The sequence below is a fragment of the Lonchura striata genome, chromosome Z (assembly GCF_046129695.1).
Source record: "Lonchura striata isolate bLonStr1 chromosome Z, bLonStr1.mat, whole genome shotgun sequence".
Classification (NCBI taxonomy): Eukaryota; Metazoa; Chordata; class Aves; order Passeriformes; family Estrildidae; genus Lonchura; species Lonchura striata.
Window position 1 is genome coordinate 71,627,100 of NC_134642.1, and position 283,742 is coordinate 71,910,841.

General features: G+C 44.2%; 7 protein-coding genes across 17 annotated transcripts; 3 read left to right on the plus strand and 4 right to left on the minus strand.

Annotated features, from left to right (window-relative positions):
- Positions 1–4,826: 4,826 nt before the first annotated feature.
- LOC144248349 (serine/threonine-protein kinase PAK 3-like) lies at positions 4,827–11,122 on the minus strand. Its single transcript, XM_077790437.1, has 10 exons — positions 11,044–11,122; positions 8,402–8,473; positions 7,994–8,057; positions 7,317–7,365; positions 7,039–7,151; positions 6,732–6,849; positions 5,886–5,985; positions 5,405–5,601; positions 5,171–5,308; positions 4,827–4,928 (listed from the first exon to the last, which is right to left on the minus strand). Exons 1-10 carry the CDS (start codon positions 11,120–11,122, stop codon positions 4,827–4,829), a joined length of 1,032 nt encoding a protein of 343 aa, XP_077646563.1.
- Positions 11,123–14,040: 2,918 nt separating this feature from the next.
- Positions 14,041–20,336, minus strand: LOC144248350 (serine/threonine-protein kinase PAK 3-like). Its single transcript, XM_077790438.1, has 10 exons — positions 20,258–20,336; positions 17,616–17,687; positions 17,208–17,271; positions 16,531–16,579; positions 16,253–16,365; positions 15,946–16,063; positions 15,100–15,199; positions 14,619–14,815; positions 14,385–14,522; positions 14,041–14,142 (listed from the first exon to the last, which is right to left on the minus strand). Exons 1-10 carry the CDS (start codon positions 20,334–20,336, stop codon positions 14,041–14,043), a joined length of 1,032 nt encoding a protein of 343 aa, XP_077646564.1.
- Positions 20,337–23,254: 2,918 nt separating this feature from the next.
- On the minus strand, positions 23,255–29,550 carry LOC144248351 (serine/threonine-protein kinase PAK 3-like). The gene is made up of 10 exons (XM_077790439.1): positions 29,472–29,550; positions 26,830–26,901; positions 26,422–26,485; positions 25,745–25,793; positions 25,467–25,579; positions 25,160–25,277; positions 24,314–24,413; positions 23,833–24,029; positions 23,599–23,736; positions 23,255–23,356 (listed from the first exon to the last, which is right to left on the minus strand). The coding sequence occupies exons 1-10, from the start codon at positions 29,548–29,550 to the stop codon at positions 23,255–23,257; spliced, it is 1,032 nt and encodes a 343-aa protein (XP_077646565.1).
- A 2,919-nt stretch (positions 29,551–32,469) lies between these two features.
- Positions 32,470–49,382, minus strand: LOC144248352 (serine/threonine-protein kinase PAK 3-like). The gene is made up of 16 exons (XM_077790440.1): positions 49,313–49,382; positions 48,462–48,526; positions 43,897–44,009; positions 43,590–43,707; positions 42,263–42,436; positions 42,097–42,166; positions 38,687–38,875; positions 36,045–36,116; positions 35,637–35,700; positions 34,960–35,008; positions 34,682–34,794; positions 34,375–34,492; positions 33,529–33,628; positions 33,048–33,244; positions 32,814–32,951; positions 32,470–32,571 (listed from the first exon to the last, which is right to left on the minus strand). Exons 1-16 carry the CDS (start codon positions 49,380–49,382, stop codon positions 32,470–32,472), a joined length of 1,752 nt encoding a protein of 583 aa, XP_077646566.1.
- On the plus strand, positions 49,329–84,646 carry PTAR1 (protein prenyltransferase alpha subunit repeat containing 1). 2 transcript variants are annotated; one of them, XM_021549790.3, is made up of 7 exons: positions 49,329–49,466; positions 52,946–53,115; positions 59,803–59,869; positions 64,652–64,756; positions 68,477–68,690; positions 74,598–74,914; positions 75,467–84,646. In XM_021549790.3, exons 1-7 carry the CDS (start codon positions 49,381–49,383, stop codon positions 75,810–75,812), a joined length of 1,305 nt encoding a protein of 434 aa, XP_021405465.1. In that variant the 5' UTR covers positions 49,329–49,380; the 3' UTR covers positions 75,813–84,646. The 2 variants fall into 2 exon arrangements, with proteins under 2 accessions (XP_021405465.1, XP_021405464.1); XM_021549789.3 differs by having other exon boundaries at positions 49,331–49,466; positions 75,464–84,646.
- Positions 84,647–92,901: 8,255 nt separating this feature from the next.
- APBA1 (amyloid beta precursor protein binding family A member 1) lies at positions 92,902–179,940 on the plus strand. 10 transcript variants are annotated; one of them, XM_077790309.1, is made up of 15 exons: positions 104,628–104,739; positions 107,631–107,702; positions 109,828–109,943; positions 135,809–137,013; positions 147,294–147,395; positions 150,638–150,677; positions 154,603–154,748; positions 159,541–159,576; positions 160,724–160,810; positions 161,380–161,565; positions 164,175–164,354; positions 165,143–165,355; positions 172,691–172,810; positions 173,441–173,581; positions 174,710–179,940. In XM_077790309.1, exons 4-15 carry the CDS (start codon positions 135,862–135,864, stop codon positions 174,779–174,781), a joined length of 2,475 nt encoding a protein of 824 aa, XP_077646435.1. In that variant the 5' UTR covers positions 104,628–104,739; positions 107,631–107,702; positions 109,828–109,943; positions 135,809–135,861; the 3' UTR covers positions 174,782–179,940. The 10 variants fall into 10 exon arrangements, with proteins under 10 accessions (XP_021405473.1, XP_021405466.1, XP_021405475.1 ...); XM_021549794.3 differs by lacking the exons at positions 104,628–104,739; positions 109,828–109,943 and adding an exon at positions 93,926–94,790; XM_021549793.3 differs by lacking the exon at positions 109,828–109,943 and having other exon boundaries at positions 104,647–107,484.
- A 9,132-nt stretch (positions 179,941–189,072) lies between these two features.
- LOC144248353 (serine/threonine-protein kinase PAK 1-like) lies at positions 189,073–216,295 on the plus strand. The gene is made up of 14 exons (XM_077790441.1): positions 189,073–189,189; positions 208,967–209,021; positions 209,890–210,078; positions 210,512–210,522; positions 210,993–211,030; positions 212,669–212,721; positions 213,066–213,129; positions 213,758–213,806; positions 213,972–214,084; positions 214,273–214,390; positions 215,137–215,236; positions 215,521–215,717; positions 215,814–215,951; positions 216,194–216,295. Exons 1-14 carry the CDS (start codon positions 189,073–189,075, stop codon positions 216,293–216,295), a joined length of 1,344 nt encoding a protein of 447 aa, XP_077646567.1.
- The last annotated feature ends 67,447 nt before the right edge of the window (positions 216,296–283,742 follow it).

A 283,742-nucleotide genomic window follows, 5' to 3' on the forward strand; every position in this document is an offset into this window, starting at 1 on the left:
TCCGCTGGGCACAGGCAGCCCGCATCGCCAGGGGGCACAAGGGGCTCATTTCTACGCTGGGAATAATTGAATGCTGCCTCTTGTCTGATGCCAAGAGGCATTCTCGAGTCCTCTCAGCATCCCAGCAAAGTGATGCTCAAGTGTCAAAGTTCAGGACCCATTGGCCAGCGCTCCCTGGCTTGGCTGAAGCAGCACTAGGTCATGGCAGGCACACAGCCCCCAGCATCTTCAGCCGCAAGCAACAAGGGCTGGGGTTGAAGGCCTGGCTTGAAGCTTGGCCCTGCACCCAAGGCAGTGCCAGCCTCAGATGCCACTTACTGGCTCTGCAAGTTCAGCCTGTGGAGGGACAGCAGCTGGAGGCTTGCTGCTGTTTTGCTCCTCTTCAGCCTCTCCCTCAGTAAGAGTGCCAGCCAGACGAGGCGCTGACCCTGCGGCTGAGCCCTGCAGACAGGCAGAAGTGAGAGAGACTGGGAACAGCCAACCCTTGCAGCAGCTGCTTTCTACTGCGCTGGGAAAGCACCCAGAATAAGGGCAAATCATAGACTTGGATACAAGTGGCATTCTGAGTCATGAAAGCCCTCGGAAGATGGCTGAATGAGGTGCTACTGCCTCTTGCTGTGCATTTGATCTTCCATGCTGGCTGGAAGCAGCAAGACACCTTGGAGCTGTCACATTTGCTTTTCACCTCCTGAAAGGCTCTTGATGGGAAAATAAGGAAGGAGCCAGTGCTCCCTTTGCTACTGCTGCTGCCACCAGGCAGCTGGCCTTTCCTTCAGCCTCCCACGCTGGCACTCTACACTCTACTGCAACAGGCCAAGCTCACAGCTTGCTGCACAGTTCTTACACGCCAGCAACATCAGGGGTTCCTTTGCCACTCACCAAAGCACAGGCTTTTCTCCATCCACGTGTGAGGTGACCTGCAGGGAGCAAGGGAAAAGGAACCAGAGGCCCTTAGAAAAGTGCCTTTTGCTGGGGGCTCCCACAGCACAAGTCATTCCCAACGGAGAGCATTTCCCTTTCCCAACATGCCTCCAGGAGCAACAGCCCTTTCCCACAGCAAGCAAGAGAACAAACAAGGACACTAGAGTAGGCGCTGTCTACATTTGGGCCTCTTTTGCCAGGAAAGAAACAGAAACACGGCCAAGGAAATGCAACAGCTCAAGCAGTTTTTCCTCTTCTCTTCCCAGTATTTTATAGATCGTTTTTTAATTGCATGCACAAGCCATTCCCATCAATTGCTGGAAGACAATACAACAGCAAAGCTTCCATAAAGGACCCCTTTGCTGTGGCAGCTCTCCGCTGCAGCGGCCCCAGAACAGCTCCTGCCTTCAGCAGCAAACCCTAACTGGACTGGAGTTTGTGCTGCATCACCAGGGGAATGGCTACCTTGGCGCAGCCTAGAAAGGGTCAAGGCACACAGCCAAGGCCTCTAAATGGCAGCATTTGGAGCAAAAGGTGCTTTCCTTCACTCCTGGAGAGAGCCACAGGGTTTTGAGAAGTACTTCTGAGCATCTCCCCTCAGAGTCTACAATTTCCAGGTTGTCTTGGTTGAAGCAGCAAGCTGAGGAAATGACACACTCCACTGCCACGCGCTGTCCCGGGGAGGGAAGGCAAGCGCCGCAGGCTGCAAATTACATTGCAAACGCTCTGCACCTACCACCCAGTACAGATACCCCCTTCTTAGCTGATGCTGCTGGCAGGAGATTTACCAAACTGGTGCATCCTAACGGCAGTTTTGTTCCCTGATCAACTCGGTCACTACCGCGGCGTATAGAGCAGAGCGAAGCAAAAGCCAGGGGACGCCAGCCCCAGGATAAACCTTTACTTACGAGTCAGGTGGGTCAGGTAGTATCCAGAATAAGCAACGGTAAAGATGGTGCAAACCGCGGCACAGACCTGCCCGAACATCTTGGCCGTGCTCTGCTGCTTCGCACACTGAATGCCACCCAAGGGGTAAAGCAAGACTCCTCTCGGGGTGCAGGCCGTCTGCTGAGAACTCCTTGGTCACAAGGATCCTCCTGCAGGGAGCGAGCCGAAAAGCTGCTCTGGACAACCAGGCCTCGGGCTCACCGGGACATCGCTGTGCTGTGACGCGGCACTGTGACATGGCATCGCTCCCTTGACCTCACAATAGCAGCTGCTCTGGGTTTGTTGTGCCCAGCAACCGAACCTTCTGTATAGCTGACGCAAAAGAAAAGCCTGGGAAGTTCTGCTCAGTCGTGAAGCAGCAGAACGTGTCCTTCCATTCCATAAGCCAGAGCTCAAGGCGTCCCAGGGCAACTCAGAAGACACGGCGGCCCAGCCTGCACGCGAGAACAGAAAGCAAGTGTGCTTCTTCTCCCTGGCATCTTAGTTGGTTCTGAAAAGCCAACTTCTTCCATGACATGTAGGGGGAAAAAGAAGCAAAGAAAATAAATTTCCAGGAGTATTGCAGCGTGCAGATGCTTCTTGAGCACAGTGGTGCATGCTGATTTTTGCTCCCACTCCGTTTGCTGCACGGCCTCCCTTTTGTGGCAGGGAGATGCTGCCTTAGCTCTTGACACAAAGCTCCTCTTGTCCTGCTTGCTCTTTCTCTGGCCACTGAAAGCCTCAGAACAACCACAGGAGCTTTGCAGTGGTTCCTGGGCTGCCACAGTTGTGTTGGAGCTCTGGCAGCAGCCTGCAGCCCACTGCTCTGCAACGCCCTGCAGATGTCGAGCCCAAGGAAGGGCCCTTTGGAACAGGCCAAAGCCGCAGTCTCACAGATGTTTGCCCAGGCTCCATGCTCCCTGTAAGTTTCGTGGCGGACACTTGCACAGCCACATCCCAATGAAAATGAGTTGTAGTCATTCCCCTCTCTGTTAAAATCTTCAGCTAGACCCAGGAGCCAGCTTGAAAGCAGAAAGAAATTAGTGCGTGAGACGGCGGAAAAGTGCACGCAACTCCTCTGGAAATCAACTCGGTTCACCTGTAGAACAAGGATCCCAGACTTGCTTTCCTGGTGACTCAGCACCCACAAGTCCTCTGCTGGTGGACAGCACAGTCCAGTCTTTCAAGGAGCTTTACCCTGGGCTCCTCACACTTCAGAAGCTGAGCGTGGCGTTTCAATATCAATGCAATTGATGCAAGGCCCAGCACTATCTTCAAATTCTCTTGCTGAAACACTGCAGTAGTTACCCAGAAGGATTGCCTCCATTGGAAAGCATCTCATTTTCCCCATTTCCAAGTCCGCTCACATCAACCAGCGAATTGTAGGGCTTTAGAGAAGGAGGAATGACACGGTAGCATGGAAAGCCCAGTGCAGGCCCTCAGGCCCCCTTGAGCAGGGCGCTTTGGTGCCCCAGAGGTTCAAGAGAGGGAAGTGTAAGGAAGACGTGCCCTTTCGACCCTCCTTTACTCCTCAGCACCAAGTGACCGCCAGGAAACGGGGGACAGCCAGGCCAGGTCTCTCATCCTGACCCAGCGTGAGGGGCAGCTGGCACGGAGGGACACAATGGCACGGGGGGAAACATCTCTGCCAGGCAGGTGGGGCAGTGTGGGGCAGCTGTCGGGGAAGGTGTGTGGGGCAGGCCAGGGCCACTCTGGCAAGGGGGAGAGCCTTGGGGCGCTCGGAAGCAGCGCAAAGCCGTGAATGGGAGAGCCCGTCCGCAGCGCACAGCTTGGAAGGCACTGACCAGCTTAGGCACAGCGTGACACGCAAGGGAACACTCCAGGGCTCTGGGGGGTTTAGAGGTTTTATTGCCAGTCGTGCTGAAAGCAAGAGCTGGAACAGAGCATCTCCTGGTTACTTCACCATCTTCATCTTCCTCAATCTGTCCTCCAGGTGGCCAGTTCAGGCAGACAACTCGTGGGACATGCCTGCTCCAGATCTGCTCAATCCCACATTCTTCTTGGATAGCTCAATTCTTCTGATGACAATTCATTCATTTCTCCTTAAGGGATAATTCTGAGCTTCCCTACATCAACACTACTCTACTCTTTTCTAAACAATGCCTCATGAATGAAGCTTTCTATGGTCTCTAGTCCTAACTAAAGACAGCTAAGCTCAGAAAACCTCAAAACATTACATTTCCTATCTACAGCAGAGCTCCTCATAAAACTCAGGGGATGGCTGAAGCTCTGCCTATGCACGATCCATCCCCATTTCCCTCCCCTGAGCTGGCAGGGCACGAGGGCCTCCTCAGGCGCAGGCGTCTGCACACCAGTTTTCCTGCACTTGCTTTCCCCACTTGCGGTAAGCAAAGCTGCTTACCTCAGTGTGATCTCTGGGCCTCTGCAAGGGACTGTCCAGCTTAGCTAGAGCATGGCAAGGAAGGGAGTCTTCCAACGCTCGGCCTCTGTCAGAGTTTTATTGCCACTCTGGCTGAAACAAAGTGTCCCCTCACTACTTCTGCATCTTTATCACTCTGCCATGCAGCTGGCCTGATCAGGCTGACAGCTTGTAGCGCCTGCACAGTGCACTTCTGCTGCATCACAGCTGTTCCTCTCACAGCTTAATTCTGATTATGACAATTCATTCTTTTCTACTTAAAAGATAGCTCAGAACTTACCTAAATTAACACATTCTAAGCTAAACTATCCTCTACTATCTAAGCTATCTAGATTCTATAGTCCTTTGAAGTCACTCCCTCAATTTCCTAAATTTTTAAAAGTTAATCTTTTCAGGAAAAAAAAAAACCAACAACGGTTTAAATTGAACCCAGCTTAACTAAGAAAATTCCAAAACCATTACATTCCCTATCTACAGCACAGGCCCTTATTAAAAAGTCAGGGGATGGCTGAATCTCTGCCCAAACACAACACATCCCCTTGCCCCTGCTCGGAGCTGGCACGGCACAAGGGCCTCCTCAGGCGCAAGCGTCTCCTCTCCAGTCTTCCAGCACTTGCTTGGCTGAGGTGACCAGAGCAGCCAGGCTGGAGGCTGGCTCGCCTGAGGTCACAAACGGGTGCTGCCCGGAAGAAAAACCAAAAAGAAGGGAACCCCTGTTACTTTCCATGAGCACATCCTCACGGGCCCAAGCAGGACTCCTTGGCTGCCCAAAAGACACACCAAGAGGACGAAGGGCAGCACATTCCCCATGGGCCTTCCTCTCCTGGAAGCTGCCTCACCCACGCAGCCCACACTCCTCTTGATCCCTGGATGCAGGTGTCCTCAGCTCGCAGGGCTTTTTGCCCCTTTGCTTTTTCTCACCTGCAGGAGTTCCTGGGCAGACCAGCGCCTGTCCTCGTCTGCCTGCAGGCAGCAGCGCAGAAAGTCACGCAGGAGAGCCGAGTGGTGCCTGGGGTTCTGCAGTTTCGGGGGCCCGTTCATTTCTATCAGTTCAAAAACCTACAACACGTGGATGGAAGAGGACACTCTAGCTGCTCCTTTCCTAGCCACAACAGCTCTCTCCACACAGAGCCCCCTTTCTAAGCTGCACCTTACCCTGACACGGGCCATCCTCTCGTAAGGAGCTTCCCCTTCCACCATTTCCAGCCCCATGATCCCCAGGGACCAGATGTCCACTTTGGGGCCGTAGGCTTCTCCTCTCACCACTTCCGGGGCCATCCAGCTGGGAGTGCCCACTCTGGAGCTGCGCTTGCTGCGCTCAGGGCTGAGCTGAGCGCAGAGGCCAAAGTCAGCTGAGGAGAAAAACAAAGCCTGTCAAAGCCAGCCACCGCTGCCAAACCGGCCTAAAGGATGGCCCACTCCAAGCCTGCCAAGGCCATGCCCAGTCTAGCTGAAAAGGCAGCTGAGCTTGCCTTCCCCGTGGCTGGAGCCAGGGAAATAGGGCATTGGCCATTTCAGAAACACCCTCACGATTCACGCGCTGGCTGAGCAGCGCTTCTGGGGAAGTGGCAGTCACCAAAAAGCAGCCCCACAGCACACGCGGGGAACGCTGCCCCTGAGCAGGGGCGATACCCACCCAGCTTGACAGATCCGTCCATGCCCACGAGAACGTTGCCGCTCTTGATGTCCCTGTGGATGACTTGGCGGGAATGAAGGAAATGCAGTCCTTGCAGGCACTGAGAGAGAAAGGAGGGAAGGAAAGTTAACATTCAGCATCTGATTTGATCCCAGAAGAAAGGAAAGGGCTCCAAGAGGTTGACAGCTTTCTCAGGGAATTGTGAAGGAGGGAGCACTAGCACGGCGCTGTCAAGAGCAAGAGCTTGCTGCTTCAACACTCTTAGAAGTGCTTTGCATATTTCAAAGCGAAGGCATCTGAGCTCACACGAGTCCATCCTGCCATTGGTACCAAGCACGTGACCTTTGGCTGGCAAGCAGCATGGCAACGATTACATTGGAAGCCCTGTGGCAGCAGAGGAGGAAGCAGCACATTAGACCTGTTTCAGAATCCCTCGCCATCTGGGCTGCAATGCCGTGCTTTGAAGCTGAGGACATCCCCTTCGCCCTCGGCTTGAAATTCAGCCACCCGCATGCGGGCTTAGAACATCAAGGAATGTCGGACAGACGGACAGGCTCCAGACAAACATTCAGAGGCAAAGCTGAGAGGAGCAAACCAGGAAATGAAACAAGTGAGTGTGCACGAGCGCCAGAGGACGGACAGCATGGAAGAGTGCAAGAACAGAGCCTAAGGCATGCGGGGACTCCAGCAGGCAGTTCCCTTCAGATTAATGCTCTTTCTTCTGCTCTGTGTTGTGAGAGCAGCGCCAAAAGAAAGCCGGGGCCAAGAAATCTCTGCTCTCCTTAACCACCAGCTGACAAGAACCATCCTGGGCAGGCCAGGGGAAGCACAAGCGGGACGCCTCACCTCCCGACAGACGGCGCCTATCTCTCCTTCCTCCAGGTACACTGCCCTGAGCACATCGAACAACGTGCCGCCGTCCATGAACTCCATCACCAGCCAGAGCTCCGCATCCACCAGGTAGCTGAAAGAAGGAAACCACGGCATGGAGAGAGAGGAATGGGCACAGCTCAGGCACCCGAGGGCCTGACCCAGGCTTTTGCAACTGCTCTCCAAGCTACACATGCCAGAAGAGATTACTGAACGCCAGCTGCAAACTCCTCCCGTGCACATGCAGATGTCTAAAGCTACATAGACGTGAGAATACCCCAACCTGTCTAAGTAGCTGACAATATTGGGATTCCTGCTGTCCCTCATCACCAGGATTTCATTGACAGCCAGCTCCTCAGACATCTTCTCCTGAAGAGACATTATCTTGATGGCCACCTAAAGAGACATTGGCAACCATTAACTTGAGAAGTCGCTCCCTGCACGAGACCTCAAGGAACACGGAGCGAGCGCTCGTGCCATGACACAGCGAGCTGTGCCAAACTGCCCTGTTGCCAGACAGCAGAGCTTAGGGAGAAACTGCCGCGGGTATGGACACTTTACCTGTTGTCCTGTGCTGGTGTCGAGGGCTTTATAAACAGCTCCAAAGCCCCTAGAAAGAAAAGGGCAGCAGAAAAAGCCCTTTATAGCCCTGGCAGTGAAAGCAAGCCTAGGCAGGAGATCTCCCTAGGCTGCCTGGACTCCTTAGAAAACGCCTGGCTGCGGCGTCTCTTCAGCCGGCAGCACGGCAGCCCACCAGCCCTCTGCCATGCCGGACAGGGAACACGGAGCTCCCACATGGAGACCAAGGACCCCTGCAAATCTCCAAGGCACACGCCCACTTGGTTCCATTCCAGTGGAAGGGGGGCTCCATCTCTCTGTGGCTTTGCGCACAGGTGTGCAAGTGGGTTTACATCTGGAGAAGACTAACTTGGAAAACACTGCCTTTAAGAACTGTCCTCAGGCAGCTCTTGAGTGGCAAGGTGCCCTTGGAGGCCATACAGACACAGGGCCAGGAGATCTTCCAGGTCCTGCTCCTCACTGCTGCAAGCAAGGCGTCGCTTGCATCAAGTTGTCTTTGCTGATGCTTCCTGACTGCTCTGACTGAGCCGTCCTGAGAGGTGGCAGGAGGCAAAGCCCGAGGCTGACCGTGTTTGGAGCTCGCCTGACTTCACGCTGGATATTGCACAAGCTGAAGACCCGGCCCATGGTTTGTTCTACGGAGCAGACGTCACACTTACCCTCGTCCAAGTTCTTCAAATGCCCTGTATTTCTTCATTGGCTCGCCCAGACTCACAATGCTCCCTGAGAAAGATAAAAGCAGTGCCAGGAGATCCCTTTCAACCGGAGGCCTTGCTGCCCGCACAATCCAAAATGCATGCCCACTGTCAGGAGCTTGAGAGCTCCCTGGGGCCCAGTCACTCGCGACGTGCCACGAAAGGCAGCCCAGGCAGAGCCAAGCCAGGCCCAGCTGCCCCCAGAGGCAGCAGGAACACCCCGAGCGCTCCCTCGCTGCCTCAAAGCACAACAACAGCTTCTGCAGAGAGGCCTCAGCGCCTCTGAGACCGAGGAGGAACTTGTGGCGCAGCCTGCACCGAGACACGCAGACAACGCACTGCTCTGGCAGACAAGAAACACGGCAGACGTACTCAGTGTCTTCAGGCCCTGCTCCTCTCTCATCTCGGGCTGCTGGGCTGGGCTGCTGGATGAAGTGCCGGCAGCTGGGGGACAGCCGGCTGCTGCAGGCGATGCCGGTCCAGCGGCACGTTGAATGGCAGAGCCTGTCTTGAGCTGGGACCAGAAAGGATTGCCCGTCAGAAGGGCGGCTGGCACAGACGCCCCGGAGAGCACACGGCAAAAGCAAGGCCTTCGGAAGATGCTGTCGGCCACCGCCAGGCCTCCTCAGCTGGGGGCTTTTGGACGTCCCCTTCCCAAAGGCAATGGGAAAACCACTCAGGCTACTTCGATACAGCCCCTCATGGCCACTTCCATGCTCCATCGTGCTGGCCTTTCTGCACAACGAGTGGAACTAGCCATTGATGGGCTTGCAAAGATCCGCACAGAGATCAGAGCAGGGCTCCAGAGCCTTGTTGCGGTTCTTCCTCCTCCTGTGTTTTCCTGGGCGATGAAATCACCCTGGAGTTGGCATGCAACTGTCTGAGCAGAAGCCCAGAGCGTGTCCCTTCTCTGATCCCTTTCACTCATTTCCCCTCTGTATTTCAGGCATTAGGGGGCGGCCCTTCGGGGATGCATTCCAGCCCTGCTGAGCCCCACCTGCCCTATACAATGCAGAGCCCTCTAGGATTCTCCTCACCAAACCCTGCTCTGACCATGTGCAAGTGAAGCACAGTCTACATTATGCCTGAACCTAAGTAGTCCATGGAGTGTGGCTTGTCCCTTCCAGAGGCCAGTGTTTCCCAAATATCCTGCAAGGCTGTCAGCTGAGTCTTTGGACCGCTCTGTCCGCTGGGCACAGGCAGCCCGCATCGCCAGGGGGCACAAGGGGCTCATTTCTACGCTGGGAATAATTGAATGCTGCCTCTTGTCTGATGCCAAGAGGCATTCTCGAGTCCTCTCAGCATCCCAGCAAAGTGATGCTCAAGTGTCAAAGTTCAGGACCCACTGGCCAGCGCTCCCTGGCTTGGCTGAAGCAGCACTAGGTCATGGCAGGCACACAGCCCCCAGCATCTTCAGCCGCAAGCAACAAGGGCTGGGGTTGAAGGCCTGGCTTGAAGCTTGGCCCTGCACCCAAGGCAGTGCCAGCCTCAGATGCCACTTACTGGCTCTGCAAGTTCAGCCTGTGGAGGGACAGCAGCTGGAGGCTTGCTGCTGTTTTGCTCCTCTTCAGCCTCTCCCTCAGTAAGAGTGCCAGCCAGACGAGGCGCTGACCCTGCGGCTGAGCCCTGCAGACAGGCAGAAGTGAGAGAGACTGGGAACAGCCAACCCTTGCAGCAGCTGCTTTCTACTGCGCTGGGAAAGCACCCAGAATAAGGGCAAATCATAGACTTGGATACAAGTGGCATTCTGAGTCATGAAAGCCCTCGGAAGATGGCTGAATGAGGTGCTACTGCCTCTTGCTGTGCATTTGATCTTCCATGCTGGCTGGAAGCAGCAAGACACCTTGGAGCTGTCACATTTGCTTTTCACCTCCTGAAAGGCTCTTGATGGGAAAATAAGGAAGGAGCCAGTGCTCCCTTTGCTACTGCTGCTGCCACCAGGCAGCTGGCCTTTCCTTCAGCCTCCCACGCTGGCACTCTACACTCTACTGCAACAGGCCAAGCTCACAGCTTGCTGCACAGTTCTTACACGCCAGCAACATCAGGGGTTCCTTTGCCACTCACCAAAGCACAGGCTTTTCTCCATCCACGTGTGAGGTGACCTGCAGGGAGCAAGGGAAAAGGAACCAGAGGCCCTTAGAAAAGTGCCTTTTGCTGGGGGCTCCCACAGCACAAGTCATTCCCAACGGAGAGCATTTCCCTTTCCCAACATGCCTCCAGGAGCAACAGCCCTTTCCCACAGCAAGCAAGAGAACAAACAAGGACACTAGAGTAGGCGCTGTCTACATTTGGGCCTCTTTTGCCAGGAAAGAAACAGAAACACGGCCAAGGAAATGCAACAGCTCAAGCAGTTTTTCCTCTTCTCTTCCCAGTATTTTATAGATCGTTTTTTAATTGCATGCACAAGCCATTCCCATCAATTGCTGGAAGACAATACAACAGCAAAGCTTCCATAAAGGACCCCTTTGCTGTGGCAGCTCTCCGCTGCAGCGGCCCCAGAACAGCTCCTGCCTTCAGCAGCAAACCCTAACTGGACTGGAGTTTGTGCTGCATCACCAGGGGAATGGCTACCTTGGCGCAGCCTAGAAAGGGTCAAGGCACACAGCCAAGGCCTCTAAATGGCAGCATTTGGAGCAAAAGGTGCTTTCCTTCACTCCTGGAGAGAGCCACAGGGTTTTGAGAAGTACTTCTGAGCATCTCCCCTCAGAGTCTACAATTTCCAGGTTGTCTTGGTTGAAGCAGCAAGCTGAGGAAATGACACACTCCACTGCCACGCGCTGTCCCGGGGAGGGAAGGCAAGCGCCGCAGGCTGCAAATTACATTGCAAACGCTCTGCACCTACCACCCAGTACAGATACCCCCTTCTTAGCTGATGCTGCTGGCAGGAGATTTACCAAACTGGTGCATCCTAACGGCAGTTTTGTTCCCTGATCAACTCGGTCACTACCGCGGCGTATAGAGCAGAGCGAAGCAAAAGCCAGGGGACGCCAGCCCCAGGATAAACCTTTACTTACGAGTCAGGTGGGTCAGGTAGTATCCAGAATAAGCAACGGTAAAGATGGTGCAAACCGCGGCACAGACCTGCCCGAACATCTTGGCCGTGCTCTGCTGCTTCGCACACTGAATGCCACCCAAGGGGTAAAGCAAGACTCCTCTCGGGGTGCAGGCCGTCTGCTGAGAACTCCTTGGTCACAAGGATCCTCCTGCAGGGAGCGAGCCGAAAAGCTGCTCTGGACAACCAGGCCTCGGGCTCACCGGGACATCGCTGTGCTGTGACGCGGCACTGTGACATGGCATCGCTCCCTTGACCTCACAATAGCAGCTGCTCTGGGTTTGTTGTGCCCAGCAACCGAACCTTCTGTATAGCTGACGCAAAAGAAAAGCCTGGGAAGTTCTGCTCAGTCGTGAAGCAGCAGAACGTGTCCTTCCATTCCATAAGCCAGAGCTCAAGGCGTCCCAGGGCAACTCAGAAGACACGGCGGCCCAGCCTGCACGCGAGAACAGAAAGCAAGTGTGCTTCTTCTCCCTGGCATCTTAGTTGGTTCTGAAAAGCCAACTTCTTCCATGACATGTAGGGGGAAAAAGAAGCAAAGAAAATAAATTTCCAGGAGTATTGCAGCGTGCAGATGCTTCTTGAGCACAGTGGTGCATGCTGATTTTTGCTCCCACTCCGTTTGCTGCACGGCCTCCCTTTTGTGGCAGGGAGATGCTGCCTTAGCTCTTGACACAAAGCTCCTCTTGTCCTGCTTGCTCTTTCTCTGGCCACTGAAAGCCTCAGAACAACCACAGGAGCTTTGCAGTGGTTCCTGGGCTGCCACAGTTGTGTTGGAGCTCTGGCAGCAGCCTGCAGCCCACTGCTCTGCAACGCCCTGCAGATGTCGAGCCCAAGGAAGGGCCCTTTGGAACAGGCCAAAGCCGCAGTCTCACAGATGTTTGCCCAGGCTCCATGCTCCCTGTAAGTTTCGTGGCGGACACTTGCACAGCCACATCCCAATGAAAATGAGTTGTAGTCATTCCCCTCTCTGTTAAAATCTTCAGCTAGACCCAGGAGCCAGCTTGAAAGCAGAAAGAAATTAGTGCGTGAGACGGCGGAAAAGTGCACGCAACTCCTCTGGAAATCAACTCGGTTCACCTGTAGAACAAGGATCCCAGACTTGCTTTCCTGGTGACTCAGCACCCACAAGTCCTCTGCTGGTGGACAGCACAGTCCAGTCTTTCAAGGAGCTTTACCCTGGGCTCCTCACACTTCAGAAGCTGAGCGTGGCGTTTCAATATCAATGCAATTGATGCAAGGCCCAGCACTATCTTCAAATTCTCTTGCTGAAACACTGCAGTAGTTACCCAGAAGGATTGCCTCCATTGGAAAGCATCTCATTTTCCCCATTTCCAAGTCCGCTCACATCAACCAGCGAATTGTAGGGCTTTAGAGAAGGAGGAATGACACGGTAGCATGGAAAGCCCAGTGCAGGCCCTCAGGCCCCCTTGAGCAGGGCGCTTTGGTGCCCCAGAGGTTCAAGAGAGGGAAGTGTAAGGAAGACGTGCCCTTTCGACCCTCCTTTACTCCTCAGCACCAAGTGACCGCCAGGAAACGGGGGACAGCCAGGCCAGGTCTCTCATCCTGACCCAGCGTGAGGGGCAGCTGGCACGGAGGGACACAATGGCACGGGGGGAAACATCTCTGCCAGGCAGGTGGGGCAGTGTGGGGCAGCTGTCGGGGAAGGTGTGTGGGGCAGGCCAGGGCCACTCTGGCAAGGGGGAGAGCCTTGGGGCGCTCGGAAGCAGCGCAAAGCCGTGAATGGGAGAGCCCGTCCGCAGCGCACAGCTTGGAAGGCACTGACCAGCTTAGGCACAGCGTGACACGCAAGGGAACACTCCAGGGCTCTGGGGGGTTTAGAGGTTTTATTGCCAGTCGTGCTGAAAGCAAGAGCTGGAACAGAGCATCTCCTGGTTACTTCACCATCTTCATCTTCCTCAATCTGTCCTCCAGGTGGCCAGTTCAGGCAGACAACTCGTGGGACATGCCTGCTCCAGATCTGCTCAATCCCACATTCTTCTTGGATAGCTCAATTCTTCTGATGACAATTCATTCATTTCTCCTTAAGGGATAATTCTGAGCTTCCCTACATCAACACTACTCTACTCTTTTCTAAACAATGCCTCATGAATGAAGCTTTCTATGGTCTCTAGTCCTAACTAAAGACAGCTAAGCTCAGAAAACCTCAAAACATTACATTTCCTATCTACAGCAGAGCTCCTCATAAAACTCAGGGGATGGCTGAAGCTCTGCCTATGCACGATCCATCCCCATTTCCCTCCCCTGAGCTGGCAGGGCACGAGGGCCTCCTCAGGCGCAGGCGTCTGCACACCAGTTTTCCTGCACTTGCTTTCCCCACTTGCGGTAAGCAAAGCTGCTTACCTCAGTGTGATCTCTGGGCCTCTGCAAGGGACTGTCCAGCTTAGCTAGAGCATGGCAAGGAAGGGAGTCTTCCAACGCTCGGCCTCTGTCAGAGTTTTATTGCCACTCTGGCTGAAACAAAGTGTCCCCTCACTACTTCTGCATCTTTATCACTCTGCCATGCAGCTGGCCTGATCAGGCTGACAGCTTGTAGCGCCTGCACAGTGCACTTCTGCTGCATCACAGCTGTTCCTCTCACAGCTTAATTCTGATTATGACAATTCATTCTTTTCTACTTAAAAGATAGCTCAGAACTTACCTAAATTAACACATTCTAAGCTAAACTATCCTCTACTATCTAAGCTATCTAGATTCTATAGTCCTTTGAAGTCACTCCCTCAATTTCCTAAATTTTTAAAAGTTAATCTTTTCAGGAAAAAAAAAAACCAACAACGGTTTAAATTGAACCCAGCTTAACTAAGAAAATTCCAAAACCATTACATTCCCTATCTACAGCACAGGCCCTTATTAAAAAGTCAGGGGATGGCTGAATCTCTGCCCAAACACAACACATCCCCTTGCCCCTGCTCGGAGCTGGCACGGCACAAGGGCCTCCTCAGGCGCAAGCGTCTCCTCTCCAGTCTTCCAGCACTTGCTTGGCTGAGGTGACCAGAGCAGCCAGGCTGGAGGCTGGCTCGCCTGAGGTCACAAACGGGTGCTGCCCGGAAGAAAAACCAAAAAGAAGGGAACCCCTGTTACTTTCCATGAGCACATCCTCACGGGCCCAAGCAGGACTCCTTGGCTGCCCAAAAGACACACCAAGAGGACGAAGGGCAGCACATTCCCCATGGGCCTTCCTCTCCTGGAAGCTGCCTCACCCACGCAGCCCACACTCCTCTTGATCCCTGGATGCAGGTGTCCTCAGCTCGCAGGGCTTTTTGCCCCTTTGCTTTTTCTCACCTGCAGGAGTTCCTGGGCAGACCAGCGCCTGTCCTCGTCTGCCTGCAGGCAGCAGCGCAGAAAGTCACGCAGGAGAGCCGAGTGGTGCCTGGGGTTCTGCAGTTTCGGGGGCCCGTTCATTTCTATCAGTTCAAAAACCTACAACACGTGGATGGAAGAGGACACTCTAGCTGCTCCTTTCCTAGCCACAACAGCTCTCTCCACACAGAGCCCCTTTTCTAAGCTGCACCTTACCCTGACACGGGCCATCCTCTCGTAAGGAGCTTCCCCTTCCACCATTTCCAGCCCCATGATCCCCAGGGACCAGATGTCCACTTTGGGGCCGTAGGCTTCTCCTCTCACCACTTCCGGGGCCATCCAGCTGGGAGTGCCCACTCTGGAGCTGCGCTTGCTGCGCTCAGGGCTGAGCTGAGCGCAGAGGCCAAAGTCAGCTGAGGAGAAAAACAAAGCCTGTCAAAGCCAGCCACCGCTGCCAAACCGGCCTAAAGGATGGCCCACTCCAAGCCTGCCAAGGCCATGCCCAGTCTAGCTGAAAAGGCAGCTGAGCTTGCCTTCCCCGTGGCTGGAGCCAGGGAAATAGGGCATTGGCCATTTCAGAAACACCCTCACGATTCACGCGCTGGCTGAGCAGCGCTTCTGGGGAAGTGGCAGTCACCAAAAAGCAGCCCCACAGCACACGCGGGGAACGCTGCCCCTGAGCAGGGGCGATACCCACCCAGCTTGACAGATCCGTCCATGCCCACGAGAACGTTGCCGCTCTTGATGTCCCTGTGGATGACTTGGCGGGAATGAAGGAAATGCAGTCCTTGCAGGCACTGAGAGAGAAAGGAGGGAAGGAAAGTTAACATTCAGCATCTGATTTGATCCCAGAAGAAAGGAAAGGGCTCCAAGAGGTTGACAGCTTTCTCAGGGAATTGTGAAGGAGGGAGCACTAGCACGGCGCTGTCAAGAGCAAGAGCTTGCTGCTTCAACACTCTTAGAAGTGCTTTGCATATTTCAAAGCGAAGGCATCTGAGCTCACACGAGTCCATCCTGCCATTGGTACCAAGCACGTGACCTTTGGCTGGCAAGCAGCATGGCAACGATTACATTGGAAGCCCTGTGGCAGCAGAGGAGGAAGCAGCACATTAGACCTGTTTCAGAATCCCTCGCCATCTGGGCTGCAATGCCGTGCTTTGAAGCTGAGGACATCCCCTTCGCCCTCGGCTTGAAATTCAGCCACCCGCATGCGGGCTTAGAACATCAAGGAATGTCGGACAGACGGACAGGCTCCAGACAAACATTCAGAGGCAAAGCTGAGAGGAGCAAACCAGGAAATGAAACAAGTGAGTGTGCACGAGCGCCAGAGGACGGACAGCATGGAAGAGTGCAAGAACAGAGCCTAAGGCATGCGGGGACTCCAGCAGGCAGTTCCCTTCAGATTAATGCTCTTTCTTCTGCTCTGTGTTGTGAGAGCAGCGCCAAAAGAAAGCCGGGGCCAAGAAATCTCTGCTCTCCTTAACCACCAGCTGACAAGAACCATCCTGGGCAGGCCAGGGGAAGCACAAGCGGGACGCCTCACCTCCCGACAGACGGCGCCTATCTCTCCTTCCTCCAGGTACACTGCCCTGAGCACATCGAACAACGTGCCGCCGTCCATGAACTCCATCACCAGCCAGAGCTCCGCATCCACCAGGTAGCTGAAAGAAGGAAACCACGGCATGGAGAGAGAGGAATGGGCACAGCTCAGGCACCCGAGGGCCTGACCCAGGCTTTTGCAACTGCTCTCCAAGCTACACATGCCAGAAGAGATTACTGAACGCCAGCTGCAAACTCCTCCCGTGCACATGCAGATGTCTAAAGCTACATAGACGTGAGAATACCCCAACCTGTCTAAGTAGCTGACAATATTGGGATTCCTGCTGTCCCTCATCACCAGGATTTCATTGACAGCCAGCTCCTCAGACATCTTCTCCTGAAGAGACATTATCTTGATGGCCACCTAAAGAGACATTGGCAACCATTAACTTGAGAAGTCGCTCCCTGCACGAGACCTCAAGGAACACGGAGCGAGCGCTCGTGCCATGACACAGCGAGCTGTGCCAAACTGCCCTGTTGCCAGACAGCAGAGCTTAGGGAGAAACTGCCGCGGGTATGGACACTTTACCTGTTGTCCTGTGCTGGTGTCGAGGGCTTTATAAACAGCTCCAAAGCCCCTAGAAAGAAAAGGGCAGCAGAAAAAGCCCTTTATAGCCCTGGCAGTGAAAGCAAGCCTAGGCAGGAGATCTCCCTAGGCTGCCTGGACTCCTTAGAAAACGCCTGGCTGCGGCGTCTCTTCAGCCGGCAGCACGGCAGCCCACCAGCCCTCTGCCATGCCGGACAGGGAACACGGAGCTCCCACATGGAGACCAAGGACCCCTGCAAATCTCCAAGGCACACGCCCACTTGGTTCCATTCCAGTGGAAGGGGGGCTCCATCTCTCTGTGGCTTTGCGCACAGGTGTGCAAGTGGGTTTACATCTGGAGAAGACTAACTTGGAAAACACTGCCTTTAAGAACTGTCCTCAGGCAGCTCTTGAGTGGCAAGGTGCCCTTGGAGGCCATACAGACACAGGGCCAGGAGATCTTCCAGGTCCTGCTCCTCACTGCTGCAAGCAAGGCGTCGCTTGCATCAAGTTGTCTTTGCTGATGCTTCCTGACTGCTCTGACTGAGCCGTCCTGAGAGGTGGCAGGAGGCAAAGCCCGAGGCTGACCGTGTTTGGAGCTCGCCTGACTTCACGCTGGATATTGCACAAGCTGAAGACCCGGCCCATGGTTTGTTCTACGGAGCAGACGTCACACTTACCCTCGTCCAAGTTCTTCAAATGCCCTGTATTTCTTCATTGGCTCGCCCAGACTCACAATGCTCCCTGAGAAAGATAAAAGCAGTGCCAGGAGATCCCTTTCAACCGGAGGCCTTGCTGCCCGCACAATCCAAAATGCATGCCCACTGTCAGGAGCTTGAGAGCTCCCTGGGGCCCAGTCACTCGCGACGTGCCACGAAAGGCAGCCCAGGCAGAGCCAAGCCAGGCCCAGCTGCCCCCAGAGGCAGCAGGAACACCCCGAGCGCTCCCTCGCTGCCTCAAAGCACAACAACAGCTTCTGCAGAGAGGCCTCAGCGCCTCTGAGACCGAGGAGGAACTTGTGGCGCAGCCTGCACCGAGACACGCAGACAACGCACTGCTCTGGCAGACAAGAAACACGGCAGACGTACTCAGTGTCTTCAGGCCCTGCTCCTCTCTCATCTCGGGCTGCTGGGCTGGGCTGCTGGATGAAGTGCCGGCAGCTGGGGGACAGCCGGCTGCTGCAGGCGATGCCGGTCCAGCGGCACGTTGAATGGCAGAGCCTGTCTTGAGCTGGGACCAGAAAGGATTGCCCGTCAGAAGGGCGGCTGGCACAGACGCCCCGGAGAGCACACGGCAAAAGCAAGGCCTTCGGAAGATGCTGTCGGCCACCGCCAGGCCTCCTCAGCTGGGGGCTTTTGGACGTCCCCTTCCCAAAGGCAATGGGAAAACCACTCAGGCTACTTCGATACAGCCCCTCATGGCCACTTCCATGCTCCATCGTGCTGGCCTTTCTGCACAACGAGTGGAACTAGCCATTGATGGGCTTGCAAAGATCCGCACAGAGATCAGAGCAGGGCTCCAGAGCCTTGTTGCGGTTCTTCCTCCTCCTGTGTTTTCCTGGGCGATGAAATCACCCTGGAGTTGGCATGCAACTGTCTGAGCAGAAGCCCAGAGCGTGTCCCTTCTCTGATCCCTTTCACTCATTTCCCCTCTGTATTTCAGGCATTAGGGGGCGGCCCTTCGGGGATGCATTCCAGCCCTGCTGAGCCCCACCTGCCCTATACAATGCAGAGCCCTCTAGGATTCTCCTCACCAAACCCTGCTCTGACCATGTGCAAGTGAAGCACAGTCTACATTATGCCTGAACCTAAGTAGTCCATGGAGTGTGGCTTGTCCCTTCCAGAGGCCAGTGTTTCCCAAATATCCTGCAAGGCTGTCAGCTGAGTCTTTGGACCGCTCTGTCCGCTGGGCACAGGCAGCCCGCATCGCCAGGGGGCACAAGGGGCTCATTTCTACGCTGGGAATAATTGAATGCTGCCTCTTGTCTGATGCCAAGAGGCATTCTCGAGTCCTCTCAGCATCCCAGCAAAGTGATGCTCAAGTGTCAAAGTTCAGGACCCATTGGCCAGCGCTCCCTGGCTTGGCTGAAGCAGCACTAGGTCATGGCAGGCACACAGCCCCCAGCATCTTCAGCCGCAAGCAACAAGGGCTGGGGTTGAAGGCCTGGCTTGAAGCTTGGCCCTGCACCCAAGGCAGTGCCAGCCTCAGATGCCACTTACTGGCTCTGCAAGTTCAGCCTGTGGAGGGACAGCAGCTGGAGGCTTGCTGCTGTTTTGCTCCTCTTCAGCCTCTCCCTCAGTAAGAGTGCCAGCCAGACGAGGCGCTGACCCTGCGGCTGAGCCCTGCAGACAGGCAGAAGTGAGAGAGACTGGGAACAGCCAACCCTTGCAGCAGCTGCTTTCTACTGCGCTGGGAAAGCACCCAGAATAAGGGCAAATCATAGACTTGGATACAAGTGGCATTCTGAGTCATGAAAGCCCTCGGAAGATGGCTGAATGAGGTGCTACTGCCTCTTGCTGTGCATTTGATCTTCCATGCTGGCTGGAAGCAGCAAGACACCTTGGAGCTGTCACATTTGCTTTTCACCTCCTGAAAGGCTCTTGATGGGAAAATAAGGAAGGAGCCAGTGCTCCCTTTGCTACTGCTGCTGCCACCAGGCAGCTGGCCTTTCCTTCAGCCTCCCACGCTGGCACTCTACACTCTACTGCAACAGGCCAAGCTCACAGCTTGCTGCACAGTTCTTACACGCCAGCAACATCAGGGGTTCCTTTGCCACTCACCAAAGCACAGGCTTTTCTCCATCCACGTGTGAGGTGACCTGCAGGGAGCAAGGGAAAAGGAACCAGAGGCCCTTAGAAAAGTGCCTTTTGCTGGGGGCTCCCACAGCACAAGTCATTCCCAACGGAGAGCATTTCCCTTTCCCAACATGCCTCCAGGAGCAACAGCCCTTTCCCACAGCAAGCAAGAGAACAAACAAGGACACTAGAGTAGGCGCTGTCTACATTTGGGCCTCTTTTGCCAGGAAAGAAACAGAAACACGGCCAAGGAAATGCAACAGCTCAAGCAGTTTTTCCTCTTCTCTTCCCAGTATTTTATAGATCGTTTTTTAATTGCATGCACAAGCCATTCCCATCAATTGCTGGAAGACAATACAACAGCAAAGCTTCCATAAAGGACCCCTTTGCTGTGGCAGCTCTCCGCTGCAGCGGCCCCAGAACAGCTCCTGCCTTCAGCAGCAAACCCTAACTGGACTGGAGTTTGTGCTGCATCACCAGGGGAATGGCTACCTTGGCGCAGCCTAGAAAGGGTCAAGGCACACAGCCAAGGCCTCTAAATGGCAGCATTTGGAGCAAAAGGTGCTTTCCTTCACTCCTGGAGAGAGCCACAGGGTTTTGAGAAGTACTTCTGAGCATCTCCCCTCAGAGTCTACAATTTCCAGGTTGTCTTGGTTGAAGCAGCAAGCTGAGGAAATGACACACTCCACTGCCACGCGCTGTCCCGGGGAGGGAAGGCAAGCGCCGCAGGCTGCAAATTACATTGCAAACGCTCTGCACCTACCACCCAGTACAGATACCCCCTTCTTAGCTGATGCTGCTGGCAGGAGATTTACCAAACTGGTGCATCCTAACGGCAGTTTTGTTCCCTGATCAACTCGGTCACTACCGCGGCGTATAGAGCAGAGCGAAGCAAAAGCCAGGGGACGCCAGCCCCAGGATAAACCTTTACTTACGAGTCAGGTGGGTCAGGTAGTATCCAGAATAAGCAACGGTAAAGATGGTGCAAACCGCGGCACAGACCTGCCCGAACATCTTGGCCGTGCTCTGCTGCTTCGCACACTGAATGCCACCCAAGGGGTAAAGCAAGACTCCTCTCGGGGTGCAGGCCGTCTGCTGAGAACTCCTTGGTCACAAGGATCCTCCTGCAGGGAGCGAGCCGAAAAGCTGCTCTGGACAACCAGGCCTCGGGCTCACCGGGACATCGCTGTGCTGTGACGCGGCACTGTGACATGGCATCGCTCCCTTGACCTCACAATAGCAGCTGCTCTGGGTTTGTTGTGCCCAGCAACCGAACCTTCTGTATAGCTGACGCAAAAGAAAAGCCTGGGAAGTTCTGCTCAGTCGTGAAGCAGCAGAACGTGTCCTTCCATTCCATAAGCCAGAGCTCAAGGCGTCCCAGGGCAACTCAGAAGACACGGCGGCCCAGCCTGCACGCGAGAACAGAAAGCAAGTGTGCTTCTTCTCCCTGGCATCTTAGTTGGTTCTGAAAAGCCAACTTCTTCCATGACATGTAGGGGGAAAAAGAAGCAAAGAAAATAAATTTCCAGGAGTATTGCAGCGTGCAGATGCTTCTTGAGCACAGTGGTGCATGCTGATTTTTGCTCCCACTCCGTTTGCTGCACGGCCTCCCTTTTGTGGCAGGGAGATGCTGCCTTAGCTCTTGACACAAAGCTCCTCTTGTCCTGCTTGCTCTTTCTCTGGCCACTGAAAGCCTCAGAACAACCACAGGAGCTTTGCAGTGGTTCCTGGGCTGCCACAGTTGTGTTGGAGCTCTGGCAGCAGCCTGCAGCCCACTGCTCTGCAACGCCCTGCAGATGTCGAGCCCAAGGAAGGGCCCTTTGGAACAGGCCAAAGCCGCAGTCTCACAGATGTTTGCCCAGGCTCCATGCTCCCTGTAAGTTTCGTGGCGGACACTTGCACAGCCACATCCCAATGAAAATGAGTTGTAGTCATTCCCCTCTCTGTTAAAATCTTCAGCTAGACCCAGGAGCCAGCTTGAAAGCAGAAAGAAATTAGTGCGTGAGACGGCGGAAAAGTGCACGCAACTCCTCAGGAAATCAACTCGGTTCACCTGTAGAACAAGGATCCCAGACTTGCTTTCCTGGTGACTCAGCACCCACAAGTCCTCTGCTGGTGGACAGCACAGTCCAGTCTTTCAAGGAGCTTTACCCTGGGCTCCTCACACTTCAGAAGCTGAGCGTGGCGTTTCAATATCAATGCAATTGATGCAAGGCCCAGCACTATCTTCAAATTCTCTTGCTGAAACACTGCAGTAGTTACCCAGAAGGATTGCCTCCATTGGAAAGCATCTCATTTTCCCCATTTCCAAGTCCGCTCACATCAACCAGCGAATTGTAGGGCTTTAGAGAAGGAGGAATGACACGGTAGCATGGAAAGCCCAGTGCAGGCCCTCAGGCCCCCTTGAGCAGGGCGCTTTGGTGCCCCAGAGGTTCAAGAGAGGGAAGTGTAAGGAAGACGTGCCCTTTCGACCCTCCTTTACTCCTCAGCACCAAGTGACCGCCAGGAAACGGGGGACAGCCAGGCCAGGTCTCTCATCCTGACCCAGCGTGAGGGGCAGCTGGCACGGAGGGACACAATGGCACGGGGGGAAACATCTCTGCCAGGCAGGTGGGGCAGTGTGGGGCAGCTGTCGGGGAAGGTGTGTGGGGCAGGCCAGGGCCACTCTGGCAAGGGGGAGAGCCTTGGGGCGCTCGGAAGCAGCGCAAAGCCGTGAATGGGAGAGCCCGTCCGCAGCGCACAGCTTGGAAGGCACTGACCAGCTTAGGCACAGCGTGACACGCAAGGGAACACTCCAGGGCTCTGGGGGGTTTAGAGGTTTTATTGCCAGTCGTGCTGAAAGCAAGAGCTGGAACAGAGCATCTCCTGGTTACTTCACCATCTTCATCTTCCTCAATCTGTCCTCCAGGTGGCCAGTTCAGGCAGACAACTCGTGGGACATGCCTGCTCCAGATCTGCTCAATCCCACATTCTTCTTGGATAGCTCAATTCTTCTGATGACAATTCATTCATTTCTCCTTAAGGGATAATTCTGAGCTTCCCTACATCAACACTACTCTACTCTTTTCTAAACAATGCCTCATGAATGAAGCTTTCTATGGTCTCTAGTCCTAACTAAAGACAGCTAAGCTCAGAAAACCTCAAAACATTACATTTCCTATCTACAGCAGAGCTCCTCATAAAACTCAGGGGATGGCTGAAGCTCTGCCTATGCACGATCCATCCCCATTTCCCTCCCCTGAGCTGGCAGGGCACGAGGGCCTCCTCAGGCGCAGGCGTCTGCACGCCAGTTTTCCTGCACTTGCTTTCCCCACTTGCGGTAAGCAAAGCTGCTTACCTCAGTGTGATCTCTGGGCCTCTGCAAGGGACTGTCCAGCTTAGCTAGAGCATGGCAAGGAAGGGAGTCTTCCAACGCTCGGCCTCTGTCAGAGTTTTATTGCCACTCTGGCTGAAACAAAGTGTCCCCTCACTACTTCTGCATCTTTATCACTCTGCCATGCAGCTGGCCTGATCAGGCTGACAGCTTGTAGCGCCTGCACAGTGCACTTCTGCTGCATCACAGCTGTTCCTCTCACAGCTTAATTCTGATTATGACAATTCATTCTTTTCTACTTAAAAGATAGCTCAGAACTTACCTAAATTAACACATTCTAAGCTAAACTATCCTCTACTATCTAAGCTATCTAGATTCTATAGTCCTTTGAAGTCACTCCCTCAATTTCCTAAATTTTTAAAAGTTAATCTTTTCAGGAAAAAAAAAAACCAACAACGGTTTAAATTGAACCCAGCTTAACTAAGAAAATTCCAAAACCATTACATTCCCTATCTACAGCACAGGCCCTTATTAAAAAGTCAGGGGATGGCTGAATCTCTGCCCAAACACAACACATCCCCTTGCCCCTGCTCGGAGCTGGCACGGCACAAGGGCCTCCTCAGGCGCAAGCGTCTCCTCTCCAGTCTTCCAGCACTTGCTTGGCTGAGGTGACCAGAGCAGCCAGGCTGGAGGCTGGCTCGCCTGAGGTCACAAACGGGTGCTGCCCGGAAGAAAAACCAAAAAGAAGGGAACCCCTGTTACTTTCCATGAGCACATCCTCACGGGCCCAAGCAGGACTCCTTGGCTGCCCAAAAGACACACCAAGAGGACGAAGGGCAGCACATTCCCCATGGGCCTTCCTCTCCTGGAAGCTGCCTCACCCACGCAGCCCACACTCCTCTTGATCCCTGGATGCAGGTGTCCTCAGCTCGCAGGGCTTTTTGCCCCTTTGCTTTTTCTCACCTGCAGGAGTTCCTGGGCAGACCAGCGCCTGTCCTCGTCTGCCTGCAGGCAGCAGCGCAGAAAGTCACGCAGGAGAGCCGAGTGGTGCCTGGGGTTCTGCAGTTTCGGGGGCCCGTTCATTTCTATCAGTTCAAAAACCTACAACACGTGGATGGAAGAGGACACTCTAGCTGCTCCTTTCCTAGCCACAACAGCTCTCTCCACACAGAGCCCCTTTTCTAAGCTGCACCTTACCCTGACACGGGCCATCCTCTCGTAAGGAGCTTCCCCTTCCACCATTTCCAGCCCCATGATCCCCAGGGACCAGATGTCCACTTTGGGGCCGTAGGCTTCTCCTCTCACCACTTCCGGGGCCATCCAGCTGGGAGTGCCCACTCTGGAGCTGCGCTTGCTGCGCTCAGGGCTGAGCTGAGCGCAGAGGCCAAAGTCAGCTGAGGAGAAAAACAAAGCCTGTCAAAGCCAGCCACCGCTGCCAAACCGGCCTAAAGGATGGCCCACTCCAAGCCTGCCAAGGCCATGCCCAGTCTAGCTGAAAAGGCAGCTGAGCTTGCCTTCCCCGTGGCTGGAGCCAGGGAAATAGGGCATTGGCCATTTCAGAAACACCCTCACGATTCACGCGCTGGCTGAGCAGCGCTTCTGGGGAAGTGGCAGTCACCAAAAAGCAGCCCCACAGCACACGCGGGGAACGCTGCCCCTGAGCAGGGGCGATACCCACCCAGCTTGACAGATCCGTCCATGCCCACGAGAACGTTGCCGCTCTTGATGTCCCTGTGGATGACTTGGCGGGAATGAAGGAAATGCAGTCCTTGCAGGCACTGAGAGAGAAAGGAGGGAAGGAAAGTTAACATTCAGCATCTGATTTGATCCCAGAAGAAAGGAAAGGGCTCCAAGAGGTTGACAGCTTTCTCAGGGAATTGTGAAGGAGGGAGCACTAGCACGGCGCTGTCAAGAGCAAGAGCTTGCTGCTTCAACACTCTTAGAAGTGCTTTGCATATTTCAAAGCGAAGGCATCTGAGCTCACACGAGTCCATCCTGCCATTGGTACCAAGCACGTGACCTTTGGCTGGCAAGCAGCATGGCAACGATTACATTGGAAGCCCTGTGGCAGCAGAGGAGGAAGCAGCACATTAGACCTGTTTCAGAATCCCTCGCCATCTGGGCTGCAATGCCGTGCTTTGAAGCTGAGGACATCCCCTTCGCCCTCGGCTTGAAATTCAGCCACCCGCATGCGGGCTTAGAACATCAAGGAATGTCGGACAGACGGACAGGCTCCAGACAAACATTCAGAGGCAAAGCTGAGAGGAGCAAACCAGGAAATGAAACAAGTGAGTGTGCACGAGCGCCAGAGGACGGACAGCATGGAAGAGTGCAAGAACAGAGCCTAAGGCATGCGGGGACTCCAGCAGGCAGTTCCCTTCAGATTAATGCTCTTTCTTCTGCTCTGTGTTGTGAGAGCAGCGCCAAAAGAAAGCCGGGGCCAAGAAATCTCTGCTCTCCTTAACCACCAGCTGACAAGAACCATCCTGGGCAGGCCAGGGGAAGCACAAGCGGGACGCCTCACCTCCCGACAGACGGCGCCTATCTCTCCTTCCTCCAGGTACACTGCCCTGAGCACATCGAACAACGTGCCGCCGTCCATGAACTCCATCACCAGCCAGAGCTCCGCATCCACCAGGTAGCTGAAAGAAGGAAACCACGGCATGGAGAGAGAGGAATGGGCACAGCTAAGGCACCCGAGGGCCTGACCCAGGCTTTTGCAACTGCTCTCTAAGCTACACATGCCAGAAGAGATTACTGAACGCCAGCTGCAAACTCCTCCCGTGCACATGCAGATGTCTAAAGCTACATAGACGTGAGAATACCCCAACCTGTCTAAGTAGCTGACAATATTGGGATTCCTGCTGTCCCTCATCACCAGGATTTCATTGACAGCCAGCTCCTCAGACATCTTCTCCTGAAGAGACATTATCTTGATGGCCACCTAAAGAGACATTGGCAACCATTAACTTGAGAAGTCGCTCCCTGCACGAGACCTCAAGGAACACGGAGCGAGCGCTCGTGCCATGACACAGCGAGCTGTGCCAAACTGCCCTGTTGCCAGACAGCAGAGCTTAGGGAGAAACTGCCGCGGATATGGACACTTTACCTGTTGTCCTGTGCTGGTGTCGAGGGCTTTATAAACAGCTCCAAAGCCCCTAGAAAGAAAAGGGCAGCAGAAAAAGCCCTTTATAGCCCTGGCAGTGAAAGCAAGCCTAGGCAGGAGATCTCCCTAGGCTGCCTGGACTCCTTAGAAAACGCCTGGCTGCGGCGTCTCTTCAGCCGGCAGCACGGCAGCCCACCAGCCCTCTGCCATGCCGGACAGGGAACACGGAGCTCCCACATGGAGACCAAGGACCCCTGCAAATCTCCAAGGCACACGCCCACTTGGTTCCATTCCAGTGGAAGGGGGGCTCCATCTCTCTGTGGCTTTGCGCACAGGTGTGCAAGTGGGTTTACATCTGGAGAAGACTAACTTGGAAAACACTGCCTTTAAGAACTGTCCTCAGGCAGCTCTTGAGTGGCAAGGTGCCCTTGGAGGCCATACAGACACAGGGCCAGGAGATCTTCCAGGTCCTGCTCCTCACTGCTGCAAGCAAGGCGTCGCTTGCATCAAGTTGTCTTTGCTGATGCTTCCTGACTGCTCTGACTGAGCCGTCCTGAGAGGTGGCAGGAGGCAAAGCCCGAGGCTGACCGTGTTTGGAGCTCGCCTGACTTCACGCTGGATATTGCACAAGCTGAAGACCCGGCCCATGGTTTGTTCTACGGAGCAGACGTCACACTTACCCTCGTCCAAGTTCTTCAAATGCCCTGTATTTCTTCATTGGCTCGCCCAGACTCACAATGCTCCCTGAGAAAGATAAAAGCAGTGCCAGGAGATCCCTTTCAACCGGAGGCCTTGCTGCCCGCACAATCCAAAATGCATGCCCACTGTCAGGAGCTTGAGAGCTCCCTGGGGCCCAGTCACTCGCGACGTGCCACGAAAGGCAGCCCAGGCAGAGCCAAGCCAGGCCCAGCTGCCCCCAGAGGCAGCAGGAACACCCCGAGCGCTCCCTCGCTGCCTCAAAGCACAACAACAGCTTCTGCAGAGAGGCCTCAGCGCCTCTGAGACCGAGGAGGAACTTGTGGCGCAGCCTGCACCGAGACACGCAGACAACGCACTGCTCTGGCAGACAAGAAACACGGCAGACGTACTCAGTGTCTTCAGGCCCTGCTCCTCTCTCATCTCGGGCTGCTGGGCTGGGCTGCTGGATGAAGTGCCGGCAGCTGGGGGACAGCCGGCTGCTGCAGGCGATGCCGGTCCAGCGGCACGTTGAATGGCAGAGCCTGTCTTGAGCTGGGACCAGAAAGGATTGCCCGTCAGAAGGGCGGCTGGCACAGACGCCCCGGAGAGCACACGGCAAAAGCAAGGCCTTCGGAAGATGCTGTCGGCCACCGCCAGGCCTCCTCAGCTGGGGGCTTTTGGACGTCCCCTTCCCAAAGGCAATGGGAAAACCACTCAGGCTACTTCGATACAGCCCCTCATGGCCACTTCCATGCTCCATCGTGCTGGCCTTTCTGCACAACGAGTGGAACTAGCCATTGATGGGCTTGCAAAGATCCGCACAGAGATCAGAGCAGGGCTCCAGAGCCTTGTTGCGGTTCTTCCTCCTCCTGTGTTTTCCTGGGCAATGAAATCACCCTGGAGTTGGCATGCAACTGTCTGAGCAGAAGCCCAGAGCGTGTCCCTTCTCTGATCCCTTTCACTCATTTCCCCTCTGTATTTCAGGCATTAGGGGGCGGCCCTTCGGGGATGCATTCCAGCCCTGCTGAGCCCCACCTGCCCTATACAATGCAGAGCCCTCTAGGATTCTCCTCACCAAACCCTGCTCTGACCATGTGCAAGTGAAGCACAGTCTACATTATGCCTGAACCTAAGTAGTCCATGGAGTGTGGCTTGTCCCTTCCAGAGGCCAGTGTTTCCCAAATATCCTGCAAGGCTGTCAGCTGAGTCTTTGGACCGCTCTGTCCGCTGGGCACAGGCAGCCCGCATCGCCAGGGGGCACAAGGGGCTCATTTCTACGCTGGGAATAATTGAATGCTGCCTCTTGTCTGATGCCAAGAGGCATTCTCGAGTCCTCTCAGCATCCCAGCAAAGTGATGCTCAAGTGTCAAAGTTCAGGACCCATTGGCCAGCGCTCCCTGGCTTGGCTGAAGCAGCACTAGGTCATGGCAGGCACACAGCCCCCAGCATCTTCAGCCGCAAGCAACAAGGGCTGGGGTTGAAGGCCTGGCTTGAAGCTTGGCCCTGCACCCAAGGCAGTGCCAGCCTCAGATGCCACTTACTGGCTCTGCAAGTTCAGCCTGTGGAGGGACAGCAGCTGGAGGCTTGCTGCTGTTTTGCTCCTCTTCAGCCTCTCCCTCAGTAAGAGTGCCAGCCAGACGAGGCGCTGACCCTGCGGCTGAGCCCTGCAGACAGGCAGAAGTGAGAGAGACTGGGAACAGCCAACCCTTGCAGCAGCTGCTTTCTACTGCGCTGGGAAAGCACCCAGAATAAGGGCAAATCATAGACTTGGATACAAGTGGCATTCTGAGTCATGAAAGCCCTCGGAAGATGGCTGAATGAGGTGCTACTGCCTCTTGCTGTGCATTTGATCTTCCATGCTGGCTGGAAGCAGCAAGACACCTTGGAGCTGTCACATTTGCTTTTCACCTCCTGAAAGGCTCTTGATGGGAAAATAAGGAAGGAGCCAGTGCTCCCTTTGCTACTGCTGCTGCCACCAGGCAGCTGGCCTTTCCTTCAGCCTCCCACGCTGGCACTCTACACTCTACTGCAACAGGCCAAGCTCACAGCTTGCTGCACAGTTCTTACACGCCAGCAACATCAGGGGTTCCTTTGCCACTCACCAAAGCACAGGCTTTTCTCCATCCACGTGTGAGGTGACCTGCAGGGAGCAAGGGAAAAGGAACCAGAGGCCCTTAGAAAAGTGCCTTTTGCTGGGGGCTCCCACAGCACAAGTCATTCCCAACGGAGAGCATTTCCCTTTCCCAACATGCCTCCAGGAGCAACAGCCCTTTCCCACAGCAAGCAAGAGAACAAACAAGGACACTAGAGTAGGCGCTGTCTACATTTGGGCCTCTTTTGCCAGGAAAGAAACAGAAACACGGCCAAGGAAATGCAACAGCTCAAGCAGTTTTTCCTCTTCTCTTCCCAGTATTTTATAGATCGTTTTTTAATTGCATGCACAAGCCATTCCCATCAATTGCTGGAAGACAATACAACAGCAAAGCTTCCATAAAGGACCCCTTTGCTGTGGCAGCTCTCCGCTGCAGCGGCCCCAGAACAGCTCCTGCCTTCAGCAGCAAACCCTAACTGGACTGGAGTTTGTGCTGCATCACCAGGGGAATGGCTACCTTGGCGCAGCCTAGAAAGGGTCAAGGCACACAGCCAAGGCCTCTAAATGGCAGCATTTGGAGCAAAAGGTGCTTTCCTTCACTCCTGGAGAGAGCCACAGGGTTTTGAGAAGTACTTCTGAGCATCTCCCCTCAGAGTCTACAATTTCCAGGTTGTCTTGGTTGAAGCAGCAAGCTGAGGAAATGACACACTCCACTGCCACGCGCTGTCCCGGGGAGGGAAGGCAAGCGCCGCAGGCTGCAAATTACATTGCAAACGCTCTGCACCTACCACCCAGTACAGATACCCCCTTCTTAGCTGATGCTGCTGGCAGGAGATTTACCAAACTGGTGCATCCTAACGGCAGTTTTGTTCCCTGATCAACTCGGTCACTACCGCGGCGTATAGAGCAGAGCGAAGCAAAAGCCAGGGGACGCCAGCCCCAGGATAAACCTTTACTTACGAGTCAGGTGGGTCAGGTAGTATCCAGAATAAGCAACGGTAAAGATGGTGCAAACCGCGGCACAGACCTGCCCGAACATCTTGGCCGTGCTCTGCTGCTTCGCACACTGAATGCCACCCAAGGGGTAAAGCAAGACTCCTCTCGGGGTGCAGGCCGTCTGCTGAGAACTCCTTGGTCACAAGGATCCTCCTGCAGGGAGCGAGCCGAAAAGCTGCTCTGGACAACCAGGCCTCGGGCTCACCGGGACATCGCTGTGCTGTGACGCGGCACTGTGACATGGCATCGCTCCCTTGACCTCACAATAGCAGCTGCTCTGGGTTTGTTGTGCCCAGCAACCGAACCTTCTGTATAGCTGATGCAAAAGAAAAGCCTGGGAAGTTCTGCTCAGTCGTGAAGCAGCAGAACGTGTCCTTCCAGTCCATAAGCCAGAGCTCAAGGCGTCCCAGGGCAACTCAGAAGACACGGCGGCCCAGCCTGCACGCGAGAACAGAAAGCAAGTGTGCTTCTTCTCCCTGGCATCTTAGTTGGTTCTGAAAAGCCAACTTCTTCCATGACATGTAGGGGGAAAAAGAAGCAAAGAAAATAAATTTCCAGGAGTATTGCAGCGTGCAGATGCTTCTTGAGCACAGTGGTGCATGCTGATTTTTGCTCCCACTCCGTTTGCTGCACGGCCTCCCTTTTGTGGCAGGGAGATGCTGCCTTAGCTCTTGACACAAAGCTCCTCTTGTCCTGCTTGCTCTTTCTCTGGCCACTGAAAGCCTCAGAACAACCACAGGAGCTTTGCAGTGGTTCCTGGGCTGCCACAGTTGTGTTGGAGCTCTGGCAGCAGCCTGCAGCCCCCTGCTCTGCAACGCCCTGCAGATGTCGAGCCCAAGGAAGGGCCCTTTGGAACAGGCCAAAGCCGCAGTCTCACAGATGTTTGCCCAGGCTCCATGCTCCCTATAAGTTTCGTGGCGGACACTTGCACAGCCACATCCCAATGAAAATGAGTTGTAGTCATTCCCCTCTCTGTTAAAATCTTCAGCTAGACCCAGGAGCCAGCTTGAAAGCAGAAAGAAATTAGTGCGTGAGACGGCGGAAAAGTGCACGCAACTCCTCTGGAAATCAACTCGGTTCACCTGTAGAACAAGGATCCCAGACTTGCTTTCCTGGTGACTCAGCACCCACAAGTCCTCTGCTGGTGGACAGCACAGTCCAGTCTTTCAAGGAGCTTTACCCTGGGCTCCTCACACTTCAGAAGCTGAGCGTGGCGTTTCAATATCAATGCAATTGATGCAAGGCCCAGCACTATCTTCAAATTCTCTTGCTGAAATACTGCAGTAGTTACCTAGAAGGATTGCCTCCATTGGAAAGCATCTCATTTTCCCCATTTCCAAGTCCGCTCACATCAACCAGCGAATTGTAGGGCTTTAGAGAAGGAGGAATGACACGGTAGCATGGAAAGCCCAGTGCAGGCCCTCAGGCCCCCTTGAGCAGGGCGCTTTGGTGCCCCAGAGGTTCAAGAGAGGGAAGTGTAAGGAAGACGTGCCCTTTCGACCCTCCTTTACTCCTCAGCACCAAGTGACCGCCAGGAAAAGGGGGACAGCCAGGCCAGGTCTCTCATCCTGACCCAGCGTGAGGGGCAGCTGGCACGGAGGGACACAATGGCACGGGGGGAAACATCTCTGCCAGGCAGGTGGGGCAGTGTGGGGCAGCTGTCGGGGAAGGTGTGTGGGGCAGGCCAGGGCCACTCTGGCAAGGGGGAGAGCCTTGGGGCGCTCGGAAGCAGCGCAAAGCCGTGAACGGGAGAGCCCGTCCGCAGCGCACAGCTTGGAAGGCACTGACCAGCTTAGGCACAGCGTGACACGCAAGGGAACACTCCAGGGCTCTGGGGGGTTTAGAGGTTTTATTGCCAGTCGTGCTGAAAGCAAGAGCTGGAACAGAGCATCTCCTGGTTACTTCACCATCTTCATCTTCCTCAATCTGTCCTCCAGGTGGCCAGTTCAGGCAGACAACTCGTGGGACATGCCTGCTCCAGATCTGCTCAATCCCACATTCTTCTTGGATAGCTCAATTCTTCTGATGACAATTCATTCATTTCTCCTTAAGGGATAATTCTGAGCTTCCCTACATCAACACTACTCTACTCTTTTCTAAACAATGCCTCATGAATGAAGCTTTCTATGGTCTCTAGTCCTAACTAAAGACAGCTAAGCTCAGAAAACCTCAAAACATTACATTTCCTATCTACAGCAGAGCTCCTCATAAAACTCAGGGGATGGCTGAAGCTCTGCCTATGCACGATCCATCCCCATTTCCCTCCCCTGAGCTGGCAGGGCACGAGGGCCTCCTCAGGCGCAGGCGTCTGCACGCCAGTTTTCCTGCACTTGCTTTCCCCACTTGCGGTAAGCAAAGCTGCTTACCTCAGTGTGATCTCTGGGCCTCTGCAAGGGACTGTCCAGCTTAGCTAGAGCATGGCAAGGAAGGGAGTCTTCCAACGCTCTGCCTCTGTCAGAGTATTATTGCCACTCTGGCTGAAACAAAGTGTCCCCTCACTACTTCTGCATCTTTATCATTCTGCCATGCAGCTGGCCTGATCAGGCTGACAGCTTGTAGCGCCTGCACAGTGCACTTCTGCTGCATCACAGCTGTTCCTCTCACAGCTTAATTCTGATTATGACAATTCATTCTTTTCTACTTAAAAGATAGCTCAGAACTTACCTAAATTAACACATTCTAAGCTAAACTATCCTCTACTATCTAAGCTATCTAGATTCTATAGTCCTTTGAAGTCACTCCCTCAATTTCCTAAATTTTTAAAAGTTAATCTTTTCAGGAAAAAAAAAAAACCAACAACGGTTTAAATTGAACCCAGCTTAACTAAGAAAATTCCAAAACCATTACATTCCCTATCTACAGCACAGGCCCTTATTAAAAAGTCAGGGGATGGCTGAATCTCTGCCCAAACACAACACATCCCCTTGCCCCTGCTCGGAGCTGGCACGGCACAAGGGCCTCCTCAGGCGCAAGCGTCTCCTCTCCAGTCTTCCAGCACTTGCTTGGCTGAGGTGACCAGAGCAGCCAGGCTGGAGGCTGGCTCGCCTGAGGTCACAAACGGGTGCTGCCCGGAAGAAAAACCAAAAAGAAGGGAACCCCTGTTACTTTCCATGAGCACATCCTCACGGGCCCAAGCAGGACTCCTTGGCTGCCCAAAAGACACACCAAGAGGACCGAGGGCAGCACATTCCCCATGGGCCTTCCTCTCCTGGAAGCTGCCTCACCCACGCAGCCCACACTCCTCTTGATCCCTGGATGCAGGTGTCCTCAGCTGGCAGGGCTTTTTGCCCCTTTGCTTTTTCTCACCTGCAGGAGTTCCTGGGCAGACCAGCGCCTGTCCTCGTCTGCCTGCAGGCAGCAGCGCAGAAAGTCACGCAGGAGAGCCGAGTGGTGCCTGGGGTTCTGCAGTTTCGGGGGCCCGTTCATTTCTATCAGTTCAAAAACCTACAACACGTGGATGGAAGAGGACACTCTAGCTGCTCCTTTCCTAGCCACAACAGCTCTCTCCACACAGAGCCCCCTTTCTAAGCTGCACCTTACCCTGACACGGGCCATCCTCTCGTAAGGAGCTTCCCCTTCCACCATTTCCAGCCCCATGATCCCCAGGGACCAGATGTCCACTTTGGGGCTGTAGGCTTCTCCTCTCACCACTTCCGGGGCCATCCAGCTGGGAGTGCCCACTCTGGAGCTGCGCTTGCTGCGCTCAGGGCTGAGCTGAGCGCAGAGGCCAAAGTCAGCTGAGGAGAAAAACAAAGCCTGTCAAAGCCAGCCACCGCTGCCAAACCGGCCTAAAGGATGGCCCACTCCAAGCCTGCCAAGGCCATGCCCAGTCTAGCTGAAAAGGCAGCTGAGCTTGCCTTCCCCGTGGCTGGAGCCAGGGAAATAGGGCATTGGCCATTTCAGAAACACCCTCACGATTCACGCGCTGGCTGAGCAGCGCTTCTGGGGAAGTGGCAGTCACCAAAAAGCAGCCCCACAGCACATGCGGGGAACGCTGCCCCTGAGCAGGGGCGATACCCACCCAGCTTGACAGATCCGTCCATGCCCACGAGAACGTTGCCGCTCTTGATGTCCCTGTGGATGACTTGGCGGGAATGAAGGAAATGCAGTCCTTGCAGGCACTGAGAGAGAAAGGAGGGAAGGAAAGTTAACATTCAGCATCTGATTTGATCCCAGAAGAAAGGAAAGGGCTCCAAGAGGTTGACAGCTTTCTCAGGGAATTGTGAAGGAGGGAGCACTAGCACGGCGCTGTCAAGAGCAAGAGCTTGCTGCTTCAACACTCTTAGAAGTGCTTTGCATATTTCAAAGCGAAGGCATCTGAGCTCACACGAGTCCATCCTGCCATTGGTACCAAGCACGTGACCTTTGGCTGGCAAGCAGCATGGCAACGATTACATTGGAAGCCCTGTGGCAGCAGAGGAGGAAGCAGCACATTAGACCTGTTTCAGAATCCCTCGCCATCTGGGCTGCAATGCCGTGCTTTGAAGCTGAGGACATCCCCTTCGCCCTCGGCTTGAAATTCAGCCACCCGCATGCGGGCTTAGAACATCAAGGAATGTCGGACAGATGGACAGGCTCCAGACAAACATTCAGAGGCAAAGCTGAGAGGAGCAAACCAGGAAATGAAACAAGTGAGTGTGCACGAGCGCCAGAGGACGGACAGCATGGAAGAGTGCAAGAACAGAGCCTAAGGCATGCGGGGACTCCAGCAGGCAGTTCCCTTCAGATTAATGCTCTTTCTTCTGCTCTGTGTCGTGAGAGCAGCGCCAAAAGAAAGCCGGGGCCAAGAAATCTCTGCTCTCCTTAACCACCAGCTGACAAGAACCATCCTGGGCAGGCCAGGGGAAGCACAAGCGGGACGCCTCACCTCCCGACAGACGGCGCCTATCTCTCCTTCCTCCAGGTACACTGCCCTGAGCACATCGAACAACGTGCCGCCGTCCATGAACTCCATCACCAGCCAGAGCTCCGCATCCACCAGGTAGCTGAAAGAAGGAAACCACGGCATGGAGAGAGAGGAATGGGCACAGCTCAGGCACCCGAGGGCCTGACCCAGGCTTTTGCAACTGCTCTCCAAGCTACACATGCCAGAAGAGATTACTGAACGCCAGCTGCAAACTCCTCCCGTGCACATGCAGATGTCTAAAGCTACATAGACGTGAGAATACCCCAACCTGTCTAAGTAGCTGACAATATTGGGATTCCTGCTGTCCCTCATCACCAGGATTTCATTGACAGCCAGCTCCTCAGACATCTTCTCCTGAAGAGACATTATCTTGATGGCCACCTAAAGAGACATTGGCAACCATTAACTTGAGAAGTCGCTCCCTGCACGAGACCTCAAGGAACACGGAGCGAGCGCTCGTGCCATGACACAGCGAGCTGTGCCAAACTGCCCTGTTGCCAGACAGCAGAGCTTAGGGAGAAACTGCCGCGGGTATGGACACTTTACCTGTTGTCCTGTGCTGGTGTCGAGGGCTTTATAAACAGCTCCAAAGCCCCTAGAAAGAAAAGGGCAGCAGAAAAAGCCCTTTATAGCCCTGGCAGTGAAAGCAAGCCTAGGCAGGAGATCTCCCTAGGCTGCCTGGACTCCTTAGAAAACGCCTGGCTGCGGCGTCTCTTCAGCCGGCAGCACGGCAGCCCACCAGCCCTCTGCCATGCCGGACAGGGAACACGGAGCTCCCACATGGAGACCAAGGACCCCTGCAAATCTCCAAGGCACACGCCCACTTGGTTCCATTCCAGTGGAAGGGGGGCTCCATCTCTCTGTGGCTTTGCGCACAGGTGTGCAAGTGGGTTTACATCTGGAGAAGACTAACTTGGAAAACACTGCCTTTAAGAACTGTCCTCAGGCAGCTCTTGAGTGGCAAGGTGCCCTTGGAGGCCATACAGACACAGGGCCAGGAGATCTTCCAGGTCCTGCTCCTCACTGCTGCAAGCAAGGCGTCGCTTGCATCAAGTTGTCTTTGCTGATGCTTCCTGACTGCTCTGACTGAGCCGTCCTGAGAGGTGGCAGGAGGCAAAGCCCGAGGCTGACCGCGTTTGGAGCTGGCCTGACTTCACGCTGGATATTGCACAAGCTGAAGACCCGGCCCATGGTTTGTTCTACGGAGCAGACGTCACACTTACCCTCGTCCAAGTTCTTCAAATGCCCTGTATTTCTTCATTGGCTCGCCCAGACTCACAATGCTCCCTGAGAAAGATAAAAGCAGTGCCAGGAGATCCCTTTCAACCGGAGGCCTTGCTGCCCGCACAATCCAAAATGCATGCCCACTGTCAGGAGCTTGAGAGCTCCCTGGGGCCCAGTCACTCGCGACGTGCCACGAAAGGCAGCCCAGGCAGAGCCAAGCCAGGCCCAGCTGCCCCCAGAGGCAGCAGGAACACCCCGAGCGCTCCCTCGCTGCCTCAAAGCACAACAACAGCTTCTGCAGAGAGGCCTCAGCGCCTCTGAGACCGAGGAGGAACTTGTGGCGCAGCCTGCACCGAGACACGCAGACAACGCACTGCTCTGGCAGACAAGAAACACGGCAGACGTACTCAGTGTCTTCAGGCCCTGCTCCTCTCTCATCTCGGGCTGCTGGGCTGGGCTGCTGGATGAAGTGCCGGCAGCTGGGGGACAGCCGGCTGCTGCAGGCGATGCCGGTCCAGCGGCACGTTGAATGGCAGAGCCTGTCTTGAGCTGGGACCAGAAAGGATTGCCCGTCAGAAGGGCGGCTGGCACAGACGCCCCGGAGAGCACACAGCAAAAGCAAGGCCTTCGGAAGATGCTGTCGGCCACCGCCAGGCCTCCTCAGCTGGGGGCTTTTGGACGTCCCCTTCCCAAAGGCAATGGGAAAACCACTCAGGCTACTTCGATACAGCCCCTCATGGCCACTTCCATGCTCCATCGTGCTGGCCTTTCTGCACAACGAGTGGAACTAGCCATTGATGGGCTTGCAAAGATCCGCACAGAGATCAGAGCAGGGCTCCAGAGCCTTGTTGCGGTTCTTCCTCCTCCTGTGTTTTCCTGGGCGATGAAATCACCCTGGAGTTGGCATGCAACTGTCTGAGCAGAAGCCCAGAGCGTGTCCCTTCTCTGATCCCTTTCACTCATTTCCCCTCTGTATTTCAGGCATTAGGGGGCGGCCCTTCGGGGATGCATTCCAGCCCTGCTGAGCCCCACCTGCCCTATACAATGCAGAGCCCTCTAGGATTCTCCTCACCAAACCCTGCTCTGACCATGTGCAAGTGAAGCACAGTCTACATTATGCCTGAACCTAAGTAGTCCATGGAGTGTGGCTTGTCCCTTCCAGAGGCCAGTGTTTCCCAAATATCCTGCAAGGCTGTCAGCTGAGTCTTTGGACCGCTCTGTCCGCTGGGCACAGGCAGCCCGCATCGCCAGGGGGCACAAGGGGCTCATTTCTACGCTGGGAATAATTGAATGCTGCCTCTTGTCTGATGCCAAGAGGCATTCTCGAGTCCTCTCAGCATCCCAGCAAAGTGATGCTCAAGTGTCAAAGTTCAGGACCCATTGGCCAGCGCTCCCTGGCTTGGCTGAAGCAGCACTAGGTCATGGCAGGCACACAGCCCCCAGCATCTTCAGCCGCAAGCAACAAGGGCTGGGGTTGAAGGCCTGGCTTGAAGCTTGGCCCTGCACCCAAGGCAGTGCCAGCCTCAGATGCCACTTACTGGCTCTGCAAGTTCAGCCTGTGGAGGGACAGCAGCTGGAGGCTTGCTGCTGTTTTGCTCCTCTTCAGCCTCTCCCTCAGTAAGAGTGCCAGCCAGACGAGGCGCTGACCCTGCGGCTGAGCCCTGCAGACAGACAGAAGTGAGAGAGACTGGGAACAGCCAACCCTTGCAGCAGCTGCTTTCTACTGCGCTGGGAAAGCACCCAGAATAAGGGCAAATCATAGACTTGGATACAAGTGGCATTCTGAGTCATGAAAGCCCTCGGAAGATGGCTGAATGAGGTGCTACTGCCTCTTGCTGTGCATTTGATCTTCCATGCTGGCTGGAAGCAGCAAGACACCTTGGAGCTGTCACATTTGCTTTTCACCTCCTGAAAGGCTCTTGATGGGAAAATAAGGAAGGAGCCAGTGCTCCCTTTGCTACTGCTGCTGCCACCAGGCAGCTGGCCTTTCCTTCAGCCTCCCACGCTGGCACTCTACACTCTACTGCAACAGGCCAAGCTCACAGCTTGCTGCACAGTTCTTACACGCCAGCAACATCAGGGGTTCCTTTGCCACTCACCAAAGCACAGGCTTTTCTCCATCCACGTGTGAGGTGACCTGCAGGGAGCAAGGGAAAAGGAACCAGAGGCCCTTAGAAAAGTGCCTTTTGCTGGGGGCTCCCACAGCACAAGTCATTCCCAACGGAGAGCATTTCCCTTTCCCAACATGCCTCCAGGAGCAACAGCCCTTTCCCACAGCAAGCAAGAGAACAAACAAGGACACTAGAGTAGGCGCTGTCTACATTTGGGCCTCTTTTGCCAGGAAAGAAACAGAAACACGGCCAAGGAAATGCAACAGCTCAAGCAGTTTTTCCTCTTCTCTTCCCAGTATTTTATAGATCGTTTTTTAATTGCATGCACAAGCCATTCCCATCAATTGCTGGAAGACAATACAACAGCAAAGCTTCCATAAAGGACCCCTTTGCTGTGGCAGCTCTCCGCTGCAGCGGCCCCAGAACAGCTCCTGCCTTCAGCAGCAAACCCTAACTGGACTGGAGTTTGTGCTGCATCACCAGGGGAATGGCTACCTTGGCGCAGCCTAGAAAGGGTCAAGGCACACAGCCAAGGCCTCTAAATGGCAGCATTTGGAGCAAAAGGTGCTTTCCTTCACTCCTGGAGAGAGCCACAGGGTTTTGAGAAGTACTTCTGAGCATCTCCCCTCAGAGTCTACAATTTCCAGGTTGTCTTGGTTGAAGCAGCAAGCTGAGGAAATGACACACTCCACTGCCACGCGCTGTCCCGGGGAGGGAAGGCAAGCGCCGCAGGCTGCAAATTACATTGCAAACGCTCTGCACCTACCACCCAGTACAGATACCCCCTTCTTAGCTGATGCTGCTGGCAGGAGATTTACCAAACTGGTGCATCCTAACGGCAGTTTTGTTCCCTGATCAACTCGGTCACTACCGCGGCGTATAGAGCAGAGCGAAGCAAAAGCCAGGGGACGCCAGCCCCAGGATAAACCTTTACTTACGAGTCAGGTGGGTCAGGTAGTATCCAGAATAAGCAACGGTAAAGATGGTGCAAACCGCGGCACAGACCTGCCCGAACATCTTGGCCGTGCTCTGCTGCTTCGCACACTGAATGCCACCCAAGGGGTAAAGCAAGACTCCTCTCGGGGTGCAGGCCGTCTGCTGAGAACTCCTTGGTCGCAAGGATCCTCCTGCAGGGAGCGAGCGGAAAAGCTGCTCTGGACAACCAGGCCTCGGGCTCACCGGGACATCGCTGTGCTGTGACGCGGCACTGTGACATGGCATCGCTCCCTTGACCTCACAATAGCAGCTGCTCTGGGTTTGTTGTGCCCAGCAACCGAACCTTCTGTACAGCTGACGCAAAAGAAAAGCCTGGGAAGTTCTGCTCAGTCGTGAAGCAGCAGAACGTGTCCTTCCAGTCCATAAGCCAGAGCTCAAGGCGTCCCAGGGCAACTCAGAAGACACGGCGGCCCAGCCTGCACGCGAGAACAGAAAGCAAGTGTGCTTCTTCTCCCTGGCATCTTAGTTGGTTCTGAAAAGCCAACTTCTTCCATGACATGTAGGGGGAAAAAGAAGCAAAGAAAATAAATTTCCAGGAGTATTGCAGCGTGCAGATGCTTCTTGAGCACAGTGGTGCATGCTGATTTTTGCTCCCACTCCGTTTGCTGCACGGCCTCCCTTTTGTGGCAGGGAGATGCTGCCTTAGCTCTTGACACAAAGCTCCTCTTGTCCTGCTTGCTCTTTCTCTGGCCACTGAAAGCCTCAGAACAACCACAGGAGCTTTGCAGTGGTTCCTGGGCTGCCACAGTTGTGTTGGAGCTCTGGCAGCAGCCTGCAGCCCACTGCTCTGCAACGCCCTGCAGATGTCGAGCCCAAGGAAGGGCCCTTTGGAACAGGCCAAAGCCGCAGTCTCACAGATGTTTGCCCAGGCTCCATGCTCCCTGTAAGTTTCGTGGCGGACACTTGCACAGCCACATCCCAATGAAAATGAGTTGTAGTCATTCCCCTCTCTGTTAAAATCTTCAGCTAGACCCAGGAGCCAGCTTGAAAGCAGAAAGAAATTAGTGCGTGAGACGGCGGAAAAGTGCACGCAACTCCTCAGGAAATCAACTCGGTTCACCTGTAGAACAAGGATCCCAGACTTGCTTTCCTGGTGACTCAGCACCCACAAGTCCTCTGCTGGTGGACAGCACAGTCCAGTCTTTCAAGGAGCTTTACCCTGGGCTCCTCACACTTCAGAAGCTGAGCGTGGCGTTTCAATATCAATGCAATTGATGCAAGGCCCAGCACTATCTTCAAATTCTCTTGCTGAAACACTGCAGTAGTTACCCAGAAGGATTGCCTCCATTGGAAAGCATCTCATTTTCCCCATTTCCAAGTCCGCTCACATCAACCAGCGAATTGTAGGGCTTTAGAGAAGGAGGAATGACACGGTAGCATGGAAAGCCCAGTGCAGGCCCTCAGGCCCCCTTGAGCAGGGCGCTTTGGTGCCCCAGAGGTTCAAGAGAGGGAAGTGTAAGGAAGACGTGCCCTTTCGACCCTCCTTTACTCCTCAGCACCAAGTGACCGCCAGGAAACGGGGGACAGCCAGGCCAGGTCTCTCATCCTGACCCAGCGTGAGGGGCAGCTGGCACGGAGGGACACAATGGCACGGGGGGAAACATCTCTGCCAGGCAGGTGGGGCAGTGTGGGGCAGCTGTCGGGGAAGGTGTGTGGGGCAGGCCAGGGCCACTCTGGCAAGGGGGAGAGCCTTGGGGCGCTCGGAAGCAGCGCAAAGCCGTGAACGGGAGAGCCCGTCCGCAGCGCACAGCTTGGAAGGCACTGACCAGCTTAGGCACAGCGTGACACGCAAGGGAACACTCCAGGGCTCTGGGGGGTTTAGAGGTTTTATTGCCAGTCGTGCTGAAAGCAAGAGCTGGAACAGAGCATCTCCTGGTTACTTCACCATCTTCATCTTCCTCAATCTGTCCTCCAGGTGGCCAGTTCAGGCAGACAACTCGTGGGACATGCCTGCTCCAGATCTGCTCAATCCCACATTCTTCTTGGATAGCTCAATTCTTCTGATGACAATTCATTCATTTCTCCTTAAGGGATAATTCTGAGCTTCCCTACATCAACACTACTCTACTCTTTTCTAAACAATGCCTCATGAATGAAGCTTTCTATGGTCTCTAGTCCTAACTAAAGACAGCTAAGCTCAGAAAACCTCAAAACATTACATTTCCTATCTACAGCAGAGCTCCTCATAAAACTCAGGGGATGGCTGAAGCTCTGCCTATGCACGATCCATCCCCATTTCCCTCCCCTGAGCTGGCAGGGCACGAGGGCCTCCTCAGGCGCAGGCGTCTGCACGCCAGTTTTCCTGCACTTGCTTTCCCCACTTGCGGTAAGCAAAGCTGCTTACCTCAGTGTGATCTCTGGGCCTCTGCAAGGGACTGTCCAGCTTAGCTAGAGCATGGCAAGGAAGGGAGTCTTCCAACGCTCTGCCTATGTCAGAGTTTTATTGCCACTCTGGCTGAAACAAAGTGTCCCCTCACTACTTCTGCATCTTTATCATTCTGCCATGCAGCTGGCCTGATCAGGCTGACAGCTTGTAGCGCCTGCACAGTGCACTTCTGCTGCATCACAGCTGTTCCTCTCACAGCTTAATTCTGATTATGACAATTCATTCTTTTCTACTTAAAAGATAGCTCAGAACTTACCTAAATTAACACATTCTAAGCTAAACTATCCTCTACTATCTAAGCTATCTAGATTCTATAGTCCTTTGAAGTCACTCCCTCAATTTCCTAAATTTTTAAAAGTTAATCTTTTCAGGAAAAAAAAAAAACCAACAACGGTTTAAATTGAACCCAGCTTAACTAAGAAAATTCCAAAACCATTACATTCCCTATCTACAGCACAGGCCCTTATTAAAAAGTCAGGGGATGGCTGAATCTCTGCCCAAACACAACACATCCCCTTGCCCCTGCTCGGAGCTGGCACGGCACAAGGGCCTCCTCAGGCGCAAGCGTCTCCTCTCCAGTCTTCCAGCACTTGCTTGGCTGAGGTGACCAGAGCAGCCAGGCTGGAGGCTGGCTCGCCTGAGGTCACAAACGGGTGCTGCCCGGAAGAAAAACCAAAAAGAAGGGAACCCCCGTTACTTTCCACGAGCACATCCTCACGGGCCCAAGCAGGACTCCTTGGCTGCCCAAAAGACACACCAAGAGGACCGAGGGCAGCACATTCCCCATGGGCCTTCCTCTCCTGGAAGCTGCCTCACCCACGCAGCCCACACTCCTCTTGATCCCTGGATGCAGGTGTCCTCAGCTGGCAGGGCTTTTTGCCCCTTTGCTTTTTCTCACCTGCAGGAGTTCCTGGGCAGACCAGCGCCTGTCCTCGTCTGCCTGCAGGCAGCAGCGCAGAAAGTCACGCAGGAGAGCCGAGTGGTGCCTGGGGTTCTGCAGTTTCGGGGGCCCGTTCATTTCTATCAGTTCAAAAACCTACAACACATGGATGGAAGAGGACACTCTAGCTGCTCCTTTCCTAGCCACAACAGCTCTCTCCACACAGAGCCCCCTTTCTAAGCTGCACTTTACCCTGACACGGGCCATCCTCTCGTAAGGAGCTTCCCCTTCCACCATTTCCAGCCCCATGATCCCCAGGGACCAGATGTCCACTTTGGGGCCGTAGGCTTCTCCTCTCACCACTTCCGGGGCCATCCAGCTGGGAGTGCCCACTCTGGAGCTGCGCTTGCTGCGCTCAGGGCTGAGCTGAGCGCAGAGGCCAAAGTCAGCTGAGGAGAAAAACAAAGCCTGTCAAAGCCAGCCACCGCTGCCAAACCGGCCTAAAGGATGGCCCACTCCAAGCCTGCCAAGGCCATGCCCAGTCTAGCTGAAAAGGCAGCTGAGCTTGCCTTCCCCGTGGCTGGAGCCAGGGAAATAGGGCATTGGCCATTTCAGAAACACCCTCACGATTCACGCGCTGGCTGAGCAGCGCTTCTGGGGAAGTGGCAGTCACCAAAAAGCAGCCCCACAGCACACGCGGGGAACGCTGCCCCTGAGCAGGGGCGATACCCACCCAGCTTGACAGATCCGTCCATGCCCACGAGAACGTTGCCGCTCTTGATGTCCCTGTGGATGACTTGGCGGGAATGAAGGAAATGCAGTCCTTGCAGGCACTGAGAGAGAAAGGAGGGAAGGAAAGTTAACATTCAGCATCTGATTTGATCCCAGAAGAAAGGAAAGGGCTCCAAGAGGTTGACAGCTTTCTCAGGGAATTGTGAAGGAGGGAGCACTAGCACGGCGCTGTCAAGAGCAAGAGCTTGCTGCTTCAACACTCTTAGAAGTGCTTTGCATATTTCAAAGCGAAGGCATCTGAGCTCACACGAGTCCATCCTGCCATTGGTACCAAGCACGTGACCTTTGGCTGGCAAGCAGCATGGCAACGATTACATTGGAAGCCCTGTGGCAGCAGAGGAGGAAGCAGCACATTAGACCTGTTTCAGAATCCCTCGCCATCTGGGCTGCAATGCCGTGCTTTGAAGCTGAGGACATCCCCTTCGCCCTCGGCTTGAAATTCAGCCACCCGCATGCGGGCTTAGAACATCAAGGAATGTCGGACAGACGGACAGGCTCCAGACAAACATTCAGAGGCAAAGCTGAGAGGAGCAAACCAGGAAATGAAACAAGTGAGTGTGCACGAGCGCCAGAGGACGGACAGCATGGAAGAGTGCAAGAACAGAGCCTAAGGCATGCGGGGACTCCAGCAGGCAGTTCCCTTCAGATTAATGCTCTTTCTTCTGCTCTGTGTCGTGAGAGCAGCGCCAAAAGAAAGCCGGGGCCAAGAAATCTCTGCTCTCCTTAACCACCAGCTGACAAGAACCATCCTGGGCAGGCCAGGGGAAGCACAAGCGGGACGCCTCACCTCCCGACAGACGGCGCCTATCTCTCCTTCCTCCAGGTACACTGCCCTGAGCACATCGAACAACGTGCCGCCGTCCATGAACTCCATCACCAGCCAGAGCTCCGCATCCACCAGGTAGCTGAAAGAAGGAAACCACGGCATGGAGAGAGAGGAATGGGCACAGCTCAGGCACCCCAGGGCCTGACCCAGGCTTTTGCAACTGCTCTCCAAGCTACACATGCCAGAAGAGATTACTGAACGCCAGCTGCAAACTCCTCCTGTGCACATGCAGATGTCTAAAGCTACATAGACGTGAGAATACCCCAACCTGTCTAAGTAGCTGACAATATTGGGATTCCTGCTGTCCCTCATCACCAGGATTTCATTGACAGCCAGCTCCTCAGACATCTTCTCCTGAAGAGACATTATCTTGATGGCCACCTAAAGAGACATTGGCAACCATTAACTTGAGAAGTCGCTCCCTGCACGAGACCTCAAGGAACACGGAGCGAGCGCTCGTGCCATGACACAGCGAGCTGTGCCAAACTGCCCTGTTGCCAGACAGCAGAGCTTAGGGAGAAACTGCCGCGGGTATGGACACTTTACCTGTTGTCCTGTGCTGGTGTCCAGGGCTTTATACACTGCTCCAAATCTGGAAAATGAGAAAGCATTCTCAGAAGTAATATAAGGTGGCATTTAGGAGTAAGCAGATACATTGAAATTATCCTAAACAGGACACAAAATATGGTCATTTCCAAATAGAATCATTCTGTACTTACTTACAACATGAATGAAAATGAAATATTTAAAAACATTATTTCTCTTAATCACTCCTGGATGATTTTAAGGAAAATCCTGCTGAAACTGCATTTTTAACGGGAACGAATTTTAACATGATTTTGCTGATATGGAAGTTGTAAAGAAATCTCAATATAATCCTAGCTAACATTGGACTAGCAGTGTGCATTTATCATTAAAGCTAGGTTTTTTTCCTTTCAGAAAATTTAAATAACAGAAAAATAAATTACTTTTTCAACAGGAGGAAAAGATAGGTGTCACACACAATAATTGGTAATGCATGATTTGCTCATTGAGTGCATATGACCAACAATTGCTGCTTAAAGCCTATCTCAGTCTTCAGGCTCTGTAGGTGTACTCAAACCATTCAATATTATACATACAAAAGTATTGCTGGAACTTCTCTCAGTCATGCAGGTCTTATGGAAATATAGAGTTGGTTTCTAAGAAAAAATTTTATATCAGTTAACGTGTTGGGAATGTTCACAATATTAAACATTATTTCTTTAAAAAAGTAGATTTTTTATTAATTTAAAATATTTTCCTTTCAAGAGAATGAGGAATTCAGTATGTGTTAAATTATTTCTTCTTGGCATCTCAACTGCATTTTTTTTTTCTAAATAAGAAAAGAATTTGAAGAAACACAGAAAAATTATATCCACAAATTATGTCCATTATACTCAAAGTGTAAAGCATATGGAGTGTTTCTCAGAAATGTTTTATCTAAAAATATTCAGCACATTTTAGAGTGAGGCGTGCTTCCATTCCTTATATCTTTCATGCATTGGAGGACCATGTTTGCACTGTCTGTCAGTGATGCTGTTTCCACGAAGCCCACTGATGCTCATTGACCATATAATGAACAAAGCCACACCACACTCCCTACACTGGTAACCAACCTTTACCATAAAATATAATTTACTGCAGTAAAACCATTACATTAGAATATTACATTTTGATGCAATAACAATATACAATGAATTTTTCACATGAACCTTGGAGCTTCCTTGGAGCAAAGCCAGAAGCACCTGACCACGTCTGAAGACTTCTGTAACAGGGTTGCAGGACAAATGCACAGAGGAGCCAGCTCTCCCTGTCCTAGGGAGGCCACACCTCTATTCCTGAGCCCAGTTCTCAGCCCCTCAGTTCAGGAAGGACATTGTGGAGTTCTTGGAGACTTTCTTTTGGAGTGTATCCAGAGAAGGGCAATGGAGCTGGGGAAGGGTGTGGAGCATGATTTCTGTGAGGAGCAGCTGAGGGAGCTGGGAGTGTTTAGGCTGGAGAAAAGGAGACTTAAGGGGACACCTTATTTCTCCGTACAGCTGCCTAAAAGGATGTTGTAGCTAGGTGGGGGTTGTTCTCTTTTTCCAGGCAACAGGATGAGAAGAAATAGCCTTAAAACTACACCCGAGGGGGGGTCAGGTTGGATACCAGGAAGAATTTCTTCACTGGAGTAACACTGAGACATTGGAATGGGCTGCCCAAATAGGTGATGGAGTCACTACTCCTGGAGGAGTAATTCCTTGAACCCTCCAGGACATGGCACTTATGCTATGGTTTATTGGACACGGTGGTGTTTGGTCAGAGGTTAGACTCAGTGATTTTGAACATCTTTTCCATCCACAATGATTCCATAACTCTGAGTCAATAAGGTGTGTTTAACCAAATATCATATTCAACAATGACTGAACAGCAGTCATACCACCTACTATTTACTGCATGACAAATAACTGGCTTGCCTACAATACAGTTTTAGACCTTTTTGTATCATCCCCCATTGTAGACATCAAATGCTGGGTAAGGCAATCTGTCACTCTTGTGAGGTAATCCTGAGAAACATCCCTGCCTGAGAGATCTCAGTGCAGAAGAGCTCAGTGGGCTCTGGTGGCTGTAGACACTTGTAGGTGAGAAGTGACAGCCTTGCAGCCAAACACCCCTTTGGTGTGTGTGCAGGTATAAAAGTTAGCAATGCTTCTTTCCACCCAGTTCCAGACCAGACAAGGTACTGCAGTTCTGGCTCAGGCGCTAGTCCCCAGTAAGATGTGACTTCCCACAAGCCGGCTGGGTTTGCACATCAGGACTGATTTCAGCCTGGCCTGTTTGTCAGCATGGCCTGAACCAAAAGACTGTTAGCTCAGTCACCATGGGTGCACTGTCGCTAACAGCAGCAATCTTTCTGTCTGCTAACCCAAGAAGCAAACCCAGGCACAACTAGGTATACAACCATACACACACCCACCACATTCTCTGATGTTAAAGAACCATCACTGAAAAATCTGAAGACTTATGCTTTTCATGATAGGAAAAAATGTGCTGCGACTCCTGCATTTGTACCATGACTGTCAAAATTTCAAACAATCTTTGTAATAAATAGAAAAGCAAGGATAGTGATGATACACTTTCACGCTTGTTGGCCATGTAACATGATCTGCTTAGAAAAATATTAGGCCATGGGAAATAACTAATGTGATGTGCCCATTTCCCCATGCAATTGTTTTCACTCTCACAATAGAGGGACAACTAGTACCAGCTGTGAGACATTTTCACAAAAAATATAGCACTGAAATCAATTGCATTAAACTCAGTTGGACTTGTCTATAAAGCTTTAACAAAGTAACATGGTTGGGGGGCACAGAAACAAGCCTTATTACCCATTTTCTGAAGGTGGCCATGAACAAATTTACGACTACATTTCACACTTGGTGAACTGGATCTAAATTGCGACATTTTAACCTTTTAGGCATTTATTAAGGCAATTTTAATGCACTAGGAGTTTGTTATATCACTTTAGGTAGTTAGAAAGACATATTATTCTGTACCTATGAGAGAAAAATTCCTTAAGCAAATAGTTTCCAGTACTTTTGAGACTGCCTCAGATGACATAGAAATGGATTACTCAGGGAAATTTCTGCATGTAACAGAAAGATAATTCCTGACTATTTAATTACAGTCTATTTTCTACAGTTTATACCCTATGTGAAATGTAACAAAAGAGTATTTTCTGAAATAAATTATTATCATTTCCCCAAAATTACAGCAAGTAAGCATTCTTGGCTGACAATTCAATAATCACACCCAGAAGCTACTATAAAGTATCATGTGCAATATTAACACCAATGCCCACCTTAAAAGCTTTGATAACATATATAATTGCTAAAATGTACAATTAAAATAATTATAATTTATTACGACATTTAAATAAGAATAGCAATTTCATATTCATTCCTCTTCAAAAGGTATGCATGAAGTCATAGACAGTATATTGTCAGTTGATTGCACAATTCCAAATAACTACTTTTGCAACTTTTAAGTACATTAATAGTTTTGTATCAATTTTCAGTACTTTAAGAACTTTGCATTTGTTATGGTTGACTTTTGCTTGTACCCAATACTAAAACGAAAAAACCACCAAAACCCCAATCCATCACAAACACAAGAATTCAACTTTTAATCCACAGAGTATTTTTGTCATGATTAATGACATCTGAAAGTTGTTTAATTTAGGTATAATTCACCAAAAACTCTTAAAAGAATTCCAACAACAAAAACCCAACTCAAACCAACCTCACAGCTAGAACCTTTTCAGTCACTGTATTCCCAGACTGAAGAAATTGCACAGGACAAAGTGAGCAGGCAGTGAGTCAGAAAAGGTATACTGTCCATCACATAAAACCAACTTAGTCCCTTCCCACAAGGTAAAACTGCAAAAATTAAAAATTCAGGGTTATGCTGAACACAGTAATCTAAGCTATTTTGAAAAAACTAGTTTGTATTTTTCAGCTAAAAATATATCCTAATAGTCACTAAGTGTTGCAACACTTTTCCTCATATTTGTATTTTTGCCTATTTGACATCCAGAATGTATCAGTTTGTTTCAACAATTTTAGACACTACAATTACAAAAACAGTGTCTATACATTCTACAAAGTGAATGAAAACCTGGAACAGCACAGACAAATTCCCTGAAGCCAACATTATTTAGTCTAACTTTTTCCACTTAATATATTGGCTATTAAGAAGGCCCCATAAAATGTCCCATCTGCCATTTTATTTTATTTTATTTTTTAAGGAGAATATAGACCCAGAAGGGTCTACTAGGCCTCTTGGGGGGAAGGTGGGGGGGAAGACAATGATGAAGCAGATGATGATGACCTTGCAAGCTTTCAAATTAGAGACATATCAACTATGCACGGTTAATGCTTTGTAAATACATTATACACAATTTCTTATGACAAGCAAATACATAAGTTACAGTCCAGAATTACAGTCACCTCTTCACATTCCGCCTTGAAGAGAAGCGCTCCCATGTCTGCTGGCAGTCAAGAGAAGCTGTACACACAACCCTTATCTCTCAAAGCTGCGCAGCCCAGCACGATCCCCGACACAGCAAAAAGGACTGCATTAACTCAGGATGTAACTAGCACTGGGAGCTCCAGAGACAGTGGCTTGTCTGTCTCGAGCCTTTTAGGAAGAGCCACACACTAAAAATGGCGTTGAAAAACACTGATTCACAGTATAAAACAACAAATTACGAAATCACACCCTGTACACATATAAGCAATAGAAATACACTATTGCATATGATATTAATGCTTATGCTCAGCAAAACCAATACTGCATGGAAAATACAAACTCTTCAGCACCTGTTTTCTTTTCGCTTTTAAAAAAATCTCTGTACAAGGGAAACTTCTGAGCGGCAATGCTATTATTTAGAAGGGGAGGCAATAAGGATAGAGCTGTAAGCCTTATCAACCCTCTTGGAAAAAAGGAGTGATCCCATGGCATGCCTGGAAACAACTGTACCACGATGCAGCTCACTTCCTTCATGCAAGAAGGGATATAAATACTCATACAAAGACACAAACCCTACTTTTCTGTAATATGAATTAAGATGCCTCGTCCCCCACACGACCCAAAATAAAACCACGCCCGAGCACCGGGCGCACCGGCCCCGCCCCGCGCCCGGCCGTGCGCGCTGCCCCGGAAGCGCTCCCGCCGCGCCGCCTGCGGGAACATGGCCGAGTCGGCGGAGGAGGTGGCGGTGCTGGTGCAGCGGGTGGTGAAGGACATCCGCAACGCCTTCCAGCGGAACCCACACATGTGAGTGCGGCCGCGGCGGGCGGCGCGCAGCGAGCGCTGCCCGCGCTCCGGCCGTGCGCGCTCCGCGGCCGGGCGGGCGGGCTGCGGGTCCCGGCGGGGCGGCCCGGGCCGGGCCCAAGGTCACGCCGTGAGCGGCCGCGGGGACCGCCCGGGTCTCCTCCGGCTCCGGGCGGCTGCGGTGGCACCCGCGCCTCCTTGGGGCAGGGCGCCGTGTCCCTGTTCTGGGCGCTCTCCTGCCGCCGCGGCTTCCCCTGGGCTCGCTCCGGGAGCTGGAGCCCTGGCGGCCGCAGCCCAGCGGCCACAACCGCCCCGCCGGTGAAAGGCACCGAGCCACGGAAACCAGCGAGGGGTCCGCAGTCTGGAACCGACGATACATTTTCAGAGAAAAGTTGCTAATGATGTCTCTCCGAACTCGGTGCTTGGCAGTGTTGAACTCGTCGCTCAGTCGGGATGGGGCTGAGCCTGCCCGCAGATGGGCCAGCCCTTCCGAGCCCCACAGCTGGAGCAGAACACTGCTGCTGGTGGGAGCAAAGCTTAGGATTGAAGACTCCTGAATTGCACCTTTGCACCAACAGAGCGGTGTGGTGGATGCCACGTTCAAATCCGTATCTCTTGGTAGATGTGCTACTGCTTTTCGTTGTGCTTTGATTTGAAGAAGACAGAATGACTACGAAAATGCAAACCACAGTAATTGTTATGACAATCAGATTTCTCCAGCAATATGGGGGCAGATGCTGTGTTTTATTTTTCAGTGTTGTTGACTAGCCTTGAACCCTGTTTTAAGGGCCTCCTATACTTCTGTTTTGCAGTGTGTATTTCCCCTGCCTTTAAGACACAAACTAGGGAAGTATCTTTCAATCTATATGCAAGCTCCATGTTGGTTATGGCAAATAAGGTAGCACATATGAGTAACAATTTCATAATTTAAATGAGGTGTATGTATGTCATCTGGAAACTGCAGTCTCTGAGGTCGTGGCTTATTAATCTGTTTCAGAAAGTGATAAGCTAATGAAAATATGGCATATGAAAATTTTATGTCACTTAATTTATCCCTTTCCTCAACAAGAAAAGATTAGAATAAACACCCTCATGTTTCTCTAAATGTAGTAAGCAATTTGGGTGGGCGGCCAGGTTTTAAAATGCAGCATATGGATGCTGTTTAAATAAGGCTGTGTTTTGCATTGAAGCTTCATTTTTAGGATGTAAAGTGTAATGCACTGCAAATGGCCACTATGTATGAATGAATGTTCTGATTTTTTCATAGTTCCCACTCCTGTGCTGGGATTCTTTATTGGTAGCAAACTTGGAGATGGTGTTTTTGAAGAATTTGCTGCTATTGTAATTTCCTTTCATAGATGCATCTCAGAGGTGAAAGTAAGCTGCAAGAGTGCATGCTGAGACTGATGCACTGTGATGACATACTTCAAGTGAAAAAGCACAAGCTGCTGCTACCTTATCCCTTGAAGGAGAAAAAGTAACAATCTTGTCTGCTAGATTTGTGAAGTGGTTGAAAATACTTGAAATGGGACTCTGCAGGCCAGTGTACGCTGTGGGCCCTTTACAGTTCTGCCTCTGTGCCTCAGGAGCACCAGGCTGTATCTGTGCTGGCCAGGTCTTTTCATGTATTTTCATCTTGTCTTCTGCTGCTGGCCAGCTGCAGTTCCTGACAGGTGATATCCTGAATTCAACATGTTACAGATCCAGGTTTGAACTATTTTACATGGGAACTGCCTAGCTTCACTGAAAATAGGGAATCTGATACATGCATGATGTTCCTGTTCACTTACCATACTTTTGTCCCTTACCTCTTTTTCAGCATTTATTGACCCTTGTCAATGGCTGCTTGTACACATACCCACTTGTCAGCTTTGTGCAAACTCTACCTGTCTGTCATTTTGGTGTGTTCAAAGCAGTATTGTGAAAATTAGCTCGCCCAAGTTAGACTTCTTCCATTTGGTAATAAGTAAAGGTGTGGATGTTTGTTTTGTGTTTTGTTTTTTTTTTCCCCTCTGCTTGCTGTTTACCTTTGGTATACTGTTTGTGAGTTACAGCTGGTAAGTTCCTATGGTAATTCAGAGAGTTAATTAGCCAAGCAGTACCTGACTCTGTCTTCGTTGCTTTTGGAGACTCATGTTCCTTTATGCAAGGCCAGGTAACATTTTGCCAAGGACTGGGTTTAGCGTTAGTAGAAGAAAGACCCAGCAATACAAACTTCAGGCTATTAAGATACTGTGTTGAAAAAGCAGACTGGAATGTCATTTTAGGTTTAATCTTGCTTCTCGAGGAGTGTAGCTTGTGTTAAATAGAGCAACACAGATAAGGATCTTGGTTTGATACCCATTTCTTGCTTTTAGTGGGGTAGAGGAATGCTTTTTTCTTTCTTTTTTCTTCTCTCTCTTCTCAGCTGACTGGGAAGCTAAAGGGACCTGTGTGTGTGTTTGGAGACAGAGCTACGTGATTTGCAAGTGTTTTACCTTGATTTCACATTACCTGTGTTTTTTGCAGCTTGTGACATATGTTGTCGATGTATGGAAGATCAAATCTGTCTTCTGAATAAGCAAATACATTCTTAAAAAAGCACACTGTGTCACTTTTTATTACCTCAGTAATACTCCAGTGAGGACACAGAAACTAAATCAGCATATTCAGAGTACCCAGTAACAAATTTTATTTAAGATAATTGAGTTGGGGTTTAAGAGCTGACACTTGCTGTGTATCTGTAAGTCTTGTATTAAGAAGACTTAAGATGGAGAATTTGTTTTCTGAGATCACAAGAGATCTTTTTTATCATGTGTGAAATATAAGGATATTTCCTCTTTAGCAGCAGTTTTTTCCATTGAATGGGAGTTGGTGGAGAAATGCTGCATAATCAAAATAAAATAATGTTGCTTTATGTCTAAACAAGTGTGAATCCTTGATAAGTTATGTTTATTTCTGTTTGTCACTGTTGTTTTAAAGGCTTACATTTCTTGTACAGAGTTGTCATCTGTCAGACTCTGTGTCTCAAATCTTCTCCCTGTTGATCATCCTGCCTTGCATAGCACAATTAAAATTGGGACATGTGGAAGTGAGCATATTCTTCTCTGTGAGTCTTAGTTTCAGAGCACCTGCTGCAGGGTATACCTGGGTAGCTTTTGGTCAGTCAGGTGCCTGTACTAGATAGCATGTTCTCTTTCTATTGCTGAAGCAGCAGTTACGGCTCGGTCACGTATTTATTTATTTAGGGGTGCTCGTTGATTAAGCTGAGTTAAACTGATTGGATAATAGTCTAAAAACAGAAAAAATGGGGCCTTCATCATTTCAGATCTTTGTGAAAATCAAATAAAACTTTTCCTTTTACAGATTTCAGCAAAGACGAGAAAAAAAGATGATGGAATGTTTGGTTGGGAAGCATTGCCAACCGTTGCATTTCTGTATTGAGAAAAATAATTGTCACCTACTTGAAATAAGCTTAATTATTTTTATCTCTGTTTTTTAAGAGATGAAATTGGATTAATACCCTGCCCTGAGGCCAGATATAACCGGAGCCCTATTGTCCTAGTAGAAAACAAGCTTGGTGTGGAGAGCTGGTGTGTGAAGTTTCTTTTGCCGTATGTCCACAATAAACTTCTCCTCTACAGACAGAGAAAACAGTGGCTGAACAAGGATGGTAAGTTCTGAGTTGAAGAAGAGTATATGATGTGATCTTTAGTGCATATTTTTTATTTATCCTAAAATAATTTAGTTTCGAAAAGAGCTTTAAGATCAGAGTCCAGCCATAAACCTGACACTGCCAAATCCAGCACTAAACCATGTTCCTAAGTGCTGTGTTTACATTACTTCCAAAATACCTCCAGGGATGGTGACTCTACCACTTCCTGGACAACCTGTTTCAATCTTGACAATGCTTTCAGTGAGGAAATCTTTCCTCATATATAACCTAAACTTCTCCCGGTGCAGCCTGAGACCATTTTCTCTCATCCTGTTGTTTGTTACCTGTGAAGAGAGACTGACATTCACCTTGCTACAACCTTCTTTTATGTAGTTTTAGAGAACAATAATGTTCTCCCAAGCCTCCTTTTCTCCAGGCTAAACACCTCCAGTTCCCTCATCTCCTCTTTATAAGACTTGAGCTCCATTTGCCCTTCTCTGGGCTCACTCCAGCACCTTGATGTTTCAATGAGTACATGGAGATGGTCACTGATGTGGTCCTGCTGGCCACACCATTGTGATCCAAGCCAAGATGCCCTTGGCCTTCTTGACAACCTGGGGACACTGCTGGCTCATGTCCAGCTGGTTCTGGCTAGCACCCCCTGGGTCCTTTTCCACCAAGCATCTTTCCTGCAAGTCTGTGGTGTTGCAAGGTGTTGTTGTGACCCAGGGGCAGGACCAGTGAGAACCTCTTACAATGGCCTCGACTCATTGATCCAGCTTGTCCAGATCCCCCTGCAGAGCCTTCGTTCCCTCCAGTAGATCACTCCCACCCTCAGACGTGTAATCCCCAAACTGACTGAGGGTGTGCTCAATGCCCTTGTCTGGGTCATTTACCCTTCTTAATGCCAGTTTAACCTGTTCTGGAAGAAATGATGGTTACTGAGGAGAGCAGGCTTTGGATTGTGCCTCTTAACTTGAATGAGTTTAAGGTCATTTGAAAATAACACTTCTTTCTGTCTTGCCCAAACTGGAAAGGTTAGAGACAGACAAGTTCAATGAGTTATTTGAGGAAGTGATGTTAGTTGATATAGAAGGAATTTTCTCCTGTTTTCCTGAGTCAAAGGAAAATGTGGTGATGTATATCTACTGTAAGAAATGAGTACAGTGTGTTTCTGATGCAGAGGTACCAGAAATTATAAGTCCCTACAGCTTGATAATTGTAAAGTTTTATTTCCTTTCTCATTTCTTTGTTTTGGTTTTTAGTTTAACTTGCATGAAAAAATTGTTCATGTATGTTCTTTAAAAAAATTCAAAATAAAGAATTATGAACAGGTGTGACGTAGGAGGTACTTAACTGCTTATAAGGTGTCCTGATCAGAGTAAGAATGAAAAAGAATAACTAGTTGATGAAACAAGTTTTTTATTTCTTGTTGCAATATCTTCTAAGTAGCAGTTGGAATAAATAATGTTCTTATGCTGGGCTTCTCAGTGTCTTATTTCTACTGTTTTTTTTGTTTTGTTTTGTTTTCTTTTAGAGACTTCTTTCCAGTATCTTTTACCTACTATGGTATTTTTCATATCCTGTTGAAGAGCACCCTGTGACCACTCACAGAGTTCAGATCTTTAGTATCTCACATGCAACTGGATTTCAGTTTTGGACTGTTACCATATTTTATTTTTTTTTCTGTTTACTTGTAACTACCTGTCCATAAAGCACTGTCTGTGTCCGTTTTGCTTCAGCATATATGGGATTGTCTTCCCTTCCTGAAGCATACCAAACAGCCACCATTCATTCAGTTGTGTTAATTGCAACTATAGCAAAGCAAATCTCCCTGGCTGCTTTATGAAATAGAGAGTTAAAGAATTACGTTTTAAATAGTGGGATGCTAGCATACATCTGGTGCAGACTCTAGCACATAGTCATGACTAACATGGTGTTACAGGTGTACTACTTGGTGTTACTGCTAGGTAAGTTTTTAGAGTAGGTCAGTGTAGATCAGACGATTATATATGGCCAGTAACATTTCTCCTTTGATATCTACTTTTCTTTAGTGTTTTATGGCTGTATTCTGTTTCACTTTAAGTGGACGAGGCCAGATGTGCACTGGTGCTTATTAAAGTGTAGTGTATGGCACAGTCAGGTGGTGTTGGTCAGGTCTATAAATGTGCACTTGAGCTTCTTTTGCCTTTGGAGATGATACAGAGAAAGAAGATTGAGGTCTTTAGTGGATCTTGGAGTGGGAGCATCCTTAAGGCAGAGAGCGTTGTATGCTTTTGTGTTATCTGCCTGATGGTGGGGTCTAGATTTGCTAAAAACATTTTGATTTCTTATTAGAAACTTACGGATATATAATGCAAGCATTTTGGAAATGGCAGACAAGATCATGACAAGGGGGAATCCATTCTCCTAGCAACACAGAGTCTTCCAGTGCTAGCTGTAAACCTTGAGTGATGTTACAGTAACAGCGCACTGGCTTGATCCTTAAAAGTAATTATCCTTCAAAAGAGTAGCTTAAAGAAGTTGAAGTATTTTCAAGTGTTGCTGGGTATGACAGACACATTAATTGTGTTTTATTTTTGTTTAACAGATTGTTTGTGTCACTGTGTTTCCCACACTCCTCCTAGAGGGTTGATGTCATGTGGACTATAAAAATTTTACGTTGCCCTTTATTTTTTTATTTTAACATAATTTATTTTCTTGAATATTTTTTCTCATAACAGACATCTTTAAAAGACTCTACTACTGGGTGTGTATTGCTAACATAAGTAACTTCCATTTCTTCTTGGTCTTTGTGGTTTATGGTTGGACCTGTTAAGACCAGGATGTTTTTGATCACTGCCACCAACCAGCTGCTGATTTATTCAGTTCTCATTAAAACTGGTGATTGTGATATGCCAAATTTGGAATTTGTAATGCAGACGATTACAAAATTCAATGAACAGAACTTTAATACAGGGAATATAATTAATGTTGGCTAAGACATAGCTAAATACAAACGTAAGCATTTAAGGAGTTGAACCTACTAGCACAGGCAAGCTTAGCAACACCAGTGGTTGTCATTTCAGTGCTTTTGGAGGTCTGAGGTAGGAGTTTTTGATGTATATTATTATTACGCTTCAGATCTTCAGCAGGAAGGCTTCATTTTGGTCTCAAGTGTTACTGTAACATCTAACCATTGAAATTTCTATGCAGAGAAAATCTTCTTGTTTCAAGCCAAACTACAAACATTGAGGTTTATGTCATGTTTTTGGGTGTCTGAAGACAGCTGATAGCTATTACCTGTGTGCTGGCACCCTGCTCTAATCACAGCAGTGCAGGTGCTTTGTTGTGATGCTGTCACATCTGCCAATGCCACTGGGATTGTGTCTGCAGGCCTCTGCTTCCCTCAGGTGAAACCTTGCACAACCCTTCCTCTCAAAATACAGCTTAGAGCACTCTGTCAGTGAATACTGCAGTAGCATGGATTTTAGACTAGTGCCTGCAACTTGTTTGGCTTTCTTTTGAAAATGAAACTGAAACTGAAAATGAAACATTCTGATTTTTCTTTTCATTTACAAATGTTCAAATGTTCTTCAGTTTCAAATGTGTGAGAAGAGGTGGTCTGCAGCATTTTCATGTCTGCTGAAGTTTTCTGTAACCACTGTAAAACACAGTCAGGTCCTTCATGTTCAAACCCTCTTTGTAATGGAGTTTAGTATATTTTAACATAATTGGGTTTCACATTTGATAATAGGTTTGAGCAGAAACTGAGCTGCAGTGGTGGAGAGAATTAAAAGTGTATGCTTGGAATTTGTCAGGGTAGTTGTTGTCTTTTGCATCTAGTAAAGAAATAGATTTGTCTATTACTGCTTCAGAAGTAAATTGTATATTCTGTTGAAGCTTGTTATAATCAGTGATTGCAGATGTAGTTTCTACTCACCTCTTCTGTTTTGAGTCACTGTAAGCCATTAAAATAGAACAGCTGATTCAAGTGTCTGATTTCAAGTGTCAAGTGCTGATTCAAGTGTCTGCTTTCAGTGTCTGGTATTTTTTCCGACAGGATCCTGGAAGGAGGTACTTTATAGTCATTCATTGATAAGCTAGTGACACAGATGTTTAGTTACAATTTCATTTGGATACATGGAATCCAGAATCATGACTGCTCCCCCTGCTATTATTTGAGTTTAGAAATCTAGATTTTACAATATGTTCTTATTCTTTCTTCAGTATTTTTTAAATTTATGCATGCATAGTATTTATACTTAACATTATACTTAACATTATACTTAACATAAAGTACCAAAATCATCAATCTCAACATGATTTTGAGAAATTGTTACAAACCACTCACAGAATATCTAAAAAACTGGATACAGCCATATTTAAAGGTGAGCTAAAACCATATTGTTTTATTAATCCTTTTGCAGCTGGGGAGACTTTAATAGGCAGAAGGACGTGTTCAGTGTGAGCACCTATAATGCAGTAGTTTGCCTGAAACATATCTAGTAGAAAGTAATTTTAAATTGTAAATAATAGATGCTGGGTTTTGTTACTAGCACAGGGGGAATAGTTAGCAAGTACTGTCATTGTGTGCCAGATCCATCATAAGGCTTCCTAATAAAAAGTGGCTCAGAGATTACTAAATTGTGCCATTTTTGTATTGTAAAGTGGCCTCAAGGTTACTAAGTTGTCATGTAACATCTCTGGCTCAGAATCCACACTTCATGATTCTTCATCTGTTACTTACATCAAAGAACATTGACATGAAAGAATTGGGTTTTACTTGGAGATTTTCCTTTTTATCTGCATCTTTCCTTTGATAATATTCAGGATGAAGTGAACCTCTGTGATGGGAAAATGGACAAATGCAAACAAGTTCTGTTTAAGTTGGACTTGACTGAGTGCTGTCACAGACCTTTGAGATTACCAGAATGGTCATTTTAACTGGAAATCATGACTAAACAAGCTGTGTTGTTCTAAGTTGACTTTGAAAAGCTTTTATGAGAAGTAATCAAAATACTGAAATAGGCTATAATAACCTTTTGCTTGATGTTCATATAACATGTACAGTGGTAGTACCTAATAATTACTAAAACCCTTGTTGTAGATATAATGGAAAATGTACATAAAACAATCACAGATCACAATTTTAACTATACCTCCATATAAAAATTATGCTTTGGTAAATGTTCCAAACTAATTTCTGAATGTAAAATTGAAATAGTAGCCACAAAACATTTAGCAGATGTTTAATTTTATGTATGTTTGATTTCGTGTATATGAGTAATCTTTGGATTACTTAAGAATTGGGATAGTCAGTTGCATAAACTTAAATGGGTATTTAAATACTTTGCTGGTTCAGGAATTGAGTAAACCAAGGAATTATATTTGTACAATATGTAGGAAGAATATGCATTTTTTCACATATGAAATATACTTATTCCAGGCAGCAAAGAGAGATTTAACTTGTGAAAATAGAATGTTAAGTTCATTCCTTAAGACACTTTTCAAAACATTACAGCTTAGTGCAAAGTCAACAGTACACTAAAGAATTCCCACAACACCCCCCCCATCACCCCTTGCATTATACGGTAGCTTGGCCTGTTCCTTCCTCTTAAGAAGATAATGGAAAACAGAATTTCTTTGTTGGACATAAATGATCAATCAGACATACAGTAATATATGAAGGTATTTCACTTTTAGATCTACTTAAATATTGACTCTTATTTCAAAGATACGTGAAGCCAAGTCCTTTTGCGTTTTTAATTAATTTATGTATCATTACTGTGGAATTTGGTAACAGTTCATGTTACTGTCATATTGACTGCACTAACCAGAGATCAGTTTCCATGAGATACCATCCTTTTCTTTCTACTTCAAGGAATGAAGTACTTCTTATTTGCTGGAAATCACCTGAAGTATGATCTAATTAGTAAGTTAAATGCAGGGCGATTAGGAGAGAATGTAGCCAAATTTAATTTACAGTAAAAGCTTGTATAGTCACATTCCAGTTTTATGACATAGTTAAAAGTATGTGTAATACATACAGCTACAGGATACACTGCTTCAATGTAGGGATGCAAGCAAATATTTTGGTTTTTACTTTGGGTTTTTTATTGAATTAGTCTTAAAACTTCATTCTGAAGTGCTTCACAATGTATTTAAAGTGTTTTCTGTACAGTTTAATAGGGAGTACTTGTGTAATCCTCATTCATAGCTGTGGTGTTTTATTTTTCAGCTACAGTTTTTTTTAATAGTATGTGTATTTTTTGTAACAGTATGATATATGGTGGCCATCTGCAGCTCAGACTTGTTCTAAAATAGTAGAGTATATTTTTACTTTTCTCTAGTATTTTAAAAGCTTTGGATTTTCTTTGAAGTATTCTCTGCTTCTCATATATAGTTTGTGTGGTTAAGATTATTGAATACTCAAGGACTTTATATTATGACTTTTCCTTGTTGAGGGCATAGTCAGTTCATTATTTTAAATAATGAAAAGTGAGGATGTGGCAGATCTTGCTCACTCTTAAATTAACTGTTAATTAATTAATGCTCTCTCATTTCTGGAATAAGAGCAGTATTTTATAGAGGTACAGCAGCCCATAGCAGAGAGACTTTGAGGAATGACAGGGAGAAAGGGTCTGCAGAGAGATCAGTGCTGTGTGCAAATCATTACTAATATCTCTTGTTAATTACTTAATGTCTCTTGTTCCATTGTTTTAGAGCTGATAGATATCACGTGTACCCTGCTACTGCTGAACCCCGACTTCACCACTGCTTGGAATGTGAGGTATGTTGCACTCAGAAAATGCCATCAAAAGAGCTGGGCCTTACATGAGTCAACTGAAAGTTTTGTTTCACATAGTTGTTAGTTATGCAGCAAGAACTTGTCAGCTAAGAAGTGTTGAAAGAATGTTAAAAATCTTCTTTCCTATATGTTGCACATAGTTTGAGACTGCTCTTTTTTGGTTTTTGTTGGGTTGGTTGGTTTGTTTGGGGGTTTTTGGTAGGGTGGTTTTGTTTTGTTTTGTTTTGGTTTTTTTATTGCAGGCTGATGATTATAGTGCTGCATATGAAGGTGTTTGCACCACATTTTCCGGGTGTATAAGACCCACTGAACTACCATTCCTCTTTCCTTCTGCAGTTAATGAGGGTAGTGCTTGGCTGATATCTGCTGTGCGTATTCACTGTTACCATTTTTACCTGTCTTTGAGTTCTTTTGAGATTCCAGCTCAGTTTTCTGCCATTACCAGTGCAGGCTATCAAGGCTCAGTAGATACACTGCAAGAGAGGGGGAGAAGGTGTCTACCCTTTATTTCAAACACACTTCCCCCCTCCCCTTTCCTTTCTTGTACCTGCTGGGTTTAGCATAGCTTCATCATTGCTCAAGCTTCAGAACTTGTCCAGGAGTCATAATGGAGGAGGAGCAGGAATTTACTTCATTGCTCTTCAGGAGGTGCAGAAACAACAGTTCTTTACAGCTATTCTGTAAGTTGCAGAGTTGGAGGAATATTCTCTTTATGTTGCTAAGGTAAGACTGGAGACAGTCGATAAAAGCTATAGTTTCAGGAGGGCTGGAGGGCTGACAAAAGTATGATAGTCTGTAGGAGTGCATTAATGGAAAACAGGAATTCTGTAGTTATGGTGCTCTATTGCAGGTGGTGCATAACAAAATGACCTAGAAAGATAATGGCTGCATCTAGCTGTCAGCCTTACTTAGGGCGAATTCAGCTTTTTCTTTTTTGTTCTTTTGCTGCTGATACAGTTCTGAAGGATTCTGCTGTGTTCTGTATCTTTCTATCTCTCAGGTCTAAAAAATGAATGTGATAGCAAAGGGTTTAATATCATGAAAATGTATAAGTTGAGTAGCTTTGAAGTGTTAAAATGGAATTAGGAGCTTGTATAAGTACTAAAGCTGCTACAGTAATCTCATATTACTGTACTTAAAATTGATTTTTGGTTTATGTTTTGCAGAAATTTTTTTATTGCACATGCATTCATCCTTATCAGTCTGGCATTTTTTGTACCTGACAGCTGAAAGAGTTAGCTTTTATGTGCATGAGAAGAGTAGTTCAAAGTTGTAAGTGGAATTAAAAATGCTGAGGAATATGGAGAAGATTGTTTCTCTTTTATGATGTTTATGATTTACCAAAACATAAAAATTACTGCAGAAGTTGGCCTTACTCCCCAAATTGTTGACTAATGATGTACCAGTCAGTCTGTCTTTGAAGGTCTCTTCAGCATCTAGAGAGATCTTGTTACACAAACCAGTCAGCATCTGTGGAGATTACCAGTGAACCCATTCTAGAAAGGAAATGCTTTGCTGAATCTGACCCTTTGTTGTTCTAGGTTTCTGCTGGGAGTTCGCTCTTTTGAAGGGGAGGCACTTTAGTTATGTTGACATATATTTCAGCTTCTCTGTGAAATTACACATCAAGCTAGCCAGATGTTTGGCATAATCAGTCACAGAGTAGAGGACTGACTGTGTTCTGTATGGATTCTAGTGATAAATCCTTATCCTGAGATAGTCAGAGCTGAGAACTAATTGTATGAGACTTGCACTCTGTTTGCAGAACATTATGGATTTGTTGTGGGATGATTGTTTCCTTGTTGCCCAGACTATGTTTGTCATGCCAGGTTCATCTTGCATTCTCCATACACTAATTCACTGCTTTATTTTGAGGGGGGAAAAAAGCATTATAGATTCTTAAGTAGCCTTAAGTAGTTGTTTACTGAATAGCAGCCCTGCACACAGTGTGTTTGTTGTATATTCTTTATTGACTTTTTCATTATAGGCAGGGATAATCCCTTTTTCATATGTTGAATTCTCCTGAAAGCTTCAGAGATTGTGGTTGACTCAGTAGCACTGAACTTGAAGATAGAGGAAGAGAGAGAAAAGGAAATCCCTTCCTAGGAAAGGACACAGCACTTTGCAGAGCCCAGTCAGAAGACTTGAATGGTATTGTGGAAGACAAGTGGGCATTTCAGCTCAGCTGGCAGTCATAGGAAATCATATCGGATTAATGAGGCACAGGAGAACTTTACAGATGTTATCTAGGCCAACTATGAGCAGTTGGTATGCCTTGACTTTGTAACTATTCTGAACAGTTGTAATGTGCCTACTACATATATTTGTTGTTTATTTATTTGTTTAAATTAGAAGTGACTGGAAAGTTACAGAAGGGCAGGGGCTATAACCTAAACCCTGAGACCTGAGCAAGAGGTAATTATATGGCAGAGAAAGACTGGCTATAGAGTAGGTGTGTCACTTCCTAGGAGCTGAGAGAGAAACCCCTGTTATACTAAATGGGATAAGAGATATCTCCAGTTAATCCTAAATCAGTTATCCTGTGTTTTTAGAAGTTGAAGTCTTGCAAGTTAAAATTACCAAAATCTTCATGGGGTGATTGTAAAGGAATTTTCATAAATGCCTTTAGTCTTCCTGTTATACTTCCTGGCATATACAGTTGATGAAAAGGCATTAGGTAACAAGATGCTCTGAAAAGTCCTGTTTTGCTTTCAGATATAGATTACTTCAAAGGTGTTAGCATAAGCCAGGTAAAAATGATTCCAGATGATCTTTTATGGGAGCTATAATCCTTAAGGCTGAAACATCTATGATCCACATGGCAAGAAAGTGAGCTAGAATTTATATATCCCAAGTTGGATGTTAGCTGAAAGAGCTTAGAAGAGGTTTATGTGGGAGCATATGGTACTTCAGTTCTACTAGTGCTTGCAGTCTTTTGTGAATGGGAGAATCTCTCATTTGAAAATCATTACAGCTAAAACCAGCTTTTCTACTGCAGCAGTGAAGATAAATCTTATCTGTACTGTTCCTCAATTTTGCAAAAGAGGAATCTTAAGACTGTGTTAGTGTGAGGCTGTTTACTTAATGTCAATGTTTCAATATAGAAAGAGCACTTTCTTCACTGAAAGTTTAGGTTTTGGGAGGTAGGTGGCCTGGTAGTCTAAATCTTTGTTAAATATGTACATGTATTTGTTTTAAGTATCAGACTGATCTAAGCTGTATTTTCATTGTGTGTGTGGTAAGTAATTTTTATGAAAATGTCACTTTTGTACTGCAGTAATGAGGTAGTTGTTCCACTTACTCTGGTGCTGACCCTGAATCTCTCTTTTGTCTGCTTTCCAAATTTGAGTGCATTAGCACAGAATGGTCCGATCAGTCTGCCACTTCTGGTTGGTATATCTGAACTACCTGTTAAAAACCATCTAAAAGCATCCAATCTGAAGCATGTTGGACCTTGGTTGAAATAAAAACAGATGCCCCAGTAGCTATCAGAAGAAAAACTTTTATAAGGATTCATTCCATAAGGATACATCCCCCACTCTTATTCAAATTTAAATAATACTTGCTCACTCTTAGTGTTGCAACCATTAGCTTCTGATTGTGCTTATAAGTTTCAATTACAGCAGCACAAAGCCAAAGTACCAGGTGGAGTCAGTTTCCTGCTAAAAATTACAACTCAGACAGAAAATATGTACTCTCAGAAAGGAAATATGTTAATTTGTTTGTGAGACATGGGGCATAACTTTGTTTTCTGCATCAGACTGCAGAACTGCAGAGTTTTGCCTTCTTATGTGATAGCGGATCTTACCAGATTCTATTTCTTCCCCTCCTACTGGGGTCTTTTGATCAGAGAGTTGATTATCTGGTCCTCACTTAATACAGCTATTCCTATCATTATGATGAATCAGAAATTATTAGCCAAAATTCAAACCCATGCCAAAATTGCTTCTGCTTCTTGTACTCTCAGTTTCAGTTTTCCCAGAACCTGTGACTTCTGCAGGTTCTGGGAAATGTGTATTTTCTTTCTGCAGATTGTAACTTTGGAACTTACTGTATCTTTACTTCAAAGCTGCTACCTACTAGATTGGAGAATAGGATATGAAGACTAATGTCCTTGGAGGAACCAGTGATGGGGTGATGTCTACAAACATGCTCAGGACAGGCAATAAGAGTTATAAAGCTAGAAAGAAGAGGGTGAGGGGCAAGAAATTCTGTGCAAAGAAGGTGAGAAAGCAAAGTACAGATTTTCATTTTGCTCTGTCTGTGGGAGGTACTCTAGGAAGGGTTGTTGGATGAGCACTAACAGAATATTTCCCTTTTTAAAATAAATATAGGGAACCTTGACACTGTATCTTGAATAGTATTTAAAAACTAAAAGTAAGTATGGAGGAGTGCTATGTGTAAGAGTATTTCCAGATGTACACAGATATTTCCAGATGTGATCCAAGGGCTTAATTTCAAGAAGGGATGTTTGTTCATATATGTAACCCTACAAGTAGTTGACTCAGTGATTTCTGGGTAGGTTTGAAAACTAATGGGTTGTATGTATTCAAATTAAGATAAAGTTCTTTGTGCACATATGTATAGTACATATGTATGTATAATAGAATGGATTCATGCACTAAGGGTCTTTTAAACTCTTGTAGTTTGACAGTGAAATTCTGTTATGATACAAAGGAAATGCCATGCAATTTGTTATTAGGATTTGTGTTCTGTTTTCAGATTACTACTTTTATTCACACAGATTTATTTTATCTTTTGTAGGAAAGAATTAATACTGTCTGGCACTTTAAATCCACTTAAAGATTTGCATCTTGGAAAACTGGCATTAACCAAGTTTCCAAAGAGTCCAGAAACATGGATTCATAGGTTGGTATCCTTTGCTTTCTATTGCCTCTTGAAACATTTTTCATAGTTTTTTGTTTGTTTGTTTGTTTTTGTGTGTTTTTTTTGTTGTTTTTTTTTTTTTTTTTGTTCTTGGGTTAAGGAGAGTTGTAGATGCAGGAGAACATCTAGAAATATATCTTTGAATATTCTTTGAACCAGTCATTGCAAAATACTGTGCTTTGGCTTTTGAAGCTACCTGTCTATATTCTATACTTAGAACTGAAATCATATGTACCTTTTCTGCTGCATACTTTTTAAATAAACTTCAGAGGGGGGATAAATTCCCTTAGAGGTTTATCATGTCTTGCAGCACCTAAAATCCTCAACCTGAAAACTCTGATTCCATAATTGTAAGTATTTCAGCACTGTAGATTTCTCCTTTCCCTCAAATTTACTACTGTATTGTTTGTCTACATTTCAGAAAGTGAAGCTTCTATTAAAGCCAGCTTTTGTTAAATGAAGCTGTTTTTTTTTTCCATTTCAATACTGGTCTTTTTGGTTTGGTGAATTAATTTTTATTATTTCTAACTTGAACTAAATAATTCAGTCATCATTACTGGGTATTAGAATAATGGATCACATGTTTGGAAAATAGAGTTACTCAAATGCACAAGCCTAGCCATCTCAGTCATGACTGACCATAAAAAGCCTTCAGCAGAGCCAAGTGAAGCATGGATCCATTGCAAAGCTTTAAAACAAAAAAACAAAAAAAAAATGTGTACACATTTTATCTTTTTTCATGATAGAAATAAAAAGCTAGGTCAACCTTTTATAGACAGCCCTAAAGAGATTTAATTGTGACATATTATGAAGCAGTTTGCAATGTCTGTGTTTACAGCTGCCCTAATGCTGGATGTGTTAAAGTTGATACTGCATTAGGGACTTCATGCTCTAGAAAGAACACAACAAAACTTACTGACTACATGAGAATTTTTGGAAATGAAAGTTGTTGGTAAACTCTTGTTTGTCAGTGCATGCACAAGCTTAAAAGTCTCAAGGTAAACCTAGTAAGCAATGCCTGGAATATTCCAAGGTGTTTCATTGATACAGCAACAACAATGAACTTCTGCAGCATTGACTTTTAATTTTGATGTTCAACTTCTTTTCATCATCCTCATGCTACAGATTTGTGCTTCTTGATAGCTTTGAAGCCAAAGTATGTAGTTACAATGCGGGAAAAAAATCCTGCAGTTTGTCATAGTTTACCTTTTCTACATGGTAGCTAACACACAAAAAATAAGAATTTTTTTTTACATGTTAATACTTCTGAACCTGGTACCATCAATATCATTATGATGATCAGTATGTTTTTATCAAATAAGTCAGAATGTTAGGTTATTTATATTTATTTACATTTTAGAAATAATATAAAATTATGTGTATAATTCCCATGCAAATTTAAATTAGGAGTATTTTGATAGTGTCATGATTTGTTTTTCTTTCTCTTACTTGCCTACATCAGAAAACTATATTTGAGGGTGATTGCACAAATGTTTGGCTTGGATTTGGATATGCTGACCAAAATTCATACATGCTAGAAAATAAGATTTGCAAAAATACTTCTCTGCATCAGCATAATGATTAATTTTGGGTTTCCTATTCCTCCATGGTATTAAATCTCAGAAGATGCAAAAATCTATAATGGGGCTACGAATAAAATGAAAATTCAATAACCAAATTGCTTTTTCTTGTGTATGGGAGACACACTCACTGAAGATACCAAATACCTGCCATTCACTTTGTCACATGACCTCCTGCTGTATATTTTGGGAGTTTAGCTATATCTTGTGCATGTACATATACTGTGCAGTTGTCACTTAACAATCTTTGTTTGTTTGTTTGTAGTCATTCCAGAATTGTATGAGCAGTAGCAACATGCAAAAGTAAAAGTGACTCCAAATTAATTGGAGTAAAATTAATGCAGGAAATTTTACATAAAAACCAAATAATACCATGATATTCAACGGGTTCCAGAAATAGATTTTAAATCTTCTGAGGTTGTGATTGAGCTGTCTAGAAAGGAACTTGAATTTAATTTTATAAATTTTTTGATGTTGTAGTCACAGAGACCATAAAGTCTGTATTTTTTCACTCTCCCCTGCACATGTAATTTATCATATTTCCTTGGTTTGTAAAGCAAAATCATTTTAAGAAACTGAAATAATTACAGAGGTGAAATATTTTATCTTCATGGTTTTACTCAGATAATGATGTTAATGAAATAATACATATCTCTTGTTAAAAGAGTGACTGTGCTTATTGAGTTTTTTTAATTTTCCATTTCTTGCATAGCTGTGGACTGAAGTAAAAAATACAAAAGGTGATGTTTGGATCAAAGGCACTTTTAAAAATTCAAAGTTAAGTCTTCAAAATTATTACATTTCATAAAATACTGTTACACAACAGTCAAATCATGGTTTGCTTAGCTGTACATCTTTATTTAGAACAAACAGTGTATAGGAGGAAAGTGTTCATACACTGCTTGTAACTTTCTTCTGAGAAACACAGTTTAAAATTGCATTCTTATAAATTGTCTTTAATATTGTCTTCCAATACTTTGTCCTTTTTTTGATAACTGAGTGAAAAAGATACAATGTAGATAAAATCCACGAGTGGTCAAGCATATTATGCATGTCTTCAAAGGAGAGAAAAGGCAGATGAGTTAACAATATTTTTAATACGTGGTTAACTCTTTTTATATATGTATATATATATATGTAGATATCTAATTTTATATATGGCTTGCAAAATAGAAGTCTCTGTTTCAAATAAGTTAATTTATTACTTTTATTGTAAATATTGATTTATTTTAACTTGGAGTTAAAAGAAATTTTGACACTTTTGAAAATATCAATTCATTGGTTTTGGAGCCAATGTGAGCCAGTACAAAACAGGACAACCTCTGTGTTGCACACCAGAGGATGTCAGTCTCTCCAGAGCATTCCACACTGGACCATAGCAATTCCATTGACATGGGCTGCTCTGTGGAAATTTACACACGTGTAATCTATTTTTGTAGAACCCTTTTGTGTTGGGGCTGCAGATGCAGCATTGAGATTGCCTCTAAAAATACTGCTAAAATTTTGTCCAAAGTAAAATAAAAAAACAGAACATCTAGGAATCTGTGCTTATTTCAGACACATGAAATCAAATATACGTAATTCATCAGTAGAAATATTTGTTTTGTTTATACCTATAGCCCTTGAAACCACAAGCCTTTTGGACTTTGCTACTGCTGGTGGTGTACAGAAACCAGTTTGAATTGCAGTGTGGTACTGTCAGATGTAAAAGATACTGAGCAGAATTAATTTTTTATCAAATTACTTCTTTCTATCTCGCTTTGGCTGCTTCACTTTTAGTGCCATGCAAGACTTTAGAGGAGCACATTAAGAATTTCATGCACATGCTGCTTGCACTCTTTCATAAATTTGTTGTTTCCTCTGTTTTATTTTATAATGCTGTAAGTAGCCATGATCACTTAGAGTGAGCAAACTGATGCAAGTGTGTTGGGAGTGCAATCATTGTGTTATAGTTTATAGCATAGCAAGTGTTCAGATGGTTGTTTGCTACTCACTCATTTACTAGCTACAGAGTAGTTCAGAGAATAGAACTATTGGAAAGGTTTGATTTATGCACATGAAAAGCCATCTTTTTCTCTTATAACTGCTCTCTCACCATTAACGCTTTACATCGTTTAACCAGACGATGGGTGCTGCAACAACTAATTCAGGAAAGCTCCTTGCCCAGTCTTGCAACTAAAGGAAACTTGGGAGCAGTGCCTATGGAGAGGATTCACCGACTAGTGCAGGAGGAAATGAATGTCTGCTCCGAAGCTGCTGGGAGATATCCAAGCAACTACAATGCCTGGTCCCATCGTATCTGGGTTTTACAACATTTGGCAAAACTCACTGTCAAGGTATAATACAATAGTGAATAAATTCTTAAATTTTCTTCTCAAAAAAGCTGTAATACTGATTTGCAAAGCAGATTGTATAACATGAATGAAGAGTATCACAGGTAGCTAAGAATGTTTTAAGAAAGGGGAAAAATCTTGCAGTGAGTATATTGTGCATTTTTCTTGCCTGCATACAAAGTTCTGTTTCTCTCTTAGTACTTGGTGCTAATATATGTGTGGGAAGAGTATAGATGGGACTATGTGAGCCAAAATAAGGAATGGGCAACTCTCAAGTAATTCTTCCAGCACTAGTCTTGAAATACATAGTAGAGGAAAAAGGTAATACATAACAGATATTATTTTGATAATGTAATATCAATGTTTTGGTACCCTTAACTCAGAATTTTGAAGGACCAAGTAAAGACAGAAGGAATTTTGGAGAAAGCATAGTAGTACTTGTAACTAATTTCTTCAGTTTCAGCAGTATTTTTTGACAGTATTTACACTGGGAGCTGATTAAACCATTTCAGGGACAGCAGGAACACTTTATGCGGTGTTGAATGTTTTGCGTCTAACATCAAGACCTGCAGCAAATTAAATTAGTTAATGTGATGTGATCTGAAATTATGTAGGCAGTTTTGTAATACCATGTTTTCTGAGTGGTTAAGTGAATTCTTTGTGAGTATTAGGAGTGACATACCACTCACTTTTAAAGCAGCTTCTGCATTTTGCCGCATAAGGTTGCAAGGGAGGAATTTACTGGAGACTGTTGAGTCAATATAGCCATTATTTTTATGTCTGTTGCAGAGACAGGGCAAAATTTGGACTCGTCTGCCTAGCAAGTTTATATGAAAAGGTAGTTTTCAGAAGAATTGCTGGATTCATATAGATTGGAGGTTAGAAATTAGGGTTAGAAGTCTATATTAACAGAAAACAGGAACTTTGATATCTTCAAGAGGTTATTAAAAGGTGAAGGGAGTTAGCACTATTAAAGAAAATACAAGTCATTTTATGCCTTAAAACAAGTTCTAAACAGCTCTGTGCCCACTATACTGCTAACAGTAGTCTGAGGATCAGGATTACACCTTGAGTGCTTTTTGTACTTGCTATTCCGTACCAATTTAATTAAAGAAAAATAATTACATTGTAATAGAAATAACTCTTTGCAGAACTGGAATTATTGTGGTGAGTTTATCTATTATCAGTTGTGAGTACTTCTTGTGACAAATGACAGACATGCCTGTGAATGTAGAGTTATAAATTTGTTTGACCATTCTAAAGTCTGTTTACTTTGTCTGCCATCTCACTTCCCCTGCTGATCTACTTTTTTTGGAATGAAGATTATGGAAGTGATACTTTTGTCTAGAGTTGTCCATCTGGTTTCTGTTACCTCTGGCAAATTTCACTGGTAGTGTTGTTCCTCCACCAATGTGTTAACCCTGTTGGGAAGTGTCTGTGTTAGCTTTAGATTTTTTTATGATGCCACCAATGCACCTCATCAGAGGGCTTAGTAGAAGCTGTTTGGGATACAGGAAACTTAGGAAAAGGTGTGGAATGTAAAAGACAGCAAGAAACTCGTGATAAAATTAGGTAACTTTATGAGGTCAAATTATACAGTGATTATTTGCAAGATTTGATGCAAGTAAAAAAGCAAATAAGAAGGAGAACAAGGGAAATGCAGGCATTAGAGATTTTCACAAAAACATTCAGGTTCATAGAATTACAGACTGGTTTGGCTTGGGAGGGATCCCCATCTCATTCCAACCACTCTGCAATTTGTAAGGATGCCACTAATTAGATCAGGTTGCTCAGGAGCCCAACCAGCCCAGCCTTGAATACTTCAATGGAGGGGACAGTGGAGCAGTCCCAAGACAGAGGCCTGAGGGGCTCATCACCAGTCTCCACCTGGACATAGAGCTGTTGACCACTCCTCTCTGGCTGCATCCATCCAGCCAGTTCCTTACCCACTTTATGGACCTTCTGTCTGTCACAAATTTGGACATAAGGATGTCATGTGGGAACCATATTGAATGCCTTCCACGTCTAGCTTGATGACAACTGTTGGTCTTCTCTTATTGACCACTGCTGTCACTCTGACATAGAAGGCCACCAGATGGGTCAGGCAGGATTGCTGGCTGTCTCGTGTCACCTCCTTGTCTCGTAGGTGCCTTAACGTGTCTTCTGGAAGGATCTGCACCATGATCTTGCCAGCTACAGAGGTGGGGCTTACTGGTCTCCAGTTCCCTGGGTCTTCCTTTTTCACCTCTTCTCTCCAGTTTTAAAAATGAGAGCAGTGTTTCCCTTTTTCCAGTCACTGGGGACCTCCCCTAACTGCCATGGCTTCAGGGACAGTGGACAGTGGTTTGGTAGCGTGAGCCAGTTGTCTCAGAACTCTATAATGTGGACCTTCAGATGCCATAGACTTGTGGCTGTTCAGCTTTCTCAAGTGGTTCTGAACCTGCTCTTTGCTTATAGTGGGAGGGACTTAGCTTCCCGCACAAGAGTCTAGAGGATCAGGGACTAGAGAGAAGTGGGAGGGAGGTTTGATTGCCAGTGAAGACTGAGACAACAAACAGTATTTCATGTTTTTCCATGTCAGTTGCCATCAATTCTTGTTTATTAGGGAGCGTACACTCTCGGTCTTTTTTTGTGACCTGTGTACTTACACAGTCCCTTCTTGTTATTTTTTGCACCTCTTGCCAAGTCCTGTCCAGCTTTGCCTTGGCTTTTCCATTCTTTGGAGGTTTTTTACTTGCTTGATGTCTCATGCAACACCTTCAGCAATTTCTCTATTTAAATACCTGAAAAGTATGATAAATATCAACAAGATGTAAGACTGGAACCATGATGAAAAATTGACAGATAAAACAGTCACTGATTCTATGGCCATTTAGTTCTTGCAAGGTTGCCTGAAATTAAGGAGTACTTGTATTAATTAGGGCTATATTTCTGCTGTAATAAAATTTTGCTTGTAGTTTGAAGTGTACAAGTAAGCAGAGGCCCAGAAACATTAATTGTATGTTGTATTATCATTTAAATATGACTTGTCAAAATGAGTTTATGATTAACAAAGCTGTCAACCTGCTTTGAAGGATTTCAGGAGGTAGGCTGGGTTATGGCGTTTTGGTTATTCTTTTCCCTTTGATTTGATAATCATAATGCTACTGCAGACTGAATCTCAGCTCAAGCTCTGGAAAAAGATTTAAAATGCTAGAGAAGAAAGTTTTGGCCCAGTAGGAAAATTGTTCAAAGGATATAGATGTTTCTTCTTTCTTACACTAGACAGTCAAAAACATTATCTTCTTTCAATATAAGAGTTTCAGTTTGTTCTAGCTGCAGAATTTGAATGGCATTAGCAAGTTGATGTAGTTTTTAAAATTGTTCATTAACATAGATCAAGGATTTGTCAAGAATAGATTGTTTGAAACTAATATATTAATTCTGGCATTGGAGTACTTGCCGTGGAAAGCCTGATTTAAACTTTTTCACATGCCGGTACAGTTAGTGGGGTTAGATCATGAATTTCAGATACCTACTATACTTTGTGCATAATTAGTTAGAAAACTGGGGTAGGAGAGTAGGGGTATCGTCTTAAAATTCATACACACTGTGTTGCTTCAGTGAAATGATACAGATAGAAAAATAAGGTGTAGTTAAGCAAGGATTGACAAACTTTTTTTGTTTTCTTTAGATTGGAATACTTAATTTCATAATTAAAGGATGGAGATTGACTGATCAGATTCTACAGTAAAACAAACAAGCAAATAGTAGGGTAATTGTCATGAGGCAACACTTCTCTTGTGTGATGACCAGAAGACAACATGGACAGCATGTTTATGAGACACAAAGTAGTTTTTCTTGTAGCCATCCCCAGCAATGCCATAGCTTTTTCTTAGATGACAGGGTCTTCAAAAGTGCTAGTTTCTGTGAGTGCTATATTTATTTGGTTATCCTTAAAAGTTTGTTTCTCCAGTTCCTTTTCATTTCCTCGGTGCCCAGACCAGGGAGGAGGTTTCAGGTCAGTTTATTGGCTGGAAAAGCACTCTAAAACAAGCAAGCACATGGTCAAGGAGAGTGTAAGAGGGAATGCAGACCCAGAGATTGAGACAAAGGTCAGTGAGTGCTCATGTCATATTCTGGAGGAGGCTGCCAGTTCCATAGTAGTCAGCTCACTACCAGAGATAGACAAGAAGTTGTCAAGAAAGGGAAGGGAAGTATTTTCATATAGTTTCTTCTCTCTTCACACGACAGTGGCAAAGGGCTTGTTCTGATAGAGATGGAAATTGAGAAAACTGGCTTTGTAAGAAGAAACCTCTTAGCATTCAGACATTAGCTGGCTTTTTGTTTTACTTCCAGTTGTTAGAAGCATCTTCCACTGGTACTTTGAGGTTCCTAGGTACGAGGCTGTTTTTTGTAGATCTGAAGAAGTTTTAATGGCAATCTTCTGTGTTGCTTTTTTAAAAGAGGTGTTCTGGTTCAGGTAAGGAGTGATGCTGGGAATAATTTTGTTCCCTTTGTACAGGGAGTTAAAATGTGTAATTAAGATGTTCCCCTGTAAATTTGTAGGTTATAAATATTTCAGATTCTTCCAAGGTCACAGTTGAATATAAATGTGTGTAGTATCAATTACAGTTGAATAAAGGCTGATCTGATTTTTCTGAGCCTTATGTTGTTCTTAATATACTTAAAAATTTTGAAGTTCAAAAGTTCAAAATACTAAGCTTAATTCTATGAAGAAAGGAAAAGCTGATCTTATGGTTTAAAGTGCAGATTTGGACATGGAGTTTTAGCCCCCTTAAGAACCCTGTTTGTGGACTCTTATTTAATACTGCACTTCAGTTTGCTGATCTCTAAAAGGAAGGTGATGCTGGTATCTTTTGGCAAGATTTAGAAAAATATGATGACTATCTAGGGTAGAAGACACTGTTTTCATTGTATTTGCTCCAATTTATTTTAGAATGGATGCCCTCAAAAAAGCTGTATAGCTAGTCTTGTGTGTTTCCATGATTTTCTCTGGGGGAAGGTGTGGCTTTTGTGTTGCAGTATCTGAAAGAAAGACTTCTACCTATGAAAGTTGTTTGAATCACCTGGTCCTGCTAAGTGATGTACATAGTTTAGGAGAAGAGGTTAAAAGCAAGAGTATATCATAAGGTTATTAAGATTACTTCCAAAAGTCTTTAGAAGTAAGTGAAAAGGGTAGTTTTTATCTCTTTGGATAGTGTAAGCTCCAGAGGAGAAGCAGTATGAGGAAGGAGGTTAAGGCCTGTGAAAAAAACCAAACCAGTGGCTCTAACAGAGAAAGCAAAGCATAGTAAAAGCTTTTTCTGGGAGCCAAACATGCATTGCTCTCCAGAAATTAATTTTGAAAGTTTAAAAGCACTCAGAATTAAGAGACAATTCACAGGAGCCAGAAGTGTTAAAAACAGAGCTACAGTTGGTTATGGCTGCCATTTTCTCCTGGAAAATCAAGGTGCAAATTAAGTTTGGGTTTTTTTCCTTTTAAGCAACTGACTTACTTTCTGACACCCACAATCCACAGGGTAGAAAGTAAAATTCTTAAAGCTAATAGCAGTGTAGTTTGTGCCTCCTCTAAATAGTATTGATTGCTATCCATTTTGAAGTTCTTAAACCACTGCTTATTTCATATCAGAAGTGGTCTGGGGTTTTTTTCCCAGTCAGCATGTGGGTTGGTTTCTGAAAAACCCGCCTTGTCACAGTTTGGAAGAAATATTTATTTGTTTTCTGCAGGGATGCCAAGATGCTTTTCAGCATGTAGTAGAAAAGGCTCAGTAATAATTCTTCTTTCTGTGTATTCTTAAACCATTACTACAGTGAAATCCCCAAAGAAGAGGTTGCCTTAATACAAAAGCAGTAGTGGTAAGTTCCTCCTTTATACTGGTTGATAACTGTCCCTGCATTTTGTTTCAGGTTCTCCTTGATGAACTTTCATCCACTAAATATTGGGTATCCATGCATGTCTCGGACCATAGTGGATTTCATTACCGCCAGTTCTTACTCAGTTCCTTGATACGCAGAACAGTGACTGACAAAAACATACAGGTACAGAATCAAGTGGTAAATGAACAAAACCCTAGCCTTCAGAAGGACGAAGAGAGTGCAGGGACAGAAGCTGCATGTGCAGAGGAGCAAAGCGTGGATCTTCCCCACTATTTAGATGAAGAGATGGAACTCTGCAGTGAACTGATTGATAATTACCCAGGGCATGAAACTTTGTGGTGTCATAGGTAAGAGGACTTGGTCAAAAGAGTTTCCTTTTGATTTGTGGATGATACTTCACATGGTATTTCCAAGCAAATTGTTCTGGTTTTAGGAAGTACCACTCAATGAAAGATTTTTAAGGTGCTATGTATTAAGCCTTTGGAAAATATTCAAGAGCATAATCAGAGCTATTGTGTGGGAAATTTGATTTGGCTTAAATATCTTCAGTGTAAGGTCTGCTTGTCTCTATAATTTGTGCAAGAGACACAAGATGCTAGTAATAAGCCTCCTTATACTTTAAATATTGAAACAACAAAAAATGAACAAAATGTCGACAGAAGATTGGGTGCAGAAAATGTTTGCTTTACTAGCTGGGTGCAGGTTCCTGACTAGGTAGCAGGAGATTTGCCAAGGTGATATGGAGCACTTTCTAGTACTGTGCCCAGAGACAGCAGATTTTGTGTCTGTGAGGGAAATCTGGTGGGATGATAAATGGATTGAAACACTTCAGCAGCAACAGCAAGTTATTTTCAGTGCATGACTTTATTTTTTTTTTCTTTTCTTTTTTTTTGAAGAAGGTGTGTATTCTACCTTCAGCGGCACTTAAGCAACAAACTTCCTCTCATGAGTACAGCGGTATCATCTGTGGACAGCAGTGATGAAAGTCTGAGTAATTCCCACCACAGTCCTGCAACAAGTCACATGGCACAAGCTATGGATGTTGATGGTTTGAATGAATCCAGCAGCAAACAAGGTTATACCCAAGAAACAAAACGCCTGAAGCGTGCTCCTGTGCAGGACTCTCTTGGTCCAGAAATGGAATATCGGTTTGTTGATAAAGTATTATCAACTTGTAGGGATGTGGACCAAGCCAGGTTTGCTACTGCTTATAGAAAATGGCTAGTTACTTTTTTAGGTCAGTGAAGGAAATGTTGAAAGCTTTCAGGGTTCTTCTCTTAGTGCAATATTCACTTTTCAGACGCAAATGCATGTCTTGGTTGAAAGTGTTAGCTAACTCTGTGTTTCTCTCTCTTTTGATGGTCAGTCCTAAAGCTAAATTTCAGAGTAGACATCTGTCACTTTATTAAAGAACTGGCATACATTTTTATTAAGCAAATGATTTTGTTACTTAATCTCTCAAAGAAATCACTCTTACGAGCTTCCTACCATGTAATCATCTTTTTTTTTTAACTTCTGCATTGAGTTGGTCTCTGAATCATTTGACTATAAAAAAAAAAGAGGTAAAAGAAAAAAGTTTGAAATGCTTGTGAAACAGAGTTTCTGAAAAAATGGGAGAATCTATCAGTATCAGCTAAACTTGTTCCCAGTTTGTTCCTCCATGGCATCATGCTAATACCTTATTGGATCCAGACTATATTTGATGAGTGCTATTTTTTTTTTATAGCAGTCTTTGGTAGAGCACCATAATACAGTGTTTCTGAGGGCTTCAGTAACAGTTTTGGAACTGTGATACCTTTTACTGTTTTGGTTTTTGTTTGCTTATTAATTGTCATGTTAGCTTAATAGGAAGTTCTATAAGGTTGAAATCTTGATAAGCAAATACAGCAAAATGTGGCAGAAAAGAGTTCAACCACATGTTCGCCCACAGTCAGAGCTATATTTGGCTGTATTTGTGAATTGTTCTCTTAAAACAGGCTACTTTCATCTCTTGGTGTTTATTTGTTTATTTTATCTCAACAATGGAGATTTAATCACACTTGATACGCATTTCTGAATATCTTTTTTACACTACGGATTCTCACCCTGCCAAATCACACATTGTTAACTTGTACTTCATCAAGACCCTACAAGTCCAATATTGGATGGAGTAAAAAGTAGCTCTTCCAACTGATGATTGAGACTATACAGTTAATAAAAACAGTGACAGCAAGGAGGAAGCTAACCCTTCCCTTCTGGTTTTTTTTTTTTTTTTTAAGAGCTTCAGTCTTTGTTGGTGTGGATTTTTTTTTTTCCAATTTTATTCTTAAAGAAGAGCTCTACTCCAACCGTACATCTCTGTTTACATAACTGTAAATTTTAAGGGAATTTGAAATCAATTATGAATGGTGTATTTTGTCATTTCCTTAGAATTTGTCTGTAAAAGGGATTTTTTTACATTAGTAGAATTGTGCTGGTACACAGATCCAAGGAAAAGGTTCTACAGTAGAAGTCTATATAGTGACATCACCTCTTTTAAAAGCAAACTGTTTTCTGAGGGGGATTAGATTTTCAAGTTAGTGTCCTTGACATAATTTCTTTATTTATCTTCTGCCCCAAATACCTCTTGACCATAAGTTTAAAGATACTGTTTCTGTTGGGCAGAGAGAGAAACAATGAGGGAGGAAAAAACACAGGTAGCCTGCTCAAAAGGTATCACTTTGAATCAAAAAAGCACTCAAAATATGAAGTTCCTACACTTCTAAGTAGTTAGATTAATGGAGTTTACTCTTGCATTTCAAAATGAAAACAGACCACCTGCAAGTCTTTGAGAGTATGTTCATTATTCATTTCAGGCACAAAGTAGCTAAAAATGACATTTCTAAAAGCACACTGTTCTGTTTACAGTACATAGATAAGACTATTCTAGGCTTGAGCATCTCCATGTCAAAGCTTTGTTTCAGAGGGCACCTGCCTCTCCATAGGTATCTTATTGTATATGTAGGTATATGTCTTACATGGTCATTAGCTTTGAGGTGCTATGAGGTGCTGTGGTGTTTTGGCTGATGGTTTTAGTTGCAGAAGAACATAATTGTTGTCTAAAGGAGCTGTGAAATTGGCTTGAGAGTACGATTTTGTCATAAGATGTAGCCTCAGTGATCACTGACAAATGGGTGGGTTCAAGTACCAACAGGATTCTGAACTTAAAATCTTAACTTGAGCGAGAACTTTTACACATCCCAAGAGACCTGATGTTTAGTGGACACAGATGATGCATTAAAGTACATGTAGTAGCCTGGGTTGGCTTGATTAACAGTATCTCATTAATGACTCATATGAACCTGAAAAGTGTGAAGTCAAGGGGGCAGTGTACTAAAGGTCAGGTTCTTAGTCTTAAATTACTTAGTAATGTTATTTGTGTGTTCTGTTTACCTTGGCAAAATTTATCTGTTTATGAGAAAAATATTAGTGCTAGGAGCAATCTCAGAAGTGGGAGCATGATAGGAAACGTTTCTTGACCTGTGGAAGGGAAGAGATTCTCTCTTCTTGCGCTGGAAAGACCGAGGCTTTCAAAAGGAAATACTATTATTATTAGAATCTGACTTGAAACTTCTTCCACACTATAATCTGGAATCTTAGTTGGCATTCTCAGAGCTATACTGTGGAAGTTCTGTGTTTTTGAACTTGGCATCATTAACATTTAAGCAGGTGCCCTCATATACATGTGTAGAGTTGCTATTCAAGTCAGCACAAGTGATGCATTCTTGCAGGATGACAAGATTTTGTCCTATATAACTGAATAGAGTTGCATTGAATTTTAGTACTTGGAATATGTTCTGAGAACTCTGATTAGAGATGGTGCTGATATTCTTACTGGTTTTGTAAAACACTGATGGCTGTAGTGTAACTCATAAGTGTGGGTTTTTGAAGTCTGCACCTCATGGAAATATTCCCCCACACTTTTTTTTTTAAATCCTGCTAGAATAGTTACATTTAGAAATGTTTGCAGACCTGAAAACAAAACAGTGAAATTGAAACAAGTAATTTATTTCTGTTTGAAGGAAATGCAAACAGTAAGTTGTTAAATTTGAGCTTTAAGTTTTTAGCAGTAACTATATAAATTATATTAAAAAGGAAAATAATATCTAAATTGCTTTGAAGTGTCAATGTCCTGAAGCCTCATGCATGAATTGATTGAAGAGGTACTTCTAATATACTGTATTAAGTTCAAAACCGATGTGAAGTTCTGAAACTATGATCTTTGCAGCATACCTGTCTAACCACTTGGTGTTACTGCAGGGTACCATTTGGGCACTGCTTGAAAGAAAAAGTGGCTTTAGGCCACTGGTAGCTAACGTCCTGAGCGCAGCTACTTTACATAAGGCATTTCAGCTGTTTTGTGTTTCAGAGATCAAAGACTAATAAATTAGTCAGTGAACATTCCTGCAGAGAAAATGTGCAGCAGAAGCTGCAGAATTCAAGGTTCTCACTCTCTGAAGTTTCTTCAATTATAAAATCAAATTGTACATCTTTAAACATCTTAATGTAAAATTCAGCTTCTTTCCTAATTTTGTAGTATGTATCATTTGAATTTATTCATTTTGTTGACTGGATTAGTCTTTGTAGAAATTTGTACTAGAAACAAAGGGTTTTGAGGAACAAATGTAATTTAAAACTACAGAATTTGGTATAGAAGGAACCACATTTTAAAGTGGTAAATTCTCAGCTGCTAAATACAGTTACTGTTATTTCACTGACATTGTTTGTCTTGTGTGTTACAGCTATTGGAGAAACATGAAGCATTAAAGACAGCTACAATAACTTGTATGAAGTCATTGGAATGCATTGTTATAGCTGCTTTGATTAATATTCTTAATGTACTCATGTCTGCATATTTGTGTTTTATTGACTGCTTACATATTCTTTATACAACAAAATCCATGTGTCATTTAAATAGGGGATAAAGTAGCTTGTCAGTTTATACTATTTGATGAATTACCTTGTATGTAATTTGCTTTAAAACAAATAAGCAAAGTGATAATATAGTGAGAAAGCTTAGCTTTTTGTCTTATAATGAAAGTTTCTGGCATTTCCAGTTTTATTCTAGTGCTGCTTAGTTAGAATGTGTAGCTAGACTTTATGGATGGGAGTGATTTTTTTTTTCCTAAGTAGATAGTTAATGAATTTTTTAAACAGTACTGTGTAATATTGATGAACAGAAAGAAAGGGTTTTGGAAAGGTTTGTCTGCATAACCAGACTCGAAAAGCATACTTTTTTCAAGGACACATAATACACTGAGCAAAATGTGAGTACCAGAGGATAATTTAAATTGTGAGTTTTTAGAGATTTGATTATTAAATTTTTGGAGAAGTTGTTTACTTAGTTTTGTTTTGTCTTTTGTAAGGGAAGAATGCTTTTTGGGTTTTTTTTTGTGTTTTTGTTTTTGTTTTTGTTTTTTTTTTTTTAAATCCAGTAAGAGGTGAACCATTGCACTTAGAAAATGGGGAGAAAAGCCCACAACTGCTGAATTGTATCTCGTAGAGCAATTTTGGAAAAAACAACAAACTGACACTGAAACATAGATGTCACTTCAAAATGCATCTTTGCACTCATTGGGTGATGAGAGATATGTGTAACTATATCTTACTATTTTATCAGTGTCAGGTACAATGAATAGGGTGTAACTCAATTCTCAAATGTACTTAATGTTCAAGTTAGTTTCTAAGGAAATTCAGTGTCCCTGTCTATGATAATTTTCCCTGTGTACTCAGAGGTATCTTCCTTCTCTGCCCCTTCTCTCTTCTTCCAACCAGCTAAGAAGAATGTAGCAAAGCATTGGTGAGGTGGCCTAATTTTGTGTTTGAATAACTCTCACTACCTCCCAAAAAGTACTTTGATGGCCATAAGTGGAATTCATCAGGCTCAGTTATTTCAGAACCTCATGCTAAGCCTAGATCCTCTTTCAGATGTGAAAAGCGAGGGCTTTATCAACTAATCTATCAAGTTTTCTAGGGAGAATTTGAAGGAGAATGGGAAAAAAAATTGTAGTTAGAAAAACTAGAACTAGCATACATTTTCATTTGTCTTTTCCTCTGAAGAAATAACTCTGTTGCTAAATAATGGAGGAAATATGCTTCCAGGGAATTCCATATATTACACTTTTGAACTGCAGACCTGATACTTCCTAGTGGCTTTTACTTAGTATATAATGTTCCTTCTCAGGGCATAGTCTATTATAGTGAATTAGGGTGCATTTTTAAAGTTTATACTTATTGATTAAAAAGGAAAAAAAGATAATAATGTAACTGGCTTTTGATTACTTTTTTTTTGTCTAGCATAGTATTTTATAATCTACCCACATGTGAACATTGTAGCCAGCAATGTACAGTAGACCTCACTATCTCATCTGCTTCATACTGTTATTCTGTTGAATTGCTGTTGCAGTCTTGCAGGAAGCTCCTGACAGTTGTTGGTTTTATTCTCTGAGTTTCCTCGTAGTATTCAGTAAAGTAGTTAGCATTGCAAATTATGTTGTAATGATGGGGAAGGTTTTTACAGCATCTGCGTTGATGCACTGTAAGTCTGAGATTCAATAGTTAAAAACCTTTTGTTAGGATTCTGAATGCTAAATTTTTTTTGATGGCTGTCAAATGCTTATACGCAACAGAGTTATTCTGGAAAACAGAACTCTTAACTGAAGTCTGGTTTGTTAAATGTCTTTTTCTGCGCCATCTGGAACCTGCTGTACATCCTACTGTATAGACAGAGGTGGGGAGAGTCCACAATGAGGTGCATATTTTCTTGACTAGACATTTTCTGAATGGAATATAATTATGGTTAAACAAAGAGCTTTTCTTGGATGAGATACACCTGTCTGTTCATTGTGAATAAAGTTATGAAATTGGTACATCATTAATATGGTAAGATTTGCTGAAAGGCTGCATGTAATGAGTAGATAAAAGGAATGTGTTTTTATTTAATCTGCTGTTAAAAAAAAATCACATGAATGATACAAGGTACTAGAATTTGTTTTTAGAAAGCAAAATGTACCTACTGTGTTCATTCCCTTTTGTACAAGTTTTTCTTTTTTGAAGTAGCTACATTTAAAACTGAAAGGTGTACTTGGGAACACACTTAACTTCATATAATTTCATTATTTTCATATAATCAAAATAATAGATGTCTTAAATGATTTGAAGTAGCATTAAGATCCAAGGTAGTGACAGCACTACAGTGTTCAAGTGAGCCAATAATCTCTAATTTTGTAACATCACTGTGTTCATTAAAGTATTATTCTATGTAGGGAAATGTTTATTTTATCAAGATTTGTGCAAAAATGTTTAATTCTCATAGCTTTCTTATTAGGGGGATATACAACTAGTTTTGAACATAATATTTTTCAATATTTTTTCTATGAAAATTTCTCAGATGCACAGTTGTGACCATTGTAAATTTTATGTAGATTTTCAAGATGAATTAGATAATTCATAGATTTTTGTAGCACAAAGACTAAAAATATGACAGGACAGTAAGACTCTAAAAAGTAATCTGCTAAATGACCAGTGTTCTACAGGATAGTGAATGTAAAGCATTAAGTTTGTTTTTCACTGGTCTTACTTTGTCATAGGATTCATTCCTGTCAGATGGGGATTATTGTCTTCTTTTTTTTTTTTTTTTTTTTTTTTTTTAGTAATCAGTAGAGAATTTATCTGTGAATAAATTATCTATATTTATTTTCCCACAATAAGTCTGCATATATGTGTGAGTGGATGGATGGTGGAACTGTAATTATGTCCTGTGAACTCTGCAAAAATCATCCACATTTGGCTATCTCCTGACACACTCTGTATGGATGACCTGTCTGGAGTCTGAGTCTAGCAGGGTCAGTGCCAGGTTGTCTGCTAAAAGCAGCGACATCTGTTGCTTCTCCTCTCTGTCTTAATCTGCCTGATTGTCATTATACTTAGGCAAATGCCTGCACACACCAACCAAATCATTAGTGGTGGTGTTTACACCAAGTGCTTGTAGAGAGTATTTGAGACTGAAAGAGTTTGTAAGGTCTTGCAAGCTGGGAAAATTTGGGGGTGCTCAGTCAATACCCAGGGAATACTTTTCACAAGTCCTCTGGAAAAGAAATGGACAGCCATGTTTTGGATGAGTGCTTTAGCATCACAGGAGACTGAGAAAAGTATAACTAGTGACTTAAATTGGTGTTTAGAAACAAACAACAAGTAGTCTTTTTGGTACTCTATTTTCAGTATTTTTCTCACGTTCTTTTTGTAAAAATAAATCATATAAAATATTCTCAGAATTACTCTTAATTTTGAGTATCTTCTGATTTTGAATTATTGGATCTGAGAGCTTTCCATATAGGAAGCAATTTTACTGAAAATGCTAGCACCTTTCCTGTTTCCTCTTAGACAATGTGATTCATTACAAGTATTAGAAAAATGAGCATCTGAAATCACAGGGTGTCACTGAAAGTTTGTTTATTATCCTAAATGCAAAGATTAAAAAAGCTTCTCTCATGTACTTTGTTTTCTTTTTTTCATTTTCTCTTACTAGCTGCTAGGTAGAAAGAATATGTAAGGAAGACCACCGTCAATATGAGCAATCTTGACTTACTTAATTTGGGTGTTCATTAGTTCAGTCAGGAGCAAGTAATAAACCCACTAGGGTCCTTGTATAGAAGTAATTTGCAGGATCTGGTTATTTGTTTGTGATCTGAATGCTTTACATCTATTGAAATGAGTTTCAAAATCCCCACCAACTTCATTGAGATCAGGCCATGCTGTGGAGAGAGTTATCAGCTTCCACCTGATAGCCATGAGACATTTAGTGTGATAAATTGTAAGGGACTTGTTTGTCTTTCACAAATGGTTGTGTTTATGGCTTCAGTTTAAAAAAAAAACCAAAAAAACAAAAAACAGTTAGTATACGGTATAGTCCTTAGCACTGTGGAAAAGGAGACATTAAGGTTATGGAATGTTAGAGGTTTAAAAGGGCAGCTAGAGAAAAACTAAGGGTACTACAGGGTATCAGTAGCTAAGGAAGCTTCCTTTTTCCCTGTTTTCCCCTCCCTCTATTCTCTCCTCTTCTCTCTTCCTCTTTCCTCCACCTTCTGCCCCAGCTCAAAACTCCCCATTCTCTCCCCTGCTTTCATAATTTTTCAACTTTTCTAGTGGCAGTTTCATACAATATGCCTGTATGCAAACCTGGATAACACTACTTTTGGAAGTATTGCATATCAATAGCAAATAGATACCAATGCTCGAGGTTTGTGCAGGATATTTAGGGATGACTGATGAGGTTTTAAGTGCTGTGTGGTAACTGATGCAATATTGAACAGGAATGTCTTAATAAAAAGTCTGAGTGTTGCTGTTCTCCAGGTGTGTTTGTCTGCATTTATGGTCAACAATAAACTGTACATCTATCATTGTTCCATCTCCACAAATGCTTATCACTACCTAACGGCTAATCTACTTTGTAAAATGCATCTATATATGTTGATTTGAGAGGTTCTGCAATTATTTGTTGTCATCTAGTACTAGATGACTTCGACCATGCCTTTAGTCCTTCTTCATTGAAACCTGGCCAAGTATAGATTTTCATGGCTATACATCTGGTTTTGCTGTGAAGGGTATTTGAAATTCCACCATATAAAGCATGCATTTTCCTGATGTCTATTTAGAAACACAGAAGGGCATCGTGGCACTGTTTTCCAGTTGTGCACACTGAGTTTTACCTTGTTTATCTCAAATATTTTGTATTGCATGTTAATTAAATTTTTGCATATCCTAGTAGTACATAATGACCTACAAAATAAAAAAGAGCACCCTTACAGTTCTAACTATCCTATGCAGATGTCTTCCAAAATTTACAGGTATAATTTTTGTGGTGGTGGTTGGTAAACAGATTTTTTTCACTTATTTATCAGCAGACTTGTTTTTATATGTATTAGTGACAAAATGGACTAAGCACTGCTGTAAGTTATTGTATTTCTGTAGAAAATGGAAAATAGTGTAATATTGTTTTTGTTAAATGTTGGCAGTTTATAAATAAACTTTTCATCTGCTAAAAATACTTTGTTTTCTGACAACACTGAACTCCATTTTCATTCACTGTGCAACAGAGAAAATTACTGGTAATGTCTTGGGTGATACTCTACTTTTGACAGGAGCTTCATCTTCTCTTGTGAATTAGGTGAGGATAAGAAGACTTCTTTTTGCTTATTTTAAACACTGACACTTAGGCCTTTTTCAGAAGCTTTCCTATGTCTTTGTTCAAGCTTAATTTCTAAAAGGATAGAGATGAACAGGAGTTAGTTCTTTACAAGGTACTTATTTTCTGGCGACAAGACAGCTGGCTATACTGTTTAGAATTGCAGAACTTGGACAGCTGGTTGCTGCTTATTCTTCTTTAACTTTTAAAATTTCAGTGTGCTGTTCTATAATGTGCTTGCTTTTTTTAATATCTGGAAGCAACCAAAAGAGCTTGTGCCAGTCTTTCTAGGTTATATAAATTCTTATGCTGTTACAATTGAAGGGAAAGCATTTCACAGATATTTAAAAGCAGGTAATTGATCTCTTGTGTTAATAAAATACACCTCCTTTGATTCATATTAAAGGTAGATGTAATATAGAAGTACTACTATACATGGTATTTTGATTCCAGTTGACTGCCTTTAGAACATAAATTGTGTTCTATAAATTTTATAAGACTACCTGAAGAACAACCCTCCCTAATCTGACCCCAATCTGAACTGGATGAAAAGATACTTGAGATATGCCATTATTTTTATAAACTTTATAATTATTCACATACAAATACATTAATAGCTGGATCCATAGTGTTGATCTGCAGTTAAACTATTCAAATAGTATTCTACTTTGTGTATAGTTCTATGATTTCATTTATGAAAAGTTGTTAGTTTTTTAGCAAAATAGATGTTTAGATCTTTTTCATAGACTTGAGTGAATGCTGCAGTAAATTTGCTTCTAGTCCTTGTATTTCAAGGCAATCAGTAGTTCTATAAGGAGCTTTCATTCTGGCTGTAATCCAAATAATTCCAAGGTTCATTTTAATAATGTATTTAGTTACTAAATATCAATATAAAATAACATTGAACTATCAGAGCATGTAGTTGGGATTGGGTTTTTATTAAGCAGTGACACTGGGATATTTCAATGTAATGGCATATGAAAAGAATTTAAAATTCGAGGGTTTTGTATTCCATGTATATTGTAAAGTGTGACTGGAATCATAGGTCCAATATTTCTCAAATTTACTTAAGGGTTCCTAGGATTGTCTTGTCATTTTGTTCAGATATGCAGGGAAAGAGGTTAAAAATATGTCTGCATGGTCATTCTCTTCTGCTTGCACGTTGTAATAATTATTTGTTCTCTGACACAGGACTTCAAGCCTTCTATTGTTTTCTAGTTCCAGTAAGTCTAGATCTTCCAGAGCTACTAATCCCCCTTTAGGACTACTCCTTTAGAACTTCTTTGCTGGACACCAGAAGCTGGTATCTGCTTTTCCAGAAATGTGAAGTATCTGGCTGTTAACTCGGTAGTCTTCTTGGGCTTCTACATCTCTGAAGTCAAACCATGGATTCACCACTTCCTCTGTAACCAAACATTTGAAGCACTTGGAGAACTACTTTTGTTCAGTGTCTAGTAAAGAGATAAAAAAAGAAAAGTGGAAGTGTTATGTCAAGTATCAGTAGAGAGTGCATAAATTTGTGTGGCACAGTATGGAAAAAAGCACAATAGAAACAGTTCTTTTTGGTTTTGTCTGAGTTTTGCTATTACATCGATGAGCTATGTCTGAGAAGATGGGAAAGCAGTTCCTGGGGGAAGATGACAGCATTTGGAGGGTGTTGTGATTAGACACTGGCCCAAGGCCAGGCACCCATGAGAGTGTCTTGCCACTTTTCTCTGCTACAGCTGGGCAGTGGAGAGGCTGCAGGCGTCGATCCCCATGAGCTGTGGGTGGATCTCTGCATCCCCCATGGATCCCTAGGAGTTGCAGGGGCACAGCTGCTTCACCATGGTCTCACCACAGCCTGCAGAGGAATCTCAGCTCTGGAGCATCTGCTGCCCCTCCTACACTAACCTTGGTGTCTCCATGTTGTTTCCCTCACATGTTCTCACTCCTCCTCTTCTCTGACTAGAAGTAAAACTTTGTGCACTGTCTCGGTTTGACAAGACAGGAGTCTGTGAAGGAGGGCAAAAGCCTCCTGTGCAATGGAGAAGGTAAACCCCCTCCCTCTGAATTACCAGGATTTTTAAATTAAAAGGCTCTCAGGCCAAGATATGGGAATGGGAGTAACAATTCTTTACTAGGAGAAACTAAATAACAATTTAAACAGGCAAATGCAATTGGTACAAACAAAACTAGTGATAAAGTCCACAACCTGACACCCTGAGGAGTCGGGGTGTTGGTAGCAGTCCAGTTGAAATGACAGCTGCTCCTCTTGCAGTGGCTGATGAATTGCAGCTGAAGTGGTGATCTTTAGAAGGGTATAGTTTTCTCTGAAGATCTGGTGGCAGTTGGGCCAGTCTTCCTCTGGGAATCCAGCAGAGAAAAAAAAAAGAGCTGTCTCTCTGGGAATCCAGCGAAGGGGCCACTTCTCTGGGAATCCTGCCGAAGGAGCTGCTTCTCTGGGAATCCCGCAAAAAGAGAGCTACTCTGTCTCCCAAAAGGTACCACTTTATACAATAAAAGAGTGCTTGGCTTCCCCCTCTGGGTGGAGGATCTCACAATGGGATGGTGTTGTGTTACCAGCACTGCATTGAGTCAGTCAATGGCCCATTAACAAACCATTACCTCTTTGGAGCAAACCATCGCTGTTGGAAGAGATAACAAACCTGCCCAACCTCCAACAGATGGCAAATAGAATACAAGCTTATCTTACAAACCAGGACATGCACTTGGTTTGATTTTCTTCTTAAATATGTCATCACAGAGGCATTACCAGTCTCTCTCATTGGCCCAGTTTTGCCCAGCAGTATGTCCATTGTCAGAGCCATCTGGGATTGGCACTGATGGACATGGTGGAACTTCCAGCTGCTTTTCATGGGAGCCATCTTTGTGTGCCTTCCACTATCAAAAACCAGGTCATGCAAAACCAATACAAAGGACAAGTGTTTTTCAGATTCTGAAGTGGAGTGTTCACAAGGGAAGTGAGAAATTTTTTATTTAATATGAGGCAGGTTGGTTTTTTTTTGATCTTGAATATATTCTCAACCCTGGCATACCCTCTAGGGTTTTTTGGTTTTGGTGTTTTTTGTTTCTTTTTTTTTTTTTTTTTGGTGGTTTTGTTTTGTTTTGGTTTTTTTTTGTTTTGTTTTTTTTTTTTGGTTTTTTTTTTGTTTTCTGGGGGCTTTTTTTTATGCTGAAGTGCCCCTTGCTATTGTCCTATAGCTCAAAAGACGAGGATAAGAAGGATATTTTAGCTGTGGAATTTTGAAGTTTTAATGGTCTTGCTTTCTTTCACCATATAAGTTCTTTTGTTTAAACAGAAGTATTAATCTGCCTCACACCTCTGTCTGATTGCGGAAAGTGATAGAGTGACATAATGGAAGTTGCACTTAGTGATTACTTTAGTAATGGCAATGATTACCAAGTGGAGTCAAACAGAAGATAGGAAGAGAAAAATTAGTCTTGGCATTATCATTATCCACTCTAAAACTAAAAACCTACATCTTTTAATACATGCAGGCATGAAGCAAAGGAAAACTAAATGATATCTGAGTTCTTCAGTGTTAGCATGTCTGGGTATACATCTTTAGCTGTATGGGTCTTGACTGCTTTAAGCCAGTGAGATTTCTCAACAGTTCAAACAAGCTGGTGAAGCCATGAAAATTTAGTAGCCACCGATAATCTGTTGATCTTAATTTCTTTCCTCACTGGGGTGTCTTTGCTACTGAAGGACAATATGGCTTTCTCTTAGGAAACAAGGAAGAAAGATCTCTCTGTGCATAATTGCTGTCTTTACAAGGTGCTGTCTGGCTGAGTTTTATGAGTAACTGGTCCCTTTTGTACCCCTTGCTGTCTACCACTGTCCACTACTTCCCCATCCCCACTCCTGCTAATCCTTCACGTGTCTGCACAGGTACACCAATTGCCTTGGACACCCCAGACCGTTAGGTTTGCATCCTCATCAGTTGCAACATTTCCAGTTTACCTGTGGTTTTTTAATAACCTGTCATTTAGGTTTTTTCCTTGTCTTTGCCTCTGTTAGTTCATCTGTTGGGTTTGTGTCTCTCTTTGCTGGGTTTGTTGCTCCCCCTTTACTTGTTATGCCCTTTGGTATTGAAAGGTCCTTGATCAGATACCTATAAGTGAGCAGAGACTCTGTGCCTATACATAGCCTTGCACAAACAGGTTTGTTTCCAAGAAGACTGAAAACCTTGCTTCAGTGTAGTTTTTTTTTGTTTGTGTTTTTTTTGGGTGTTTGTTTGTTTGTTTTAATCCCATGACAGCTAGCTTTACTCTTTATTTTCTGAAGCCTTTTCACTTTGACTGGAAAAGTAAAAGCTTTCAAAAAGTCCTCAAATGAATAATGTTATTAGGGCCTACAGTCCCGTGAAACACAGACTGTTCAGTTGGGTAGTGCTTGAATTGAATTAATACAGAAATTAAAATTCACTTTCCATCTGTTCATGAGATTTGAGCAGTAGTTGCAGTTTTCCCTGTAAGATAGTGCAACAAAAACAAAGGGAAAACTGCAAGTACTACTTGAACTGAGTAATTAGAGGAAAGGGTGGCAGAGCTGAGAAGCAGTTTCTAAGTGACTGTAATGAGGATGGAGAGGGAACAACATGAAATCCCCTTCTGTCTAGAAGGACTTTGGGTTGTTTTGGTCAGCAGTTGGTCTTCAACTGATGAAGAGAACATACTTGCATTAATTAAGTGTATCCACTAGATTAAAAATAGGGATGCAGACTTAAATGCTTATTGATACACAGCAAGTCAAAGCTGGCTGCACTGAGTCATAATTAGGAGTATGAAAATGAACTGGGAAAGTGTCAGTTCTTTACTATCCCTGCTAGCAGAACTAACCACTGCAAACTTACCATCTTACGGGTTAAACTGCCAGATTGCACAGGAACAGAAAGTAGCACTGGTACAACCTGTTGATGAGTCTGGACATTGAGGGGAGAGAAGGCAAGATGCCTGTCTCCATTTCTCTCTGATTAGGCGTTTCCATAAGAGAAGCAGAAATATAAAATTTATCTTTCTTTACATTTGGAGGGCAAATTAGGGGATGAGACACCTACTGAATGTATACAGAAGGAAATATGGGCTCACCACCCCAAAGGAAAGTAACACAGAGCATGAGACACCTGCTTTATCACTGTGCAGAATGGGCAGACGGACCTGCTTGTCTAGAAACCTCAAGGCTGATATCCTTTGTGAAGGATAAAAGCTACTTTATGGCTTCTGTGAGTCTGGCTATGTCAGTGAAATTGAGACTTCCTATGTCTAGTAGATACATATAGTAACTAGTTTTCAAGATATTATCATATTTCTTTTTATCTCCATTTTTTATTTTCTGAATCAGTGAATATAAAATATAATCAAAGATAAGACAGAAGTAGCATTTACAGAATAAAGTGTTTGATTTCTTCCAATACTACCTTAAAGACTACACCTCTCTAAGTGATAAAGAAGAGCATCCTCCTTGTGCACGTGGAGATTGCAGGAGTGCTTGGAAGTTATATTAAGGTATCATTCCCTGGCATGGAAAATCACTGCCTGTGGAACCTAAGTGTTTCTTATGCTGCTAAGGAGTTACAGACAGATTGGATGAAGGCACAGTGAAATTTTATATGGGAAGTCAGAATAGTTGACAAAATTGGATTTTTATGCTTGAAAACCATAGACGTGATTCCATGCTGTTCACTTAGATATTTCAGACCAAGCAGCAAGTAAAGAAGATAAGATGGTTGAGTCTGGAAGATACTATTCATAAAACTGGCTTTCTTTAGTTTATTGATCCAGTACCAGAATTTGAAAACATTTTGATTTCTGAAACCCGCCTATTTCAGTACCACCAAGCACCCCAGTAACAGCCTACTCCCTTCTAGCAACAGGTAATGCTCAGACCAGTACAATTAGTGATTAATGCATTTTGAGATGTGAAAGCTGTAATCCTAAGATTTCAGATAGTAGAAAGCATTCATTTCCAGCCCTTATGGGTCTTGAGCTATCTGACCTTAAAAATGTCAAGCTTGCACTTTTCTTTAAGTCTGTGAGAGCTGTTTTGCTTTTGGCCCAAGCCTGAAAATAGTATCACACAAAGCTAAGATCATTGCAATGTCTAGTTCCTGAAAACACATAGAAGCTGACTGGATTACTAAACTAATGTAGGAAAAATGTGTCTGAGCTGCCTGGGCCAAAGCTTTTATCTAGGCTAATGGATATATAAACAGCAACACCCACCCCTTCCTCCTCCCTACCCTCCCTATGACCCCCCCCCCCCCCCCGCCCCCATACAATGAAAAAATGGGTTCAGTGTAAATAGTGCTTTTTACCTAGCAAGATTCTCTGAATATGCTAGTATCTGGCTGCTATGTATTTGTCACTGATTACCACAGCTTCTTACAAAGCTGTCACCTTCAGAAGGTTATAATTTAATATCCAGCAGACATTGTTGATTCATCTGCAGTGCTACTTGATTTTATAAATGTTACAGATTAGTCTTGGTGATTTTCCTACTGGTTTTTCAGTTGGTTTTAATTTTCTAGATTGAAATTTCACTAAATAATCATGATAATGAAAACAAGAGCCTGAAGGTCAATGCTAGTGCAGCATTAACAATACTAATACTGTTGCATTCTAACAGTGTCTGTCTCTTCGGGTTCACAGACAACTTGTGTGCTAGAAGAACTGTCATCATGGGCTGTGAAGCACAAGCGTTAATTGGAGCTTTGTGAGAAAAATGCGTTTAGGACATGAAACTTCTCTAGGATATAATTTAGCAGTCATTGAGACTGCTATTGTTAATATTTTTAAACTATAGCAATATAACAGTAAAACGCAGGTCGGAGGGGACCCCTAGAGGTCACCTGAGCAAACGTCTCTCTTAGAGAAGGACAAGTTTAGATCCCATTCGGGACCAACTTCATTACTTTGAGAGGAAGAACAGGGGGAAGGAGCTTGATTGCAAGTTAAGTGTTTTGTCTAACGAAACTCTCCAAGAATGGATAGTTTTGGAAATCATGCATATTCTATACACCTTAAGTCGTGGTAGCCCGGAGTTATTCCAGAGCCATATATGAAGGACATAGCAAAGAAGGGAACAGACATGGCCTCCAGGCTTATTTGTTTTTGCTACAAATGTTAGATTCCTCCAGAACAGGATAGAAAAACAGTGATGAATAGAAACTATTCATAGAAGGGAAAGAAATAAAGTGTTACAATGTATTAAAAACAAAGGAAGGGATTTTGATAGCAGTTGTCTAAATAATAAATTTGTTTAATTCACTTTTTAATTCTTTAAAACATATTTTTTCATACTCTCATTTTTCAAGTCTTCATTTGGAGAATACGGTAGCATTTTGGCATTGGGCGTTTAAACATGCGGCTGTGCAATGCAGAGTGACTGAACTACATTGTAACAGGAGAATAGGTGGTGTTACCACGAACCAAAAAGTATCTATCCACCAGAAGGGGGAAAACAGAATTTAAATCCAAACTAACAGCAAGTTATCATAGTAATTAGTTTGAAGCCTTTACACGCAGGTTACTTTTGATAGTTTGCAGTGGGATTTGCCTAAACACTTCACAGATGTTTAACACAATGTGTTCCCTAAAATGATAAATTAACAATAGTGTCAAAATGTGCCAATTTAATTTGCCAATACTACAACTTTTAAGCAGTTGCTAGGTTTTTTAAAGTCCCCTGGCATTTTTTTTTTAATGGTTAGGTATCAATCTGGCTGTGAAAAAGTAACTGTATTTCTTCTGATAGGTAATTTTGTTTAAATACGATAAAAGCAAGACACTATGTGGAGGAGTTTAAGATATTTTCTGCATGTGTGGAGTCGCTGACGCAGTTAACTACAAGAAGGAGCTTGGAGAAGGTATGAGATACTTTACAGCTGGGATATAGATGCACGCTAAGGTCCAACACTTTGTGTTTGTGTATGTGAACACGGGTGTAGTATTTTGGGAAAGAGGCACTGCCAAGCCCTTTCTAGCATAGCAGTAAGCCTCCGTGCAGGCTGCATGCACAATTTGGTGAGGTGTACTGCACCTCGGTCATTGTAGCTTTCCCCCAGGTGAGGAGGACGACCGGGGCCCGCTCGCAGCGGCGATGAGGCTGCGGCGCCTTGGCACACCCACCCTCACACTTCCTCCTTGGCGGGCGGAGCCTCCTCCCTCCTGGGCCACCTAGGGGCCCGTGTCCAGGGAGGTGAGACGGACAGGTCGGTGCTCTGCAGGGCGTCCCTCGCTCCGAGCTGCCCGGGGCCGGCAGCCGGTCCGGAGAGCGCCGGGCGTGTGACCGACGAGGGGCCGGGCCGCGCCGCCCGCACGGCCGCGCTCCGCTGCGCCGGGAGGCCCCGGAGCAGCCCGGCCGAGCCGCGCCGAGCCCCGGCCCCGCCGGGCCGGCGCCGCCCACGCCCGTGGGGCCCGGCTCCTGCCGGGAGGGAGCGGGCGGGCGGGCGGGCGCGCTGACGCGTGAGGGCGGTGCGGCAGGAGGGGCCGGCCCGGGCGGTGCTGGCGGCGGCAGGAGGAGGAGGAGGAGGAAGAAGATGGTGGCCGCGGGAGGAGCGGCTGGCTGCTGGGCTCTCTGCCCTGCGCTGCATCGCCGCCCCCGTCGGAGCCACACTGCCTGCTGAGGAGGCGGCGCGGACCCGCACCAGGTGCGGAGGGGAGCGGGAGGGGGTCCGGCCGGGCCCCCGCCGCGGCGCGGGTGTCGGGGAGGCAGCGGGCCCGCGGGGCGGGTGCCCGACACCGCGGGATGCTGGCCCGGCCCCGCCCGGCGGCTCCTGCCCGCAGCGGGGTGCGGGCGCTGCGGCGGGCTCCGTCCGGCTGCGTGGGCGTGCGATCTCCGAGCCAGCGGGGCAGCTCGGCACCTGCCCCGCGCTGCGGAGAGCGGCGCCAGCGCGGCCATGACTGCCTCCATCCCGGCCACCGGCAAGGCGTTGCGTGCTTCCCTCTGTTTATTTATTCCATTATTTTATTTGGTGGGGGTGGGATGTGGCTAGAATAATGCTGTGTGGAGCCGTGCATACCCCAGTGCACGGGGTTGCTTTTTTTTTTTTTTTTTTTTTTTTTTAAGATTTATTTTTCCCTACGCACACCTTTCCTATGGTGGATAGGAGAAATGGGGGGCGCGGGTGGGAGGGGGCAATGTGGGGATTTCGCATCCGGCGATCGAATGGTCGCCGTCGCAGCAGGACGGTCTCGGCAGCCTCTTGCGTCGGGAGATGCTGCCGGGGTCTGCGGCCGCGTCCCGCTTTGCAGCAGGGAACTCAAGGGGGGCCTGGATCTCCCCGTCCTCCCCGTGGAGCGTGCTCTCCACCCCTGGGCTGGGGGGAAGGTGACATCTGCTACCTTCTCGTTCTGGTTTCAGGAAAAGGAAGGTGTTTTTTTTTTATTTTATTTTATTTTATTTTATTTTTTTTTTCCCCAGGAGAAGCTGTTTGATAACAATGATTGCCTGAATCACAGTCGTGGCCAGTGCAGCCGTATGCATTACATCTCTTTGTAAGGATCAGAGTCAATAGGAGCAGTCTATCAAGACTTGTTTTACTGCTATCATAAATCTCTTAAAGAGAGGTGGGGCTGTGGGTCTAGGGTGGAAAACTATATCTTTTTGCTTTCTCCTGTTGTAGATTTTTTGGGCTGTGGGATTGCAATTTGGTTTAGAGAGTAAATTGCAGATATGGCTGTTTTCATAGCTGCTGAGGAACTGGAAGGTAGAGATATTTGCCTGACTCTGCATACATTAAGAGTGAGCTAATGTGGGTGTAGGGCAGATCAACCACGTAGCATTTTTCTTGTCTTTGACATGCGTCACGTTACACCAGCTGGTAAGAGTACACCCAGATGGCTGCAGTTTTGTGTCTGCTCTGCAGCTGTGGCCCATGGGTCCCAAATAACTTCCAATATTCCAGTCATAGTATTCTAGGTTCTGCTGCATTGCTGTTAAATCTGGACCACCTGCACCTCCCTTTCCAGCCCATATCAGGAACAAGCATGTGATGCCTGCCTATTCTTCCCAAAAGGTGATGGTGACATAGAATGTGTTTATTCTCTGTGTGCTACCAAATCAAAACTGAGGTGCGTGTTTACCTTTGTGTCTAATGCTGTGGGAGGAAGGAGCAGGATAGACTGTCCGGAAATGCTGTTCAGGAGGGAAGGAGAACAGTTACTGTTTAATTCTGTGCATTTGTGTGTGTTTGTGCAGAAAAATTAAGTGTCAGGTGAATGATAAGGCATGATCACAAGAAACTCTGAAAAAGCAGAACATTAGTGTTGTAGTGCACCTTAGATGAGTGTTTTGGATGTTTAATGAGTGAAATGCAAACCTTAGCAGAAGACAGCTTGCCTTCCTTGGAAAATGTGGTCTGAGATTGGTATATCAATGAGCTTTTAGGCCAAACTGATTTCTACAATGTAATGGTGGTTCAAGGTTGGCTGAGTACTGTGATTCATGTAATTCATTGCTCTGAGTTTTGGACATTTCTAGTTGTAGCTTAAAATGATACTTCTATTTTACATTAGTGCATTATCTTCCATTAAAATGGCAAACTTTCTGGTGACTGTGCTGTCTTTTAACAGATGCAAGGCCAGACTATCAAAAGTATTTACAGATTAGCTCTTCAGTTAAAAAAATGCAAGAATGCTGGGAAGGTGATTTGATACATCTAGGTACATAGAAAAGATAGTTTTGGTTTGTTAAGAGGGAGACATGCCAAAGATTTTGAGTAACCATTTGGTTACTTAATTTGAAATCCTTTTCACAATTTTCCTGAGTTGATAATTTAATTCTCAATCCTCTGTTTATGACAAGTTTGCAATTTCATATCTGTTGGGAAAGGAATGCATTCTGTTTTTTTTTTCTTTGTGCTTTCTTTTTTTTTTTTTTTTAAATTTAATAGAATTGCCTTCATGTATTTAAAAAATGAGAGCTAATGCTTTAGAAAAAATTTTGTGATACAGGATGTAGTGGCATCGTGGATGCCAAAAGTGAGAATCTTGGAGTCCGCCATGCATTTTTTATTTCCGGGCAGGGAACGTGGGTGTAGGTTTTTGAAGATATAAAACATCTTAAAAATGTGAAGATTTTGTTTGCTCTGTGGTAATGTAAGTAATCCATAACACTTTGAATAAAGGGAGTACTAATTTTGAGGCTCGAGTTGATCTATCTAAATAGGAACTCTTTGCATATGAGATTTGAATGGATTTTAATTGGACCAGGAGCTGGCTTCTAACTTCTTTGATACCCTTTTAACCCACAGTCATATGCAATCCTTATGTTCTTAAACTCAAAAAGCCTTCAAGATGAGGACTGTCCATCTTTGAAAGGTAGATAACATTTCTTTCTATAAGCAGTGCTTATTAGCACTACAGCCAGCCAAAAATTCGTGAGGGTAAAACAAAATGCTGTTCAGCTGCTTGTTTTGTATTTTTAACAGGCCAGTGTGGCTAGTCATTTGCAGTGGTTTTGTTGCTTGTCTTTAGATTCTGTCAGTGTGTGGTAATGTTTATGGCAAGCAAAAGCAGGAGATAGTAATTATAAGTCCAGAAAAGGTGGTAGGGAAAATAAACACCATGTTGCTACATGTATGTGAATTCAGGGTTAGTAACCAAAACAAATGAACATGCTAAAAAGACAAAAAAAGGAAATATAATATAAAGTTCAGTATTCAAATAGACTAATGAAAATGCAGGAAAAAACAAGCTGAGAGCTAAAACTTTTCACTATCTCATGGCTTAGATACTTCAGATTCAGCATTTTTTCCCCTTGGCACATGAATTGTCTGTTATTGATCATAGCTGCTCTGGATTTACATGAGATTATGAATTAAAAGAACCAGACCTTTTTTCTTAAGATCTAAAAAAAGATTATTAAAAATATAAGAGGTGCTTCAGATAGTTTAATACATGTTGTCCATGGCCAGTGCAGCTTGATTAATTACATCTTAACTTTGAAGAAGATCTTATTGGCATAGGCTTAAGTGAAGCCTTGAGAAATGCATTTTTAAATGTGTTTTTCTGGTTTCCTAGAAGGTAAAGATTCCTTCTTAATGAGAGTTCTAGCAAACAACCCTCTGCTCATTTATTTCCAATAGCTTGCCAGTAAAGCATATTTTGTAGGGATTACAGATTTCTGAGAAACAGAGTGATTGGTTTTTCTTCATAACAATGATTGATTTGGTAAGTCAGCTACTAAGAGCAGTGTGATGGTATTTTTCTGTTTCCACTGCATGCATCAGTGTTCTGCCAAAAATCTTCATGTTTGTTGCTTTACTGCAGGGGCCTAGGGAACCATCTTTATTTGCTGCTTTCACATATGCAGGCATGTGATGATAAGGTCTGTCCTAATTCTGAAGAAATAAATACAAAAGCAGTACAATGGATGCATGACAGCTGCAGATGGCAGATGACTTAGCTGAGAGATACTCCAGAGCCATAAAAATGTGTGTTTTCACAGTAAACCCTTTCTGCTAGAAACCATCCATGTTGACATGAGAGGAGGAATGAAATGCAATTCTGTTTCTAGGGAGTTCTGTTTCTACAGAGATGCTGCTAGGCATGTGGCATCTCACCTGGTCTGTTGTGTCTCCTGTGGCGATTTCTGTCTAATTAAAAATTTCCATCACAAGAAGTTTCCATCACCCATGAGTCTGTGTAAATAGCTGTCTGTGGATAAGCAATGGGGTTTTGAACATCATCAAGACAGCTGAAATAAATGTATTAGAAGTATGTAACACAGTATCTACTTTCCATGAGGTAAAATGTGAGTCTCTATTTTTATAGAGGTTCACGGTGAGCCTCTATTTTTCCTATCACTTAGCAAAAAGAGGCGACGTCCTCCAGTTAAAACCAAAAATTCAGAATGTTTAATTACTATTTTTTTGGGCCATGTACCTTCCTTTTGTGTTTTCCAGCCTGTTCTTGGGCTCTTTGCTCCGTCAGATCTTGTTCATAAGCCAGCAACTGAGAATTACTTGCGTCTTTCTGATGAGCACTTCCATGAATGCTGCTTTTCTTAAGAGGATGACCACCTTGTCACCCATTTGAGAAAAATGTAATTGTAGGGAGTGTGAGACTTCCTTAAAAATCTTTGAGTTAGTAACAACTGAGGAACACTTCCCTGGAATTTAGGCTGAATCCTTTTAATGGTGGTTTATTTCTATCAACAAATTAAACTCCTCTGAACCTTTTCTGTATATCAGGAACATGCCTGCTGAATTTAATTTTCAAACTCTAAACTCAAAAGTTGAACACAGGTCAGAAAAACATGAGAGCAGCAGAGCCATGGAGGCTACAAAATTTTCTCATTTTGGCAAAGATCATTTGAGTGACTACCCTACACTGACTCGCTTTTGCCTTATTTTTTCCATTTTGGGGAGGCATGTCAGGGTGAGAAATGCCTTTCTATATATATATGATTAAGGTGTTCATTCAATATCTAGTATTTATAGGTTTGGTGCCCTATATTTATTGTTTTGGTTAAATATTTTTATTTTGCTGCAAGAATTTTCACTTCTGTGCATAAGACAGTAGCTTTCTGATAATTTTTCTTGTGGTGGTTATTCTGATTTGGATTTTTTTTTAATAAACATGCTTTCTCAAAACTTGGGTGGACAAGAACCTATGGTCTGGGTAAAAGGAAGGTTTTTTTAAGACAGAAGAAGGAAGAAAAAACATAATGGAAGATTTTAAACATACATAACTGTGACTTGGTTCTTCTAATATATGCTTTATTTGTGGATTTAAAAAATATATTCATTCTGTTATGCAAGTTGCAGTTCATGGCAATGGTCTTAGTGTTACCGTGCATTTGTGTAGTGTCTATTCTGATGGGACTTTGTGTTTGAAATCTTGGTGCTTTGGAAGTCTCGAATGTAACTTTAGAGTAAATAAAATTAAATTGGGAAAAACATTTTTAAAAGAAGAGCTGAGACTGAAAAAGTGCTCACCAAAGTCAGGTGGAGAAGCACGGAGTAAAAACTCTTGCTCCAGGTTTTTCCAGGCTAACATCAGCAGAGTGCTTTAACTAACACTTCAAATCCAAAAAATAGGCAAAAGCAGTAGGTTTTTTATATGTTTCTATCCCAGATAAATGTTAGGAGGGTGGGCACTGCCTCCACTGTTGGAAGAGGAGATTGGTACATTTTTGTATGGTTTGTGTGAGGAGCTGAGGGTTTTTTCCTTCTTTTCCCCTAACAGCTTTCTTGCACCAGCTTTTTTATGATCACAGAGTAATTTGAATTTGAAAGGATCCCTGCATGCCATCTGATCTAAGTTCTGCTCAAATAAAGTGACTGAGACAAGGGCTGCACATGCCATGTTTGTAACCAGGGCAGGAAGCTCTGAAGATGGAGTGCTGTACCTCTCATGGGTGTCCAGTACCAGCTCGTGCAGCAGATTTTGCTAGAGTCCTGGTGGGATGTGATATAACTGCTGGACAGAAACGTTCCTCCAGCCTGTCCTCCTCATCCTCTGCTGAACAAGCTGCCCTGCAGAAAGTTGCTTGCTTTGCTTCAGGGCATTTAGGACAGTGGGAGTGTTGGGTTGAAGGCATGTGAGGGTAATGGTGATGTCCTCCTATTGGGTGTTAGTTTTTAAGTACTTCTTACCACTGCCATTCCCCTTAGGAAAGTACTGAAATACAGGTGTATTTGCTGTATTAGCCAATTCAATAACCTGAAACTTATTTTTTTTTGTTGGATTCTTAAGATAGCCATGATGGAGGAAATTATTGCCCAGAAGTTTCAAAAATTATGTTCTTGGTGTGAATTTATTTTGCGGTGGTTTCAAAATTAGAGTACTGTTTTTAAGAAATGGAAGATTTATTAAACAACATTCTTAGTATGTATGTACAATGCAGTCACATTTAATGAGAAAATCTCTCCCCTCTCCCAGTAAGAAGGCTGTAGTGAGCTGACAGAAATTTGTATTAACTAAAAGTCAGTCAGACAAAACCAGCCTTCAGCTTTGTAATTCCATTCTATTTTTAGTGGACATTTTATAAAACCTTTCCCCAAACTTGGTGTATATTTCTAATATTCACAGCTGTTACACCTTTTGTCTCAGAGTGATAAATAAGGATGAACTCAGAGTTCTGCTCTTGCTTAACAGTGATCATTCCTTGCTGATAAATGATTAATGTAATCCATTTATGAGATTGCCACAGCATCATTCAGATTTTGGCATCTTAATTTTATTAAGTAACATTGAGAAAATCCAAAAGTCCTCAGAATCTTCCTTGTGTAGGACCATGCTGCAAAGTGCATGGGAAGGAGACGTTTGAGCTTGATGCCTTCTTGGTGGGGAGATGGGCATTAGCCTGAGGACAAAGCACTGTACTTCTTAATATTGACTCTGCATTACTTCAGCATCCAGGCTTTAGACTTTTAACTACAGCTTCATGATGATTAGTCTGATTGCTTAGCCCTAGTTTAAAGTCATGGCCAAGTCAGGCAGTTATAATGCATTGTACTTTCAGTGTGGCACCCTTTGGCCCACACAGATTCTATTTGCAGTTAAAGTTGAGTGTGGATTTAACACATCTTTACATATCTTGCTATTTCTTTACCTCAGTAAACTGTAAAGACTGAATGTCTTTATTTCAGCCTAGGTCAAGCTGCTTTTAAATGAAAATTTGAAAGCTACACAAAACATTTATATTTTAAAAATAACACAAACTTAATGCTTTGATCAACAATATATCAAACATATTTTGGATTACAAGCAAACTACATTATTAAAAAAACCCTCATATTTCTTGTTAGTTACAAACTTGGTTATTTCTGGATTTGAAGTCAAGATAATCTAGCCTCTTGAACAAGATTTTTGTCTTAAAGAAGGCCAGATGAGTAAGCTGGAAAGAGAAGGGAAGAATATATTGCTTAGGATCTGTGTGCTTGTGTAATTGTTTTCTTAGATATAAAGTATTCTCAGTAATGTATTGGATGACTCTTTGGGTTATATTGGTTATCCAGATGACATGGAGCATCAGCTGATGTCTTCCATTGCTTTGGGTATGACAGTGCCTTTGTCACTGGTGTCCTATTGTTAGTTACCATTGACCAAGGACAACAAAGCATTTCCTAAAGATCTGGTTCCCTACCAGACCACCCTCAGGATAAATTGCCTCCTGATAGCAAATAAGAGCAGTTTAAGCTCAATGTCCACATGGAAATATAGTTGCGTGAAAAGTAAATACTAAAAGCACAATTGCAGCTTGTATACAGTTAACATTCATACAGTAGATTTTTAGAAAAGTAGAAAGGTCCCTACTTCAAAACTGGTTTTGGTGATTCTCTAGGAATTAAAAGTGGAGTGAACAACCTTTTTGTGCATGGAGCAAAACCAGTTTTTGTATGTCACATTTCCAGTGTGTTAATTCATATTTTATTGAAGATACCTTTTCTTCAGCCACTTTACCCATGAAGATAATGACTAGAGGTTCAAATATTTTTTTATTTTTTCCTTCCAGTATGTAACTGTTGAAATCTGGACAGTTCACAACTCAATTTTGATCTTCAATATTAAAGTCTGTGTTATGGTCTTGTAAGTAGTGACATCCACAGGCACTGTAGTGCAAGTTCATATATGTACACTGGGTATGATCTGCATAGCAGAATAGCATGAACAGCAGTAAGGTAAGAGTTCCTTTTTTACATTAAGAAGCAGAACTTCATTTGTATGTGAAAGAAAAGTTTTTAGCTGCTTGCCCAAGAAGCTTGTGTTTTCACACAGCAGTGTGTAAACCAGTAATTTTAGGGACATTGGCCATTTGAAACACTAAAGGTTATGTATACTTTTGTAGGTATTCTACACCAGAAAACCAGAGGGTGAAATTACCATTCACAGGATGGGATAGTCACAGGATCTGACTAACACAGTTTCTTGTGATAGAAGGAGGAAGATATCAGTTAAAAAAATTCCAAAATCAATCTGAAAAATTAGTAATCATATGAACTGTAAAGACTGAAGGATATTACACAAACAGCCCTGCTCTTGTTCTGTTTTTATAATATTCTGTGTCTGTGTTATTGTGCTTAGTGTATCAAAAAATCAGGCACACACCTCCCCCTTAAAGACTAACCTCCTCCAATCATGTGCAAATCCATAGTCACTTTATTTACTCTGCCTATTGAAGACTCCCTCTCTCCAGTGTGTGACAGGAATCCCATGGCTTCATGGCTTTTGCAGTATCTCACACAATTACTACAGTGTAGTAGTGTATAAACCTTGGTCACCTCCTTGTCTGTTTTAACTTTTCAAATGTAGTGAGGTACAGAGCAGTGGGTACCGTCCAGGTAAAACCCCCCCCTTAGGGTAGGTTTCATTGGTCTTCACCTGCCATCTGTGGGCATTCATGCTCAGATGGGAAGACATTGTTGCTAGTGCAAAGCCATCACAGCTTTGAAATATGAGGTTTTGTGCTGTATAGTTACCTATAATTCTTTGCATTTAGTCTGAACAGCCTATAATACTGGTGGGTTATAAGAAGGAGGCTTGTGGTTGCAGAGAAAAGTTGCTCAGTGTGAAGTAGCAGTCTGTTCTGCAACCTCATGGAAAACCCACCTGTTTTCCACTGGTGCCCTGCAATGCAGAGGAGGCCTTGCCCTGTTCTTATGTGTGGTCTGCTTGGACATGTCAGTGGAAAATGTGAGTTCATAGTGGGGAAAATGTCGGAAACAGAGGAGTGTAGTTGATTTTTTTTTTTCTCTAGGAAGACAAATTGGGATGTTGAAAGTGCAGAAAATATCAGTCACCTTTCCTGGCAGTTTCCAGGGAGCTTTAGGCTGGTAACAGAAGCAGATTGTTTAGGAAGAAAAAACCAGACTTGTCTGAGACTTTCAGTTTTGTGTTGTTCATGTGCAGCTGCTTAAACTCCCTGAAGCCTTGCAACCACTGTGACTTTCAAGATTAAGTCCAAATGTTTGCATTATTTTGACTAAAGTTATTCCTTTAATAGGGAAGTGGTTAACAACATAGGTATTCCATGTTGGTGCCTGTCCCTGCTCTTAAAAGTTACATCCTCTTTGGAGGAGAAGAGTGGGGAAGAGATTTGTGTAACTGGAGCATCCATTTGGTCCATTTTGATGACGAAGCATGTTGGTGCATTGTTAGTTGCTGTAACAAGGCAATGCCAAATATGTAACAGGCACTTAGCATACAATGTAAAAAGCGCCTGCTCTTATGCCTGAATTACATCTTCAGGCTTCTCTAATTTCTAATGTCTGCTTATTCTTGTACACTTGTTTGTTAAATTAATCTTTTGATGACACTTAAAGAAGCAATGATGACAGCTGTTTTAAAACAACATTCACGAAGTAAAAACTTTTTTTGAACGAAGAGGACAGAATCTCCCAAAAGATCTCTGAGATGCTTTCATTATCCAAAGAACAAATATTCTGGCTGCAGTCCTGCCTAAAGAGAAGATTACAGACCAACATATTAAGCTTAGGGGTGTAAATCTGGAAGCTGTTTTCTGCTGAGGAGAGACTAAAGCATTAGAAGTCTAGGCTTTTGTTCTGTTCTTCATCAACTGTGATAGGCTTTCTCCACAGGCAGTGGTTTCTGAATTCGGTTGTAGTGGCTCCCAAGTCTGCTCTTGCTAATGGTTATAGCCTAACACAAATGAGCACTGTCACTGGGAACTTGGGAACTGATGACATTTTTTACACTTTCAGTTGTGATGAGGCATTTAAGTGTCAGAAACAAACATGGAGTGAAACAGCAGCAGTTTTGATACACATTTTATGAGATAGCAACGGTACTGTTGGAAATTTTAACCTGAGGACTCAGGGTGGTAGCAGTGCCTTCCATTTTTGTTTCCAGTATTATCTTTATGATCACAAATTCTTCAGTCTCAGACCCACGTACCTCAGTGGAAACTTTCTTCTATTCTAGTTATAATTATATTTTGCCTGTTAATATATGTAGAATGTGAAAATTGAATTCCTCTTAAGGAATAGCATTGTCACCATTCAACTCCATTTGCAGGCACTTGAGAGAAGTGAAACATAATCTCATGTATTTTGCATCTGGAGTGTTTTGTTTACGTGACTAGTTTTGCTGTAGGTACTTTGTATTTTACATGCCTTTGAATTGTTTGTGGTGGAGATGTAGTAATCCTTCTTTTTCTCTTTTCTCCCATCTGTATCTGGTTTGTAAGTAATGTCGTATTTTCGATTTGTTCTTCTTTGTCCTGAGGAGATTAATTCTTCTGGCTCTAAATGTAGCCCTGTTCATGACTTCATAGTACATGAGGTGTTTTTCACAAGAAAAAAAAAACGTAATATATGGATGGATTTTTATATGCAATGGATCAAGGTTAGAAAAAAGCTTTTGCAAAGGATCTGGTGAACCTGTGTTGGAGGTTTGGGGAGAGAATTGCATTTAATCTAAAACCACATTTTTTCAGAAAAAAACACCACCTTTAGCTCTTGAAAATTATTGGACAGTCATAGACAGGATTAGTGGCAGTACATTAGAGCTCAAAAATTGACAGATGCTTGACCATTCTGAACATGGAAACAACTTCGCAGTCTGCAGTTTGGAGCCACTGGCCCAGAGCATCTAAATAAATCTTTGTTATGTAATACTGAAGACTTGGTAGTGGGTGGTGACCATTATGCATAGCTTTGATATATTAGACTCAGGGAAAGTCTTTCCCTTTTCTGTGGTCTTGTGAATTTATGGTCAAAGTAAGAAATTTTTCTCAGTTTAACATTTACCTCTTTTTATTAATACTAAATATATTGCTGGGGTGCTATCTCTGTGTACATGAGTAAGATGGTGTTTGGTTTTCTTCTGCCTTGCTGATTAAGGTGCTTAGTGAATTACAGGAACAGAAGACCTCATTGTGCCTGGCATGGGCAGTTTCTCTTGTTCCTGTCTGCATATCAAGTGCATGGCACTTCTGTAGTGTCTTACCAGCCAATGAAGTTATGCTGTTGTTGCTGCTGTGATTCTACACTGCTTTAGGTGAGGGTCTGGCTAGTTTATTCTATTTGTTAGGAACAAATGCATTCCTGGATTCTTTCTCCATTTTACCTGATAAACCTTACCCTGTCAAGGAAAGAACTAAAGAATTTTTGGGAAGAAATTGGGTAGTTAGTCTACCCTGTAAAATGGCATTTTGTTTCTAAATTAAAAAAGCCTTACTTTTTTCTTCAATTCTTTACATTTGAGGCATGACAGAAGTTCAAGGTTTTTAATGTCTCTTGTGAGGAAGAGGTTTCACTCTGTATATTTTCTTACCTGTTGAAGAGAGGAAACAAGGAGTACAAGAACTGATTTAAAAGTAATTAGAATCTTGATAGCAAATTTCTAGTGTTGAAGCATGTCTTGCTATTGAAGCTCTTTGCTTTAAATGCACTTAAAAACTTCTGAACTCTGCCTAAGTTTTGTGCATTTTACAGCTTAGGTTGCTTGTCTTGTACAAATAACACAAAAATGTTCACAGGGCGGGAATGATGCTTAATAATTTGAGAGGAACAAAATGTTATGTCCCCTTTGTTAATAAAAAGGAATAATTTTACCTTGTAACAATAAAAAGCCCTGGTAGAAACAGTATGAATCAAAGCTATGTATGGTGAGGAGGAATTACCTATGAATGATATGGTGAGATAGAGAAAGAACTAAGAATTGGAAAAAAACATCTCAACATTGATGTCTACCAGACTGTGGAATAATCTCCCAGGGAGTGAATACTCAGTAGTGCATGGGCTTCAACAATACTGTAGGGAGCAATCCTCTGGTTTGAACAGTCTCTTTCAGAGGGATTTTCATGTAGGTTTGCTTTTTACAGTCTAGGATGGATTTATCCTTGAAACTGATTTAAGTCAGTTTGTCACTAGATGTAGTTTTCTGATTTTTTTTTCTATGAGAACAACAATTTGATGATGTGGTGAATTATTTTGAACTCTAGTTTTGTCGTTGAAGCAGCATTCCATGACTCTTTCCCTTGTCAACTTTTTTAGCATGATATTTCAAGTTGGAGTAATCCATAGTAGAGTTTGGAAATGTACCTTATCTGTTTGGGTTTACAAAGGCAGATCAGGTGATTGTAGTGTAATTGCATATGGTTATGCTTTGCAGTGACTTTTTATATTCCTCTGATCGGAATGTTTTTAGCAAGGGTCTCCTGTACCAGTGGATCTATGATATAATTTCGCACATTACTACCACAATTTGTACCACTTGCCTTTCCTCCTTCAAAAATACAGGGGAAGTAAAACCTGTAGAAAAATCAGCTTTCATGTGTAAGGAGCAGATGGATTCACAGTGAGTGGCAAAGGAAGTGTAATCAAATGCTAGGTAAAAAAGAGTTTAGACAAAAATAGTAAAAACTGGGCAAATGCCCTCAATGAAATAACGGCCAACATGAGAAGAGGGTTAGTTAATTTTTTTGAAAGTGGGAAAACAGAGAGGGATGTTTCAGAGTTAAAAGTATTGGAAAAAACTAATTGTAAATGTTGTGAGTAACTGTAATAATAGTGATGAATTAGCAGAAACACAGAAACACTGCTAGGGAATAGGTTTGGAAAATTCTTTATGGGATTTGGTGTTAATGTAGTTTAACAAAAGCTCTTTTAGCTCCTTATTGTTAGATTTTAATTCCAGGGAGAATGTCATTTCTAGCTGAAGTACTTTTGACTGCCACAACTACTTATTGAAAGAAGGTGTTTGTATGCAAACGTTTTTCTGAAAAGGTGAAGTAGATATTTTAGTTGCAATATACCTTGAGCTATTTAAGAACATTTCTCTTTTCTGCCCCATAGAAGGTTCAAGCAGTGCCACTGTTAACCCTGAAGAGTCTTACTGTTGGTTCTCTCCAAATATTTTTCCCATGCTTTTAAAATCTGACATTGTAGAAATATTTGTTAGTAGTAGAAGAACTGGTAACATTATTTCTGTAGATTATTGCTGTAATCATCCTGACGTGTTTTGCATGTTTGCCCGTCACTGTAATACTTTCAGCATACAGAGCAGGCAGTTCTGCCTGTTGCATCACCACAACTTGCAGTAGACCAAAAGACAATAATCTGACATCAAGGCTGTCTCCATTGAGTGAGCGTGCTGAAGTTTTGATTGCACATGGTGTGACTGCAGTTGTATCAAACTGGTGTTGTGGGTTCAGTGCTACTCAGAATTGAGGAAATCACTGTGTGGCATATCACTGAATTAGTCAATTCCTTGGATGTATTTTGGTTGCAAGTATTGAGCAGTCTAAGAGGTTGTACATTTTGTTTCTTCTTCCCTTACCCCTTAGCTTTTCCAAAAAAGAAAGTTTTGAGTCAGAGTTGAAAAACTACCATTTTCAAATAAAGCACCTTTTACAATATGTACACAGCAGTTACTGATTAATTTTATGTTTTTAAGATCTTCCTGCTTTTGAAATGTGTATGAAATCCATTTATTTGACAGCCTTTTATAGATCTTTAAAACTGGAATAACAGTGAAATAGCATGTTAGTAGAAAGTTGTGTGGTTCCCATAGCTGTGTGCCCATGTGGGTAGCTGGCTCTGGTGGGGTGCCCCAAAAAGCCTGCTGCAGCTCTGATTTCTGATGTGAAGCCTGTTCAGCGAAACCGAGAAGTTACCTGGTGTTCTGGTGACCTGCCTGACAGCTGTGGTTTGCAACTGCTCTACTTCTGCTGTGCTGTGTGAGGTGTTTGAAGCACATAGAAAATCTGCCAGGATTCTGAGCTTGGTTCTAAGTTTGATAGTAAGTTGCTGATACTGCTTCTGTATATGTAACCCAGATCATAAATCATTGAGAGAGTGGTGAAATGGTTGGGCAGCTCAAGTGCAGACTTTGTGATTTCAACCAGCATGCTAATAACGTTAGCTTTATTTTTTCAATAAATACAGAACATGTAATTAAACAACTTCTGCCTGATGCCTGGAGCTTATTAAGGGATTTCAAGTCTTCCATGACTTACGGTAAGATTCACTAAAGCTTGTTCAGAGGTTTAGCTTGAATGTATTATTTGAAAAATAGTAGAAATACCTGAAAAATACCTTTTCTTTGTTTTCTTTCTGTGTAAAGCAACAATAAAAAGCAATGGAGGTGATATTGCTGCTTCAGTGTTGAGGGAGTAAGGAGAAAAGTAATGAGTTGGTAATCTCCTCTGTGTAGGAGATGACCTTTTTAATTTAAAGTAGCACTTAGTTTATTTTGATAGTAGTTATTACATTGCATGCTTCTATTTACATTTTCACTAACTTCTTGCTCTTGAATAGCTTGTAGCTTGTAAAGCTCTGTAAAGCCTTTTTCCGAGCTATGAATAGGCTAGCTGAGCATGGCATTGTGGAAGCCCTGGATAACAGCTGAGGCTATGCTTTTGAGCCTCAACATTCAAAATCTCTGAGGTGGAAATTAGTGGGAGTGAAAGGTATTATCAATAGCATATTTTCTGAGCTTAGCTGTATCTTACCTAAATGAGATTTTTTCCTGGGGATCCTAGGATTGCAAATCTTTAGATATTTGAAAAAGTAGGAAATAGAAATATCTAAGAGTCTTAAAGATTTTTTGACTTAGCAGGTCTCACTGATTTGCTTCTAGCAGAACTAGCAAAGTTCCAAATAGTGATTTTTTTGCATGCTCCAGGAATCTAGAAGAAGCAATGTTTTTAATGAGGAGAAAACAATTCAGAGGTATCTGATTTAAATCTCTATAGCTTTGCTCTAATCCTGCCATTAGCACAAAACTGTATTCAATTTTGTGGATTTACTTTTATTTAGAATAAATGGAGGTCCCTCCTTGCTTTGTAATCCATATGCTTTTTACTTATACTGTCAAAGCCTTACTAGGAAACTGAGCTGAGGTGGCACAGGCTCATTGTGCACACCTCAGGAGAACATGCCCATATACTACTTGAAAGAAATTTTGCCATGTAAGTTCCACATTTCTGCCATTTTGGGGTTGTTTTTTTTTTTTTTATGTTTGTTTTATTGCTGTTGTTTTTTATGTTGCTCTCAAAAAAGAAATCTGTATAAATAACTTTATTCCTATCCCTTGTGAGCTGCATGTAGACCATACTCTTGTTGTGTGTGTACTGTCCTAACAGAATGGCTTGGTTGATGTCTGATTTTTTTTGAATTTTTGTTGAGCCAACCAAACAAAACCCACCACAAACAGAACCCCTCCAAAACTGCAGAAGCTTGTAAATTTAGACTCAGAACAGCTGTTTCAAGGCAATTTTTCTGTTAATAAGGTATTTTTTACTGTGAGCAGTTAAATTCTCCTCTAATATGGAGAACATTAGGTTTGCCTCAGGCTTATGAAGCTTGAAGGAATTTAAGAAAAAATTCCTTCTTATCCAGATCATATTTGTGGGAATGAGATACTGAAAAAAATTTCCTGGAACAATAGTCATGCAATAGTTTCCACATAAATGACTGAGGTGTTTTAAATTGCCTGTCTTTTACAATATGGATATATTTTTTAGATTATGCAGAAACTTTAAAAAGCTTTTAATTACTGTTTTGTCTGTTTACTTCTAAGTTTCTACACAATTTAGTCAGTGTTTTTGACATTAATATGGATCATGATACCACACTACCTTGTGCGGAATTCATCAGGGTTTTGTCCACTGCGACAAATTGTATAGGTTAATACACAAGCCAGCAGTGAAATCCTCTTGTGTTCTTTTGGGATGAAAGAGGCGCTATTCAGCCTTATTTTCAGTCTATCTTTTTAGTTTCTCCTGGGATGTAATAGGTGAATGGGAAAATAATCTTTCAGTGAAGTGACAATGCTGCATTTCTGTACTTGAGTTGTACTCTTGTACAATTCCTCCTATGCTTTTATCTTTTGCTTTCTGTCATAGCTTGCCCCTAGTTTATGGTCTTGTCAGAACTCAGAAAATTTCAATATGCAGGTTGCAAAATTTAGAAGAAATAATTTCTGGAGTAAAGCCAATCAGGAACATCATTTGTTAAATAATTGATTACTAAGTAGATGGATTCTGTACACAGGGAACCATATGAACTTTTTGGTAGTGTGATACTTGATAATTTGTATAGAATCTCATAAAATGACCTGCAGTTAAAAATGTTTCAACAGGCAGATGAATTATCTTCCCGTGTATGACCTGTAACCATGTTGCCTGACTCCTCCTTGACCCTGGCATCAGCGCCTGGCAAGAGAAGTTGGGACACCTTCTGATCCCTGCCACACTGGTATAGCCCCAAGTGTTTCAAAATATAAAGCTTTTTCAGTATCTTAAATAATTCAAAGCAGTAGTCTGTCTGGGGTACTCACTTTCACAATACAGTTAGTTCATGTTTGGAGATGAGTGAAACTGAAGTTAAAAAAACATGACACAAGAGTGGCTAGCACAGTGTAGACAGAAAAGCGCTGCTATGGGGAAGAACTTAATGAGAGGATCTAGGAGATTTGTCTGATCCAAAGCCGGGACTGGTGAAATGAAGGGAGGCATTGAGGCTCTGTGTGATGCACTAAATACGGCCACGGGTCTGTGATTCCTTTGCAGGAGAACACTCATAAGAAATTACACAAAGACAAAAAGAGCCTGATTTTTGTAAGATTCATAAAGATTTCATAAGTCTACTGTTCTTATACTGGTCTGTTGCTTTCTTGTCCACTTCCCATATCCTTACTAGGCATCTCCCTAGAAAGCGGGGAAGGTGGTCATGAAGGAGAAGAGAGTGAGGATAGGGTCATGCGGAAGACCTGCTGAGCTGTGGGCCTGGTCATGCCATGTGTGGACTGACCTCACCCTCCACCTTCTGGGGTTGCTTCTGAAGCTTTAAGAAATTCCATTATGTTTTAGACTTTTAAAATAAATTAAGAATTGGCCAGTAGCTAAAAAAGTTAAGTGTGAGAAATAAACAAATGTTTAATCAGTTGAAACTACTGTTTGTGGATTAGCAAAACAGCCTACCTTCCAGCCTCTTTAATCACAGGGTGTTTCTTTCCAGAGTTATGTTATTTATAGGTTATAATCTTACGAGCTTGAATGGCTCTGTTTTCTTTGCGGTAAACAGTAAGTGAAAATCAGGGACAGACTATCTTAAATCTTCAATGAAGATTTAATTATGCCAGCATTTTTGTTTGAGTAATACCAACTTGAATAAAAAATTATGTATACTTCACATATATAATTGAGTCTCCACAAAATTGCTTATGAACAGATAATAATTTTATTGTTTGTGCTTTAGAAGTTCATTCTTGTTTATGGCTTTGGTGATTTGTTTTCACATTTTTCATAGATCTTTAAAGAGTTAATGCTATATGAAGTACAGAATTTCAGTTATGTTTCTAAAAACAGAATTTAAATGTTTTGATGTTAAAAACTATGTATTTATAATTCTTCATAAGCCAAATGTGAGACCATGATTACTTAATTTTGCTTTTTTACTTGCTTTTTTCTTTCTGTCCGAGATTTAAGTTATGATTAATTGAATAAAATATTACTGGAGGAGATTATTAGAATCCTTAGAGGACTGTTTTTAGTTTCAGTACTTGTCATTTTCCAGTTGTAGTCATCTTTCATAAAAAGATCATGCAGCTAATAGTAATATTTTTATTTGCACCAACAATGTTTTTACAAATGAATGAATTCCTCAAGAGAGCAGTTTCAGTTACTTCAGAAGAAATACAGAATTTTGTGATAATCAGATGATTTCTTTTTTTGAACTGTTTTCTTGACATTTTTCAATAAATATTTGAAATAATTTTGAATCTTTGCTATCAATGTCACTACAGTGCAACTGCTGCTGTAGTGGCAAATAATTGAAAATAATGGGTTATAGAAAGGAAAATTCCTCTGTTAGAAACAAGTTTTCAAGACAGTAGATTGATTTAGTGTATAACCTTCTCCCTGTGATAAAATAGAATTTAGGCTGTCAAAATTGATGTATTAGCACATCGTAGTGGAAGGGTTGGCATTTTTGTTTCTGTTTTGTATTTTGTTTTCTGTCTTGGATATTACTGTCTGAATTGGCAGATGATTGACAGACAAAATATTCTTTGTCATGACTGAATCAAGAGATTTCCATTAAAAGCAGATTAAAGATGGTAGAATTAATCTAATTGTAGGGAGTTACTCTACTTCCATTTTTAAAGAATTTTAAAGATAGGGTTTTATTTTATTTTAATGACTTCTACATTTTTAATTTCACTTCCCTGAGGGAGAATTGTTCAAAGGCTGTGATTTATTTGGATGATTGGTTTTTTTTGACATGTTTTAAATTTTTTTTTTTCTGATAAAGGTGAGCTACAAAGGTATCCTCTTACTATGAGTTGAGTCAACTTTTTTTTGGTGATAATTTTTTTTTATTTTAAATGTAATATTTGCTTCACTTTGTAGAAGGTTTCTTGATAAGCCCCTGGTCTAAATTAATTTAAATATTTATTAGTTTGAGTGGCAGTGGGGAGAGTCTGGATGGATTCCATGTTGCACTTCATTTGAGATTCATTATAATTTCAGCTGTAAAATATAGTATGCAAACCACAGAGAGGAATCTCAATGTTGAGGTGGAAATCTGCATCACAGTGGTATTTTCAGGATTTTGACAGTAGTACTGAACATTTTCATCAAAGGTTTGAAAACTAGAGTGAGGAGGTAGTGGTCTTGAAGGGGATCCACAAGGCTATAGGAGGAAAAGAAAACAACTACAGTGTGAGTTCAGAGAGGATGGGAGGTGCCCTTCAGGAGGTGCCAAAGCAAGATGCATTGAACTGTGGGAGGGAGCAGCTGGATAAGTAGCGGGTCTGCCAAAACCTCTGTGGGGATTGCAGCTAATGTGAGATGGGTTGGCTATAAATTATTGTTACTGAAGGGAGGTACTGTACTGAGAGGAGGAATATCACCTTAGGAAAGGTGCAAAGTGCTCAGTGTGGGCTCAGGTGGTGTATCTTGTTTGGTATGCTGTGCTGGAGAGAGCTGGTGAAAGTTTGAAAGAGGGCCGTGGAAGTCTCTCGAGGACAGACTGTGTGAAGAAGGAATCCCCACAATTAAGTGGAAATTGTTTAGCTGAAGAAGGGATGATGTGTACAGAGCACTGAAAATATCTTCAGTGAAGAAATAGACAGCAGGAAGTCTGTTCTGTATTTGGCAGGATTGGGTATAACTAACCAGCTTTTACTGAGATGGTGAAGAGCCAGATGACAGCTTGGGAAAACTGCCAGCAGTAAGAATATCAAAATACTCAAATCTGACTAAGTAGCCATGGATAAATACACATATCAAAAATAAAATAGTTATCACTGATGCCTCAGGGACAGGCACATTGATATGGTTGTGTCAGATTGCATCTCAAGATATGACCCAGTGATTGCTAAGTTTCTGATATGCTGTCAGAGAATTGAAGTTTGATTGGTTTTGCAAACAGGAAGGTAAAATCAATCCACTTGGAACCACCTCCTTCCCTGCCCCCCCCCCCCCCGACTTCTGTTTTCCTTTTTTCTTATTTTTCTATTTTCCTGTTCTCCAGGCAGTATTCTTGCTGGTTAGTTCCAGACCAGTCTGGAAGAAGAGATGACAAAAGTAAAAAAGTTTCATTTTTAATTAAACTGCTGATGAGAAAATGGGAAAATATATTGACTTTCTCCTCTGAGAAGAACACAAACTGAACCTGGCAGTTGCCAAGTTGACCAGGCAGTTGTATGTGTTGGACCAGTAATGTTCATGTAGCTCTGGACCCATAGTAGATTGTGAGGGCCACCTGTGCCCTGAGGGGCATCAAGCACAGCATCACCAGCCAGGCAAGAGAAGGGACTGTCCTGCTCTGCTCTGCCCTAATGGACCAGGCTCCCCAGGGAAGTGATCACAGCATCAAGCCTGATAAGAGTTCTGGAAGCATTTGGGCAATGGTCACAGGCACATGGTGTGACTCTTGGGGTGTCCTGTGTGAGGCCAGGAGTTGTACCCTATGGTTCTGATGGGTCCCTTCTAATTCAGTGTATGATTATATGATTCTGTTTCTTGCCTCATAAGAATTTCTTCAGGTGTTAGAGTTAATTTTGATTTAGTAGTTACAAGATGGTTTAGAAGACAAATAGCCAGACACAGGGTTTTGAGTTTCTTTTGAGTTTTTCTATCTGAGCAATAGAATTGTTTGAATTCATGAAGTAGTAATCCCAAGTGTTCACAGAAAAACTCCTTCATAATACTCATACTTTTATGACCAACTTTATAATTCTTTATCAATTATTTTTCCATTTTTGCAGATTAGATATCATATGTAATCTGTAACACATAAAAGAAGAATCATATAGAAAATACCCATGGCTTTGTCATATACCAGTATTTGAGAAAATACCAATGGCTTTGGAAAGTTGTAACCTCTGACTTGCAATATGTAATTTAGATGTTAAGCTGAAATGTGACATACCCAGCAGATATCTGCAAAGGGGGTCTGTTTACAGTTTGTGGTTTTAAGGGAGAGGTGTAAACACAATGTAATGGCAGCTTGTTTGCTGGTGTTTAAACATGTTAACTTGTATTAATTCTATGTTGAATGCTAGCTGCCTCGCACGTTAGTTAATAATTACAACACATCTGAGCACACTCTACGCAGATAATGTAGGGGGAATGGAAGGAGTATGGATTTCATGCTTTTCAAATAGATGTGAAATCCCAGAAAGCTCAGACTGGCTGATCCTCTCTCTGTCAGAATCTGAAACCTCTGCACTTGCCTATACATGTTAAGTATTTTCACTTGATATGCATCCTGAGTGGTTGATAGTCTGAGAATCTTTGATTTATCATGGCGCATGAACTGGATTAGAACACATTTACACTGTAAGCTGTGACAGTGGATTTTTTCCTGCCACTTCACATTTTTTCCCCTTTGGATACAAGTCCTGTGATGCAATTTAAAAGGAGGGTAGATGTTTGCAAATTAATAAAGTCAAAGCCACAACTCAAGCCTTCAGTAATGAGTTTTGCAGGCTGTTACTGTTGCTCAGTTTTCTTGAGTGTTTATCTCTCACATGAGCTTTGCTCTCTCTTTCTGCTTATTGAATTGTTCTACATTAGGGATAATGTCCAACATAATTCCCAGAGGAAGTGAAGAAATTTGAAGGAGATTGGTTTGCTGCAAAATACTTCCCTATATCTAAGTAATTGAGAATCACAATATAATTTGATTCATGTCACAAATAGCATGCTGGGCCTGAGAGAACAGAAATGGAAATTGTGCAGGGAGAGTGTACTGCAACATGTTGGGTACTAATATAATACACAAATCCATTCTGCTCCGATTCTTACACTGTGCCTTTCTGTAGTATTACAGGGGGTCTGAGTATAAACAAATGACTAATGTAATCAATCTGGCTCAGCATTTCTGTTTGTTGAATTTCCATCCAGAAATGTACCTTGGCACAGCTGGCTGCCTTGTGCAGTGTAATGTTTGTAGGGCATTCAGATGGAACAGTATAGTTAAATTTTTGAAATATTTCAAATTATTATTAAGTTTCTTTTAGACTACAAAAGCAAAACAATAACATGTTAAATAGCATAAAGTGAATGAGTGCTAAAAATAAGCAATCAGGAATTATTCTTGTTCAAGACTTGGGTTGCACAGACTAGTAGAGCCTTCAGTTCTGAATATATGTAGCTATTTCCCTTTGACTAACATGTAGCAGAGTGTATTCTCTGCCCTTGTCCATGAATACGTGTTTACAGCGTTTAAAACTGATGCTTAATTCTTAAGCAGTAAATTCCAAGATGCACTAGTCTAGACGGCATCAGAGGTATTTTAAAATACGCAGAAAATAAGCCAAAATAATGAAATCTATGCAGGTAGGTATTTAATTTCTCTGAGTTGTATCTTTACTATGATCCTGCTCTTATGGGTCCTTACAGGTTTTAATCATTCTTTTGCAAATTCTGTACTTCTCTTGCCTAGTAACCTTTATCTGAAATTTTAATTTTGATCCTTTGGGGTTTTGGGTTCAGTGTGGCATTGGTGCATAAAATATAGAACAGAATGATAAAACATTGCATTCAGAAAAATAGTCCTCAGTATATTTCTGATGTGAGAGCCAAGGAGAAGGAAACAACTTTTGCAGCATTTTTCACAATGCTGTATTTAAGCAGCTTCACGCTGAAAGTATTTCAGACTAAACCCCTGGTATTAAAGTACCTTTTCAGTCTCCATGGGGCACCTGTGAAAAGTGTGTTGTGAAGGTGTATTTAATTGGCTGAAAAACCCCCAATTCATTTTTGCCACTGTGTTTATATTTGTCATGTGTAGAGCTAGATGCCATGCAGCATAAGGTTCATGGCATGTTGGACTCTTGTATCAAAGGAAGGACTATAGGAGCAGATCCCTCCATGTGAACACAGAGATTCATTTGTTTGTAGCGTGGGCTGCAGGGTCCACTTGCATGGTTGATATTGCTGGGGAGTTTGTGGATTGAGGTTATGTTGTTGCTCAGTTGCATTTGAGAAATGTGAAATGGATGGACTTTCCCATACAGCATGGTTGACTGTACACTGCAGTTATGCTACCTTCCAGTAGCAGCTTTTGATCCTTAATAGTTGAAATGTAAGGTGCATTCAGATCTGGGGCTGTCTACCAAGAAAGCAGATGTGTGCATGACAGCCTGTTGTTTGTACCTTGGGTCATGTGCCATCTCTGGGGACAGTATGCAAGTTTTCCTTATGAAATTGCAGTCTGTGTTTCAGGAACAGGTATGCTGCCTGTTATGGTTCCACCAAAGGTCAGTCCCTTGGGGTTACATGTCTAGTTGAGAAGCTGGGATTGATTTCTGTGATTACTGTTTGGATGGAAAGATCTGATCCTTTTTTCCAGGAACAAAGTCTCCTGGAAGCTTTCCTCCCCAGCTGTCTATGGAATAAGAAAATAAGTTACCTAGACCAAATAATGGTAATCACTGGTAAAATTCAAAAAAGTTGAATTTAGCCATTATTTTGAGGCCAGTGTCACTGAGGTAGTAGGGGTTTTTTTTAATCCTTTACATCAAAAACTATGTAGTCTTTTTTAATGAGTTGCAAGATGGCATTGTTAATGCAAAATTTATGTTAGGATGTTTTTCAGCCTTTCCTCTACTGAGTTGAGTGGACTTAATAAAATGCCAGTTTTGAATTCTAACAGAAGAAGGATTTGCCACTTTCAAGGAAAAATTTCAAGCATTTTTTTGGAAGAAAAAAGAACTGGGATATTAAATATTTTATAGCAGATGGGAAAGCCTGGGACCACTCCTGGAGTTCTTGTTGAAGCCCTGCCAGTTTTCCTTGCCAAGATTAGATAAGCAGCATACATGGATTAAAGGTGTCAATCTGTGTTTCGGTCTGTGATCCTTCTCAAAAGAGTCTGGATCTGCCCCGCGATAAGTGGAATAGCTGTACTGTGAAACTACTGGATTGATCTCTGCCATTCAGTGTGCTTCCTGTAATAGGTAGAAATATTTACAAGGAGCATGACCTCTTCCTGATACCCATTTGCTTCAGCAAGACTGCAGCAAATAGAGCTGCCCAAGCAGTTCTAAACTTCAAATTGGGAATTTCTTTACTTTTGCTGAAAAATTTAGCATCAATTTTAAACACAGAACTGCATTACTCAGCATGGCCACCAGTTTTTAATACTTGGAGGACATTATGGGCTTGCACCACAAATAGTAACTCAACTCACTCCCTCTATTTGTGACATCTTACACACATACTGATTTCAATTGCTACCCATATTGATTTAAAGACAATAAATTAATTCTGTTCCTATCTTCCTGCATTTCCCTTAGGGCGTTGAGTATTTAATATATAATTTTATAGTTATATAAATAATCTATAGACATTTATATATACTTAAATCTCTTACATCAACTGCAGTATACCTGATGTAACTGAAAATGAAAAATTCACATCACTTATAATTAACATGCTCAAGAGATGTGTTTAATGTAATTACTGCTGTTATGTACATTTATGTACTAAGTACACACTTCTCAGAAATTCTCCCAGCTTATTATCTTCAGGAGATTTGTTTCAGGATGGCATAGTTTCTGTATTTATAATTTTTTTTTTTGTTTTAAGAATATTGACCTTCTTTTAAGTTTCTTTTCTCCCTGCTAAAAAATAAAATAGATGAAGGAAGAGAGTAACTGTTCCCTATGCTTAAAGAAACTGTATTTCAAAAAAACTGTCTCTTCCTCTTCCCACTGTATTTCATGTTGCCAGTCATGTTGTTTTAGAATTCCTTGGTGATTCAAATAGTCCTTTTCATTTTCAGAATTTACCATAGATAAGCACTGATTAATTTTCATTTCAGTCTAGTAGCCTGGTAAGTTTATGAGTCATGCTCTTTGCACTAAAGGAGAGATTTTTATGTGACTTGCCCACTGTCAGTAAGGAAAGAATTAGATAGAAATCTAGACTTTCTGACTGCTGTCTCTGTTCTTGAATCATATCTTTCTGCCTCATTATGAAAACAATCAAAACTACAAACTTGAAGCAGTGGCACAAACTTTATAATAGAAATCACCTAAGCATTTGCAGCTACTTAATTCTTTGTTACTCTTAATGGAAAAAATTGGATTCTTTCATTGCTCCCTACTTGTTAGTATGTTTTTTACTTAATAGTTTTTTTAATCCATAGTAAATGAGTCAACCTGATTTTGATTTATCTTGGTAGGAGAGCAGTGCACTGCTGGTGTATCAGGTTTGTTTGGTTTAATAATTGTTAGAGGAAAATAGACCCTGTTGGATTGGGCAGTCTGAGGAAGGTGAGGCTGCTGCTGCTTTATGACCCTTGGATTTTTTCCCACAGCCTCATATGTAGTAGAAGAACATCAGAAAAAATTGCTGTGTGAGTAGTGTTCTGTTGCTGCCAAGATTTGACACTCCTGCATTAGAATGGAGACTTCAGACTCAGCTGTTGCAAGCTATTAAGATATTTATTGATTAATGAGCTCTCAGAGAGTAAACAGGTAGAGCAGCAAAGTAGTCTATGCAAAATAATCTATAATTATGCAATCAAGTATACAGGTTACAATTCCATAATGATACAGAGTGCAGATTATGAGGAATCACATATGTGATTACTGCTAAATTACAGTTTTCTAGGTACTGAGGTGTAAATCCATTTCTTGCCTCCAAAGGTGCCATCCTCCTCCCACCCCAAAAACCTAGAAAATTGGGAGAAACAATGTTAAGAACAAAAATCTGGTTAAGAGTCTGGCACGTCATCCAAAAGGGTTTTATCCATCCTCCTTGTGGACTTGAATCCACATGTCAGCATAACTACCATCTAGAGGCATCCACACAGTTACCAGTGGAAGACCCACCTTCCTTTTTCTCCCTTTGATTTGGCATTTTATTCTCTATTTGCTATGTTAGTCTCTTTTTTTTTCTGAGTTAAGACTGAGACTTTCATTGACTTTGTACCTCATAGTCTCTGCCAAAACTTTTCAGAAGAAAACAGCCCCCTCATAATTACCTTTTTGTCATTGGTCCCAGTTTTGCTACATCCATACTCAGATTTCATAATTTATGTTGTTCTGTGGGCAACCTAAGCCTTATGCAGTATTATCAACATGATTGCTTTAGAGTGGGTGGCTTGGCAGTTGAGAATTCATGCATTATTACCATCTTAGAGTGCTTGGATTTGGTTTACATTTTTCAGTTACTGCTGAGAATTCTTCTGTTTCAGATCTCTACCTAGATCCAATTCCTCATGATGAATGGATTCTTAGTGTCTGTCCTGGAGCATGTGCCAGAGCAGCAGGGTACCGTGGTTTTCACAGTTTCATTGTGGGCTCTCATGGGTCCTTTACTAGGGCCTAAGTTAATGTAAGGCAGTGTACACTTCTTACAATTTCCTTCACACACCATCCATTTTTTATTAAAGTCTTTCTGATCAATTTTCTAGAAAATGATGTGGAATCTGTAAATCACTAGCATGCAAGTATAGGACCAAAAAGATTTTTACAGATGTAGATCTAATTGGGTGGTTACTGTGGCTTTTTGGGTTTCTTTTGTTCACCTGCTTGGGTTACAGAGACTTGAGACACATTTCTGTAATGATACATTTGCAGACAGAATCCTGTGTCTGCATCTGTCCGAATAAGAGCTCTTCAGAGCAGGAATTATTGATGTGCTACTCTGAGGTGTACTAGAAACTATATTTTACCAGCTGAAGCTTTTAAGAAGTGCTTTGTTTGATTGGTTCTTGACTATTACTTGATTTTCCTTTATTAATGCATAGTCACAAAATAATTTTCTTTTTGTTATTTAAAGAAATGCAGAATCATTGAACCGTTTATGAATAGATTTGAAGCGGAAGCTGATTCCCCCTTGCAAACTGTAACATTATTTCTGAAAATTTAGTATACTGACTTAACCTCAATGTATCAGCATATATTGGAATAAGAACCAGTCTGTGTTTTAGTCAAGGAAATTGTTAGTTTGCTCCAGTTGCATGAATATATCAATTATTTGCAAGTTGCAGCAGTGATTCTTTATCCTGTTAATGAAAAGACACTCCAATTATAACCTTACAACTTACATGAAAATAATACTTAATAAACTAGTTGGCCTTTTCAAACTGTAAATTGGTTTGTAAAAAAAAAAAAAAGGGTATTTTTTGCAACTGAAGTCAGATATACATTATTTAGTTTAACTGAGAAATTATTGAATTCATCAGATACAGACAGCAGCTTAGCATTTTTTATAGTGTAATACTCTTGACAAGAAAAGCAGAACTAAAGTTGAGATTTTGGACCTATGTGGAATTCTTTGCCTAGCTCCAGAAGATGTCAAGAAACTTTTACTCAGTAGTCAGTACATTAAAATCAAACTAAGTTGTTAGTTTTATCAGTGTTATCCTCTTGGGACAGAAATAATATCTGTAATATTATTAGTGATGCAGCCAGGTATTTGCAGTAATACAGTTTATTTTTTAAAAATCCAATCAATAAAAAGTAGTGTTACATTATTATGTTCTTTAAACTATATAAATATATTAAATAAAATTAATAATATATAAGGATTAATATTATAATAAATAACAATTGCTATTATTAATAATCTAATTGCTATAAATTATATTCCTAGTAGTATTATATTCTCTATAGTGTCTATTTTCAGGACAGTGTAATGCATGCATTACAGTTCTGCAGTTTCCTTAACTAATATGAAACATTGAAAATCTCATAGAAGGATAAAAGAAATGTGGGCTCAACATTATTTGATTTGGAATTCTGAAAGTTAATTCTAACTTAGCTTTATTAAGATAGAATTATACTTATTTTTGTAATTCTATTAAGGTAGCACCTCGTCCTCCAGGTGTAAGTAACAAGTACTGCAGAGCAGTTCTGAGAGATTTTGGGAGTACTAAAGATCATGGTATTCGTGTTCTGCTGCATGAAAAAAAAATGCAGGGAAACTTTACGTTAAGGAAGTGCAGTGTCCTCCATAGCTGTGATCATGGAACTTGCAAGAGCCACAAGAGTCTATGGTGGCTTTTCTGTGCTATTTTTGAATATAAGATATATTGAAGGTGTAATGGTTTTGCTTGTTTCGTATTTGTAAATTGGGTAGAAAGGTGTGACTTGTAATGTTTGAATGTCTTATTACAGAAACTGTTATTAGAACTGAAAGTCTACAAAAGTCTAAGCAAAGGGCTCTCCATTTACATTTTATTTAAGACAGCACTAAGTAAAATAGAAAAGAGTGTAGATAAGAATTTTGAGGATTTAGATCACTGGTGTTACTGTGGTATAATAAGCCGGCAAGGTGATTTCAGAGGGTTCTTTTATTTATTGCTGGAGAGTTGTCTGTGAAATGGGCTTTTCAATGCTAAGACATTTTGAGGATTGAGAAGAAGACCAAAAACATGTATGTCTGTCTTGGTTTAAGACAATTTAAAGAGGTGGGCGTTTCAAAATGAGTTACCTCCCCTTAGTTTCAACCAGTTCTTTTCCACCTATAAGGAGAAACAGAAGTAGATCAGAGTCAAAAAATAAGAGTTTATGAACAAGCAAAGCTGCAAGAGGCAAAAAAATAACAGTACATAATCACGAGATACAGAATTGCTAGGTCTCACAAACTCCCCCAGAACAGAGAGAAACCCGAAATGGTGGCAGTACCCCTTCCAAGATGGCACCTGCCACAGGGAGGCAAAAAGAAATTGGTGCCAGCTCACTCCTCCAGTATGGCACTGCCCAGAAAGCAAAGAAAAAAAAGATGGCCACTTCCTGGTATAAATATTTTTCTCTATTCATGTGAAGTCAATTTCCCCTATATTTGCATTAAATAAAAAGAGTTGAATATATGTCAATACTGTTTTCATAATAATTTTCTTATTTCATTGAGCTTGTGGCAGACTAACCTTGCCTGGCTGCCATCTCCCTGCCTCTCTCTCACTCCTCCTCCTCAATAGGATACTGGGGAGAAAATAATATGGAAAGGCTTGTGGAAAGGCTTATGGAAATTGAGATAAATGAGGATTTCCAGTTGCTGTCATGGGCAAAGATTTGATTTGGAGAAAATGAATGTATTTCCAATTACAATAGAATTGCATGGTGAGAAGCAATGACAAAACAAAGCCCCTCTCCTTGCTTGGGTCCCCCTCATGTTTTTCCATGCTCAACATTACTCCTTCATTTCTGACACTTCCACCTCCTCTTTCCTGGAGTAAGCACTGCCCCGCATCTCAACATTACACGTCAGATAGAGCAGCTGCAGCTCAGGAGGGAAAAGGGATGTAGTTTCTTCTTAAATTATGACTGAGATTTGACAAGTGTTTGTACTGTGAAGCTTAGAGCCTAGAATCAATTATGGCAGTGTGCAGCTGAAGAGCTCCAGGTAGCCTTGAGTTTGCTTAGGGGATGCAGAGTTGGGAGTTTTGGGGTTTGGCAGAACAGACTAGTGCAACTTTCTGTGACTCTGGGCAGGGTCTTTTGGTGAGATGACAGGAGAAACGCAGGCCTTGCGACCAAAGTGGTAAAAAGTGTGGTTTTTTTTGGAAAAAACGTAACAAGCCCCCCAGCTTGGTAGGAAATCTAGGGAAGCTAATGTGCTCGCAGATGGTCTTTTGATACTGTCATCTGAATGCTTGGGTCTGTGGTTGGCAAAGCCTCAGCACCAGCTGGTGCTGCAAGTCTTGTCCAGACATGGACTTCTGTCCCTGCTTCAAGCTGACCTCTCACAGAAGGGACCCATCTTCTCCCATACATATACACACATAAGAGGAATTGCCCAGTGTATGACCAAAAGAGTTATTTGTGCAGTGAGGGTAGCTGAGAACAGAAACAGGTTGTTTCCATGTTTCTTTAAGTCTGTTATTTTGTGGAGTTCAGATTCCTCTGGGCAAAACAGTGCAAAGAGAGCCATAGTTCCATTTTCTATTATGCAAAAATTAGGCTGAGGTGAGGAAAACCTGGACTCTGATGGTACAAAGGCCAGCCTCTCTGGGACACAGGAAACATGTAGGGATGGAACTTAGCTGCACTTGCCATTCCTGCTTGGTAGCCTTTGGCTGCTCTGTTTTGTAGTAACTCAGGTGCTGTTGTTCTGCTGTTGTGGGGTACCAACAAAATCTGTCTTGCTTATTTTCCTTAAATGTTTTTTGGTGGCATAGTTCTTTGCAGCAGATATGGGTTATTGATTTTGAGCTTGTTGGTTCTTCATCATTGCACCTTGAACATCTCTATTTGCTGATATTTTTTTCATTTGCTTTCCAGTGTAATATTCAGGTTTCTTGGATGAGCCTTCTAAATATTTGTCTGCATGGTATTACTCATAAATTGGAAAATAAATCTGTATTTGGCTTCTCAACTTGCTTGATTGGCTGAACTATGATTGTTATTGAGATTCCTAAACATTAATTAATTAAATAACATAGTACAAAGAATTATTTTGGTGGTTTTAGGGCTTTTCTTGGGTTTGGGCTTTTGGTTTTTTTTCTGTTTGCTTGGATTGGGTTGGCTTGGGTTAGTTTTATTTGAACCTTTGGGGAGGAAAGGGATACTCTATGTTTGGGTTTTTTTGAATAATGTATTGGTTTTTCTGTCGCTACAATTATTTCTTTTCCGGTTAGGATTTTGTTGTTATGTTGTTATGTTTCTATTTTGCAGCTATTCACCTGCATTTCTTAGCTCAAAACCTCTCTTCTGCCAATTCTGATAGTTTTTAGGAAGTCTATTGGTGATCTCCAAGTCTACTCCACAGTGTGTACTGAAGTGCACAGTCTGTGGGGACCATCACAAATTGCCTTCAAAAGTGTACTTCAGATCCAAGCTAAAAGAAAGCTAAGCCTACTCTGAGAAACTGTCTCTGACAAGTGTGTAAGACCATATATTCCCTTTCCAAACTGCAGATTTTTTTCCATGCTCCCTTACCTTCCTGTCTGCTTCCATTTTTTTCTGACTTTTTCCCTAGAACTGATGCAAGTTAGAACACCTGAGTCTTTCAGAAAAGCCAAACCCATAATCATAGGCCTGAAAGATCCATTAGTGTTTTCCCAGGACTAACTTTAATTTTTTTAATCATGTCTTTAATCAAATTTTTGAAACATTCAGCTTGTGGCAACTCACCTTTCACTCCAGAGCTTGTATGATGTGTATTTGAGCTCAGGATCTGCACAAGTAACTCTTAGCAGTTTGAAAACTGGCCTGAACTTTTGAAAGTCTTGAAACTTGGTTGTGTAAAATTCCTACTGTTGACCAGCTGCATTTATGCATATAAGTTGTTCTATGATTTAACATGTTTAGAAGCATGTGGCAGAAGTGTATTTTTGTCTCTTAGTTTTTAGTAACCCTTATGGCAGAGTTTGAGAAGACTCTGAGAAAGAGTATGTTTTGTTAGTATCTTAAGAAGTAAGTGAATCTCTAATGCTTGTAGCATGGTAGTTTAATGTAAGTCCCCTGTAGGATAATAGAATGGATGTTTTGGGTTGACAAACTTTGAAAATTGTAGGCCTTTCTAAATGATGTATGCTGCAGTTCAAGCAAGCAAAATCTTAGGGAATCATAATGGTTTGTGCTTTTTAGGAGCTTAGATTTACTGATCATCATGGGTTTTACAACTTCTATACAGCTAAAAGTTTACTTGTCCAGAGAAGTTCATGTAACTTAATACTGACAGTAGCCAGGTCCCTGACTGTTTTGAAACAAAGTGCTGAATTCTATTGTAAAGTGGTAAATTAAAAATAATCCTGTAGCAACCTACAAAGCTATGAGAAACATATAGTTCTTTTTTATTTTCATTGCTTTTGTGTTTAAAGTTAATTCAGTGATTTCCTGTCTTCATTTTAAAGCATGAGAGAGATCACATCCTCAGTGCTTTTTGTCTTGAACTTAAGAAATTAAAAATGAAAGGATGCTGTAGTATAGCAAAGAAAAGGGAAGTTAGCATGTGCATTCTTATAATACCACATATGCCAAGCTCAGGTATTTGAAGAGAGGTCAGACCAATGCTTTGCCTGATGCATAATAGAGACCAGGGCATGAATTTTAATTTGAGTTAAATACCAGCAAAAAGTAGAGCCTGGAATACCAGTTAAGCTTGGATTTCAGACGTTCTCTTCTAGGGGGAATGGTTCTTCCTTGAAAAGTAATGAAAAAAAACAAGCCAGAATAATTTTAAATATATTATTCCCTGGAATTATAGAATCCCCCTTATCTAGGTTTAATGGAACATTTAAGAAATACCTTATAAAATATAACAAAGCAAAATAATTGGCTCCTGTTTCCTGTAGAGAAAGGATTATGGGTGCCTTTGAAATATGTTGCCTTAATAATAACTTCTGAGGATAAGTGAAAGTAGCCATTAATAGTCAGGTTGTCTGCAATCAAAAAGGAGAAAAATACTAACCAATGAATATCTAAATACTTCAAGTACTTCAAGCATTGAAACATTTCAGGATTGTTCTATTCTTCCCTTAGTTCTATTCATGTTAAATATGTTTTACCTTAGAATCACCCTCTTTAGCTGCCACTTTTCTCTACTGTAATTCCACTGGTTAGGTGTGTTAATAATATAAAGGATTTTATAATGTTAAGAATGCATAATAAAGTATTTTAAATGGAATACACACGTGTACTAAAATCTAAGTATTACTATGTAAAATTAGACAAAAAAACTTCTTTTAGGTGTTGTTTCTCTTTCAAAGTAGACAAAAGCACTGTGGGGCAGGGTACACATAATTTTTAAAACTTGGTGACTGCCACATTTTGTGTGTCTAGAGAATTTTTAATTTATGTTCTGTTTTGCCTGTGACTATCTTTAAATTATGTTACACTATATCCTTTTTCCTGTTGTCTGGGTGTCCTGACTGGGACTGGTCTGTCTGGAGGTTCTATCTGTAAATACTGCATAGAGATATGAAGAGTATGTTGAGTGACTACTCTCAATTTCTTCATTTTCTTACAAACTCTCCTGTGTAACTGTGCTCTGGTCAGTTTATTTCCTTAGCAGGTAGAGACTGGCAAGTGTATGGGAAGTCTCGTGCCTTTTACAGAATGCATCTGTTTTTATTTGTAGTATCTGGCAGTAGTATATGTGATCTAGGTAACTTAATTAGCATCACAGATGTTTTTTTTTTAATCTGATGGGACCCCAGTGGCTGCAACCAGGCATCACTTCTATTTCCCTGCTCAGACTGTAGTTTCTGAGCACCCTGAGCTGTGTACGGTGAAATTGCTAATACTCCTCAAGTTCGGTTGTAAGCTGCAGAAGTGGAGAAATGCCAGCCTTCATTAGGGTTTAATTATGTTTTGGTAGCAGATTTCATGTGCAGTCACCTTGGAGCAGCTATTTCCAGTAACAGGAATGTGCTTGGGCTGTAAAAGTAGGTCTCAGTCAAGATCTTCCTCAATTCAGAGAAATCAATTATGTTGATGTTTTCCCTGTTTGGTTGAGTAACCCTTATCAGCTCTGGAGGGGTAGCACAGGTTGTATCTTGCTTTCAAACTCATGGAAAGCGCAGAAATTGCTAATATTACAAGCTAGGAAAAGAAATTATTTGGGGAGCAGGCAGATGTGTCTGTTGAGACCAGTCAAATGGAGGTGGGTGCTGGTCTAGCCACACAGACCACTCCTGCTAATGAAAATCTCGTGTGCAGTGCCTTGTGGTACATCTGCTTTAATGCTGACAAGTGGCCACAGCATTTCAGAAAGGTTGTAACAGTGGAAGATGTGCTTGAGAGTTTTTTACCTCTTCCCTCAGGACTATGCTTGAAAGTATTGTATGGCATCTTCCCATATGGTTTTGGAGATGACTGTGGGGCTATCTGTATGGTAGGGCACTGTAACGCAGCTGCCAATCTGAGAAAATACAAGAGGCAGATCAGTTTTCTTTGGAGCCTTTGGAAACTTGAGAGCTGGTCTGTGTAGTTTTGATTTTCTTATTTTAATGTGGACTGAATCAGCAGCTTCTTCTTAAAATAGAAGTGGTAAAATGATCTGCAAGTGTTAGAAGTTGATGGTTACGAGATGAGATTGGGCTTATTATATGGTCTAAAATGGTAACTGAAAATAGAATATAAGAGACAGCTGTCCATGTAAAGAAGAGAAAAAACTTAATTTTAATTTCCTGTAACCTGCATGTATGTGTTCCTACTTCCTTCTCCTTTGCATGTGTTGTTTTGTGCCATACTTATTGTTTTTTGTGCCATACTTCGTGTTTTTCCCTGTGCTAGATACCTACAAGTATACCTTGCAGATTGAATCTTCTTGAAGTAGCATTTAATTACAGGAATATTGAGGTTTGAAACCACCAAGGTTTTGTTTGTTTGTTTGTTTGGGTTTTGGTTTTTTTTTTTTTTTTTGGGGTTCTTTTGTGTGTTTTTGTTTGTTTGTTTGTTTTTTGGGGGTTGGTTTTGTGGGTTTTTGTTTGTTTGTTTTTCATTGTAACTTCAGTTATGACTCTAATCCTTAAATAAAATACCTTTGTTGGTGGGATTTCACTGTTCCTTCGCAAGTTTTTGCTAGCCTGCTGCCCTTGCATGCTCTTGCTTACTTAATTTCTGTAAATGGAAGCATATACCTGATGTCTTGCTGTCACTCAGAAATAAGTAATAAGAGACAAACTAGCTAGTACTTGAAAGCTTCTTAATAATGCAGTCCAGATATATATCAGGTCCTTTAAAAGTTTGTTGTATCAGATAAAAAGTATTAGTTAAGTTGTTCTGATTGGTGAGAACTTGCATGCTCATGACCGAATACCTGGGAATTTTAGCTATCTCATCCCCCTCTGTGGCTCATACTTCCCTACTCTGAATAATACCTCCACATCCTACATACTGTCTTTGACAATGACTTTCTCAGAGAAAGACTTGGAAAAGTCATTGTCAAAAAGACACATTGTAAAGTGCAAGTATAATAAAAAAAAAAGTTTAAATAATAGCTGTCTATATTGAGGTATTTCCTTTTCCTAGTATAAAAATAAGGTGGAGGGTTGGGGTGAGGGGATTGTATAATCCAGTGTTTCTTGTAGCTATGTTTTACAGTTGCCAGGCAGTGGTACATTTTTTAATACATTAAAGGCAAGGAAGTTCTGTATACTGTCTATCCCCATTTTTGAATTTAATTCAAGTATAGCTCCTTTGGAACTTGTGAAATAAAATGAACTAAAGGAGGATCAGATATTTTAATTCTATTCTGTCTGATTGTATTTCATGAGGAAATATCCTTAGCTTGAAATTCTCAGGTAATAATGAGTGTCTTAGAATAAATGTATTTGCTGATTGAGTGACAGAAGGTCTTAGGGTTTCAGCACTATTTGTATACCATTTTCATGAGTTGAAACAGTGTTCTGTGTCTCAGCTGAAGAAGCTGATGAGGCTGACAGACTTAACTAGCTGACTTTTCTGTCTTTTGTTTAGCTTGGTATTCTTTAAAGTGTATTTGCTGAAAAGTCTTCTATCACATTCTGTCAAACCCTTGAAGTGGTTTCAGCATCATCCAAATGTTTCTGTGTACCTGACACAACCTATGGATTGATTGCATAAAAGAATTCAAAAAACTAGAGTTTAAGTTAATTGAAAACTTCACTTCCTGTAACAAAATTGGTGTTTTGAGGAGGGAAAATTGAGGGGGAATTCAGTGAATCCTCCGTCTCACTTGTATCCAAGGTAGTTGTATCTAGACTGTGCAACATTGGCCTAGAATACAGCTGAGGAAGACTGTTACAGCTAGAAAGGTTTGATCAAATCTTTATGTGTAGCCAGAGGAGGAAAAGCCAAGGATTTTTTGGACATACTGTTCTTACTCTGTCAGTAAGGCTTGAGGACTCCTTATTCACCCTGAAGGTAGCCATACTTTGCAATTCACTGGATCATATAATTTAGTTCTGTCTATATTTATTTATATTGCGCTATTAATGACTCTCAAGGGGATGGAAAGGGTATTAGGCTTTCTGGGTTGTCCTTTTGGTAGGTTAGATCTAATCTCTCTTTGTTCAAATGGAGAGAAGAAGGTAGTCTTCATTGCTATAAAAATGTCACTAGTGTAAAGATAATTTGAATTCAGAATTCATCACTGAGGAGCCAGCATTTTATACTGTATTCTCTGAGACAGTTCTGCCCATTTACGTAGAGGAGGAAGAACAGTAAATAACAAACAGCCATGAACTTAGATTTGGTATAGATTCACTTTTCATACTTGTACTTCTAACAGGTATTGACATCAGTTTCACATTGTAATACTGATTTTAATTGCTGTGATACTCTGTCAATATGTACTTTTAAAATTTTTCATTCTCCTTTGAAAATTGATTTTATTTACTACCATGATTTGAATACCAGAGTAACAAGTCCAGCATTTTATGTTTTAGATTGTCTGTCTGCTATATAAAGATGCAAGACCTAATACCCAGGAATAAACCCAGAAGTAACTTATCAGAAAATGACACCAAAGAGTACCCCAAATTTCCTTAGTTTAGCTGTTAATAGGACTGTTACTTAGGAAGCTTAATCATTTTGGTGGTGACAATAGTCAATTTTATCCCCTCAACCACTTATGATCTGGGATTTGTGATGTATTTTTAAAAGTGTTTTTGGGCTTGTGAGTCTTAATTGTTACACTTCACTGCAGAGATTGCCTGTGGTTCCTTGTCAAGATTTTTCTCTAGTGCTTTTAATTAATTTTGTCTGTTTGGGCCATAATATTTATTAACCTTTGTCTGGCAGCAGATGGATGACTTCCATCCATGTATTGCCTTTAGTTCTTGTGCAGGTAGGACTTGAATGCGGGGTGGTGAGATCTGTTCCTTTTCTAATCAGGGTGTTCCCCATCTCCAGTGCCCTGGAAGTATTTATGAGATCTGGACTGTGTGCATTGAAGATTCCTGAATGGTATTTCTTGATCAGGAGTATAGTTTAGCTTTGGAAATATATGAATTGGGAGGGAAGAAAAGTGAAGTGTTTTGAGTGCTCTAAATGCTGGTAATTCTAAATCTGTCTACTGTTAACAAAAGTTGTGGGTTCTTGTGTACAGAGCAGTATTGTGCATGCAGCTTTTCTGCTTTATAGTTACTGTAAGTGTTCACAGCTTTTCAGCCTCATTATGAAGCAATATGTGTCTATGTGTGCATGTGGTGGGATGTTAATGTCACTTTCCAGGTTCTGCTTTTGCTGACTGGCAAGAAATATGTTTCACAGCTTTTTTATTTAAAGCTGTTTTGGATGAGCTTATTTAGCACATGGCAGCAGAGGCAATTAGGTTTCCCAAGCAGGTTGCAGTTCAGAAAAGAGTTACCTAATATAGGAGGAGAACTCCTTCAAAGCAGACATTGCATATGCTGTCAGATTCTCAGAAATTTCCCACCATAGGGGCTTTTTAAAGAAAAAAAAAAATAAGGTGGTTCTCAAAAGTCATCTGTTTTTTGAGAGGTAGGTTGTGTTCATAGTTCTTGTTGAGATCTGTGCTAGTGAAACATTGGTGTGTTTCTGAAGTCAGGAAAAACAGGTGCTTTAAGAAATTCCTCAGTGAGTGTGCCAAGAAGACTTCCACTTGAGGTGGGATGCCTTTGAAAATTTAGTCAGAGGCCTCTGTATTCCTAGTGTCATTTGGAGTTATGTGTAAGTATGTTAAAAGAATAGCTATTTTTCATGGAAGACGTGGGTGAATGTGGCTGAAGTATTTTAAGGAAGACAATTATTTTGCTCACACACTCAACTGCCAAATAAGAAGAAACAGTTATACTTCTTATAAATAAAATCACTAATTACAAAAAAGTAATATGTATGTATGTAACTACCCCTTATGATGATACAGGCTGGGTCTGGTGGGAACAAGTAGCAGATGTGGGACAAGGCCCGGACAATAAAATAAGGATCAGGTGCACCTGGGGCAGTATGAGATATTTCCTATCCTACCCTGGCTCTCAGAATCATGCCTATCTCCTCTGCTCAGAGCCTGCTAGACCCCACCTGGGTACTGCCTCCCTTTTGAGTCCCTGACATAGGGATGATATGGGTGGGAAATGATAGGAAGCCACAAGAGATGCACGAAAAGCTGTGGGACCAGGTCTGCTTCAGCTGGGGCGGAGGGATAGCTTCCATGGCTTCCATGTCAACTGGCCATGGGATGGGGGAGATGTAGCCAGGCTCCTCACAGTAGTGTGTGGTGGGAGGGAGGGTTAGAGGTAGCTGAGACATGCTGAAACAGGGGAAATTGAAACTGACTATAAGGAAGCAACATTTTTCCTGCCAGGACAGTGCAGTGCTCATGTTAGGGCCCAGACAAGCTGTTGCCATCACCAGTCTTGGAGGTTATCAACCCCCAGCTGGATAAGGCCCTGAGAAACCTGTTCTTAGCTCAGAGCTGGCTGTGCTTTGAGCAGGGTTGGACTGGAGGCCTCCTGTGGTCCCTTCCTGAGTTATCCTGTTATCCTTTATGTGACAGAAAAACGTGTGTATATGTGTGTGTGTAGTCTAGGTTCCATGTGGCACACAGCTTTGTTTTGAGACAGTAACTATAGTATACAGACGTATCAAGAGTGTGAGCATTTATTCAAGTTGGTGTTAAGTTGTGGAAATACGATACATAATGTTCTTATAAAAGAAACCCTTAAAGTAATATTTATAATAATAATAACAATTGTTTCTGTTCTGCCTGCATATACAAGAAATCAAACAATTACTCATCTTTGGACTTTGGTAAGAAATAGCAAACTAAATTGGAATCTGAATACTCACACTTTCACATTTTCTTACTGCATATCTTTTCCTGAGTAGAATTTGGCATGTGTGTGTTGAGTTTTTGCTCTGAGGTGATAGTCTGCTCTAAGATGGTGTTTTAAAGTAGTAGAGAAAAATTCTTAAACTTTCAACTTTATGTTGCTTAAGAAATATATGTATATATTAATTTTTTTCTTCTTTACAAGCAGGAAGGTAGTTTACCTTCCACAAAGAGTTAGGTGGAATAGTAATCAATCTCTGATTTCTCTATTGTGGACACAGATTCATCCATTCAAAACTAAGAGCGCTTACAGAGCACTTTCCAAAATATGTTTGATTACCAGAGCACAGCTGCTGTTCTGGGTAATTAATGTGAGGCTATAATGTCATTCAGATGGGTGCTCTGTCTGTATTTCCAAGGTTGGATAACCTCTCTTGCTTATATTCTCTTCTGTCTATAGCATTTTATGTAGATTATTGATTTTTTTGTTTGTTTGTTTGTTTGTTTGCAGGAAACAAAGAGCTTTTCTCATGTCTGGTGGGAAAAATCAGGCAGGCCTTGTATTTGTTTGAGGAAAGGGCTGCTAAGAATAAATAAAAAGTGGGGTTTAGTAGTCTTCCAGCTACCATGTATAAACAGAGGTTTAGTAAATTCTAACCCCCAGTCTTCATGGGTGTTCATTAATTCACTATCCTAAAGATGGATTGTTAAATAGTAAAATAAATGTTCTTGACTCAGAAACATACTTTTTTTGTTGAAGGTTACTGGGGCTGAGCTGACCTTAGGCCATTCTTTCAGATCAGATTTCTAAGTCAACTTACTTTGAAACAACTAAGAATGTTTTTTAGATTTTAAAATAAATAATAATTATTGTTTTCAAAATTAAAATCTTGAATTTAATTTATAGGAAGAAAGGCAAACAGAAGGGTGTTTTTCAGTAAAAAGTTTTAGTAAAGCTTAACATTTCCACATCATCCCTTCAAAACACACAGCCTTGAAAGTTTTGGTGTATCAGTAGTTGAAATCAAGCTGAGAGAATTCTTTAAATGAGAAAAAAATTGCACATGGAACTTTGGAAGCTATGACTTTATCAAAGGAAATTTTTTTTTTTTAGCCATATTTCGTATGGTTTGTAATCTCTCTAAGACATGTCAGTGATGCCATCTGTCCATAAAACTCATTATCTTGAAAGCATGTATTAAGACTTCTAAAACAGGATAACTTTTTTTCAGCAATTGTCAGTACTTTGTGATAAAAGTGATGACATTTGATACCTTATTTGGCTTGAGTAACCTTCATGTAGCCGATTTTTTTGCCTTCTTTTCTAAAAACTTAATTAAAGATAATCAGGACACGTGATAAAACTTAAGAAAGTTGATAATTATCCTGTGTTTATATGTAACTTGATTTGTTTTGACTAGCACTATCCTTGTTCTGGGAGTGACCAGTGACACTGGGTCACAAGTCAGGGGCCATTTGAATGCAGCAAATGTAGCTAGATTTTTTAATCAACCCTCTATTTTAGCCTAATTCTCTCTATGTGGAAAGAAGTGGAAATTTTATAATTTACTTCAATGAAACAAGGCCATATAAACAACCTTCCCAGCCTGACCATTCATGAGGCTCTGGCAGTCACACTCCCACCACCAGGGGCTGTCACAGCTAGGACCAAAGCCCCTTTTTGGTGGCCACTCCAGTGACCTGATGGGACCCCACCTGCTTCGTACACATTCTCACAGGGTCAGCCCAGGTTTCTTGGCCAGTTTGACCCCAGATTTCCCACAGCAGTGGCTTGGTTAAAGGCATAAAGGCTTTATTCACAGTGCCAAAACACAGAAACATCTCAAGGACTGAGCCTCCAAGGAGGGAGCCTGAACAAAGGAACCCCTGGGCTCTTGTCTCCTCATAGTCCAAGTGTGCCAAAGTCTCACTTCCCCTCCTGAGTATTTGGCTCCACCCAAGTCTCAGTATCCATCCTGTCCATCCCCCTGACCGGTGCCAGCATCTTTGGGTCCTGTGTTATGCAAAGACTTGTCACTTTCTGGCCTCTTGCCTGGGGCTCCTGCCACCCAGAGTTCAATCTGCAGCTCACACTGCGGGGTGCAAACCAAGGTACCTGCATCGAATGTGTTCCTCTGCTCATCCTCCTTGGGAATGACTTTTCAAAGAGCTCTTGCACCTTGGCATCCTCACCCTTCTTCTGGGCTAAAAGTAGAAAGCTGTCCAGTATGGTTGTTCTTGATTTCTTACCATATGCTTTGTGGGGGGAAGAGTGTTTAGTTCTGGTGCACACCAGTATATACACCTGTATTTTGCCCATTCTTTCCTAATGTCTTGGAAGTCTTAGCTGGAAAAGACTTTCTCTTGTCACTAAAACCTTACTAACACACCTTCATTAGCTGGAAAAGACAAACTGGATTTTTTCATAGTTGTTTTGAAAAGGGATTAGTTTGTGTACAACATCCTTATAGGTCCACCTAATGTGATTTATTAGCTATTACTTTACAACTGTATTTTTTTTTTTTTTTTTTAATAAGGACTCCTGTGTTTAAAGGGCTAAAACATTAGATGTAACAAAAAACAAGGTGTGTTCTCTGAGCTGGAAGCTGCACCGTCTGGATTGCTTGTGGAAGTATAGTGTGACTCACATCTTGGTTTGCCTGCCTGTCAACTTCTCTAATAGAGAGAAAGTGACATTGCTATTGCTTTCTCATCACAGGAGATTATTCCTACACAGAGCTCATTTCGTCAACAAATTGCCACCTGAGCCTCCCTGCCTCAGTTTATTAGATTTGATCCAAGTTCTATTTCATATTCACATTAATTTTTTTAGTTGGCAGTTGACGCATGCTTTTATAGATCCTTCAAGTTAGCAGTCTTGGTCCAATAAGTACCTTTCTTTTAGTACTTATCAGTAAGTCACAAGCTATAGTTGTGTTTTATTTATGGATATATGGCTTGATTTAGGTAGCTAAAAGGACGTTACATGTTGTCTTTATGATGCTGCATCTTAAACACATAGAACAAGGTTCCAAATAGCTGAAGCTGTTTTATAAAAATAAAACCTTGTGAGCTAGATAGGCCTGTTTCTGTTCCCTGCATATTTGTTGTTATTGGCAGACTTTTCTAGTAACCATATAACCTTTTGAGATTTTTTTTTACTCAGTTAGGGAGGCTGAGATGCCCCACTAGTCTCAAGGCAGTCATGGTTATAAGTATTAGAAATGTCTTCACCATGTTTTAGGAAAGAAGCCATCTTAACTGATTATAGGTAGTTCCAGAAAGATAACTGTGTTATATCTAGTTGTTGCGTGCTTCTCTAGGAAGAAGAAACAGGTGCTTCAGATGTACTGCGTCCTGAGAGTACAACTTTAATTTCTATTGATTTTTTAAAAGAGCATAGGGTGACTAGTTCACTTGAAGATGTCACACTGAAGAAGTATTGAAGGCATAGCTGTCATGTCTCGTGGTAACTGCAGACTCCTGTGAGAGGACTAAATCTGCTGTTTTACGTTACAGCATCCTTCCTTTGCTCCACATTAGTGATCTGTGGGGAAAGTGCTGGAGCAAAGGTGGAATATTCCTCTCATCTCTGTCATGGTTCAGCTCCTGGCAAAATTTGGCTTTTCTAATAGCCAGCATCATTGCAATGCCACTGCAGTGCATACAGGTTGTTTGGAAATGATACTTCTTTAAAGAATTTGTCCATGAAAGGGGGAAGTCCCAAAGAGTGTTGTTGCTGGTTGCTGCTGTTGGAAATCATTTGCATGGGATATCATACTGTTGTGCTGTCTATTACCTGACTTCAGAGCTGAGTTGAATGTTTGTCTGCTGGGAAGGAAGGGTGCATTTTGTTGCTTCTGTTTATTAACTCCACTTTTTTTATTGGGAGTAATGTCAGAGTTTGTTTTTTTATTTTTAATTTCTTTCCAGCTGTGATAGACAAAATGTCAGCAGAATAAGCGACCTACTCTCCAAAACTTGCCATGAACCATTTGGTTGGACCACCTGAGGGGGAGATCAGTGAAGAGCCAGCAAACAGAGCAGTGAGTGAGTCAGTGGAAGCTGACCTGGAGCACTCAGAGGTGGAAGAGGAACAGAGGTATGCAGTTCGCTACCCAAGGCACAACAACAGCAGCCACGTGGGCCTGTCTGGGCAGGAGGAGGAAGGCATGTTAGCTCGGTCAGCCAGCACTGAGAGTGGTTTCCACAGTCACACGGATACTGCAGAAGGGGATGTGATAGCCACAGTGGAGGACAGTTACAACATTGAGAGAGTGCAGGAAAATGAGGATGAGAGTGCATATGCAGTGCAGTACAGGCCTGAGTCCGAGGAGTACACGGAGAATGCAGAGGCTGAGCATGGCGAGGCCGTTCATAACCGAACATTGCCCAATCACTTACATTTCCATTCCATTGAGCACGAGGAAGCCATGAATGCAGCCTACTCGGGCTATGTCTACACACATCGCCTCTTCCACCGAGGAGAGGATGAACAGTATGCTGAGGCTTATGCTGACTATGGGCTGCAGGAGCATGTGTATGAGGAAATAGGAGACACACCAGATCTTGATGGTAGGGAGGGCATCCAGCAGTATGAACGGGAGAGAGAGGAAGCCGACAATTACCGCAAGGAGGCACTTGGTGCCCGCCTTCACCATTATGATGAACGGTCTGATGGAGAGTCTGACAGCCCTGAAAAGGAAGCAGAGTTTGCACCCTACCCAAGAATGGACAGTTACGAGCAAGAGGAGGACATTGATCAGATTGTAGCAGAGGTGAAGCAGAGCATGAGCTCCCAGAGCTTAGACAAGGCAGCTGAAGACATGCCAGAGTCAGAGCAGAGTTTGGAGCATGGCCAGGCTCTTGTCAGTGGTGGGCATGAAAGTAATGGCCAGCTAACATCTGGTTCTCGAGTTATGTCTGGCTCGGGCGAATCTGTACATAGGTACAGCAAGGAAAAAAGAGATGCAATTTCACTGGCCATCAAGGATATTAAAGAGGCTATTGAAGAAGTGAAGACGAGGACCATCCGTTCTCCTTATACCCCTGATGAACCTAAGGAGCCTATCTGGGTGATGCGGCAGGACATCAGTCCATCCAGGGATTCTGACGACCAGAGGCCACTAGATGGGGATGTGAGTACACAAAGTTTTCACCTCTCGGTTATATGTGTCTAATTCCTTTAACTGTGACATGCATGGTAGTAAGGGAAGGTGCATCATATTCTTGTTCTGTGTCTCATTCTTGAAAAAGTGCTTTGTTTAAATTTGTACTCTGGAGAGCATAAAAGAAGTAAACATGCATTTTCAAGTAGCCAGATTTTTTTTTTTAACAGTGCTGACCTTAGGTATGCTGTATAAGAATTTGTCACATGAAGCTCTTTATGTGTCTTTTCTGAAACAAATGCTGTTACATTATTTACTGCCATAATATATTTTAGAATAGCAACCAAACCAAACAACCAAACAAAACTGTCTATCTGTGTATGCTTTTGTTTACTCTTAAGTTTCTAGGTGTGGGATCTCTGCTTGTTTTTTCTACTTCTGTCAAGGTCGGGATTCAAGACACTTGAGATGGTGTTTCATGTTTGGACTCAGGTGTTTATTATTTCTTATCAGTGAAACAACTTCACAGCCATGAGTTTTGCAGTCTTTCATTAGCAAGGCACAAAATGGCTAGCTATCTCTTGTTACAAGATCTTATAAGAATAAATCATCCAATTAAGAAATGACACCTACACTGTTTTCCCTTTTAATCCAATAACTGATCCCCCAAAGCCCGCAATGCAGACTTTTCTGTCCAATTACAAAACATCACCCAAACCCATGAAGAAGAAGGAAAAACAAGGTAAAGAAGAACAACCCGTCTCCACCCTAAAACCTCCATCTTGCTTCATATTTATTTCTATATTCTAAAACCCCAAACTCTTAAGTTTTCAACCCTGTGATATTACACACTTCTAACCAACTACACACCCGTAATCCCAGTGCTCTTAATCAATTTTGGAAGTCTTCTCCACAGCCTCATGTCAAATGCAGTGCTCTCCTGCGAGTCTGAACCTTTCAGTGCAGAAAGTTTAAAATTCTCAGCAGCCAGGATTCCAGCACTAGGTTTCATATTCTGCCATGTAACAGTCCGAATAGTTCTGTCAGAAATCTAGTAATATTCTTTATGATGGTATCATAGTTCAGATTCATATTCTAGAAAAGTTGCATGTCAACTTGGAGTCTCTAGAACTCAGTGTATTATGAATCTCAGTGTATTATGTTATCACTCTAAAGTGGTATTTACAACAACTTGAGTATTGAAGGCAGTTGTTCAGATTTAAGCATTAGCATTTCTGAAATAGTGTACTTTTGGCATGAGGTTTAACTTGGATCAGGGTTGTCTACGAGGTTGTGGTTCCAGCTGTCTTTAACTTAATATTTACTACAAGTTTTATGAGATTTTTTGCATTATTTTATAAAATAAACTCATAAACAACTGTTAAATGGGTTAAATTTATGTCTGAAAAGAGGTGGTATGCTTAATTTACTGACCAAAAATTATCTCTTAGATGTTCCTATGTTACTATTTCAATGGCAAGGACCTGCAAACATTGCTCTATTCCTCTTTATTGATGTAGAATGGGTTTTGTTACCTTTTGTTCGGTTTTTGGTGCTTTTTTCTAAGTTCCTTTCTTTTTTTTTTTTTTTGTTTTGTTTTGTTTGCTTGGTTTTTTGTTTGTTTGGCTTTTTTTGGGTTTTGTTTTTTTTTTTTGTTGGAAGAACAAAAAAAAAGTAGAAGTAGAACTTCTTCTGTCTTATTTTGGTATTTTAGACTGAATTATTGTAACATTCTAGGAATGTGTGTGAACTATTCAAGACATCTCAGTTACTGCAAAGGGAATTCAGATGGTGAAAAAAGATCACATGCCAGGTAGATCTATAACAGGCTTCTGATTTTTTTATCTGTCTTCAAAATGAGGAAGGCTACTGTTCTACAAATAGAAAGATTTTTGTAGCAGGGTGTTTGGGATGCTGTAAAACCATGCAAGCTGATTGAGACATAGCACCTAGATTTTATTTTTCATGCAAAACTGTTGGAAACACAGCTTTGCGAGTGTTGTGGGGCTTTTTTCTTGATTCTTAATATAAAACTTAATTGAACCTTTAAATAAGCCCAAACAAACAACTATATAGCAAAAGTTGCTTTTACAAATATTTTTAAAATTATGTCTTTTATAGAGTTGATTTGCAGTTATATGAGGGAAGAAATCTTTCTAGATTATTTTGTGTGGAATTATTTTTAGCTTAACTTTAAAAGGTTACAAAACTAAAATTATTTCTGTCCCCATTTTCAAATAGATCTTTTTCGGCACATTTTGTTTACCATATTGTCTGAAAATGCTGTTACTGCTTGGAAGATCAAGAAAGTTCCTGTTTCTTCCAGACTGATTGTAATGGAGTGCCGTGATGGTCTTGGTGACATTAGGTTGCGGATCCTGAGATCACCAAATTCTTCTGAAGGTGCTTCACCTGCTCTCCAAAATCCAGGAGAACTGAGCATCTTGCAGAATTGAATTTTTCTGAGATGTGCTGATATGACACAGCTGGTATGCTCATATAGTGAACATAACAGGTGTTTTTATTTTTGTCTTCATACATTAGATATTGAAGTACATAGAGGTTCCCATTTTGCACCAAAAATTTTCCTTCAATGTTTTTTGTACCATGTCAGATAGGAACCTGACTGAAATTTTCAAGGCTGGCTGAAATCAAAACAGTGGTTATAATGAGAGTTATTCCAGCTCAGCAAAGAGAGAAATGATGGTTGTAGATGTGCAAAGAGTGTGTGTTCTTGGAAGGAAGAAGTAAATTACATAAATAATTTAGAAGATCTGTAGCAGATTGAGAAGAAGACTTACTGTAGAAGGGGCTTGGGACTGAGTTGGAATTTTGTTTTTCTTTGAAGAAGAGATATTTGCTTTTTTGGATTCTTTAATTTAGATGGCAACTCAAAAACTGTCTGATTTCTTTAATGCAGCGTTCCTAGAATTGCTTAGCTGTAAATTGGGCAAAAATTGCTTGTGTTGACTAAATAACCATAAGTGATCAGTGTAATAAAAACATAGTTGTACCCATTCACCTAATTGTAAATTGCTCTTCAGTCCCCCTCAAGAAAAAAGTAGGATCTCAGATGGGAGCTTTTCAGTGTAACCAGTATATGGCAGAGATGTTTTTCTGTCGGATTTATACTATTGACCTGGAAATGTGAGTGTTTTTACCTTCAGGCAGACGCCATTTTCTTGCCCCAGAAGTATCAAATTGCTGCAGATAAATAATGCAAATTGAGTACTTTTTTTGCCTTCAGTTATTTTGCAGGTCTACTTTGAAACTTAATCCTCAAGTTGTGTTAAACAATTTTCTTTCAGAGATAGAATTTACCTGAAAATATTTCTAATAATATTGCCTTCTTAATCATATGATATTGAAACTTGCAAGACTTGTTTAGGCACAAACAACAGTCACTTTTTATTTAGCTGCAAGCTGTCCACTGGGGACCAGTCAAGCAAGAAGAATGATTTGTGGTTGAGGCTATTTAAATACATCATCCTCCTTTGCCTTTTATCCCAAGAAAGTGACTATTACTCCCCAGTGCTGAGCTTTTGTGTAATACATTCACAGCAGAATGTTTGGTAGGATGCCATTTAGAAGTGTCCAGAGACTATTTTAAGAAGCTAACAATTCAGAGGTACTCAGCTAGCCTGTAGCTAGGTATAGTTTGGGACTGTTAGGAAAAATATGCAATGACTGTGACGGTAAGAAAGACACAGATCACTGTATCTGTGTGTATTTATGATGTCCTGATTCTAGTTTTATTCACAGGTTAATCTACCAGGATTGTCAGTCATTCCTGGGTATTTCTTCTCAGAATAAGTGTTTGGTAAGGTGTATGAGAAATGTAAATTGCTCACTGCCCATGGAGGATTCTGTTATAATAAACTCTGGTAGTCCTGTGGTGTAAGAGGCAGGTAGCAGCCTTCTGTGAATAAATAAATAGAGTAAAGAGGTACCTGTTTAATATTTAACAATGGAGAATATTAGCTGTCATGTGTTATGTGCACCCTGGTTTAATGATGCATGCTTTCACTTGAATGAGAGTGGTCTGGACAGGGAGTTTGTGGAGCAGGTGTACTTGTATATTTGATAAAAGCTGAAAAATCCTCAATATCTTTTGAATAAAGGCAGTAAGGGTATTTTTAAATATTTGCCACACAAATGAGATCTGTACAATTGGCATATATTATCAGAAACCTTTCAAACCAAAGCAGACCATCTTTTGGATATGTCCTCACGAAGATCTCTTTCTCAAATACAATAGCAGTTAGAGCTGCAAAGCTGCAGGAAGTGTGGCATCAGGAAACTGACCCTTGATGGAAAAATCTGTGGAACTGCATCAGAAGAAAACAGTGGTTTGGAGGTAGAAGTCATTCATTTGAGAACCAATTACCATGACTTTTTTTCTGAGGTCTGCTCAGTTATCCCTGGGGTTATAGATCTGAAAACCAAGTTTTGTTGATTTCCAGGACATGATTTGTTTCTGCGTGCCAAGACTTTGGTTTTGCAAAGCCCTGTCACTGGTGTTTGTAATATCTGTTCCTCTGCAGACATTTGAGATGGTGGGACATTAGAATAGACCCTAATACAAAGTAAAATCACGTATATGGGTGGTTTGGATTTGTGAAGTAGAAATTCAGAGCTGAAGACAAGTCTGCCAGGTGGAACAGAACTAAGCTGCATTGTTTTGCTTCTCCTTTGTTTTTGGTTATGTATATTTTATTTCAACCCTTGCATTCTCAGTTGCAAGATTTTTTCACTTTTGATACCTCAGTGTTTTCATGGAGATGAATTTGCTTCACTTCTTCCACAGCAGGAGTAATATGTTATTAAAAGGCAATGGAGAAGTCTTTTAAATAATTAAACAGGCTTCAGTAATAAATGAACTAAGGGGTAAAAAGAGAGAAAGGAAACAACAGAAATAAAAATGAGTTTTCATTGGCAGTATATTGTTTTTTTCTGAGTAGATCTTTTAAAACTGTTTGTTGAACACACAAACTATACGTCAACTTTCCATAATTTATGAGAGACCCAGACTCAAGTTTATGCAGGGAAAAAAGCCTCAAATGCCCCAAACCAAAAATCACTAAAGAGCCAAAGCAAACCAAAACACAAAGTATTTTATTCATTGATCACGTGGAAGAAAGGTTAAATTTCGGAATTAGATTGCTTGAGGGCAAGCACTCCCAGATGAGTTACTGGCTTTTAAATTATGGTGAGCACTGGATATATAACCACTTGAATATTGTTTTTTTATTACATTTTTTTAAATTATTGAATGATTAAAGTAATTTGATTTTTCTGTGCTGTTGAAAACTAAAACAGCACTTGATATAGGTAAAATCTTCTGAACATGCAGGAGAAACCTACAGTGATTTTTTCAGACTGACACATAAAACTGCACTGGAAGTTGAAGTGAAACTATAGCAAAGGAAGTGCATACTCAGAGAAGCAGCCAGCACTGAGTCATATCCTCAAATGGGATTGTTTTTCATTGTCCAGATGGTGGTAAGTGATGGGAGTCTCTGTCTTTGCAGGACATCATCACCTGGATCAGGAGAAGTTCCACAAACCAAGACTTTCCAAACTGCATTTGTTCTTAGATTCAGTTGGTCTGTGATCCTATGTGATCACTGCAGCATGTCTGATCCATTGCTGTCGTTTACCTTAAGCTACATACAAAACACCTCCTTCATTAAATGTGTAATAACTATTGTACGTGATGTTATCTGCATAGGCAGCAAGTGTCTTACCTATAAACAAATTGGTCATTTCTGTGGCAGCATGTGTATGAGTCAGCTCTTGGGTCAGTCAGAGTCCTGATCCAACAGCTGCCTGTGATAGAGCTCCTCACTTTAGATGCAAACTACCCAAGATGGTAGTTAAAGTGATAAATGGTGCTTATCAGTTGTCTTGGGCACAGGAGGAGCCTTTTGGGGGAATCTCTTTAGGCTGCCTGAAATTCTTCTATGGAGAGGTCCTATAGCAGTTATTCAGATGTGTTGTTCCAAAGGAGCAGTTCAGCCAGTAACCTTGTCTCAGGTCATCTTGTCCTATCATGTATGCACAAACTAACGGGGGGCAGGTCCTGGGCCCAGCAGATGGGTAAGAGCATGGGGTGTGTGCAGAGGCAGTTATACCAGAACTACAGTACAAAGTTAAATCCATATGTCAGAATTATAAATTGAATTGCATGCATTGTGCCTTAGTATGCAGTTATATGTAAAGTGCTAAGTTGGTATCATTTTTATCAAGCCCACTGTACTTAAAACAAATTTTCAACAATCACAACTAATAATAATTAGCTTTTAGCTTCATTCTTTATGGGTATTTATGCCAATTAAAACCTATGGTCTCAGTCTGTATTTTAGTGAACAGAATTTGAGCTGTATACATGAGAGGTCACTGCCATCATATAGTTGGTCTAAAACCTGGGAGATTTACTGACGTAGTTGTCCTGATAAAGGCAGTTCTTGTGATAGAATGCACCTGACTACACTTGTGTGTTGAACTTGAAGATTTGATAGTGCTTTGACCTTTTCCTAATGTTTATGGGTTCTTTCCAGAGCACTGTTTCTTAAAAAAAAAAAAAAAAAAATAAAGCCTTGCTTTATCTGATTGTTTCCTGACCTAATGTATAAGGAGACTTTGCCATACCTGTGCCATAATGCCTGTAGGTAGACATTAGTGTCAAATAAATAATGTCCTGTTGTTTATGTGAATCTTGAATTTCTGAAGCATTTGTTGATTTTTCCACACACATGGTCCTATAAAAAAGCTCTGAATCAACTACCTTTTTCAAAACAAAAAATTACCAGTGCTGTTTAACGTCTTTGTGAGCAGCATGGACAGTGGGATTGAATGTGCCCTTGTCAATTTTGCCAGTACCAAGCTGAGTGGTGTGGTCAACACGCTGGAGGGAAGGGTTGCCATCCAGAGGGACATATTATAGGCTTGAGAGGCAGACCTGACCGGTGAGAACCTCATGAAATTTATCAAGGCTAAGTGCCAGGTCCTGCACATGGGCCAAGGCAATCCCAAACACAAACTGGAAGAAGAATTCATTGAAAGCAGCTCTACAGGTAAGGACTTAGGGATACTGGTCAGTGAAAAACAAGGGTATGTATTGAAAGGACAAGGGGGAACCACTTCAAATTGACAAAGTAGGTTTAGATTAGATAAAAAGAAAGATTCTTTGCTGTGGGAGTGGTGAGGCACTGGCACAGTTTATCCAGGTGCCACATCCCTGGAAGCGTTCAAGGCCAGGCTGGATAGGGCTTTGTGCAACTCAGTCTATTGGAAAGTGTCCGTGTCCATGGCAGGGGCAGTAAAATTTAGATGATCTTTATGATTATATGACTCTATGATTCTATGATTTCATCCTCTCTGTCCTAGCCTATGTGACCCTCAAGCTGTACTCTCTTCAAATGATCTGGTGGTAAAAGTACATAAAACAACACTGCTTTTATCAGTTTTAGTTTTTCAGTGTCAGTTACATGTCTCTTAATAAACTGTATAGGAAACAGCTGATTGACCTGGATAGGTTAGATGCAACACAATCCTCTCCTTTTACAAGTTCTGTTACTAAATCCCTCTACACAAGAGCAAAGAAGGTTTCTCAGGTGGAGTGGATTGCATGTTTGTTCGAGTCAGCATCAAAATTGAGATGGAGAATTTTTGGATGTACCAGGTTGAGTATTGTAAGAAAAATGTAAGTAGATATTCAAGAGAAAAAGGGATAGCTATCACTTTTTTATTGCTGCATGTAAAAAATTCCATCTAATTCCACTGATAGACCTCTGTGCCTAATAACAGCATGCATCGTGTGACCTTACTGTGTTCTGACAACTTTGCTAGGCTTCTAAAACTTGTTTTGTTAATGACAAATGGAAGTGAAACAGTCACTAAGCCTTTATTTTAGACTTTGTTTAGAGCAGCTGTGCAAATTATCTATCCACTATGATCAATCAAAATATTTCTTGTTATTGCTTTGACTGAATTCTTCCCTTGCACATTATATATACAGTACCTCTAAAAATTCATTTTCATGTCAAAGAGAACTGAGTGTTAATTCTTCAAGGACTGGACTTCCTGTACAAATGTTTTCAAGGACAGTTCTCATGTCATGTCATGCACCAGACTTTGTAACACATTTGATATTTGGGTTTGGTAGTTCTAGTTCTTGGTTTGGTTTTGAGGGGGGTTGTTTGTTTGGTTGTTGTTTTTCAGAGGTTTTTCTCCCCCAAAACACATATTTGAGCAGACATTCATACAGACCACACAGAAAGCCAGGTAATAACTTAGTTCTAATACTTCATAGATAAAAGTACCTGAGGAAAGGCACTTATAGTGCTACTGGAGTAACTGCTAGTACATTTCAAATAATGCACCATTTCTTAATGCTAATTGTCTGGCTTAAATGAAATCATTAATCTTTATCCTTCAGTATGTGAATATGAGTTTTCAGCCATTATAAAGAACGCTTTTGTGTGTTTGCACGTGCATATCACATGCTTAATTTGATTTCTTTGTTTCTTGTTTAAAGCTGAATGCTACAATGTCTAGATATCATTCGTGCATTGAAAGTATAATGCAGCTTTAAAATTTATTCCTAATCCATAAATACTACATAATAATAAGAATGTGAACACCATGAAAACTCTTCCTTATGTAAACAGAAGTTGCTATTTGTGCAGTTGCATCACTGTGTTACTCTTGATTAGTAATTACACAGCAACTCAAGGGAGCCTGTATCTCTCCCACAGCCCCTGCTCATGTGCTTTGTGTGGAAAGTAATTCTTCAGTCTGATGGTGCAACTACATGCCAGCTTCCTAGGGATTGTTTCACAGCTGCATCTTCTTCTGTCTTGCAGTTGTGGTTCAAAATACAGGGAGAGATGCAGGGTCTGCTCTTTAACATGGGAGATATCTTTAAAGAATTGCTTCTTAACGCTTAGGAAATATATATTAGTTAACTATAATTTTCATACTTAGTTATTATCTGAGATAGAGGAATGTCTTTAAAGAGAAAAAAGTGGAGAAGGGAGTTATGTTTTCTTGTTTAATTTCATATGTAAGGGAGGCTAAGACAAACTTAGATGTTTGGGGTTTTAGTTGTTGTTCTTGGTTCGGTTTTGTGGGTTTTTTGTAGACTATTTCGTGGAACTCAATTTTTCAGCTGCAGTAAATGCAGAGCATGCGGGTAGAGCTGCTGCCAGCTCAGTCCGCTGGAAATGTATCCCTTTTCTGATATGACTCATTGGCTCAGAGAAAAGCTATGTCATACTGTTTATGAAAAGATAAGAATAGCATTTGACTTGTTTTGCCATCAGTGATGAACTGTTGAGCTGTCACAGCTTGAGCTGCACTCTTCCTATGCTAAAGTAGAGTGTAGAATGGCAGGGCTTTTGGGCTAAATACCCAGCTGTAGGTAAATGTAAACTTCCCTTTTGAGGATTTCCATTTTGGCTTGGGCAGACATGTTTTGTAGGTATCTCCTTAAAACCTGCCTCTAAAAATGCCTGCTGGGTTAAAGCTTTATACTCTCTTTCATTTTGGTTACCTTTATTAATTCCACATTCTGGTACTTGTGTCGCACCCTCATACCAGGATCCCCAGCTCTGTACTTCAGATGCCTTGCTACAGCTTTTTCACATCACCAGAATTTATTAGGCATTGTCTGTGATTAGAATATCCTTTCCCAAAATGTTCTTCCCCTTTATCAAGATACTTGTTGATCAATCACATAGACAATTTCTCCACTGAATTGTTTATGGAAAAAGGAGAAGAATGAGGAAATCTGATCTAAAGAGCATGTACTGAGCTGATAGCATGAACTCTTAATATTTTTCAAGTCTTTACTGTATCTAGATTGAGGAATCCCAGTCCTTGATTACACTGGTATTGAATTGTTGTTGAATAAATTAACACATTCTTGAATACATGAATATTGCTCTGCACAGTTTATAAAAGTTATATTCTAAGATAATGAAATAACTTTTATGGTCAGCCACTGTGACCTTCTTCTGCTCAGATTAGATTAGTTTAGCAATTAGGTTAATAATACCTGATGGGCCTGTGTGTTTATGGGGAAATTTCAGTCTTCTATTAATTTTTCCCAGTTTGACAAATAAATAAACTTTAGCTGAATCCCTGTGTGCTGCTTAAGGTCAATTCACTTGTCTCCCATCACAGCTTACTCTTAAGTGACTTTGCCTTTTCTTTCTTAGAATGTCAAAGCATAGGATGCAGAAAATGAAAGAATAATTTCTACATCAAGCACTCACAATAACTTTTGATTTTCTTGCAATGTCTAGTCTCCATCTCCAGATTCCTCTTCACCTCGAGGTGCTGAATCATCAAGCAGACAACATCACCAAGATGTCTGCAGTACAGCAGAGGCTTCCACTAATAAAGAGGTAGAGTAAAACCTTTATAAAGGCCACAGTCTGGTTCATACTGCTTATGCCTTTTATTTTCTTTGCTCCCTTGTAACTATGCAATCCCTTTTCTTTTTTTTTCCCTCATGCTTCTTTACCTTATGCTTGCCCGGCTGTTTGACTGCATTTCTAACATACTGAAGACTCTTTGTCATGGCATTTTTGACTCTTGTGTTCAGCTGTCATTAAATTTGTCTAACAGGCTGCAGGGTACTGATTTACCAAACAGCCAACATCCCCTCTGTAGCAGAGACAAAAAAAAAAAAAAAAAATTTTCCTTTTCCCCCCACTAATAAAGAGTATTTGTCAGCCAGATGAAAAAGTGCTTGAATTAAGTTATTACATAATAAATTATGTTTCTTAATATTTTGTCATTGTAGAAACTGGCTTGCAAGCGATTCTTAATCAGAATTCAGTTCCGGACTCCAGGCTTCTCAGAATAAAGCTACATAGTTTGGGGCTTTCCCCTCACCTGGTAGTGCTTTAGACTGCAGTAGTTACACCAAAACAAAATAAGTGTGAATAGAACTGCTCATAGTGTGAAAAGAAAATTATTTGACATAAAAAGGATTTGGATTAGTATAGAGTGGCAGGTTGTGTAAACAGAAAAATCTACCAAAAATCTGGTTTATTTGCCTTTTTTTCACAAACATGAAAACAATCTAGAAACTACCGTAACAAAATACCCTATTGTTACTGGTGGCAATGGATGAGTTATCTTCCAGAATTAAAAACCTGATCTACTATAAGTGGATTAAAAATTAAACACTAATTAAATAATCCATTTGTTCCTTTATACTTTAGCAATTATCAAGGGATAGAAAAGCTTGTAACATGTATGTAATTGTGCCAGTCTGCATTTGCATTTTCATATTATGAAGTTTTTGACTATAGATCATACCTTTAAGTTTTCATCTGCTTTACTGTTAGCTTATTAAAGCCTTAAGCATTCTTCACTACAGACTTTGGCACTATGTATTCTATATTTTAGCTATTTTTAGGTATCAATAAACTAATCCAAAGAAAGAAAGAAAACAAACAAAACACTGTTGATTTCCATTGTTAGGATGTGCTTACACATAATTACAGAGATTGTAAACCAGGTTTCAGTGTAGAATGTATTGGGCTATTAGTTTCTCTCAGATGGGGAATAAGTCCCGCTTTAGTATTTGTAATGCGAGAATAAAAGTTATAAAACAGCCTCATAATTTCTGGATTTTTAGGTCTTAGAGAAATCTTTTTATTAAATATAAATTTATAATACCAGATGGCAGCAAGATTATTGAAAGTAATAAAATATTAATGACCTTGATATTTCATTATTCATGGCCATGTAAAATTAAAAGGTGTAGGTTTCTACCTATTGGTAACTTTACCTGTTACTTTACTCTTTTAATCATTTTAGTAGAATGCCTTTCTACCTGGGTAATGAACAAAAAAAATTATATTTGTGTGTGAAAATAAAGACGTATATGATGCACCACTCTGTCGTGAAAATAAATTTCTATTTAAGAATGCTGAACAGTTGCTAAATCTGTATCAAAGATTTTGTTCACTGCTTAGAAAGAAATAAATACTTTGTGAAGTATTCATGTATGTGAGCTGCCTCTTGTTCATGGGGGATTTGTCCTCTGTGCCTGTCAGAGCCCAATGTTTGAATGCTGCCTTTAGCACTAGATCAGCAATTATTACAAACAGTTGTTGGAGTTTATATGGGTAGCTGGTTCAGTAGGAGCATTCATCTGAAGAGGTGAAGGAGCCACAGATGTGAAAAGGTATGTCAGTGTCTTCACAGCAGCTGAAATGCATTGGCAGCAGCAGATCATTAATTATTGACATCTTTATCAATGCTAGTACAGAACCTCATGGACAGGATTCTTGGATTCTCAACACAGCTTAGTAATTTTCCTAGGGAATGAACAGAACTTACAGTTTGCACAGGCTCAGTTGTCTGTGCTACATGCTTTCGTTTTTAATTCTCATATTTTATTTGCAAGACATGCATCATTGGTTAAAAATATTATTTATGTCAATTTTCCATATCTGACAAAGGAGAAGACTCCTTTGGTTTAAGTCAGTCAACCTGTTACATAACTGTCATCTTTCTAGTTTTACCTGGGTTTTCCACTATTACACAGACCCTGGTAAGTTGCCAGTTATAAAGAAAAGTAATTTGGCATGTATTTCCATGTATATAATCTGGAAAAATGCTGAAAATTATTCAAGATTTTATGCATTATTCTGATCATTTATATAGATTTTCTTTTAGTATAATGATATTAAGCAGTCATTGGAGGACTTATTGCTAGTACAATCAGTTACAGATTCATTAACTATCCACTTACCTGCCTATGATAGCAGCAGGTATTTCAATATATCCATTACCAATTATATAGTGCCACACACAATTTTGTTTGATAAATATTTGTATATGGTTTACGTTATTAATTAAACAAAGTGGTGAATCTCACTCACTGAAAGTTGCAGCTGTCAGATATCTGAAGGGTTAGTCCCATAGTCTTTCACAGAAAATACCAGTAGGATGTATGGTATTACTTTAGTGTGTGTATTTACATACACAATTCAAGATAATATTTATTCCTTCACTATTTATGTAATTGGTGCTACCAAATGTGGTTTTGTGCTCAAAATTATGTAAGCACAGTTGGTGGTGAGGTCATGGTGAATCTGGTTATCCCAGATAACAGAGGAGAGTCTGCTCCTTAACCTTTTAAAATCTAGAAAGCTTTTTGTAGGCACTGTTAATATAAGGGATACATCTAAAACCATTTCTTAATGAATAACTGTGTTCTGTTAATGATGGTTTAAGTAATTAATTATAGCAGTAAAGTACAATTTTTATATTCCTGTATGCAGTTATTTGTAGTTGGAAGATCCAGTATCTTTGAGGTATTATATACATTCCTCCATATTTCTTGATTATTAAAAGTAGTCCACCTATTGGTAGATAATTAATGCACTAGTGAAGACCAAATGGTCTTACCATATTGTCTACTAAATAGACACAAAAGGAATACATTGAATTTACTCTAGTAGGTACTTAGATCTTGAAAATACTAAATATAAATAATAATAACTGGTTCTATCTATACTAATAACTATTGCTTATTTAAGTCTGGGGGTTTTTGGCATGGAGAAATTTCTAATGCATTTTTGTGCATGCTATGTTCTGTTTGAAATCCTTTTTGTCTTAATTACAGTCCAGAAAAAGCTTGGCTTCATTTCCAACATATGTTGAAGGTAAGATAGTTCTACAGTTTCTAAATGTTTTTTTCACATCAAAAAACCCATCTGTATTTATAATGTATAAAATTTTACTTTTATTGCTGAATAGAAAATCTACTAAAGTTGGGTGTCCTGATTTAGATTAAATTGTGTCTAATTCAGAACCTGAGCTATATCCTACTATGCTCCTTCAGAAATTTGGAAGCATGGAGCATTTTGTTTTTTATTCATTTTCATTCATTGTTTCTGTAACAGTTATGCAGGTGTTTTTCCTCAGTATCGCTTAAGATACTGCTTTCTTTATGGTATTTACACAACACATAAGAATATGTGTAGACAAGGAAAACAGACTAAGCAAGAAGACTATAGTGCTCTGTCCAGCATTAACTTCCAATTGGCAGGCTCAATCTTAAGCTCAGCTGAATTTACGGGCAGGCGGGCCAGTAAAAATCTGCTTTGTTCAACAGCTATTAGCTGCTTACCTGAACACTGCTTCCCATCTCATAGTTAAGGTTTCAGTAGTTCTGAGTTTTTTCGGAACAATGTGAAAAAGCAAGCTACCCGCCACATGAACTGCTGTTGCCTTTTGTATGAGTCTGTATCCTGTGTATACTGCAGGAGGAACACAAGTTGTGTGCAGTTATGACAGAAGCAGAAAATAAAAGTTTCATTGTTTTGGTTGTTTCTTTTTTTACTTTTCTTTTGACAGTAGTCGTTCCATGTGCTTGATGAAATTCTAGAAATACAGTTGATGTAATACTTCATTTGGACTTCCTTGTCACTCCTTGGATTGCTTTACAGTGTACTGTGTTTAATTGAGAATGTGCTCATTTTCTTTAGACTACAAATCGACTGTTGTTTTAGTCTTCAGAGTTTAAGCTGCCTGATGTAGATTCTCTGGCTTGAATGTCAGTTAGTTCATAGCTAAGCATTGGAATTTTGCAACAATGAGGGCTCTGTCCTAGAATTTAAATTAATCTCCTATTGATAGTCCTGTCTATCAAGGGACTTTATTTTATATATAGGAATATATATCTATATTTTAAAAGAAATTATCTCCACCTTAGGAAAAAACAATCAATTGTACACTACAATTTCTTTGGTTTTTGGTCCAGCACAAAATTTCTTAAAATTACAAATGGTCCATTTTTATGCACCAGTAGTCCAAGGAAAAGTTTGCCATGCTATGTTTTCATTGAGATAATAGTTTTCTTATCAGAGATAATAAAAGGAGGAAGTATTCTAAAAAACAATGCTCTCTGTGTGTTCACCTCTGATGCAATTGGAGCATGTACCTTTTTGGGGTTATGCACTTTCTTGGGGTCTTACACCTTTGCCCATTTTTTTTTCTCATTTTGATCAGAAATTGTACTATAAAAGGTGTTGCACCTCTTCAGTATAGTGCTGGAAGTGATGAATTGATGTGTAGAGTAATAAATAGCAACCCTTAAAATGCTGTGTGATTTTGGTGTAAATATGTAGTACTTTCAGATGCAGGAGTTTCCCTAAGGAAATTACTCAATTTCTTTAGGTCATGTGCTTGCAAGTAACTTGCTCATTTTTAGAATTTTTGAGTTAGTACTGCCTGAGCAAACTGCACACTGGAGATGAGCATCTTACAATTGCTAGTCATAAATTTTCATATTTAAAGAAATAATAAGGAAGTTAAGCCTGCTCACAAGATTTATACATGTGCTTCTGTCTATGTGTATAGTTTGTGTGATATTTGTCTCCAGCTCTTTCTTTTTTTTTTTTTATCATAATAATGACTTGCTCTTCCTTGAGGCCAAAGCTACCCATGCTCATTCTGAGAGGTTTAGTCTTACATGTTATCATTAGAACAAAATTGTCGTTCTTAGTAATTTGGAACTTAAAGTCCCATTACCTTATAGTACAAGGTACCCCTTGATTTTAGAGCAAAAAAGAAATACAAACATAAATACAGGTGTTTTGTGATAAAATGTGAACATATTTACTGTGATCATTCTTTAATATGATTTATATTCTCACTTGTCTTAAACAACAATTGTTTTCCCTTACTTCTAAGAACAGGAAATTTCTTAAGTTAACCAGTCTTGCTTTTGAATGATGAATCAGTTTCAATGTGGTGTCAAAATGGAATATTTTAATCTATAAAATTTTTAGATAAAGCTGCAAATGCCAAAAATCTTACAAATCATAAGTGCTGGTTTGTAAGGATTTGCATTGCTTGGTTGGGTGCACTTTACACCCCGTCACTTTCCACAGAAGTAGATGGGTGTTGGATCTCTAAGGATCTGTAGACAAAGAGTGTTGCTTTGCCATCAAGAGAGCCCATACTCTGTGTATTTAGTAAGATTTTTATTTAACTCAGTACTTTGCCACAGTATCCTTGTTAAGACTACTATTTTTAAAGGTCTATGGCATAAAAATACTGTGATGTGTGGTATGTGTAGAGCATTCCCGGGGGGATTGTTCTGCCTGTTGCACCAACTGTGGTTAATGAACAAGCAAGAGAAGAGGCTGATGGCTGCTATAAAACTGCACCTTTCCTCTTTCTGCTTGTGACTGTTGGTCTGAGAATTGCAAGGCTGTTTTTGGTGGGTGAGGAGCAAGCTGAGTAGCTGTGTCTGTCCCTTTTTCCCAGTGAAAATCACAGGTTATTTTGCTCCAAGCTGAGCCCTACTCATAAAAGAATGAGCTATTTTGAGAAACAGGCTGGATTAATAACTGTAGGTTTTTCTGGAGCAGTGTTGTACTGGGTTTGTGTAGCAAGGCTTTGGTAGTGGGGTGGCTATGAGGGTACCTTCCATGAGAAGCTGCTGGGAGCTTCCTGCCTGTCTGATAGAGGCAGCACCAGCTGGCTCCAAGACAGACCTACCACTGGCCAAAGCTGCACCCATTAGTGACAGTGGTAGCACCTCTGGGATAAAGTATTTAAGAAGGGGGAAAAGGCTCTGCACCACAGCAACTGCAGCTGGAGAAGAAAGGGCTGGGAATGTGTAAAAGAAGGATCTCTGAAGACATGGTCAGTAGAGTAAGAAGGACTGGAGATGCTCCAGGTGCCAGAGCAGAGATTCTCATGCAGCCCGTGGTGTGAAGACCATGGTGAGGCAGTTGTGCCCCTCTAGCCAATTGAGCTGCTCTGTGGAACCTACAAGCAGCCTCTGGAGGACCCCATGCCAGATTATGTGGAAGCCTAAAAAAATCCGGCTATGACCTCATGGAAATCCCAGGCTGGAGGAGGCTCCCTGCAGAATATGTGGCCCAGTGGAGAGAGGAGCTCATCTGGAGCAATCTTGTTGGCAGGACTTGTGACACCGTAGGGAGCCCACACTAGAGCAGTCTGTTCTGAAGGATTGTCTCCTGTGGGAGGTATCCCATTCTAGAGCAGAGGAAGAATGTGAGGTCTCTTCCCCATGATGACGTAGGAGCATCATAGACAGCATGTGATGAACTAACCACAACCCCCATTCCCCTATACTTCTGGGTACAGAAGATAAAGAAAATTGAGAGTAAAAGTGACTCCAGGAAGAAGGGAGGGATAGGGGAAGGTGTTGCAGCATCTGTTTTTATTTTTCATTATTCTACTCTGACTTCATTAGTAATAGATGAAACAAGTTTCCACAAGTGGAGTCTGTTTTGCCCATGACAGCAAATGATGAGTGATCTCTCCTGGTTCTTGCCTCGTTCCATGAGACTTTCATTATATTTTTTCTCCCCTGCTCTTCTGAGAAGGGGAGTGATAGAAGGGCTTTGGTGGGCAGGCTCAACCCACCACAAATTTCCTTTTGTTTGAGGTTTTGTGCCTTTGAAAGTACTGATTGCCTTTTTGTCATGCTAAACTGAAGTATTTCAGAGGAGGATTTGCAGCCATGAGGTGCAGACTTAAGTTGTAGAAGTTCTGCTTTTGCTGTGTTTCACCGTAATTGTCTTCAGTTATGGCTTTCCTGTGTTACAGTTCCTGGACCTTGTGATCCTGAAGACTTAATTGATGGAATAATTTTTGCTGCCAATTACCTTGGTTCAACTCAACTCCTTTCTGATAAAACTCCATCCAAGAATGTGAGAATGATGCAGGCTCAGGAAGCTGTCAGCAGGATCAAGGTGAGGAGTAACTCTGCTGCTTTTTGTATGGCTGTTTTGTGATTGTGGATATGAACTTCTTTCTTATGCAGTAATCTTTTCAGATGGGGTTATGTATAGTTTCAGAACGAAGAGTGCCTCACCTTTCCTTTGAAAAATGAATCGTGTATGCTGCTTATGGAACAAAACTGTTAAGGGGATGTTACCAGGTCATTTTAATTCTCTATGGTGATACTTGTGCTGTATACTCTAAAGCAGAATCTGAAGTGAGTGGTGATCAAAGTTTTATATTATCTGGGTATGGAGAGAAAACAGGGTAAGGAAATAAGTAGTAAGTATTGTGGCTGCTTCTGGCTGGGCACTCAATGGAACTGCTACTGTGGTAGTTATTTTTGTGCAGTGTTTTTGTGGTAGTTATTTACTGTGCAGTTATTTTCGACCCTGTTGTGGACACTTGTTTCTCCACATATAACACCTATGAGCTGATTTAAAAAGAAAAAAAACCTATGATGGTACAGGGAAGTGTGGAAAAAATAATTTGTCCTGGAATCTGAAAATCTTTGTTTCAAAAGAGAAATTCCAACTGATTTCTGTACAAGCTATTTCCAGCAATGGGAATGTTGCTGTGCTGTAAGTTACAATTATGACATTGTCAGGTGAAATTAAGGTGTTTAGATGAAGTATTGCACAGTTGTATAGGATGCTGCAACATTCCCACTACCCATACATGACTGGCTAGTAGGCTCACTCACAGCTTCATCATCTGCCAATTCAGCTAATAACACAACCTACTCTGGGAATTTTTCTTAGTTTAATATCTGTGTGTTCAGGAGAGAAAGTTATCTGCAAGACCAGTAATAGTCTGTTAAGGTCAGCTGATTCTTCCTACTTCTTTTATTCTTTCCACTGCTTTCCATGTTCACTTTAGGCAGATATTTAGTTTAGTCTCTTTATATAACTTTGACACAGAAGCTCCAAATAGAGTCATTGAGACAACTTCCAAAAATTGTGATTTTGCTGGTGTTCAAATGCATAAGTTCTTGGAACCTTGTCTCTGAAAATCATAAACATTCACATTTTAAGAAAGGCAGGAATGTAGCCTTTCTGTTAGAGATTATACTCCACCATCTCTGTGGAAGTCTGCACTGTATTGAACTACTGAACTTTTTACAAAAGAGTGATTTTTCTTTGTTCATTTGTGACTCTGGATTAAGTGACATTGTTTAAAAATATGTTTCTTGCAGCTTTTTCAACAATGGCAGGTGTTGGTGAGTTCTTCCCAAACCTGCAGTGAAGGGTCTTTCTTATAGAGTCTGTTTTTTTCCTGCTCTGGGCAAATACGGCTGTGCCCTTCTGTTTATTCTCTTTGTGTTCCTTCTTGATGTTTGGCTGTGTGTTAGAAAACTTGTCTGATTTGAGTGAATGGGAAACTAAAGGTAAGGGAGAGAAATAAGGGTTTTGGTGAGACTGGATCTAGGAAGGTCACATCACTGGAGGGTAAAAGGAAAGATTAGCATGAGCTATGATAGGAAATAGCTATCAGGAGTAGAACTTGAACCACAGGGAGTTTGCACCTAGAAGGTAAAACCTGTATAGGAATACACATTAGAAAAAGATTGCAGAGATACAGTAGACAAAAACAAAACCAAATTGATTCAAACTGGGCCTAAGGGGTGGAAGAGTATAGAATCTTTCTCTGATACGAAACGTATTTTGTAGAAATTCATTAACAGAGTACTGTTCTGAGGATTCTGTTGTGCTTCAGCATTTCTGTGCATGAAAACAGAAGAAATCTATTTAATGCATTTCACTCATGAACGGCATGATCTGTGCATCTACATAAATCAGCAGGCATGTATATCCTTTCTTATTTGTCTCAGTCTTGAGGCTCAAGTTAAAGCATTTGTGAACTGGTGAAACCCTAGCTGGTGTATTTAATTTTATGAAACTCAGTATATTTCAGAAAAGTATTGACTTTTATTGCACACAATACCTTTGAAGACTTCTTGGACAGGTACTGCTTTCTGCTTCTAAGTAAAGCACAAGCAATTGCCCTGCACTTTAGGCTTCTTGGCTTATTAGGGTTAGCTTTGACTGGTTTTTTTGCTGGTTGCCATTAAAGCTAAACGTTTTCAGAGAGAAATTCATCATGACAGATGGACTTCCTGCTGCCAAATTCATCACTGCATCAGATATTCCATATTCCAGATGTGTAAATTATGGCTTTCACAGTGACTATGAAGGATGTGCCCTACTCATGTTTGTTTACAGAGTGCCATACTTGTTGCATGTCAACCATTTCTCCATTGTTGGAGAAAACAAAGCTTATGAATTAAGAATGAGCTTTTAAAATAAACTTGAAGTTGAGTATTAAAAAGAGGTGAAGAGCTTTGTTTAAGCCCTGCTATTTATACCTTAACAAAAGTGTATACTGTCTGAATTTAATAATCCCTAAATTGCTTCCTTTAGCAGAGCCTTCAGACCACATATTCATTCATTTGGAATGTGAACAGATTTGAAAACAATTCTCCAGGTTTCTTCTTTAAAGAAGTGTCTTTTCAGTTAAAAGTATAAGAGTTGGGTGTTTTCTTGCTTGACCTTCATCTCTGTGAAGTCCAGCTAAGTTAAAACAGATACACTGCTTTGAAGGTGTTCATCAAATGTAGTTAGGAATATTTCATTGGGAGTCACTTCTAGCATGCTGTGGGGCAGGTTTAATTTCTGAACGTAATTTAAGATAAAACCTATATGTGGATATTTAGTTTAGTGATTCACACATTTTTACACACTCAGTGTCCTCTCAATGCTCAATGAGTTGCAGAAGAGTTTTTGTAGAGACTAAATTGATTGAATAAAATTAGGACCTCTCTGTAACAAAAATAGAAGCTTGTTGGGTTTTAATGTATGTAATTTTGGAAGTTACATCTATATGATAACTACATTTAATTTACCTTAAATGAAAATCCTGTATTCTAATATATTTTAAAAAGTTGTGTGGATTTGGTATATTCTCTTTGTTTTTTGGTGGTTTTTTTTTTTTTTTTCCCTAGGAATACAGAAATAATCTTTGACTTGAGTTAGCAAAATAATGCGGTGATAAAGCGGATTTGTCTAATAAAGTATCTTGCATAGAATTATCCTAATTTTTTGTTGTTCATGGACATTAACTTCTTTTGTGACATTTCTGTGCAGTGTTGAATAACTTACTAAAAGTGCTTGATCCATATCATTTCCTTATTTTATGTTATTTTATGAAATAATTGAAAGTAATTCTTTCATATGCTTCCATTTGAAGAACAAAATTTCAAAATTTTCAGTAAATTGAATTATAGTATATTTTGATAAATTGTTTATTCTACACTATAAAGTTATAGCTCAAGGATTTCCGCGCTCTCTCCCCCCACCCCTTTTCTTAATTTTGGCCTTTTGTGCTTTTCTTCTTTTGGGAGGTCCATCATTCTAAAGTTTGGGAAGGGTGAGAAAGAAAAACTTGATTTTGGAAAGCTATCTAAATGCTCTATATCAGGAGTATCTCCTCCTTGCCTAGTGTATAACAGGCAGCTGTTACTCAATATAAGTATATTATTTCTGAGTATTAATTTAAATTTAGAGTAAAGTAATGAAGAACCTGCCATGTAAGGCAGTTTTAAATGCTTTTGCAATAGTTTGCCATCACCTGTTGCAAAATAATCTATCAGGCTATAAAATACTTCTTAGTTTGAAAAAAGTGACTAATAGCTATTTTGAGAATGTTTCTATTTGTAAATAAGTAGCATGGCCTAAACTTTAAGTAGCTGCTTTAGATTTGTTCAGACAAAACTTAACAGATTTAAGTTGTGAGCATCAGTATTAAAAGTTTGATGTGTCTCATGATTCAGGCCTCCTATTTGCTCTTTGTAGAAGTATCTAGTGCTAACTTTGAGCCTCCTTCCCACCACAAACACACCTGTAAATTTAATTATCAGAGAGCCTGTTACTGTTGGAAATTAAGGGCTAATTGCCAGCCTGGTGAGTATTGAATTCCTTCAGTGAGTAGGTCTGTAAACTTCAGTTCACTGTTGGTTTGAATTCATGATTGCAAGACTGTAAAAATTATGTTTGTTTGGTTTGTTAGTAGAAATGTCTACTAGTAGGTGTTTCTGGAGCTGAAATACATGCTCCATTGCTTACTGGAAAAAAATGTGATAGTGTGGACATATCTTTGTGTAGGTGTCACAGGAAAATTTGTTGACCAATTCACTGTGTGAACATTGGTACAGATTTATTTGCTCATAAGGAGGCTAAAATGAAAGTCACCTTCAGTCTTTTCATTTTTCCAGGAAAAAGCAGCATAGTGTTAGGGAGGTTATTTTTTTTAAGTCTGTAGAAGTATGAGATCTGAAAAACCTGTAATAATAAGGCATACAAATTTTCTCTACCTTTTATATTGGTGTACCTTCACAAGAAATCACTTCATGGTTTACAATGCTGTAAGTGAAGGGAAGCTCTGTTCTGTTTCTTAAACCATCCTCTCTCCACCAAACCTCAAAAAGAATAACCTTGTTTGTTGCAAGTAATATTTTAAGTGAAAAAAAATCCTTTTGTGTTCTTCCTGACTCTTTTGGTGCTGTTTCTTTTTATTTATGAAATTAATTGTGCTAAACATGAAATTTTACAATTTTTTAAGCTAAAAAGAAAAGGAGGAAATTAATCTAAGCAGGGACTAACTTAGACCAGCTAGTAGTCTGTGAGCCCTGACATTAGTTTGCAGATTCCTGCTTGACTTGGAGTTCTTCTCTAACTGTTCTCCTGTCTCTGTTTGTTCCATGCTAAGCAGATGGCCCAGAAATTAGCCAAAAGCAGGAAGAAGGTGCAGTACAAAATCCATCAGCTTGATGTTATACTTGTTCTTTTGTTTTCCGGGAGGGTTTTTCCCTTTCTTTTTATTTTGTGGTTTTATTTTCTGCATCCAGCAAGGTTTTATCAGATTTATTTCTGAGCCACCATACAAGTTGACATATCTGGGAAATCAGTTGCCTGTTGGCCATTTTTTGTTGCTTCTCATTAGCCATTTCATGTTAGAAATAGAAGAAAGATTGGATTTATCAAATGGTTACAGGCAGTACCCAAAATGCATATTAAAGAATCAGGACTGATATGGCAAAGGTATAGACATTGTAAAATGATGGATTAAAATGAAGTGTGGGGTTTTTTTGTTTGTTTTGGGTTTTTTAACTTTTTTTTTTACTTTTTTTAAAATTTTATCTTTCTGTAAGAGTGCTTTGTTTGACTCACAGAGATGTCAAATTGCTGGATGCAAAAAAAAAGTTTTTGTCTATACATACAGTAATATACTGAGATTCACTCATCTTTGTAATACGTTTTGTTTGTAGAACTTTCAATTACCTTTTAACAAATGTGATTTTAAAAATATTACAAATGTTTGCTTTCTATTAACAAAATATTACTTATTAAGTGGGTTACTGCTTGAAAAGTATGTTGTCTGATTGTGAAGGTCTTCTTGCCAGAACTGCATTATGAATAGCTCAAATAGTACCTCCTGTGGTACAGGTTTTTCCATTGGTCTTGGCAGCCACTGCTAGCCCAAACAGAAATTCCTCAGGCAGGAGATACTGTTATGCCTTTCTATGGCTTACATGAAAACCTTATTTGAAGTGGGATTCATAGTGTGCAGAAAATGGTAAAATCATATTACTTTTCAAAAAAATCTTTATAGTTTATGTTGCAGTCAGGTATAATTTTACTGAATCAAGAAAAATAGCAGGCAAGCTTTTATGACGTTAACTTTTTTTTCAAACAATATCCAATTCACTTTCACATATATGATATAGTTTCCACATCTTTGTGTTTATCTTTTGCTTCTGCAGTCTAATACTCTATCCTGCATTGCTGTTCTGGTGACTGTGTCTTAGTGTGCCCCTGTTCGTGAACTAACATCATTATTAGTAAATATGTTACCAAATGTGTTTGCTTGACTCTAGTCCATTTGTTTACAGGCTCCAGAAGGTGAATCTCAACCCATGACTGAAGTGGACCTGTTCATTTCTACACAGAGAATAAAAGTACTGAATGCAGACACACAGGTATAGACATAGACACTTTTGTCAGTATTGTTGGAGTAGACTATTGGAATAGACTTTCATGTACATGTTAAAATTTGTCTTTAAAATGTGCTGGGTCTTGTATTCCCTCTAGTCAGAAATCCGTGGTCAAGAGCCATGTCATACAAGCAATTATTCTGGTTTGTCTGATTGTAGAAATAATTCAAATTTTTGAGTAAGGTAATTGCAGTCAGCTTATGTCTTCTGAGCCATGCTACATCAAGTATTGATTGTGTGCAGAGTAGCCGAAAATGCTTAGCTGCAATAAGTTGTTCATAGTCCTGTACACATACAAGCTCAGCATGTGCAGGTTCTGCAACTGAGGTCTTGATGGGCTTTTCTACAGAAAAAAAAATCCTTCTGAAGTTTTGTTTGTTTTATTTTTGGAAAGTGAAGTTCTTAGTTTCTGTTGTATCTCTCTTCATGCATGACAGATACTACAGACTTCACCTAGCAGAAGTCTTACAATTATTTGTGTGTTTTGATAATACTAGATGTGCAATAAGAACTTAGTTGAAACAGTTGCTTATGTTAGTTTTCTTATTCCCCAGGAAACCATGATGGATCATCCCCTGCGGACCATTTCTTACATTGCTGATATAGGAAATATAGTTGTTTTGATGGCTCGTAGGCGAATGCCACGCTCTAACTCCCAGGATAATGTGGAAGCATCTCACCCCTCTCAAGATGGAAAGAGGCAGTACAAAATGATTTGTCATGTCTTTGAGTCTGAGGATGTAAGGAATTACATTGTCTTGTAGTTTTATAGGTCTGGAAAAGTAAGCATGTTTTGATAGGCCCAAAGTCCATTGTGAGTGATCCTGTTTGCTTTTTAACTGCACCCGGTATTTTGTCTGAACAGAGGAACTTTCCTGCCATTTATATGTTTGGACATGACTTGTCATAGGAAGCTGGTGTTTGTAGAAATGTTTACTTTTTTAAAGCTTCTTGAGTGTCTTCCCATAACAGTGATTGGAGGGTCCACTTGCTGCAGGTTACAAATACCAGCTCAAATTTTGCATAAGAGAGGGAAAGTCTATCAGAGGTACTTATTTTCATAGGGAAATTCTAATACCAAGTCTTGCATTGAGGATCAATCACTGATGCATACCAGGAAAGTGATTTTTTTATTTTTCTGGAGGTTTGTGTTGGAACTGTAGTTGCTATCATCATATCAAAAAGCCAGCAAACAAAGCTTGTGATGTCAGCAATCCCAAAATATACTGAATATACAAATTACTAAATTTTAATCTATAGCGCGTTAAAGGTACTTTACACAAGACTAAGTTGCCTGGTGTAGGATGCGATCTCCTGTCTTTACAATCTGTGTATAACTTGCTGATTTTATGATCTTTTAAAAAGTAACTGTCAGTAATTGAAAAGTAAAATCAAACTTATTACATTGATGTGGTTTGTAGTTTTTAGGATCATAGCCAAATTAGCTGTAATAATCTGGTAAAATAATATACTCAAGAGAAGTAACTGAAAATACCAGTTTCTTCTGTGTCCTCCAAACTAGAGTGAGCAGCAAGGACTTCGAGATGGGAAGGTTTTCTTGAATAAAGAACTGATTTTATGTAATGATTTTATGTAATCTGTTCTAAACCTATGTCTGAATATATTATCTGAATATATTATTGCACATTAATATATTATTGCACATAAATGTGTATCCATGACCCATTGTTGAGGTTAAAAAGTAAGGATGAGCACTGATGAAAGTAATCCTGGACCAAAATTGACAGAATATAAAAATTCTGGATTATTTCCACAGGATAACATGCAAATCTGTTTTGCAAAGCCTTTTAAGAATCTGGCGTGAAATGCAGTAGCCAATGTATTTTTTGCTTAATAACATTTGACATGCTACCTACTTTGAGGCTGCTGTTCCTAGGGTTCCTGTGTTTCTAGTCACGAATTTGGACATTGCTTTTACTGCCAGTTGAAAAAGCAGAAATCAAACTGCCAGGTGCCAGAGTCTGGGGCTTATTTTCCTTCACCATGGAGTGGTCTGATCCTTTACGTGATCCATACTTACTGGATCTGTTTCCTAGGCTGCTCTTGATACTTTGGTGCGCTAAAATTTGAGCTTCCCAATCTATGATTTATTTGAATCAGTCTGTATTTGTGTCATGTGTAATCCTCTTTATGCCCGTAAATCCAGCTGGCTTGTAAAATGCCTGTAGATCCAACAAAAGCATTGCTCATTGATGGGGAAAATATGCTGAGAAACTGCAGATTATATCCTCTCTTCATAGTCATAATATAACTTGCTGAATTTATCTTAAATACTGAAGTGACTAACAGTCAGAATGGAAGGATGGAAGGACTGCAGCACCTTGTTAGCAGCAAGGAAATGGCAGCTTCAAACATTTTGTACCTCCAGTGAAGTATTATTGCCTGTTTTTTTTTTTTTTTTAATTTATTTATTATTTTATATAATATATAATTTTTATTATAAAACTTGTCTTTTTTTCTTCTGGAGCAGTTGGGTACTTGTCAGAATCTACACAGTAAGTGAAACAGAAGCTGTAAGCCTGCAAGTAGGTGTTGGGCAGAACATGTCTCTGATTGGATGAGTCTTTGTGTAAGGAGGACAGCACCACATTTTCAACTATTTAGAAGTGTACATTTAACTACAAAGGCCAGAATGAGTAAGAAAGATGCAGAGAACTGGCAGGATCATGTGATTTAGGAGGGAAATAAGTATAGGGGATAGAGGCTGAACGTAGTAGCAGGGTGAAGAAGGAAATGCAAATGACCATTTTTTGACCATGCTGCCCTTTTTTTTAAGGGCTTGATCTGGTCACTATTTGCTGCCTTTTTCCATTTTTGGCTGAGGTAGGAGTAGTCACTATCAATGTCATAAAAGTTGGTAAGAAAAGTTGGAAATACCCTTTTAAATGTGGTTGTGTGTTCCTTAGTAGACATTTTCATTTTCACTACTGGCTTGTCAGACAATGACATTGCCTTTGCTGGAAGGGAGAGCCATCTGGGGGCAATTGTGTGGGAAGAATTATAGATGCAAGCCACAGTTGCTGCAGTGGCTCTATCTTTACACTTACATTAGTAGTTCCTACCTGTGAAAGGATGTCTTTCTCATATTTGTAATTTATAATTGCTTGCTGAGCTAGATTCATGGTAGAGCTGAATGTGTTGACATTTTGTGAGTCTTCAAAATTTGTAAGGAACAAATATTTTTTAGACTGGATTGCAGTAACTTGTAGGTTCACCAACTTGATGATCCATTTTACAGTGTGATTGTAACAGAAAGTGTCTGTGGACATGATCATCAGAATGTTTCACTTTTTTTCTTTCCTTTTCCTTTCTTTGGGAACTGTTACAGGCGCAGCTGATTGCACAGTCTATAGGTCAAGCATTTAGTGTGGCCTACCAAGAATTTCTGAGGGCAAATGGAATCAACCCAGAAGACCTTAGCCAGAAGGAATATAGCGACTTGCTTAATACCCAGGACATGTACAATGATGATCTGATTCACTTCTCCAAATCTGAAAATTGCAAAGATGTATGTCTCTTTTTTTTTCACAGATATTCGGCTGCTATTTATTAGTTGAAGGTCTGTGTTGGCAGAAACTAAAAAAAACATTAATACTTCCTGTAGATTATCTCAGTTAGTCTAGAATATCCTCCATAATAGGACACCCTGTCATCAGTTCTGTTTCAAAGACAAACAGTGAACCCAAAATTCATCAGCAGTCAACTGATTTACCATCTGGTTCTGTTATTTTTACCAAAAAAAAATTCAAACATGTTTGTAAGCAAACATAAAGCTGATTAACAGATTAATACAAATAGAAAAAATTCCAGTGAACAACATAAAATTTATAGATGCATCATTGTTTATGAACATGATTGATTCCAGGTTTTAAATAAGTGTATGGACCAGAAGGCTTTGCAGCTTGCTTAGTAAAAATGAACCAGTGTGCAACTGGAACACACAGGTCATGTTTTTCCAATGCAAAGTTGTAAACTCTTTCAATCTCTTCTTGTTTAGCTTTGTCCAAAAAAGCCCATGGCACCAGGATTTCCTTTACTGGAATTTCTTCTCATAAACAGAAATTACTTCTGAGGGGTGTTCAGCACTAAGTCTGTATTGTGTGTCATTTAATGTTTGAATGCAAATGAAAGGTAGTAAAACATGTACCCTATCTTGCTTTGCTTTTGAATTAAGAAGACAGGTTGCAGATTAAGAGGGATATATTTGTTGGCTTTGTGAATGCTTGGAGTGGGATGATATTAGTTCCATGGGTGTGAAAGAAACTCTTTTTTTAAACACTTTTTCTTACTATACAGGTTTACATTGAAAAGCAAAAGGGAGAAATTCTAGGTGTGGTGATTGTGGAGTCTGGCTGGGGATCCATTTTGCCTACAGTTATCATAGCCAACATGATGCATGGAGGACCAGCAGAGAAGTCTGGGAAACTGAACATAGGGGACCAGATCATGTCAATCAATGGGACCAGCCTGGTTGGTTTACCACTCTCAACATGTCAGAGCATTATAAAGGTAGGGAAGATGTTTCTGGAAGCTACACATTTTAAAATGATGACATAATTGAAGAGCAGAAAGTATAAAACTCTGAAGTAAATTCTTACAAATGTTTGCACAGCACTTTCCATTTAATGATCTTAAAAAGCAGCGTGAATTATGCTACACAAATTTTCTGTCTCCCCACAGGACCACAGAATGGGTAATTTTGGGACCACTGGAAGTAGTCTAATCCAACTTCCCTGCTCCAGCAGGGTTGCCTAGAGCATCTTACTCAAGACTGTGTACCAATGGCTTTTGAATATCTCCAGAGAAGGGGACTCCAGAGCTTCTCTGAAAATCTGTTCCTATGCTCAGTTTCACTCACAGGAAAGAAATTCTCCCTCATGTTAAGGTGGAACTTCCTGCATTCCCTGTTGGCCCTTTGTCTTTCATTCTATTGCTCAGCACCACTAAAAAAAGCCTGACTGTATCCTCTTGGCATCCTCCCCTCAGATACACACATTGATGAGGTCCCTTCTCAGCTGTCTCTTCTCAATGCTGAACAGGGCCAGCTTCCTCAGCCTTTCACAGAACTGTGGCATTTTTCAGGTTGGAAAAGACCTCTAAGATCATTGAGTCCAGCTGTAAACCTTTTCCTCCTAAGTGAAGTGCTCCAGTGCCCTAATGATAGCCTTTGACAGGACCTGCCTGCTCTAGAAGCTCCATATCCTTGTGCTGAGGAGCCCAGAACTGGACACAGCACTCCAGATGAGCCTCACAGGGCTGAGCAGAGGGGCAGGATCCTCCCTCTAGCGGCTGCCGGTGCTCTTCCTGATGCACCCTAGGACACCATTGACCTTCTTGGCTACTGGCTCATGGACAGCTTGTGCTGGGCCTGGGGTTATTTCTCCCTATGTGCATTTGCCCTTGTTTATTTTCAGAAATTTCCTTTCTCCCCACCTCTCCTGCTTGTCAAGGTCCTTCGGAAACATTGCACAGTGCTTGGGTATCACCCACTCATCCCGGCTTTTGTGTCATCAGTGAACTTGCTTAGGAGGCACTCCATCTCTGATGATAAGTAAGATTGGGCCCAGTATTGAAGCTTGGGAGACACTGCTCGATACACACTTCCAAATAGACCTGTGCCACTGGTCCCAATTCTCTGAGCTCTCATTCAGCCAGTTCTCAATCCATCTCACACCCACTTCCTGAGCTTGGCTGAGGTTATCTTGAGGGACAGCATAAATAATCTTGATCGAATGACAATATCCAGTGCCATTCCTGACTGCTGTGCTATTTTACTTGTGTACCAGGGCTCTGTACACAACTTCACAAGGAAATATTTTGTGTAGAAGGAAGGTATTACCAGGTATACACTTGAAATTGTGTATCACAGGTACCTGTGGTAGGCACAGGTGCCTAATATTGTCGTAAGCCTTACTAGCTGTCAAATACCTCTTAGTATTTGGATGAAATAGAGTAAATGCTTTTTTGTTTGTTTATTTATACCTATTTTTAAAGCTTTAAAACTTTGGCTTAAAGACATATCCTCTGTGGCATCTTTGGACAAGTAATTTCAAAGTGCTTCTCTTATTTGATGCTTCTCTTCACTTGCATAAATGGGGCATTTTAATTGGAAGACCTTTCTTCTAGTTGTCAGGAAAGTATGTGACAGTGAAAAGCTTGCAGGTCATTTGGAACTGGACAGTGCCTGGGGCGGCTGTAGCATATAAAGGAATAAGTATTTCAACATCACTGTTTAAAGAGCCGGAAAGATACATCACTAGAGAGTGTTTGAGACAAAGTTCATTAGTTATTCATTGAAATTAGTTATTTGTTGAAATGGTCCTGCCTAGCTCTGCAGATCATCAGATGAAGATGCATAATGCTGGTGGTACATTATGCAAGCATTCTTCCCTGATTTTTAAAAATGTACCTCTTAGACTTTAAATTTAGGCAACTCTTTGATAACAAGTTCTATTGTGTAACTTTTCTTTCACTTTGTATTTTTTTATTGCAAAACAAATTTCCATTACAAAGTAAATTTGCTAAGTAAAAAAAAGTACTTTTTTTTTTTTTTTTTTTTTCGTGAATTATCTCTTAATACTTGAACTAAGATGTTTGTTATGAAGATTTTCCATTCAGGCTTCCCAAAATGTTAATATTGAGTTCTGGTAACTAATAGATGCATAAGTCACTGAACCAGTCATTTTAGATTCAGTGAGTAGGAATGATAGCATGTGTGACAAACTGAAAATATGGCAAAAAGAGTCTTATATATGTAAAGAAAGGAAGAAAAAAAATCTTAGTAGACATCTTTGCACCCGCATCATCAAAACAAAACTCCCTGCAAATTTAGGCTCTTTGTGGTTGCTTCCTATCCCACGTAATTTTTATTTCTTAAACTGTGTTAAGTTATACTTCCCTTATTCATATGGAGATTTTGTTGTGCTCATCAGTACTACTTTCTCAATACAGAACCAACCAGCTTTGCTGTATCCAGCTTCTGCAGGCCTTTCTCTTCTTCCCTGATAATTACCACAGTTTCTACAGGAACTGCCAGCTGGCTTTTTTTTGTCTTTCTAAAGAGATGATCTGTATGTTTGCAGATCTTCATAACCACACATCTGGAGTTCTTCATATAGCACTTTTAGAAACAAGTATGTATATATGAATGATCTAAGTGCGGATCATTAAATGTGATAGAAATATCGCAGATTTCAGATTTCCTTAGCATGCTGGAAGGACTCCTGTGAAAAGATGATGATATTATGTGGATAAACATATGTCACAAGCACTTTAAACAAGATAATTCAGTATTATAAATGTAATCTCTACTCCTAATTCACCATAAACCAATTGCAAACTGATGGAGCTTGGAAGAAGCTTTCCATGTGTTGTGGCTATTCCCTAATAGGATTATGCTAGTTCTGTTTTTTTCAGAAGCATCTGATACTGGTTACTGTCAGAAGTATACTCATGAACTAGATAAACAAAGAAAGGTGGTCAAAATACAGTTATTTTGTTTCTGATCAGTTTATGTTACTGGTCTGTATACTACTGAAGATTATCAACTTCTGAAAAATATGCACTTTCTGTAAAATTAAAATATTTTTTTGTTAGGGACCACATTATTTTTTTTTTTCCCAGGGAATACTTGTAAGTAACTTACTTCATCAGAGAAGTAAGGGAATGATGACATCAAATCCATTCTGGGCATGTACCCTGAGTGAATTCAGATGACTGAAGTTAGACACTTAAATTCCTCATGGAAATGGGCATGCCAGTACTCTGCATGACTCCTACCTTTCAGGATTAGAACACTGAGTCCAAAGTCCCTTAGACTTTTCCATAAACATCATGCCCACAGCGTAGTTGAGAAGTCCCTGTTCTCTACAGTATGTGGTGTTGTCAAGACCTGCCTAAATTAAGTGAATAGCTCCTGAGCATGTGAGGTGCAATGCTAATTCTTCACCAGATTAGAAGAGTCCATAGTCATGGAAGAGGTGGAGTTCAGACCTTCTTTCTCCTGAGTGTGCAGTACGGGCAGCTCCTACAGCCATGAGCTTTGTCATTTTGTGATCAGACACCCATTCACTGTCTTGCAGCAACTTGCAAGAATGAGCCAAGATGAGCTCAGCACGGTGTGGACAGCTGTTTGCACCCAGTGTTGATTACATCCAGTTTAAGGTATTGACAAGACTTCAAGGTAGTTCATCATGCCAGGATGCCAGTTTAGTTACTCGAATCACTGCTGAACCTGGAGCTCAACTCAACAGAATCAGCAGCAGTAAACTATATGTTGAGACTTCCGTAGATTACCTTAGCTACAGTAGTTTCTACTGTATTCCAGAATTCAGTTGAAGTCAGTGTCTGACACCTTGATTGCAGTGGGACCTAGATTTCAACTGTACATATGAAAGGAATTCAGAAGCAGATACTGGAACTGGTAGGTATTTAATTAAGCGAGCTGAAAGTTGCTGTATTTTTTAGAAATCATTTTGTTCTTTTTCTTTATGAATGGATTTATGGGTTATATTTTGTGTGACTTAAGCATTTCAAAACTCTCTCTTAACAATCTCCAAGAGCTCTGAGTACTTGAAGTTGTACAAGGGGACAAGATGGCATTTATTTGTGGTTTATTACATTTTTGTTTTAACTGAGACATAGGAACACAATCTCTGAGTCTGGCAGTCACTCCTGTAGCTGGTCTAGACCAACATTTTTGTTCAAAGTAGAGCAGGCTTCTTAATGCTGTGCTCACTAGGATTTAAGTAACTCCAAGACTGGATACTCCACAGCCTCTCTGGTTAATATGTGTTTTACCACCCTGACAGTAAAAATCATTTTTTCTCATTCATTTTTTTTATAGTAGCAAGGAGCTAATGAAGAATGTGATATAACTCAATTGGAGGGAGGAAGAGTACTTGAAATGTATCAAGCTCTGTCTTGGGGTAGATGATGAGTGAGTAGATACTTTAAAGGTTTGGATAACAGGACACACTGCTCAGGGTGACACTTGTGGGTGTGTGCTACAGGATGCCTAGTCAAGAGGTGGATGAGGCCTTCTACAGACAGCTGAAATCAGCCTTGAAGTCACCAGCTCATGGGTCTTGTAGGGGACTTTAACTACCCTGACATCTTCTAGAGAAGCTACACAGCAAAGCACAAACAATCCAGGAGGTTCCTGGAGAGCACTGATGACATCTTCCTGTCACTGGTGTTCCAGGATCCCACAAGAAATGGGTGTGCTGTGTGACCTCATCCAACAAACAGGAAAGGGCTTGTTGGAGGTGTGAAGGTTGGGGCCAGCATGTGAGCAAGTAAGATTGCAACCATGGGCTTCAGGAGAGCTTATTTTAGCCTCTTTGTGGATATTGACAGAATCCCATGGGAAAAGGTCCTGCAGGGAAGGTTGCTATTCAAGGATCACTTCCTCCAAGTTCAAGAGGTACATATCCCAGTGAGCAAGAAGTCAGACAAGGAGTCAAGAGACCTGCATGGATAAATGAAGAACTCCTGTCATTACTCAAGCATAAGCAGGAAATACACAGGAGATGGAAGCAGGGTCAGGCCTCTTGGAATTAATGTAGAGAGGTTGTCAGACTATGGAGAGATGAGACAAGGAAGGCTAAGGCCCATTTGGAATCCTTGAGGATGTCAAGGAAAATGAGATGGGCTTCTTCAAATGCATCAGCAATAGAAGGAAAACAAAGGATAATGTGGACCTGTTATTAAATGGAAGGGACATCTTGATGACAGAGGACACAGACAAGGCAGAGTTATCGAACAGTGCCTTTGGATTGGTGTTCTCTGTCAAGACCAGCCCTCAGGAATCTCTGAACTAGGAAGTCAGGGTAAAGGAATATTGGAAGGAGTATTTTCCCTTGGTCAAGGAAAATTGAGTTAGAGAACACCTAGGCAAACTCAAAATCTGCACATCCATGGGCCCTGATACAATGCATCCATGAATGCTGAGAAAGCTGCAAACACCACAGTAAGGGTCCTGGCCATAATACTTGCAAGTTCATGGCAATCTGGAGACATGTCTGAGGACTGGAGAAAAGCAAATGTCATGCTGGTCTACAGAAAGGGCAAGATAGAGAACCAGAGAACTACTGTCTAGTCAGCCTCACCTTTATCCCTGAGAAAGGGGTTGGAGACCTCGTTCTGGAGGCAATCTCTGTCCATGTGGATGACAATAAGGTGATCAGCAGTAGTCAGCATGGATTCACTGAAAGTAAATCACGCCTCATTAAATTAATTGTCTTCTATGGAAGAACATCTACCTGAATGGATGAAGGGAGAGCAGTGGATGTTCAACTTCTGCAAGGTTTTCAACACTGGCTCACTCAACATCTTGTAGGCAAACTCAGGCAGTGTGGACTGGGTTATGGGGTAGCAAGGTGGATAGAGAATTGGCTGAATGGCAGGTCCCAGAGGGTCATAATGGCACAGGGTTGGGTTGGGGGCCTCTGGGTAACAGTATCCCTCAGGGTTCAATACTGGTGCAGTATTTTTTAAGTTTTTCATCAGTGTCTTCAATGAAGGGGCAGATGCCTCCTCAGCATGTCCACTGATTACTCTGAGCTGGGAGGAGTGGCTGACACCCAAGTGCTGTGCAGCCCTTCAGAGGGTCCTCAACAGGCAGGAGAGATGGGCAGAGAGGAAAATTCTGACGTTCAGCAAGGGCAAACGCTTGATCCTGCACCACTCCATGCACCAGCACAGACAGGGGCTGACCTGCTGGAGAGCTGCTCTGTGGATAAGGACCTGGGGATCCTGGTGGACAAGTTGTCCATGAACCTGCAGCGTGTCTGTGTGGCCAAGAAGGCCAGTGGTGTCCTGGGGTGCATCAGGAAGAGCACTGCCAGCAGCTCAAGGGAGGTGATCCTGCCCTTCTGCTCAGCCCTGTGAGTGCTGTGTCCAGTTCTGGGCTCCTCAGCACAACAAGGACATGGAACTCCAGGAATGAGGCCAGGGCAGTGGTACAAAAATGGTTAAGGGACTGCAATATCTCTCTTCTGAGGAAAGGCTGAGGGAGTTGGGCCTGTTCAGCCTCAAGAAGAGAGAACTGAGAGGGGATCTCATCAGTGCAAGTATCTGCAGGGAGGATGCCAAGAGGATGGAGCCAGGCTCTTCTTTGGGGTGCTGAGCAGTAGGACAAGGGGAAATGGGCAGAAACTGATGCACAGGAAGTTCTATGAGAACGTAAAGGAATAACTTGTGTAGGTGACCATGCACTGGAACAGATTGCCCAGGGAGGATATGGAATCTCCCTCACTGGAGATACTCAGGACCCACCTGGATACAATCCTGTGCCAGGTGCTCTGGGATGATCTAGCTTGAGCAGGGAGGTTAGAGCAGATGACCCACAGTGGTCCCTTCCACCAGTACCCATCTTGTGATTCTGTGAATAATGGAAATTACGTGAGTGTTGCTTATACAAGGATGATACAAGGGGGACCTGCTGTTTGCTTGACTGAATTTAGTGTATTTCATTAGGGAAGCAACTGTTTGGTAACTAACTTAATAATTTAAAAGTCATTTACTTATTTGGTGAGCTTCATAGACCTGTTTTAATACTCTTTTTATGCATGGTTTCTGTTATCAAATGAAGAAACTGCCAGCAGGAATCTAGTTTTCCTAAAACAACTGTGCCAGATTTTTGGCAAGAAAAATTTGATGTTTTATCACTCATCTCACTGAATATTCTGTTGCTTTGTCTGGCATTCAGTGATCAGATTCTGATACAATGCATACAAAGACGTATTTTTTTCAAGTCTGCTCCCATGTCAGCTTTCTAACACTTTTTTTGTTGTTGTTTTCTCATATTACATGTTTAACTCTCAGTTTGGTATTTTTTTTCAGGGTTTGAAAAACCAGGCTCGGGTTAAACTGAACATCGTTAGATGTCCTCCAGTAACCACAGTCTTGATCAGAAGACCAGACCTCAGATATCAGTTGGGCTTCAGTGTGCAGAATGGGATTGTAAGTAGCTTCCATAGTTTCTGATCAAGCTTTAACATACATGAAACTTCCTCCCCACTTGTGGTTAAGTTTCAGTGTGAGAAGAAGGAAGCTGCTATTTTCTCCCTTACAGCAAGCAGAATTTTGCATTTGTTCAGTCCTAGATATAAAAGTTGTGTTAATCAGAGGTTTTTTTGTCTTTTCTTCTACTTACTTCACAGTTGGCCAGAGGAATAAAAACATTGTTTCAGCTTAAAAAACCAAAAATGTGTGGGAAGAGTCTGCTTTCAGCATGCATCACATATGTCTTTAACCAAGCCATTGCATAATCTCAAAAAAAAGCCAGTTCTTGATTCTTTTTGTTGTAAGGCATCTGCCTAATGAATATGATTAAATCAAGGTCCTTCATACGCTCATAAATTTCCAAACCACAAGACATGTAATGTACAACACAAACAGCCTTTTCTGACAGTTTGGTCTGCTCTTGGAAGAAAGAATCCACTTTTTAAAAATTTTTTTTGATTGCATCTTTGAATTTGTTGTTTCAAGTCTCTGTTTAAATGTTGATTCATATATTGCAGGCAAAAAATGAGTAGTCAAAAGTGTCTGTTCCTTACCCAGCCCATGATAAATTTGTGCTCTCCCTTGCAGATCTGTAGCCTTATGAGAGGAGGCATAGCAGAACGAGGAGGTGTGCGTGTTGGCCATCGAATCATTGAAATCAATGGGCAGAGCGTTGTAGCAACACCCCATGAGAAAATTGTTCACATCCTCTCAAATGCTGTTGGTGAGGTAAGAACCAGCAATGTGTCTAGGCAGAATAGTAGAGTTCATTGCTGTCACCAGTAACAACCAATGGAAACCAGTAACAAGCAGTGTCCTTCAAAGGCCTGTATTGGGACCAGCACTCTGTCTGTCATGTCTTCATCAGTGACATGGACAGTGGGATTGAGTTGCACTCTCAGCAAGTTTGAAGGTGACATCAAGATCAGCGGTGCTTAAGGAAAGGGCTACCATTAGAGGGACCTGAACAGGCTAGGAAAGTGGTCCATGTAACCTTTGTGAAGTTCAACAAGACCAAGTGCAAGGTCCTGCCTCTGGGCATGGGCAGTCTCCAACAGCAATAGAGACTGGGGCTAAAGGGATTGAGATCAGCCCTGAAAAGAGCAAGTTGGTGGAAGGAAAGTTGGACATGAGCCAGGAATGGACACTTGAAGCCCAAAAAGCCGACTGTATCCTGGGCTGCATCAAAAACAGTGTGGCCAACAGGGAGGTGATTTTCCTTCTGTATTCTGCTCTTTAGAGACCCCGCCTGGGGTACTGTGTGCAGTTCTGGGGCCCTCAGCATAAACAAATGAACCTGCTTGAGCAGCTAGAGATGGCAGGCCTTCAAAAGGGTGAGAGAGCTGAAGCACCTCTCCTGTGAGAAAAAGCTGAGAGAGGTTTGATTGTTCAGCCTGAAGAAGAGAAGGCTGCAGGGAGACCTGACAGCAGCCTTTCAATGTGTAAAAAGGGTTTCTGAGAAAAATAGAGAAAGGCTTTTACCAGGGAGACAGTGCTTTTACCACTGGAGACAGTGCAGAACAATAGGCAATGGTTTTAAACTGAAAGAGGGTAGATTTATATCAGGTATAGGAAGAAATCCTTCACTATAAAGTTGGTGAGCCACTGGAACAGGTTGCCCAGAGCAGCTGTGGATGCCTCATACGTGGAAGTGTTCAAGGCCAGATTGGATAGTGCTCTAAGCAACCTGTTCTATCTAAACATACTATTTCTTAAAATCATCACCTGCAATACTTTAATAAGGGTATGAAAATTCTCAAGTTTTATTATTTTTTCTACCTTGTATGACCTTATCTGGGTCCTTCACCCAGGTGTGCATGTTTAGAAACATCGATTAACTTGGCTTATTTCCTCTAGATCCATATGAAGACTATGCCAGCTGCCATGTACAGACTGTTGACTGCACAAGAGCAACCAGTTTACATCTGAAGCCGACACCTCACCACCACAGCGTGCATGGAAGATGTTTTTCCTCATTAGTGCTTGTCTCTCTAGTGCTGCATTTCTGTGTCTGCAAATACATTTCTTTCCCCCTGATCACAGACACAAATACACTGTTGCTTTCCCTTTCATCCCTTTTTCCTCTTCTTCCCACCATTTTCCTGCATTTTGATAAGGGGCAAAATGTATCTGTGGAACTATTTTGGTTACATGTTTTTAGAAATGAAACTTCATACAACTCTACATGCAAAACAGGAAAATAAAAGCAGCATAGTTTACAGAAGTATTCACAGATAGCTCTATTTCATGCTACATAATCAGCTTTATTTCTGTGGCTGTAATTTTACAAACAGTAAATTAAATGTTGCTGAATGAAAAACAATTACTTTACCAAATAGATTGAAGTATAGGGTGAAAGGTGTTCTCTTGGGAATCCTGCCTGTGACTTTGCTTCTCTTACCCTATTTTCTCACAGGCACCAAAGTACTAAAGGTTTGTACTAAAGGTTAGTACTAAAGGTTTGTTTCTATGGGGAAAGTAGAATACCAAAAGGATTATTTTGCCCTCAGGAAAATTTGCCTGCTTATAAAGACTCAGTAAATGCTGCTGTTGTAAAATGAATTGTCCAAATGCACATCTTTTAATTCCCCTCTGTCATCAGTTCTTCATGATAGTAGATACTATCTAGTAGAAAGATACTCTGTAAGTTCCTGAAACATGTTATTCTTGCATTACTTACACTAAGAAATTTGGGAGGCATTTTTTTACAGCTGCCTCCCCCTCTCTGCCCCCATGTTTCTATCTCCTAGTTTTTGCCAGCTTTGTGTTTTATAGTCCCTTCCGGATTTTAGAGGTTAAAGAAGTGTTGGGGGGAGAATCTTTAAATAGCCACAAGAAAAATACTGAGGGGATCTGCTGAATAGCTACACTTTTTCTAGGCTATTAATTCCATTTTTGGTGCACATAGCCATGTGTGCCAGTGTATATAGACATTTTTAAAATTGTGCTTCCTATTTATGAAGTTTGAATATAAGAGATCTGCAGACTATTCTAAGTAATTTTGTTCTCTGAGCCAGTTTTAACATATATTTTTGTCCAAAGACCTGTCTAATTTTATTGACTTCCTATTTAGTTCATGATATAGGTAACAGTTGAAAGGATGAGGCAGGAATAAACTTATTTATTTTGTTATATAATTTAGCTTGTGATTTTTTCCCATATGTATGGCACTTACAAGAGATATGTGTGTACTATATGCACTTGTATGAAGATGATTAACTGTAGGGATGTATGAAATCTTGTATTTGATTAGCCTCTAAGTTGCATGCTAGACACAAAAGGGGAAAAGGGGGTTGGGTTGGGTTCTTTGGTTTTTTTAAGAGGGTTCAAAATAAAAAAGAAGTGTCTTTTCTTCCTAGTTAGAGAATTCTACATTCTCTGTAGTTACTTTTTTCAGGACTGCATACTGGTGTTTATACTGAAGTTGAACCATGTATTTAGTCCAGGCTAGTACGTTGATTTCTTTTAAAGAAACAGTTTGTGCTGTGTTTTGCTGTGATGGAAAGGCTCAGCGAGATGAAAACAAGACAACACACAGCCACATGCCACTTCTGCTTTGCAAATGTGGTGTTGTTCATAGTCACTTGTGTCTCACTTGTTGTGACGTGAGCTGTGCAATGTAAGCGTTGCTTGCAGTCCAGTGATGATCCTAGACATTGCGATGGGGATTCATGGAAGTGGGTGTGTGCATGTGCACTTGTTGCAAACACTGCTGAGAACCACTGAGCACTCTTGTCAGGGGTATGTGTTTTGGCTTTCTGAAGTCATGGCTAACCACGGCCTAGAGTTAGAGGATAAACTGTATTTCTGTGGGAAGCAGATACTTAAGGGATGTAATGAAGTGGTGCATAAACTGTTGTAGTAAGGGGATATGTTTTTAGTGTTGAGATTAATGTACAATGACTTGATTTTATTGCATTTCTTGTTGTTATATAATTTAATCCAAGACTCCAGAATAGCAGATTGCACAAGAGAATGGTGTTAGTATTCCAGGTTAGTACTTAACTCTGCTGCCTCACTGATGCAACAAGATAATTAATGGCTTGTGAGTATGTTTAACTGTAGACATCTGGTTTATGCTAATTTGAAGCCTTTTTCTAGAACTTTCCATATATATAGTAATAAATGTAAATATCGTATATAACCATGTACAATTTGGAAGATTATATACAGTGCAGCCTTTCCATAAATTGCCTGAGGAAACTTTGTGAATGCTTGACGACACAGTTATGCTTCTGGTTCCTGCTATGTGTATGCCCTCCACTTCACTTGTTTCTGTGGTTCTGTCTAGCCCACTTCTGTGGTGAAGTCTTTAGCTCACTTCACGGGAAAATTATGAAGATCTGAATATGCAAATGTATTAAGAAACCACTGTTTCTTTGGACATTTTGCAGCCAGGGGTTTGTGAAGCTACTGTTCATCCTAAATAAGTGCTTAAAATTAAGCAAATGAATGCTTGCAGGACCAGAACTTAGCAAAAAAATATCTCATTTTTTCAATTGCAGTATGTGCATAAGATTTCTAAACTGAGAGGTCCATAGTGTGTGCACACTTCTGAGAACAGTCTTGTAAACAATCCCATTTTACTCTGTAAACAGAGTTTCAAGAAAATGGAACTCAAACGGGAAAGCTGGCTGTTCTCTAGATTGTTGCAGCGGTATGATAGATCAGATATGGGGATTTTTAACAGATGCAAAGGAACATTCCTTCAAAGGTTTACATTCCTTCTTTAGTGACAGACCTGAATTCTTTTTCTTTCATCCTTGCTGCTTCGTATAGTCTAGTTAACTCTTCAGTGTTTACATTAAGGATGAAACATCCCTTGTATTTTTTTATTTTTGAGAAGTTTCACGTTTGTTTTGATCTTGTTGGAGACTCAGTTTGGATTTCCAAGTTTGCTAGCTTTCCTTCTTTTCTAAAAGTAGTGTATTTCTCAAGACCACAACATGGTTGAGATCTCTTGTATATATTTAGCGCAGTACCTAGACTATGAAGTTGTACTATTGTTCTGTAAAGAGGATGAATAGAAATTATTGCAAAGCATTGAGAAAAGCATAGTATTGTATTTGTAACAATATTGTTCTTTGTAAACATTTAATGATCTCTATATAAAAATATAAATATATATATAAATATATGTGAGCCTGGAATGTTGATATTGCACATCTACTGAATGTAATTACTCTGATGTTTTCTGCCACAGGTCTCTGACCTCTCTAATGAAGCTGTGCTGGTTTGATTTGGGGGAGAGACAGAGGGAAGAAGAGTAGGCTTTTTGCTTTGGATGGGACAGGGTAAGGGGTTTCTGGCCAGTTATTTTGTTGTGATGTATTTACTGTGCTACATTCCTTTATTTAACAGAGCGCTAATGTCTGTAAGATTTGCAACAATAAACTACAAAACAAAAATACCTCAGACAAGGCTGAGAATTTGCTCATACTGACCTAGAGGCTGACTTGCCAATGCTGAATGCATACATAATTGGAAGGTGTCTGAACTTCTTTCTGCCACTTAGTCTGGAGTAATTCTAATCTGTATTTCTGCAGACGTGAAACAATGCTGTTACCTTTATTGTTAAAACAGCATTCTTTTCAGGCAATACATGACACTAGTGCTCCTGAACAAAGGTGATTCCTAATCTAAGGTGGTATCCCAGTTTTTACTGTGTGAAATGCCACTGTGATTTTGATAGAAATATTACTTCTCTGACTGAATAACTTTAAATAGGAATTTTTCATAAATGGAGATTTGATAAAAATACTTCACACCTAATTTCTGAAACAACTGTTTTCCTTTAAATGTCATCAGCATGGTTTATTATTAAAGACCTAACACCATTTGAATAAATAAAAAGTAGAATTGTGATATGTCTGTCCCTAGAATTAATCCTGGAACTTAGCCTTTGCTAAGGTTAAAAACCTTTATTTAAAATATATAGTAATAAAATAAAAATATATGAGAGATTATGAAAAATATTATCATATTTGAGAGTTAACAAAAAAAAGTCATCCATGGAGTATTTCTTCTAGTGAGGCTTCATAGGATTTTCTGTGCCTCATAGGTTTTCATGAGTACTTTGAAACCACAGAAATGACAATACATGCCACAGCTGATTCAGAAGAAAACTAAACATGGGCATTCAGCCATTTTGTGGCTATTTGTAATATGAACTAGAAATACCATTAACATGAGAGAATGAAGTATTTCAACTTAGTTGCTTAAATGACAGACAGAAGAATTTGTAAAGTCCCTGGTAAAGGGTGCAGTGGACAGGTCGATCTTGCGTTCTGCATTCCGTTGTGTACCACCCTATTTATTCTTACCATTATCTGTACATACCAATTTCTGTGTTACAAACTTTTCTGAATTTTGGTGAATAAACATAAGCCCTTACTTTAGCAGTACAGACAAAAATTTTGCAAATTTGCTGTATTCACAGGGGACATGTTTCTTGCCCCCTCCTTCGGTGTTTTGATAGTTTGGATCCACACAGAGGACAAGCTGACCCCACTTCAGTTCCAGCACCCAGTAGAGCCTTGCAGGCTGAAGAGGTGATGCTGGTGACTGACAGTGGACTGACAATGTCAATGTCAGGGCTGGGATGATAATTTAAATAAATGTTCAGTGCAGAAGTATATGGAGCAATCCTGACCTAAAATCATTTTACAGAAGAGTTGTGCCTATTACCTGAGTAGGGCCAGGCCTGTGCTGTGCTTTGTGCTGCTCCTACAGATGGACCTCCAGGAATGTCCCTTGGCTGCAGAACAAATTTAGATTGTTTATTTTAAGAAAGGAGCCTGCAGGTAGCCCCAGTGGTACTCAAAATGGTAAACACCACCCAGCAATACCTGTGAGCCCCTGCCTTTGTCTAGAGCAGCAGCAGTAAGGTCCCATGTGAAAAGACCTTTTGCTTGACTATAGAAGTGATGCGTAGACTTAAATGAGGTAAAAGGTTGGGATCTGCAAAACTTGTGCCCTGCCTGATGCTGCACAGTCTGGGGTTCCCAGCGCCTGAAGGAATATAAAATTAGCTATACCAGCTTCTTTGTTCATAGCACTTCTTGTAATAAAAAACATTTTAAATGAGACTACATAGAGATGTCTTTCTTCCTGGGACAGTAACAAGCCAGCACCACCTGTTGCAAAACATCTGTGCTTTTGGGTTTGGATGTTGTTCCACCATTAAGACAAAAATAATGTTCTGCCATTAAGAGGGAAGTTCACTGAGCCAAAGGAGCCCTTCTTCGAGACAGATTTTATTTTATTCCAGTTTGCACATCAACAACCTTCTTTTATAAAGAATAATTTTAGAATTCTTTACACCATTGTTTTACTTAGTTTGTATCTGATGATCTCCATTTTATGATAGGAGATTTTAATTTAAACCAAAGTAACAAAAATTTGCGAAGTTCTTCAATACCACTTTTGACAGCTCCTTCCACAAGGGTGATGTATCATCATACCCCACAACTACACGTTTCCAAACTTCACAGAGATGCAGGGCACCAATGCATTACAAGCAGACGAGCTGCAGCTGAGAGCCCAGTAAAGGCCAGCTTATTCACTCTGCAGAATGATCTTCACCCTTTGGGGTCTGTGCATATGAGTATTAAAAAAGAAGGTGATTACTGACAAACCCATCCACCCATTTGCCAGAGATGATCTTCCTCTGCAGTATGTATATGTCTGACAGCAGTGCTCTGCTGAAGAATAACCAAAAAGCCAGAAAGCCAGCTCAAAGCACAGTTTCTCTGACAACACCAATAACACTGTGAGGCATGTTTTGCTCCTCCTCTCTGCTAGCTGTTCTCCCTCTGTGATGAAAGTACTTGAGTCACCGCAGCTCTCTAGGTACAACAATCCAGGATGCAATCTGTAAGGTAACACATGACTCTCAATGATGTGGCTTGCTGGGCAAGTATCATCACCTTTAAAAAGTAAAGAGAAGTTTAAATCGGTTTTGTTTTCAGGTTCCTGTTCTGTTAAAATAGATTTTACCCAAGTAGGAAAAAGCTAGTTGTAGTGTTGTCTGTTATTTTTAAAGTATAATTTAAAAAGCTGTAAAACTTCTAGCGTTTGCCAACGAGGCATGGGAGCAGCAGTCCTTGGGACTTGGGAGAAGGAGCGGGGTGATTTTTTATTTTGTTGTTGTTTGTGGGGTTTTTGTTAGGCTGGTTTGGTTTCCCCCTCAAAGGTGCAGATGAGTGCTCTAACTCCAATCTATGGCATATCTGGTATTGTTTAGAAGTAACTTAATGTTGCTTCCTTGCAGAAGCCACTGAACTGTAATAACCTTCAGGCCTGTGTGATAAATTAAATTCTCATAAAGAGCCTTTTCCCTCCTGTTTCTGTCAAATTTATCAAGGCTTTTGCTGCCTGAAGGTTTTTCAGCTTTTGCTGCCTGAAGTGGGAAATCCCACTTTATTTGCAGGTCCTAAATGATACTGATGCATTTTGCATGAGAACCCAAACCAAAACCACCTGTCATATTAAATCACTTGTGCTATGCATGAATCAATTTATCTACTCAAATGGTCTGCAAGTTACCGAAACATTTGTTTAATGAAGTCGGCAGTGTCTGAAACGTCTGGATATTCATTCCATTAATGTTCTGCACATTATTGTCTATTTTCTGTTTTACCTTCTTTAATACTAGGTCTTATTTTTATCCTGGGAGCCAGTCACAAAAAAGTTGCTTCTAGTGGGTTGACATAAAAATTTCCTTGTCAGCCTCCATTCCTACTGGTTTGCAATAGCAAATGCTTGTTTATAACATCTTATTCCTCCCTCCTGCCAGACTCAGTATAAAATGCTGTTATGTTATTTACAGTTCATGATTCCTCATTAGAAGACTGACTTGTTTTTTAAATACACATAATCTGGCTTCTAGCTGATAGAGTAAGAAATGTCACTCTGTACATGAAACTAAAGTGCTGAAAGAACCCAGTTTAGTCCAAAAACTCTTGATACACAGACTGGCAAATGGAAAGCTATACTTCCAAATCAGGGGCAGTGTGTTTCCACATCATCTGATCAGTACAAGTAATTAAACTACCTGCTCAAGGAAAGTGCCACTGGCGACAGCTTCTGCCATGTGTTTCTCAACTGATTTTAAAACCAGATTTTATATTTTCCACCAAGTCATGTATGTCTGGGCTTATGCTGCAGGACTGCTCAAGGATCCGTGCCACATGCTGTTTAGTGTCCGTGTAAGACTTATAGTCTTATCAGAGATTGGAGTCTTCCCCTTGAAGCTTTTGCTCTTGAATTCTTCCTCAAGACAGTGTTCAGTGGATTTATATCATTGAGTGTTGCAGTTTCACAGTTGAGCAATTGCCCTGAAGACAAAGATGAAACAAAACAAACAATCCACACTGTTGATGGTATTCCCAAAGATTCCCCTCCTGATTCAATGAGGATGCAGTGCATGGTTTAACCTTGTAGAACATAACAGTCTGGCATAGTTAGGGTGGCATGCAAAGCTCACTATCGGGCTTACATAAAATGCCTGTAAAATAGTAATACACAGCTATGACTGAGTGCATATTACATGTCAAAGCGTCTGGAAGGACTCTTCCCCTTTGGAAAGCTCTTTGTCATTTTGTGTACATTTGGTTCCTTTCTCTTATTTCTGCTCTGAAGAGACCTGAAAGGCATGTTGAGTGTTAAGATAAACATAAAGGTAGAAGGCTTTTATGATGTCTCCTAAAGACTTTATAACTTTGAGTTACTAGCAGTCAAGAGGACAAGTACCTGAAAACTACTACCTGTAAAGCTGGAAGCTAGTAATACTACAAAGGAGAAATTCAGTGGAAAAAAGAAAACCAACTTAATGCCCACCAAAACATTCTAAGTTACCTTGCAAGGACTAAACAAAAGGCAATACAGAATCAATTTCACTGCCTTTAGTCAAAATAAAAATTCACTGCCTTTGGTGTAAACAAGTTACCAAATTTTGACCCCATTGAAAGGAGTAAAAAACCAGAAAATGCTCCAAATGCTCTTCACATGGGGTCTCTGTACAGCAGAAGCATTCTGCTTTCACAGCTATTAAGAGGTTCTGTGTCATGTAACTAGTGCTTCAGCAGCAGATTCTCTGGGCTGCTCTGATGGAAGTTGATAGGAGGACAAGACAAAGCACATGATACAGAAAAGCCATGAAAACATTCCACAGAAACAGCAAGTGTAATCCAGATAGGCATGCTCCCAATATCCAAAATAAGTGGCTGTTACTAACATGGCCCATTGGCACTTACATTTGAGTGCTAGCATGTGTCAGCAGCTACTATGGGGATTCCAGTATTCTCTAGTAAAAACTGCAAGACCCCTGACTGATGTGTTTTTCAAGACTGTCAGCAGTATCACGGACTGTGTAGTCTCATCAGCAGTTTTCCCACAGCAACAGAATTAGATCACTGACACCAAAGCAGTTTCATTAACTCTCCACCATGGGTTGTGTTAAGTTTTTGAGGGTTTTATTTTTTAAAATATGAAGACTGAGAAAAGGGGAGCAAATTTATAGGCTAATTCCAAGTCCCCAAGCCAATTTTGCTTTAAATTGCTCACGTTGACAACTGCACTTGTAATACTTTAGATGTCAGTGCACTGAAGAATCCTGTGTGCTCTCTCTCTCCTTATTTTCCACTACCCCTCCCTCATACCCAGACCCTGATACAGACCCTGTTTCTAGATACAAAATCCTAAAGAGCAGCTAGATTAAGGAGTTAGGTGGAGAAGGTTTGGCAAAGCACAAAGTACTGTTACGTAGGTGCGCTATTGGGAAACAGCTTCAGGTACCAGGTTCAATGTAACAAACTTCTGAAAAGTCTTCTTTTAAAGAACCATTACACAATCACTGACAAAGAAAAAAGTCACCTTGAGGCAGCTGACAGTGCAGGAGCACAGGGTCACTTTTAGAACATTCCTGCAAGGGATTGAAGGCTCTCCTGTTCACTCCTTCAGGCACACAGCTTGCATTTGAAGCAGAAAGACTCACTCTGCTGGAAGGCTCCTGAATTTCTTCAGCTGAGTAATAAGAAGCAGAAAAGTAAAAGTAGTCAAAATAAAGCTAATCTGTAGAAGCCATTATTAGAGACTTTTTTCCCACCATGTGTAATGAGGAAATCTGCAAATCTGTAATGGCTGGACACAAAGGTCTAGAGGTGCATGTATGTGTGCACAGACCCACACTTACTGAACAGTAACATTGGTCTAAACCTTGTTTAAATGTTAGAAAAAACCTGTTCTACCTTATGCAAGTGGAGTAACAAAAGACTACAGTCTAGTACACCCTAGTACAAAAATCACCTTAAACTACCTGATCAGAGAGAAGAGAACTACACCTTTATTGGCTAAAAACTAAATCTCAGAGAGCCCCAAATCCTCCTGCATATAGGCAGTTGTACCAAGATATGACAGCATACGGGCAGAGAGGTTGGCCAACTTTTGCAATTAGATATCTTGTAAATCAGTGACCAGTCCCTAAAAGGAATTAAAATCTTTACTTAAATATTTTCCTAGTTTCTTGTGATATGCTATATCCTTCCCACTCCTCCTTTTCCTATGAATGAAACTATGTGCTGCAATTTAATGAACAGAACAGGATGAAGCTGTGTGCATTTCTCACTAAGCTTGGTTCTGTACCTCCATCTAGTGCCACCTGGCATGTTACAAAAAACAATTTTCTTGATCATTCAGGAATTAAAAAATCTGTTGTGGGCTGCCCCTGGCTGGATATCATCTACCCACCACAACCGCTCTGCTCTGCAACTGGACAGGGGACAAAAAAATATAATTAAAGGCTCAGGACTTGAAATAAGGACAGGGACAGATCACTCATCAATTATTATCATGGGCAAAACAGACTCAGCTCATGGATATCAGATGATTTTATCCAAAAACGAGCAGCATACTGAGAAGTAAAACAGATCTTAAAAACACCTTCCCCCATGCCCCCCCCCTCCCCCCCCCCCCGGCTTTATCTTCTGCCCTGCAGCAGGGATAGGTGGATTACAGTCAGTTCATAACAGTTTCTGCTGCTGCTGCTCAGGTAGAAGAGTCCTTCCTCTGCTGCACTGTAGGATCCCTTGTTGATAGATAAATATGATTGTTTATAAATAATACAGCCAGGATGAGAACAGTTCTCCCAGCTAGCCGGATGACACCCCTGCCTTTGGATGAGTCCTGGGGTGAAATGGACTGTTTCATCCCACCCCCCAAAAGATGTGTGGTTCACCCTGCACCTCTCTCCCTCCCCTAAAACATCAGTGTCTGTAACCCCATTGGCCATGCCTTGTTCCAACCCACCTTGAAGCCCCTTTATAAGGAGGCTTCGAGGGGCCATGCGGTCTCTTGGAACTTCCTCCCCTCTTGGAACTTCCTCCCTCCTCTTGTAGCTTCCCCTCTCTTAAGAGCGTCCCTTTGTCTCTCCCCTCCCTCACCCTCTCAGGCCCGGCCACGTGTGCGCCTGGGAGCACGAGGCAGAACCTTCTGCACCCCCAATAAACCTCTTTCCTCAAGAGCAAACTTCAGAGATCTCTGCCTCCATTCATCTACACCGTGCTGGAGCCTGCTATTTTCTACAATCCCTCCCACAGGAAACAGTTCTCCAGGAATTTCTACAGCTTGAGTCCATTTCACAGGCAACAGTTCAACATAAAATGCTGCAGTGTGGGTCACTCTTCCATGGGGTCAGTCCTTTTCCAGTATGGATCCCCAAAAGGGTCACAAGTCCTGCAGGAAACCTGTTCCAGCATGGGCTCCTCTCTCCACAGGCCTGCAGGTCCCTGCCAGAAGCCTGCTTCAGCACAGGCCTCCCATGGCTTCACAGCCTTTCTGCACACACCCACCTGCTCCAGTGGGGGTTCTCCATGACCTACAGGTGGATCTCTTTATCCCCCATGGACTTCCACTGCTCAAGAGGCACAGCTGCCTCTTCATGGGCTGCACCACAGGCTGCAGGAAATCTCTGCTCCATCACCTGGAGCACATCCTGCCTCTCCTTCTCCACTGGCCCTGGCATTTGCAGGGCTGTTCCTCTCACATATTCTCACTTTGCTCTTCTCTGACCACCAATACATCTGCAAAGTAACTTTTTTTCCCTTTTATAATAGGCTGTTACAGAGGTGTTACCATAATTTCTGGTCCAGCCTTCTCCAGCAGCAGGTCCATCTTTGGAGCTCTGCCAGTCATAGACAAAGCTTATAGCAGCTTCCCTGCCACTAACAAAACTTGGTTATGCAAACCCAGTACAAAACCAAATTAATGTCAACAGTCTTTTACTCAGAACACAGCAAAAATCTGTGGTGTCACTCTTAATAGGTATGTGGCAGTGGCAGGAGCATCAAGAAAATTTAAGCTTTGATGATACATATTAGTTGAGCACAGCACATTTTTGTTTACACAAATACAACTTAGAATCCCTAAAGAGAAGAAAGAGTGACACAAACCTGTATGAAACAGGTGTCAGCCTAGAGAATCAAAAGGTAAGCAAGGTAGAGAAATCAACAGACCCAGCAACAAAATATGGCAGATCAAGAATCATGCAGGATTAAAGAATCCCTCACCAACCTAAACTTTTCATCACCAGTGGAGCTGTGCTAGTAGTAAGCCCTGAAGTACAATGCTGCTGTTTCTTTATAGATGTTGTTTGTGGGTTTTTTAAAATTCTAAACAGATTAATCAACAGATTTTGTGATCTTAAGATAATCCTTAATAGTGTTAATGTTTCAGAGAGATAATTGTCTTATGGTGTTGAGTACTGGAAATACTTATGCTTAGTTTGATGGTACAGAGCAGCTACCAAGCACTTCCAGCCACCAGCAAAAGGTTGTATTGCCTGCCCACTACAGTCAGCAGTGGAAGTCCCATTCTGCTGAGCAGGAATGATTATGAAGTCAGTAAAACAATTTTAGCTGGCACAGAGGAGCTTTAGAGCACCTCCTGCAGAGAGCAGTCAGGATTCCCCTCACACTGCTGGCAGAGTAGTCCACAGTTTTAACTTTCATTGGGAGCTACACTCAGTTGATCAGCCCAGGGAACCACAGCATCATACACAAATACCCTGGCATGACAGCCTGCCAGCATGAACTGAAAGATCAAGTTTTATTTATAGGCTGTTACACTGCATCTGCTGAGACCACCCACAGACTTCCTCTGCCAAAATTCCAACATAATCCCCCATTTTATATTTCCCTCCTTCAGTGGTTTAACTGCAGCCAGCAGCTCAGTCCCTCACAGTCACTCTTGTTATAAATTGTGACACGGCAATTTGAAGTGTCTTAATCCAATAAAGCAATTTTATTGAAAATAGCAAGCGAGTAAGGCAGGCAAAGCACAGCGCTGGGCGGCCGGGGAGTCTCCTGCTCCACCAACGGCGCGCAAAAATGTTCTGTCCCAACCTTCCTTTTATCCCCCCCCCTTCTCCTTGCAGGCGTGACTCTCCAGATGTAGTCTGAGTCTGGTCGTTGTGATAGCTTCTAAGTCTCTTCTTTTGAGATACAGCAAGCAGACCAGATACACACACCCAGGACTCTAATCTCAACCTCCTTATCACCTTGTAAGCAAATAAGCATTTCAAAGACACACTAGTACATTCTTATGCAAACCAAGGTAAGCGAGTATATCACAGTGAACAAATTATTTTCCACTTATCGTAATTCCCCCCTTTTTCTTGTTCATCTTTATTTTGTTCACTGAATCTTTGTAACTCTTGGTGACTTAGTATTAGGGTCTCATCTACATTGTGTATGGGTTCATATTTTGCCCTAATGAGCATTAAATGTGCTGCCTCTAATCGTCCCTTTACTATTTTTATTGCCTTATTGAAGATGCATGGCCCAAAGGTCAGTCCCAATATTATCAGTATCAGAGGTCCTGCAAGGGTGGATAACAAGGTAGTTAACCAAGGAGATTGATTGAACCATGATTCATACCAACTTTGCTGTGCCTCTCTTTCCCTCTTTCTCTGCTCTAATCTTCTCCTTAATTCTGCCATGGTGTCTGTAACAACTCCAGTATGATCAGCGTATGCACAGCATTCCTCCTTCAGGGCTACACACAATCCCCCTTGTTGTAATAATAGCAAGTCTAAACCCCTTCTGTTCTGTAACACCACCTCAGATAGGGACCTTAATGATTTTACCAATCCATCGATGGCCTGCTCAGTTTTACTCAGATCTTCATCTACTGAAATTCTTAATGCTTTAAATTCCTTTTGTTGATATACTAGGGATGCCACCCCAGTTCCAGCTCCTATTCCCCCGATGGTAAGGAGAGTTGCAATAGTTAAGGCAGTGAGGGGTTCCCTTTTCATTAGATGGTGTTCTGGCACAGTTTGTTGTTCATATATGTAGTCACTTGTATGGTAGGTAATTCTGGGCATAATCGTTACCTGGATGCAGTAGTCTTGGCTTGGATTAAACAGTTTCAGTGAGATGCACGGTGTGACACCCAGAGTGTTACATACCCACTTAGTGTTAGCTGCTGGCAATAGCCAGTCAGCCGGTTTCTTTTCACCTGTTTCTATTACTCCACAAAGGTATTCTCTTTGTGTTGGGATTTTTCCTATGCATCTCCCTTTCCCTGTTACCTGAGCCAAGGTAAGCTCCGGTGTTGTCTCTTTACCCTTTTTCCACAAACACTGATTTGAATTAGTTCCATTCACTCTTCTGGGCTTTGCAGTGACCCCTATGGCTTCATAAAATGGGGGTCTTAAATTATAGCACAGCCAACAGTCTTCCGTCAGTTTTGGGTTGGTTCTATTTAGGACACCATAACTCACTTTCATAACCTTCCAGAGTATATTACCCTCCTGGGTTTTTTCCTGTTTGTCTCCTGAAGTGTTTTCATTCTGAATTTTATTCTGGGTCTGATCCCTTTCTTTTGTTTGGTTGGCTAAAACAACCTCCTTTTCTAATAACACTGGGTTTGGCCCTACAGGTTCAGGATCAGGGGACACAATTTCCTTCCTTATAAATATTAAGCTACCAAAATTGCCAAAATCAGCCGAATATAAACGAACGCCCCAAGTTTTTCCAATTAACCATATACTATCCTCTGGCCTTAATGCAGTAATTTGTATATTCCTGCAAATATTTTCTGGGGGTTTATGACCTGTCCAGTAGCCGGGAGGAATACAACCATCTGGCTTCCAGACCACCTTAATGTATGGATCAGGAGTGGGGGGTCCCATGTACCAGCTATTGTTTCACAACCCCAATATGCACAGTAATATTGTCCAGGACTATTGCAATACCCTTTACCAGGATTCGAAGCAGGACACATATAAAACGATGAAACCCAATGGGAACCCCAACGAGTACCTAAGGATCCTACAGGTAACTGGAAAGTGGGAGCTCCAGCTGTAGTATTGCTCCTTATAACTGGTGAATCCTCCCATCTTCCTAAAGTCCACTTGAAAGGTTCATGAGTTGTTACTTACGCAGTATTACAAGATATACAAAGGAAAATCACAAGCAGTAAGCAAATGGCATGTGGGGTCTGGTTTCTCACACTGCAACAATTATACCCTTGTGACTTCTTTCCCTCTATTAGCTGGTTATCACCAAAATACCCTTGAGCCCAAAAACTATTTCTGCCTTTGTTACTCCCAGTCCCGGGGTAGTTCCGCAAATATTGCTTGCGTATTCCATCCTGAGGGCTCCTTCCTCCACAGCTGTTTACTCCTCTGCCTCGCCCGTCGACTCGGGTGCTTCGAGCCATAGGGTGTACCATCTTCTCGGCAGCAAGAGTATTCTTCAGGAGGGGATTTATGCCCTCTGGTGCCTTGCCACATGCAATAAGAACGCCAATTCTGATCTTTTACCTCTGGTGCGGTACAACTGACCCCTTTTAGGTCTTTCTTACAAAGGCCTTCTATGATCTCTGCCACAAATGGGCTCGGCTCGTTTGTATAGTAGCAGTAATAGTCTGGGTGAATGCCCTTTGAGAAAATTTCCCACCACTCTTTAGATTCCAATCGGATTTCCCCTCTAGTCACTTTACAGGTCAGTACCCAAGCTGTAATCTCTCTTTGTACGTTCTAACAGGAATTGCAAGTTCCTCGTGGAGGATACCCTCTGTTGCAATGTGACCACCACCGTTCCCCACACACCTTACAGATATAGCATACAAAAGGATAGCAATTACAATTTTGATTTTTACACTTTACTCTAACACTTGAATTACTAATTAGTCCATTATCTAAGTAATATAAGTCTGATGTGTATTCAATCTGATAAGAGTCCATTAGTTTCTCTGTAACTTCAATTTCAGGTTCCCGGGAGGACTGGTTACTTGCCACACAGTGTTGTTAACTGGTCCTTTTACTCGACTGGTTAGTGTAGATTCTTTCCAGGATTTTATTAACACATAGTCTCCTGGGTATATTTTATGTATTTTTAAATCTAAAGGGGGTCTTTGCGTAATGATTCCTTTTTCCCAAAGTTCATTGCGGCGTTTCATTAAGGCAATAATATATGAGGTTATTTTATAGTCCTTCAACTGGGGGTGGTCTCGGGGTTCCTCCAAATCATATGGCATGTGGGGTCCCCTATCAGAATCTATTGTTTCTACTATCCCATATCTAGGGATTATTTCTTCTAATAATATTCTGACCACTGTCTGAGCAGTAGTCCGAGTAGTGGGGTAAGCTTCTACAAAATGGGTGAGATGATCTACTATTACTAACAAATATTTATATCTACCCACTTTAGGCAATTCAGTGAAGTCTATTTTTATTTTGGCAAAAGGCCTGTGAGCTAATTCCCTTCCTCCCATGGGCCTTTCCCTAAGATGTTTTCTGTTTACTTTTTGACAGATCAGACAATCTCCCACTACTCTTTTAACCAAATCATAGATTCCAATACTCATATATTTAGTGGCAAATTGATCTACTAATGCCTGAGTTCCCCAATGAGTCTGGTCATGCAATCTTTGCAAAATTTCTGAGGCCTTGCTTTTAGGTAAAACAGTTCTCCCATCTGGGAGCTTCCATTGCCCTTCAGACCCCTCCTCAATTCCCATCTTTTGTAATTTTTCCTTTTCTTGAGTGGTAAAACTATATATTTGCCATTTTTCTTTGGGGGAGTCCACAGATACAGTGTCGCTCTGCCCCATGTCCCCCCGAGTTCGTAGGGCTGCTTTCTTGGCTTCTTGGTCAGCTAAATTATTTCCCCTGTTTCTAAAGTCCAATCCTCTCTGGTGTCCCCTTAAGTGGACCACAGCAATTTGAGCCGGGCCCCTTAAGGCATTTAAAACTTGGACAATTAGCTCTTGATGAATTAGATCTTTTCCCTGTGAGTTTATAAGTCCCCTTTCTTCCCAAATTTTCCAAATGTGTGCACTATCCCATATGCATATTTAGAGTCTGTGTATATTGTTCCAATTTTTCCTTTTAATAACCTTAAAGCCCTGAGTACTGCATATAATTCACAAGCTTGTGCAGACCAGGAGTTACTTAGTGGTCCGGATTCAATTACCTTTAAATCTTTTTATGGATTTGCAACTACCGGAAACCGGGCCAAAGTCCTCTTATTTATTTCTCTTAAATCGTGCACCAATCTGTAGGACCCATCTGACTTCTTTACAGGCAGGATGGGAGTATTGAAGGGAGACATACAGGGCTCTAAAAGCCCTTTTTCCAATAACCTATCTATTTCAGGTTTTAGTCCTAATTTTCCCTCCCTAGGGATAGGGTATTGTTTTATTCTTACAGGTTTGCCAGGATCACTCATTTCCACTGAGAAAGGCTTAATCTGCAATTTCCCCACCGTTTCTGGGGTATACCACACCTCAGGATTAATTTTCTTTTCATCCTCCACCTTAAAGGGCAGAGCTTTATCTGTAATTCTTTATTTACAACTTCTAAATTAATACCCAATTCTATTATCAGATCTCTCCCTAATAAATTGTAATCTGCTTCAGGTACCAGTAGTAAAGAACCTATACCACATTTGGAATCAGTTTCTACCATCACATCCTTGATAACAGATACCTCAAAGGGCTCTCCTTTTGCCCCAATTACATGTACAGTGTCAGATGACTTTTTACATCCAAGCGGCAAGGCTTGCACCGTGGATCTTTCAGCCCCGGTATCCACTAAAAATTCCATCTCTTGTTGTTGGGGTCCCACTTTAAGCTTTACCAAGGGCTCCTTATGATGTTTCTTCCCCAACAAATAGAGCCCTTGACACCCCTAATCTTCCTTAAAGGCCTTCTCATCCGCTATCCGTTGTTTGCATCCCCTCTTCATATGTCCCTTCTTTCCACAGTAGAAGCAGACAATTTCACGACCTCTTTCTTTTCCTTCCCTAGAAATATAACTCTGCTCCCGATTCTCCCTTTGTTCTACATTCCTTGCATGGGAATTAGGGTTAGGTCCTTCCTGCACACTTCCATACAATAATGTATCATTTTAACTTTGTCTTTCCCTTTTCTAGATGGGAAAGCATCTCAATTAATTATCATCAAACCCAAGGGGCTTGGGAATCTGGGGAAGTTTAGCATGGGTCCCCTCTCCCATGGGACCAAAGGGCTTGCTTTTCCTCTGTCCCATCTTCCGGAGTGCACTCAGTTTCTCACACACGTGCTCCCCTGGTTCGTGGCCCAGCCCCTCGCGGGGAATGGAAAACACACTAATACAGAGTCCGCACTCACTTGGTCTCCACGAGACCTCTCACACACAGCACTCCGGGAAAACCACCCCAAACCGAGCGGGAAACCGGCCTATACTCACGCGTCCTACGTCTTCGCTGGTTCTTCGTGCACAAAGATTACAGGGGTAACCGGTTCTCTTTTGCCCGTTACTCAATTTAGGTTCGTCGGTGGAGAGTGATCAGAAAGCCTGGGGCAGCCGGGCCGCCATAAGGGCGGGGCGCCTCCCGATCGTCCCGTAGCGACTGATCTACTTCTCCATCCGAGTCACGGCACCAAATTGTTATAAATTGTGACACGGCAATTTGAAGTGTCTTAATCCAATAAAGCAATTTTATTGAAAATAGCAAGCGAGTAAGGCAGGCAAAGCACAGCGCTGGGCGGCCGGGGAGTCTCCTGCTCCACCAACGGCGCGCAAAAATGTTCTGTCCCAACCATCCTTTTATTCCCCCCTTTCTCCTTGCAGGCGTGACTCTCCAGATGTAGTCTGAGTCTGGTCATTGTGATAGCTTCTAAGTCTCTTCTTTTGAGATACAGCAAGCAGACCAGATACACACACCCAGGACTCTAATCTCAACCTCCTTATCACCTTGTAAGCAAATAAGCATTTCAAAGACACACTAGTACATTCTTATGCAAACCAAGGTAAGCGAGTATATCACAGTGAACAAATTATTTTCCACTTATCTTAACTCTCACTATTCCACAGTGATATGGGGAGAAGAATTGAAGGACAAAAGTGGCAGAACTCATGGGCTGAGATAAGGACAGCTGGAGTGAGGTGGGGAGGAAAAAAACTTAAGAAACTCCAAGGAAAACAAATGATGCAAAAGCAGTCTCTCACCACTAGCTGACTGATGCCCAGCCATTCCCTGAACAGTGACAATGCCGGAACATTCTCCCCAGGTCACAAATCCAAACCAGCATCATAGGCTACTATGGTGGAAATTCACTCCATTCCAGCCAGATGTAGTACAACTCTCGAAATTTAAATAAAGGAAGAAATACTGCTCAGTGTATTTCTTTTTCCTAAATTCTAGGACGCCTCGGCATCTAGAAGAAGCAGAAATGTTAATTTTCTTTCTTAAAAGTTTTGCTTTCTTTTTTTATCTGAATTTAACAGACAGGCTGATAATTAAAAGTCTCTTTAGAGACATTTTTATTAAAAAAAAAAAATACTGGACAAACCAGTTAGGAAACCCTTTGCCATATGTGCTCAGGTAGGTCTTATTCTTCCAAAAGAAATTTTTAAATATAAATGCCTCAACCAATGTTATATCAGAGCTTTTTTTCAAAACAAAAAAATCCAAAATGCTATCCTGATTGTCTTTCACTGCAAGTGCATTTCCAATGCTATTTTTTTCCTGTTTCCAGTCTTCAGAACTTTTAATGTGTATCTTTATATTTGATAATCTCTTTTTGTTTGAGATCTGGAAGGTCAGAGAAAAAAATAGGAGTTTTACCAGTAAGAAAGCTTTAAAAAAGAAATCAAGAGGAGATGTAGCAAAAAGTTTCATTCAGATTATCACAGCTGGCAAGACACCAGAAGTAACCAAGTCCTTATTTCCAGAGATTTCAGGCAGTCTGTCTGAGTTAAAGAGGATTTTGACACAGCTGACATTTGGGCAAAATATGATTTTATGCAAACTCTATTTTCCCCTGACATGAAATATATAACAGGAACAATTCCAACTAACGTAGTTCACACCTAAGTTTTTTTACAGTTTACACAACCCCCGACAGCTGCCCCACACCGCCCCACCTGCCTGGCAGAGATGTTTCCCCCCGTGCCATTGTGTCCCTCCGTGCCAGCTGCCCCTCACGCTGGGTCAGGATGAGAGACCTGGCCTGGCTGTCCCCCGTTTCCTGGCGGTCACTTGGTGCTGAGGAGTAAAGGAGGGTCGAAAGGGCACGTCTTCCTTACGCTTCCCTCTCTTGAACCTCTGGGGCACCAAAGCGCCCTGCTCAAGGGGGCCTGAGGGCCTGCACTGGGCTTTCCATGCTACCGTGTCATTCCTCCTTCTCCAAAGCCCTACAATTCACTGGTTGATGTGAGCAGACTTGGAAATGGGGAAAATGAGATGCTTTCCAATGGAGGCAATTCTGCTGGGTAACTACTGCAGTGTTTCAGTGTCCTGGGTTGTAAGATAAGCTTGTATTCCATTTGCCATCTGTTGAAGGCAAACCGGTTGGACAGGTTTTTGTTATCTCTCTCAGAGACAATGGTTTGCCCCATAGAGGCAATGGTTTGTTTATACACCATTGACTGATTCAATGCAGGGCTGGTAAATGTAACACTGTGAGGGGTCCCACCCAGAGGGGGGAAGCCAAGCACTCTATTGTTGTTTAAAGGGGTAGTTTTTTTGGGAAGAGGAAGCAGCTCTCTGGGCGGGACTCCGAGAGAAGCAGCTCGCTCTCTCTCTTCGCGGGATTCCCGGAGAAGCAGCTCTCTTCGGCGGCCCTCGCAGTGAAACAGCCGGAGCGCGCTGAGGCGACGGCAGCGGAGCTCGGAGGCAACCCCGGCGCAGAGGAAGACCGGCCCCACTGCCACCAGATCTTCAGAGGAAAACTACCCTTCTAGAGATCACCACTTCAGCTGCAATTCATCAACCACTGCAAGGGAAGCAATTGTCCCAGCAGAACTGATACTGGCACCCCGACTCCTCAGGTTGTGGACTTTTTTCACTGGTTTTGTTTGTACCGATTGCATTTGCCTTTTTAAATTGTTGTCTAGTTTTCTCCTAGTAAAGAATTGTTACTCCCATTCCCATATCTTTGCCTGAGAGCCTTTTAATTTAAAATCCTGGTAATTCAGAGGGAGGGGGGTTTGCCGTTCTCCATTGCACAGGAGGCTTTGCCCTCTTTCACAGACTCCTGTCTTGTCGAACCAAGACATTCAGCAAGAGAATTTGAAGATAGTGCTGGGCCTTGCATCAATTGCATTGATTTTGAAACGCCACGCTCAGCTTCTGAAGTGTGAGGAGCCCAGGGTAAAGCTCCTTGAAAGACTGGACTGTGCTGTCCACCAGCAGAGGACTTGTGGGTGCTGAGTCACCAGGAAAGCAAGTCTGGGATCCTGTCTTGGTTAGACAAGACAGGAGTCTGTGAAAGAGGGCAAAGCCTCCTGTACAATGGAGAACGGCAAACCCCCCTCCCCCTGAATTACCAGGATCTTTAAATTAAAAGTCTCTCAGGCAAAGATATGGGAGTGGGAGTAACAATTCTTTACTAGGAGAAAACTGGACAACAATTTAAAAAAAGGCAAATGCAATCGGTACAAACAAAACCAGTGAAAGACAAAAAGTCTAGAACCTGAGGATTGCCAGTATCAGGTTTGCTGGGACAATTGCTTTCCCTTGCACTAGTTGATGAGTTGCAGCTGAAGTGGTGATCTTTAGAAGGGTATAATTTTCCTCTGAAGATCTGGTGGCAGTGGGGGCCGGTCTTCCTCTGTGCCGGGGTTGCCTCTGAGCTCCGCTGCCGTCGCCTCTGCGCGCGCCGGCTGCTTCGCTGCGAGTGCCGCCGAAGAGAGAGAGAGCGAGAGCTGCTTTTCTGGGAATCCCGCGAAGAGAGAGAGAGAGCTGCTTCTCTCGGAGTCCCGCGAAGAAGAGGGAGAGCTGCTTCTCTCGGAATCCCGCTGTCCTGGGTTGTAAGATAAGCTTGTATTCCATTTGCCATCTGTCGAAGGCGAACCGGTTGGACAGGTTTTTTGTTATCTCTCTCAGAGACAATGGTTTGTGTATACACCTTTGACTGATTCAATGAAAGGCTGAAAAAATGTAACGCCGTGAGGGGTCCCACCCAGAGGGGGGAAGCAGCTCTCCCTCTTCTTCGCGAGACTCCGAGAGAAGCAGCTCTCTCACTCTCTCTTCGCGGGATTCCGAGAGAAGCAGCTCTCCCTCTTCTTTGCGGGACTCCGAGAGAAGCAGCTCTCTCTCTCTCTTCGCGGGATTCCTGGGGAAGCAGCTCTCTCTCGCTCTCTCTTCGGCGGCACTCGCAGCGAAGCAGCCGGCGCGCGCAGAGGCGACGGCAGCGGAGCTCAGAGGCAACCCCGGCGCAGAGGAAGACCGGCCCCCACTGCCACCAGATCTTCAGAGGAAAATTATACCCTTCTAAAGATCACCACTTCAGCTGCAACTCATCAACTATTGCAAGGGAAAGCAATTGTCCCAGCAAAACCTGATACTGGCATTCCTCAGGTTCTAGACTTTTTTCTTTCACTAGTTTTGTTTGTACCGATTGCATTTTCCTTTTTAAATTGTTGTCTAGTTTTCTCCTAGTAAAGAATTGTTACTCCCACTCCCATATCTTTGCCTGAGAGCCTTTTAATTTAAAGATCCTCGTAATTCAGAGGGAGGGGGGTTTGCCGTTCTCCATTGCACAGGAGGCTTTGCCCTCTTTCACAGACTCCTGTCTTGTCTAACCAAGACAGAATTTGGCGCATCAACGTGAGGCCCGAGGGCATTGAGAGGGAAAAAGGATTAACAGTTCTTAAGTAATTTGGTTTTGTTGTGTGTAAAAACATCTTCAGCATCACCATGTGGTCTAGTTTACCTTGGTTTGGGTGGCATGTGATCGTAGCTATACTTTTCCCATTTGCAGACCCTTATCTAAAAATGGGTCCTATGACTAAGGCTACGGTGTCTGTTATCAAGTTTGGCTTCTGGGTTAATTGGGTGAGGAATTCATGGATCTTTAATTTCCTCTGGAAGGCAGGTACATGGATTCATAGCTATCACACGTTAACTGTATGTTTTTGGGGTTACTTTAATAACGGTACCTACTGCGAGGAAATAGCACCTGGGCAAACTTTCTCTCAACCTTTTAACCATCTTTTTGGGTCTGTTCCACCAGTTCTCAAAGGGTTAAGATCCTTTTTAAGTGCTAATGATACCATACAATGGGTGGTGTTGCTGATAGTCCTGTTATATTTAGCATTCAGAGATAAGGGAAGATTAACCTGGATAACTACCCTCACACCTACACCACAGACTCGAGATGCTGCTGCTCCAGAGCCTGACCCTGCCCCACAGCCCACCTCAGAAATGAACCGCCCAGATTGGGTGAGGGTTCTGGTTAAGGAGATACGAGAGATGCTGAAGGAGTGCATTTCCCCAGCTGGTGAGAAACCGGCCCTTTGCCTTGAGGAGGGACAGTCTAATAGTACAGCTGTGGAACCCACTAATGTTACAACTGTCCAGGTTCCAGCTGAACCACAAGGGCAGTCACGGTCAGCAGCAGTGGCCCCGGTAGAAACAAGGAAGTCTAAGGTGAAAGCAGAGCACCCTGCAGATAGGGACAGGAATGGAGGAACCTCACAACCCACAGGGGAGCCAGAGATTGCTATCATCACCGAGTCCCTGACGTACGAAAGTCTTCGCAATCTGCATAAAGACATTGTGCGACGAGGGCGTGAGGCTTATGCTACCTGGCTACTCCGGGTTTGGGATCTTATGGGTACAGGCGTGCAGCTGGACGGTGGTGAGGCAAGGAACTTGGGACCCTTGACCCAGGACTCGGGTATAAATCAGGTTTTTGTAAGGGAACCAGGGTCCCTTTCTCTCTGGGAGCGGCTCTTAATGAGTGTCAGGGAGAGGTTTATCCACAGAGAGAGAATGCAAGAGCACCATCATAGAATGCGCTGGAAGACCCTCGAGGAAGGGATCCAACAGCTGAGAGAAGTGGCAGTATTGGAGGTACTCTTTGGGAGGGATGGACGACACAATAATGACCCTGACAAGGTCAGGTGTACGGGACAAATGCTGTGGAGTCTGGCAAATCTTGGGCCATCTCAATACGCCACCTTCATTGCAACGATCAATGCTGACACCCACCGGGAGACAATAGGTTCTGTTGCCAACAAACTTAGGAATTATGAGAGTATGATTAATGGCCCAATGCAGGCTCATATCTCAGCTGTGATTAAGGAGTTTAAAGAGGAGATGAGGGAGGAGATAAGGAAGGTTAATACAGCACCCGTGAGAGTCACAGGCCCCAGAATCAGCACCCAACAATCCCCAGCTAGAGAGAGAGGGTACACCCCAAGGGCTAATCTGTGGTTCTTCCTGCGTGACCATGGGGAAGACATGGGGAGGTGGGATGGGAAACCCACCTCTGTCCTGGCAGCACGGGTCCGTCAACTCAAGGAGGGAAACTCTAACCGGGGGAGTTCCACCAAAGTGAAGGTAGCCTCAACCTCCCGTGACCAAGCTTGTGGGTACGATCTGTCAGACCCCCTTGAAGGGACCTCTAGTATGTATGCCCAGGGAAGGAATGATAACCAGTGTTAGAGGGGCCCTGTCTCTAGCCAGGGAGAGGCACGGGAAAACCGGATCTTCTGGACAGTGTGGATCCGATGGCCTGGCACATCAGAGCCACAAAAATATGATGCTTTAGTTGATACTGGTGCACAGTGTACTCTGATACCATCGGGACATGTGGGGGCAGAGCCTGTTTCCATTGCTGGTGTGACAGGGGGATCACAACAATTGACTCTGGTGGAAGCTGAGGTGAGCCTGACTGGGAAGGAGTGGAAGAAACACCCTATAGTGACTGGCCCAGATGCTCCGTGTATCCTAGGTATAGACTTCCTCCGGAACGGATATTACAAAGACCCAAAGGGACTCAGGTGGGCTTTTGGAATAGCCGCTGTAGAGGCAGAAGACATTAAGCAATTGAACACCTTGCCTGGACTGTCAGAAAACCCCTCTGCAGTAGGACTCCTAAGGGTGGAAGAACAACGCGTGCCAATTGCGACCTCGACAGTGCACCGCCGGCAGTATCGGACGGATCGAGATGCCGTGATCCCCATCCACAAAATGATTCGGGAGCTGGAGAGCCAAGGGGTGGTCAGCAAAACCCACTCACCCTTCAACAGCCCCATCTGGCCTGTGCGCAAATCTGACAAAGAATGGAGATTGACTGTGGACTATCGTGGCTTAAATGAAGTGACTCCACCGCTGAGCGCTGCTGTGCCGGACATGCTGGAACTCCAGTACGAGCTGGAGTCCAAGGCAGCAAAGTGGTATGCCACCATTGATATTGCTAATGCGTTTTTCTCCATTCCTCTGGCAGCAGAATGCAGGCCTCAGTTTGCTTTCACCTGGAGGGGCGTGCAGTACACCTGGAACCGACTGCCCCAGGGGTGGAAACACAGCCCCACCATCTGCCATGGACTGATCCAGGCTGCACTGGAAAAGGGTGAGGCTCCAGAACACCTGCAATACATTGATGACATCATTGTGTGGGGGAGCACAGCGGCAGAAGTGTTTGAGAAAGGTGAGAGGATCATCCAGATACTACTAGAAGCTGGCTTTGCCATCAAGAAGAGCAAAGTCAAGGGACCTGCCCGAGAGATCCAGTTCCTGGGAGTGAAATGGCAAGATGGACGGCGCCAGATTCCCACTGAGGTCATCAACAAGATCACAGCTATGTCCCCACCAACCAGCAAAAAGGAAACACAAGCTTTCCTGGGTGCCATAGGTTTCTGGAGAATGCACATTCCTGAGTATAGCCAGATTGTGAGCCCTCTTTATCTGGTTACCCGAAAGAAGAATGATTTCCACTGGGGCCCTGAGCAGCAACAAGCCTTCACCCAGATCAAGCAGGAGATCGCTCATGCTGTAGCCCTTGGCCCAGTCAGAACGGGACCAGAGGTCAAGAATGTGCTCTACTCTGCAGCCGGGAACCATGGGTTGTCCTGGAGCCTTTGGCAGAAAGTGCCTGGGGAGACTCGAGGCCGACCACTGGGATTCTGGAGCCGAAGTTACAGAGGGTCTGAAGCCAACTACACTCCCACAGAGAAGGAAATCTTGGCTGCCTTTGAAGGAGTTCAAGCCGCCTCGGAGGTAATTGGCACAGAAACACAACTCCTCCTGGCACCCCGACTACCGGTGCTGGGGTGGATGTTTAAAGGAAAGGTTCCTACTACCCACCATGCCACTGACGCAACATGGAGCAAATGGATTGCCCTCATCACTCAACGCGCCCGTATTGGAAACCTGAATCGCCCTGGGATTTTGGAGATAATTACGAACTGGCCAGAAGGTGAAAACTTTGGTCTCACTGATGATGAGGAGCAGGTACAAGTGACAAGGGCTGAAGAGGCTCCACCATACAACCAACTACCAGCAGAAGAGACCTGCTACGCTCTTTTCACTGATGGTTCCTGTCGCATTGTAGGGATGAACCGGAAGTGGAAAGCAGCCGTATGGAGCCCCACACGCCAAGTTGCACAAGCTACCGAAGGAGAAGGTGGATCGAGCCAACTCGCCGAACTCAAGGCCGTTCAGCTGGCTCTGGACATTGCTGAAAGGGAGAAGTGGCCAAAGCTCTACCTTTATACTGATTCATGGATGGTAGCCAATGCTCTGTGGGGCTGGCTGGGAAGGTGGAGGAAGGCCAACTGGCAACGTAGAGGAAAGCCAATCTGGGCTGCTGATATATGGAAAGACATTGCCTCTCGAGTGGAAAAGCTGACGGTGAAAGTCCGTCATGTAGATGCCCATGTCCCCAAAAGTCGGGCTAATGAGGAGCACCGAAACAACGAGCAGGTAGATCAGGCAGCAAAAATAGAGGTGTCAAAGATAGACTTAGATTGGCACCATAAGGGGGAGTTGTTCCTGGCTCGATGGGCTCATGATGCCTCAGGTCATCAGGGCAGAGATGCCACCTACAAGTGGGCACGAGACCGAGGGGTGGATCTAACCATGGACAGTGTTTCCCAGGTTATCCATGACTGTGAGACGTGTGCTGCCATCAAACAGGCCAAGAGAGTGAAGCCCCTATGGTATGGTGGGCGGTGGTCCAAGTACAAGTATGGGGAGGCCTGGCAGATTGACTATATCACACTGCCCCAGACACGCCAAGGCAAGCGCTACGTGCTGACCATGGTGGAAGCCACCACTGGATGGCTGGAGACTTTCCCTGTACCTCATGCCACTGCCCGGAACACCATCTTAGGCTTGGAAAAGCAAGTCCTGTGGAGACACGGCACCCCTGAGAGAATTGAGTCTGACAACGGCACCCATTTCAAGAACAGCCTTATCAACACCTGGGCCAGAGAACATGGTATCGAATGGATATATCATATTCCCTATCATGCTCCAGCTGCCGGCAAAGTTGAACGGTGCAACGGACTCCTTAAGACTACCCTGAAGGCACTTGGTGGGGGAACATTTAGAAACTGGGAAATTAACCTGGCAAAAGCAACCTGGATGGTCAACACCCGGGGGTCTGTCAATCGAGCTGGCCCTGCTCAGTCAGAACCCTTACACGCAGTAGATGGAGATAAGGTCCCTGTAGTACATATGAAAGGTATTTTAGGGAAAACTGTTTGGATTAATCCCACCTCAGGCAAAGACCAACCCATTCGTGGGATTGTCTTTGCTCAAGGACCTGGTTACACTTGGTGGGTAATGCAGGAAGATGGGGAGACCCGCTGTGTACCACAGGGAAACTTAGTCTTAAGAGAGAACTGGGTGTAAGATTTCATGGTGTGCAGATGGAAATAGAATAAGGGGTGGATAATGTCCTGGGTTGTAAGATAAGCTTGTATTCCATTTGCCATCTGTCGAAGGCGAACCGGTTGGACAGGTTTTTTGTTATCTCTCTCAGAGACAATGGTTTGTGTATACACCTTTGACTGATTCAATGAAAGGCTGAAAAAATGTAACGCCGTGAGGGGTCCCACCCAGAGGGGGGAAGCAGCTCTCCCTCTTCTTCGCGAGACTCCGAGAGAAGCAGCTCTCTCACTCTCTCTTCGCGGGATTCCGAGAGAAGCAGCTCTCCCTCTTCTTTGCGGGACTCCGAGAGAAGCAGCTCTCTCTCTCTCTTCGCGGGATTCCTGGGGAAGCAGCTCTCTCTCGCTCTCTCTTCGGCGGCACTCGCAGCGAAGCAGCCGGCGCGCGCAGAGGCGACGGCAGCGGAGCTCAGAGGCAACCCCGGCGCAGAGGAAGACCGGCCCCCACTGCCACCAGATCTTCAGAGGAAAATTATACCCTTCTAAAGATCACCACTTCAGCTGCAACTCATCAACTATTGCAAGGGAAAGCAATTGTCCCAGCAAAACCTGATACTGGCATTCCTCAGGTTCTAGACTTTTTTCTTTCACTAGTTTTGTTTGTACCGATTGCATTTTCCTTTTTAAATTGTTGTCTAGTTTTCTCCTAGTAAAGAATTGTTACTCCCACTCCCATATCTTTGCCTGAGAGCCTTTTAATTTAAAGATCCTCGTAATTCAGAGGGAGGGGGGTTTGCCGTTCTCCATTGCACAGGAGGCTTTGCCCTCTTTCACAGACTCCTGTCTTGTCTAACCAAGACACCCGCGAAGAGAGAGAGAGAGCTGCTTCTCTCGGAGTCCCGCGAAGAAGAGAGAGAGCTGCTTCTCTCGGAGTCCCGCGAAGAAGAGAGCGAGCTGCTTCCCCCCTCTGGGTGGGACCCCTCACGGTGTTACATTTTTTCAGCCCTTCATTGAATCAGTCAAAGGTGTATAAACAAACCATTGCCTCTACAGGACAAACCATTGTCTTTGAGAGAGATAACAAAAACCTGTCCAACCGGTTCGCCTTCGACAGATGGCAAATGGAATACAAGCTTATCTTACAACCCAGGACATTATCCACCCCTTATTCTATTTCCATCTGCACACCATGAAATCTTACACCCAGTTCTCTCTTAAGACCAAGTTTTCCTGTGGTACACAGCGGGTCTCCCCATCTTCCTGCATTACCCACCAAGTGTAACCAGGTCCTTGAGCAAAGACAATCCCACGAATGGGTTGGTCTTTGCCTGAGGTGGGATTAATCCAAACAGTTTTCCCTAAAATACCTTTCATATGTACTACAGGGACTTTATCTCCATTTACTGCGTGTAAGGGTTCTGACTGAGCAGGGCCAGCTCGATTGACAGACCCCCGGGTGTTGACCATCCAGGTTGCTTTTGCCAGGTTAATTTCCCAGTTTCTAAATGTTCCCCCACCGAGTGCCTTCAGGGTAGTCTTAAGGAGTCCGTTGCACCGTTCAACTTTGCCGGCAGCTGGAGCATGATAGGGAATATGATATATCCATTCGATACCATGTTCTCTGGCCCAGGTGTTGATAAGGCTGTTCTTGAAATGGGTGCCGTTGTCAGACTCAATTCTCTCAGGGGTGCCGTGTCTCCACAGGACTTGTTTTTCCAAGCCTAAGATGGTGTTCCGGGCAGTGGCATGAGGTACAGGGAAAGTCTCCAGCCATCCAGTGGTGGCTTCTACCATGGTCAGCACGTAGCGCTTGCCTTGGCGTGTCTGGGGCAGTGTGATGTAGTCAATCTGCCAGGCTTCCCCATACTTGTACTTGGACCACTGCCCACTATACCATAGGGGCTTCACTCTCTTGGCCTGTTTGATGGCAGCACACGTCTCACAGTCATGGATAACCTGGGAAACACTGTCCATGGTTAGATCCACCCCTCGGTCTCGTGCCCACTTGTAGGTGGCATCTCTGCCCTGATGACCTGAGGCATCATGAGCCCATCGAGCCAGGAACAACTCCCCCTTATGGTGCCAATCTAAGTCTATCTTTGACACTTCTATTTTTGCTGCCTGATCTACCTGCTCGTTGTTCCGGTGCTCCTCATTAGCCCGACTTTTGGGGACATGGGCATCTACATGACGGACTTTCACCGTCAGCTTTTCCACCCGAGAGGCAATGTCTTTCCATATATCAGCAGCCCAGATTGGCTTTCTTCTACGTTGCCAGTTGGCCTTCCTCCACCTTCCCAGCCAGCCCCACAGAGCATTGGCTACCATCCATGAATCAGTATAAAGGTAGAGCTTTGGCCATTTCTCCCTTTTAGCAATGTCCAGAGCCAGCTGAACGGCCTTGAGTTCAGCGAGTTGGCTCGATCCACCTTCTCCTTCGGTAGCTTGTGCAACTTGGCGTGTGGGGCTCCATACGGCTGCTTTCCACTTCCGGTTCATCCCTACAATGCGACAGGAACCGTCAGTGAAAAGAGCGTAGCAGGTCTCTTCTGCTGGTAGTTGGTTGTATGGTGGAGCTTCTTCAGCCCTTGCCACTTGTACTTGCTCCTCATCATCAGTGAGACTAAAGTTTTCACCTTCTGGCCAGTTCGTAATTATCTCCAAAATCCCAGGGCGATTCAGGTTTCCAATACGGGCGCGTTGAGTGATGAGGGCAATCCATTTGCTCCATGTGGCGTCAGTGGCATGGTGGGTAGAGGGAACCTTTCCTTTAAACATCCACCCCAGCACTGGTAGTCGGGGTGCCAGGAGGAGTTGTGTTTCTGTGCCAATTACCTCCGAGGCGGCTTGAACTTTTTCAAAGGCAGCCAAGATTTCCTTCTCTGTGGGAGTGTAGTTGGCTTCAGACCCTCTGTAACTTCGGCTCTAGAATCCCAGTGGTCGGCCTCGAGTCTCCCCAGGCACTTTTTGCCAAAGGCTCCAAGACAATCCATGGTTCCCGGCTGCAGAGTAGAGCACATTCTTGACCTCTGGTCCCGTTCTGACTGGGCCAAGGGCTACAGCATGAGCGATCTCCTGCTTGATCTGGGTGAAGGCTTGTTGCTGCTCAGGGCCCCAGTGGAAATCATTCTTCTTTCGGGTAACCAGATAAAGAGGGCTCACAATCTGGCTATACTCAGGAATGTGCATTCTCCAGAAACTTATGGCACCCAGGAAAGCTTGTGTTTCCTTTTTGCTGGTTGGTGGGGACATAGTTGTGATCTTGTTGATGACTTCAGTGGGAATCTGGCGTCGTCCATCTTGCCATTTCACTCCCAGGAACTGGATCTCTCGGGCAGGTCCCTTGACTTTGCTCTTCTTGATGGCAAAGCCAGCTTCTAGTAGTATCTGGATGATCCTCTCACCTTTCTCAAACACTTCTGCCGCTGTGCTCCCCCACACAATGATGTCATCAATGTATTGCAGGTGTTCTGGAGCCTCACCCTTTTCTAGTGCAGCCTGGATCAGTCCATGGCAGATGGTGGGGCTGTGTTTCCACCCCTGGGGCAGTCGGTTCCAGGTGTACTGCACGCCCCTCCAGGTGAAAGCGAACTGAGGCCTGCATTCTGCTGCAAGAGGAATGGAGAAAAACGCATTAGCAATATCAATGGTGGCATACCACTTTGCTGCCTTGGACTCCAGCTCGTACTGGAGCTCCAGCATGTCCGGCACAGCAGCGCTCAGCGGTGGAGTCACTTCATTTAAGCCACGATAGTCCACAGTCAATCTCCATTCTTTGTCAGATTTGCGCACAGGCCAGATGGGGCTGTTGAAGGGTGAGTGGGTTTTGCTGACCACCCCTTGGCTCTCCAGCTCCCGAATCATTTTGTGGATGGGGATCACGGCATCTCGATCCGTCCGATACTGCCGGCGGTGCACTGTCGAGGTCGCAATTGGCACGCGTTGTTCTTCCACCCTTAGGAGTCCTATTGCAGAGGGGTTTTTTGACAGTCCAGGCAAGGTGTTCAATTGCTTAATGTCTTCTGCCTCTACAGCGGCTATTCCAAAAGCCCACCTGAGTCCCTTTGGGTCTTTGTAATATCCGTTCCGGAGGAAGTCTATGCCTAGGATACACGGAGCATCTGGGCCAGTCACTATAGGGTGTTTCTTCCACTCCTTCCCAGTCAGGCTCACTTCAGCTTCCACCAGAGTCAATTGTTGTGATCCCCCTGTCACACCAGCAATGGAAACAGGCTCTGCCCCCACATGTCCCGATGGTATCAGAGTACACTGTGCACCAGTATCAACTAAAGCATCATATTTTTGTGGCTCTGATGTGCCAGGCCATCGGATCCACACTGTCCAGAAGATCCGGTTTTCCCGTGCCTCTCCCTGGCTAGAGACAGGGCCCCTCTAACACTGGTTATTATTCCTTCCCTGGGCATACATACTAGAGGTCCCTTCAAGGGGGTTTGACAGATCATACCCATAAGCTTGGTCACGGGAGGTTGAGGCTACTTTCACTTTGGTGGAACTCCCCCGGTTAGAGTTTCCCTCCTTGAGTTGACGGACCCGTGCTGCCAGGACAGAAGTGGGTTTCCCATCTCACCTCCCCATGTCTTCCCCATGGTCACGCAGGAAGAACCACAGATTAGCCCTTGGGGTGTACCCTCTCTCTCTAGCTGGGGATTGTTGGGTGCTGATTCTGGGGCCTGTGACTCTCACGGGTGCTGTATTAACCTTCCTTATCTCTTCCCTCATCTCCTCTTTAAACTCCTTAATCACAGCTGAGATATGAGCCTGCATTGGGCCATTAATCATACTCTCATAATTCCTAAGTTTGTTGGCAACAGAACCTATTGTCTCCCGGTGGGTGTCAGCATTGATCGTTGCAATGAAGGTGGCGTATTGAGATGGTCCAAGATTTGCCAGACTCCACAGCATTTGTCTCGTACACCTGACCTTGTCAGGATCATTATTGTGTTGTCCATTCCTTCCAAAGAGTACCTCCAATACTGCCACTTCTCTCAGCTGTTGGATCCCTTCCTCGAGGGTCTTCCAGCGCATTCTATGATGGTGCTCTTGCATTCTCTCTCTGTGGATAAACCTCTCCCTGACACTCATTAAGAGCCGCTCCCAGAGAGAAAGGGACCCTGGTTCTCTTACAAAAACCTGATTTATACCCGAGTCCTGGGTCAAGGGTCCCAAGTTCTTTGCCTCACCACCGTCCAGCTGCACGCCTGTACCCATAAGATCCCAAACCCGGAGTAGCCAGGTAGCATAAGCCTCACGCCCTCGTCGCACAATGTCTTTATGCAGATTGCGAAGACTTTCGTACGTCAGGGACTCGGTGATGATAGCAATCTCTGGCTCCCCTGTGGGTTGTGAGGTTCTTCCATTCCTGTTCCTATCTGCAGGGTGCTCTGCTTTCACCTTAGACTTCCTTGTTTCTACCGGGGCCACTGCTGCTGACCGTGACTGCCCTTGTGGTTCAGCTGGAACCTGGATAGTTGTAACATTAGTGGGTTCCACAGCTGTACTATTAGACTGTCCCTCTTCAAGGCAAAGGGCCGGTTTCTCACTAGCTGGGGAAATGCACTCCTTCAGCATCTCTCGTATCTCCTTAACCAGAACCCTCACCCAATCTGGGCGGTTCATTTCTGAGGTGGGCTGTGGGGCAGGGTCAGGCTCTGGAGCAGCAGCATCTCGAGTCTGTGGTGTAGGTGTGAGGGTAGTTATCTAGGTTAATCTTCCCTTATCTCTGAATGCTAAATATAACAGGACTATCAGCAACACCACCCATTGTATGGTATCATTAGCACTTATAAAGGATCTTAACCCTTTGAGAACTGGTGGAGCAGACCTAAAAAGATGGTTAAAAGGTTGAGAGAAAGTTTGCCCAGGTGCTATTTCCTCGCAGTAGGTACCGTTATTAAAGTAACCCCAAAAACATACAGTTAACGTGTGATAGCTATGAATCCATGTACCTGCCTTCCAGAGGAAATTAAAGATCCATGAATTCCTCACCCAATTAACCCAGAAGCCAAACTTGATAACAGACACCGTAGCCTTAGTTATAGGACCCATTTTTAGATAAGGCTCTGCAAATGGGAAAAGTATAGCTACGATCACATGCCACCCAAACCAAGGTAAACTAGACCACATGGTGATGCTGAAGATGTTTTTACACACAACAAAACCAAATTACTTAAGAACTGTTAATCCTTTTTCCCTCTCAATGCCCTCGGGCCTCACGTTGATGCGCCAAATTCTGTCTTGGTTAGACAAGACAGGAGTCTGTGAAAGAGGGCAGAGCCTCCTGTACAATGGAGAACGGCAAACCCCCCTCCCCCTGAATTACCAGGATCTTTAAATTAAAAGGCTCTCAGGCAAAGATATGGGAGTGGGAGTAACAATTCTTTACTAGGAGAAAACTGGACAACAATTTAAAAAAAGGCAAATGCAATCGGTACAAACAAAACCAGTGAAAGAAAAAGTCTAGAACTTGAGGAATGCCAGTACAGTTTTGCTGGGACAATTGCTTTCCCTTGCAATAGTTGATGAGTTGCAGCTGAAGTGGTGATCTTTAGAAGGGTATAATTTTCCTCTGAAGATCTGGTGGCAGTGGGGGCCGGTCTTCCTCTGCGCCGGGGTTGCCTCTGAGCTCCGCTGCCGTCGCCTCTGCGCGCCGGCTGCTTCGCTGCGAGTGCCGCCGAAGAGAGAGCGAGAGAGAGCTGCTTTCCCCGGGGATCCCGCGCAGAGAGAGAGAGCTGCTTCTCTCGGAGTCCCGCGAAGAAGAGAGAGAGCTGCTTCCCCCCTCTGGGTGGGACCCCTCACGGTGTTACATTTTTTCAGCCCTTCATTAAATCAGTCAATGGTGTATAAACAAACCATTGCCTCTACAGGACAAACCATTGTCTTTGAGAGAGATAACAAAAACCTGTCCAACCGGTTCGCCTTCGACAGATGGCAAATGGAATACAAGCTTATCTTACAACCCAGGACAGATCCTTGTTCTACAGGTGAACCGAGTTGATTTCCAGAGGAGTTGCGTGCACTTTTCCGCCCTCTCACGCCGTAATTTCTTCCTGCTTTCAAGCTGGCTCTTGGGTCTAGCTGAAGATTTTAACAGAGAGGGGAATGACTCAATTTCATTGGGATATGGCTGTGCAAGTGTCTGCCAGGAATCTTACAGGGAGCATGGAGCCTGGGCAAACATCTGTGAGACTGCGGCTTTGGCCTGTTCCAAAGGGCCCTTCCTTGGGCTCGACATCTGCAGGGCGTTGCAGAGCAGTGGACTGCAGGCTGCTGCCAGAGCTCCAACACAACTGTGGCAGCCCAGGAACCACTGCAAAGCTCCTGTGGTTGTTCTGAGGCTTTCAGTGGCCAGAGAAAGAGCAAGCAGGACAAGAGGAGCTTTGTGTCAAGAGCTAAGGCAGCATCTCCCTGCCACAAAAGGGAGGCCGTGCAGCAAACGGAGTGGGAGCAAAAATCAGCATGCACCAGTGTGCTCAAGAAGCATCTGCACGCTGCAATACTCTTGGAAATTTATTTTCTTTGCTTCTTTTCCCCCCTACATGTCATGGAAGACGTTGGCTTTTCAGAACCAACTAAGATGCCAGGGAGAAGAAGCACACCTGCTTTCTGTTCTCACGTGCAGGCTGGGCCGCCGTGTCTTCTGAGTTGCCCTGGGACGCCTTGAGCTCTGGCTTATGGACTGGAAGGACACGTTCTGCTGCTTCACGACTGAGCAGAACTTCCCAGGCTTTTCTTTGGCGTCAGCTGTACAGAAGGTTCGGTTGCTGGGCACAACAAACCCAGAGCAGCTGCTATTGTGAGGTCAAGGGAGCGATGCCATGTCACAGTGCCGCGTCACAGCACAGCGATGTCCCGGTGAGCCCGAGGCCTGGTTGTCCAGAGCAGCTTTTCCGCTCGCTCCCTGCAGGAGGATCCTTGCGACCAAGGAGTTCTCAGCAGACGGCCTGCACCCCGAGAGGAGTCTTGCTTTACCCCTTGGGTGGCATTCAGTGTGCAAACCCGCAGAGCACGGCCAAGATGTTCGGGCAGGTCTGTGCCGCGGTTTGCACCATCTTTACCGTTGCTTATTCTGGATACTACCTGACCCACCTGACTCGTAAGTAAAGGTTTATCCTGGGGCTGGCGTCCCCTGGCTTTTGCTTTGCTCTGCTCCATTCGCCACGGTAGTGACCGAGTTGATCAGGGAACAAAACTGCCGTTAGGATGCCACCAGTTTGGTAAATCTCCTGCCAGCAGCATCAGCTAAGAAGGGGGTATCTGTACTGGGTGGTAGGTGCAGAGCGTTTGCAATGTAATTTGCAGCCTGCAGCGCTTGCCTTCCCTCCCCGGGACAGCGCGTGGCAGTGGAGTGTGTCATTTCCTCAGCTTGCTGCTTCAACCAAGACAACCTGGAAATTGTAGACTCTGAGGGGAGATGCTCAGAAGTACTTCTCAAAACCCTGTGGCTCTCTCCAGGAGTGAAGGAAAGCCCCTTTTGCTCCAAATGCTGCCATTTAGAGGCCTTGGCTGTGTGCCTTGACCCTTTCTAGGCTGCGCCAAGGTAGCCATTCCCCTGGTGATGCAGCACAAACTCCAGTCCAGTTAGGGTTTGCTGCTGAAGGCAGGAGCTGTTCTGGGGCCGCTGCAGCGGAGAGCTGCCACAGCAAAGGGGTCCTTTATGGAAGCTTTTCTGTTGTATTGTCTTCCAGCAATTGATGGGAATGGCTTGTGCATGCAATTAAAAAAACGATCTATAAAATGCAGGGAAGAGAAGAGGAAAAACTGCTTGAGCTGTTGCATTTCCTTGGCCGTGTTTCTGTTTCTTTCCTGGCAAAAGAGGCCCAAACGTAGACAGCGCCTACTCTAGTGTCCTTGTTTGTTCTCTTGCTTGCTGTGGGAAAGGGCTGTTGCTCCTGGAGGCATGTTGGGAAAGGGAAATGCTCTCCGTTGGGAATGACTTGTGCTGTGGGAGCCCCCAGCAAAAGGCACTTTTCTAAGGGCCTCTGGTTCCTTTTCCCTTGCTCCCTGCAGGTCACCTCACACGTGGATGGAGAAAAGCCTGTGCTTTGGTGAGTGGCAAAGGAACCCCTGATGTTGCTGGCGTGTAAGAACTGTGCAGCAAGCTGTGAGCTTGGCCTGTTGCAGTAGAGTGTAGAGTGCCAGCGTGGGAGGCTGAAGGAAAGGCCAGCTGCCTGGTGGCAGCAGCAGTAGCAAAGGGAGCACTGGCTCCTTCCTTATTTTCCCATCAAGAGCCTTTCAAGAGGTGAAAAGCAAATGTGACAGCTCCAAGGTGTCTTGCTGCTTCCAGCCAGCATGGAAGATCAAATGCACAGCAAGAGGCAGTAGCACCTCATTCAGCCATCTTCCGAGGGCTTTCATGACTCAGAATGCCACTTGTATCCAAGTCTATGATTTGCCCTTATTCTGGGTGCTTTCCCAGCGCAGTAGAAAGCAGCTGCTGCAAGGGTTGGCAGTTCCCAGTCTCTCTCACTTCTGCCTGTCTGCAGGGCTCAGCCGCAGGGTCAGCGCCTCGTCTGGCTGGCACTCTTACTGAGGGAGAGGCTGAAGAGGAGCAAAACAGCAGCAAGCCTCCAGCTGCTGTCCCTCCACAGGCTGAACTTGCAGAGCCAGTAAGTGGCATCTGAGGCTGGCACTGCCTTGGTGCAGGGCCAAGCTTCAAGCCAGGCCTTCAACCCCAGCCCTTGTTGCTTGCGGCTGAAGATGCTGGGGGCTGTGTGCCTGCCATGACCTAGTGCTGCTTCAGCCAAGCCAGGGAGCCCTGGCCAATGGGTCCTGAACTTTGACACTTGAGCATCACTTTGCTGGGATGCTGAGAGGGTTCGAGAATGCCTCTTGGCATCAGACAAGAGGCAGCATTCAATTATTCCCAGCGTAGAAATGAGCCCCTTGTGCCCCCTGACGATGGGGGCTGCCTGTGCCCAGTGGACAGAGCGGTCCAAAGTCTTAGCTGACAGCCTTGCAGGATATTTGGGAAACACTGGCCTCTGGAAGGGACAAGCCACACTCCATGGACTACTTAGGTTCAGGCATAATGTAGACTGCGCTTCACTTGCACATGGTCAGAGCAAGGTTTGGTGAGGAGAATCCTAGAGGGCTCTGCATTGTATAGGGCAGGTGGGGCTCAGCAGGGCTGGAATGCATCCCCGAAGGGCCGCCCCCTAATGCCTGAAATACAGAGGGGAAATGAGTGAAAGGGATCAGAGAAGGGACACGCTCTGGGCTTCTGCTCAGACAGTTGCATGCCAGCTCCAGGGTGATTTCATTGCCCAGGAAAACACAGGAGGAGGAAGAACCGCAACAAGGCTCTGGAGCCCTGCTCTGATCTCTGTGCGGATCTTTGCAAGCCCATCAATGGCTAGTTCCACTCGTCGTGCAGAAAGGCCAGCACGATGGAGCATGGAAGTGGCCATGAGGGGCTGTATCGAAGTAGCCTTAGTGGTTTTCCCATTGCCTTTGGGAAGGGGACGTCCAAAAGCCCCCAGCTGAGGAGGCCTGGCGGTGGCCGACAGCATCTTCCGAAGGCCTTGCTTTTGCCGTGTGCTCTGCGGGGCGTCTGTGCCAGCCGCCCTTCTGACGGGCAATCCTTTCTGGTCCCAGCTCAAGACAGGCTCTGCCATTCAACGTGCCGCTGGACCGGCATCGCCTGCAGCAGCCAGCTGTCCCCCAGCTGCCGGCACTTCATCCAGGAGCCCAGCCCAGCAGCCCGAGATGAGAGAGGAGCAGGGCCTGAAGACACTGAGTACGTCTGCCGTGTTTCTTGTCTGCCAGAGCAGTGCGTTGTCTGCGTGTCTCGGTGCAGGCTGCGCCACAAGTTCCTCCTCGGTCTCAGAGGCGCTGAGGCCTCTCTGCAGAAGCTGTTGTTGTGCTTTGAGGCAGCGAGGGAGCGCTCGGGGTGTTCCTGCTGCCCCTGGGGGCAGCTGGGCCTGGCTTGGCTCTGCCTGGGCTGCCTTTCGTGGCACATCGCGAGTGACTGGGCCCCAGGGAGCTCTCAAGCTCCTGACAGTGGGCATGCATTTTGGATTGTGCGGGCAGCAAGGCCTCTGGCTGAAAGTGAGCTCCTGGCACTGCTTTTGTCTTTCTCAGGGAGCATTGTGAGTCTGGGTGAGCCAGTGAAGAAATACAGGGCATTTGAAGAACTTGGACGAGGGTAAGTGTGACGTCTGCTCCGTAGAACAAACCATGGGCCGGGTCTTCAGCTTGTGCAATATCCAGTGTGAAGTCAGGCCAGCTCCAAACGCGGTCAGCCTCGGGCTTTGCCTCCTGCCACCTCTCAGGATGGCTCAGTCAGAGCAGTCAGGAAGCATCAGCAAAGACAACTTGATGCAAGCGATGCCTTGCTTGCAGCAGTGAGGAGCAGGACCTGGAAGATCTCCTGGCCCTGTGTCTGTATGGCCTCCAAGGGCACCTTGCCACTCAAGAGCTGCCTGAGGACAGTTCTTAAAGGCAGTGTTTTCCAAGTTAGTCTTCTCCAGATGTAAACCCACTTGCACACCTGTGCGCAAAGCCACAGAGAGATGGAGCCCCCCTTCCACTGGAATGGAACCAAGTGGGCGTGTGCCTTGGAGATTTGCAGGGGTCCTTGGTCTCCATGTGGGAGCTCCGTGTTCCCTGTCCGGCATGGCAGAGGGCTGGTGGGCTGCCGTGCTGCCGGCTGAAGAGATGCCGCAGCCAGGCGTTTTCTAAGGAGTCCAGGCAGCCTAGGGAGATCTCCTGCCTAGGCTTGCTTTCACTGCCAGGGCTATAAAAGGCTTTTTATGCTGCCCTTTTCTTTCTAGGGGCTTTGGAGCTGTTTATAAAGCCCTCGACACCAGCACAGGACAACAGGTAAAGTGTCCATACCCGCGGCAGTTTCTCCCTAAGCTCTGCTGTCTGGCAACAGGGCAGTTTGGCACAGCTCGCTGTGTCATGGCACGAGCGCTCGCTCCGTGTTCCTTGAGGTCTCGTGCAGGGAGCAACTTCTCAAGTTAATGGTCGCCAATGTCTTTGTAGGTGGCCATCAAGATAATGTCTCTTCAGGAGAAGATGTCTGAGGAGCTGGCTGTCAATGAAATCCTGGTGATGAGGGACAGCAGGAATCCCAATATTGTCAGCTACTTAGACAGGTTGGGGTATTCTCACGTCTATGTAGCTTTAGACATCTGCATGTGCACGGGAGGAGTTTGCAGCTGGCTTTCAGTAATCTCTTCTGGCATGTGTAGCTTAGAGAGCAGTTGCAAAAGCCTGGGTCAGGCCCTCGGGTGCCTGAGCCGTGCCCATTCTCTCTCTCCATGCCGTGGTTTCCTTCTTTCAGCTACCTGGTGGATGCGGAGCTCTGGCTGGTGATGGAGTTCATGGACGGCGGCACGTTGTTCGATGTGCTCAGGGCAGTGTACCTGGAGGAAGGAGAGATAGGCGCCGTCTGTCGGGAGGTGAGGCGTCCCGCTTGTGCTTCCCCTGGCCTGCCCAGGATGGTTCTTGTCAGCTGGTGGTTAAGGAGAGCAGAGATTTCTTGGCCCCAGCTTTCTTTTGGCTCTGCTCTCACGACACAGAGGAGAAGAATGAGCATTAATCTGAAGGGAACTGCCCGCTGGACTCCCCGCACGCCTTAGGCTCTGTTCTTGCACTCTTCCATGCTGTCCATCCTCTGGCGCTCATGCACACTCACTTGTTTAGTTTCCTGGTTTGCTCCTCTCAGCTTTGCCTCTGAATGTTTGTCTGGAGCCTGTCCGTCTGTCCGACATTCCTTGACGTTCTAAGCCCGCATGCGGGTGGCTGAATTTCAAGCCGAGGGCGAAGGAGATGTCCTCAGCTTCAAAGCACGGCATTGCAGCCCAGATGGCGAGGGATTCTGAAACAGGTCCAAGGTGCTGCTTCCTCCTCTGCTGCCACAGGGCTTCCAATGTAATCGTTGCCATGCTGCTTGCCAGCCAAAGGTCACGTGCTTGGTGCCAATGGCAGGATGGACTCGTGCGAGCTCAGATGCCTTCGCTTTGGAATATGCAAAGCACTTCTAAGAGTGTTGAAGCAGCAAGCTCTTGCTCTTGACAGCGCCGTGCTAGTGCTCCCTCCTTCACAATTCCCTGAGAAAGCTGTCAATCTCTTGGAGGCCTTTCCTTTCTTCTGGGATCAAATCAGATGCTGAATGTTAACTTTCCTTCCCTCCTTTCTCTCTCAGTGCCTGCAAGGACTGCATTTCCTTCATTCCCGCCAAGTCATCCACAGGGACATCAAGAGCGGCAACGTTCTCGTGGGCATGGACGGATCTGTCAAGCTGGGTGGGTATCCCCCCTGCTCAGAGGCAGCGTTCCCCGCGTGTGCTGTGGGGCTGCTTTTTGGTGACTGCCACTTCCCCAGAAGCGCTGCTCAGCCAGCGCGTGAATCGTGAGGGTGTTTCTGAAATGGCCAATGCCCTATTTCCCTGGCTCCAGCCACGGGGAAGGCGAGCTCAGCTGCCTTTTCAGCTAGACTGGGCATGGCCTTGGCAGGCTTGGAGTGGGCCATCCTTTAGGCCGGTTTGGCAGCGGTGGCTGGCTTTGACAGGCTTTGTTTTTCTCCTCAGCTGACTTTGGCCTCTGCGCTCAGCTCAGCCCTGAGCGCAGCAAGCGCAGCTCCAGAGTGGGCACTCCCAGCTGGATGGCCCCGGAAGTGGTGAGAGGAGAAGCCTACGGCCCCAAAGTGGACATCTGGTCCCTGGGGATCATGGGGCTGGAAATGGTGGAAGGGGAAGCTCCTTACGAGAGGATGGCCCGTGTCAGGGTAAGGTGCAGCTTAGAAAGGGGGCTCTGTGTGGAGAGAGCTGTTGTGGCTAGGAAAGGAGCAGCTAGAGTGTCCTCTTCCATCCATGTGTTGTAGGTTTTTGAACTGATAGAAATGAACGGGCCCCCGAAACTGCAGAACCCCAGGCACCACTCGGCTCTCCTGCGCGACTTTCTGCGCTGCTGCCTGCAGGCAGACGAGGACAGGCGCTGGTCTGCCCAGGAACTCCTGCAGGTGAGAAAAAGCAAAGGGGCAAAAAGCCCTGTGAGCTGAGGACACCTGCATCCAGGGATCAAGAGGAGTGTGGGCTGCGTGGGTGAGGCAGCTTCCAGGAGAGGAAGGCCCACGGGGAATGTGCTGCCCTCGGTCCTCTTGGTGTGTCTTTTGGGCAGCCAAGGAGTCCTGCTTGGGCCCGTGAGGATGTGCTTGTGGAAAGTAACGGGGGTTCCCTTCTTTTTGGTTTTTCTTCCGGGCAGCACCCGTTTGTGACCTCAGGCGAGCCAGCCTCCAGCCTGGCTGCTCTGGTCACCTCAGCCAAGCAAGTGCTGGAAGACTGGAGAGGAGACGCTTGCGCCTGAGGAGGCCCTTGTGCCGTGCCAGCTCCGAGCAGGGGCAAGGGGATGTGTTGTGTTTGGGCAGAGATTCAGCCATCCCCTGACTTTTTAATAAGGGGCTGTGCTGTAGATAGGAAATGTAATGGTTTTGGAATTTTCTTAGTTTAGCTAGGTTCAACTTAAACCGTTGTTGGGTTTTTTTTTCCTGAAAAGATTAACTTTTAAAAATTTAGGAAATTGAGGGAGTGACTTCAAAGGAATGTAGAATCTAGATAGCTTAGGTAATAGAGGATAGTTTAGCTTAGAATATAGTTTTGTTAATTTAGGTAAGTTCTGAGCTATCTTTTAAGTAGAAAAGAATGAATTGTCATAATCAGAATTTAGCTGTGAGAGGAGAAGCTGTGATGCAGCAGAAGTGCACTTTGCAGGTGCTACAAGCTGTCAGCCTGATCAGGCCAGCTGCATGGCAGAATGATAAAGATGCAGAAGTAGTGAGGGGACACTTTGTTTCAGCCAGAGTGGCAATAAAACTCTGACAGAGGCAGAGCGTTGGAAGACTCCCTTCCTTGCCATGCTCTAGCTAAGCTGGACAGTCCCTTGCAGAGGCCCAGAGATCACGCTGAGGTAAGCAGCTTTGCTTACCGCAAGTGGGGAAAGCAAGTGCAGGAAAACTGGCGTGCAGACGCCTGCGCCTGAGGAGGCCCTTGTGCCCTGCCAGCTCAGGGGAGGGAAATGGGGATGGATCGTGCATAGGCAGAGCTTCAGCCATCCCCTGAGTTTTACGAGGAGCTCTGCTGTAGATAGGAAATGTAATGTTTTGAGGTTTTCTGAGCTTAGCTGTCTTTAGTTAGGACTAGAGACCATAGAAGGCTTCATTCATAAGGCATTGTTTAGAAAAGAGTAGAGTAGTGTTGATGTAGGGAAGCTCAGAATTATCCCTTAAGGAGAAATGAATGAATTGTCATCAGAAGAATTGAGCTATCCAAGAAGAATGTGGGATTGAGCAGATCTGGAGCAGGCATGTCCCACGAGTTGTCTGCCTGAACTGGCCACCTGGAGGACAGATTGAGGAAGATGAAGATGGTGAAGTAACCAGGAGATGCTCTGTTCCAGCTCTTGCTTTCAGCACGACTGGCAATAAAACCTCTAAACCCCCCAGAGCCCTGGAGTGTTCCCTTGCGTGTCACGCTGTGCCTAAGCTGGTCAGTGCCTTCCAAGCTGTGCGCTGAGGATGGGCTCTCCCGTTCACGGCTTTGCGCTGCTTCCGAGCGGCCCAAGGCTCTCCCCCTTGCCAGAGTGGCCCTGGCCTGCCCCACACACCTTCCCCGACAGCTGCCCCACACCGCCCCACCTGCTTGGCAGAGATGTTTCCCCCCATGCCCTTGTGTCCCTCCGTGCCAGCTGCCCCTCACGCTGGGTCAGGATGAGAGACCTGGCCTGGCTGTCCCCCGTTTCCTGGCGGTCACTTGGTGCTGAGGAGTAAAGGAGGGTCGAAAGGGCACGTCTTCCTTACGCTTCCCTCTCTTGAACCTCTGGGGCACCAAAGCGCCCTGCTCAAGGGGGCCTGAGGGCCTGCACTGGGCTTTCCATGCTACCGTGTCATTCCTCCTTCTCCAAAGCCCTACAATTCACTGGTTGATGTGAGCGGACTTGGAAATGGGGAAAATGAGATGCTTTCCAATGGAGGCAATCCTGCTGGGTAACTACTGCAGTGTTTCAGCAAGAGAATTTGAAGATAGTGCTGGGCCTTGCATCAATTGCATTGATATTGAAACGCCACGCTCAGCTTCTGAAGTGTGAGGAGCCCAGGGTAAAGCTCCTTGAAAGACTGGACTGTGCTGTCCACCAGCAGAGGACTTGTGGGTGCTGAGTCACCAGGAAAGCAAGTCTGGGATCCTTGTTCTACAGGTGAACCGAGTTGATTTCCAGAGGAGTTGCGTGCACTTTTCCTCCCTCTCACGCCGTAATTTCTTCCTGCTTTCAAGCTGGCTCTTGGGTCTAGCTGAAGATTTTAACAGAGAGGGGAATGACTACAACTCATTTTCATTGGGATGTGGCTGTGCAAGTGTCTGCCAGGAATCTTACAGGGAGCATGGAGCCTGAGCAAACATCTGTGAGACTGCGGCTTTGGCCTGTTCCAAAGGGCCCTTCCTTGGGCTCGACATCTGCAGGGCGTTGCAGAGCAGTGGGCTGCAGGCTGCTGCCAGAGCTCCAACACAACACAACTGTGGCAACCCAGGAACCACTGCAAAGCTCCTGTGGTTGTTCTGAGGCTTTCAGTGGCCAGAGAAAGAGCAAGCAGGACAAGAGGAGCTTTGTGTCAAGAGCTAAGGCAGCATCCCCCTGCCACAAAAGGTAGGTGTCCTTAGTTGTAAGATAAGCTTGTATCCTATTTGCCATCTGTCGAAGGTTGTACAGGTTTGTTATCTCTCCCAAAGACAATGGTTTACCCGGTAGAGGTAATGGTTTGTTTATGCACCATTGACTGACTCACTGCAGGGCTGGTAAATGTAACACCATCCCATTGTGAGAGGTTCCACCCAGAGGGGGAAGCCAAGCACTCTTTTATGGTATAAAGGGGTAGCTTTTGGGGGAGACGAGGCAGCTCTCTCTTTACGGGACTCCCAGAGAAGTAGCTCGCTCTCTCTTTGGGGGATTGCGAGAGAAGCAGCTCTTTCGGCGGCCCTCGCAGAGAAGCAGCTGGAGCGAGGTGAGGCGGCGGCGGCGGAGGTCGGAGGCAGCCCCGGCGCAGAGGAAGACCGGCCCCACTGCCACCAGATCTTCAGAGGAAAACTATACCCTTCTAAAGATCACCACTGCAGCTGCAATTCATCAGTCACTGCAAGAGGAGCAATTATCCCAGCAGGACTGCTACTAACACCCCGAATCCTCAGGTTGTGGACTTTTTCACTAGTTTTGTTTCTGCCGATTGCATTTGCCTTTTTAAATTGTTATCTAGTTTTCTCCTAGTAAAGAATTGTTACTCCCATTCCCATATCTTTGCCTGAGAGCCTTTTAATTTAAAAGTCCTAGTAATTCGGACGGAGGGGGTTTACCTTCTCCATTGCACAGGAGGCTTTAGCCCTCCTTTGCAGACTCCTGTCTTGTCAAACCAAGACAGATTTTGGTGCCCAATGTGGGGCCCGAGGGCATGGAGAGGGAAAAAGGATTAACAGTTCTTAAGTAATTTGGTTTTGTTTTTTGTTGTTGTTGTGTGTAGAAACATCTTAAGCATCACCATGTGGTCTAGTTTACCTTGGTTTGGGTGTCATGTGATCGTAGCTATACTTTTCCCATTTGCAGAGCCTTATCTAAAAATGGGTCCTATAACTAAGGCTACGGTGTCTGTTATCAAGTTTGGCTTCTGGGTTAATTGGGTGAGGAATTCATGGATCTTTAATTTCCTCTGGAAGGCAGGTACATGGATTCATAGCTATCACACGTTAACTGTATGTTTTTGGGGTTACTTTAATAACGGTACCTACTGCGAGGAAATAGCACCTTGGCAAACTTTCTCCCAACCTTTTAACCATCTTTTTGGGTCTGCTCCACCAGTTCTCAAAGGGTTAAGATCCTTTCTAAGTGCTAATGATACCATACAATGGGTGGTGTTGCTGATAGTCCTGTTATATTTAGCACTCAGAGATAAGGGAAGATTAACCTGGATAACTACCCTCACACCTACACCAGAGACTCGAGATGCTGCTGCTCCAGAGCCTGACCCTGCCCCACAGCCCACCTCAGAAATGAACCGCCCAGATTGGGTGAGGGTTCTGGTTAAGGAGATACGAGAGATGCTGAAGGAGTGCATTTCCCCAGCTGGTGAGAAACCGGCCCTTTGCCTTGAGGAGGGACAGTCTAATAGTACAGCTGTGGAACCCACAGATGTTACAACTGTCCAGGTTCCAGCTGAACCACAAAGGCAGTCACGGTCAGCAGCAGTTGCCCCGGTAGAAACAAGGAAGTCTAAGGTGAAAGCAGAGCACCCTGCAGATAGGGACAGGAATGGAGGAACCTCACAACCCACAGGGGAGCCAGAGATTGCTGTCATCACCGAGTCCCTAACGTACGAAAGTCTTCGTAATCTGCATAAAGACATTGTGCGACGAGGGCGTGAGGCTTATGCTACCTGGCTACTCCGGGTTTGGGATCTTATGGGTACAGGCGTGCAGCTGGATGGTGCTGAGGCAAGGAACTTGGGACCCTTGACCCAGGACTCGGGTATAAATCAGGTTTTTGTAAGGGAACCAGGGTCCCTTTCTCTCTGGGAGCGGCTCTTAATGAGTGTCAGGGAGAGGTTTGTCCACAGAGAGAGAATGCAAGAGTACCATCATAGAATGCGTTGGAAGACCCTCGAGGAAGGGATCCAACAGCTGAGGGAAGTGGCAGTATTGGAGGTACTCTTTGGGAGGGATGGATGACACAATAATGACCCCGACAAGGTCAGGTGTACGGGACAAATGCTGTGGAGTCTGGCAAATCTGGGGCCATCTCAATACACCACCTTCATTGCAACGATCAATGCTGACGCTCACCGGGAGACAGTGGGTTCTGTTGCCAACAAACTTAGGAATTATGAGAGTATGATTAATGGCCCAATGCAGGCTCATATCTCAGCCGTGATTAAGGTGTTTAAAGAGGAGATGAGGGAGGAGATAAGGAAGGTTAATACAGCACCCGTGAGAGTCACAGGCCCCAGAATCAGCGCCCAACAATCCCCAGCTAGAGAGAGAGGGTACACCCCAAGGGCTAATCTGTGGTTCTTCCTGCGTGACCATGGGGAAGACATGGGGAGGTGGGATGGGAAACCCACTTCTGTCCTGGCAGCACGGGTCCGTCAACTCAAGGAGGGAAACGCTAACCGGGGGAGTTCCACCAAAGTGAAGGTAGCCTCAACCTCCCGTGACCAAGCTTGTGGGTACGATCTGTCAGACCCCCTTGAAGGGACCTCTAGTATGTATGCCCAGGAAAGGAATGATAACCAGTGTTAGAGGGGCCCTGTCTCTAGCCAGGGAGAGGCACGGGAAAACTGGATCTTCTGGACAGTGTGGATCCGATGGCCTGGCACATCAGAGCCACAAAAATATGATGCTTTAGTTGATACTGGTGCACAGTGTACTCTGATACCATCGGGACATGTGGGGGCAGAGCCTGTCTCCATTGCTGGTGTGACAGGGGGATCACAACAATTGACTCTGGTGGAAGCCGAAGTGAGCCTGACTGGGAAGGAGTGGAAGAAACATCCTATAGTGACTGGCCCAGATGCTCTGTGTATCCTAGGCATAGACTTCCTCCGGAACGGATATTACAAAGACCCAAAGGGACTCAGGTGGGCTTTTGGAATAGCCGCTGTAGAGGCAGAAGACATTAAGCAATTGAACACCTTGCCTGGACTGTCAGAAAACCCCTCTGCAGTAGGACTCCTAAGGGTGGAAGAACAACGCGTGCCAATTGCGACCTCGACAGTGCACCGCCGGCAGTATTGGACGGATCGAGATGCCGTGATCCCCATCCACAAAATTATTCGGGAGCTGGAGAGCCAAGGGGTGGTCAGCAAAACCCACTCACCCTTCAACAGCCCCATCTGGCCTGTGCGCAAATCTGACAAAGAATGGAGATTGACTGTGGACTATCGTGGCTTAAATGAAGTGACTCCACCACTGAGCGCTGCTGTGCCGGACATGCTGGAACTCCAGTACGAGCTGGAGTCCAAGGCAGCAAAGTGGTATGCCACCATTGATATTGGTAATGCGTTTTTCTCCATTCCTCTGGCAGCAGAATGCAGGCCTCAGTTCGCTTTCACCTAGAGGGGCGTGCAGTACACCTGGAACCGACTGCCCCAGGGGTGGAAACACAGCCCCACCATCTGCCATGGGCTGATCCAGACTGCACTAGAAAAGGGTGAGGCTCCAGAACACCTGCAATACATTGATGACATCATTGTGTGGGGGAGCACAGCGGCAGAAGTGTTTGAGAAAGGTGAGAGGATCATCCAGATACTACTAGAAGCTGGCTTTGCCATCAAGAAGAGCAAAGTCAAGGGACCTGCCCGAGAGATCCAGTTCCTGGGAGTGAAATGGCAGGACGGACGGCACCAGATTCCCACTGAGGTCATCAACAAGATCACAGCTATGTCTCCACCCACCAGCAAAAAGGAAACACAAGCTTTCCTAGGTGCCATAGGTTTCTGGAGAATGCACATTCCCGAGTATAGCCAGATTGTGAGCCCTCTTTATCTGGTTACCCGAAAGAAGAATGATTTCCACTGGGGCCCTGAGCAGCAACAAGCCTTCACCCAGATCAAGCAGGAGATCGCTCATGCTGTAGCCCTTGGCCCAGTCAGGACGGGACCAGATGTCAAGGATGTGCTCTACTCTGCAGCCGGGAACCATGGGTTGTCCTGGAGCCTTTGGCAGAAAGTGCCTGGGGAGACTTGAGGCCGACCACTGTGATTCTGGAGCCGAAGTTACAGAGGGTCTGAAGCCAACTACACTCCCACAGAGAAGGAAATCTTGGCTGCCTTTGAAGGAGTTCAAGCTGCCTCGGAGGTAATTGGCACAGAAACACAACTCCTCCTGGCACCCCGACTACCGGTGCTGGGGTGGATGTTCAGAGGAAAGGTTCCTACTACCCACCATGCCACTGACGCCACATGGAGCAAATGGATTGCCCTCATCACTCAACGCACCCGTATTGGAAACCTGAATCGCCCTGGGATTTTGGAGATAATTACGAACTGGCCAGAAGGTGAAAACTTTGGTCTTACTGATGATGAGGAGCAGGTACAAGTGACAAGGGCTGAAGAAACTCCACCATACAACCAACTACCAGCAGAGGAGACCTGCTACGCTCTTTTCACTGACGGTTCCTGTCGCATTGTAGGGATGAACCAGAAGTGGAAAGCAGCCGTATGGAGCCCCACACGCCAAGTTGCACAAGCTACCGAAGGAGAAGGTGGATCGAGCCAACTCGCAGAACTCAAGGCCATTCAGCTGGCTCTGGACATTGCTGAAAGGGAGAAGTGTCCAAAGCTCTACCTTTATACTGATTCATGGATGGTAGCCAATGCTCTGTGGGGCTGGCTGGGAAGGTGGAGGAAGGCCAACTGGCAACGTAGAGGAAAGCCCATCTGGGCTGCTGATATATGGAAAGACATTGCCTCTCGGGTGGAAAAGCTAACGGTGAAAGTCCATCATGTAGATGCCCATGTCCCCAAAAGTCGGGCTAATGAGGAGCACCGAAACAACGAGCAGGTAGATCAGGCAGCAAAAATAGAGGTGTCAAAGATAGACTTAGATTGGCACCATAAGGGGGAGTTGTTCCTGGCTCGATGGGCTCATGATGCCTCAGGTCATCAGGGCAGAGATGCCACCTACAAGTGGGCACGAGACCGAGGGGTGGATCTAACCATGGACAGTGTTTCCCAGGTTATCCATGACTGTGAGACGTGTGCTGCCATCAAACAGGCCAAGAGAGTGAAGCCCCTATGGTATGGTGGGCAGTGGTCCAAGTACAAGTATGGGGAGGCCTGGCAGATTGACTATATCACACTGCCCCAGACACGCCAAGGCAAGCGCTACGTGCTGACCATGGTGGAAGCCACCACTGGATGGCTGGAGACTTTCCCTGTACCTCATGCCACTGCCCGGAACACCATCTTAGGCTTGGAAAAGCAAGTCCTGTGGAGACACGGCACCCCTGAGAGAATTGAGTTAGACAATGGCACCCATTTCAAGAACAGCCTTATCAACACCTGGGCCAGAGAACATGGTATCGAATGGATATATCATATTCCCTATCATGCTCCAGCTGCCGGCAAAGTTGAACGGTGCAACGGACTCCTTAAGACTACCCTAAAGGCACTTGGTGGGGGAACATTTAGAAACTGGGAAATTAACCTGGCAAAAGCAACCTGGATGGTCAACACCCAAGGGTCTGTCAATCGAGCTGGCCCTGCCCAGTCAGAACCCTTACATGCAGTAGATGGAGATAAGGTCCCTGTAGTACATATGAAAGGTATTTTAGGGAAAACTGTTTGGATTAATCCCACCTCAGGCAAAGACCAACCCATTCGTGGGATTGTCTTTGCTCAAGGACCTGGTTACACTTGGTGGGTAATGCAGAAAGATGGGGAGACCTGCTGTGTACCACAGGGAAACTTGGTCTTAAGAGAGAACTGGGTGTAAGATTTCATGGTGTGCAGATGGAAATAGAATAAGGGGTGGATAATGTCCTGGGTTGTAAGATAAGCTTGTATTCCATTTGCCATCTGTTGAAAGTTGGGCAAGTTTGTTATCTTTTCCAAGAACCGGTTTTGCTCCTAAGAGGTAATGGTTTGCTAATGGGCCATCGACTGATTCAATGCAGGGCTGGTAACGTAACACCATCCTATTGTGAGATGTTCCACCCAGAGGGGGAAGCCAAGCACTCTTTTATTGGATATAAGGGGCTACCTTTTTGGGGACAGGGCAGCCCTTTACTTTGGGGGATTGCCAGGGAAGCAGCTCTCTTCGGCGGCCCTCGCAGCGAAGCAGCCGGAGCGCGCTGAGGCGGCGGCGGCGGAGCTCGGAGGCAGCCCCGGCACAGAGGAAGACCGGCCCCAGATCTTCAGAGGAAAACTATACCCTTCTAAAGATCACCACTGCAGCTGCAATTCATCAACCACTGCAAGGGGAGCAATCATCCCAGCAGGACTGCCACTGGCACCCCGAATCCTCAGGTTGTGGACTTTTTTTCACTGGTTTTGTTTGTACCGATTGTATTTGCCTTTTTAAATTGTTGTCTAGTTTTTCTCCTAGTAAAGAATTGTTACTCCCATTCCCATATCTTTGCCTGAGAGCCTTTTAATTTAAAACTCCTAGTAATCCGGAGGGAGGGGGTTTACCTTCTCCATTGCACAGGAGGCTTTAGCCCTCCTTCACAGACTCCTGTCTTGTCGAACCAAGACAGCCTGGCTACAGTGAAAGAGATAGAAAGACATTGGAGGTGACTCTTTTTCAGTAAGTTCAGTCAGGACAACAACCATTTCAAAAAAGCCCTCTGGGAAATGAAGGTCTGTTTTCGCTGTGAGGTAAAAATGATGACTGCTATTTTTGCCTTGTAACCTGAAATGTTGGACCATCCTTACAGAAAAACAGCTCCAGCTCCAAATGTCACCAGCACCAGCCAGTCACTGTCTCTGGGACCTTCTGAAAGAAATACTCCACCTAGAACTGCTCAGGTATTTTGTGAAGTTTTAAGCATTCTCTACCATATATGATGTTTTCTCCCGCTTGCTCTTGGTGTCCAAGCAGTAGTGCTGTCTCTATAGTATATAAACTTGGAAGTGTATACTTCTACTGGGATTCCTGTATACTTTTCCTGATGGTTACAATGTCAAAGCCTGCAACAAGCTGCACACACATGACTTGTTTGTCACAAGTGGGTAGGAAACTCTGCTAAGGACAAGATGTGGACATATTTTTTGGTACCTAGCTGTGTCTGTTCAGGGTTCTTGATGATATGGCAGCTCTAGTACCTAAATCATGCACAGTAATGCCAGTGCTACTGTTTGAAGGGAAATCTTATTGAAGTCTAGCATAAGGACAAATTCCAGTACTGAGGCATTTGTAGGAAACTTGTTTTTCTGTCCTAAGCAGCATTTAGGCTCCCATTTTGGTTCAGGCTATCCCATGTGTGAGGAGGGGACTCTGAATCATCAGGGAATACCTTGGACTTGTCAGGCTTAAAATCAATACAAGAGGGCAAGGAAAAAGTTCAGAAAGAATCTTGGAAAACACTGCATGAAAGGTATATTTTCTATACCTTAAAGAATTGTCTTTAAACAGCTCTGGTTTTCCCTAGCTCTTTTCCCAGCCAGAGCAGGAAATGCTGCAGGGCCCAGCATCCTCTTATGTCCTACCTCCATGCCTACAGATTTTCTGTCAGCAGGCGGGCACAGAGCTGTGTCTGGCAATGCTGCTCTGAGCTGCTGCTGTGCACAGGTGGGAGCAGCGTGTGCTTGGTAGGGAAGAGGCTGTGATCCAGGGTTTCCTCTGGAGAACAGCAGGAATGAGACCTGCAGTCAGACTGGGGCTTCTCTCTGTTGTTATCATCTCTGCACTGAACACGCTGTGATCAGCACGGTACTGGCGGTTTCTTGGGGTTGCTTTGTGAATTATGTGGGTGTGTGACAGCAGGAGTTGAGTGTGTTCCTGGGGTGTCTAAGCAGAAATAGGGAACGAGATTGATAGAGGTGCTGAAGGGAATGTCTCTCTCCCAAAGCCATTTAGCTACAGAGTTGGAGGATGACTTGCTGAATACTCAGGTGAGAAAGTAGGAATGAAATAGAGAACATATTTAGCTGCAGCACCTCCTTGTATGACAGGCCATTTTAGGTAAGAAAGGTGTGTGTTCAACCATGGCCAGGTCAGAAATGCTGCTTTTTCAGAGCAAAACTAATTGGGATCATCTTTGCAGAAACGGCCTCTGGCTTCTGCCTTTATCAATCCTGTGAGGACCAAGAAGCAGAGGATTGGCCAAGAGCCCTGTGATATCGAGCCAGCAGCTGGTGGCCGCTGTCCTTCTTCCTTGGACCTGCCTTCCACATCCTGCTCAACTTTGAACCTCCCTCCAAGTGTCAGCTCCATTTCCACCTCCACGCATGAGCTACAAGAGAAAGATAAATTTCGGACTCCATCTGGAATCCCAGTGCCTGTCAGGGTGCAGGGGAAGATTTCTAGCTCCAAAGGTGAGAAAACAGAGTTAGACAGGGTGGAAAAATCCCATCCTTTGATTTTGATAAAATGCTTGCCATGAGCAAAGCCAAAGAGATGAGCAGAGAGTGCAGGAGCCAAGAACAAAAGGAGCCACATGATCCCAGCATGAAGGGTATTAAACTGATGGACCACTTTTAGATATGCTTCCATTACATTTTTTACTGGATATCTGTATGGTTTTTTAGTCATATTTAGCCTCCCATCTACCAGCACTTCCAAGTCCTCCCCACCTTCATCTCCAAGCCTCTCTTGGTGTCAGGGAAAGTCCCAAACCCAAAGATGCAGCACTTTGCACTCGGCTTTGTTGAATCTGATGAGGTTCCAAAGGCCCCACTTCCTGGTCCTTCCAGATGGCATCCCATGCCTCTGGTTTTGGCAAACTTGCTGAGGGTGCACTTAATCCCACTGTCCATGTCATTCTAGACATAGCTCAATGCTTGAGCTTACGAACAGGGGAAATCACATAAAAGCTTCATGCATAAAAAATTTTTCATAAAAACTTCCCATTCAGTATCACTCCTTTACCAGCTTTTAATGACTGTTTCTGTTTAATGCTTCACTGTTTAGATTCTTGGAGGTCTGTAAATACTGAACAGAGGCTCAAAAGTCTTGGTACATCCTTTTGAATCAACTTCCTTTCCTTCTCCAAACCTCCAATTTGAACTATTTGTTTCTGGTTTTCCCTCACTTTAGGAGAAAAAGCAGAGGTCAGAGGAGCTCAACAAAGCAATTCAGGTCCTGTGCCTGAGAAGAGGAGGATGATGACTGTGAGACTTGCAGACATTGACTGGAGCGGTTGCGCTGCTGTTTACGGCCGGCCCTACAGGGACAGGGTGATTCATTTACTTGCTCTGAGGGATTACAAGGAGCCAGAGTTACTTGCTCGGCTGCAGAGAGATGGAGTCAGGCAAAAGGACAAGGATTCCCTTGGAAAAATCCTTCAGGAGGTGAGATCGTGAAACTTGTGCCAGTGCTTCTTCCATCATGCTATTCTACTATTCATAATTTACTACTTCCTCACCGGTTGAAATTAGAGACTTTGCCAATAGTCCTTCAAGTTAAGTTCCACTGGGATTTCTTTCTCATAGGCTTTCATAAAATGCACACCCATTGAAAGATGCAGGAGATCCTTCCTTCCTTCCTTTTTAAATATTTCCCATCTGCATAATATATCAAATAGGAATATTTCCTCTTTAGCTAGGAAAAAGCATTTTGGAACTTAGTCAAAGGACTCAAATTCAACATGGACACACTTTTAGTTGATCCTACAGTGACTTTAAGGAACTGATTCCCTGAAGCTGTGACGTTTGTTGCTGTGTTTGCCCAGGGCAGTGGCAGGGATTTTTCACCCTGAGGACATTCACAATACCATGAGAGCCATGTTTTGCCATCCCAACTGAAGTAGCCCTTTTAGATTTCTGTAGTTTGCACATAGATGTAATGAACATTTGTTTTCTGAAATGTGTGCCTGTAGGTTGCTGACCTGAATGCAAAGGATAATTCCTTCAGTCTGAAGGAGCATCTGTTTCAAACCCTTCAGACTGATTGGCCTGGCTACAGTAAAAACGATAGAGCGAAGTTGAAGTTAATACTTTCTAGGTAAGTTCAGTCTATTGGGGAAGGAAAAGAGCCTTTTTAGAAGAAAGCCCTGGGAAATGAAGCCTAGGTTCTTAGAATATGCTGAGGTAGAGGGACCTGCCAGGATCCTAGCCCTGCACAGAATCACACCAGGTGCCCAAGAGTGCTGTCCAAACACTTCCTGAAGCCTTGCTGCAGTGACCACTGGCCTGGGGAGCCTGCTGCAGTGCTCAAGCACCCTCTGGGACACGCATGTTTTCCTGATATCCTGCCTAAAGCTCCTTCAACTCATCTTCATGCTGTTTCCTTGAGTCCTGGCACTGAAGCTCTGCAAGGAAAGGACTATGACAGTTGATATTTAGGCCTTGTAACTTGAAATATTGGACGATCCTTACAGAAAAACAGCTCCATCTCAGAGCCCCACCAGCAGCAGCCAAGCAACATCTCCAGGGCCTTCGGAGAGAAACGCTCCAGCAAGACCTGCTCAGGTATTTTGTGCATTTTTAATATTCTGTACGCTGTGTAAAGTTTCAGCAGACTTGCTGGTGGTATAAAAGCTGTGATGTGAATGTGCAGGAGCAGGCCTAAGCATGTTTTGCCTCAGACATTCCAAGTGCTGTGACAGAAAGGCTGTGGTGAGAAGAGAGGATCCTGCAGGGGTGGAGCAGCACTGTCCTGAGCCAAATTTCTCCTCTGCCTGAAGACTTGAGCTCAGTCCCCACCTCAACTCATTCCCTGGAGGAGGCCTCAAAAGGCTGGCTCTGCAGGAAAAATCTCCTGTACATAAGAGGCTGTCCCAGGGCCGGGCAGATGGGGCCCTCTTGCCCTCTTGTCCCTCTGTCTCTCTGTCACCCTCATTGCTGACTCCAGCTCTGCACTATCCACGTGGCTGCACCAACACAGGATCTACAGAATGGTGATATTCCCTCAGTCCCTCCTCTGTCTCTGTTTCACTCCTCCCTCACTCTGCCTGGGCACACACGGCTGTCCTGTTCTACTCCATGCTCAGTTCAGAAGTTTGCAGTGGGTGTGGGGAGCTTGTGGCCATGTGCTGTGGCTTGTGAGTCAGCAGCTTTGAGAAGGTCCTTGGGAGGAGCTGAGAGATGATTGAAGGGCACTGAGCAGCACTGAGGGCTTATTGGTAAGCACTTGTGAAACTCTCTTGTGCAAATTTAAGGGTTTTGTCCGCCAACAGCTTTTGAGTCTGCACAGCAGGTAGCCTGCTGGACCTTAGACTACTGTACCTAAAAGCACAAGAGTTTCCTGACATGTGGCTGCTGTCTTTGTTCATCCTGATGAGAATTCACAATCAACCATCACACCCCGTACTCCTGTATTCTAATAGTGAAGCACTAATCTCATTTTTAACACATAAAACTCTAAAACAGCCAGGTGCCTCTTCAGTAAGTCATGTGGGAGTTTGACAGCAAAAGCTGAGTATTTTCCTGGTGTGTACAAGCAGAAATTGGGACCTAGATAAAACTTACAGGACATCCCCTTTGGGGGAGGCTTTGCTGGAGATGCTGAAGGGAGTGGGAGCTACCTCCCAAAGCCTTTTAACAGTAGACCTGGAGAAGGACTTGCTAAGTCCTAAGATGAGAAACTAGGAATGCAATAGAGCAGATATTTTCCTGGAGGTCTTCCATTATTTAACAGGTAATTTTTAAAAAAACCATGTGTTTTCAACCATTGCTAGTTCACAAATCCTGCTTTTTTAGAATGGAGCAAAACCTGATCTGGGTCAGAGAGTAATGAATTGTTTTCTTATTGTTGTAGAAACGGGGTTCTGTCTTGACCAGACCTGTGATGAGCAAGAAGCAGAGGATTGAGCAGTAGCTCAGTTACCTCCAGCCAGCACCTGGTGGCCGCTCTTCTTCCTGGCTGCTGGCTTTGACATCCCATTCTACTTCCTACCTGTCTCCAAATGTCGGCTCCATTTCCCCTGCACCTTTTGGGTTTAAGAAAGACACAAATTTCTGAGTTCTACAATGACAGCAATCATGTGCTGAAGACTACCATGTGAAAAAAGATGTGAAAAGAATTCGGGAGGCTGAAGTAGTAGTGTCCCTTGGATCTCAATGAAGGTATCAGTGTACAGCTTTTCCTAACTCCAGTGTGGATAATGATGGAGTAAAGATTTGATGATTAAGGGAAGCCTCTGCATGAATTAAGGTGCAAGAAAGACTCTATTCCAGAGTCACTAGTACAGACATTATTTAATAGTAAATGTGAACTAGAGGGATAGAAAGCTAAAGGAGGAGATGGGCCAGGCAGGGAGAAAAGCTGAGATGAACACCGAGGTGGGTTAGGCCCGCATAGGCCCTCCCTTCCTGCAGTGCAGTTGAACAGGCTCAGCTGCAGCAGTGGTGCTGCATCCCCTCATTGCATTTGCAGTGCAGGAGGGGAGGGAGAACTGTCTGTGTGTGTGTGTGTGTGTGTGTGTGTGTGTGTGTGTGTGTGTGTGTGTGTTTGTGTGTGTGTGTGTGTGTGTGTGTGGTATAAAACACTGGAAATTGCGCCCAGCTTGTCTCAGAGCAGTGATGTTGGCAAGGGCAGTCAGGCCCCTGCAGCTCTGGGGCTGTGGGGCAGCTGTGGCCTTTGGAGCAGGCAGGGCTCTGGCTCGCACTGGATGCAGCCAGGGATGCTCTGTGGAAGGCTGAGGGCAAGCCTGGCCCTGCAGGGGAGCAGTGCAGTGAGGCCCGTGCTAGGGCTCCTTCTAGCTAATGTCACTGGGCAGAGGCCAGTAGTCCAAGCTACTGCTTCTCAGGAACCTCTCAAAATGTTGAAAGGCAACTGTAGTTTTCTCTTCTAACTTGTCCTGCACACCAGTCAGGTGCATCTGGCCTGGGATGCATCCCTGGCATTTGTTGTTGTCTCTTCTTGTACTGAATTTTAACTTGGTAAAGATTTATTGCTTGTAAATATTTATCTCAAGATGGTTTGAAGTGTTCATTCCCATGTGGAATGAGTTTTTGTCATTCCAAAGAGAAACAGATCTTCAGGCCCAGAAGAGCAGAAGCTTTGGTGTGACAGTATTATTCTCATTGCCACTTCATCTTGGATTTGTATCATGAGCTTGATAAACCTCACACCTGTTGATTTGATGGAGAAGGTTTGAGTCCCTTCAGTGGCTTTAAGCATGAATGAGTTTTGCCCTCTTTAGCAGCTGCTGGGCTTTGGGTTGTTGTTGTGGTTTCAGACTTGTCTAGAGTTTGTTGTAAAAGAACAGCCTCAGTTTGCAAACTTCCCAGAAAGCTCCAAAGTCAATCTGAGAGTATTTTTACTGCTTTACATGAATAAAACCAGACTGGCCTGGCTTGGTAACCTCTGAGTCTGCCTCAAGGCTATTTTAAAGAAAAGGTCAGGAAATCCTAAACTCTGCAGAAATGCTGACATGCCTGATTTTTTTTATTTTTTATTTATTTCTTCTTCCTAGGGTAGCCCCAGCTACTCTGAGATGAAGAGCAGATGCCAGTACCTCCACAAAAAGCTGTCCCGCATTTAGCAATGAGTATCTGAATTTGGCAAGCAGCAAGTGGAGTCCTGGCACCAGTCGTCTGCTTCAGCAAGGAATCATCTATGAACTCAGGCTGTTTTATTATAAAAGAAGATTACGTTTTTAGGATTCTTCAAGTTAGGATTGAGTAGATGATTATTTGTTAAAAACATAGGATTAGTTAGTCTAAGATTACAGAATTTAGTATTGAACTTTAGCAATAAAGAAGTTGGACTATTGTTAACAAGAGTACTGAAGTCTGTCCAAGATATATTTGGTTTATAGTTTCTTCATCCTAGCCTAGGTCCCAGTTCCAGTAGCATGTTTTGGGGGTTTATTAGAAATGACACCCAGTTGATTAGAGGAAAAACAAGGGATGAAGCTTTCCAGCCTTTCCTTTCCTTCTTCTCTGAATCTGTTATTTCCCTTTTTGAAAATGGTCAGTTTCCTCTGAATGTTAAAGAGACCACTTTCGTCATATTTAATCTAGTAAGCTTCCTCTATACAGTCTACAGCTTCTCTAAACTGAGGGCTAAGATGTCCAGACGAGCTGATGAGACTCCTAATCCAGAAGTAGACCCAAATGGAGAGAATTCTGAGTAATGCAGAAAATAAGAGAGAATGAGCCAAACCCCAAAAGAATTTTCTGATCCCCTGTGAGAACCCTGGGTTTGGTTTGGGGTCTTGAGTGGTGGTAAAGTCTCTCCTCCAACCCGTGCTTCCAAAGAGAAACTCCACAGCCTCTTGTTGTTTGGTCTCAAGGCAGTTTATTGCGAGTTATCTAACAGATTGTGTTCGCGGGCTGCGGCTGTTTGATGAGCGGCCCCGGCAGAGACACACACACTCCTGACACCCTCACTGTCCAGTGTCTTCTTCTTCTCCCCCCCCCACCCAGGGCTGCTGCTATCTTTCATAAGATATATTACATATAACATGTTTACAATTATTCCCCAATACCTACTACCAATATTACCAAGTGCTTTTCTACTCTAAACCAATCTGTGAATGCCAACATCACCAAGAACATGGAGGCAAGGAAGAAGAATGAGGAAGAATAGGATCAGCCCACTTTCCTCCATCTTAGAACTTCTGACCCCCATGTACAAAGTAAAAACCCCCCTGTACAGGTGCTAAAACCCCCCTGTACAATACTAAAACATTTTCCTCTCTGTTTTGTAACTACTTTTACTATACTATCTAACCCTTTGTGACTGCTTGTTCCACCTTCAAAGCTGGTAATTCATTCCATGGCTCAAACTCGAAATCACAGCTGTTTCCAGCTGCCTTCTGGGGTCTAGAATGCTTCTGACCAAGGCCTGGAACCTCTAAAAATGTCTGAGAGACATTTTAAGTTCTCACAACAGAGACGTGAGTGTGAAACCACAAAAAGTAGAGTGACCTCATAGGGTCAAAGTTACATCACAGAGATGTCTGTGTGATATCACAGAGATGTCAGTGTGACCTCAAAGAGATGTCTGTGTGACATCACAGACAGCTGTGTGACATCACAGTGATGTCATTGTGACATCCCAGAGATGTCTGTGTGACATCACAGACAGCTGTGTGACATCACAGAGATGTCATTGTGACATCACAGAGAGCTGTGTGATGTCAGAGAGATGTCTGTGTGACGTCAGAGAGATGTAAGCGTGACATCACAGATATGTCCATGTGACACCACAAAAATCTGTGTGACCTCATGGGGTCAAAGTGACATCAAAGAGATGTCTCTGAGACATCACAGAGATGGCTGTGTGACATCCCAGAAATGTCAGTATGACATCAGAGAGAGATGTGTGGCATCACACAGAGGTCTGTGTGACATCACAGGACGTTGTGTGATGTCACAGAGATATCCAGGTGACATCATGGAGAGATATCAGTGTGAAATCACAGACAGCTGTATGCCATCACAGAGATGTAAGGGTGACATCAGGGAGATGTCTGTGTGACATCAGTGTGGCATCACACCGATGTCATTGTGACATCACAAAAATCGTTGTGACATCAGACAGATGTCACACTGACATCACAGACAGCTGTGTGACATCACAGAGATGTTATTGTGACATCACAGAGAGCTGTATGACGTCAGAGAAATGTAAGCGTGACATCACAGAGATGTCTGTGTGACACCACAAAAAGCTGTGTGACCTCATGGGGTCGAAGTGACATCAAAGAGATGTCTCTGAGACACCACAGAGATGTCTGTGTGACATCACAGAGATGTAAGGGTGACATCAGGGAGATGTCAGTGTGACCTCACAGACAGCAGTGTGATGCCACAGTGATGTCATTGTGACATCACAAAAATCTGTGTGACATCAGACAGATGTCAGTGTGACATCACAGATAGCTATGTGACATCACAGAGATGTCCATGTGACACCACAAAAAGCTGGGTGGACTCATGGGGTGGAAATGACATCACAGCGATATCTGTGTGACATCACATGCAGCTGTGTGACATCACAGTGATGTCGTTGTGATGTCACAAAAATCTGTGTGACATCAGACATATGTCATTGTGACATCAAAGAGAGCTGTGTGACATCACAGAGATGTCAGTGTCACATCACAGAGAGCTTGTGATGTCACAGAGATGTCATTGTGACATCAGAGAGAGCTGTGTGATGTCCCAGAAATGTCAGTACGTCATCACAGACGGCTGTGTGACATCAAAGTGTCATTGTGACATGCCAGAGAGCTGTGTGACATCACAGACAGCTCTGTGACATCACAGAGATGACTTTGTGACACCAAAAAAAGATTTTTTACCTCATGGAGTCCAAGTGACATCACAGAGATGTCTGTGTGACATCCCAGAAATGTCAGTGTGACATCACAGACAGCTGTTTGACATCACTCTGATGTCAGTGTAACATCACAGATATGTCTGTGTGACATCACAGAGAGCTGTGTGATGTTACAGAGATGTCAGGGTTACATCACAGACTGCTGTGTGACATCACAATGATGTCATTGTGACGTCAAAAATGTCAGTGTGACATCACAGACAACTGTGTGACATCACAGATATGTCATCCTGACATCACAGAAATGTGGATGTGACAGCGCTGAGAGCTGTGTGACATCACAGAGATGTCTGTGTGACATAACAGGAGGTTGTGTGATATCACAGTGATGTCCATGTCACATCACAGAGAGCTGTGTGACGTCACCAAGAGGTCAGTGTGACATCACAGACAGCTGTGTGAAATCACAGAGAAGTCAGTATGACATCATAGGGATGTCCATGCGACATCGCAGGCAGCTCTGTGACATCACAGTGATGTCATTGTGACATCACAAAAAGCTGTGGCAGCTCATAGGACCGAAGTGACATCACAGAGATGTCTGTGGCTGCACCACTTCTGCTTTGGTTTCTGCCTGCATCTAGAAGTGCCACAGATGTGCCAAGTGGGGCCAGTGGCCCATATGCCAAGGGCAGTGTAGTCTGGAGGGCATGAATGAAGAAGAGCCATCCCCACTTTTAAACCTTACCAAAGGCACCAAGAAATGTCACTTTGTAGCTTTAAGAGACAGCTGACAACTCAGAAGGAAATGCTGAGTGTATTCACAGGCTGAAAAAAAGGGAATCTTCCAGGCAAGTTAAAGTTTCAGAAGCTTTATTTTCAATCCTAAACTATAATCCTACTCTACAATCCTACTCTACAAAACTACTCTTCAGTCCTGTTCTTAGCTGGTTATGGAGTAAATGGTCCTGATGTGATTATCACAGTTGGTAGATAGTTCTTGTTGGTAAGTAATGGAGGGAGGGAACAGCTTTGTGTGTCCTTTTGGGGGATCGCCCCAATTTTCTGGTGTCCTCCGTTCATTTTGGGATACCACACCTCCTCTTTGGGCATCTCCACCCAGCGATTTTGGCTTCCACTCCTTCCACTTTGGGCTCCCCCTTTAACTTTGTGCACCCCATCCCCATGTCCCACACATGCCCAGTGTCCCCAGTGTGCACTGAATGGCCAGCAAGGGACTGGGGAATGCTGGGACCCACAGTGATGTCAGTCTTCTCTCCTGGTTACACATAGGACTCCTCAGCCCTTTCTGGGGTGCCCTGGAGTGCCAGAGCCATGGTGAGGAAGTTTCTTTGCTGCCATCCTGTGCAGGATCATGCCTGGCCCATTATGGCCTCATGTCCCCGTCTCTCATTGTCCTCTGACATTCCCTGTGTCCCTTCACCCCTCTCAAGAGCAGGACTTTGGTGCCAAGCCCAGCGCTCCAAATCCACGCGTTGCCTCTGTCCTTGTGGTATCCCCGCACGTACTTTATGGACAAGAATAGCCCTTAGTTAATCTAAGAATTGATACCTGGGTAACAAGATAATGACCCATCACTCTCACTGGTTTGCCCCCTCCTCCCTACCTTCTTTTAGGTGCCGAGGCAATGAGATAATGCTTGAGCTATGCTAAAAGCTGTGCAGAAAGAAGTAGTTACTTTGTACCCAGGGATGGGAATGAAGCACTTTCTAGAAATCAGCAAATTTAGCAGAACAAGCTAACTGCAAAAGACTCACCAGTGCCTATTTGAGCAGACAATCTTGTAGAGCATGTGCAGAAACAGAGGTAAAACAGCTGAAGCCCGAGGAAGCCTTCTGAGCCTTCATCCAAAACGACCACCAGAGGCTGATGACAACCTCCGGTAGAAATTGCACATGGTCTACAAGGGCTTACAGAATCATGTAATTAGAAAATATATTGCAATATGAAGGTTAGGAATGTATCATGGTCACATTAAGTTAAAAAGGTTTAGAAGATTGTTCTGTACAAAGAATGGACAAGTGGTGATTACGCGGGCGCAGGGAAGACAAGCACAGTCAGTATGATTGATAAGCAAGCTTCTTTTATTCAAAAATCCTGTCCGTTTATATAGGGTTTGCTACAAGCAAAGTCAGCAACAGCTCTCATTGGTCAAGTTTACAAAGGTCTTTGTTTTACTTCTCCTACGGGTGGTTACAGCTGTAGCTAAGTTCTCCAAGCCAAGTTCTCATTGCTAAGTCATGCCTTCCAAGGACAGAGCATATCTTCGAGGCTGTCCTTATGCCTGTCCTTATTATCTCATTCCGAACTTGCTCTATTTCCCAGGCCTAGAGAGACCTTGTACAGTTTCCCAGGCCTAGACACAGAGCCTGTTTCCCAACCTTTGTTCCCAGGCCAGACACAGGCTGATTCTGATTCTGGGGTCTTAAACAGTGGTATCAATGAATAACTGTTCCATTGATCCATGACCCCTCTCCTGCAACCATCCTCTAGCAAAAATTGCTAAGTTTCTCTATCAGTCTATTTACAAAGTAACTGGTTATCCTAATAAATTTAGATACATTTCCCCTTTGATTACAAATTAAGCATTGCACCTTCAAGGCATATCCAGGGATGCACAGGTGACACTGCGCTCATTGTCTCAAACAAGGTGAGCGCAAACATAGAAATCCCCCTCGACACTTCAACATGTAAGCTGTTATCCAACTGCACAAACACCTTCTCTCCTAAACCAAATCAGTGCTTCTGTGTTTGCTTTCATGAACTTAGAATGCACTTTTCAGGACTTTGAAAACAAGCAGTGTCTATGGATTTGAAAATGTCACCAATATTAAGAAAGTCTGTGTTGCAGCGAAGTTGCCTTCTGGCTGATGTAGGAAGCTAGCAGGAGCTGTCACAGAAGGTTTGGCAACCCTATGTATAGAAGCCTCTGCCCTGGGTTTTACTCTGCATGGTATAGTTTTTCCTTGAAAGATTGATAATTTGACATTGAATCAGAGTTTGTCAGTGAAAATAAAAGCGAAAGATCTAATTTACATGGGCTAATCAACAGGTCCAATTAATTTAAACATGGTTTTGGGATGATGATGGGTCTTCAGTGAATAGGTTTTCATTTGGGAAGGGTAGAAGGATATGACCTCAAGGCTGCAGGACAATCCATTTGTTATTAGATAGAAATTCCTGTTATTACCTTCCCATGCATAGTTTTTAACCTTTCTGTAATCTCAAATGACCTGAGTTCTGTGATTATTGCATCTGCACTCTTAGCTGCAAAAAACCCAACATTAAAAGCCCATGGTCATATTTTGATTCCGAAATAAGAAAACATGCAAATTGGTATTTCAGTAATAGCAGTGGCAGACTTTTAGTTTTAATCCAATTCCTGCTATATTCAGAAGCCTGCTATTGGCTTCAAGAGGAGCCTTCTGCTAAGAAGAAGGTTCTCTTTTACTTTAATGACTTTGTCTCCATTTAATTGTACCTAAGAGTTTATCTCTAACACCTCTCTCCCAGCAGCTCCGAGCTGCGGTGTGGCACAGCGCTTGCTGTGTGCCAGGGAGCACAAAGCAGGCTGGCCTGCCGGCCCTGAATATTTCTGCAGAGCACTCTGCAGCTCCCAGCTTTGCTGTGGCTCAGTGCAGAGCTGCAGGATTGCAGGCGCTGCCTCCCAGAGCTGTGTGAGGCACTGGCTCCTGCAGCCGTGAGCTGACAAGCTGTCCCTGCCTCCCGCTGGCCTCGGCTCCCCTGGCACAAGTGCCGTGCCCGAAGGACGCTGCCCTGTGCTCCAGCCTGCCAAGCAGCCCGGCTCCCTGCCCCGGTGCCCAGGGTGCTGCACACACTGCTGACCTTTGCCAGGAGTCGCAGGGCAGCGGCACAAGAGTGGGAATGCTGAGCCAGGCCAGCGGGCCTCGGCTGCCCTTGGCCTTTCTCTCCTCGGGCAGACTCCAGAGGGCCAATGCCTCCAGGCTGGGCTGTGCCCAGCAGGGCTCCGCTTGCCCTCGGGAGCAGCCGGCTGCGCTTGGGCTCTGAGAGCGGAGGATGCGCCCGCTGCCAGCAAGAGGCACGCAGGGCCGGGCTGTGCCTCCTGCAGCTACCAGGGCCTCCTTGCAGCCTGGCCCTGCCGAGGCTCAGGCTGCTCCGGGCTCTGCCCGGGCTCTGCTGCGGCTCCACGCCGGGCAGGGCCGGGCCCGCTCTCAGCTCACACTCGCTGACAGCTCTGCACCGCAGGAGACCTTTCAGAGCACCTCTCTGATCTTTCTGCTTTCTCCGCTGAGCGAGGCTCTCCTCCAGCCAAAGACATTGCCCTTCACGATATAAATCCAAGTGGCAGGCACCCAAATGCTCTGGAGTCACAGCTGAAGGCCTGCATCTGCACAGGATGTTTTGGCTGCACCACTTGCCCTTTGCTTTTTCCTGCAAATGCCATTGCCCTTTCTGCCTCAACTAGAAATACTACAGCTGGCCAAAAGCTGCCTAGTTGGCCACATTCCCAAGACAGTGTGGTCTGGAAAGGATGAATGAAGAAGAGCCTTCCCCTACTTAAAAAACATACAAAAGAAGCCATAAGTGTGACTTAACACCCATAAAAACCAGCTGGTAATTCAGAAGGAAATGTTGAGTTTTCTGAAGGGGTCAGAAAGAGGGCAGTCTTCCAAGTGAGTTTATTTTTCAGAAATTTTATTTAATGAAAATCCTTGTTTACAATCTTATTCCAGAAAACTCTTCAACAATCCTACTCTACCAATCCTACGCCACAATCCTACTCCACGATCGTATTCTACAAAACTCTTCAACAACCCTACTCCACAATGCTCCTCTACAATCCTATTCCACAAAACTCTTCAACAATCTTACTCTACAATCCTATTCCACAAAACTCTCCAAAAATCCTACTCTACAATCCTCCTCTAAAATCCTATTCTCTAAAACCTTATCAACAATCCTCCTCCTATAATCCTCCAGTCCTCAAAATTCCTTGTGGTGATGACATCTCTACTTGGTTGTTACATTCTTCTCTGCTGCATCCTCTTCAGGACGGTGATAAGTGGTGCCAGGATGGATACTGGCTTGGCTGATGTTACAAATGGATGCTGTCCAAAGGGAAAAAAAAAACAACAAAGAACAGTGAACCATGACCTTCCAAGCTCAGTGCCTCACATACTCCATCAGGATACCTCTAGGTCCTAGAAAGACCCAGAAAGGAAAACAATGCAACCATCTGCTCCTCAATTGTCATGTGCAGGACCTTGCCATCACAGGCAAACCCGGCCCAGAATCCCACTCATCCATTTATTCTGGTTTCTCCATCTTGCTGGGGTTTTTGCCCTGCCAGTGCTCTAGAAATGGTGCTTTCTGTCCCTGGGGTTTCTTCCTTTCAAGAAGCTCCAATGACTCCCATAGGTCCCTGTCTTGTGCTAATTTCCACAGGCACACAGAGCAGTGTCTGCCTTTCCATGCCCTGCCCCTCCTGTGCTGCATGGCACCTTCCTTCCCAGCAGGGCCAGCCGAGTGGCGCTGGGTCCTGCAGTTCCCTCTCTGCCACACAACCTGGCAGTCAGTCTGGGCCAGTTCCCCTCTGCCTGAGCGTGCCAGGCAGCAGATGGGGCTGGGACAAGTCCCTCTCAGCTCTCCCTGTTTGTGTGCCAGAAACCTCTAAGGGTGGGGTGGGGGGCACAAACCAGGGCCCCTCAGAGGCTCAGAGTGAGTCCCTCACAGCCCCTCCTGCCCACAGCCAAATCTCTCCAGAGTGCTCTGCCAGGACTGGCAGCCGTGGCTTCCTCCACCACCATTTCATGTCTCTCTACAATGCTCTACGTCAATTCTTTTGCTGATAGGTAAAACAGAATACACCACCAAATTAAAAAACAGGGCAACAGAAAGAATAAGAAAATAGAACACCTGTCCTATCTTCTGCAGAGAGAGGTGGAAGTATTCAGTTTTGTGAAGAACGGGACTCAGGGAGACTTTATTGCCACTTTGCAAGACTTCAGAGTGGCTTTGAAGAAAGTGGGGGACACCGTTTTTAACAGGGCCAGTTACAATAGAATGTGGGCAAATAGTTTCAAACACAAAGGGGATCTAATCAGAGTAGGTCTAAGGAAGACCTTGTTTACTCAGAGCAGGGTGCCACCCTGGCACAGGCTGTCCCAAGAGCTTGTAGGTGCCCCATCCCTGGAACCATTCCAGGTCAGGTGGGAAAGGGCTCTGAGCAACCTGATCCCTCTAAAGATGTCCCTGCTCATTGCAGGACACTTGGACCAAAGGACATTACAGAGCCCTGCCAGCCCAGCCCAGTCTAGCACTCCTCAGCATTTTCATTTGAAGAGCACCAAGAGTGGAGGTGAGGAGGAAGGGGGCTCATCTGAAGCCTCGGACCTTGGTGGAGGAGGAGCCCATCCCTCGCACACTGTTTCACCTCAGCCCCTTGGCATTTTACCTGCAGCAGCTCGTTGGCAGACCAGCGCCGCTCCTCGTCTCTCTGCAGGCAGCAGCTCAGGAAGTCACGCAGCCAAGCCGAGAGGAGCTTGGGCTGCCGCAGCTGTGGCGTCCCTGCTGTGGCTATCAGGAATTTAGTCTGGAGAAACAGGAAACACAAGGCTCCACCTGCTTCTTTCCCATCTGTAACTGCCCTCCCAGAAGCCATTGTTTAACCTCTCTTCTTCAGTGGCAGTTTCTGCCCTGGCAGAGACCCAGAGATGACTTTCCTTTACCAACAAAAAACCAAACTCTGATGCAGCCACAGCTTTGCCATCATCCCGCAGATCTTGCCTTGGCAGCCAATTTCATTGACTGACCTAGTTAGTTGGGAACTACATCAGCAAAAGCACATTTGCTTCTCTGAAGATTCACACCAACTTGGCAGCATTTTGGAAGGGGGACTTTGCTATGTTAACTCTTTCCAAGGATTAGGACATGAAAGGCATCTCTGCAGTGCTTGTGGGTCCCTTCAGCCCAGTTGCCATACAACAAGACTCATCAAGTTTTTTGTCCTGTTCTTGAAAACAATGGTAATTGGAAGAAGAGAAAGGAAATCCATCAGTTAACCCCCAGGTAAGGAAACAAACATTTATAATCTCATATTCAACACAGACACATTAAGGTGCATGCACTAATGTATGGGGATGAAAATGTCTGCTTGGGCACACAGGAGCCACTGCAGCTCTGTCTCTCAGCAGCCTGAAAATTTCAGCTTCCTTACGCAGCAACAGAAAAGCTTTTCCTGCTCCGAAGATGGAGAGGTGCCATCCCTGAGGACACCCTCTGCTCATTTAGCTACACAAGTCAATGCATGAATGGAAGGCCCATCCCAGAAAATGCCAGGAAACAAACAGGAGGTTTTGGCAGGCTCTCCCTCTCACCAGGCCCTGGCTTGGTGATGTGGAGAAGGTGGCTTGGGCTATGAGAGAAACACAGTCACTAAGTGTTTCAGCAACACTGCACAAGAAGCAGAAGAGACTCTGTGGCCCTTGCAGCCTCATGTTCAGGTTCCAGGCATGTTTCTCAGTGTGCAGAAACTGCACAGGGAATGCAGTTCCTCACTAAAACCACTCTTTTAGAAACTCTGTTAGGTTTGGCTTTCTTTCCTTCATTTCTGGAAGTATAGCACCAATTCTAAGATGCTTGTTTCCTTTTATTGTGGCCATCTACACAGACCAAAGAACTGGAACCACTTACAGCCCAAAGGAAAATGTTGCCTGAGCATGGGGTTTGTTTGCATGTGGTATAGCTTGAGTTCCACACAGATGCAACCACAACTACAGCAGATGCTGATGTGTTGCAGGGACATTTTAAGGAGTGGACCTTGGTGGCAGTAGTTCCAGCAGATGGCAATGGGATTTTGTCCAATGGCATGCAGAACACAGGGCAGGTGAGAAAGACAAGCGGGATCAGTGAGTATTTGCTCCTTACCGTGGCAGGACTTCGGCTCCTGTAGGGAACTTTCCGTTCTATCATTTCGATTCCCACAATTCCAAAAGACCATATGTCCACTTTGGGGCCATATGGTTGACGCATCACCACTTCAGGCGCCATCCACCAAGGAGTCCCGGCCACCGAGGACGGTCTATTCTTCCCAGGGCTGAGCTCAACAGAGATGCCAAAATCAGCTGAGGGGAAAGCAAAATACTGCTTTTATTTGAATTCTGTGCAATTAGGAAACCAAGCAAAAGAATTGCCCAGTAGAACTTTGAGAATGTGCTGTTGAATCTCCTGGACAACTGTCCCTGCTCTGTTTCCTCAGGATTTTAGCCAAATCCCCACATTTTGTATACTGCCTTCAGCAGTGGCTTTTGTTCTATGGAAGCTTTAGACTTGTTGCTCCCTCCCTCTGCAAAGGACACACACAGAGCAACACCACTCTTGACTGCTTGTTCCTTGTCATACCTCTGTGCACCTTGCAACCATGTCATCAGCTCAGAGCAGGGGGTCCCCGCACTGCCACCAGCACCATTCCTGGGGAGCTGGCAGCCACTCAAAGCAGCCCCTCACCCCACATCCCTGAAAGCTGCACCTGACCAGGAATATACTGACCCAGCTTGACAGAGCCGTCGGTTCTGAGAAGGATGTTGTCGCTCTTCACGTCTCTGTGGATCACTTGGTTTGAGTGAAGAAAAGCCAATCCTTGCAAGCACTGAGAGAGTCAACAGAACCAGGAGGGACAAATCCAGTGATTTCATCACACCAGAAAGGAAACAGAGACTCTAAAAGGTTCCCATTCCCCAGGAGAATGGTGAGTAATGGCAGAACACAGTGCCATTGAGAGGAAGATTTGCTGCTCCAACACTTGCAGAGCAGGACCTTTCTAAGGAAAGGCATGTCACCTTTTGAAAGAGCAACAGCACCTGCTGTTGTAGACTGTCCCCTGCAAACCAGCCAGGATGACTGCTGCTGCAGTGAATGTGCTCAGAAGCAAAGAGCATTTTGGCTGCACTAGTATCCTTTTTAGCTGAGGACTGAAAGTAAATAGTCTCTCTTTTTACCTTTGCTGTTCATTTCAAATCCTGCTACCAGCACCTTGCTTCTACAAGTGAGGAATGCAGTGAAGACAGGCAAAAATTTAGGGAGGCAAGATGGAGAACAGCAGATACAAGAGGCAGAGTGAGAATACAACAGCAGGAGATAAGAGTACAAGAACTGAGTAGAGTGAGTGCAGGGGCACTCCAGGCATTTCACTGGAGATGCTTTTACGTGCCCATAGCATACCAGCAACGCAGAAGCAAAGTTTGGCACATGAAACCTCTCCTGTTCTGAGCCCCTATTTCTCAGACAATCCTGCCCAAACCCTTGAAAGCACAGGTGGGCTTGCTGACCTCCCGACTGATGACTGCTATCTCGATTTCAGTCAGGAAGGTCTTCCTGATGACATCGCTCAGAGCGCCTCCATCCATGTACTCCATGACCAGCCAGAGTTCCTCACCCAGAAGGTGGCTGAAGGAAAGAAACAAGGGCGTGAAGATAAACATGTATGGCTAGGTTGATTTTTTGCTTCCGGGCTTCTTGTTTCCAAGGCCCTTTGTGACAAGGACAGAATAAAAGGAATAGACATTCCCTCTTGGCTGTGCTTTGTTTGCAATCTGTGCAGTCTCAGGGAGAAAGGCACAGCTGTGAAAAAGGAGATGTCTTAGATGGCCAGCAAGTGAAAAGTGTGGTTTAGTAAGAGCCCAGATCAAAAGCCTGTCACGCATGGTGTTTCTGGAAATAAGCACCTAGTCTTCCTGGCATGCATAGCAAAGAAAAAGAGGGGCAACAATCCAAGGGAAATCCACTTTAGGATGGTTCATCATTCAGCATTGAAGAAACTTTAAAAAATCAATCCCAAAAGAATGTGGAGGCAGTGAACTTAGAAAGTATTAACTTTGTACGATACAGCTGATCCAGGTTTTGAATAATTTTGGAATAATTTTCAAACTACGTGTGCCAGGGAAGACTCATGCAGACAAGATGCACTCTCTTCTCATCCATTGCAGATGAGTAGAGAAATATTAATACATTATAATTAACAGCTCTACTTTCTAGAAGTGACCAAAGTGGATTTTTAACCTCTCATGTTTGCAGTATGTACATGCATATTCACAGGATAAGACCATGACCACTCACCTGTCTAAATAATTCACAACACTGGGACTCCTATGCTTCTTCATGATTGTGATTTCATTAACGGTTAGTTGCTTCCTCTGCCGTCCCTTAAGGCTTATTTTCTTTATGGCCACCTAAAATGACACTGAAAATCAGTAACTTGAGAAGCTGGTGGCACAAGGCCACAAGGCACATGGAGCAAGTGATTTTGCAATGACACAGTTGAGCTGTGCCAAACTGCCTTGTGATTAGGCATTGCAGTAATTAGGAAATGACATTGCAATAGCCCATTTCTCCACTCCCTTGGGGGCTAGTTACAGGACATGTGGCCACTGAGGTTTTGCCCTGAACACTTGGTGACACTGGTGTCTCAACTATCACCCACAAACCTCTGAGCCCACTCCCTGCTGCTTTGTATGGGATTCAGAAGAAGTAATCCATGCCTTAATACTCTGTGGCTACATCTTGGGCTATGGGCAGGGCTTCGAGTTTCTAGGGACACCTCTTAGATCTCTCCCTATGTGCAGTTCCCAAGTGCAGCACTGCAGGTGGCTAAAGAACTACCAGTAACTTTCAGATGTATTTGCTGGCAACCAGAAATGAGAATTCAGGACTATGAAGCTGTAGCCCCAAAGAGCAGTGAGATGCCCTGAGGCACCACCTTTGTTTTAGCAATTGAGAGCGAGTGAGCACATCCTTCTCTGAAATGAACTGCTGCCCTGCGTGACTTCCTTCTGGCAGCTGAAAAGGACAAAGACTGTCCCCAATGTATTTTGCAGGCTGGTACCAGTCTGTGTTTCTTGTGCCTCTTCAGCACAGCTCGACCCAAAGCTCCAGCCACAGCTGCTCGCACCAGAGGGGAAAGGCCTTGAGTGCAGCAGAGTCTGTGGGGGATGTTGACATTTACCTCTCCTCCTGTGGCTTGGTTGAGTGCTCTAACCACAGATCCAAAATGCCTAGAAACAAAACAGAAGCAGAGAAAGGAGAAGCTGTTTATTTCTTAGAGTGAAAGCTGGCCCACACAGGAGATCTCTGCTGTAAATGCCTAAAACCTGCAGGATGCAGGAGGGCTCTGCCAGAAGGCAGATGATGCATTTTCCTCTCAAGTGCATGGGCAGTGCCTGGGCCGGTTGCAGAAGCGCTGGGGTTTACTGCCTCAGCTCCTAAAGGGAATTTATTCTTTCATCTTAGGTTTGAGTTTCTAAACTCTGTGGTTCCTATTCTGAGCATGGAGCATTTCCTTCCAAGAACCATGGATTGAATGAAACGCTCCTGGGAACTGTTATCTCACAGCTTTGAGAGGGGCTAGGTTGCCCTTTCAGGCAAGCAAGATTCTTCTTTATTCATTAGTGTGGCAGTGTGGTTTTGAGACATACAAAAATACTGAAGAAATTAACACAGAGCTGTCCCACACTTGAGAGACAAGGAGATCTTCCAGGTCCTGCTCCTTGATGTAGGCAGACTTTGGCAGCATGGAGATGTCTCTGACAATGCCTTCTGAGCACCCTCACAAGTTCTGAGCAGCACTGAAGAGATAGGACAATCTATCTCCAGTGTCTGAACATGTCTGCAGCTGACCTGACTTCACACTGGATAGATATTCCAGTGGAACACCTGATATACCAGTGATATACCAGAAGAACCCCTGGCCCATGGTTGTGTAGAAGTAAGTGTGGCTGGACTCACCCCTTGCCAATATATTCCATTTCAGTGTATTTCATCTTGGGATTTTCCACGTTCACCATTTTCCCTGAGGGAAACAAAATGCAAGATGCTCACTTTAAAGCAGAGATCCCAGCTTCCAGGAGATACAAAAGGCAGCCCCAGTGTCTGGAGGCAGTCAGCTAGTTGCAACAACAGCAACAACATCAACAGGACAGGCAGCCCTGCAGTGCAGATGGCTGGCACAGAGACTGATTGTGTAGAGCCCTTGGAAGAGTTCTCTTGACAGGAAACAAAGCACAGGGAGATGCATTCCCAGGAGAGGAGCACATCTTCTCCAGCTTTCAGCCAAAACATTGCCCAAACAATGCCTTTCCAACTGTAATCCAGAGCAGCTCATGCTATAACCAATGTCGACAGTGCTTTCAGCATCGGGACCCTCACCCTTCATGAGCAGGCTGAGCTCACAGACACCCATCTTGGGGCTAAGGAAGGCTCCAGCCCTGTCCCACCAGCCCTCAGGGACAGGGCAGCGACCACAACAAGGCTGGCAAAGCCCAAGCATGAGTACTGACAAGCAATGGGAAGAAGTCACAGGCAGCCTGGGCCCCGTACAAACTGTTGCCCCCATTCATGCCACAACAGGATGGGCTTTGAGATCAGACACACCGAGGTGCAGATCAATGCCCTTTTTGTCCCAACAGGTCACGGTAGACACAGAATCCACTGGGCTCTCCACTGGGCTCTGCTCTCAGCCCCACCAGGTCTTATCTGAGAGTTCAGCACTGGCAGCTGTTACGGGCAAGAAGCAGATTCATTGGGCTGTGCTGCAGAATCCCAGAGGACTTGATGTGTTTTCCTAGAGATGGATCTGAGCAGGGCTCGGGCCAATGGGTAGGATTCTAAGAGTCATGGGAAAGAGTGGGGAAGGTACGAAAAAGTGCCATGGATCTGAGGAATATACCATGGATGGGCTAGAGGCTGTCTCCTGAGAAATGCCTCCAGTACAGATTTATCTGATCAAACCACTTCAATGTGTTTCTCTTGGAAACATCTTTAGAAGCATAAAACTAGGATATGAAATACAGATTGTTATAAAAGTATCTGTTTTTTTCTTTGGGGGCACACGGGAAACACCTCCTGCTCTCTATTTCTCCTGTAACCTGATATTCTTTCACAGTAGTTTTTATTGACAAAAATATAGCATTCTCACTAAAGGAAACTGTATATGTAGTAGTGGCAACATAAAAATGTCATAAAAATGACATCAATAAGACATGTGGGGCAGAAGGGCTCCTTCAGGATGGAGATAAACCAACTCCACCAAAAAAAAAACCCTACAAAGAAACAAACAAAACCAAAAAACCCAGCAAAAAGAAAACCAAAAAAACAACCCCATAAAAAATAAACAGGGAAAAAGCAAAAAACCCCAAACCACCAGCCCCCTAAAAAAAAATCCCCAACCAAAAAGACAAAAGTCCAAAACCATAAAATTTCTGTGAAGATTTTTTGCTCTGATGACTGGTTGGAAGTCAGGAGTCTAAGGGGAAATTAGGAAGCTAAAAATTCTCTTTGGTTTGGCCACTAGCATGCAGGACTTGCCTAGCCTTCTGCTGATGCAAGAAAAATCCCTGCTTCAGCCTTTAGCCGAGAGGGAAGCTCAGGCAAACCCAGGCCAGTCCCAGCTACCTTCAGAGGCAGCAGGAACACCCAGAGCGCTCTCTCGCTGCCTCAGAGCACAGCACTTCCTCTCGGGAGTCCTAAATGGCCCTGTGACACCAAACTCAGGAGGAACATTTGGTACAGCTCTGCTGACACCTGCACACAATCCACTGACCCTCAGACAAGAAATACAGCAGACGTACAGAGCATACGCAGGTACTGCTCCTCAGTCTCCTGGTTCTCAGAAGCCACGTGGAGGGAGATGAAAGAGCTGAGAAGAAGGAGATCACCAAAGGCTGAGATTGAGTTCACAGGTTCCACATCATAGGTTCCTTTAAGTAATGCTGCTGCAGAGCGAGGATTGGGACCAGAGCCCGTGCAGATATGCTGAAACTGCAGCACTTTTCGAGGAGGGGGAAGTTCCAGTTGTCTGGGACAAATTTGGTGATCTTCAGGGCCAGTGTGTTCTTGGAGGTCTTTGGAGGCTGCCTGGTGAGATATCAACACATGCACCTCAAGTCAAACAGAATATAGCAGTCAGAGACAACAGCTTATCCCTCTCAGACAAGAGTGACTGACTGTGAGGAAAGGGAAAGAACAGATTAACAAGGAATACAGACAGCTTGGAAAAGAATGGGGCCTCACAGATTCCTGGAAAACTCAATCATCTCCTTGCAGCTTAGCAAAAGCCAAAAGAGACTGTACAAGTGAAGAAGTGCTCCAGAAAACTGCAGAACACTTCCACAAACCAAACACACCTTTCCACAAAGGGAAAACAGACAAAAAAAGCCCTGCCACCTGCAGCACTGCCACGTGTGCCCTTGGCCACGACGCTGCAGAAGCCCAGAGATCGACCTTCCCTGAGCCGAGCAGCCAGAAGCTCAGCCAGAGTCCCCAGACCTTCAGTGCTTCAAAGTGACAGGTCAAAGGCCAATTTCTAGCTGGAGGCCACTGCCTGCAGGAAATGGCTACGTCCCACAGGATTGCAGCACTCGGCATCCTCAGCAAGCAACATGCAAGTGCTGGCTGGTCAGAAACTTGCAGCTCTGCCTTGCACTAAAGACAGCACCACCCACAACTGGCACTTACTGTCTTGGATCGATCGGCCACAGCTGCAGGCTTGTGGTCATCTTGCTCCTTTTGCTCCTTTTTGGCTCCTTCTCCAGGAGCAGAGGGAGCCGGGGCAGAGACCGCTGTTCCTTCTGCCATCTGCGGCAAGAGAGAAGCATGAGGGACAGGCCGTTACCACTCATTTATGACCTCGTTTCTCCTCAGATCCACAACCACCTTTTCAAAGGAGAAATCCTCAACTTTGTTAGCAATGGGATTCTAAGTCACTCCAACCAGATGAAAATGGGCCAACTCAACAGAACTCTATTTGATGCACTCTATGAATTTGATAGTCCTCCCTGGCTGCCATCAGCAAGCAATGGTGCCCCTGCACAACAATGGAGCTTTGAGCTCTTTTATTTATTGCCCTGAAATGGAAAAGGAGGAAATAGCCAGCAAGGCCATTGCTATTGCTGCGGCAGATATGGAAAAGTCAAACTGGATCAGAATGCCATCCAGTGCGTGAAAATAGCAGGAACGTTTTTGCAGAAGCATCTGTGCTTGTTGTAAAAGAGAGAAAATGGGCAGGGCTTCACCTCCTAGCAAGCCAACAAGCCACAAGACAAAAGTGTTCCCTCCTCAGGTGGCTAAAGCACTTGGAGGCAGTGAGGGCATGTTTGGCAGGGAAACAGCCCTGGTGGTGAGCACTGTCACATATGGATCTATGGAAGTGTGCCTGAAGGTCCCTCAGGAGGCTCCCGTTGTCCAGGCTGAAACCCCTCCCTAGCTCTCGTGTCCTTCTCTGCACACGCTCCAGCCCCTCAAGGACTTTCAGCTTCAGAGGGGCCAACAAGTGGACACACACTCCCAGCTCTGGCCGCAGCGCTGCCCAGCCCAGGGGGACGGCCACTGCCCTGCTCCTGCTGCCCCACTGCTGCTGACACAGGCCAGGATGGCCTTGGCCTTCTTGGCTATGTGGCCAAGTGCTAGCCCACATTCAGCTGCTCTTGACTGGCACCACTGGGTCCTTTTAGCCTACTCAGGTCCCTCACCACAAAATTGCCCCTTTGACTTCAAATACAGCATCCCCGGTTCCAAGATGTCCTGCCTCTTCTCAGCCAAACAAGACAGCAGTCAAGGACTTGCAGCTTCACCCCCACCCTAGGCCCTAATGCCACTTCCAAAGCTGCAGGCTTCATCACAAAAGGCGTCCACAGAAACTTGCCGCTTCTTCTTTCTGCCACACAAGAAGTCTTCCCAACGAGGCACTTGGTTTCTTTGGCCACACTCAACAAGAATGGCACCCACAGATTCCTAGACAACTCAATCATCTCCTTGCAGCTTAGCAAAAGCCAAAAGAGACTGTACAAGTGAAGAAGTGCTCCAGAAAACTGCAGAACACTTCCACAAACCAAACACACCTTTCCACAAAGGGAAAACAGACAAAAAAGCCCTGCCACCTGCAGCACTGCCACGTGTGCCCTTGGCCACGACGCTGCAGAAGCCCAGAGATCGACGTTCCCTGAGCCAAGCAGCCAGAAGCTCAGCCAGAGTCCCCAGACCTTCAGTGCTTCAAAGTGACAGGTCAAAGGCCAATTTCTAGCTGGAGGCCACTGCCTGCAGGAAATGGCTACGTCCCACAGGATTGCAGCACTCGGCATCCTCAGCAAGCAACATGCAAGTGCTGGCTGGTCAGAAACTTGCAGCTCTGCCTTGCACTAAAGACAGCACCACCCACAACTGGCACTTACTGTCTTGGATCGATCGGCCACAGCTGCAGGCTTGTGGTCATCTTGCTCCTTTTGCTCCTTTTTGGCTCCTTCTCCAGGAGCAGAGGGAGCCGGGGCAGAGACCGCTGTTCCTTCTGCCATCTGCGGCAAGAGAGAAGCATGAGGGACAGGCCGTTACCTCTCATTTATGACCTCGTTTCTCCTCAGATCCACAACCACCTTTTCAAAGGAGAAATCCTCAACTTTGTTAGCAATGGGATTCTAAGTCACTCCAACCAGATGAAAATGGGCCAACTCAACAGAACTCTATTTGATGCACTCTGTGAATTTGATAGTCCTCCCTGGCTGCCATCAGCAAGCAATGGTGCCCCTGCACAACAATGGAGCTTTGAGCTCTTTTATTTATTGCCCTGAAATGGAAAAGGAGGAAATAGCCAGCAAGGCCATTGCTATTGCTGCGGCAGATATGGAAAAGTCAAACTGGATCAGAATGCCATCCAGTGCGTGAAAAGGGCAGGAACGTTTGTGCAGAAGCATCTGTGCTTGTTGTACAAGAGAGAAAATGGGCAGGGCTTCACCTCCTAGCAAGCCAACAAGCCACAAGACAAAAGTGTTCCCTCCTCAGGTGGCTAAAGCACTTGGAGGCAGTGAGGGCATGTTTGGCAGGGAAACAGCCCTGGTGGTGAGCACTGTCACATATGGATCTATGGAAGTGTGCCTGAAGGTCCCTCAGGAGGCTCCCGTTGTCCAGGCTGAAACCCCTCCCTAGCTCTCGTGTCCTTCTCTGCACACGCTCCAGCCCCTCAAGGACTTTCAGCTTCAGAGGGGCCAACAAGTGGACACACACTCCCAGCTCTGGCCGCAGCGCTGCCCAGCCCAGGGGGACGGCCACTGCCCTGCTCCTGCTGCCCCACTGCTGCTGACACAGGCCAGGATGGCCTTGGCCTTCTTGGCTATGTGGCCAAGCGCTAGCCCACATTCAGCTGCTCTTGACTGGCACCACTGGGTCCTTTTAGCCTACTCAGGTCCCTCACCACAAAATTGCCCCTTTGACTTCAAATACAGCATCCCCGGTTCCAAGATGTCCTGCCTCTTCTCAGCCAAACAAGACAGCAGTCAAGGACTTGCAGCTTCACCCCCACCCTAGGCCCTAATGCCACTTCCAAAGCTGCAGGCTTCATCACAAAAGGCGTCCACAGAAACTTGCCGCTTCTTCTTTCTGCCACACAAGAAGTCTTCCCAACGAGGCACTTGGTTTCTTTGGCCACACTCAACAAGAATGGCACCCACAGATTCCTAGACAACTCAATCATCTCCTTGCAGCTTAGCAAAAGCCAAAAGAGACTGTACAAGTGAAGAAGTGCTCCAGAAAACTGCAGAACACTTCCACAAACCAAACACACCTTTCCACAAAGGGAAAACAGACAAAAAAAGCCCTGCCACCTGCAGCACTGCCACGTGTGCCCTTGGCCACGACGCTGCAGAAGCCCAGAGATCGACCTTCCCTGAGCCGAGCAGCCAGAAGCTCAGCCAGAGTCCCCAGACCTTCAGGGCCTCAAAGTGACAGGTCAAAGGCCAATTTCTAGCTGGAGGCCACTGCCTGCAGGAAATGGCTACGTCCCACAGGATTGCAGCACTCGGCATCCTCAGCAAGCAACATGCAAGTGCTGGCTGGTCAGAAACTTGCAGCTCTGCCTTGCACTAAAGACAGCACCACCCACAACTGGCACTTACTGTCTTGGATCGATCGGCCACAGCTGCAGGCTTGTGGTCATCTTGCTCCTTTTGCTCCTTTTTGGCTCCTTCTCCAGGAGCAGAGGGAGCCGGGACAGAGACCGCTGTTCCTTCTGCCATCTGCGGCAAGAGAGAAGCATGAGGGACAGGCCGTTACCACTCATTTATGACCTCGTTTCTCCTCAGATCCACAACCACCTTTTCAAAGGAGAAATCCTCAACTTTGTTAGCAATGGGATTCTAAGTCACTCCAACCAGATGAAAATGGGCCAACTCAACAGAACTCTATTTGATGCACTCTGTGAATTTGATAGTCCTCCCTGGCTGCCATCAGCAAGCAATGGTGCCCCTGCACAACAATGGAGCTTTGAGCTCTTTTATTTATTGCCCTGAAATGGAAAAGGAGGAAATAGCCAGCAAGGCCATTGCTATTGCTGCGGCAGATATGGAAAAGTCAAACTGGATCAGAATGCCATCCAGTGCGTGAAAAGGGTAGGAACATTTGTGCAGAAGCATCTGTGCTTGTTGTAAAAGAGAGAAAATGGGCAGGGCTTCACCTCCTAGCAAGCCAACAAGCCACAAGACAAAAGTGTTCCCTCCTCAGGTGGCTAAAGCACTTGGAGGCAGTGAGGGCATGTTTGGCAGGGAAACAGCCCTGGTGGTGAGCACTGTCACATATGGATCTATGGAAGTGTGCCTGAAGGTCCCTCAGGAGGCTCCCGTTGTCCAGGCTGAAACCCCTCCCTAGCTCTCGTGTCCTTCTCTGCACACGCTCCAGCCCCTCAAGGACTTTCAGCTTCAGAGGGGCCAACAAGTGGACACACACTCCCAGCTCTGGCCGCAGCGCTGCCCAGCCCATGGGGACGGCCACTGCCCTGCTCCTGCTGCCCCACTGCTGCTGACACAGGCCAGGATGCCCTTGGCCTTCTTGGCTATGTGGCCAAGCGCTGGCCCACATTCAGCTGCTCTTGACTGGCACCACTGGGTCCTTTTAGCCTACTCAGGTCCCTCACCACAAAATTGCCCCTTTGACTTCAAATACAGCATCCCCGGTTCCAAGATGTCCTGCCTCTTCTCAGCCAAACAAGACAGCAGCCAAGGACTTGCAGCTTCACCCCCACCCTAGGCCCTAATGCCACTTCCAAAGCTGCAGGCTTCATCACAAAAGGCGTCCACAGAAACTTGCCGCTTCTTCTTTCTGCCACACAAGAAGTCTTCCCAACGAGGCACTTGGTTTCTTTGGCCACACTCAACAAGAATGGCACCCACAGATTCCTAGACAACTCAATCATCTCCTTGCAGCTTAGCAAAAGCCAAAAGAGACTGTACAAGTGAAGAAGTGCTCCAGAAAACTGCAGAACACTTCCACAAACCAAACACACCTTTCCACAAAGGGAAAACAGACAAAAAAAGCCCTGCCACCTGCAGCACTGCCACGTGTGCCCTTGGCCACGACGCTGCAGAAGCCCAGAGATCGACCTTCCCTGAGCCGAGCAGCCAGAAGCTCAGCCAGAGTCCCCAGACCTTCAGTGCTTCAAAGTGACAGGTCAAAGGCCAATTTCTAGCTGGAGGCCACTGCCTGCAGGAAATGGCTACGTCCCACAGGATTGCAGCACTCGGCATCCTCAGCAAGCAACATGCAAGTGCTGGCTGGTCAGAAACTTGCAGCTCTGCCTTGCACTAAAGACAGCACCACCCACAACTGGCACTTACTGTCTTGGATCGATCGGCCACAGCTGCAGGCTTGTGGTCATCTTGCTCCTTTTGCTCCTTTTTGGCTCCTTCTCCAGGAGCAGAGGGAGCCGGGACAGAGACCGCTGTTCCTTCTGCCATCTGCGGCAAGAGAGAAGCATGAGGGACAGGCCGTTACCTCTCATTTATGACCTCGTTTCTCCTCAGATCCACAACCACCTTTTCAAAGGAGAAATCCTCAACTTTGTTAGCAATGGGATTCTAAGTCACTCCAACCAGATGAAAATGGGCCAACTCAACAGAACTCTATTTGATGCACTCTGTGAATTTGATAGTCCTCCCTGGCTGCCATCAGCAAGCAATGTTGCCCCTGCACAACAATGGAGCTTTGAGCTCTTTTATTTATTGCCCTGAAATGGAAAAGGAGGAAATAGCCAGCAAGGCCATTGCTATTGCTGCGGCAGATATGGAAAAGTCAAACTGGATCAGAATGCCATCCAGTGCGTGAAAAGGGCAGGAACGTTTGTGCAGAAGCATCTGTGCTTGTTGTAAAAGAGAGAAAATGGGCAGGGCTTCACCTCCTAGCAAGCCAACAAGCCACAAGACAAAAGTGTTCCCTCCTCAGGTGGCTAAAGCACTTGGAGGCAGTGAGGGCATGTTTGGCAGGGAAACAGCCCTGGTGGTGAGCACTGTCACATATGGATCTATGGAAGTGTGCCTGAAGGTCCCTCAGGAGGCTCCCATTGTCCAGGCTGAAACCCCTCCCTAGCTCTCGTGTCCTTCTCTGCACACGCTCCAGCCCCTCAAGGACTTTCAGCTTCAGAGGGGCCAACAAGTGGACACACACTCCCAGCTCTGGCCGCAGCGCTGCCCAGCCCAGGGGGACGGCCACTGCCCTGCTCCTGCTGCCCCACTGCTGCTGACACAGGCCAGGATGGCTTTGGCCTTCTTGGCTATGTGGCCAAGCGCTGGCCCACATTCAGCTGCTCTTGACTGGCACCACTGGGTCCTTTTAGCCTACTCAGGTCCCTCACCACAAAATTGCTCCTTTGACTTCAAATACAGCATCCCCGGTTCCAAGATGTCCTGCCTCTTCTCAGCCAAACAAGACAGCAGTCAAGGACTTGCAGCTTCACCCCCACCCTAGGTCCTAATGCCATTTCCAAAGCTGCAGGCTTCATCGCAAAAGGCGTCCACAGAAACTTGCCGCTTCTTCTTTCTGCCACACAAGAAGTCTTCCCAACGAGGCACTTGGTTTCTTTGGCCACACTCAACAAGAATGGCACCCACAGATTCCTAGACAACTCAATCATCTCCTTGCAGCTTAGCAAAAGCCAAAAGAGACTGTACAAGTGAAGAAGTGCTCCAGAAAACTGCAGAACACTTCCACAAACCAAACACACCTTTCCACAAAGGGAAAACAGACAAAAAAAGCCCTGCCACCTGCAGCACTGCCACGTGTGCCCTTGGCCACGACGCTGCAGAAGCCCAGAGATCGACCTTCCCTGAGCCGAGCAGCCAGAAGCTCAGCCAGAGTCCCCAGACCTTAAGTGCTTCAAAGTGACAGGTCAAAGGCCAATTTCTAGCTGGAGGCCACTGCCTGCAGGAAATGGCTACGTCCCACAGGATTGCAGCACTCGGCATCCTCAGCAAGCAACATGCAAGTGCTGGCTGGTCAGAAACTTGCAGCTCTGCCTTGCACTAAAGACAGCACCACCCACAACTGGCACTTACTGTCTTGGATCGATCGGCCACAGCTGCAGGCTTGTGGTCATCTTGCTCCTTTTGCTCCTTTTTGGCTCCTTCTCCAGGAGAAGAGGGAGCCGGGGCAGAGACCGCTGTTCCTTCTGCCATCTGCGGCAAGAGAGAAGCATGAGGGACAGGCCGTTACCACTCATTTATGACCTCGTTTCCCTCCAGATCCACAACCACCTTTACAAAAGGAGAAATCCTCAACTTTGTTAGCAATGGGATTCTAAGTCACTCCAACCAGATGAAAATGGGCCAACTCAACAGAACTCTATTTGATGCACTCTATGAATTTGATAGTCCTCCCTGGCTGCCATCAGCAAGCAATGATGCCCCTGCACAACAATGGAGCTTTGAGCTCTTTTATTTATTGCCCTGAAATGGAAAAGGAGGAAATAGCCAGCAAGGCCATTGCTATTGCTGCGGCAGATATGGAAAAGTCAAACTGGATCAGAATGCCATCCAGTGCGTGGAAAGAGCAGGAACGTTTTTGCAGAAGCATCTGTGCTTGTTGTAAAAGAGAGAAAATGGGCAGGGCTTCACCTCCTAGCAAGCCAAAAAGCCAAAAGACAAAAGCGTCCCCTCCTCAGGTGGCTAAAGCACTTGGAGGCAGTGAGGGCATGTTTGGCAGGGAAACAGCCCTGGTGGTGAGCACTGTCACATATGGATCTATGGAAGTGTGCCTGAAGGTCCCTCAGGAGGCTCCCGTTGTCCAGGCTGAAACCCCTCCCTAGCTCTCGTGTCCTTCTCTGCACACGCTCCAGCCCCTCAAGGACTTTCAGCTTCAGAGGGGCCAACAAGTGGACACACACTCCCAGCTCTGGCCGCAGCGCTGCCCAGCCCATGGGGACGGCCACTGCCCTGCTCCTGCTGCCCCACTGCTGCTGACACAGGCCAGGATGCCCTTGGCCTTCTTGGCTATGTGGCCAAGCGCTGGCCCACATTCAGCTGCTCTTGACTGGCACCACTGGGTCCTTTTAGCCTACTCAGGTCCCTCACCACAAAATTGCCCCTTTGACTTCAAATACAGCATCCCCGGTTCCAAGATGTCCTGCCTCTTCTCAGCCAAACAAGACAGCAGTCAAGGACTTGCAGCTTCACCCCCACCCTAGGCCCTAATGCCACTTCCAAAGCTGCAGGCTTCATCACAAAAGGCGTCCACAGAAACTTGCCGCTTCTTCTTTCTGCCACACAAGAAGTCTTCCCAACGAGGCACTTGGTTTCTTTGGCCACACTCAACAAGAATGGCACCCACAGATTCCTAGACAACTCAATCATCTCCTTGCAGCTTAGCAAAAGCCAAAAGAGACTGTACAAGTGAAGAAGTGCTCCAGAAAACTGCAGAACACTTCCACAAACCAAACACACCTTTCCACAAAGGGAAAACAGACAAAAAAGCCCTGCCACCTGCAGCACTGCCACGTGTGCCCTTGGCCACGACGCTGCAGAAGCCCAGAGATCGACGTTCCCTGAGCCAAGCAGCCAGAAGCTCAGCCAGAGTCCCCAGACCTTCAGTGCTTCAAAGTGACAGGTCAAAGGCCAATTTCTAGCTGGAGGCCACTGCCTGCAGGAAATGGCTACGTCCCACAGGATTGCAGCACTCGGCATCCTCAGCAAGCAACATGCAAGTGCTGGCTGGTCAGAAACTTGCAGCTCTGCCTTGCACTAAAGACAGCACCACCCACAACTGGCACTTACTGTCTTGGATCGATCGGCCACAGCTGCAGGCTTGTGGTCATCTTGCTCCTTTTGCTCCTTTTTGGCTCCTTCTCCAGGAGCAGAGGGAGCCGGGGCAGAGACCGCTGTTCCTTCTGCCATCTGCGGCAAGAGAGAAGCATGAGGGACAGGCCGTTACCTCTCATTTATGACCTCGTTTCTCCTCAGATCCACAACCACCTTTTCAAAGGAGAAATCCTCAACTTTGTTAGCAATGGGATTCTAAGTCACTCCAACCAGATGAAAATGGGCCAACTCAACAGAACTCTATTTGATGCACTCTGTGAATTTGATAGTCCTCCCTGGCTGCCATCAGCAAGCAATGGTGCCCCTGCACAACAATGGAGCTTTGAGCTCTTTTATTTATTGCCCTGAAATGGAAAAGGAGGAAATAGCCAGCAAGGCCATTGCTATTGCTGCGGCAGATATGGAAAAGTCAAACTGGATCAGAATGCCATCCAGTGCGTGAAAAGGGCAGGAACGTTTGTGCAGAAGCATCTGTGCTTGTTGTACAAGAGAGAAAATGGGCAGGGCTTCACCTCCTAGCAAGCCAACAAGCCACAAGACAAAAGTGTTCCCTCCTCAGGTGGCTAAAGCACTTGGAGGCAGTGAGGGCATGTTTGGCAGGGAAACAGCCCTGGTGGTGAGCACTGTCACATATGGATCTATGGAAGTGTGCCTGAAGGTCCCTCAGGAGGCTCCCGTTGTCCAGGCTGAAACCCCTCCCTAGCTCTCGTGTCCTTCTCTGCACACGCTCCAGCCCCTCAAGGACTTTCAGCTTCAGAGGGGCCAACAAGTGGACACACACTCCCAGCTCTGGCCGCAGCGCTGCCCAGCCCAGGGGGACGGCCACTGCCCTGCTCCTGCTGCCCCACTGCTGCTGACACAGGCCAGGATGGCCTTGGCCTTCTTGGCTATGTGGCCAAGCGCTAGCCCACATTCAGCTGCTCTTGACTGGCACCACTGGGTCCTTTTAGCCTACTCAGGTCCCTCACCACAAAATTGCCCCTTTGACTTCAAATACAGCATCCCCGGTTCCAAGATGTCCTGCCTCTTCTCAGCCAAACAAGACAGCAGTCAAGGACTTGCAGCTTCACCCCCACCCTAGGCCCTAATGCCACTTCCAAAGCTGCAGGCTTCATCACAAAAGGCGTCCACAGAAACTTGCCGCTTCTTCTTTCTGCCACACAAGAAGTCTTCCCAACGAGGCACTTGGTTTCTTTGGCCACACTCAACAAGAATGGCACCCACAGATTCCTAGACAACTCAATCATCTCCTTGCAGCTTAGCAAAAGCCAAAAGAGACTGTACAAGTGAAGAAGTGCTCCAGAAAACTGCAGAACACTTCCACAAACCAAACACACCTTTCCACAAAGGGAAAACAGACAAAAAAAGCCCTGCCACCTGCAGCACTGCCACGTGTGCCCTTGGCCACGACGCTGCAGAAGCCCAGAGATCGACCTTCCCTGAGCCGAGCAGCCAGAAGCTCAGCCAGAGTCCCCAGACCTTCAGGGCCTCAAAGTGACAGGTCAAAGGCCAATTTCTAGCTGGAGGCCACTGCCTGCAGGAAATGGCTACGTCCCACAGGATTGCAGCACTCGGCATCCTCAGCAAGCAACATGCAAGTGCTGGCTGGTCAGAAACTTGCAGCTCTGCCTTGCACTAAAGACAGCACCACCCACAACTGGCACTTACTGTCTTGGATCGATCGGCCACAGCTGCAGGCTTGTGGTCATCTTGCTCCTTTTGCTCCTTTTTGGCTCCTTCTCCAGGAGCAGAGGGAGCCGGGACAGAGACCGCTGTTCCTTCTGCCATCTGCGGCAAGAGAGAAGCATGAGGGACAGGCCGTTACCACTCATTTATGACCTCGTTTCTCCTCAGATCCACAACCACCTTTTCAAAGGAGAAATCCTCAACTTTGTTAGCAATGGGATTCTAAGTCACTCCAACCAGATGAAAATGGGCCAACTCAACAGAACTCTATTTGATGCACTCTGTGAATTTGATAGTCCTCCCTGGCTGCCATCAGCAAGCAATGGTGCCCCTGCACAACAATGGAGCTTTGAGCTCTTTTATTTATTGCCCTGAAATGGAAAAGGAGGAAATAGCCAGCAAGGCCATTGCTATTGCTGCGGCAGATATGGAAAAGTCAAACTGGATCAGAATGCCATCCAGTGCGTGAAAAGGGTAGGAACATTTGTGCAGAAGCATCTGTGCTTGTTGTAAAAGAGAGAAAATGGGCAGGGCTTCACCTCCTAGCAAGCCAACAAGCCACAAGACAAAAGTGTTCCCTCCTCAGGTGGCTAAAGCACTTGGAGGCAGTGAGGGCATGTTTGGCAGGGAAACAGCCCTGGTGGTGAGCACTGTCACATATGGATCTATGGAAGTGTGCCTGAAGGTCCCTCAGGAGGCTCCCGTTGTCCAGGCTGAAACCCCTCCCTAGCTCTCGTGTCCTTCTCTGCACACGCTCCAGCCCCTCAAGGACTTTCAGCTTCAGAGGGGCCAACAAGTGGACACACACTCCCAGCTCTGGCCGCAGCGCTGCCCAGCCCATGGGGACGGCCACTGCCCTGCTCCTGCTGCCCCACTGCTGCTGACACAGGCCAGGATGCCCTTGGCCTTCTTGGCTATGTGGCCAAGCGCTGGCCCACATTCAGCTGCTCTTGACTGGCACCACTGGGTCCTTTTAGCCTACTCAGGTCCCTCACCACAAAATTGCCCCTTTGACTTCAAATACAGCATCCCCGGTTCCAAGATGTCCTGCCTCTTCTCAGCCAAACAAGACAGCAGCCAAGGACTTGCAGCTTCACCCCCACCCTAGGCCCTAATGCCACTTCCAAAGCTGCAGGCTTCATCACAAAAGGCGTCCACAGAAACTTGCCGCTTCTTCTTTCTGCCACACAAGAAGTCTTCCCAACGAGGCACTTGGTTTCTTTGGCCACACTCAACAAGAATGGCACCCACAGATTCCTAGACAACTCAATCATCTCCTTGCAGCTTAGCAAAAGCCAAAAGAGACTGTACAAGTGAAGAAGTGCTCCAGAAAACTGCAGAACACTTCCACAAACCAAACACACCTTTCCACAAAGGGAAAACAGACAAAAAAAGCCCTGCCACCTGCAGCACTGCCACGTGTGCCCTTGGCCACGACGCTGCAGAAGCCCAGAGATCGACCTTCCCTGAGCCGAGCAGCCAGAAGCTCAGCCAGAGTCCCCAGACCTTCAGTGCTTCAAAGTGACAGGTCAAAGGCCAATTTCTAGCTGGAGGCCACTGCCTGCAGGAAATGGCTACGTCCCACAGGATTGCAGCACTCGGCATCCTCAGCAAGCAACATGCAAGTGCTGGCTGGTCAGAAACTTGCAGCTCTGCCTTGCACTAAAGACAGCACCACCCACAACTGGCACTTACTGTCTTGGATCGATCGGCCACAGCTGCAGGCTTGTGGTCATCTTGCTCCTTTTGCTCCTTTTTGGCTCCTTCTCCAGGAGCAGAGGGAGCCGGGACAGAGACCGCTGTTCCTTCTGCCATCTGCGGCAAGAGAGAAGCATGAGGGACAGGCCGTTACCTCTCATTTATGACCTCGTTTCTCCTCAGATCCACAACCACCTTTTCAAAGGAGAAATCCTCAACTTTGTTAGCAATGGGATTCTAAGTCACTCCAACCAGATGAAAATGGGCCAACTCAACAGAACTCTATTTGATGCACTCTGTGAATTTGATAGTCCTCCCTGGCTGCCATCAGCAAGCAATGTTGCCCCTGCACAACAATGGAGCTTTGAGCTCTTTTATTTATTGCCCTGAAATGGAAAAGGAGGAAATAGCCAGCAAGGCCATTGCTATTGCTGCGGCAGATATGGAAAAGTCAAACTGGATCAGAATGCCATCCAGTGCGTGAAAAGGGCAGGAACGTTTGTGCAGAAGCATCTGTGCTTGTTGTAAAAGAGAGAAAATGGGCAGGGCTTCACCTCCTAGCAAGCCAACAAGCCACAAGACAAAAGTGTTCCCTCCTCAGGTGGCTAAAGCACTTGGAGGCAGTGAGGGCATGTTTGGCAGGGAAACAGCCCTGGTGGTGAGCACTGTCACATATGGATCTATGGAAGTGTGCCTGAAGGTCCCTCAGGAGGCTCCCATTGTCCAGGCTGAAACCCCTCCCTAGCTCTCGTGTCCTTCTCTGCACACGCTCCAGCCCCTCAAGGACTTTCAGCTTCAGAGGGGCCAACAAGTGGACACACACTCCCAGCTCTGGCCGCAGCGCTGCCCAGCCCAGGGGGACGGCCACTGCCCTGCTCCTGCTGCCCCACTGCTGCTGACACAGGCCAGGATGGCTTTGGCCTTCTTGGCTATGTGGCCAAGCGCTGGCCCACATTCAGCTGCTCTTGACTGGCACCACTGGGTCCTTTTAGCCTACTCAGGTCCCTCACCACAAAATTGCTCCTTTGACTTCAAATACAGCATCCCCGGTTCCAAGATGTCCTGCCTCTTCTCAGCCAAACAAGACAGCAGTCAAGGACTTGCAGCTTCACCCCCACCCTAGGTCCTAATGCCATTTCCAAAGCTGCAGGCTTCATCGCAAAAGGCGTCCACAGAAACTTGCCGCTTCTTCTTTCTGCCACACAAGAAGTCTTCCCAACGAGGCACTTGGTTTCTTTGGCCACACTCAACAAGAATGGCACCCACAGATTCCTAGACAACTCAATCATCTCCTTGCAGCTTAGCAAAAGCCAAAAGAGACTGTACAAGTGAAGAAGTGCTCCAGAAAACTGCAGAACACTTCCACAAACCAAACACACCTTTCCACAAAGGGAAAACAGACAAAAAAAGCCCTGCCACCTGCAGCACTGCCACGTGTGCCCTTGGCCACGACGCTGCAGAAGCCCAGAGATCGACCTTCCCTGAGCCGAGCAGCCAGAAGCTCAGCCAGAGTCCCCAGACCTTAAGTGCTTCAAAGTGACAGGTCAAAGGCCAATTTCTAGCTGGAGGCCACTGCCTGCAGGAAATGGCTACGTCCCACAGGATTGCAGCACTCGGCATCCTCAGCAAGCAACATGCAAGTGCTGGCTGGTCAGAAACTTGCAGCTCTGCCTTGCACTAAAGACAGCACCACCCACAACTGGCACTTACTGTCTTGGATCGATCGGCCACAGCTGCAGGCTTGTGGTCATCTTGCTCCTTTTGCTCCTTTTTGGCTCCTTCTCCAGGAGAAGAGGGAGCCGGGGCAGAGACCGCTGTTCCTTCTGCCATCTGCGGCAAGAGAGAAGCATGAGGGACAGGCCGTTACCACTCATTTATGACCTCGTTTCCCTCCAGATCCACAACCACCTTTACAAAAGGAGAAATCCTCAACTTTGTTAGCAATGGGATTCTAAGTCACTCCAACCAGATGAAAATGGGCCAACTCAACAGAACTCTATTTGATGCACTCTATGAATTTGATAGTCCTCCCTGGCTGCCATCAGCAAGCAATGATGCCCCTGCACAACAATGGAGCTTTGAGCTCTTTTATTTATTGCCCTGAAATGGAAAAGGAGGAAATAGCCAGCAAGGCCATTGCTATTGCTGCGGCAGATATGGAAAAGTCAAACTGGATCAGAATGCCATCCAGTGCGTGGAAAGAGCAGGAACGTTTTTGCAGAAGCATCTGTGCTTGTTGTAAAAGAGAGAAAATGGGCAGGGCTTCACCTCCTAGCAAGCCAAAAAGCCAAAAGACAAAAGCGTCCCCTCCTCAGGTGGCTAAAGCACTTGGAGGCAGTGAGGGCATGTTTGGCAGGGAAACAGCCCTGGTGGTGAGCACTGTCACATATGGATCTATGGAAGTGTGCCTGAAGGTCCCTCAGGAGGCTCCCGTTGTCCAGGCTGAAACCCCTCCCTAGCTCTCGTGTCCTTCTCTGCACACGCTCCAGCCCCTCAAGGACTTTCAGCTTCAGAGGGGCCAACAAGTGGACACACACTCCCAGCTCTGGCCGCAGCGCTGCCCAGCCCATGGGGACGGCCACTGCCCTGCTCCTGCTGCCCCACTGCTGCTGACACAGGCCAGGATGCCCTTGGCCTTCTTGGCTATGTGGCCAAGCGCTGGCCCACATTCAGCTGCTCTTGACTGGCACCACTGGGTCCTTTTAGCCTACTCAGGTCCCTCACCACAAAATTGCCCCTTTGACTTCAAATACAGCATCCCCGGTTCCAAGATGTCCTGCCTCTTCTCAGCCAAACAAGACAGCAGTCAAGGACTTGCAGCTTCACCCCCACCCTAGGCCCTAATGCCATTTCCAAAGCTGCAGGCTTCATCGCAAAAGGCGTCCACAGAAACTTGCCGCTTCTTCTTTCTGCCACACAAGAAGTCTTCCCAACGAGGCACTTGGTTTCTTTGGCCACACTCAACAAGAATGGCACCCACAGATTCCTAGACAACTCAATCATCTCCTTGCAGCTTAGCAAAAGCCAAAAGAGACTGTACAAGTGAAGAAGTGCTCCAGAAAACTGCAGAACACTTCCACAAACCAAACACACCTTTCCACAAAGGGAAAACAGACAAAAAAAGCCCTGCCACCTGCAGCACTGCCACGTGTGCCCTTGGCCACGACGCTGCAGAAGCCCAGAGATCGACGTTCCCTGAGCCAAGCAGCCAGAAGCTCAGCCAGAGTCCCCAGACCTTCAGGGCCTCAAAGTGACAGGTCAAAGGCCAATTTCTAGCTGGAGGCCACTGCCTGCAGGAAATGGCTACGTCCCACAGGATTGCAGCACTCGGCATCCTCAGCAAGCAACATGCAAGTGCTGGCTGGTCAGAAACTTGCAGCTCTGCCTTGCACTAAAGACAGCACCACCCACAACTGGCACTTACTGTCTTGGATCGATCGGCCACAGCTGCAGGCTTGTGGTCATCTTGCTCCTTTTGCTCCTTTTTGGCTCCTTCTCCAGGAGCAGAGGGAGCCGGGGCAGAGACCGCTGTTCCTTCTGCCATCTGCGGCAAGAGAGAAGCATGAGGGACAGGCCGTTACCTCTCATTTATGACCTCGTTTCTCCTCAGATCCACAACCACCTTTTCAAAGGAGAAATCCTCAACTTTGTTAGCAATGGGATTCTAAGTCACTCCAACCAGATGAAAATGGGCCAACTCAACAGAACTCTATTTGATGCACTCTATGAATTTGATAGTCCTCCCTGGCTGCCATCAGCAAGCAATGGTGCCCCTGCACAACAATGGAGCTTTGAGCTCTTTTATTTATTGCCCTGAAATGGAAAAGGAGGAAATAGCCAGCAAGGCCATTGCTATTGCTGCGGCAGATATGGAAAAGTCAAACTGGATCAGAATGCCATCCAGTGCGTGGAAAGAGCAGGAACGTTTTTGCAGAAGCATCTGTGCTTGTTGTAAAAGAGAGAAAATGGGCAGGGCTTCACCTCCTAGCAAGCCAAAAAGCCAAAAGACAAAAGCGTCCCCTCCTCAGGTGGCTAAAGCACTTGGAGGCAGTGAGGGCATGTTTGGCAGGGAAACAGCCCTGGTGGTGAGCACTGTCACATATGGATCTATGGAAGTGTGCCTGAAGGTCCCTCAGGAGGCTCCCGTTGTCCAGGCTGAAACCCCTCCCTAGCTCTCGTGTCCTTCTCTGCACACGCTCCAGCCCCTCAAGGACTTTCAGCTTCAGAGGGGCCAACAAGTGGACACACACTCCCAGCTCTGGCCGCAGCGCTGCCCAGCCCAGGGGGACGGCCACTGCCCTGCTCCTGCTGCCCCACTGCTGCTGACACAGGCCAGGATGGCCTTGGCCTTCTTGGCTATGTGGCCAAGCGCTGGGCCACATTCAGCTGCTCTTGACTGGCACCACTGGGTCCTTTTAGCCTACTCAGGTCCCTCACCACAAAATTGCCCCTTTGACTTCAAATACAGCATCCCCGGTTCCAAGATGTCCTGCCTCTTCTCAGCCAAACAAGACAGCAGTCAAGGACTTGCAGCTTCACCCCCACCCTAGGCCCTAATGCCATTTCCAAAGCTGCAGGCTTCATCGCAAAAGGCGTCCACAGAAACTTGCCGCTTCTTCTTTCTGCCACACAAGAAGTCTTCCCAACGAGGCACTTGGTTTCTTTGGCCACACTCAACAAGAATGGCACCCACAGATTCCTAGACAACTCAATCATCTCCTTGCAGCTTAGCAAAAGCCAAAAGAGACTGTACAAGTGAAGAAGTGCTCCAGAAAACTGCAGAACACTTCCACAAACCAAACACACCTTTCCACAAAGGGAAAACAGACAAAAAAAGCCCTGCCACCTGCAGCACTGCCACGTGTGCCCTTGGCCACGACGCTGCAGAAGCCCAGAGATCGACGTTCCCTGAGCCAAGCAGCCAGAAGCTCAGCCAGAGTCCCCAGACCTTCAGGGCCTCAAAGTGACAGGTCAAAGGCCAATTTCTAGCTGGAGGCCACTGCCTGCAGGAAATGGCTACGTCCCACAGGATTGCAGCACTCGGCATCCTCAGCAAGCAACATGCAAGTGCTGGCTGGTCAGAAACTTGCAGCTCTGCCTTGCACTAAAGACAGCACCACCCACAACTGGCACTTACTGTCTTGGATCGATCGGCCACAGCTGCAGGCTTGTGGTCATCTTGCTCCTTTTGCTCCTTTTTGGCTCCTTCTCCAGGAGCAGAGGGAGCCGGGGCAGAGACCGCTGTTCCTTCTGCCATCTGCGGCAAGAGAGAAGCATGAGGGACAGGCCGTTACCTCTCATTTATGACCTCGTTTCTCCTCAGATCCACAACCACCTTTTCAAAGGAGAAATCCTCAACTTTGTTAGCAATGGGATTCTAAGTCACTCCAACCAGATGAAAATGGGCCAACTCAACAGAACTCTATTTGATGCACTCTATGAATTTGATAGTCCTCCCTGGCTGCCATCAGCAAGCAATGGTGCCCCTGCACAACAATGGAGCTTTGAGCTCTTTTATTTATTGCCCTGAAATGGAAAAGGAGGAAATAGCCAGCAAGGCCATTGCTATTGCTGCGGCAGATATGGAAAAGTCAAACTGGATCAGAATGCCATCCAGTGCGTGAAAAGGGCAGGAACGTTTTTGCAGAAGCATCTGTGCTTGTTGTAAAAGAGAGAAAATGGGCAGGGCTTCACCTCCTAGCAAGCCAACAAGCCACAAGACAAAAGCGTTCCCTCCTCAGGTGGCTAAAGCACTTGGAGGCAGTGAGGGCATGTTTGGCAGGGAAACAGCCCTGGTGGTGAGCACTGTCACATATGGATCTATGGAAGTGTGCCTGAAGGTCCCTCAGGAGGCTCCCGTTGTCCAGGCTGAAACCCCTCCCTAGCTCTCGTGTCCTTCTCTGCACACGCTCCAGCCCCTCAAGGACTTTCAGCTTCAGAGGGGCCAACAAGTGGACACACACTCCCAGCTCTGGCCGCAGCGCTGCCCAGCCCAGGGGGACGGCCACTGCCCTGCTCCTGCTGCCCCACTGCTGCTGACACAGGCCAGGATGGCCTTGGCCTTCTTGGCTATGTGGCCAAGCGCTGGCCCACATTCAGCTGCTCTTGACTGGCACCACTGGGTCCTTTTAGCCTACTCAGGTCCCTCACCACAAAATTGCCCCTTTGACTTCAAATACAGCATCCCCGGTTCCAAGATGTCCTGCCTCTTCTCAGCAACAAGACACCAGTCAAGGACTTGCAGCTTCACCCCCGCCTCCAGGCTCCAATGCCATTTCCAAACTGCACTGTAACCCTAAAAATGCATCTACAGAACCTTGCTCCTTGAGCTTTTTGCCTCACAACAGGGCTTCACATCTACACACTTTGTTTCTGTGGCCACAGGTCTTGTTCCCCACAGATTCATGGACAACACACTCGTCTCCTTCCATCTTATTAAAAGTCACAAGACAGCTGGGCCACACACTTTGTAGAACTGAATAAATTCTCAAGAAAGCTGAAGAGCAATTTCACCAGCCAAACACGTGTTTCCACAAAGAGAAAGCAAACAAAGCAAACAAATGAAGCTCCAGCACCACCTCATGTGCACTTGGCAACAGCACTTCAAAAACCAAGAGACAGAGCTTCACTGAGCCGAGCAGACAGATGGTCACCCTGAGGCAAACAGGCTTTGGTGCCTCAACATGACAGGTCCAAGGCCAATTTCTGGCTGGTGGTCACTGCCTGCAGGAAATCGCCGGGTCCTGGCAGGACTCCAGCACTCAGCATCCTCAGCCAAGCAGCAGCAAGAGCTGGCTGGTCAGAAACTTGCAGCTCTGCCTTGCACTAAAGACAGCACCACCCACAACTGGCACTTACTGGCTCAGAAAATTCAGGCTCTGCTGTGACCACTGATGGAGCCTTGCAGTCATACTCCTCAATTTGCTCCTCTTTGGCTTCTTCTCCAGGAGGAGAGGGAGCTGGGGCAGACACTGCTCTTTCCTCTGTCATCTGTGACAAGAAAGAATTATTAGGGACGGGCCGTTACCTATAATTTATAACCTTCTATATTCTCACATCTACCACCATTTCTTCCAAGGAAAATTGGGAAACTTTAATTGCAATGGGATTCCAATGCGCTCTTATGGCATTAAAATTGGCTAATCCACCTGTAATGCAAATTCCTCTGAAATAAATATTCCACCCTCCCTACTATCATGGAGCAATGATCTCTTTGTAACTGACTTTTTAATTCTTGAAAGCTCTGAAAACAAAAGGAAATCTTGCTGCTCTGTGTTGCACGATAGACAGCACCACCCACAACTGGCACTTACAGAAGTGTCAGGCTCTGCTGTGACCACTGATAGAGCCTCGTGGTCATGCTGCTCAATTTGCTCCTCTTTGGCTTCTTCTCCAGGAGCAGAGGGAGCCGGGGCAGACACTGCTGTTGCCTCTCTCAGCTGTAGCAAGAGAGAACCATGAGGGATGAGCCATTACCTCTCATTTATAAGAATCTTTCTTCTCCCATATAACACTAAATCTTCCGAGGAATATTAAGAAACTTTTATTGCAATGGGATTCTATGGTGGTCTCATGGTATTAAAATTGGCAGATCCATCTGTAATGCAAATTGCTCTGATGTAAATATTCCACCCTGCCTACTATGAGGTAGCAATGATCTACTTGTTTTTCTGATCTTTTGAATCTTGAAAGCTCTGAAATGCAAAAGCGAAACTTGCAGCTCTGCCTTGCACTAAAGACAGCACCACCCACAACTGGCACTTACTGGCTCAGAAGATTCAGGCTCTGCTCTGACCACTGATGGAGACTCGCGGTCATTCTGCTCAATTTGCTCCTCTTCATCTTCTCCAGGAGCAGAGGGAGCTGGGGCAGACACCGATGCTGGTTTTGTGCTCTGGGACAAGAGAGAAGCGTGTGCGACAAGCTATTACCTATCACGTATAACCTCCTTCCTTCTCACATCTACGACCGTATCTTCCAAGGAGAAATCATAAAATTCCAGAGTAAAAGGATAGTAAAAGGATTCTAAGCCACACAGATCAAATTAAACCAGGCCAATTCGACAGAACTGCATATGGATATGAAGCTGATATTCCTCCCTGGCTGCCATCAGCAAGCAACATTGTCTCTGCAATGCAGAGTTTTAGCTTTTGAAAGCTCTGCAATGGAAAAGAAAGAAAGAGACAGCTACACCTTTGCTATTGCTGCTGCAGACATGGAAGCCTACAACTGGATCTGAATCTCATCCAGTGCTGGAAAAGGGCAGGAAACGTTGTGCAGAAGCATATTTGCTTGTTGGAAAATGAGAAAATCAACAGGACTTTTCCTCTACTAAACCAGCAAAACAAAAATGCAACCAGCAACAAGCAGGGAGTGTCTCTGACACCAGTGTCTAAAGCACTGGGATGCAGTGAGGGCATGTTTGGCAGGGGAACAGCCCTGGTGGTGAGCACTGTCACCTATGGAACCATGGAAGTTTGCCTGATTGTCCCTCTAGAGGCTCCCGTTTTCCACCCTAAAGCTTCCTCAGCACCTCCTCCTTGGCCTTGTGCTCCACAGCATTCCCCAGCTCTTGTGTCCTTCTCTGCACATGCTCCAGCCCCTCCAGGGCTTTCTGCTTCAGATGGGCTCACAAGTGTTTACGTTAATAAAAAGATAAAAATCTTTCTAAAGTGTAAGATGACTTTAGAATGTAGACATAATTTTGGGAAATGTTGGGAAATTTGAAATTAATAAGCACAATCAGGACCATAAAATCGGGATCTAAATCATTAAGGAAAATTAAAATTTATAAAGCTGAGACTGCGAGTTGCTATAGTAAGAATTTAGTAAGGAACCAAGCTGAGACTTCTTTCAGCAGAAAGCCCAGAACTGTGTCTAGAAACCAAGACAGATTTCTCTCAGAGCTCAGTTGCTACAACAATAATCTGCCTAGTTCAGAACATGATGTAGCAACATCTGATTAGAAAAAAATAGGGTTATATCTTTTGGAAAAAAAAGAGGTTTTAAGTTTTTAAACGAACAAATTTTATCCATGCCAGTCTCTTATGGGAGGGATAATAGTAGGCCTATGTATTAATCACTCTCACATTATAACTCTTGTTTTTTGACATGGAAAAAGAATTTTCTCGGAAGGCAGAGGTCAATTTGGATATTGACCAATTGAAGGTGGACACGCCTCTGAGAACACAGAGGGGTTAAAATCAGAATTCCCAGGAGAACTGGCTCTCTTTGGTTCCGGTCAGCGTGCAGTGCAGGACTCTCCCCTGCCCGGCCGTGGCTGGGTGGGGAGGGGGAGGCCCATGGCCTGACTGAGGTGGGCCCAGGGGTGGAGGGGCTGGAACTGGGCTGGCCACTGCAGGTAGAAGGGTGGAGAAATCTGGGATGTCTCCATTTCCCCCCAGAGTCGAGAGAGAGAGAGAGAGAGTGAAGAGACAGCGGTGGTTTTATGAGCATCAGCAGTACGCCGCAGGAAAGGAGAAGAGCGAGGGGGCCGCAAGGTGCCCAGCTGCCTGTGGGAGCCAGAGCCTGAGCATCGAGCCAGCCCTGGGAGTCAGGACTTTTAACCCTTCCTTGAGAAATGAAAGCTTGGTGAAATTTCACTCCTCCTCGGTTTGAAAGAGAGGAAGAGAGACAGCTTGGACCCTGGGATGTTAGAAGGAGGAATTCTAGGTGGGAGGAGATGAGGAGTGTTTTTTTTGGCTGGACTTTTCCTTGTTGGCCATAGACTGAACCGATTTTTCTCTTTCAAGAGAGACTGTATTTTAGGAGGATGCCAGTGAGCCAAGAGACCTGCTTCAGCTGGGAAAAGACAGAAGTGGAGCAAACAGAGAAGAGTTAGGGGGTTTGTGGTGGTGTCCCCTGACCTCAAAGAAGAAGAAGAGAAGAAGATCTCTGTTCTTGTACCCTCGGCCCCAGGGGAAAATGGGGGGAACTGTCGTCCCAAAAAATGAAAAAACTGAGCTGTTGTTTTCCCCCTCTTGGAAAGCATCCTTGAAAGAAAAAATCCTAAAAGCAGTCGGTTCATCCAGGCATTGGTGGTGAGAGCACTGTGCATGGAAAGGAGCAGGGTCACCATGGCAAACTTTTTCTCCGGGCGGTGCCATGTGTGACATGGAAACACAGGATGTGGCAGTGTGTTTCTTGGGGGGGTCTGTGGCACAGAGGAGACTCCTGTTCTCCCTTGATGGACTGAGTATCGATTGTCTGCAGGGTGGAAACCTGATTGGGGTCCAGATTGTGTCTCACTGTGGTTTGTTGGAGTTGGTTGTGGGAGGAAGAATACTTGGCAAGGTTTTCATTTTGATCTTTGTGTGTTTTTTTCTCTCTTTTTTTTCCCTTTTATAGTAGTAGCTTGATAAAGTTTTTTCCTTGTTAAAAAGCTTTGGCTTGCTTTGCTCTGTCCTCGATTGCATTACAGCATTCAATTGAGAGATTGAATTTTCATGGGGGCACTGGCATTGTGCCAGTGTCAAACCATGACAAGAACATCAAAGAGTGAAATCAAACTTTGAAAGAAAGCAGAATTAACTCTCTTTATTTTTAATTATGTGTTAAAAAGTATTTTTTTACTCTTATGAACTCATGCCAACTGATTATCGCATTGTGGCAAGACTGATTTTAACTAATTCACAATTTATGTTATTTATGAAAACTCCAGCAGAAAATACTTACTAAGGTTTTAAGGGAAAAATATGTTAGTAGTACATATGAAACATTTTCAGAAGCTAAATTGTCTAGCAAACTGCCATATGATAAACCAGACACAGAAACTTTTTTCCTAGGTCAGTGCTGAGAGATATTAAACAAGCTGCAAGAAAAACTTTCATTTCTGTCAAATCAACAGGTACTCCTCTTAAAGCATATTCGACCATGACACAAAGAACAAATGAATCATATCGTACATTTTTAATTAAGTTAACACAAGCTGTTGAATAACAACGCCCTGATAAAGCAGCTCATTCTTATATTCTCCAAAACCTAGCATTTGTAAATGCAAATGATGATTGCAAAAAAATTATTTCTACATTACCCAAACAGCCTCCAACTGTTACTCAAATGCTTTCAACTTACAGTAAAATTAGCACTCCAAGGTATCTTGCTACAGCACAAGCTAGTGCCTTTAGAGAGCAAATTACTAAATCTCATGATTCTCTAAAAAACAAAGTTTAAAAAGCAATTGAAGAACAAATAAAACTTTTTGAAAAAACTCTTGCTGCTGTTCAATGAAATTCTACTAAAAAGTCGTGCTTCAGATGTGAGAAGACTAGTCATGTGATAAAGACTTACCCTGATCCAATAATAAAATCTGAAGAATACCTTCTCTTAGTCCTCAATATCAAAAAGGGAAACATTATGCAAAAAATTGTCATTCTAAATTTGATATAGATAGTAATCCCCTACCGTTAAACTCCAAGCAAAGCGCGACCCACCACGCAGTGAAACAAGCATTAGTAACCCAGAATCCAGGGAATTTTGCCCCCTTAGCCTTAACTAGGAGACCTCAAAGCCAAACACCTTTACCACCAGTACCACAAGATGTTCCTTCTTATTACCTCCAAGGACAAAACTGGACTTGGCCAACTCAAAATTAATACGGTTTTTAAAAAATTTCTGTTACGAATGTATACCTACAGGTGTGATTAAGAAATCACAACAAAGACAAGAATTTTAAATTCTTATAGGTTAAGACAACAATACAAGTCTTGGACTATTAATTTTTCCAGTTATCATTTCAGTAAACTACAATGAAGAGCTAATAGTTTTAGCTCTTCTCCTCAAAGCCCCAACAATAATTCAACCTAAGACGCCTCTTGCTTTTACAATTGCTTTACCTATAGACATACTCAAACAAAATGTATCTCAACAAGATGCTTTGTTAACCAATCAAACGGTGTACCAAGGTGTTCCAGATGTGATTTCTACTCCAATGCTAGGTGTCTTCTAAGTAGAACATACTTAGAAGTATGTTCTAAACCAACCAGAACTGACTTATGCCCTAACTCATCGTGGTAGAACAATTTATGTTACAGGCATACCAGATACGGTGCAGATGTCTCTGTAATTTCTCTCCTGTTTTAGCCCAGTAGCTAACACTTAGTATCACCTATGAGAACACTCACAAGGATCAGAAGAACTACTGTTTGTTTACAAAGTGAATCCATAGTTACTATTCCAAGTCCTGAAAGGAAGACAGCTGCTGCACGTCCCTCTCTATCAATAATTTCTAGAAACTGGCCTCTTGTCATTATCGCTATAAAAGACTGTTTCTTCAACATACCACCACTTCATCCTGAAGATGCCCCAAGATTTGCCTTCTCAGTTCCAGTCATCAATCAAAGAAAGCCAATGCAAAGATATCACTAGAAATCTTTACCACAAGGGATGAAGACTTCTCTAACAATTTAACAATATTTTGTCACACAAGTACTGTGCCCAACTTGACAGAAGCATCCACAATCCACAATTCTACACAATTCTCCTCATTGCAGCACTGACACAGACAAAGATGAAACAAACTCGTGACAGTGCTGTCACTGAAATCCAAAAGACTGAACTAGAATTTCTACATCTAAGATACAAGAAATCCCACTCTAAAAATATCTAAGATAGAAGATAGCAAAACAAACAATTTCACTACAAAAGATACACCTTCAAGTCAACATCAACACTTTGCAAGATTTACAGCAACTTTTAAGAGAAATGAACTAGATGAAACCTATTTTGAAAATTGCCAACGATGAACTTGCTCCACTTTTTGATCTACTGAGAGAAAACTGTGACATTAAATCTCCCAAGATTTTAACACCTGAAGCTCAACTCACCATAAAAAGTCACAAAAACTTTCCAAAGAAGACAAGCCCATCATTATGCTCCCAAGAAACCTTTCTTCCTGACTGCTTTGAGACAGAAGCTACAACTTTATAGCCTCATTTTTCCATGAGATCCATCTGAGAAAGATCCATTATTAATAGTAGAATAATAAGTTTTTCTTCCCTACAAGTCTCCAAAAACAATTTCTACAACCCTAGAGATAACATCACAAATTATAATTAAGGCCAAAGCAAGAATATTAACTTTAATAGGTAAAGATTTTACAGTTCTCTAATTACCTTTAAATAAAGATTATTTCGATTAGGCATTACAAAATTCAGATGATTTACAAAATGCATTCTTAAATTTTGCAAGTGTTTGTGCTATTCATTATCCAAGTCACAAATTATTACAAACAAAATTGAGTTTCAAAAAATAGCCCTTGCTAAGTGAAGGGCCTTTAAGTAATACAACGCTCTTCGCTAATAAGTCAAGAAAAACACATAAATCAGTAATTGTATAGTTAAATCAAACTACAAAAAATTAGAAATCAAATATCCAAATAGTTGAAAGTTCTCCTCAAGTAGTTAAAATAGCTGCTGTTGCTAAAGCTCTTCAGCTATTTTCAAAGCCTTTCAGTTTAATTACAGATTCTACCTCTGTTACTAATGTAGGTAAAAATATAGTTTTAAAAAATATTAGTAATAATAATTTATATTGCTAGCTCTCATGTCTTCATAAAAATTTACAACACAGAACTAACCTATATTTTATTTCTCATATTACAACTCATTCATCTTTACCAAGATGTTTAGCAAAAAGAAATACAAGAACAAAAAAACTGGCCATAGTTATCTCAAACACATTAGCAAACATTTTTCAGCATGCAAAATTGAGTCATACCTTTTTCCTCAATATACACAAGTACTTGTACAGACGTTTTGTATCTCTAAATCCCAAGCTAAAGCTATTATTAACAGTTACCCTGATTGTCACCTTGTGCAAACCCCTGTTTCTACAGGAACTGTTAATCCACAAAGTTTATAAAGTCTACAATTATAACAAACATCACTAAATACCCTTCTTTGGGGAGATTTAAAAATATTCATGTTTCAGTAGATTCACTATCAAGTACAGTTTTTACCTCTATCCACACAAGAGAACAAGTAATCGTACCTATCAACATTTTTTACAAACATTTACTTCATTAAGTGTACTCCAGGAAATGAAAACAAACAATAGCCCCACATATCTATCTCAAAAAGTAACAACATTCCTAATAAATTAAAATGTTCATCACACCTGTAGTATTCCCCACTCCCCCACAAATCAAACAACTGTTAAAAAGACATATCACATATTAAAACACATTTAGATCAACAGAAGAGGGGAGCAGAAGTAATACTACAGATAAAATTGAGTCAAGCTTTATATGTTTATAATTTTTTAAACAGTTCTTTTGCAGAACCAGATCCACCAATTCTTAAGCATTTTACAAATAACACACAAACAAAACTAAAAAAAATTCTCTTGTTTTAATTAAAAGACCTGAAAGAAGACAAATTAAAAGTCCTCGCCAATTAATAACTTAAAGCAAAGAGTATACTTGTATTTCTCCAAGTACTAGAAAAGCAAAGTGAATTCCAATAAAGAGCATCAAACCATACAACACACCAAAACACACTAACAAACCCAAAAGTAAAAAAGCAATCACACAAACGTAAGCTAAACAGAGACTACAAGTCACGCCCAGTGTTCCTATGTCACCTGTAGAATCTGCAAACTTCAATCTAATGATAATGATACATGTGTAGAGCTTGTTTCGTAGAGCTCTTTTAACAAAAACATGAAAAGAAAGATTTCTTATCATTAGATTCTAAAAAATTAATATTCTAAACTCTCCAAAAAATGCAGTTTAAAAGTTAAAATATTATCGAAAATTCTTTTAACAAAGAGTAACTCAACAAAAAAGATATGAAAGAAAATCAGTTCACTTTGTATTTTCTAACTTTGCTTACTTTTTATCATGCAAATTTTCCTATACAACACCAAAACCAAATGTCTAAGTCACATTAACCAAAGCTACAAGATCAGATACCATATGTATGTCTCACTCAAATCCAAAAAAGCCTTTTTCAACCTGTTTAGTTAGTGTACCACTAAAAATTAGCCAATACCTATATAACATGATCTTTTAACAAAAAAGTGATTTAACAACAAGCTAAGTGAAATTACTAATAGAAACAATCGCACATGGGATTAAAGCCTCTAGACCAAACAACTCCTCAAAACAAGTTCAGAACCCCAAGAATTAAAGATCCATAGTTCCTTAGCAATAAATTTCCGTGTCACATTTTCAAGAAACAATTAGAAAAAAAATAATTCTCCAAAATACAGTGCTATTCACTCTTACTATGAATACAAAAATTTAAGGCTTTAGTGCAATTACTCATACACTGTAGATAAAAATCTAAAGTTAACAAATATCCACGGAAATTACCAAAATGTTATTAGTTCATTTGTAGAAATAAAACATAGCAAAACATTCTATCATACCCTAAAGACAAACCATGTAACATTAGCACACTCACTGTAATAACACCTAGTACTAAAACAGTTTCAAAAAAGACAAGAAAATACAAAAGATCTATTCATATATACCCAAAAAATTACAACAGTAATTTCAGTCTTTCAAAAAAAACCACAAAATATTTCAACAAGCTTCTTCTTACCTACAATTGCTTCAGAAAAAACATTAAGACAAATAGACAAGATTAAATATTAACTAAACAAACAAATACCACATCCAGTGCGCTCAGTAACACGCAGATTGATGTCAGCAGTGTCCAACAAATTCCAAAATCAAACAACAGTTAATTTTCTTTTCTAACACATAAACAGAGTTGAAAAGAATTCAAAAGAATGTGCTACATAAATTTGTCTAATCATTCTAAATCCATTCACAAAAATATACAAAAACTTAAAAACTTTACAATCTACAATTAAAAATAAAGAAACATAGTTAAACAATTTATTCAGGAAGTAGAGCTTAACTCCTTAATCAAAAGAACTTTACAAGTTAAGTAAAATCTTGTTATTAGAATATTAATATTAATACCACATACACTTCATTATTCACAAGAAATTACAAACTCATCAAAAAAGTTTTTATTTTCCAAAAGAAAAAAATTTAAAAAAATTACAGACAATTCACAAAACCTCAGCAAAAACAATTAAAGTCACTCACAAATTTAACCTTTACATTGAGACCTTAAAAAAGTCAAAATTTATCAGAACCTAATACAGATATTAAACCTAACTTTACCCAACATTAAGAATGGTTTAACTTAGAATTATAGAGCTTAAAACAAACAAAAAAGTACCTTCATGTAAAAAGTTTATAACTTTTTTCCTACATGAATAAATATATGCAGTAGTAAAGCTATGGAACACAAAGTAATAAATACGTGACAAGTCAAAAATAGTTTATTTAAAAAGAGAGGGGAAATTGTAGGAATATATACAAGGTAAAAAACTTTAGAAAGTGCAAAAAGGCCCCAGAAAGTAGACATAAAGCTGAAAAAGGCTGGGAAATTTCAAAACCTTCTCATGGGAAGCTAGGAAAATAAGAACCAAGTGAATTCATTTATATTTATCATAAGGAGCAAGAAAGAACAAGAACTTAGTGATAGTTTGAGGTGTCAAAAGTCCTAGATATATGCTTTGCAAAAATAGAAAAAGTTTCAGTCTTATATAATGAATTACTCTATATCGTTTGAGGTTCATAGAAGTCCTTCTGGTAATGTTAAACCCACATGGGTCCTTTTCTTATTGGTTAGGTTATAATGACTCTGCACCTTTTCTTTTATGTTATAGGTTCAAAGAATATGTAGAAAAAGGCTTTGCATCAACTGCCATCTTGCCTTTGATCTAGATTTGCATGGATGTTCATTTCTCTGTGTCTCTGGCTTTTTGCTTGGAGGATACAGACATAATAAATGCTAAGTCTGCAACCAGTCCGGGTCCCATCCTGTTTTGTGAGACGCAGACCGACCGGGCAGAAAGTGGACACACACTCCCAGCTCTGGCCGCAGCGCTGCCCAGCCCAGGGGGACGGTCACTGCCCTGCTCCTGCTGCCCCACTGCTGCTGACACAGGCCAGGATGCCCTTGGCCTTCTTGGCTACCTGGCCAGGCGCTGGCCACCTTCAGCTGCTCTTGACCAGCACCCTGGGCTCCTTTGGCCCACGCAGCTGCCCAGCCACAAAATTGCCCGTTTGACTGCAAATACCGCATTAAATTGTCCTTCTAATTCTACAACCACATCTTCTAAGGAAGTATCATGAAGTTTTATAAGGATAGGAATCTAAGTTGCTGTGACTTCATTAAAATGGGCTTATTCAACTCTCTGCAAAACTGAGTTTGTAGGTCTTCAAGGCTCTGAGTTGGAAATTAGGAAATATCCAGCTATGCCTTTGTATTTGTTGTGGAATGCCTGAAAATGGATTTTCTTTCAGCCTGCATGCCTGGCCCTCTACAGCCTACTGGTTCTGGCTAAGCACACAGCTTACTCTGCAATTGCCAAACAGCACAAACATGAAATGTTCCTTTCTTACTCACCTTAGGACCAGCACCGCTGAATACATGCTTCAGGTGACCTGTAGTAGGCAAGGGAAAATGAACCAGATGCTGTGAGAAAATTGTCTGGGCTGGTGAAACCCACAGAACAAGCACCACAAACAGAGAGTTTTCCCTTTCACAACATCCCTTCAGCAGACACATTTCATTCATACAACCAGCAAGAGATCCAGATAATATTCTTGGGCATGCCTACCCTTTGGCCTGTTTAGCCATTAAATGAACACAAACATGATGAAGAAAATGCAAATTGTTCTCTAACACTCAATGCTCCTGTTCTACCAAACACATAATACCTCTTTTAAAAATCCTCTCCTTCTGGTACCTAGGGTTTTTTTTAATCAGATGCATGCACAACTTCTCATTAACTTGCTGGAAACAGTTGCCCAGAAAAGCTTTTCCAAAATTCCACTCTGATGGGGCAGGCTCTATTGTGACACAACACAGCAGCAGCTCCAAGTTCCAGGAGCAGACACTCACTGCTTTGGAGTTTGCTCTTCCTTGCAAAGGGAATCACTATTTAACACTCAGTCAAGGCTCAAGTTAGACAGTCAAATCCTTTCATGACAAAATGTAGAAAGAAAGAAGCTTTCCCTGAATTCTGGGAAATACTGCACAGTTGTTAGAAGGCCTTCCAAGAAGGTCTCCAGTTTACATTTTCAAAGCTGTCTTGCATGTCCCAGCAAACTGAGGAAAAGACAGACTCTGCTGCCTCAGACTCTCCCGTGGAGGGAAAAGAACCCCTGCAGGTTCCCTTGCAAATGCTTCCCCTGTGGCTGCAGAAATCCCCTTGTACCTGAATGCCTTGACAGGAGCTTTACCAAACCACTGGCACTCTAGTGTTCTTTCTGTTTTAAAATAACTCAGGCACTAACAAAGAGTAGGAAGACATACAGAAGCCAGGTTCGGGTACACCCAGGGAAAACCTCTACTTACGTGCCAGGTTAGTGAGGTAATAGCCAGAATAAACAACGCCATAAGCTGTGAAAGCTGCAGCAGCAAGTTGCTCAATCATTGTAGCACTGCTGTGCAGATTTGTCCAACACTAGAAAAAACAAGGCTCTTGTCAGTGGGCAGCTCTCACTGACAAGCGCCTCAACCAGGAGGATGCTCCTGCACTGAGCAAGCCCTAGGGTTGCTCTGACACTGAGGCCTTCCGTGCACCAAGACAACCTTCTGCTGTCACCATGACCACATGGCAACCATGCCCTGACATCACAGTGCAAGCACTCTATATTGGCCTGTGAATTTATGCAGAGCAATAACCACCCTTCCGTACAGCAAACGCAAAATAACCGGGGAAGTTCTTCTCTGTCACAAAGCAGCACAAATTCACTTTGTGGCCAAACCCTGTTGTTCAAGGAATCCAAGAGTAACTCCAGGAGTGCACCAAGCACCTATAGCCTGTACCCCAACTGAGCACTCAGATGGGACCCAAGCAAAGGAAACCAGACCAAGAAAATGGCCCAAAGCATTGCACTTCTGAGAAACAACGCTTACTTTTAAAAAATTTAAATGTTTATTAAATCTTAACAAAGGACTGAATAAGGAAAATTTGCAGCACTGGGAGTCTCTGACCATTACAAGCAGCACATCTATAGAATGGATGCTCTGCCTTTTATACCCTTAACCCCTCCAAAGTTTTGTCAAAGTTTTGCCATCCACTGGTGGAGATTCCTTTCTTACATTCTTATTGGAGGTCAGGTGTTGCTACGCCACCCACACCTCCTGGTCACAAGCCAGCCCTCCCCAAAACCCCTGACTACCAAGGCTATTGCAAGGGGCAGGGGAAATAGGACTCTGGGAGGATGTATTACAATAACATCACTATACATTTTTACATCCCCATAATATCTACCTCTTAACAGTGAGAGCCAACTGTTACATGACTCATCTATAACACACAGAACCAGGAGAGAAGGCACTGTTGGCATAACAGCTGAAACAATTCCTGACAAATCTCCCACATGTTTGCACATTTATTGGATATGCCCAGGGCTCCTGAGCATGTACATCTCGGCCTTTATTCCCCTTTGGAAGCAGTCAAACTGGCAGCATCTGCCTGCCAGCAGGAGCTGCTCCAAGCTTGGAAGACGACTGGTGGTGCTGATTTCCAGAGGCTTCTGTGTCCCAGGAGAAGATAAGGAAGGAGTGGATTGAAAGGTGCTGGCGCTGCTGCTGCTCTGTGCCAGACAGCCCTGGCTGAGCAGGGCACGGCGCTGCAGACTCTTGCTCCTGTCAGAGCTGGGCACACCTGGGAACAAGGCATGGCAACTTGTGGGGAAACCAAGGACTTCATGGGGACTGCACTGCTCAGCACACACCCAGGCCATCTGTGACCCAGAGTTCTGGCACCTAAAAAGATAAAGCAGATGGAAATAGCTGGGAAAAGTTTCATTTTGACCTTTCTTACCTGTTCACAGAAGTGGCCAAAATGAAAGTTACAGAGCAGGGCCTGATCCCTTCTCCTGCAGGAGGGGCCCTGTACTGGCTCCTGCCCAGGGCTGGTGCCCATGTGCTAACATTCAGCTGAGTGGGAGCAGAGCTCCTGGGGCTCTACAGCGATACACCAAGCCCAGCCCAGTTACCTGGTACACATGCAAAGCTTCAGAAAAAGATTAGAATGGAAAAACGTAACTGTCATGATCATTGTATTTTACTATGTTCACATGCTGTATAGGACTGCAATTTTATGTATTTGTGGTATTTTCACACATTTTAATCTCCGAAATACTGTCAGATACACTTTGATTCCTAATGGAAAGTCTTAAACTATTAATTTAGCTTATAAAATGAAGTTACTGACGTTAAATAATATGTACTTTGTAGCGTAGAAGAACACAGTAATAGTGTGAGTAATTATGATTGCTTAAGCACAATTGGCTTGGGTCTGTACAGGAATGTGAAATTTTGCAAGAAAATAATATTTTCACTAGGTTTTGTAAAATATTTGAGAAACACTTCTTGTTTGAAAGAATACGTTTCAAACAACCTTTTACTTAGGATTGAGGAATGTTCTTACTTTTGAGAGCAGTACAATTTTACATTTTACGAATAATGTAAGCAGCTGATGAACTTTAGAATTATTGCAGACCATATTTAGTCTTTCAGAAAGTATTAGTGATATATATCTGATTCAATGCATCTTTTAGCCAGGTTTTGTCAGTGTAGGAAAGCCTGGTTGTAAAGCTCCCATTGTTGCCATTACAGCATTTATGTGCTGTAAATCATGTAAAAGTCTCCATTTTCCTGATTTCTTTTTTATTACAAGGGGTATTCAAGGGGACGAATGATTCTTCAATATGACCCACTTGCAATTGTTCTGTGACTAATTCTTGCAGGGCAGTAAGCGTTTCAGTAGTAAGGGGCCACTGATCAACCCAGACAGGTTTATCTGTTAACCATGTCAAGGCTACAACTGGACATTCACCACCCTGCATCACAGTGGCTCCTATTAAAAATCCATAGCAATTCTGTAATAATAGTAATTAAAAATCCCAGTAATTCTGAGGGTCTGATGTTAGCTTGTTGGCCATCGGGATGTTTCACATGAATTACAATGGCTGACAATCCACCTGTTGTAGAACCACCCAACCCCATCAGTCCAAAACTTGCACGAGTGAGAGGTCACGATTGAGGCCAACGCAGTCACGAGAGTATTGTAGCATCTGCTCCAGTGTCAATCAAACCTGTTACCGATACAGTCCCTGGATGATATCCACTGGCTGTGAGGATGCATGTCTTTTCTGGATGGTTCTCCGTTACTTTCTCAGTCCGGAACACTTGAGGTACTTACCGTATTGGGAACAAAACTCACAAAGGCTACAAGCTGAGTGATGCAAGTTCCTTTCTGAATAGTAATAGGGCAGTCATCAATTCATATCATAGCATGACTCTGTCCTAAATAATCAACATCAATAAGTCCTAAATGCACATGAATACCTTTAAGTGTACTACTTGATATCCCTATCAGAAATGCACTCAATCCACGTCCTATTGGGCCATAGGTGTCATGGGGCACTTTGCAGATTTCTTTTGTCAAAATAGTTACTGTGTCGGTGGTGGGTACATCAATCCCTGTGGACCCACTTGTTGCTCCTGAATACTGTTTGCAAATGGGTAGCTTTACAGTGCTGGGAAGGCCCATAATTGCTGTTAATGGTCGTCAGGTTATTTGTGTCCCCACACACCCCTTCGTGTTCTTCTTCCCATTTCCCTGCAACAGCTGACCATTTGCATGATACTTACTCGTGCACAGTGCCCAAATTTAGCACAATGATTGCACATAACATTGCTGCTTGCATTTGACTTAGATGTTATTTTCTGGTGTCTTGGTTAGACAAGACAGGAGTCTGTGAAAGAGGGCAAAGCCTCCTGTACAATGGAGAACGGCAAACCCCTCTCCCTCTGAATTACCAGGATCTTTAAATTAAAAGGCTTTCAGGCAAAGATATGGGAGTGGGAGTAACAATTCTTTACTAGGAGAAAACTGGACAACAATTTAAAAAAGGCAAATGCAATCGGTACAAACAAAATCAGTGAAAGAAAAAGTCTAGAACCTGAGGAATGCCAGTATCAGGTTTGCTGGGACAATTGCTTTCTCTTGCAATAGTTGATGAGTTGCAGCTGAAGTGGTGATCTTTAGAAGGGTATAATTTTCTTCTGAAGATCTGGTGGCAGTGGGGGCCGGTCTTCCTCTGCGCCGGGGTTGCCTCTGAGCTCCGCTGCCGTCGCCTCTGCGCGCCGGCTGCTTCGCTGCGAGTGCCGCCGAAGAGAGAGCGAGAGAGAGCTGCTTTCCCCGGGAATCCCGCGCAGAGAGCGAGAGCTGCTTCTTTCGGAGTCCCGCGAAGAAGAGAGAGAGCTGCTTCCCCCCTCTGGGTGGGACCCCTCACGGTGTTACATTTTTTCAGCCCTTCATTAAATCAGTCAATGG

Bases quoted from the DNA above. Each gene is read 5' to 3' on its own strand.
- APBA1 (XM_021549798.3), top strand. From the start codon at position 135,862: ATGAACCATTTGGTTGGACCACCTGAGGGGGAGATCAGTGAAGAGCCA. The intron at 147,396-150,637 runs GTAGAGTAAAAC...TCTTAATTACAG, and splicing joins AGGCTTCCACTAATAAAGAG to TCCAGAAAAAGCTTGGCTTC. The intron at 154,749-159,540 runs GTGAGGAGTAAC...TTCCATGCTAAG, and splicing joins AAGCTGTCAGCAGGATCAAG to CAGATGGCCCAGAAATTAGC.
- LOC144248353 (XM_077790441.1), top strand. From the start codon at position 189,073: ATGCACAGTAATATTGTCCAGGACTATTGCAATACCCTTTACCAGGAT. The intron at 209,022-209,889 runs GTAATTTCTTCC...CGCTCCCTGCAG, and splicing joins CTTTTCCGCCCTCTCACGCC to GAGGATCCTTGCGACCAAGG. The intron at 215,718-215,813 runs GTAAGGTGCAGC...CATGTGTTGTAG, and splicing joins AGAGGATGGCCCGTGTCAGG to GTTTTTGAACTGATAGAAAT.
- LOC144248352 (XM_077790440.1), bottom strand. From the start codon at position 49,382: ATGTTCCCGCAGGCGGCGCGGCGGGAGCGCTTCCGGGGCAGCGCGCAC. The intron at 44,010-48,461 runs GTAGACCCTTCT...ATGTCTCTTTAG, and splicing joins CCTTCCCCCCAAGAGGCCTA to GTGGCCATCAAGATAATGTC. The intron at 33,629-34,374 runs GTGAGGCGTCCC...TTTCTCTCTCAG, and splicing joins TAGGCGCCGTCTGTCGGGAG to TGCCTGCAAGGACTGCATTT.
- LOC144248350 (XM_077790438.1), bottom strand. From the start codon at position 20,336: ATGTTCGGGCAGGTCTGTGCCGCGGTTTGCACCATCTTTACCGTTGCT. The intron at 17,272-17,615 runs GTACGTCTGCCG...TATCTTTCTCAG, and splicing joins GCAGGGCCTGAAGACACTGA to GGAGCATTGTGAGTCTGGGC. The intron at 16,064-16,252 runs GTTGGGGTATTC...TCCTTCTTTCAG, and splicing joins ATTGTCAGCTACTTAGACAG to CTACCTGGTGGATGCGGAGC.
- LOC144248351 (XM_077790439.1), bottom strand. From the start codon at position 29,550: ATGTTCGGGCAGGTCTGTGCCGCGGTTTGCACCATCTTTACCGTTGCT. The intron at 26,902-29,471 runs GTAAGTAAAGGT...GCTGTCCCCCAG, and splicing joins CTACCTGACCCACCTGACTC to CTGCCGGCACTTCATCCAGC. The intron at 24,414-25,159 runs GTGAGGCGTCCC...TTTCTCTCTCAG, and splicing joins TAGGCGCCGTCTGTCGGGAG to TGCCTGCAAGGACTGCATTT.
- LOC144248349 (XM_077790437.1), bottom strand. From the start codon at position 11,122: ATGTTCGGGCAGGTCTGTGCCGCGGTTTGCACCATCTTTACCGTTGCT. The intron at 7,152-7,316 runs GTAAAGTGTCCA...ATGTCTCTTTAG, and splicing joins ACACCAGCACAGGACAACAG to GTGGCCATCAAGATAATGTC. The intron at 5,309-5,404 runs GTAAGGTGCAGC...CACGTGTTGTAG, and splicing joins AGAGGATGGCCCGTGTCAGG to GTTTTTGAACTGATAGAAAT.
- PTAR1 (XM_021549789.3), top strand. From the start codon at position 49,381: ATGGCCGAGTCGGCGGAGGAGGTGGCGGTGCTGGTGCAGCGGGTGGTG. The intron at 59,870-64,651 runs GTATGTTGCACT...TATCTTTTGTAG, and splicing joins ACCACTGCTTGGAATGTGAG to GAAAGAATTAATACTGTCTG. The intron at 74,915-75,463 runs GTAAGAGGACTT...TTTTTTTTGAAG, and splicing joins GAAACTTTGTGGTGTCATAG to AAGGTGTGTATTCTACCTTC.